Here is a 267,871-nt window from a genome sequence, read left to right on the forward strand (position 1 = left end):
TAATATACTAGGCTAATAAAACTATGTTTTTAAACTTATTATAATATTATAAGAAAAAGTTATTTAAGTAAAATATTATATATTTATAATATATAAAACTATAAGATATTTCTTATTAGTAGTAATTACTAATATCTATTTTCTACTATTCTTATAAAAGCTCTTCTCTAGCTTTATTTTTATAGCTATTAACTATAAGTTTTTATTTTTAAGTATTTAATAGAAACCTAAAAGTTAAATAAGCTAAATATATAACTAGTAAGCTTTACTAAAGTACTATATTTTTGTATACCTTTAGATATTAATATTTAAGTATCTATAAAACTTAAAGCCTTAATAGTAATAATAAAAGCAAAGTTTAGTAAAGAAGAGTTTTTATATTTAGTAAATATAATACTAGATTTTTAAGAAGTATATAAAGGTTAAGAAAGATATAAAATAAACAAAAGTAATTTTTATATATAAAGCCTTATATAATTTCTTTCTAGACTATTTTTTTCTATAAGATAGTTTATTTATATAAATATCTTTTTATATATTATAGTAGTATAGTACTATAATATAGTATTACCTTAGACCTAGCTACTATAGCTTTATTACTATAGGTTTAGGTATATAGAAGTAGTAGCATTTACTTTTTACACTTAGTACTTAGAACTTAGTATTTAGATTTAAAAATAATTATATTATTATAATATAGGTATAACTGCGTAAATACTAATAATAATAATAATAATATATTTCTTTTACTTTCTTTCTAATACGCTTTTTAAGTTCTTTTATCTATCTAAGTCTAATCTCTACGTCTAACTCTTAATATCTACTAAAAATATATTATTCTATTTTATATATTATTAAAGGCGCGCGCTTTAGTTAGTTAATTTAATTTATTTATAAGATAGTATATAAAGCTATATAATTCTAAAAGAAGTAAAAAAGTAGCTAAACTATCTAAGCTATATACTAGCGTAAGTATTATTAGTTATATACTTAAAGAAGTCTTTTTTTTAGTTTAGAAGATTCTAGAGCTTACTATAGATATTAAGCTTTATAAGTATAGTATATAAATTCTTTTTTTTAACTTAAAAGTCTACTAGATTTATATACTCTTAACTACTAGAAACTAAAATACTAGCTTACTTATTAATAATTAATAGTATATATAGTAGCTTATTACTAGTAATATAGCCTAAAGTTAGCTTTAAAAGCTTATTTATAGTACTAAAGTTATAAAAAGAAAGTATAAGCTTATTATAAAGTCTAAAGTTAAGAAAAAGATTAGTTAGCTAAGTACGTAGTATATATATATTATTCTAAATAAACCTCTTAAAGAGAGTAAAAAGAAGCGTCTTTAAGTATTAATTATAGCATTTATTTATATTAATTTTTTTAGTTAATAAAATACTTTATAAGTAGTTATAATAAGTATTATAAATTATATATAATTATAGTAGATCTAGAAAGTAGCGTAAGATATATAAATACTTCTCTTTATAGATACTTATTTACTTAGTAAGCTATTACGTACTATTACTTTATATCTTACTATCTAATAATATATTATTATAACTCTAAATTTCTAGTCTTCTATACTTTTTTATTTTTACTCTTTACTTCTATAAGAATAACACTAATTATAATATTACTTATAGTATTACTCTAATCTAATAATAATTACGTAATAGTTTATAATATAATTACTCTTACTTAACACTCTAGAGGTTTTAAAGCTCTAGATAATTACGTATTAACTACTCTAGAATCTAACAAGATTAGCTATAAGACTCTTCTAGATCTTTCTACCTATTATAAGCTTACTAAAGCCTATAGAATTATATATTAAGAATTCTTTTTAATTCTAGCTTAAAAGAGCTAGCTTAGAAGTTAAAATTACTACTATTTCTATATATAAAAGAATAAATCTTTTTACTATATATTTATTAATTAAAAGTATATAGTAAAGTGCTAATTATAGCTATAAATATATAGAATAAAAATAAAATAGTAGTATACTTATAAGAGTAAAAGCTTAGAACTCTAAATAAAAGAAAAAAACTACTTTAGACCTAGACTTTACCTACACTATATAGACTTCTATCTATCTACTTCTATAGCTAAGAGAAAAACTTCTACTCTTTCTAATAAGAGCTTTCTATAAGAAAGCTTCTACATTAATTCTTAAAAATATTTTAATATTTCTTTAGCTTTCTAGTTTATAGCTTACTTATTACTATCTCTAAGTTTATCTTTAAGTTTACTAAAGATACTTTTATTACTATTACTCTCTATAAGTATATAATTACTATTTATATTTATAGTAAATATTAGAAAGAAAGTTTTATTAACTATTATTACTATATATAGTAAGTATAAAGTATTAAGAAAATATACTTATATTAAGTTTACTATATAGAGTTACTAACTATATTTTATTACTCTACTTTATATTAATACTTTACTATAATAATTAACGTATAATAATTTTAGTTAATATTAAGAAAATAGTTTTTTAAACTATTATAGCTATATATAATAAATAAAAGAAATTTAGAAATTAAACCTATCTTAAGATTACTATATAGAGTTACTAAATACGTTTTATTACTTTACTCTATATTAATAGATTACTCTAATAATTATTAAATAGATATATTCTCTAAATATCTTTACTTATAGTAAATAGTAATTTCTAAATATTTTTAATAAAATCTTATAATCTAAAGTAGATTATAAACCTTATAGCGTCTATAAGCTTTATCTATAAGAAAAGAGTAAAAATAGCTAAGCTTCTTATATTCTATAAGCTTATACTAAAGATAAAGAAAATTAGACTTAAGTAGCTAAGCTCTTTAAAGTTTATAAGCTTTGTACTAAAGTATTAAAAAGGTTAAAAGCTATATAACTCTATCTAGTCTAAGAAGTACTAATAATATTAAACTTTAAAAGAGATACTTAATTTAAATAATTATATATATTTCTCTTAAGTGTTAATAAATATATATTATTACAAAAGAATTAATCTATATTAATAAAGTAAAAGAAAATAGAAGAAATAGCTTAATATCTAAACTAATCTAAGAATCTATATAGTATAATTTTTTTAAGTTTAAAACTAAGTTAAAAGCTTTTTATATATAGTAGAGAATATCTTAGCTTTAAAAATCTTACTATTTCTCTTACTAGTATAATACTTTATAGAGACTAGAGAAATCTTTTACTAAACTAGAGTTTATATAAACTTAGTATAAATATAATTCTTATTCTTAAAATACTAAATCTAATAGAAAAATTTAGTTAATATTATTAAAGTAATATATTATAAGACGTTAATAATATTTAAGAAAGTTATTGTATTAGAAGTTATAGAAGAAGTAATAGTATATTATCTAATACTAAAGATATCTAATATAGCTTTATTAGTAAATACTTATATAAAATTATATAAATAAAAGCTAGATAAAAAACTAAAAGTCTTTTAAGAAAGATATACGCTATATATTCTAATAATATAAAGAAGAAATAGGCTTTATAACTAGAATAAGTTTAGTATAAATAAACTTAGTAGTAATAGAGTTAGCTTAATAATATAATAAAGCTTAAGTCTATAAAAAAAAATCTTTTTAAGTTCTAGTATAAAAAGAGAAAGTAACTTATAGATAGAGTATACTATTAATCTCTAGATCTAAGAGATAGAGTCTATAGTATATTATTTTAAAATTTAGTAATTATTAAAATTATATAATTTTATTATTATATAATATAATATAACTATATTAGAATCTATATTTAAACTAAAAAGTCTTTAATATAAGTTTAGATTTATAACTTATTACTCTACTTATAGAGCTATATATACTTAACTTATACTAAATAAAAGCGTAGCTACTAATTAGTAAATTAGAAGTAGCTATCTTATTAGGTATAGAATATAATTATAGTAAGTATTACTATAAGCTAGAGATTAGCGTTTTAGATAGAGCCTAAAGAGCTATAGTAGTAAGTTAATATAATACTTACGTTAGCTTACTACTATAAGTATATCTAAGCCTTAGTAAGAAATATTAAAACTTAAGATAATTATATACACTATAGTAGTAAGCTAATATAAGTATTATATTAACTTACTACGCGCACTACGCGTAGCGTAAGATATAATATCTATAATACTAGATAGAAGTAAAAAAGTCTAGATAGAAGTAATATAATAAGTATATAGCGTAAAGTATAGTATTATAATATAATAAGTATAGGCTCTAAGGCCTATATAATAGTTATACTAAGAAATTCTAGTTAATACTTTACCTAGCAAAGTTAAGGTAAGAAGAGTAATTTAATTCTATCTAGAATTACTTTAGATTTTAATACTTATAACTATACTACTTATACTAAAATATTAATTACTATATATATACCTATAATGCACTTCTTATCTTATATTAATAATCTAATACTAATAACTATCTAGACTATTAACTAGTATTAGAGTATATTTTCTATACTTATTAATAGTAAAATAGAGTTAAGTTAGTGTTTAAGATTAGAAAGCTCTAATATTAGAAACGTAGAGTTCTAAGAGCATAAGTTTAAATTACACTATCTACTATATACTAAAAAAATAGATTTTTTTAATTACTTTGTTATAGTCTATAAGTATAGAGTAAAGTATATATTATTACTTAAAACACAAGATTATAATAGAATAGTAATATACTCTAATAAGTAAAGCTTAAAACTCTAAAAAAAAAAAAAAAAAAAAATTAATACTAAAAAGTAATCTACTAAGCTTACTACTAGTATAAAGCCTCTAAGCCTATCTAAAATACTAATATAATATATTAATAATTACTTATATAACTACTAGTTACTTATATTTTATATTAATTTCTTCTTTAGTCTAGCTATATTAGCTACTATATTCTTATTATTAAGTATTAATATATAGTAGAGTAATAATATATAGTTAGTAACTTTATATAGTAATCTTATTATAAGTATATTTTCTTAATACTTTATAAGTACTCTATATAACTAAAAACATTTAGAATACTCTTTCTATTATATTTACTTTAAATATAGTACTTTAATAATAATAATAATAGACTTATAAGAAGTAATAGTACTAAAAGCTTTTTTAGTATACTTTAGACTCTTAATCTATACTTTCTAGTGTAAGTTAGAATAACCTACTCATATATATTTACTTAATATAGCTTTTAAGTCTACTAAGGCTATATAGCGTCTTAGGTGTCTACTACTTTAAGTAGCTACTTAGCTAGTACTTTTATAATATATCTATATTTATACCTATATTTACTTACTATATATCTACTATATATATATTTAATATACTATATACTATATAATAAGTAATTACTTATATATACTATACGTATTATAGAATATTATATATATACTATTATACTAAATATAGCTTTATATTTAGCTACCTCTTTAGAAATACTATTACTAGTAATAGTATAATACTATTATTAGTAATATTATAATACTATTACTATTACTACTTACTACTATACTATATATATAAAAAAACTTATAATAATATATTACTTAAATTATATATTATATACGTCTTAGTACTTAAGTAAAAAGAAAATACTATTCTAGATTATTCTATACTTTTAGCGCTTTTATAGATTCTACTCTAGTAATACTTTTTTTCTACTAGCTAACTTAAATAATTAGTATCTTTTGTAGATTATTCTACTTTTTTATAAAATATTTTTAAAGCTTTTTAACTTACTTTTATCTTTTATTAGCTTATACTATATAGCTATATATATATATATATACTTACTATATATTTACTTTCTTCTTTATATTCTTAAAGAACTATCTAAATAAACTAAGCTTTCTTTTAGAATCTAGTTTTAACGCGCTAGTTACTTACTTCTTATTATATTTATTAACTTTAGCTACTTTTCTATATATAACTATTTCTTTACTTAGAAACTCTAATTCTACTTTACTTATAATCTATATTAGAAAGATTTTTAAATTTATAACTATATAAATAGCTACTATATATATATATTTATAAATCTTACTAAATATATAAATATATCTAGATTTTAAAAACTTTTAGTAATAAGTTAAATTTATAAAAAAATAAGCTCTTTACTAATCTATAGATATAAGTAGCTTAGATAATAATTTCAGACGCTAAGTCTAGAAATAAGCTATAAAGATATATATATATACACTATAGAATACTTACTAGTTATAACTAGTTTTAGAAAAGAAAAAGATATTATCTTATTTAAACTTATTAAATACTTCTAAATATTCTTAAAAAAGATTTATAAAGAAAACTTCTTTTAGATTAAAGTATTAATAAATATACTATATACTTTTATACTACTACTTTTTTAAACCTAATATCTTATATATAGCTACTTTCTTAGCTTTTTTTTAATTTTTTACTTTTTAGCTATAATAATTCTAAATAGAACTTAAATTAATTTAATATATCTACTATATTCTAGCTACTTAACTTATATATACTAGAATTATACTTTTTATTCTATTTAAAGCTACTATTATTAAAATTACTACTTCTTCTTAGTATACTTTAAGATAAACTTAAAAATAGTATTAAGTAAGCTATAAAGCTATAGAAATAGTAAATCTTTTTAAAAGTTTATATAAAAGCTTTCTAAAAAAAAGCTCTTAGTAAAAATCTTAGTAAAAGAAGTAAAAGTTAGAGTATAGTATAATATAGCTTTAATCTTAGCTATTATAGTAAAGTATTAATATAAAGTAGAGTAATAAAACATAGTTAGTAACTCTATATAGTAATCTTATTATAGGTATATTTTTTAAATACCTTATTATAGTAAAGTGTTAATATAGAGTAGAGTAATAAACTGTAGTTAGTAACTCTATATAGTAATCTTATTATAGATTTATTTTTAAATACCTTATACTTACTATATATAACTATAGAATTTAATAAAACTTTCTCTTTAACATTTACTATAGATATAGTACTTTAATAATAATAATAATATACTTATAAAAGTTTTAAATACCTTATACTTACTATATATAACTATAGAATTTAATAAAAGTTTTTCTTTAATATTTACTATAAATATAGTACTTTAATAATAATAATAATATACTTATAGAAAGTAATAGTAATAAAGACTTTTCTAGTATACTTAGAAGTAGACTTAGAGATAGTAATAAGTAAGCTATAGAGCTATAGAAATATTAAAATATTCTTAAAAGTTAATATAGAAGCTTTCTAAGAGAAAGCTCTTAGTAGAAAAAGTAGAAGTCTAGGTAGTATAGGTAAACTCTAGATCTAGAGTAATATTAAATTATAGTACTATACTATAAGTAGTAAATAATGTTTACGTAAGTAAACTATAGTATAGAGAATAGTAGCTTAGAGAGAGTTATATAAACTTTATATATAGAAAATACTTTTCTTCTTTTTTTTTTTCTATTTAATAACTTTCTATCTTAAAGAACATCTTATATCTTTAAGAAATTTTAATACTTAAGCTAAATATCGAGCTAAATACCTAGCTAAATACCTAGATATAACTTCTAAGCTTAATACTAACACTAATATTACCTTAAAGATATTAAACTCTACTTTTCTCTCTATATAATCTTAGCTATAGTTATAAATAAGTAAGAGTTTAAGTAGCTATATAAGTAAACTCTAGGTCTAAAGTAATATTAATTTCTAGTACTATACTACTACAAAATACTACTAAAGGTTAAAAGTAGTTATAATTATAGAATTTTAGAAATATAGTTACTAAGCTCTTAAGTATATAGCTAGAGATTCTATTCTAACTTTTTAAAGTAAAAGAAATAAAAAATATACTTAATTATCTTTAATAATTACTTATCTTTTTATCTCTAATAATACTAATATAAAATCTATATTTTTAGTAGTAACTTTATATTTTCTTACTATTTAGAGTTAAGCTAGACTTCTTTTAAACTAATATTAAGTATTTATTAGTTAATAAGTAAAGCTATATTTAATATATATAGTTAGATTTAAGCTATAATTAAAAAATTCTAACTTAGTTAGAAAAATAATATTTTAAAAAAAAATATAATTATTACTTAGATATAATCTTAATAATAAAAGATTTATTTATAAAACTAAGTTAGTTAAATCTTTTATAAGCTTAAATTCTCTTTTATAAGTAGTAAAATCTACTATAGTAGTATTTTTAGTAGTATTTTTAGTAGTATCTATAGTTATAGTATTAAAGAGAATAAGCGTATTTCTTAGAAGTTTAGAAAAATAGTTAATTTTAATTATTACTAGTATTTTAGAGAATTTAGTCTTAAAAGTATTTTAAGATATAAAATAAAGAGAAGTATCTTATAAGTATATAGACTTTTTATATAAGAAGTTATATAAAGTAGCTATCTACTAAACTATAGTATTATTTTTTTAAAAAGCTTTTATAAATATAGTTATTTACCTAGTTCTATAGCTAATAAAATAGCTTTTATTTAGTATTAAACTACTTTTAAACTTTTAGCTCTTCTACTAATAAAAGCTATTTATTATTACTATTAGTATCTATCTAGTCTTAAAAGCTTATCTAGATATATATTTTTAAACTTTTAATAAATTTATAGTACTATAGCTTATCTTTAGTACTTCTAAGTTAATTTTTAAGTATACTAGATAGTTTTCTATTACTATTAACTTTATAAGTATATTATTAACGCTTTAAATTTATAGTAAATATTATTAATAGAGTTTTATTAATTTCTACTACTATATTATACTAAATAAAAGGTATTTTAAAAAATATATTTATATTAAGATTACTATATAAAGTTACTTAACTATATTTTATTACTTTACTCTATATTAATATTCTATTATAATAAGCTAAAATCTAATAGCTATTTCTTTAAAGTTAGTATATTTAATAAAACTATCTATTAAAATAAAAAGCTAAATTTAATATAAGTATTAAGAGCGTAGTGTTAGTATATATACTTATCTAGGTATAAGTATAAAATCTATATAGTATAGCTTAAAAATAGAGTATAGATTTAAAGCTTACGTTTCTAATTAATATAGATTACTACTAAATCTATATATATATAGATACATATACTATAGTAAACTTAGCTTTTAATTCTTAGCCTATTATAGCTAACTTACTATTAGTAGTAAAACTCTAATCTTAGATAGAACCTTTAGTAGCCTTACTCTAGAACACTACTTATTATTATTTACTTTCTAGTTTTTTAATATATAAGTAAGAATATACTCTTAGTAATTTTTATATAGTCTAGATTCTCTTCTACCTTAGTTCTATCTTACTCTATATATCTAAGTATCTAGATAGTTAGTATTAGAGTTCTAGTTTCTAATCTAAATATAAAGAAGTATAGCGTAGTATATAAGTAATATACTAATAGATATTTAAGACTTTTATAAGATAACTTACTAGTTTTATTACTTAGTAATAAAGTATATATAAGTCTAAAACGTAGATTTAATATTAGATACTAATTATAGTATGCTAGTTTATCTCTAGTATTAAGTATAACTAAAGATATAAAGAAGTAAATATTTCTTTTTTAAAAGATTATAGATATAAATCTTACTTTATATAAGCTAGCTATATAAAGATAATATACTTATAAAGCTATATATAGTAGTATTCTTAGAGAACTAAACTCTAATATTTATTAAGTATTAGTAAGAGTAAGGTTAGAAGCTAAATATACTTCTATAGCTAATAAGCCTTAAGCTATTTATTATTATAAAGTAAATAAAAAGTAATATTTAGTAGAAGCTAGTAAACTATAAAACTCTTAATAGTTTAGGCTATATAAAATATAGCTTACTAGTATTACGTTCTAGAATCTTTTAAGTAATAGTTTATTAAATATAAATCTTTATAAGAATTATATACTAACTATAAAAGCTTTTTAAAATTATTAAGTAACTCTATAAAGTAATAGACTAGTCTAAGATTAAACTAATCTAGATCTACTTTTTAAATAAAGTCTATTTAAGATTTCTTTCTAAGAGAGTAACTATTTAATAGTAGATAAAATTAAGTAATATAAAAACTTAAAATACTACTTTCTAGATAACTATAAGTCTTTCTAATATCTATCTTCTAGAAAGTATTCTTATACTTATAGATATATAAGTAATATCTTTTAATAAGTTCTACTTTAGTAATAATTACTATATTATTTAATTATATTTTATATAAGTAGGTTAAAATTAAGCTACGTATTATAATCTAGATAATCTTAATAACTTAGTAGTATTATAAAATAAAATTAGAGTATTATTATAGTATTTTATATTTTAAAACTAGAACTCTATCTTTACTTTTATACTCTTAGTATAAGAGAAACTACTATATTATACTAGAGATCTAAAGTAAAGACTTAATACTTATTAGAATTATTAGCTATATAGAACGTTTCTAAACTTTAAATTAATCTAAGAAAATAAAAATAGGCTATAAGTCTAGTTATTTTTTGTCTACTATAAGCTAAAAGACTTATTAACTTACTTTATTAAGATTATAAACACTACTATAGAACTTAAATACTAGCTAGCTAGTAAATAAATATATCTAAAGTTTTAGCTATAGAAGCTTATTATAGTAGACTAGATTCTCTATAGCCTTTACTAGAAATATATTCTAGTTAAGCTCTAGTCTCTAGATAAGATTAAGTATTTAGAATATATTCTATATATTCTTATATCTACTAAGCTTCTTAATATATTTTTTAAAAGTAAGAGAATAGATATTTAAAAGCTTTAATCTAAGCTTATCTATAAGATATAGTTATAGAGTTCTATATTAGAGACTAAACTTAATAATATAGATAATATTAATAAAGTTAGATATCTACTATTACTATAACTATCTAAGTTAGTAGCGCTAGTATTATATCTAGAGAAGAATCTATTACGCTATTATTCTATTAAAGAGGTTTTTAACCTAAGATACTTTAAGCTAAATCTTCTTATTAGTGTTAGAGAATTAAAACTAGAGTAGACTAAATACTTTTATAAGTACTTAACTCTTAATATATTAATATTTACTATTTATATTTTCTAGTTTACGTTACACGTTTACTAGAACTTAATATTCTAGTAAGTTATTATTATCTCTAGAGTATTATCTTCTAATATTATTAGTATATACTATAATCTCTTTAATTATAAATCTAATTATGTAAAGACTAGTAGACCTTGTATATTACAAATAGTAATACTATATTAAAAGTAGATACTTAGATTGTATTTATAGATCTTTTGTAAGCTACCTAGGTAGCATCTAGCTCGTCACGCAGAGAGGCATACTACGATCTTCCGCTGCCTTAGTAGCTTGCTCCTCTGCAAAGCGTCTAGCAGCAGCAAGTACTAACAAATACTTTAGTTAAAGGCTTGTTTTCAGGGCTCGGCGAAACCTTAAACGCTATAGCTATGTTGTTCCATTTCAGAAAGCCGCGACCCCAGAGGCCGCACGGAACTATCCGCTCGCTTCTCAAAAGACAGCACTAGCAGAAAGTGCAAGCTACCTATCAACTGTCCCGAGGTCTTGTACAGTTTAGGTCTTTTAATAACAAACGTACAGAGATTGCGGAGGGAGGACAACCAAATGAGTTGTACGCTGACACTCGAACGACGAAGAAGAAAGCCTTGGCGTTACAGACCAAGTGTCGTACGAGTTATACCCGGAACTTACTCCTCGTATCGAGATCTTGATTGGGCATCTAGAGAAGCAGAAGCCGAAAGGGTTCATCGCCCTGTGGAAGGACCAGAGAGACTCCAATACCTGGTACACGTTCTGGGCGGCTGTCATCTTTGGGGTCACGGCGTTGGTCCTAGCCGCAGGAAGTTTAGCAGTGTCAGCTGCGCAGACTTGGGCAACATACAGGGCGCTGGACATGCAGGGTCAAAGATAAGGCGTAGTCAGATCTCTAGAGTGCTACCATCTTTCCAGAGTTCGTAGACAGAAAGCGAGCTTAACGCTGCAAAGTTCAGCGACAGCACAAGTTGCAAGTTGATAGACTCTAACAGAATACTAACCCACGATGTTCAACAAATGTAGACTTATGTAATATTCGTCACAAGGTAAGGCAGAAGAGATGTGAGAATTGATGGGCTGATCAACTATCTACAAACGAACTTTGCAAGTCTTCGTTCGAGTGACAGACTTGTCACTTTCACTCGTAGCGATGAGAGTCACCGTGGCTTCCTTCGAACAGTATCCCTGGCAACCAACAGCGACATTGACTGTCTTCTGCTTACCTGCCTTGGCGTAAGCCAACGCGTTAGGGACAGCGACCTTCCAACCAGCGCCATTGACCTCGGTCTTCAAACGGTAGATATCCGACCCAAGGTAGGCGGACAGATCCTGTGGATGAGGGTTTGTCGCAAGCGAGGCGGCTTTACCGGTGTTCTTCAGCTCGAAAGTGCAGTATAAGCCGTCCGCGGGGCTGGTAGCGTTTCCGTTGCTGACAACCTTGCCAGATCCGAGCTCAATGCCATGTTGAGCGGACGTGGTAACGTTGGTCGCGGTTGATGCTGCGCCTACGGTGTAGTGCAATACCCCATTGTCGTCGATGATCTTCTCGAGGATGTACAAATGCAGGCCGTTCTCGTGATCGATGTGCTCGTATTCCGAGCCAGAGTTTGTACCAGCGTGGAACAAGGCATCGACTAGTTGCCTGTAGTCGCCAATGGTCCAGTATCTTGCGGTGCCGTTGGGGAGGAAGAAATCGATCTGGCGCGCATCCTGTGGGTTTGCATCAATCGTCCATTGGAACGGCTGCACGCGATCGCTGTCCTTGGTCTTGCTAATCATGACACCAGAATCTGGGCAGAAAGAGTCAGCACCAAGTCGCTGAACGACCTCAACATTGTAGTTGTTGTAGCCACGTCCGTCGCATAGAGCATCAAGGGACGCATTACATGGGGGCGCAAGGTCGCCGGCAGCGCCAAAGGAAATATTGAATCCCATTAGACTGTCCACCGGATCGACAGAGCGAGCGGTAATCTGCGCGATGACTGGACCAGAAGTGGCGAGACCTGAGCGAGAGATTTGCAAGATCGGAGTTGTATCAATGAGCCCAATCTGGTGCTTGTCTCGCATAGTGTGCAGGGATCCCATTGATGCACCCTGTACAGGAGGAATCTGCCAGCGCGTGTGGGGTCCACCTGGTCCGTTGAAACTGCCTCGGGACAGCATGCTCCATGGGCCGGTGTATGTTCGTCGCGGAGGGTCACTGAAGGGGTTGTTGTAGTTATCTCCGATACCGAGCAAGTGCGATAGTTCGTGAGCAAACGTAGCCATTCCACTCGATTCTCCCTGGGTAGACGAACCGCCACCGGCGTTCGGCCATATCGTAGAGGCTGCAGCCCACGATGACCACTCAACATAACGTGTACTAGCCCAGTTTGGAAGCGAGGAGTTATCCGGTGGTCCAAACTCCTCGGGAACGTCTTCTTTGGAGAGGAACTTCATCTCACCAAATTCCTGCCACGTCGAGGATTCGTCTTGGCCGGCCGAGAGAATGAAGGCCAACTCATACGCGTCTGCCGTCTCATTTCCAACATCAGCACGCCATGCTCCGAGCGCATCGGTCCTAAGATCAACCGAGCATGGCGGTCCTTCGGGGCAAGCGCCCTCATTAAAACCACCCTCTTCATCGTCGATACCATATTGGTAGCTACGCGCCGGCATGCGATAAGGGCCGAACACGGTCAGGTCCACACCATACTTTCCGAACGAGTCGCCCATCCAATACTCGTGGAGTGTGTGACCTTCGTTGAGCTCGCTGGGTACGTTGAGAAGATCGTGGTAGAACTTGGGCACATCCTCACGGCTCAAGCCAGCGGCAAGTGGTTGCGGGTTACCGAAAATATCCGAGTTGGCCGGCAACGTGACAACGAACGGAGAGTCTGGGTAATCTATGGTCACCAAGGCGATGTTGAAGTTCCGATCTCTGCCCTTGCGTGCTGGATCAGCCCAATTGGTTGTGGGTGGTGCAGCATAATCTAGTTAAAGCTTTAGTGACCTTCTTCATGTGCATTGTTATGCTCAGACGTACCATCCCAAGTCATGTTGTCTGGATTGACCCAGTTCTGGGGGTCGATGGGCGCGAACGGGTTCACAGGCGCGCTCTGGCGACGCACCACAGCAGCTGCCGCAAGCTCAAGCATCGTGCTCAAGATGACAGCCATTGAGGCGCGATGAGGGCTTCGGGCCGCCATCATTTACCACAAAGCTTTGTGAGGCAGATGTGCGAGCGACAGGAAGGGCGTGAGAAGCGGAGGTGAGAGGGACCCTTGAGGCATATTAATGAGTACACGGACCGGCATCATCAAGATTGAGTTACCTACCCATGATGCCGACTACGTAGGGCAAGACCGATATCACGGTAAAGTGCATATGCGGCTGCCTCTTCCAGCTAGGTCAGCCCGTTCCACCGTCTTGGCACGCGCGCACCTGCTGTTCCCAGTATGCGAGGCTGGGGTGGACGATAACGGCGTCGCTTGGTCCTGCACTTTCGTCGATCTGATGGATAATTGCGTCCAATGCGACGGTTACGTGCTTGACGTAAGCTTTGGTGGTGCCGTGAACCTTGGTACGCTGGCTGCGAAAGCTTGTCCGCACCGACCACGGCTATCCCTTCCGCCCCGCTCGAGACTTGCCGGAAAGCATCAATGGGTTTATCGTATCGCGGATGGCGGGTGATAGCACGGGTATAGCTCGGCCACTTGATTTTGAGATAACGGGCGCGCCAGATGTTGTGGTTGTTTCCTCATGCTGCGACGTCATGATGCAGATGCCTCTTTCTTCTTCAACAGTCTTTCGTGTTTTGGCCGTAATGCGGCTACATAGCGCCGTGCAACTCCAAGTCCGTCTCAACTATAAAGCTTCCGGCGCTTTGGTAATATACAGCTGACGTGAGACGATTGCAGCGCCGACATTGCAGATGCGGCTTCCTGTATGAGATGCGACTATGCGCATTGCTGCATTTTCCTCTGAAAACGATGTGCAAGGTCAATATGGCTAGTGGCTGAGGAGATTGTGTCTTCGCCGCGTTCTGCACTGGATTTCGTGCAACATGCCATGTGATGACCGTCACTGCCTAGGCATGAGCACACACTCATCTCGTCACTCAAATCTCGGAAGCAAACAGGGGTAGACTGATTGTGTACCATTTATGACTCGAAATCTTGTTCATATTGTTTTGGCAATCACTTCCATGTCCTTAATGAGACGTCCATGCTCCACTGTGGTCTATCTCTCAGTCGTCCTCTCCTCAAGCCCCGACCTTTACAGTACCGTCACCCTTTCCTCCTCCACCGTCAACGTCATCTTTCTTCTCCTGCGCATCCTTGGCCTCCGCTTCGTGCCTTGGGCAGTTCGTTTCGAGAAAGACTGACTTCGTTCCCATTATCGTTTCTCGGCCGCCGGGGTTGTTCTCGCAGCCGTTCGAACCTTTTGGGGGGGAGCTGCTAACCCCCTCACAGTTCATATACACACGACCGTAACCCTCCGGATTTTCAGGAGTGGACATGTATTTGCATCCACATTTGTGGAAGTTTGTAACCCACCAACACATCCCGTAAAGGTGGCAGCTGAGTAGGATGTTGAGGTTTTGCAGTTTAACTGTGGAGGACTGTGGTAGCCAAGATGTGAGAGGTAGGTTTGGAATTTGGATTGGTTTGTTTGCTTGCTCTTTGATGATGTATATAAGAGTGTGAAAGTCTGTGAAGAGGAGTTTTTATAGTCCTCCATGACGCATATAATAGCTAGTTGTGACTCTGGCCAGCACGATTGAGTCTGCATTGATGCCTTACCTCGCTCCTCTGTGACTGGTTTGTCCTCATAAGTCCTTCGGTGTCATCAGGTCCTTCACTACACGTACCGCAATTTGGCCTACCTCTCATGATGTGCAACGATCAAGGTGGCACAACACCTGCATACAGTTAGCCTCACTCGAACATGACTGTTTTGACGTGTTTAAGTAAAACGTGTATGCAGGTGTGCCATTGCTATGTGTTACATCTTCACTAACGCAGCATGCCAGGCTTCCCTTGATTATCGATTGCGGCAAAAACAGGCGCTCGGTTCAACCCAGACGTCCCTTACCTCCGCCATATTTTCCCTCTGGGCCCTCAAGGTGAGCATCCAACACTGCTGATGTTCCACTGAGTACGCTCTTGATGGCTTCAGGCAACAGCCTGCTGAGCTCGTCTGAAGTGGATGCATGTGCAGCCCAGATCTGACCACCACTGGCCGCTTTGGCAATGCCTGAGTAGTCTGGAGTTGGCGCAAAACTGATATTGAGCTCCTCGTTGCTGACTTTAGAACCCTCTCCATCGGGGTGTACGAGTAGCATCGACCGTCGTGGAGCGTTCCAGCCCTTGTTGTTAAGGACGACGGTAAGGATGGGGATTTTGTAGCGCTGCGCGATCCAGTATACTGATCCGGGAACAGAGAACAGGTAGGTACCGTCGCCGACAATTTGACATACGAATTGCTTCTTTCCTTCTGTGTCAGTCGCAAGCTTGACGCCAAGCGCACCACCTCCAGACCACCCAAGTCCGCCACCACCGCAGTTTATCCACGAGCCAGGAAGCGTAGCCTGAATCTGGTCCGCAACAAAGCCAGTCTGAGTAACAGCCTCTATAGCCCAGATGGTGTCATTAGGGCAGAGTTTCTTGAGTTGAGAACAAAGATATGGGGTACTGAAATGGCCATTGTCGTCGACCTTGGCTTCCCCGGCAATACCTTCGAGTTTCTTCTTATGCGACTCTTGTAACGCTGTCCACCGTTGATCGAAGAGCTGGGAAGAGATCTTCTCTTTGAGTTGCGATTCAAAGTATTCGTTGAGCTGCGTCAGCGAGGTATAAGAGTCGGCTCTGTATCGCTGTGTAGCGTTTAGGTAGAATACAGGCATCTGTTGTTTTAGGGGGTCGACATCGACGTGGAAGATCTTGGCATTCTCCTTGGGATGGCACTGTGTGTTGATCCAGGGCACGTCACAGTCGAGGACTAGGATGACGTCAGCCGTCTTGATGGCAGGGTCGTTGCCGTACCGTAGGCCGAGCCAAGCGGGGTGGTTTGCGGGAAAGCACATGTCACTTCCTCCAGTGTCCAGTACGCGAATGCCCTTGACGTTGTCAGCCACGCGCACGAGTTCTTGCACGGCATCGTGGTTTCGCCCCGAGTATCCGGTGATGATGAGAGGCTCCTGAGCGTTCACCAAGGCCTCGGCAATCGTCTTGACACCCTTGGGAGGAAGAGCGGCGGGTTCGACCGGATGCCAGAAGTCCATCTCCAGCTTGTATGGAGTCAAGTCCTCTTCCATGGGCTCGCGCGCGCCATAGAGATAGACAGGCCCCTTGGGATCGCTCATGGCGAACGACAGAGCGCGATTGACCATCTGCTTGACATTCTTGCCCGACTTGATCTCGCCCGTGTACCTGCAGTACTGCGCGACAATCTGCTTCTGGTCCGGCACGTCTTGTATCCAGTGGATGTATTCCGTCCGGCTGCCGCGCATCTCGCCCTCGATGGTGAAGGGCGAGAGGCCGGCGAAGATGAGGACGGGTGCGCGGCCGCACGAGGCGTTGTGTACGGCGGCTCCGAGGCCTTGGGTTCCGACGTCGACGTGCACGATGACGCATTGGGGTTTGCCCGTCAGTCTGGCATATCCGTCCGCCATGGAAAGGGCGACCATCTAGACGCGTCAGTGTCTGGCCGAATTGAAGTGCATCTCTGGCACCTACCTCGTTCGGACATGTGACGATCTTGGGGAATTGGCCCTTCTTCTCATTCTGGCCTTTGACGATGGCTTCGATGATGGAGGGATGGTCGGACCCAAGGTTGACAAAGACGTGACTGACGCCGTACTCCCAGAGCGCCTCGAAGAAGGCAAAGGACGCCGTGTAGCTGGCGGTAGTCAGTACATGATACGCCTGTGTATGCGGGGGTCATACTTACACCATCTTGTCTGCCGTGTGCTATGTTATCTGTCGTGTCTGCAAGGTGACTTGAGGGCAGGTGCGCACAAGTCCGATGACGGCGTGCGTCGGAGAATTGGATGCCCCATCGCTCCTGCTGCTATCATGGGATGGGTACAGAATGGGCAGCGGCCCCACCAGAGCGCGGGGAAGCTTTGCTGTCGCGGTTGGGGTTTACGGCAGGCCGACTCGTCATCGGCATCCTGAGGTGCGGCAGCGGCTGTTGACGGGACCATCAGACCCGCATCGCATCTCAATTGACACTCGTGTTGACGCCATTTTCATCAATCGCCCAAGACTGGCGACATGTATGCGACGGCGCAACGCGTATAAACTGTGGCAGATGAAGGAGCTCGCCCTGTCGCGCCTGCACGCTATCCATCGCGTCGCGGCATGGTTCCGCCGTGCGGAAAAGCCACTTCGTGACCAAGACACTCCCCATCTGCTTGCACTTCAACACAACGCTCGCTTTCGCTATTTCTTGCTATCATACCACTCGCCAGGGCTATGACGGTCTTGCCCAAATTTGTAATGTCTGCACAATCACTGCAGGAGGCCGACGCCGCGAGGCATCCGTGTCAAACGCGTTTCATCCCAAGCACGCGTATAGAAAGTCAGGTAGGCCCAGCTTCACCCTGATCGTTCCCAAAGATCCTTGGTCACTCATCTAGACTCTGCAAAATGCGTTTCTATCTCGTTTGCCTTCTATCATTTGCTCGCTCAACAGTCCTTGCACATCATCCCGAAGAATGCCCATCCAATTCGACACGCCACATTCAGTACCCGACATGCCTTGGGCTGCCGGGGGTCTATCTCGTCAAAGCAAGCGAAGGAAAGGGTCTGGGTGTTTTTGCTGCTCATGATATGGACATAGGCGACATCGTCATGCGCGAGACGCCCGTCCTCAAGATTCGTTTGCCAAAGCTGGCGAAGGGGAGCCCATATCCAATGGCAGCTGTCGCTATGCTACTCCAAGAGCAATTTGACACCCTATCGCTAGAGTCACAAGAGGAGGTCCTCTCTTTAACACATCAGGCAAAAGCTGTTGACAGCAATTCTCAAGATACTCTGGGCACCATCTTCCGCAACAATGCCTACAACACCGGCGATCAGGTCGGCCTATTCCCCAAAATCGCTCGCATCAACCACTCATGCCGGCCAAACACTAGCTACTACTGGAGCGAAAAGCTAAACAAGCGCATCGTCTACGCGACACGCAAGATCAAGGCAGGGGAAGAATTCTTCGTGTCTTACATCTCCCTGTTGCTCAGTCGGGAAGATCGCCAAAAGCAGCTTGATCGATATGGCTTCCAGTGCCACTGTGAAGCATGTGCACATGAGCGAGCCGCTCAGATAGCTAGCGACAATCGCCGCATCACCATCAAAAACGCATTCTCCAAGTTCGAACCGCAAATGGTGCTGATGGCGCCACAGTCCAAGGCCGGGAAGCGTCAGGCGCAAAAGGACGCTGAGGTGAGCGTTCAACTTGCCGGACTAGTAGAGGAGGAAGGACTTGCCGACTACTATGCCAAAGCCTACAGAATTGCCGCTATAAGCCATGCCAGAGTGGAAGATTGGGCGACCGCTGCGAGATGGGCGAACCGAGCCTACGAAATACGTTACATGGAGGATCCGGACTCGAAGAGCACGTTAGAGTTGCATCACCTCACCAGCAGTTTTATATCAAACTGGGAGACCGGGCTACGAAGTCGTGCTTCAACATGAGATTCTGCAAGCGGCTTTAACACTCGCGTCGCATTGCCCTGCATTTTGTGCGGAGGATTGACCGTTCCAGACCTGCGGTTCGCACATGCGGCCCTGTTCACCCGGTCGCCCGCTTATTAGCCTAATGCATCACCACGCCTCTGCATCTTCGCATTACAACAAACGTATCTTCACCTGACAATCATCACGATCATTCATGACAATACAGCAACATGAGTCTATCGCAAATTACGCCCAGCATGTCCAAGCAGAGACTCATCGACCGCGACGAGCGAACTCGCAAAAAGCCAATGCGCATCCTCGTTCTGGGAATGTGTCGTACGGGAACAACCACTATCGCAGTCGCACTCCGTAAACTTGGCTATACCTCGCATCAGATGCGCGATGTGCTTGCCAAACCTTCTGAACTCGCGCTGTGGGAAGAAGCTGTCAACGTCACCCTGTTACCGCCCCAAGAACGGCCTTCAAATCAACAGAAGATGGAACCGTATGGCAAGGAAGAGTTTGACAAACTATTGGCCGACTACGATGTCGTTATGGATCTACCCAGTTGTGTGTTCGCAACGGAACTGGTGAAGGCCTACCCACAAGCCAAGGTCATCCTGACGAAGAGGCGGTACGAAGACTGGGAACAAAGCATGCAAGACAGTATATGGTGTCTTGATACATGGCGGCTATTCACTCTCTGCCGTCAACTCAACATCACACAGTTGGCCCCATTAATGCGACTGGTACATGCCATATTCCAGGTGCACAACGGTAACCAATACGGTGGCCAGGCAGCGAAATCGGCATTCAACCAGCATTACGACACTGTACGCTCGTTGGTACCTCAAAGTCAATTACTGGAGCTCGACACTGACGGAGAACTGAAATGGGAGCCCCTCTGCGAGTTCTTGGGCAAAGCGGTACCGAAGGAGGGTTTTCCGAAAACCAGCGAAGACAAGGCCATGCGCAAAGGTCTTGAGAATGCATGGTGGGGCATGGTTCAATACTTTGTCATGTTGATCCTTCTTCCGGGGCTTGTCGTGGTTGGATCCGCCATGTTGTACACATATGCGGATGAGGTGAGGGCGTATCGAGATGGTTGGTTAATGGTCGCAAAGAAGTACATGGAAACGGGAGAGTTGTAAAATACTGTGAGAGCTTGATGGCATTTAGCAGAACTAGTAGTCATCTCCGTCTGTGCTTGCATTCATCATACTTGCTGCATAGGCTTTCTATTGTCATATATCTAATTGTCTTAATTCATTCCACAAACTCACCAGTCAGTATTGCGCTGTATACTGCCAGCAGTTCAAGCCTTCCACCTCAGCAGAGTGAAGGAATGCTTGCCAAACTTGAACTTGCCCTGCCCATCCCAGCTGCTTTCCTTGATACCAACATTCTGCACGCCATCAGTGTTGACCACATCAACATTGTCACCCGTCACGGTGTGCACCTCTACCTTGTCGGCCTTCAGTCCCGGAATGTCAACTTCAAAGTCCTGCTTCTCGTTGACGTTGGTGACAGCAAGGTTGATGAAACCGTCGTCGCTGAGCGTGGCGCTGCAGTCTAGGTAGGGCGTCTCGATAGTGTTGCGGATCCAGCTCGGGTTCGTGCGGCCGGTATATTCTGGGGCGCGAACATTGAGCGCAATTGTGTGACCACGCATGTACTTGGAGAAGAGGAGCAATGGCCACCAAGAAGTCTGCTTGACGAGCCCTTCCTTCGTCGTCATCAAAGGTGAAATGACGTTGACGCTCTGTGCGACAGTCGCCATGCCCATATCTTTGGCTTGTCGGATGAAGCCGTTCAGGAAGATGGAAACGGCAAGAGCATCGGAAAGTGTGTATTTCTCCTCAGCTCCGAGCTCACCGGGCGCACGAACGGGGTCCCAGACGTTCCATTCGTCAAAGCAGATAGTCTGCCTGGGCACTGTCTCGGGAACCTTGTTCTCGATGCGTGCAAGATCGATCAAGCTCGCAGTCATCTGCACTGCTCGCTCAGCCGCCCGAGGTGCGGTAGCATTGGGCAGATGCTCCTTGTCGGCAGTGTAGATGTGGATGGAGTGCATGTCGATGAGCGACTTGGTGGTATCGCCGCTGAGACCATGGACATCCCACTTGACGCACTGGTTGAGGACATAGTAGTCCCAGGAGGAGTAACCGGTCTCGCCGCAAAGGATAGTAACGATAGTTGGGTCGAGAAGTTTGAGGGCTTTGGCCCATTGATAAGCCTTCTTGGCATAGTCTTCTTTGGTCATCTGCTCGACCTGCCATGGACCCCAACATTCGTTGCCGAGGGCCCAGTACTTGACCTAGATGGTCGTCAGTATGATCGATGATGTAGGAAGAGTAAATAGAGGATGATGAACATACATTGTAAGGCTTCTCGCGACCGTTCTTGCGACGAAGGTTGGCGTAGTAGGTGTCGCGATCCGAGTTGCAGTACTCAAGCCATCCGAGAGCTACATTTAGTCAGATCATGTGCAACAATAGCAATCGGGTGAAACAAACCTTCGTCCAGAGTGCCAGTTCCGAAGTTGAGGCAGAGATATGGCTCTGTGCCGACTTCTTCACACCATTGCATAAACTCATCCGTACCAAATGTGTTCGGCTCGATGCCAATCCATGCCAGCTCAGGCCTAGGCTCAGAATTAGCTTGCTGTAGCGGACATGCTGAACAAATGGTGGCTGGGTCGATGTCACATGAACACGCTTGTGGCGCGAGTACGGCCAACGGGAGCTGATCCTCGAGACGCGTCGGCAGCCCCCAACGCACATGTGCAGTTAAGGGACGCCACGCATGAGTTAACATCCGTGATAACTTACCTCTTCGGTCTGTTCTCTTTGGGTCCAACACCATCAAGCCAATGGTATGTGGCTACAAAGTTTCCGCCCGGGTACCGCACTACAGGCACATTGAGTTCCTTAAAAGCTTCGATGACGTCCTTGCGGAAGCCTCTCTCATCGGAAAGAGGGTTGCCGGGGTCGTAAATGCCGCCGTATATGCAGCGGCCCATGTGCCTGGTGCGTGGTCGGTTAGCCGAAAAAGAAACACGCATCCAACGCCAGCCGCAGGGCGTCTATGTGGGAGCTTACTCAGTGAATCCTCCATAGATGTTGTCGTTAATCTTCGCGATCTTGTGAGAGGGATGTATCGTGATGGAAGGCGTTTCGCTCTCTTCAATCTTGGTGAAGCTTGCCATGATGATGAGGACAGATGGTGATGATGCTTGAAGGTTGAGTTGTGTGGTGTATTGGAAAAGAACTTCACATGCAAGATCAGGACTCACGATGGTAGTGGCCTGACCTTCGCGATGTCGTTGAAGGCTTCATGGCGTTCATGCCCACCTCCGGCTCGGCGTCGGTGCCAACGCCAGATTGGTTGACGCACCCGACGCTGACACATGCTCCCATTCGTGGAATTTCCCCAGCGGACGCTAGCTGCTATCATCTCGGAGACATGCCGCACTATTGTTGTTTACAGAAAAACTGCCGCCACGACCACGGGGAGCCAAGAAGACTTCCACCAGTGGAAATGTAGCGCATTCTACATTTGCATCCTGAATATGCATGTGCTAACGTTATCGCGTTGGAAGCAAAAGTAGCAATTCGGGCTACGATCGACCGAACAGTTGCTGTCGCCTCGGTATTGACGCCGATGGCTGGTGATGCAGGGATAAAGAGGCGGGTCGCGGAGAGAATAAACGCGGAGTCGAGTCAGTGTCCCCGCTCTTTGCGGAGACCGTGGAGTAGCCTCGTTCGATGCGTTCCCCAGACCGCGGTCGGCCATGGGTGGTGACATGGTGCAAGGGAGCAGCGCAGCAGGATCAATAATGCTTTCAAGTATAAAGGGCCAGTAGGCTGCCGATGGTGGGTCGCTCTACGCATCGCATCCCCCTCCCCACTGCAGCGCTCAATCTCCTCTGCAGCAGCCATGGCGCTCCCTCCCAAAGTCTACCAGTTCCTCGTGGGTCTTTTTGCATCCCTTGGTTCGCTATTGTACGGTTACGATCTCGGTGTTATCGCCCAGGTCATCGCCTCCGGAGCGTTCAAACGCGAGTTCAACGATCCTGGCTCAAATGCAAAGGGAGCCGTTGTGTCAGTCTTTACCGGTGGTGCCTTCTTCGGTGCTATGTTCGGTGGTCCCGCCGGTGACTACCTCGGTCGACGACTTACTATCTTGATGGGCGCCTGCGTAAGTACTCACTAAAACTCTACTGGTGTGCACTGTTGCTAACGCAATGATGATTGTAGGTTTTCATGCTTGGTGGTGCTCTGCAGACTGCTGCCGTGAACCTCAACTACCTTTACGCCGGACGTGTCCTTGCTGGCGTCGGTGTCGGCTTCCTCGTCATGATCATCCCTCTGTATCAATCCGAGTTGGCTCATCCCAGCATCCGCGGACGTATTGGTGGATTGGTGCAGTTCATGCTGGGTATCGGTGCCCTAGCCGCCGCCTGGATCAGTTATGGCGTTGATATCGGGTTCCCGGATAGCGATAACGGTCAATTCCGAACATCACTGGGTATCCAGGTCGTACCTGCCTTTTTCTTGGCCGCACTTATCATGCTGTTCCCCGAGTCGCCCAGATGGCTTATCAGCAAAGGCAAGGTCGAGCAAGGTCTTACGAACTTGGCCAAGCTTCATGCCCATGGTGACACCAACGACGTTTGGGTTCAAGCCGAGTTCCAGCAAATTCAGGAAGCCCTCAGTTTTGAGCGAGAGCATGAGGCTCAATCTTATCTCGAGCTTTTCAAGGACAAGTCGTGCTTCCGCCGTTTGTTCCTCGCCTGTGCGCTCCAGGCTTCCGTTCAAATGACTGGTGTTTCGGCTATCCAATACTACTCAGTCACCATCTACGAGCAGATGGGTATTGATGGTACTGAGGCGCTCAAATACCAGGCCATCTCTTCCGTTCTTGCTCTTTGCGGACAAGCGCTCTGCATTGCCTTCATCGACCGACTGGGACGCCGCTGGACTCTGATTGGTGGCAACCTTGGTAACTGCCTCACTTTCATCGTATCCACCATTATGCTGGCCGTCTTCCCCCCGGGATCAACAGGAAACGCAAGTGCTTCGTGGGGCTTCATTGCTGTCACCTGGCTGTACAACTTCTGCTTCTCATCGACTTGTGGACCGCTATCTTGGATTATTCCCGCCGAGATCTTCGATACAAAGACCCGTTCCAAGGGTGTATCGATCGCCACCATGACCTCCTTTGCCTTCAACACCTTAATTGGGCAAGTCACCGAGCTCGGCATGGTATCCGTGGGATGGAGGTTCTATCTGCTGTTCGTTGTAAGTACTCTCGCAGCTCAACAATTTGACCTCAAGCTAATCAAATCCTCAGATCTGCAACTTCACCAACGCCGTCTTCTTCTACTGCTTCTTGCCTGAGACCGCCAAGCGTCCTCTCGAAGAGATGAACTACCTCTTCACCAACGCTCCTCTCTTCGTTCCCAACATGAAGTCGTCAGAATGGGGTCTCGACATCGAGCGCCGTGTTGAGGAAGTCGCTGCTAAGCAGGGTTCAGTCTCTCACGCCGAGCATGTAGATGCAAAGCACACCATGTAGGAGGCCAACAATAGTTTAGCTTCCTTTTCGAATTGACGTTCGATGCTGGAAACCTTTATCACTATTCCGACTATCTAGTTGGGATTGTAATGATATGGATAATTGAACAATATCCACCAAAGCTTTTCTTCGTCTTTTCGTGACATCAAAGTGACTCTAAACGTCAGCACCAGTGACAATGCAACTTCTGGACAGTTCTGATGTCAATCATTGAGGCCATTGCCATGTACAAAGTCGATCCTAAGCATAGCTGTGCTTTAGTTCATACAACATGGCGAGAGATATGAACTCGGAACGATCGTCTGTATTACATGTCTCTTGTGTCGCGAAAGTAGTGTTTTATATCCCCTAGGTTTCCCTTGTCTGTCTACATGACTCAGAAGAGACTGTGTGATATCTTGAAGGATGTATCAGTAGACAACACATGAGAAGTAGTAAACTAAGTCTCTAGCGTGTGATATTCACTATCACTAGTCAGCGTTGTGGGTACACGCAGTCTCTTCTAGTGACGAGCTAATTCAGTCAGCTGATCAGTGCATTGTAGACATACTGGGACCGCGCGTACTGCAAACAGCTTCTAACGCATGACGCAAGGCACCGCTTATAATCTCTCTCATCCCACCTTACACCAGACGACCAATAACGCAAAAGTCCCTCAGGCAAGACAGCTCACCACGCAACAAAACAAGACTACTTTCACACTGAAACAGATGAAAAGCATGGCACAAGCAAAGGTGGTCATGCTCACGGAGTACACTACTGTGTATCCCACAGACGTTGCTCAGGCTACGTTCGAGCCGTCCGCATCTACGACAGCCGCCGTTAGTCTTTCCGCAAGCCTGAGCAGCAAGATCCCTCAACCCACTATTTCGATATCATCGGCTGTTCCCTCTCAAACATCACCGCCTACTTCTTCGCCCACTATTATTCCACTGGGTCCAAACCGCCACTTTGACGATACCCCCGTCATCATCATCCTTTCACTATTCATCCTCTTTGCTATTCTTCTCATCGCAATGATAGGTTACTTAGTCTTCATGCGATTCAAAGGTAAATGCTCCTCGTGCCAAGATCTGCAAGAGCAGATCTCGAAGTTGGAGTGCGGGGAGCTGAAGCGCATCACACCGCAAATGGTTATGAAGCGTGATATGCTAAACAAGACCCCCTGGGCACATTACACTTCTTCGGAACTCGACCAGGAAACTGGATATCTTGGGCACAAAATGTCCCGCGCGCCGACTATCTACCAGGTTGAAAGAGAAAGGGGGCCGTCGCTCTTCCAAAAGATAAAAGCTCGCATTGTCCGCGGAGGTAAGTCATCAGCCCCTCCAGATTTACCGACTAACTACAATGACGGGCATCGTTACTCCACTCGATCCTCTGCATATTCGGCGTCTACATACTACGACCCCGAAAAGGATGACAAAGAGATGCGTATCTTCACCGAAGTCTCAGCACCAGATGTTTCCAGCGCTCGCGGACCCCTCCGCAAAGAGTCAGAAAAGCCAAAGCGCTACACTGCATACGCACCCACTGAGCATGATGAAGACTATTCTTTGGAAAAGGAGATAAACATCGCCCACGCGATGGCGTGTCTGGAATCCAAAGAGTACAAGGATGCCAATGCAGTCCTACAGCGTCAATCTGCAACAGACTCTGAGATGCGACGCGCTCTGGGATTCGTCAATGCCAAAGACCAACAGATGAAGGTCGCACTCCACCCCAGCCTGTACTCGGAGGTCGATAAGTCACTATATGAGTCGCCCGCTGCTAACACCTCTTCGCAAGCTGAGGAGTATCAGCCGTTCAGCTGGCGCAAGAAAGGCCGTAGACCGCCAGATCTGGGAGATTAGCACGAGGCCGTTCAATAGTATTGGAACAGGGAATCAATCAGTAAGCGCAAGACTCCGTAGTTATGGGCATATATTGGTCGGACCGGGAGACGAGCGAGATATTTCCTAGGATTCAGCAAGTTTTCGTATCCAGTTGCCGAGATAGAAGATGTAATGCAATTCAATACTATATGCTTCACTTTCAGCTACTTCTCAGCGTGTACTGAGTACAGCGACAGGGGTATATAGAATGACCCCTTCATGCGTCGTCTACAGTATTTCGAAATAGACTTTCATGAAGTGATTCGGCTTCGATATGGCTGTCATCACTCGTCGGTCCGCCCGTGATCCGCACTAGGTGAGGATCTGTGAGGTATTCGCGATCATGAGTCAGCTTGCAGAATCTCGCACAACATTTGATACGAGTGGTGTCTGTGGTCTCAGTAGGTGTTGCTGGCGGTACCTTGAGTTGATGCAGGCACCTGGCGTGGGCGCGCGACGCCGCATGCCTCCTTCCCGACCACCGGTACCCCTCATCTGGCAGCTGGACCGCCTGAGCTACTGCATCTACTCTTAAGCCGGTGCGCACAATCGCTGATCGTGAATTTCAGCACAAACAAACAGCGGACAGAATGCGCGTCCTTGCCAGCGTTTGACTGAACGCCTGAGCCGGCAGGCAGGCAGTGCGAGCGATTATGGACGGCGCGCTAACCCTCCCGCTTCTTTCCCGGTGCGAATCGCTTCCGCCATCGAGTACACGACCAACTCCATCATGAGCATCTATGAATCTATCGGCACGACTCTGTCTTTTCTCAGTCTGATATGGATTCCGGCCACGCTGCTATGCTGCTTACCATGGGTCCAGAAACGTTAGAAAATACCTGCCGAGTGAACGTTAACAGGCCAACGCTAACAAAGTCAGAAATGCTCTATCTCCATAACTTCACGTTCTTCCCCGGGAAATGGTTGACGCAGCCTGAAAGAGCGGGATTCCTGAGTATGTCAAGTCTCCTAGGTCTTGGTGACGAACCGATGCGCCGTATAGTTCTTTGGGCTTATGTGATCAGAAAACCAGGTCATTCCCTTTCGCATTACTTCGAAAGACGGAGAGCGACTTTTCGCATGGCTTATAGCACCATTGGGTATATATGCTAAAAATGCCGATGCGTTCATCGGGGAGAAGACAGGCATCGACGTAGAGAATACAGTTGCCTGGAATGCGCTACGCAACGACCCGGAAGCCAGACTACTCATCTACTTTCACGGGAATTCTGCGACTTTAGCACAGGAGCGCCGCACGATAGAGTATCGATCCTTCTCTGCTGGAGCGTCGGAGAAGATGTTTGTTCTAGCATTCGACTATCGCGGCTTTGGCATCTCAACAGGCGAACCCTCGGAATCTGGTCTACTGAACGATGCAGAGGCTGTCATTGACTGGGCTTTGCAGACTTGCCTGATACCTCCCGAGCGAATCGTACTTTTGGGACACTCACTAGGGACCGCTGTCGTATCAGGCATTGCACACCGTTACGCAACCAGTCTCGGCATAGAGTTCGCTGGCCTGGTTCTGTGCGCCGCCTTTACGAACGCTGGAAACGCATTTTCATCATATTCGATCGGGGGCGTTGTGCCTGTTCTTGCGCCTGTGAAGGTGTTCCCTGCCTTCCAGGCCTGGTTTGCCCGTAGGATGGTAGATACCTGGCGAAGCGACGATCGACTGGCAACAATGGCGCGTAAGTTGACGAAGCACCCAAACTGTTGTGGAGCCATGTCGTGGTTTATACGACGATCAAATTTACTCAACTCCGTCTGATCCGATACTGATGAATTGAGTAGGTACCTGCTCGAGGTTCAAGCTGGTCCTTGTCCATGCCGAGAGTGACCAGACCATGCCATGGCACGAAACGGAAGCGCTCTTCCAATCGACACTTCGGGCCGCCAAAGACGCGAGTCCGAATGAAGACGGCCTCAAGAGTCTTGAGGTGGTGGATTTGGGCGAAGCCGGACGACAAGAGGTTTGGCAGAGCAATTCGCGCAGCATCTCGAAGACGATTGCTAAGCACGGCGGTACGTACTCGTCCTGAGAGTTGATCCCTGAGTGTGGGCGCTTGCAGATTGCGCGTTTCGCCTACTGTCAGATGAGATCGGCTGCCCCACATCCGTCTAACGCAGACGCTGCACATCTGCACCCTTCATTTCCTGGCTTCAGCGACGGGATGAAGCAAAACGCAGAGAACCTGAGGCCCACGGCACTGAGTACTCAGGTTCATGTCGATTTCGCACGATGCAGACGTTTACCCCACACGCAGTGATCTGGGCCGGCTTAGTCTGACATCCATGCGGTCATCGCCGCGCCTTCCGGTCTCGCTAGTTGGAAACAGGGCTAACGCTTCATACTAGGACACAACACGTCAATGACATGGTCGCCTGTAGCGCTCACCATCCTCCAGGTTTTTGGGCTTGCGGCTGAGACGGCACGAGTGTAGCTTTCTGAGGACATCGTCAGGTGCGGCCCCTGGTAATCAGGCCCAGTCTCAGGATCCTGGTCGCTTCATCAGAGGCTGGGTAGATCTGAATAGCTCAAGAACGTCGATGAATCATTCAGTCGTGAACAAGGCACCAAGCGCAAGGACTGACAAGCAACAGCATCTGCGAAGAGACAGACTACTGGGAAGTCGGCTTCGCACCAAGAGTGTAGCGTATGTCTAATCGCTCTAGTGTATGAGAACGCGCAACCGCCAGGAGTTCCGACTTCTCGGCATGACGGCCATGTGCGTCAGTCGATTCTCCACAGCCCCCATGACGTCTCCACGGGTGGCTTAACCAGACCCGCATACAAAGCGCTTCACCGGCAACTGTCATCCTTCGTTTCAGCACCTGTTCATTGTTCCAGACAGTTTTCACGTACGACTTTCGCTTCACAACGCTCCGTAACCCGTCCATTCCTGTCGCTCTCACCTTACCTCTTGACACTTTTCGTTTGTGACCTGTTCTTTGCATTGAATAAACACAACTCTATCTACCTCGCCGCCAGATCGGACCTCGAACACTCTACCAACCAGAAATACTACCACAAATATGCCTGCCATCCACCCTCTCCAAGCACGGTTCCTAGAAGACTCAAACGGCAACGGCGGAATCTCACCGACAGCTATTGCCCTCATTGTATGCCTCGGAATTGTACCATGCATCATCTTGATCTGGGCAGTCTGCTACCTCTTCTGGGCCTATCCATATGACCGCAACTGCTGCTGCATCAAGCGAAAGCGCCGCCCGGAACCGCAAAGCGTACTGAACCAAGCGCCCATGAGCGAGGAGACACTATTCGAAAAGCAAGGTGTGGCACCTCCACAAAGACCTTTCTCTGTTCAGACCAGGACCGAGTCGGGGAGCTCAAACAACAATGGGCGCCTGCAAAAGCAGCAGAGGCCTGGCAGTGGGGTCGACACCCGCGGCGCGCGCATGAGCCAGCAGAGCGTTATGAGTGCGAACACCATGACGTACGCCCAAGAGCCTCAGCGATTCGTGTGAGGAACGAGCGATATCCCAAGATATGAAGGGACCTTTTAACCAGCGCATATTCGCACCAAGATCGCCGCGACCAGCACCGGCACCTCCATTGTGGCCACATTCACAACCCGCCTCAGAAGGCATTGCCGGTATCCCTCCGCCACGGAAAGATGGCGGGCCATCCAAAGACCGACCAGCACACCCAGCACCAAAGATTATTCCACAGCCACGAGGCACATCTCAAGCTTAGCACAGCGGCCACAGTAGCAGCGCTGCAACACGCTTTGCCTTTCGCGGTGAGCAGCTGGACAGGATGAAGAATACACTGGGTCGAGGAGCTCAGTAACAGATAGAAATCTGCTGGGCTATCCTAATCAGTATTGTACACTACTTTGTTTGTATGCATGCGGGACATTTGCATTTGGGTTGGAGTTGTTAGCATTGTACTCTCGACGACGTTATGACATATCGCACTTAATGGAAGTAATCGATTACACTATTTTGCCTTGCGTCACAGGATGCGAACCATGTGAGCATGATGGCGGTGTGGTGGGTCTCGTGCAGTTGATAGGCCGAAGGGCCTCACACGGAACTTGAGGCTCGATGAACCCTTTCAGTGGGGTAGTGGGCAGGCATATCAGTCGCGACTTCCCAAGCAGAAGGCGGAGGAGAATCACATCTACCTTTGACTTGCCTCAAATCTAATTCCCTAACTCGCCGTACCGACACGCGTAGCCATCTGAGAGTCGATAGACGGAGACGGCTAGATTACTTGTCCGAGGACTGCGACAAACGTCGGCGTTCTTATCTCCGCGTCGCCATCGCGTTTCCGCCACCGTAACTCGTCCAGAGGCTACGTCAAGATATTGTACCAAAACAAATCCGTCGCAGGCAGCGCCCCAAGGGTGCTCTGCGACACGCCGCAAATACCGCCACCATTCCACCCTCAGTCTACTTGTCGCGTTCTTTTTCCCTGTCATCACAAGCATTGTTACTTTCAGCGCGCCTGCGAATGCTACGAAGTTACCTAGCCAGACCCAGCGCCCGCAGCGTCATACATAAGAGCGCGGGATTCGGCGGCGCGAGCTACATCAGTCTGAGCCTGAGCACGCCCATTAGAATTGATAATAAAGGAAATTCGACCATGGCCGGGCAGGACAGCGAAGAGGGGAGGCAGGGAGGTCAGCAGGCTATGCTGGCGAGCCAACGCGCGAAAGAGCAGGGAGAGGCGCAGGGGAGGTTTTCCAAATGGTTTCCTCTGTCAGCCAAAGCGGGATTTGACCAGTGGTGGGCAGGTCTATCTCCCATGGCGTAAGTGATGACTGTATGAATTGCATGTCAGACGTGTACTAACTGCGCATGCGAACCTTAGAACAGAGCACCGCGTCCTCTCTTACATCCCACATCTCCAGAGTCCACCCACACATACCCAAACGGGCACCGCTCCTGCCTCGGCCGTTCCGTCCACAACAGACCTCGATGCGCCACCGAAGCACCCCGAAGACCACACCACGACGAATGCCACCAACGACCCATACGGACCACGAAGATGGAACTCACAAATGGTGGAATTGAGTGGCAAGGACCGCGCGCTGAACGAGTTCTCCGTGGAGCGACTGGGCGAGGACGTGGAGAACAACTTGGTCATGCTGCACGGTTACGGTGCTGGATTGGGCTTCTTCTACCGCAACTTCGAGTCGTTATCCCGCGCTGAAGGCTGGAAAGTCTTTGCGCTGGACCTGCTCGGCATGGGCCGGAGCAGTCGACCGGCCTTCAAGATCCATGCCAAGGACAAGGAGGGAAAGATCGCAGAGACCGAGTCCTGGTTTGTAGATGCGCTCGAGGAGTGGCGGATAAAGAGGGGGTTAGATCGCTTCACGTTGCTCGGACACAGCTTAGGAGGATACCTAGCTGTTGCCTATGCACTGAAGTATCCGGGTCATCTCAACAAGTTGATACTTGCGTCTCCAGTCGGTATACCTGAGGACCCGTACGCGGTCGATGAGGAGATGCCTGATCCGCAAGATTCGACTATGGCGAACGAGTTCACCCAGGATGCGGCCGACACGAACCGGAACGGCGTACAGCCATCGACAGCGGACAACAACAACTTCATGAATCAGCGAAGCAAGAATGGTACGTACCGTCTTGGACAGATCTGTGAAACCTGACTGACTCTTTGACAGAAGGCACTGCGAAAGAGCCCAAACAGCCACCGAAAAGACGATTGCCCTGGTGGCTTTATTCTCTCTGGGAGGCCAACATGGTCTCGCCCTTTACCTTTGTACGTTGGTCGGGACCCCTCGGCCCGCGTCTAGTATCGGGCTGGACGTCACGCCGCTTCTCACAACTGCCGGAAGAGGAGGCTCAAGCTCTGCACGACTACAGCTATGCTCTGTTCCGCCAACGAGGTAGTTCTGAGTATGCGCTGTCGTACCTGCTTGCTCCCGGGGCATTTGCCCGAAGTCCGATGATCCGAAGAATCCAAGGCGTTGGTCGACAATACCTACAAGCACATGACAAGCCCACAGTGGACGGCGAGACCGCCGCCAATCCTGCCGCACAGCGCGAAACGAGCTTCCCAGTCGTCTTCATGTATGGTGAAAATGACTGGATGGACGTCGCTGGTGGTTTTGCTGCCGCAGAGAAGATGAAGCAGGAGCGGGAGCGGATACTGGTGAAGGCATCTGCAGACGAGAAGAATGATCATGGTGTAGGCAAAGTCGTCATCATCAACAAGGCCGGTCATCATGTGTATTTGGATGGATGGGAGCAGTTCAACCGCGTCATGTTGGAAGAAATGAACGAAGTCCGACAAAGGGAACAGGCAAAGAGGCGCGCATAGATGTCGACGCATTAGACGGGTAGCATTTTTGGGCGTTTTGTTACGTATAGCGTTCGATTGCGAACATGTTGGATCTACCACCCTATTTAGTATAGGGCCTCTTCAACCGCAGGCTTTCTTCAACTCATACAAATTCTCAACCCACCACAACCAGCGTCTCACCTCGTATCGGTGAATGGTACCCCTCAGTTCCGCAAGACGATCTCACATGAGCCCCTGCATACTTCACCCCCGCCCGGTTCCGTACACATCGCTCACTACTGCAGGGCGCAAGACGTGTCACCCATTTCCGTGAAGGATAGCCAGCACGGCCTTCCTAGAGCATGCTAGCATTGTGGGGTATAAACAGGTATGCCAGCAATCCATGTCTTCACCGCCCCAGCTAAGCGAGCGGGTGCATCATCGGAGTGCCAGACCGACTTCGCGCCGGATGCACAGCATCTGATATAGGCACGCGGGCCCCTCGTACGCGGTGCGCATTCTCTTTCACGTGCACGCAACCGTTTGGTCGTGGTAGAGAGAAGGACACCAGCCTGGGACAAGACCCCATAGCAACACTCGCACCTTCGCGTCGCCAGCGTCGCATTCACATGTCATTTCTACCGACACGCGCACGGCATCCCCAGACAGAGGCGTGATGGCGCCGCAAACACTCGACCAGCTCGTCAAGGGCGCGCCGGCGCCGAGCACGAGCTTGCACAGGGTGGCCGAGAGCGTCGAGCGAGACCCGCCGCCCTATTCAGCGTCCATCCTCGCCGACCCGCCCCACGATGCCAACGGCCGCCTGCCCACCATCAAGACGCCGCGCCCGCCCGTCCTCAGCGACCCGACGTCGCTCCTGCCCTCGTCGCCGCCACAGATCTACCTGAACCTGCTCATCCTCGAGGCCAGCCTCCGCAGCCAGTACCTCACCCTCCGCGCCCGGCGGCGGCAGAACACCTTCGTCCTCACACTGCTCGCCGTATGGATCGGCTTCTGCTTCTACCTGCTGTGGCTGCGGCCGCGAGAAGATGGCAAGGGCATTGGTGGGTCACAATACTGGCTCGTTGATATGCTGCAGAAGGTGGGCTTCATCACAGGCGTCGTCACCGCTCTGCTCTTCTGGGCGACGGGCCAATGGGAAAGAGGAGTACGATGGCCGCGTCGCTGGATCGGAGTCGCAAACCGAGGCCTGAGGGGTATGAACGCTAAGATTGTGGTCATTAGAGGGCCATGGTGGAGGGAGCTCGTGGAATGGGGACACTTTATCGTGCCTTTCTCTGGCGGGCTGTGGGGAGGCGAGCAGGGCGGCAGTTCATACCACTTCATCAATATTGCGCAGGAGAACAAGCACGCCTTGGACGGCGGCCGACCCCGCCATCGCATAACAGAAGACGGCAAGGAATATGCCGAGGAAGACATTGCGCCTGGAGGCGACTACATCAAGCTGCTCCTGCTCCCGAAGCCTTTCACGCCCGACTTCCGACAAGAGTGGGAGGTTTACAGGAACGAATACTGGGCCACCGAAAACGAGCGACGAGCTGAGCTGCGGAAGCGCGTCCGAGCCAGACAACGCGAGATAGCAAGGGAAGAAGGCGGCTGGCTATGGTGGACCGGCTGGCGGGGATGGAAGCGCGCTCGCGGTATCAGTGGACGGAGCGCAGACGTCGAAAAGAGCGGACACCACCACGGTCACAGCCACAGTCTCTCGCACACCGGGTCACGGAAACGACGACTAAGTACATTGCAAGCCGCTAGAGGAAGAGACGGATCACATTCGAGAAGCTCGTCCCGCAGCACAACGCCCACACCAGACGTAGACATGGACGGTCGCCTCCGCCCAATGGAAAGCCATGAGCGCCGGTGGAGCAACGCGTCGAATAGCACAACTACAAGTCGCAAGTCTTCTCTCCGCTCCAGCACAACCATCACACAGGGCAACGCGCAGTCGGCACGCCAGCCACCGCAAAGACCTGCCGTCAGCTCTCGACCCAGTACGCCTAATGAGGGCAATCTGCCTTGGCAGAGTAAAAGGGCCAGTATGCTAAGCAACGCCTCAAGCATGAGTGAAATGGAAGAAGACGGCGGGTATGAGGCTGCCACGGAGGGAAGGGCAGACGTACGACCAACGCCGAAGAGAAGGACTAGCCGGGAAGGCGGCGGCAGTGGGAGGGCTGAAAGTGCCTAGAACGACTTTGACGTGTCGTGCACAGGAGTGGTTGATTGATATTTGTTGATGGGTTACGCATCTACGTTCTGGCCATGTTTTATGATACTCTGGTTTTTAGCGCGTGGGTTCTTGTAAGATCAGCGAGCATTTTGTCATGGAGCGGGTGTATAGTAAGACAGGGGAGGCTTACACACAGTGGAGATGTCCACAGTATTCAATAGCATGAATTCGAATGTACCAGCCCAGCTGCCTCTTTGTTGTATTGGAATCAACCAACGACAGACTGCGTTCGCAATCGTGCAGTGCAACCCTAGCCTCGTGAGGTTTTGTCCATCGCAGATCAAAGCCGAAAGCGAAGGACCAATATACCTGAAGAAGAATGAAAGGGTGTAGAGAGCCGAACTTGACCGGCAAGGCCTTTGTTCTGCGAAAGGGCTGAGAGCACTCCGCGTTTTTGATGCACCAATATATTTTTTACTCAACCAAATTTTGTCATCAAGCAACATCTGGCCGGTTGGCGCAATGGTAGCGCGCAGCCCTCCTAAGGCTGAGGCTGTGGGTTCGAGTCCCACATCGGTCGTTTTTTGCTCTCGCGGACGTCTAGACATTGCATTTATATTCTGGAGAAAAAAATGTGGTATCGGCCGCATTGGCGCTGATTTTTTGCGTGGTGGCGGGGACTGAAAGTGGGGTAGGCTCCGAGAATGCAGGCACATCACTCAATCTACGTAAACATGAGATCTTGTCTCCTTAGATAAGGTCTATCGTTTCGATCATTGTGTGTTCTTATACCAAGCTTGTCTTTAAGCTTCGTTCATCAATTGTGCAATCGTGCGTGAGACTAAGAGGGTGAACGTTTCTGTCATTCTGCACTCAACGTAAAGCGACACACAAACATGCTCTATCACATTTATCAACGCTCACTTACGATTATGCTCGACCTTGTAGATTTTGACTAGATTTTCGGCGTTTTTAAAGCCGCTATTAAATGAATTAAAGATAACCCGCTTTAAACATGTGTGGCTACTAACTTGGCTTTTTTGACGCTCGAATAGAGGGTCAAAGGATGACGACCTCAGGGCTGCCAGCAACTACGCAAGCCCTTAAGCAATCAGACTTCTATGGTACCGTGCTTATCCGGTTTGCATGGCCTACTCCCCGCATCACTGTCACCGTGTTTAATTTTCATAAACACTTCAGTTCTTAATAGCTGTACAAGGTTTTCAGTGAAGCAAACCCTATTGCATCAAAGTAATCCAGTAAGAAATACATCGAGAATAGAAAAGTTGAACAGGAAAGGCAGTAGGGGTTCCCTACTAACACTCGCACAAGGCGCTCAATAGACGGCACACTTTCTACACATATGCCGTACACACTTCGGACGCTCGGTGACATTCATCATGAAGGCTATTGACACAAGTTCAATGCTATAATAAGCTGTAAGGCCTTTATGAGTCGCGTAATAGTAGCCTCATTCTGTGTAGCGTAGTAACACAGTTACAAGTATCAATACAACGGCATAGGTACGTTTCTCTAATCATGTAGCTTGCAGAACACCGCCTACATATCCCTTCCTCTTTGTCGAAAGATCAGCAGGGAATTCCTTGACATTAGAAGCTGCGCCGTAAAGGTTGCCGAAAGCCTATCCCGTGATAGTGACACCAAAGGTGACTTGTTTCATGCCGGTTACTGCTCACTGTAGGTAAGCTCTCTGTGCCAAATACGCATTAAACGATCATGAGCCTAGAGCACACTGGTTCGCGTCTTCGTCATGCGTGCCCAGCCATGTACTCAGGTACGAGACTTTGAAGACGTGGTTTGAGGCGATTGGTCCAGGAATACGAGTTAAGACGCGTTGGTCCTGGCCGAAGGCTTTGTAACAAATGCCGCATTCAGTGACATCTTGCAGTCAGGTAGCGATGAACCTTCCAGCCAGTGTCCGCGAGAATGCTCAAGTTTGTCGCTGAGACATGTTCCACGCCGGGTGAGTTTGAAGGAGGGAAGTGTCAAAGCTGCTCAGATTCAGCCTGCGAAGATACGTTCTACGACTGGTATCTAGTATCGCTGGCGAGCCTGTCTGAGTTAGACAGAAAATGAGATTCAAGATAATTACCTCTTTTCGCGAAAGAGGCGCTAGAAAGCGTCGCTCCTGTCATTCCTGTCACTCACCGTGCCTGCGGTAGTCACCGAACAGGTTGCTGCTCATGCAATCGGCAAGACCAGACTGCACATCCGCATGTGCAAGGCTCGCATAATGTATACGGGTGCACAACGACGGCCTGCGTTCAGAGCGGGAAGTAGTTTGTGATTGCTATCTAAGCGACGAGTGCTCAGGAGCTCGCGTTACCGCGCCGGCGAAACGGCAGCTGCAGCACTACTGGTAGCCCGAGCCAAAGCGAGCCGACAACGACAAACGTCATCAACCCAACCCCCCGTCCTCGCGATACCCTCAAACCCGTAAAATCCAGCTCTTTCGCAATCACAATTAAGTTCGGCCAATGAAAAAAGTGACAGACCGTCAACGCCTTAAACTTTGAAACTCCGGAACAGTCGGAAATTGCCTCCTTGGGTATAATCTCATGCACGTGTTGGCTGACGTGCCTTTTCCAGTGCCGCAATCCTGCCGCCTCTGCGTATCTCGCTCTTCGCCAAACCCCCACACGGTGACCAACTTGATCGTTTTCTGCGCCCGCGCGACGATAAAGACTGTGTGCAAAACGCTAATGGGACAAAGGGAAATGAAATGAATGGGTAAGACGAGGATGATCTGCGATATGTCAGTCGATGCTCGGTCGTGTCTCGGAAGCAATCGGCTAGCGCTCAGACATGGGAGTGAATGATGCGCTGTGTAAGGGAGGGGGCCTGTGGCTGTGCGCACCTCGGAGTTCCAGCTCGTTTACAGGACCAGCTCAATGCTCCGCATGTATCGCGCCGGTGCCTTCACACACGCTGCACTTGTTGCTGCCGGACCGCTTGCACGATGGGCAGCCCTTGCCGTTGCAGGCGTCGCACTTTGTGGTTCCATTGCCTTTGCACGTCGGGCAGTCCTTCATGGTGCGTAGTTGGCCGGATCGAGCGGGCGGAAGTGGTAGCCGGGGTAGATGAGGCGCAGCCGAGAGAAGCAGAGAGAGGGAGAGATGAAGTCGAGTTGCGTTCTGAGAAGGGCAAGATATCTTGGACGGGAACCCGTATTTAGACGATGGTAACGGAGAGAAGGGGCGCAGTCGCGGTGAAATAGTCCGTTGATCTTGATTTAGGAAGGCAGTACCACGGTCATCAAGATGAGCAAGACAGCAGAGATGTTTCGAAACACACAGTAGTCCACGGGCCCGATAAGTGTCAGGGTCGCTTTATATAATTTCCCCCATTTGGGCCCCGCGCGCGCACCCGTACCTCATCATCGCAATCTCACCGCGGCCGCGAATAGTGAAGCAAGCTCGCAAGCTCAGCCCCCGTCGCTTTGCATCCAACAGCTGTCCAAGCTCCTCACGATAGCTTTTCAGGGTCCTCCAGTGGGAGTAGCATCACGAGAACAGGGCGGCAGGCCATTCGGGTCCACTTGCACTATTTACCATGCCTCTGGAGAGGATGATGTCAAGGTGCATCACCGGAGGGCGATGGAATACCTCAAAGCCCCTGCCTGCTCTGATGCACGGAATGCTCTTCCCCTTCCAAACAGCTCCCGCGGGCCAATCTCTCTTGGCCTCGTCGTGCTCCTATCGCATGCAAACAGCTATAGCATGAGACCTACTGCCGCCACAGCCGGCCTATGTCTTCATAATGAATGCGGCGTTAGGATCGTGCCGCAACCGAGCCAGCTGTAAGAATCCCCGAAACCATAGATGCATATCCTGATTGGACTTGCAACGTCGACGAGGACGTCAGACTGCATTATCCTAGGCGTCTGCATCAATCAGCAATCAGCCACCCTTCTAGCGCGTTCCTCTCAAAATTGCGCGCATAGTCAGGTGTCACCATGGATTGGAAGCAACGTCATTAAACGCCCCAATAGCCTTTCTGCGATGCTAGCAGTACAGGGCGCGGTACAAGTCAAAGGAGACGCTGTATCCGGCACGGAGCGGGCGAAGCTACGAGCACGTTGTTGAAGCATTGGTGACGAACAACCCTTGGTGGGGGATAGAGGGTACATGCCTGATGCAGAAGGCACACACGTGGCAGGCTGCAGGAGCGTTAGTACGAACCAACATGGTGGGTAAGGCTGAATTTTGGTTGGTGGCGCCGTTTGATACATCGGCAAGGAACAGGGGTGGCTTGGTTTTCCTATGTAACCACGCAAATCCACCTTTCAGGCACAACGCTGGATGCCTTCAGACGTGTGTACGCTCGCACTAGGAAAACCCTCGCTCTAAAGCATGCACAGGTAGGTTCTGAGTAAGAATGACGGCCTCATGCTATCACTACTCGATCACATTCACCAGTGAAACGTGTGATGGGGAAGTCGTAGACTGGCACTAAGCCATTCAACGGGTCGACTGGATGTCCACCAAAGAAAAGTGATACTATGTCTCAGGTCCGTTTTACTATGGTAAAAGAACACAGACTTGAAGAATTTCATTACTATCCCCTCTCGGAAGACCCGACTATCACTCCGACATTGCTCTAGACCATTTCACCAAAAGCTACACTGATATCCGACTGGTCTAGAAACCAGCACTAATATCCTTGGTATCCCCAAGACATCACCAGCAAAGTAGGTTCAGATGCCGTGTACTCCTCTTCGTAGCGTAACCCTAGCGTTTCCGAGACGAACGCCCAGCCAAGGTAGCACGTTGAGACAGCGGGCCGAAGCCAACCTCGAGGTTCCCAGGGTAAAGAGAGAGATGGGCTGATGCGCAAAGCTTAACTATGGGAGCATCTCGTTCTAGACGCCTCAACGGTGTAACGATGTGATGTCTCGACGCAAGTGATTCCCAGTCGGCTTCGATGTGCTGTGCCGCGAAGTCTGGCTGAATCTACTGGAGGGCAACACAAGTATGTTCGTGGGAACAAGGACGGTGAGGATGCGATGAAACGATCTAGCAAAGCTTCTACAGAACACCCTGTTCCTGAGATTGTAGTACGATCGGGCTCTGGTGAACACGCGAGTATCAGGCCACAATCGACACGCGGCCTAAGGATGGTAATTTGCCATGGTCTCGAAAGCGAGACGTGAAACGAAGGTTCAACGAAGAATTTGCCCATGTAGGCTCTGAGAACGAGCAGGATCAGGCATCTGTAAGTCTGACATAGCGACGCTCACAAGAGTTCCTCATTTCCTAAACTTTCTCCAAGTTTGTCCGGATACTCAACGGCTTCCAACGAGACTAGATTCTTCTCTACAACTTAGCCTTCACAGCCGTCCTCTCCATACCCGGTCCATCCCAGATATCACGCTCAACAGCTCGCGTGTTGATATACTGCATGCCCAACTGTTCCACCTTTTCCACACCCAGTAAGCGCATGCACGTCTCCGTTTCCGCTTTCAGGACTGTTGTGAAGTGTTAGTACTAAATCATAGAAAAAGGACGATGTCAACAAAGACTTACTCTCAAGAACCCTCGCAACACCCTCCTTACCACCCGCACCCAATCCAAACAACGCCGCCCGTCCCACGCCCACACCTTTGGCACCGAGGCAGAGGGCCTTGACTACGTCTGTCCCGCGCTTGATACCACCATCTACCCATACCTCGATGCGATCGAAGACTTCAGGGCAGTATTTTCGTATCTCGAGAAGCGTGTGTACAGCAGGTGGCGCGGTGTCGAGAGCCCTGCCACCGTGATTTGACAGGATGATAGCTTTGACATGGGGTGCGTGTAGAGACGCCAAGTAAGCGTCTTCATGTGTCTGAATGCCCTTGAGTACAATGGGTTTGTCCGTGTGTTTTGCTAGCCAGGGCAAAGTAGAGCGCCACGTCAAATCTGCGGCTGTGCCCCAGAATAACGACTGGCCCATGCCCATTGACTTCGGCTTCGGCTTCTCATCTTCGCTGGCTTGTGTGGGTGTAACTGCGCTCGTGCTAGTCTTAGACAGCGATTGTGATTCCTGGACCGAGGCGCGCACGGGGAGGTTGGAGCCGACGTTCTTGCTGCGCTCGTCGTGTTCGCGCTTACCGGGGACGGGCGCGTCGAGCGTCAGGCAGATGAATTTTATGCAGTCGAGTTTGTTCATGCGGGCGAGGATGGCTTCGCTCTTCTGGCGCTCGTTCTGGACGTAGAGTTGCCAGCCGAAGACCTGGCCGGGGGTGGCGTCTGCGACGATTTGTTCGGGCGTCATGGACGCGTTCTGAGAGATTATTTGCATGGCGCCGTATTGCGAACACGCTTGCGCAATGCCCCATTCGCCGTCGGCGTTGGCGAGGCGCGCCATGGCGGCGGGCGAGACGTAGATGGGGAGTTTGACATTGTTGCCGATGAAGGATGTCGATGTGTCGCAGCGGGTGCAGTCGACGAAGACGCGTGGCCGCAGCAGTATGCTCCGATATACGCTGTTGTTGAAGGACTTGCTCTGCAGATCGTCACTCGCGGAGAAATAGTATGCCCAGGCCTTGTATGGTATTTGCTTCGTTGCAACCTCTTCAATCTCGTCGAGGTTCAGCAAATTGTCCAGATCCACCGGCCCTTCAGCTTGCGCCTCGCCCGTCTCTTCCGGTGTCTTCTCCTCTTTCGGGAGGGTGTCTGTGTTGATAGTGCCGAGCTTATCGGAAGCTTCGAGGTTCTCTTCGAGGATGCCCGGCGGGTGGATGGGATCGTATTCTTCGGTTGCGTCGGTGCCGGCGAGTTGGAGGATGACTTTGGAGCCGCCAGGGTGCTCGGGGATGAAGCGCGTTACATCGTAAACGTTGCCGTACAGAATTACCCAGCAGCTTTCCGCTGTGTTGTGCTGCGCGACTGATTGGGAGTGTCAGCGATGAAGGTTCAACCGGAATGCGGAAGCGGTAACTGACCCTCGGCATAGTCGAAAACCTTTGACATGGTGCCGTGCGTTCAAGTAATGGTACAATACGGAATATTTACAAGCACACACGCAGAAGACGCAAAAAAGAACTCTACGAGAAAAGTGGTGAAGATTGGAGAACGAATGAGTTCAATTGTTCCGACGACAGAGCAGACGCCGACGTCTTTTAGCCAACCCCAACCTGTGGGGAGCTCGGGGTAGTGCCATCCCGAGTCAGGCAAGACGGGCCGCATTTCTTCTTTTGCAAAGCTACCCCAGGTAAGCCGGATGTACTGATGGCTAATTGGCGGTCGTTTGCTGTCTAGACTATCTGACCCGATGCTGTGCTAGCTCCGACGCGGTGTACATACTGTTGCACCTCTCTTCAGTACAGCTACACGATGACAGCATTAGCCTCAATTGCCGCGGCATTTGAATGTCAATCATCATCACTGCATCAAGTCCAAGCGCTCAGCGTTTATAAGAACCATGCGGTGTTTAATGCGATTGTTTCTTGAATGCTTTTGTATTCTGTGGGTATCCCTGACCAGATTTGCGGCTTGCGAACAAAGATGCAGCATCGCGTTTCGCCTACCTACGTATTAAACAGCCTCTGGACTAGATGCGGTGCCTTCGCTTTTTGCTCTCGTCTCACGTCGCAGCACCCTAGTTCCCTTTCTCTGCCAGCCGTCGTTCAAACGAAACTTGATTCCATACTTCTTCGTCGCATCAGATTCGTATCTCTTCCCAATTTCGTCATCGTCGTCCTCACTATCGTTATTTGTCGATGCTATGACGAGCTCTTCCAATTCGCTATGAATATCCCACCGAGAGGCACGCTTTGACCTTCTGAACACTGATGGGCCAGGCCATGTTTTGGGAGCCGATTCTGAAATGGAACGCGAAAGTGTTGGTCTTGCCAGTCTTCCACTTCGCACTGCTTCTCTACGCCGATGTACCTGATACTTGGGTCGCTGGAGAAACCGTCCGCGTTGGGAATCATCTGCGCCAACTATTAATATGACATCCAGACTGGATATCAAATATATCAAATGGACCAAGGTGCTAGGCGGTGGATTGTTCAGGAGCGAGGGGGGAAGATATTCACCAACCCTCAACCGGAAGATCCGGCCAGCCATGCTCTAGCTCGCCTTCATTCGCAGCCTCTTCACCCCAGTCCATCTTCTCGAGCTCGTTACGGAAGAAATCTTGTTCCTCCTCGAGAACGCCAGGTTTAGCACCTAAGCTTTCGGGGTATCGCTTGAGGTTGTGCCAGTGTGTAAGTGATCGTAAGGCCTGCTCGAGCGGAACACTTTCGTCGACCTCAGCATCCACGTCACTTCCTGCCAACCAGTCGTCTCGGAGCTCAGGTCGACAGTGCAGATACACTGCAGTAATGACGCGCATGTTCGACTGTCGCCACTTGCGACCGCAGTACGGAACTTGGTTCTTGAACAGCTTGAGTGTGTACAGGCGTAGTTCCGGCTGTGGTACCTTCAGGCTCTTGCGAAGGAACTGCGAAGACTTGTACGAGACAAGCATGAGGTTACGATGTGCCTTATTCTTGCAGATCTTCTGCATGATCCGTAAGTAGTTGATTGACGTGAAGAACGCGCGCCATGAGAAATTGGTGATTGGCTCTTTGGGCAGCTCGTTCGTTGGAAAGCCGAGCTCGTCTACCTCTGGAGGTTGTAGCTGGGCAGGTGGTAGGGCTGGCTCAACACCTGATTCGTTCGAGTCTTCCCTGGACAGACGGATTGGGGGTGGGACGGCGTCGTCTTCGTCAGATTCGCCGTCATGCGCTTCTCCTTCGTTTCCTCCAACGCGGTCCTCTTCAGAGGCGTTTCTGGAATGTGTCCGGCAAAAGTTGAAGAAGTTCAACTCTTCCTGCTCACTCTTGAAGTTCACAATCTTCTCCACCTCTTGCAATTGCAGTAGCTTCAAGATCAACGGAACGTAGCTTGAGTCGACGAGTAGTTGTGTGATATACTCGAATTTGAGGATGTGGGACACTTTGAACCATTTGAGGATCAATATAAGAGTGCCGGTGACTGCTTTATCCAAGACTTCTTGTGTGCGCATCGCGTCAAGCTCCTCATTCGTCGCCACGGTGCTACCATGTCCGTTCATGCCGCTCATGTCAGGCCGTCCGGCTGTCGTGCCGTTCTGGTTATCCTGAAATTGGAAACCGCTCTGGAGCCCGTTCGCGCCACTGGACTGTGTCACAAGTGCCGTGACGTGCGCAAGGATTGCTTTAATCAGAACAATTATTAGTGACTGTAGATTAGGCAGTGCGATGCGCTAGTGTACGGTCAGCTGGTATATCCTCATTGAGTTTTGGCCCACTCACGTAGAATTCCTCGACCAAGTGCAAGCGCTCCTCATTGCTGCCGGGTGTGAGTTCTTTTGACTGAGCTTTCTCACTCGGTTCGAGTGACAGCTCCTCGATATCAGGGTTCTCGTCAGGGCCTGTCCAACCGCGCTCGTACTTCATAAATGCGACACGTTCCTCCCACAGCTGTTTCATGGCACGCGTGGCCTTCATGCGTTTAGCGAACAGTTCCGCGGCTTCCAAGATAGAAGCAGGAATATCTGAGCCCTCCCACTTGCGTCCCACCAGAAGGTCCTGTAGGTCGGTCGAGCCCTTTCCGCCCAACTTGTTACTAGACTCATCGAGTGGCGGATACAAGAATGGGAACAGTTGATTTGTCTGGTAGTTCTGCTTCTTTCCACCTTTGCCACCGGGGCCTGCAGGCGAAGGCGGAGGTGAGGGTGCCGGAGTTGCGATATGAACCGGTTGATGCAGGATGGATGTGCTGTTACCATTTGTGTCGCCTAGCCCAGAGCCGAATACATGGTTGCCAGCGACCTTGTTAGGGTGGTTCTTCAGTGGCGGCAGGATGGAGTTGTTTTCTGGCTCAAGAGGGAATACGGGAAGCGGTGGATTGTACGCAGGATACTTGGAGCTTATCTCTTGTCTGAAGAGGTGATAATCAAGAGGGGACGCGGTGATGAGTGGCTGACCCTTGGAATCCTCTGACTCAAGGCTGGTGTCCCGGAAGGTCTCTTTGACCTTGGCAACTTCTGCAAGACCGCCGAAAGTCACCAACATAGCCTTCCAGAGTAGCAGTGAGATCTTGCTAAGCGGTAGATTGATTGACTCATCCCATCGCAATTTCGCGATGAGATCCACGAAAAGCATCAGGAGACCTGGTTTCTCTAGGGCGAGGATGGCGCTTCTGAGGGTCCGGCTGTCCTGCGTCTTCTCCTCGTCGCGTGCGACCTCCAATAAGACATAGACTGCAGTCATGGTGCACCAAATTTCGCGTCGTTCTGCCTCTTTGGAATCGCGCTGGGCTTCAGGTGTAACATCTGCGCCGCATGCTCGCAGGAGCGACGAGCTGAGTGCGTCCACGATGGTCTGTACGCCATTACTCTCGGCGAGTAGGTGCACATTGCGCTTAATGAGCGAGGCCTGCCGACCTGACTTGATGTATGCAGAGTTGCGCGCTGAAGTCGTGCTAGACTCTGTTGCCTCGCCCGCAGCTGGGTCAGGCAGCCCTGCAGTCTCATGCCAGCACCCAAGGAGGACATAGACCAATGCCTCCAGTTTCTTCAACCTCAAGACAGGGTCGACTTCCTTGAGTGCCCCCAATAGATGTCGCACGAAGTCGTCGTGTTGTGTCGTCGTCGCCGAGGCCCAGTCCAAGCCGTCCTCGCCATTGGACACGTCGTTTAGGCCATGAAATGCGCTCCACTCCAATGCGTAGGACGCCTGGGTCTTGAGCAGCATTGCCTGCTCCTCGACGGCATACGAGAACCACTCCTCCAGCTCCTCCTCGAAACATGATGCGTCATCGTATGTGAAAGCGTATGGGGCGGGCTCGACCTTGGGTATGCCCCTCACGAGGTTCTGCAGTTGTGCGAGCGAAAGCGAATCGTTCTGTGGCGTGTCGGGCGGCGGTACAGGCGGTGCGGGCGGGGGCAGGTTCGGCGCGGGCGTAGGAACTGAATTGCCTCGTTGCAGGCCGGGGCGGGCTGGCAGCGTGAGGGGAGGCCCGGCTTGGGGCTGGTCCTGGTCCTGTTGCAGCAGTATGCGCTGCTGCTCGGCGGTATCGAGGGGCAGATTGAGCTCTTCCTCGGGCTCCGCCTCAATGACAGGAAAATCAGCGCTCGAATTCCCGATCAGCTCAGCTGCATCCAGTATGGGAGGCACGAGTGGCTCTCCGGGCACGTCGCTGTCGGCCATGGTCGGTCGCGTGAATTATGTGGGTGTGGGGTTGTCAGGTCGGTGGAAACGTGCTACGCCCACCATGTCTGGGACTCCTTTCACGTGCGGATCATGGTTTTCAGACGGATCAGTTTGGGAGAGCGGCGAGGCAAGTGTCTTCACGGTTCAAGAAGGTGAGTTGCGCTGTGTATGCACGGCAGGTGGGATGCGCCGACCGCTAACGGATGGGTAAGCAGGGCTCCGATTAGCGCGAATCCTGCTAAACATTCACTTGTTTCTAATGCCCGCATGTTGCAAGTCATCCCAACAAAACAGTCTCATATTACTCATAACACAACTAGCGATGGGTATTGCGTACCGAAATTGATGTACCATTGCAGAACGCCCCCTTGCTGTAAAATGTGTCGCTAGCCCTCAGAAGGCGTAAGAGAAGCCCCGGTTGTCTGTATGGGAGAGGCCAACCCAGGCGCACCGCGATCGCTGCCGCCAGATGCAAACGAATAAGAAAACCCCGTCCCTAAAGAGCGAGCGATATCTCCACAGCTGTACGCCGAACATGACTAATCTGCCGCACTACCAGTGCGGGGAATGAACAGTAGACCGACAGGTCGAGAAAAGAAGAACAGATATGTGTCTTCCGAACATGGCTATCAAGGCAAGGTTGCTATCGCGTCGAAGAGATAGTCGAAAAGCGAGGCTTCTTCCCAGTTCTACATGGGATTAGCTCCCGTCTGTTCGCCGTTCTCCTGGCGCTCTTTGATCTCGTCGGGTATGATGCCGTTGGCTTCGCATGTGCGCTTGTAGATATTGCACTCGTCCCACGCCCGTTGGCATTCAGCCTTGAACTTGTCGCAACTAGCGCTGAGCTCGGTGATGGCTTGCTCGGTGAGTAGCTTTTCAAGCGTCCACTTCTCAATGTTCTGTTGCTCGTTCTCCTTCAGCTGGGTAATGAACTGAACGGCCCGTTGCAAGATGGAGCCCTTGTTCTTCTCGCAGCCGGGGACGATCTTGGCTAATTCGTTGATTCCCTCGTTGATAGTCTCGCGACGGCGGCGTTCGACTATGCAGCTGTTAGCAACTGTATCTAGGAGCGCTCGCACGGATGCCTACCTTCTTTGTGGTTGTCTCTCCGGACCTTGTGCCACTCATCTGTGCCAACTTGAGGTTTGTGCGCAGAGCTTTGCGGTGGCGAGTCGCTGGGTGCTGTTTGACCGGGACGACCCGTCTGTGTAGCTGCCTTCAGAGCCTCGAGACTAAAGTCTTGCATGCCCGTTTGTTGTTGGCCGTGGTCTCCCATGCTGAAGGAGCCGTCGCCTGAGTTCTGTGGCTGGAACTGGAGTTCTGTCGCCTGGGGGACCGTCATCTGGTGATAGGCAAGCGCGGCGGCGGCAGTGTCGCCGACACTCGCGGTGTTGGTCCCACCGTTGTGGTGTACGTCGAACTGTTGCTGCATGTCGTCGTCGGCGGCGTTGTGCGCGGCGAGAAATGAGGCTGTGGCTTGGTCGGTGAGGTCGTTGTTGGCGGAATGGGGAGCAGGTCGGTTCAGGCCTTGGTCGCGCGTGTCGCGCTTCCGTTTGTTGGTGTGGACGTTGTGGGCATCCAGCTTGCCGTCGGTAGGGTATCCGGCGGTATCAGCCATGGTTTCTGGTGGGGTATCTGGAAGGGATGAGTAGAAGCAGCTGGAATCCGCGTGGGACGCTAGGATCGACGTCGAGGTTCTGCGCGTGGTTGCTGAGACGGCGAGGTCTGGGATGTACAGGACCAATGGTGAGTGAGGGCGCTGAAGTCTGGCTAGGACACAGTGCTCCTTTGGGCGACCAGGAGGTAGCCGTGAGTGAGTGAATTAGGCGGGTGACGTATGGGAAGGCTGGTGAAAGTGGCAGAAAGACGCGCTCGAAGCGTGAGTCGCAGGCGCAACGCACCGGGGCGGGGGAGCAGCGGCGCTGTGCCCACCGGTTCACGCACAAGCCGAAGACGACTTGATGTAGCAATCGTGCGCTTGGGAAGCGCAATAGAGGCCTGCGTTCGACAAACATTAGCACGGGCGCGAGCAGGTGAGTAGGTCAAGGTGGTGCGACACAGCGCCAGCAAGCAGAAGGATTGGGCGCTTCCATTTGGCCGTTGTTGTGAGACGCAACTGTCACGACTCAAAAGAACGCCGTCGTATCGTGCGAGCGGTAGGAAGCGCACAATGGCGTCGTGCGTCGTGGTGGATGCGCGTCCATCGAGTGCGGGATGCCGACCGACAACACCGCGGAAAGCGAGCGGGCAGGCGCGAGGCCACCATGACGCCAGGTGCGCTTCTCAAACGACAGCCCGTGCAGGAGCGCAGGGTGGCATGTCTATGCAGGGCTTTCCGGCGGTCGCGCGAAAATAGCCATGGTCACTTACCGCGATGTTCCAAATGGATGTGGATGCGCGCGAAATCAGGTGACGGACGAAGGTGTAGCAACTTGTTCGGCCGGCGACGCTTGACAGGCTGGATGCACACTGAAAAAGAGAGAAAAGAGAACAAAAAGCTCTTACCTTTCTTGAAATTGCAGACTTTGGGCTTTTCTTCAGGCAGGATCGAACGACCAACTTCTGAGTTGAATCACGAGGAAGGAGCAGAGAGGGTCACATGGCAGGAGCGCTATTTAGGAAAGGAAGGCACGACTGGGCCAGCCCACCCGCTCAGCCAATCAGCGTATCGCGACACGCCATGCAAGTTTCCCCACTCCCAGCCCGCCATCGCAACCACTACGTTATCACAGTCCTGCCGACGCGAGGCATCTACTCCGGAGTACTTAGAGCTTGCTATGCACTGTACGCTTTCGCATCACTCGCACCATCATGTCCTTAGCCACACAAGTACTTCGTTGCCCCCAGTCCCTCTTCGCCACCACGACGACAGCACCCCCGCCAGCCTCACTACGATACCAGCGTACGGATGACACCCCTCTAGACCACCTAGGCTCAGCCGACACCTCCAATACGCTTCACATGGCCTCAAACAGAGACACAGGTGTGGCATGTGACACGCTGCCCCCCACATTCTGGGCTATCGTCGACTACGCTATACCCTTTTTGTCATTGGTCCCATCATGCAATACACAACCATTGGGAAGATCGACTCTCACCTATCTCCTTCACTCTGCGCTCGAGTATTGATGTCTCAACTTACGCGCTGCTCACTAGGTCTTATTGTAGCTGTATCTATCTTTCGAACGGCTCTCGGCTCTCCTCGTCCTCTTGCTATCTGTGCAAGTATGAGGCCCAGTCTATTGCTTGCTATTCGCTCAAGTGTGATCCGCGGAGGCAGACCAAACCTTGATTTCGCATCGGTATGATAAGATAGAATCGAGACGGCCCATTTGCATTCTTACTTTCCATCTCCACCTTCATCATAGACAGTCCAGTGTGCGTGCTCGATGGACGTTTTCATATTATCATCACAATACGTTGTATGAGGGGAGCCGAATTGGGAGCAGACAGGGAAAAACGGAACACTCTGAGGCCTACGTTGCCCTCAGGTCGCCTGCTTTGGATGCTCCTATCTTAATATAGGCTGCTCGCCTGTTCGGGTTTTTCCTTAGGCGAGATGTGATGCAACAAATCCGATTCTGATCGGTAGATCTGAAATAACGAAATCGGAAGTGCTCTTATTTTTGTCTCCCCTATTTGAAATGGTGCAATTACTGGAACTCAACTACTCTGAGTTTTTTAGGTGTATACGAACGACGAACACAAACTGCGTGAAATTAGCATAGGTACTAGTCAAAACCCTCTTCCAAGTCACACAAGTGCTTCTATACAGTTCCACCCTCTCTTCTTGGCAGCCTCACGGACTGAAAAAGATCGGTTCCAAGCTTCGACTACAATTCATTGACTCCTCAAGAACTTACTGGGGTTAATTGGGTGCACAGACATCATGCCCCATTTCCTACCATTCTAGTGATGGGCCCGCCTTTAGTATTAAGGTGGCGATGAAAGCACTACCCCCTTATATATACCAGCTCATTTCCATGACCACAGGCCCATTATCTCCTGTGCGGCTGGTCAACTGAATACTGACTTACTAGAATCTCAATTTGAGCACGCCCGTCTACCTACTAAGCAAGATCAAGGACCGACCAGAGATCCCATCAGATCGACCTCAATCATGGCCGATCAATCCTTGCCAGGAGGAATCTTGTACACAACTCCAGCTCCGTCCTCCGGCATGAATCACAAGGCCTTGCGCAAAGCTCGAAAGTCCGCGGGAAGGGTAGCTAAGGGCAGAGTGTGTGTAGTCAACGAGCAGGAAGCTTGCGCCGGAGAATCCCCATCTATCGATACGCGGCCGATCGAAGATACGGTCCAGTACGAGTGTTGCATTTGTGGAGATGACTTCATGTTTTCCGAAGGAGTCGCTCACTGTACAGAACACTTCATGTGCAACGACTGCGTCGTCGACGCCTACAACGCTGCCCTCGCAGACACTGAAGCCTTTCCAGCCCGGTGCTGTACTCCACTTCCACGTCGTCTTGTAGAACATTTGCTGAGCCCAGAGGTCCTCAAGACCTACTCACTCAAGGCGCAAGAATACTACACACCACGCGCCATTCGCGTGTATTGTGTCAATGAGCGGTGTCGCTCATTCATCCCGAGATCTCATGTTGACAACAGCCACGCTTTCTCCACAGTGGCACACTGCGGATGCGGGACTAACACCTGCGTCGGATGCCAGCATGAGTGGGCAGGCCAAGAGCACCGTTGCGTAGTATCAGACGAGCCAGGGATGCGGCCGAAGTGGATGCCTGAGTACTCGAGCAGCTGTCGCGCAAAGTCATGTCCAAACTGCCGGGTCTGGATGGAGCACAAAGAAGCTTGTAACCATATGACCTGTCATTACTGCCGTCATGAGTTCTGCTTCGTTTGCCTACTACCTTGGACCAACGAAGGCTTCCATCAGGATGAAGGTTGCCCGTCTTACGGAGATCCAGTCGAAGGGTATGATGAACAGGGGTATGAGCTTGGTGCTCGCGGCCTGCATCGAGACAGTGGTTATAGCCGCGCAGGACTCAATCGACTTGGCCAGCGACAGCTAAGCCACGCCATTAGGCAGCATGATGCAGCTTATGATGGTGATGACTATAACGATCCTGACTTTGATGATCATCGCTACGATGATGAGTTGGATGATGATATGGATTATGGCGACGAATGGGGTTACGAAGATGATGAACCGGAGTACGACGAGGATGATGCAACAGAAGAAGATACGTCTGATGATGAGATTGAGATCGACCGAACAGATCCGGCGCAAGTGGTCCACGACCCCGAGGATGAAGTCGAGCAAGATGGTCAAACTCATAACATTGACGACGATCAATCTGAGCTGAGCTGGATCGACGGGCCTCAGAATGATTTCAGCGAAGACGGCGAAGTAGACGCAGCGCAGAGCGAGGCTGACGTAGCTGCTCCTGCAGACGATGTCGTTCCAGTCGCGACAACAATTGTAACTCTACCAGATCCAGCACCACCACGCCCACGGCCGTCACCGCCATCAGATATGGCTCGACAAGAGATTCGTCTGCGCCGACGCGTCCCAATTCTGGCCCCAAGACCACACGACGCTAGCGTCATCTTCGACGGCGGTACTCCGAGCTTTCTGCAGCTCAATTGTATCCACTCGTGGCGACGCAAGATGCTCTATGCGACAGAGTATAGCTATTCGCGCTGCAAAGGATGTACATATCGTGCGAATAGTTGGACAAACTTCTGCTCTATCTGCGGGCTGGTCGCTTGCGATTGGTGCACACAAAGCTTCCGCTACCGGTTCTTGGCCGAGTGGGAGTGCGCGGCGAGTATGGTGGATGTCTTCATTTGGGCAGAGAAGGGTGTCGTACCGTTCAAGACTGAGCGTCGTCGAAAGGTGAAGAAGGTGGAGGACGAGATTTGGGCGGATCGCGACGAAGACATGCTGGGTCTCGCGAGACTAATCAAGGTTTTTGAAGCCCAGCTGTCAGAGCTACAGCCTTTTCTATACTATGATTTTGGAATTAGTTCGTTGTTCGAAGAGCTGGAGTTGGAGATGCTGAAGGAGTACTGGGCTGTTACGGAGGAGGATGTGGGTATACCTGGGCTCACCATGACATTCGACCTGGCGAGGAACTTCTTTGCACCATTGCGCTGGGATGAATCGACGTAGCCACGTAGGGCGAAGGAGTCCGGCAGTGCAATTATAATTGAATCTCTGCCGAGATCTGCAGTAGCACATACCAATGATTTTAAGAAACTTGTAGACGCCTGATGGAACGTCGATGTTCGCGATGTGACGCGCAGTGATGACGTCATAGCGTGGCACTTTCGCGCGTCAACATCTCGGGGCCGTCTTCCGACCTCCTCCCATCCAAGATCAACACGACAGCAGCTACCAAAAGACAGCTCGAATTCAACGGCCATCACACAATCTTTCTTTTCGCTCCTTGCTTTCATTTGCATTACCTTCTGTCTCATTTCGTAGCGTTCATATGCATCGTCCAATTATCCAGCTTTATGCCTGCCATGTTCCCTCCTTCTGACAGATCGGTGACGGGGACTATTTCTTCACCGGGTGAGAGTTGTGAGCGTATTGTCACATTTAGTTGAGGGCACCAGTTTCGTACTCTTGACACACTCTCGCGTAGCTCTCTTCTTCAACACACTGCATGAAGCAGTAGAATCAACGAAAAAGGGGTGGGTAATTATCCTCCGCTTCGTCAGTACGAGCCCCCAACGCAGCTCGCACTTGGGCTCTCGTGAGACCTCTGCTCTTACATCTCCGCCGTTGTATTGGCCCGGGGGTCGGGCAATCTATTTGGGGGTTATGTGCTCGCGAAATCAAGAGTTGGGGGCTTACTATATGTTACCATGCGCATCGGAGCGCGTTGGGATGCGCCGTTCGATCGTCAGCAAGAGCTCCAACACTCTCTCGCCTAGGTCTCGAGACCTTCGTGTGGTACCGTCACTCACGTCCGTCTCGCGGTTATTGAACGTCCTCGCCCAGTTGGGTGCTCAAGGTCCAGCCCAAGGAACGTAGTTCCAAGAACTCTTGCGCGAGATGAGGGCCAAGCGCACGTTTCTTCCGTTCGGTCCGTGGCTACCCATAACACCCGCACGAGGAGCCCGCTCTCACAGATGACGACAAGAACCCGTCATACAGCGTAGCAGGCCCTTTGTACACATGGTATGACCATCAGGTCTGGGGGCAGCATGATGGGCCTCGTAGGACGGTCGACTTACACCGTAAACGGCGCGATCCATCCATGTGAGCGAAGGTTTCGGAACAAAAGAGGTACTCAACGGTACCGAAGAGAAGTGGGAAGGTGGGCGGAGGGGAGGAAAGCAAGGACAGTCAGGAAGGACAGTCTTGTTCTTATTGCAGCCTGTCGGACCCCGGCGGCCGTATTGGCTCGTGCCCCACCACGTGGTGGTCCGTCAGGTATTTTGATCACGTTATTCACTTGCACCGCGAAGGGTGCCTAGACGCACAGACGTACTAAAATTGCTTCCTCTACTTGGCGTGCTCTACGTTCTTTGAACCACTGACACCGAGATCGTACCTTATCCCCCTTACTGCATACCCGCCATGGCTCCCGGCCACCATCAATCGATCAAGTCCAACAAGCGACGCAGATCTCACTCGCCAAGTACCGACGACAAGAAGAAACAGAAGCAGACGCAGAAGCGCACGGCGGAAACCACATCGACAAGGCGACCTGACACTCGCAAGGTTGCAGAAAACGCCCCGAACAAAAACGCCGCCTCCAGGACCAAGGCAAGGAAGGCAAGGCGCGCGGCCGCGAGAGATAGGCACACTCGTAGTACGGCTCGCTCCGGCAAAGCGTTGGCCGCCCCTCCAGTAACTACACTGTATGCGACCGCCATAGATCTTCCCGATGAACTGATTATGATGATGTTTGACTATGTAAGTACTCCCTGGTATTCGCTCAAACTCGGTCGTAACGTGACTGGCGCTCCAGCAGAGTGTTGAAGCTAACTTGGGTAGTGCGAAAAGGAGAGTCAAGTGCAACTGTCCATGACCTGCAAGGCAATGCACCGAGTTGGAACGGAGGCACGATTCCGGGATATCGACATCGTGGTCGGCCGGATAACGTCCAAGACGACCCCCGCTCAATTCTCGATCGTTCTCAAAAACTTGCGTTTCACTCGGCATCTTCGTATCAATGTACTGGATAATGATCGTGGAACAAGGCTTTTTAAGCGTCTTCTCAACCGTCTCAAGGAGCTCAGCCCAGTGTCGCTACGCTTCGTGGGTTCTCTCAATTACAAGTCGTACGTCGGACTATACAGCCTTCTCACCAGCAAGGAGCGTGGTGAGAAACTCAGATCTAAACTTCGCAACCTCGATCTTCCAATGCGACCGCTTCGCGAGACTTGCCGACCTGGACATATCAACTCGGGGCCTTTCAAAGATGGTGGCATCTTCAACCACTCGGCTATTATCCGGTTCCAATCAGACAAGCAACTAGAAAAACCCCTGGCTAGGGAGATCAGCGTCGTAGGAGATCACGATCCCAGCCAGCAATTGGACTCCGGCACCCCGCATAGTGTGGCGCAAAACGTCATCCAGATGATGGGTATCGAGACTCGAAGTATTGATGAGCTTGTGGTCTTTGGCCGACATACGACTAGGGACTCTCCGACCTTCTATCTTCAGAACCCTTTCGATAACTTTGGTCTTCACTTGCCTTCGAAGCCGTTCGGGCTCAGAGAGCTGAGTCTTGTTGGCCTCGATTTCCGGCAACTACGGCCTGCAATGTTTACTTCATTCAGCATCACGACTCTTCGCACTCTTCGGGTGAAGCAATGCTGCTGGTTGAAGAAACTTTTCGAGCACCTGATGAGCTCAAAGGACCCTCTTCATCTTCATACGGTCAAGATCAATATATACAGCTATGGAGAGTATCTTCAGCCGGATGAAGCTTTCGGATTCGCCAAGTTCTGCAAGTCATTTTCGACTTTGAAGAAGGTCGAGATAGAAGCTGGTGCAAATTGGCAAACTGACTTTGACGCACATATTCTCAGTTCACACAGCGAACTCGAAGAGTGCTTCCTGAGTCTCGGCAAACCATCACTAGACATGGCGACGATCGAGATTCTCCAGGAGAACCACAAGAACCTCAAGGTGTTATGTTTCAGGTGTCAAGAAATAGCAGGATCTTTGGAGCGGGGTCGTTTATCACAAGAAGGTGAGAAGAAGATTGCTCTTCTGGCTGCTGAATTGCCGCTGTTCAAGAAGTTGGAGGAGTGGCAGCTGATCTGCGATCCTCCTCGCTCCAAGGACGTATTGAGTAGTTTCCAGACCATTGCGACGGAGATACACCAGCGCGTCGCGGCTGCCTTTGGCACACGTCCACTCAACATCAACACCATTTCCATCCTCACTCGGGACATCTTTTACACCCTAGATGAGGTTGACGCTGGGAAGATACCCCACATGCATAGGTTTCATTTCTCAAAGGTGGTAGCAGAGGCTGGGGGTATTCAGTGTTGAAGGAAGGGACGAAGACTGGTTACAGCATGCGGCGAAAGCTCCTGAGTACCGTATTAAGTTGGCGTTTGTGAAGCGGAGATATATCGAGGGCCTCCTGGAAGTGCTGCAGGTAGATGGAACAGCAGGACATACATGGACTTTGAGGATGACAGGTAGTACGTCAGAAATAGGAATCACATATTGCACATACACATCTTAGCGCCTAATTCATGGTTCCACATCAGATCACATGGAGTGGTCCGAAGATGTAGGGTTTCAAGTCGCACGCGAGTACGAACCCTAATTGACGCCCTAGATGGGTGGACTTTGGGCTTGAATGGGAAGTTCGTGTGGTGGGCGCTTTATCTTTGTGTAGTACGTGTGATCTGAGGCACCTCCTAATTCGCCACGTAGTATAGGGTGTTGCGAACTCGTTGCTACTTCCTCTACTTGTCGAGCATGTTGTTAGAATGTATGTAGGGTCTGGTTCTCCGACGTGTTCGTAGTCGGCGAGCAGACTAGTCAGACAAGGGCCTGTATCTGCGCACACTGCTCCTTGTGACTCTCTTGACCGGCTCTGTTGTGGAAGACATGGCAGAGGCCTGTGGGACGCGTGTGGAGACGAGAGGACGGGAAAGGACCCATATTGTGACGACTGGGTCTCTTCCGGAAACGATCCGTAGTCCGAAGACAAAATGGCTTTGGCGAATTTTGGGTCTGGAAACGGCGGAGGCATTAGGTCATTTCGACATAATGGCGTGGACGGTGGAACGACGGAGGAGGCGCCTTGAGAAGATGTCTGGATCTGGATCGGGTCGCTCTTGTGTCCAGTCTCCCTCCTCTTCGCGTTGACGTCTCTTCCGGGGTAGGGCGTAGAAGCGCCTTGGGACGAGGTCTGGATGTGGATCGGGTCGCTCCTGTGTCCAGTCTCTCTCCTCTTCGCGTTGACGTCTCTTCTGGGGTAGGGCGTAGACGAGTCTACTCTGGCACGTTTGCAGCTGGTGTCTTCCACCTGCGCGACTTCAGCATCTTCTAACATTCTCTTTTGGCTCATACTGCTGCGCCGATGATGATGTTGTTCTCGATAAAGGACTAGAGTGGATGCCGAAGCAGAGTCTGTAATGCCGTAGTGCTGGTGGTGCTATACTGAGAGTCGTCCGAGGGGTGGGGTGGGGGTGGGGGTGGGGAAGACGCCGAGTCCCATCCCCTTGTCTATGATATCTAGTGACGATCCGTCCGCTCTACGAGGTTATCCTACGGTATGACTTTCCTCCTCGTCTGATTGCCCTGCGTTCTTACATGGCCAAACATCCTTCTTTGCATGGAAAATGTGCGTGGCGATATCTTGGTTGATCCGCCTCATTCCCTGACACTGCAGTGGTGCGAAGCAGCGCCGCGGGCGTTGCTCCACTTCTGAACTCCCTATGTCCCCATCCAACCAAGTCCCGCATCAGCCCGTTGCCCGGTTTCAAGCTGGGATCACCATGGGTGTCCATCCCCTGGCCTGTACAAACTAATACGCCATATCGTCCCAACGTCTAGCCCTAGTTTATACCCATTTTGGTTATACCATAACTACAGCGCCCGCAATGTGCCCTTTCTTCGCTCCTAACCCATCGTCGTCGAGTTTCGCACTGGCGGTAGCCGGCTAACCGCGTCATCCGCCACGCATGAGTTTCTCCTGGTGCAGGACGGTACCGCCATACCTCCTCTCTTGGAGTACCTTTTCTGTTCCTATAACATCAGCCCCATGCGCTAGAGCCTAACTATGTACTATCGTTGTTAAATTTCTTAATTATTATTATATTGTAGATAACTTGTCTATTAAAACCCAAACTTCTCGCATTCTTAGCGCATTTAAAGGTTAAACTGTAGAGGTGAGCTGCAGTCTACATTAGTATTAGAACAGAAACTGGCAAAATTCCAACGTAATGTAGACTCTTGGCTGCTTACATCCATCACCCTCTAGACATGGATGTTCCTGAATGCGTTACTTCATATTCATACTTCCTTACTCGCCGGACCGATCAAGAGTCCATGTCCGCTCCCAATTTAATACCCACCGACACTGGATATACTACCTTTCCTTGCACCTTTTCCTCAATGTCCATCAATATCAGGTCAATCGGTGCCATGTAACCGATGTTTGTTGTTTTGTTACCCCCTATAGCGAGGCCAACAATGCACGCCTGGTTGTCTTGACGTTCTTCATTAAGGAGGATGAGAGAACCTGAATCCCCTGGGGATATAAAAGGGGCTCCGTCTCGCATCGTAGATACTATGGAGTGGCAGAGTACCGGTTTGAAGGTGTCGGTCTTCCCACCTGTGTTGTTGACTTCCTTAAATGCATGTACGCTGGTGTTGAGTATGGACATTGCACGGTTGACGACTCCCCTTGTCCACCCTGAAGTCCTACCGATCTTGACGACCTCATAGCTTCTATCTTCTTGTATCGAACCCCATTCGGATATCTCCGAATCTGATGCAGAGTGCCGGTGATCAGTTGAACGCGGAGTCTTTGATACCGCCAAGCGAGGTGCGTCTATCGAGAATAGCGACCAGTCAATGTCCCACTCCAGGGCTGGGCCCTCGGTTGTATCGTTGGTACTGCGGCTTTGTTCCGTCCAATTCTCATGCTGCTTCGCTGTGTACCTGGGATGAGGACGAGAGGTTTTTGCTGAGCTTGCCCATGTTGTTCCTGCAACGTTGGATGCCTCTTCCACCCGCTTACGCTCTTTGCGCTCTTCTTCTCTTTCTTCTCGCCATTGCTGCCTTTTGGACCGATGGCTCTCGGATTCTACAGCTTGATGCTTCGAACTTGCGTCGCGGAGATATCTGTTGTGTTTGTTGATTATGAGTTTGCGTCTTCGGACGTACCGGGTCTTGTCGCGATCTGATGGTACTACTACGGTGACCGAGCCGCAAGAAGCTTCCCTCAGATGAGGCGGTTGCACTGGCTTCTCGTCACCTCCCCATAGTACGTGGAAGTTAGTTAGACCGACTTGGGTGGCGGGAGTAGGCAGTCCAGGGAATTCGATCTTCAGGAATCCACCGACGCTTTCTGATAGGCCTCCCTTCACTCCTACAGATGTACCAGGGTAGATGTCGGTAGAGAAATGCGAGGGACGGCAGAATTCTTCGTCTTCCGACTCATTCGCGATACCCTTGGGTTTCTTCAGTTCCTTGCTTGCGAAGTCCGCCTCTTCCTCTACTTCGGTTGAAATATCCGACATCTCCGCCTCTTCGGTATCTCCCACAGCGTCCGCCAGATCGATCCTACTGCGCGGTCCGTACAGGAGCTCTACCTCCAGCTTGTAGTCAAAGAGAACGCTGATTCTCGCTATAATCTGGTCCCACACATCTGCGTCTGCGTCTGATGCCGTGATGACGATAGTAGGTTTTAGACCGTCGGTGGATTTTCCAAGGTTAACACAGTCAAGGCTCAGCCACTTCCTATTCGCGATCGTACGGAGAAGGGTTCGTCTCTTGCTCGCCCAATAACGCGCTATCTCTGCCGCCGTCGGTCCTTGTAATGCTGTGACTGTGAAGCTCTCGCCGACCACTCGGTCGATAGCTTCGATCGAAGCGTCTATGTTGTTGGATAGGATATACTGAGCGATTTCTTGGACTGCAGAGGCGCAGTGCTCGTACTGGCGCGGCTCTCCGAGATCCGTATAGAATACGATCGTTGGGTGGGAGGTGGCCAGTTCTGTAGGCCTTGTCCGCGCGACGTATCGAACAGGACCGAGAGTGCTTACGCTATGAGTATCTAAGATTTTGTTGATCGCGGGTTGGTGGGCGACCAAGTGTTTGGTGGTCGTTGGCAGACTTTGCAGTGGCAGGCTTCGCAGCCTGGGCCAACCGAGTCGCCAGGCGCATCTTGTATCAATCTTTGGCTCCATGATCGGTATATCTCCTGCAGAAGCAAAAGGTAAATGTAGAGAGAGACGTGCAGTCTCTATTAAGAAAGAGGGCGCACTGTGTGCAGTGTTCTCAGATCGTGAACGTTTGTGGGAGGAGAAAGCACGGTCGGTGAACGGGCGTTTGGAAGACATTATTGAATGAATGTTCTTCGTTGGTGTGGCTACTGATTCGCTGGATGTAAGCGGTAATCCGTCGTACCCTGGTTGACGTTCACAATTTGTCTAAACCCAGCGCAGGATCTATGACGTCACCCACGCTCAGAACAGCGCTAAACCGCAAGGGTCTCTCTCCACTAACTTGAAGACTCCAACCTACCTACAACTCTCCGTATTCAAGTACCACATATCCCAATGCTTAGGATGTTTGTGCTCGCACCAGACCTTCAGCTCCCCGGCTACTACAGTCTTTAGTCGTCTAACTGCTGCAGCGCGCAGGCATTGCAGGCATCGCAGGCATCGCAAGCATCGCGCTCGTTGCTGTGGCCAATTTGGCTTAACTTGCGCGCTGCAGCACGATGTATTGCATTACAACTTTCAGGTAAACAAGAAAGAGGCTCTCTTTGCTAGCTGTCGTCCTTGTGGCAGTTTTCATGGCGTTTAATAGACAACTAACACTGTAAAGGCATCCACTCGGGTCGCCAATGCACCCCCAGCATACCTACCTCACTGTGAAGCGGACTCTGTCTTGCTAAGCTCTACGGAACATGATGCCTCTGGTCTGCAGCTAGACAGACGCTCTCTACCTGGCACCATGTGGGTGAGATGGGATCCTATGCCTAGTACGGCTTGTCGTCCCCGAACGCGACTTCCTCTAACGCACTGCCCCGCAAATTTGCGCCTGCGCAGCTTCCTCGAACAGAAAGACATGGCGCACAATTAATTCCAAAATGCGGGGCCACAGCATATTGAGAGTGTTTTCGCTGCGCTTTTGTTGCCCTTCTGCTCTTCTCTTCCGCGTTGTCTTTGTCCAGTCCTGGCTTTGCCCACTCCATTCAGCCCAGCATGTCTCACTACCAGAGCCGACGAGAGCGCCTTGAGATTGATGTCATGAATCGGATCTTACGAGAGCCGGACTACTAACCCTTCCTGAGGGAAGAGGTAAACGCCGCCAACAAGTTCAGACCCACGCGGGCCTACCAGACACACAGAGAAGCATACGACAAGAAGAACAGCACACCCGCTGCCTCTACGTCCAAGCCTGATGAGACTACGCCAGCTCAGCATGAAGCAGGTGACGGAAAGAGTCCCCTAGCATCCAAGACACCGCCCGCCGCCTCCACGTCCAAGCCTGATGAGACTACGCCAGCTCAGCATGAAGCTGGTGACGGAAAGAACCCCCTAGCACCCAAGACACCGCCCCCTTCTACGCCGAAGCCTGGTGAGACTCCGACAACTGGGCATAAAGCCGGCGACGGACAGGAACCCCCAGCAGAATTCGATGCAAGGAAGTCGCCGATCACCACCACCGCGACCATCACCACCGCAGCGCCCATGTCAACTGCGGCCAAAATCTCACCCGCAGCGCCCATACCAACGGCAGCTAATACCTCGACCGCAGTGCCTACTCTTACAGCAGCATCAAATGCCACAGCCATCCCCGTCACAGCCGCCATCCCCATCACAGCCGCCATCCCCATCACAACCGCGACGCCTATCACCACCGCGACGCCCAATCCTACAGCGCCTATACCAACCGCAGCTAATACCTCAACCACAGCGCCTACTCTTACAGCAGCATTAGATGCCACAGCCATCCCCATCACAGCTGCCACCCCTATCACAACCGCCACCCCCATTACATCTGCGACGCCCATCACATCCGCAACGCCTACTCCTACCGCAGCATGTGCTGCTACTGCCACCCCTATCACAGCCGCCACCCCCATTACAACCGCGACGTCCATCGCAACCGCGACGCCCGCTCCCACGGCAGCATCTACTGCCACTGCCACCCCCATTGGAACACTCGGCATACAGGACGACTGGTCTCCTCCTCCGGACAGCGACGACCACGAAGATTATGGCGTCGCCATCCCGTTCAGTCAGAGTAGCGCGCAGCCCCCAGAGCCTGAGTCCCGGAAAAGGGTGAAGCTGACCGTCGACCTCTCGCAGCCACCAAGCAAGTCGGACATTGAGGCAATGCAGATCACCAGGGCAAAAGAGTTGGACCGCGCATCCGATTACATCCTGAAGCTGACCCTCCGAATGGACACATGCCCACGGGCGGGGATGCTACGTGACGTCGTTCAAATGGCGGTGCAGCAGTATCAAGAGTCCGACGGTGCCATACCGCTGATTTATCTTCCGCTCGGACCGTGGCCTATCAGCCTCGCCTCTATGCTCGAGGTGTGCTACGCCAAGACGTGGCTGTCCGGCACGACTATTGATTTCCTTGTCGAGAAATGCGGCAGTTTACGGGGGTACTTACCGGAGGTCGTGTATGTCGCTACAAACCGTCCAGTATACATGGAAACCATCGGCAAGTCATCATCTAACCCCGAGATACGCCCCGAAATCGCATCACTTGTTCCGCAATCAGTCTTCATCATCCCTGAGCTCGACGCCGCAGCGTCCATCGTCTTCACTTGGAATCCAACCAACAGCCATTGGGTAGTGGTGCAGGCGCTATGCATGGAATTTGGGGCGGGGCTCATGCGCGTCTACGACACCGGACGTAGATACCGATCTACCTCTATGTTCGAGCAGGAGCTCCGGCAATTCCTTGCGCTGGTGGCGCTCTCTCACCCCCGGTCGAGATTGGCGGACGTCGATTGGAACACAGTGGCCATTAGATACGAGGACACAATACAACAAGAGGCAGATGACTGCGGAGTCTTCGCAGCGTGGAATGTGAGGACATTACTTCACAATGACCAGCCCGCGAAGTCGGCCTCTAACGCTTTGAGCGTTGGCACGGCACTCCGCCGGGAGCTGTTCACCGAAGCACACAGCACTATCAGCGGCCGTGATCCTCCCTACTGCTCGAGCCAGGCTGCGCTCGATGCGCACATCGAGCATCTATCTGGCAACCACCACAACGATGACAAGAGCAAGGACTCCGACGACAACGACCACAACGGTGACAAGAGCAAGGACCCCGACGACAACGACTACAATGATGACAAGAGCAATGACCCCGAGGGCAACGACTATGACAGTGACAGCAGCGACGGCTACGCTGAGCGCATATCCCAGTTTCAGACTTATGTCCACCCATCATGGCAAGATGAGCACGATCTTTTGCTGAAATCGTTCTCGGAATTGCTGACTAAACCTGAGGCCTTGAAAGCGCTGTTAGGGGGGAGAAAGAACGGCGTACCTGGTCCTCGTCTGGCGCGAAGATTCAAACGGCGAACATTCGCGAGAGGGGTAACTCGCTGGGCCAGGTTGACCAACATCGCAAGCAAATACGTCAATCACGTCAAAAGCGACGGTTCAGTTGTCAGTGGCATATATCAAAAGGGTTGCGCGCGACTCCTGCCTGCATTTCCAGGGCTTCATGAACTCGAGGACAACACCACCATCCGCGCCACCGCGACTCGTGCTATCTTTGGCACAGATCTCCATGTTTGCGCTTCGCCGCCTGATCCGACACGCACATACGATTTGGTGCTTCCATGCTTCCGTCGCTCGGGCAGGCCACGGGACAGCATCCGCTCCGACACCGAAGTCCTCGACAACGAATCGGAAGAAGTCGATGTACGCCTACAAGCGATGTATGATCAATGGGAACAAGTCTTCAACAACCACCCAAGACCCCACGACAAGATGGACACGCAGGGAGCGCTAGCAATGCAAGGATTTAGGCCGGTCTGGATCCGACTGGTATTAGGGTTCATCACATCGACACTCCCAGTTCTCAGTGCAGCTGGACATTCAGCGCGAGTGGCAAGCGTTTACGACACGATGCGAAGGGTCATTGACCATGTTCAAGCTCTGGCGGGTCGGCGCATCCGTGTCTTATTCCTCTTTCCGGGCGTGGACGGACTGACAACTAACAACGGGTCATGGCAATACCTAGTCGACCGCTTTCCAGAAGTTTTGTTCTCTTTAACCGCTGTCGTGTCCCCGCAACTCGGAGCGCTCTACCCATCGGTATTCACTAAGATCGGGCGTTCTGCTTGGACGCACATTGACGTCGAGGAACTTTACTTTTGTTACAGCGAGATGCTTCGCGGGTTCGACAACGCTATACAGTTCCTTCAGTCTCCAAAGCCTACTCGCTTTATCTCTTGGCTTACTGCTCTGCACGAATCTTCGTCCAACGACAGTGATTCTCCTCTAGTTCAACGTCTTCGCTTAGCGAATAGCCTCTCCAAGTGACGTAGATTGTGGTATGTATATCTCTTCTTAGTTTCACTAAATACTATTTCTTCACTTCTTAAGACTACCTGGTAGAATATGCCGCAAGCCTTGGATGAGAAAAAAGCTGAATAGGTCTGGGGGCTACATCAACATAAAAACACACAAAGTAGGTAATGTACCGTTGATGTAGGCTCTAGGGTGTTTAGACTTTCCTTAGGTTGACATGCATATGTGATGAATACACAGGCGCCTTCTTAGCTTATACTAAACAGGTCTGCAGACTACATCAAGACAAAATCATGCAAGGTGAGTGACTTGACATCGTTGTAGGCTCCAGGGTGCTCAGGACTTTCCTAGGTTGACGTAATTTCGTGGTTTACCACGAGATGGACTAAACGTACTACCAGCACGATCGAGATTATTTTCCATTAGCAGCTTCTCCTCTTCAGTCAAGCCTCACAGCCGAATCAGTTACCGTCAGTTCCGTTTTTGCCGTTCGGTCTGTTGAGGATATCCTCTCCCGGCACTGGCACCGCGATCCCAAGGCCCTCCTCCTCTGCCATCTTCTTCTGCCATGGTAACATCTCCTTCGCCGGTACCGCCGGCCCAACCTCACCGTCCTCCTTGCGCTTCTCGGCCCACTCATCAATGTCTTTCTGCTCGATGAAATTACCGTGCAGACCCAGACGTAACTTTACAGGTAGATGGATGACAGCCAGCGGCCCCTGGGAGAGGTTTTGCGCATCAAAGATGAGGATGTCGTTGCGCAAGACGTCGAGGTGGTTGAGCAAAGCCATAATGTATCCATCGCCTTCCACAAAGTCCGATGAAGAAGACGAGGCCTTTGGAACGAAAACCGGTTCTTGGAACGTACATGTCGGTCCTGCCCAGAAGGTATCTTTCTTCCCACTGTCCCACTCGTAATGTCCCAATACGTTGAAGAGCCCACCAGCGGGCGGTCCACACTTCGAGAAGTCGTACGGTTTGCTCGGGTCGATGTTACATTGCCAGAAGTGATTGTACTTCTTCGTCAGAACTCTATCGTCGATGCGAGAGAACTCGCCGTTGATGCCAAAGAGCTTATGGGGTTGCACCCGCGTGTTAGTGGGAGTTTTGGGATCGAAGACCCAACGGTAGGTGTCCGAGACGAGCTTGTTGCGTTGGAGTAAGGTGGTAGGTGTATCTGCTTGGCTGTCTGGTGGGAAGAAGAAGAAGACGTTGTCTGAAGCTATGGTTAGGTCGACAACGATGTTTCCCGAGGAGTCTTCATAGGAGCCAGCGACGTGACCGTGAAAGCCTCTTATCGTCAGCACATGTCAAGATATCGCCAGTAGCATACACACCGTTGTCAGCGCGTAGCCAGATAACGTCGTCTGGCTTTCCATTCCGACGAGGCACGATGCCGTACCACTGGTCTTCGTCTGGGTCCCACGCAAAGTGATTGCCGCCCTTCTTGAGCCTTTCAGCATTGACCTTGATTGGTGTGAGTGGTAGAATCAAGTAGTTCTTGGTGATAGCGCAGTCGTGTATCATCCCACAGAACGGTGCCTTGTACCAGCATTCCTCAGTTTTCTTCCCATCTTTGTCGATCGTGTATACTACGATGTCACAACTGGCATCGTACCCATTGCCTCCAGCTTCATAGCCATAGCATATCATTTCTCCAGTGTCTGGATCGAATTTGGGGTGCGCAGTAAACGTTGGAGTTTGTACTTGACCGTCGAAGTCATATCGGCCAATTGTCTCTAGTGTGACCGGGTCCATAGCGAAAGGTGGGCCGTCTTCCTTGATGGCTAACAGCACCCCTCGCCAGAATATGATGTTAGTATTGGATGCTGTTCTGATAATGCCCTTCACCATCTCGTTATCGGTATATGGGTTTCTGTATCGGCCAAGTAGAGATTTGCGCGCCTTCGTTTCCGCCTTGAACCGGTCGGTATGTACATATCGCTGTCTGAAGTCGACGTGACCGTTCTCGAAACGAAATGCTGAAACCGAACCATCGCCGTTGAAGTGTATGTCCTCCTCGTATAAGGGTGGGAAGCGATGGTCTGGCTGTATACGGAAAAAGGTTCCGTTTATATCTTTGGGGATCTGAAAGCACTGAGCTTCGTGCTCTATCTCTATAGGACGACATACTCACTGTACCAGTCGTCTCGAGCTCAAAGATGTCGGCTTCGAGGCGCGATGGTTTGTTGAAGCCTTGGAAGAAGCCACTATCTGGGAACTTGACTTGGTCACCCGACCGGTTCCCTTCATGATACGCTGATGAGGCAGGGTTCGCGAGAGAAAATATGTGTGCCATCGCGTACGTGCTGTGCCCTCCCACCTGGCATTAACGTGCTCTAATACAAAGTGTCCCTCATATTACAATGCTTCGTTCTGGCAAGGAGACGCATTGGTCTGCTACCAGACGTACTGCCGTCCTCAAAGGTTACGAGTATGGATGTGGGGAGGTGGATTTGCGGGGTAGTTGGGGATGATTACAGGGGTTGTTGTGCCCGGATTGATGCGACCGCGCGGGATCGCAAGCGGGACTATTGGTCCGACACAGCATTGAACCCTGGAAATGGGACGAATCTACACTTTTGGACACGGACATAGCCGTAGCGCTGGACTGAGAGTTTCTCGTCCGATTATAGCTATGACAGATCATAGCACGCAGCTGACTCGGGGATGATAGGTCGCCTTGCTCCGTCTCCGACCCGCTAAGAGGGATGCTTTTCCGGGAAAACTGGCTATAACGCTGATCAACTGGTGGTGACTGTGAAGGCTTGCGTGGCTACTTTGGTCGCGTACACGTGCTCTATGTCTGGGGCTTGCTGCGCATCATTAGCGATGTAACTTTGAGCTTCCAATACACCTGTTAGACTGCATAGAGTAGGATGCAAAGAGATCTGAAGCCGTGGCCGCGTTGTACTTGTACGACTCCACAAACGCCACTAACGAGTTGGTGCGAGCACGAAAGATGTAACATTATTCGTTCGAAAATTCAAGTCATTCCAATCGCATTATAGCAAAGAAGGGCTACATCTTCATGCGCCATATCGACACATGCAGCGCGAGTTATGGTCATAAAGTTATTCGACATTCCAAGCTAAGCAGTCCTTCACGAATCAGAGTCTGGTTTGCTCAGCACGAGTGGAGGAGCGCTTGTTGAAGCATCCTGACCAAAGTGTGGAGCTCTAAGATCATCGTCGGCGACTTGCTCACCAGTGACAGGGTGATTGTAGTGGAATGGCACGACGCGCGTGTCAGGCCAGAGCATCGGACGATCACAAAGAACGTCTGGCCCATTTGGATCCTCCGGGTACGTTTTCGAGAGGAAGGGTACATAGTTCGGCTTGGTGTGCGCCCACCCCTTTTCGAAGGTCGCGTGCCAGAAAGGGAAGTACTTCAACCTGAAGATCTTCCATGCCCCATCTTCTTTGATGTATTCGTTCTCGTATATGCCACCTTCCCACCATTGTACTAGGCCGCGAGGGTGTGTATCTTTGATGCTATCGTGGGTACCGGCTGACATCATGCTGCGGAAGCGACCTTTGGCTCGCGTGCCATCGGCGTTGACGTCGACTATGCCCTGCATCTGTGGGTGATCGAGAAGAAAGCCATGCACAGGGCCATTGCGTCCGGCTACGAAGGCATTTGCGAAGCGACCGATATAGAGTCTCTTGACGCCCTCCTTGCCATTGTATCGGCCTCCGAGGAACTCAACGCATGTGTCCGGGTGATCGGAGTAGAGGTTGGCGACCTGTTAAGATGAGCTTCTAGTCAGATAGATTCTTCGCTCTACTAACCTCTTTGTACAGACACTTATCGAGATAGTACCCGTAAGTGTACTGAAGCTTGCGAATGTCCTCCTGATCTGGTGTTCCGTTAGCAGGCCGCAGGAAGCTAATCGATAGCTGACTAAGCACCTACCGCTCAAACGCGTTACCTCCGCCTGAAGCTTCCCCACTATCGCCTTCAATTGCTCAATCTCGCTACCCATGATGTCGGCGTCTCGGAAAGGTTATGAAAGTGCAAGTCATCCGATCGCTGAGGCCCTACGCCGCTTCTTATCATTATCAGTCTAACACGAAGTTGTCAGCGATACATGGAACTATTCCCCAACCACGTGAGATTCGCAGCAAGGGTGGAACTTATGCCAGAGCTCCGCGAATGGGCTCGCCCATATTGGCGGTGGTATGGACGCGACATGTCTGAAGCCGCGGGCTGATCTTTCCGGTGGGACGTTTTGAGAACGTGTGGAGCAAGACGGCACCGAGGTGGGGTCATCGAAGCAACGCCGTGCCACAGCCTCGCTGCTTCTCCAAATTTACCGCACCTATCTCCACAGAAGAGATAGCATACGCTGCCACAAACTTTGAACCCTTATCAAGGGACGCTTGCATATACTTGCTCTAGAACTTCCGCCATCAAAATGGGTCTACCGGAAAAAATCGAGACGCGTCTCTTCATCAACGGAGAGGTTGGCTCCCTTGAATCAATTAATTATGCCTCCGCTAACTACTTTATAGTTCGTTGAATCATCAAATGGGAAGACGTTTGACATTACTAACCCCGCCACATTGAAGCTCGTAGCAAAAGGTGAGTCTGGAACGTCAACGCAAGAGCTTGCGACCAACTTCGGAGAAAACAGACTTACGATCGTTACAGTCCACGAGGCATCTGAGCAAGACACCGACAATGCTGTCGCTGCAGCAAAAGCTGCTTTTCCTGCTTGGTCAAAATTGACTCCAGACCAAAGAGGCCAATACTTCAAGAAGTTGGCTAGTCTGATCCGAGAGAACAACGATGAGTTGGCCGCTTTAGAAGCAAGCTCTATGGGTCGCCCAGTAGGCGAGTTCTTCGATGCCTATGCTTCTGCAGCGAAGTGGGATCGTTATGCAGAAGCTGGATACAGTGTGCAGGGTAAGATGGTTGAGTGTGAGTTTTGCAGCAGGCTACTAACATTGACCAGGTACCACGAGCGTCCAGACTCCGGGATATGTCAACATGACGCTGCGCCAACCTTACGGTATTGTAGCTGGCATTATTCCCTGGAACGTTCCATTGTTGTTTTTGGCCAACAAGTTAGCACCGGCTCTCATTGTTGGGAATACTGTGGTCTTGAAGAGTTCTGAAAAGGCTCCATTGACTGTACGTCATTCCTTCCACACTCCTGCAATAGACTGACGATGATAGTCCGCCAAAATCGCCACTCTGGTACAACAGGCTGGCTTCCCTCCAGGTGTAATCAACATCATCACCGGCTTCGGCAATGTTAGCGGATCCATCTTGAGCCATCACATGGATGTACGAGCATTATCGTTCACAGGCTCAAGTCGCACGGGACGATTGATCCAGGCAGCCGCCGCAAAGTCCAACATGAAGCAAGTTTTCCTCGAACTTGGAGGCAAGTCTCCAGCAGTCATCTTCGAAGATGCCGATCTGGAGAAGGCCGTGAAGGAAACGGCTCACAGCATCCAGTGGAACAGTGGTCAAGTCTGCATGGCCAACTCGCGCATTTACGTCCAAGATACGGTTGCCGACAAGTATATCGAGCTCTTCAAGCAAAACTTCGAAAAAGAGGTCAAGATGGGTGACCCCCTCGATGCGCGTGAGAATGGCGTCAACCACGGCCCACAAGCTGATGAGGCGCAACACAAGACTGTGTTACAATATTTGGAATCGGGAAAGCAATCCGGCGGCGAACTCCTCACTGGTGGCGGCGCTCCATCGGGACGCGAAGGCTATTACATTGAGCCTACCATATTCAAGAACACGCCAGAGGACGCAAAGATCATGAAAGAAGAGATCTTTGGCCCAGTTGTCAACATCAATGTCTTCAAGACTGAGGACGAGGTGCTCGCAAAGGCTAATGCAACAGAGTTCGTCTCACGGTCCCTAGCGTGGCCAAGCTGAAACGAATATTGACTAATTGTGTCTAGGTACGGACTATATGCGTCAGTGTACACCAAAAACATCGATCGCGCGATGCGCTTCGCAACAGGGCTTGAAGCTGGTACGGTCGGCGTCAACTGCACCTCACCAGGTAAGCAATATGCATTCGATTGGATTGTACGTGATGCATTCGCTGACTCGACGACACCTAGTTACCGGCGTAGACATGCCCTTCGGTGGATACAAGTCATCAGGCTCAGGACGCGAAGGCGAGCCTCTGTATTCCTTGAACAACTTTCTGGAAACAAAGAGCGTCTTGATTAAGATATCTTAAATATTGCGACATGACACGATCGGCTGCGACATGATTTGCCGTCTCTCCAGCGCTATTCTGTGTTCGCTATAGATTTTGATTAGCCGACCGGCAGGTTCTGCAGGGTGGCCTTGCGCGGGCGCAATGCCCCAGCAGATCCCCCGCTAGAAATGGGATCCCTTTTCCTTTATCCTCAACTGCAGCGGGCTCGATGCTCCATGACTTCTCCACGAACTGCTGCAAGCCTGCCGAATGAAATTTTCGTATCGCCGCTAGTGTCATCTCACTCGGCCGGGCTGTCGAGGGTGTCGGATAAATATGGCCGAGTACGCGGCCGTCGCCCCGCCACGAGTGTCGGCACCCCCATCCAGCAGAGCTCCGAACGCCCATCGTGTCCACAGCAGCTGTGATCGGTGTCGCAGTAGGAAGACAAAGGTAGCTTAAGGCATCTCCACGTCAATCAGTGCCAAGAAACTAATGACTACCTCTAGTGTATTGATCCTGGTATGGGGTTTCTCCCACCGGTAGTACGATCGTGCCGACAATGACACAAGCTGACAATCTTAAGTCCCGGGACCATGTCGTTACTGCGCACGCACAGGCGCGGTGTGCACAATCGCTACCCCAAGAAGGAAAAGGCCTTATTACCATGTTACCGAGGAAGAGTACCAATGTTCTATGCGCATCCTCGAACATTTCTTCCCTGGGCATGAACTTAACCTCCAATCGCTCCGAACCATTGCCAAAGCCATCAAGGAAGGCACATTCAATGCGGAGCCTGTCCAGCATACCGAAGGCCTCTTCAGTAATGACCAAGAGTCGCCTGAGGATGCAGAGAGTGTTGATGATGGCGAGGAACAAGACGTACAGGAACTGCATGAGCCGTTGGGCTGCATGATGAAAGATTCAAGAGGGAAATTTCGATACGTTGGCGCTCACAGTGAAATACCCTTTAATGCTGCTGTGGCCACTTTGGGTATGCAAAGGAAGGACCCGTCGATTATCCCAGGCCCCAAAGTAGGCTCATATCCGCCTACACTACCAGGCTCCTCGCCTTCGAATTCTCCCGGTTTTGAAGAGAGCTACTACCTTCCCGGTCGAGAGTTGTGCGACGTCTACATTTCCCGGTTTCTAGAGGATGTCCATTGCACGTACTGGCTATACCCAGTGGAAACCCTGCTCCGGCGAATAGAAAATACTTACTCCGAGTCGGCACCGCGCTCGTCGAGCTCTTGGATGTGCTGTTTGTACACCATGTTCGCCATTGGCGCAGCAAACTATGTAGGCGCCAACGGTAACTCTCCGCCACCGGATTGGCCAGCTGCGTTGGACCCGAAGACATCAGAGGATTACATTACACTTGCAAAACAACTTATTCCGGCAGTATATGATGAGGCCGATGTCGACAGTATACGTGCAATGGCTACGATGGTATGTACACCCGGCATTGTTTCGACTGTGTTCGACATGGCTGACCACTTCTCAGAGCATCGCTATGGAGAACCTTTGCTCTAGGGTCAGCGCTTATCTGTATATGGGCGCTAGCGTTCAGATGGCGTTTTCTTTAGGTTTACATCGTGATCAATTAGCTGATTCTGGAACTACAATGGAGCGAGAACAAAATCGCAGAATCTGGTGGACACTGTTTCAGCTCGACCAGGAACTATCTTCGCGAGGCGGGAGTCCGACGGTCATAGATGAGCGGTTTACGAAGGTTACTACGCCCATGCCTTCAGAGCAGGTAAGTCTAGAATCGCCCATTCATAACGCGTCCATACTAACGGTTATGAGATACTATATCCCGGACTCCATACCCCGCTATCATGGATGGCGACATCGGTGTCTCTCTGTCGCTTGAAGCGTGAGATCATACAGTCGGTCTACATGGAACGCTCGGCCAACTCGATATCCTTCTCAACCGTATCTAACTCTCTTCTGCTGCTGCAAAAGTGGTATCGCCAGATGCCGCCACACCTCAAATACGACGTACCCGCGCCTCCCACGCACCGACGTGCGGTCGCAATCTTGCATCTCCAATATTGGAGCACCACGATACTCCTCACACGGCCGTTCCTTCTATACCTTGTCATCAAGCACGGGACGCTGGCCTCGAGCAAAAGGATATGGTTCGAGCGGATGGGCAAGATGTGCATTGACGCCGCACAAAAGAGTATCTCAATACTGACACAAATGGCAAACGATGGCACACTATCGAGCTTAACGGCCTTTGACAGCACATGTATCCTACGGCTGATCATGATCTTCATCCTTGCCTACGCACACACCAGAACATCACGGTATAGCGCGCATATCGAGAAGCTGGTGGAGCTCACACGTGGTATGGAGCAGATAGGCTTTACCAAAATGGTAACTGAGGAAACACCATTACGTCTCGCCGACCTGGGTATCACGGGCCAGGCTCAACAGAACAACGGAGACGCGAATGGGTCGAATGGGCAGGTTCATCTCGATGACGAGATGATCGCTCAGTTATGGGGCAACTGGGATCCGTAAGTGATGAGCGAACGAACCTACGTGAGCCATAATACTAACGCCTGCAGCAACTTCATGACCCCGCTACAGACACAGCAAAGTCTTGATCTTACATTCGATGATTCTGGCGCCTACGACATCAATTCGGAGTTGTTGGCTTTCACGAATTTGGACGATTCCATCATTATTGACCCATCGCAAGCGTTTTCGAACTATGGCATGCATTGCTGAGGCTTCTCGGATCATTGGGAGGGTAATAAAGAGGAGGGAGTTATGGAAAGCATGCGTGGTGTATATATAGGAAGAATTTGGGAGGATTTCAGGAGTTTGCATATCATGCATCTGGCGTTTTTCTGGGAAGCGCGCAACAATACATCAACGATGGGAAGAGGTTACGATAATACAAAGTATACGGGCGACTCGCCAATGTAACAAGAGTTGAAGAGAGAGGTTTCCAGTGCATGGTGATTTAGGTACTGCAGGTCTCATGTTGTTTGCTCTCAAGACCAAGAAGCTGGAAGAACGATGTCCGGCTTTCCTAACAACAGCTGTCTCGAGATGTTGATGTAGATTAGAATACACGGCCCTTTGTCTGCTTCATGCCAATAACGTCGATGTTTCGCCACATGAGCACGCCAGCTATGCCGATGATCCATGCAGCAGTACCTGCGATGAACAGATATCTTTGTGCATCTCCGTAAGCCCTCTGTACCGCCAATCGAGTGGGTGATCCAACTGGGTACGACAGCTGCGTCGTGATATCCGCGTAGATCATCAAGAAATTTGGAAGTTCTTCCGCCGGAAGGTACTCCATGAGCTTCTTGGGGACCACGTCTTGCCAAATTGCAGAGGACACCGTTAGTCCAATGGCTCCACCAACACCTCCACACATGGAAACCAGAGCGATGGCGACAGCGAAGTATTGCTGCTCCTTGACTGCGGCCAGGATGGCAATCTCGGCCGTGATTGTCATGACGCCACCACCAAACGCGGCGAAGATCTGGCACATGACGATATAACCGATCTTTTCCGTGGGCTGATTGAAGTGGATGAGCAGTGCGGTTCCGAGTACTACCATAGGGAGTGAGAAGAAGAGAGTGACTGGTTTGAACCGTCCAGTATAGGATATGAAGCCACCGACAAGGATAGCCAAGATGTAGCCACCAACGCTATAGGTCGACATGATGTAGCTGGCATGCGTAACGCTGAGGTTGTTGACGACTTGCAGGATGGAGGTGAAGTACAAACTCCAGCACATATAGCTGAAGAAGAGAGCAAAGGACAGGAGACACGCTCCAGCGACAGTGCGATCCAGAAGAAGGTTCCAGGGGATGAAGCAAATCTCAGCAAAGAATCGCTCCCAGATTCCGAAAAGGATCAGTAAGATGATACCGAAGACGAGAAAGCAAATGATCATGGGCGAGTCCCATCCCTTGGCTTGCAGAGTGTAGAGGTTGAACGGCAGAAGGAAGAATGCGAATCCAGTAGATAGCGTGAAGAGACCAACAGCGTCGAACTCGCGCATGTAGTACTTGAACGACTCCCAAAATGTGCGTCCACTCGACCGTTGGGGTACCAGACCTTGCTTCTTCGCCTTGAAGTAGTGGTAAGTGAAAAGGCCGAAAAGAGGAAGGGTGACCGCCGGGACGAGGATGCTTTCCATGCCAAAGGCCCAACGCCAGCCTGCTCCGTTGAGAAATGCCGTAGAGATCGGTCCGCCAAGCCAGGCGGTGATCAAAGAGGACGAAGCAGCCAGAGCTTGGATAAGACCTCGGTGGCGCAATGATGACGTGTCTGCGACGAACACGCTCAGACTGTATCCAACACCATTGATGCCGACGGTATAGAAGATCTGCGACGCAGCGTATGCCTCAACGTTGTTGCAAGCAGCCGACATAACAAGCCCGACAGTGGCGAGTATGGAGCAGAGAAGGAATCCTTGTGGGCGGCCGAAAACGTCCAGAACCTTGGCTATGCTGAGATTCGTCACACCTCCGATGACAGAGCTGAGGACGCTGGTGGTAGGGGTGAGGGAGTGAAGGGCGAAAGAAGAGGTAACGTAGGGTATCAAGGCGCTGCTGATTTGGCCTACCAAGCCCTGGATGAAGTAGACCAGCCATATGAGGATATAGGCAGTCACCAGCGCTCCGGTGGTCCAGGAGAGCGTCACGGCTTCGATGTCTTGAACACCAGCCTGGAAGTTGGTGTCAACCGTGTTGTCGCCATCTGGGGTGTTGCTAAGATATTCTGCGTCTTTCTCCGATCCATGTGAACTTTCGTGAGGGGCATTGCGAACCTGGCTAACAGCCGCCTTATGCTCGACCTCGGGGTCGTTTGACATTGCTCGTCGTAGGGTGATGTTGGCCAGCTAACAGATGTTGGGTACTCGCTGATCCAAGAACGAAAGTAACAGTGCTGGAGGCAGACGGCTATAAAGAGGTCGAAACGGCGTGCAGCGGAGAGAGCATGCAGAGCCTCAGCACCGAGACTGTGGGAGAAGATAAAGGAACTAAAGATACTACAAAGAGATCGAGACTACCATAAGCCGATAAGATGTCTCGTGTGTCTGTCTGGCTATTCACTCATTTTGTGGCGAGCAACACTCGAAGAGGTAAAGACACCGACTGGCAGGATCAGACGTGCATCGCAGGCGTGGCGGTTTCTTGCTCATACCTTCTCCACGGCACGGGTCGCGACATGTAATCCACATGAAAACTGGGTCGTCAGCTTGGCGACGGAATTGAGAAGGCGTGGTTCTGTGACACCCGCAGTCGCTTCCGGGTGCAGCGGTGGTGAGCCGTCTCCCGGAGGCTTGAAATGTCCTACCAATAACACCGGCTCAGCACCCAAATCGCGGGTAGGCGACTGTAGAAATTACTGGTCAAGATCCAACATCGAACATTATTGCATGGTTGGAGTATACTGCCGCCATGTGGCTTACATGCTTCTGATCTGCAACTCGCCGGAATGCGTCTAGCTCGAACGCCCCGTTCCAGGAATTAGCTCTAATGTGCTCAAACATGACTTCCTGTCCAGCCTGAAGATGCGCACAAAGCCAACAATCGCCACAGCGGCCAATAAGAATTACCTACAATGCAGACCGCGCCAATGGTGGATCTGTGTCCTTCAATAGAGCCTATGCATGCATGCGACCCGCGCAGCGCACGCTCCTTCTCTTGCTGACATGTGGTAAGCTGAGCATCCAGATGCGAAAAGTCAACCGCTCATTGAACGAAATTCAGAGGAAGATGTTGTCCAAAGATCCACGCCGTACAAAGAACAACGAGTCTTATGAGCCAAAGTCCATCTTGAGCGCGATCTTTGGCATGCCATCATCCTCCCTACTAACCTCCTGCCTTCTCTGCCCTTGCCCGCTCTTGAGCACTCCCTCCATGAAACTCCTCTGGTCGGCGTTTAGCCCAGTCACCACGCCCCTAAACGCCTGCTGATCCGCACTAGCGATCTCGAGTAAGCGCGCCGCAATTTCTTGGCTGGCCTTGGGTTCCTTCTGCGCCCGTGCCAACAGCGCAGGTATAATGATCTTGGTCGCGGTCTGGCGCTGTGACGTTTGTGGTAGTGTGGAGATGAATGTGACAAGAGTCTGTGCGAGCGTTGTGCGAGAATCGTCTAGACCCTCTACATCAGAGGGCGTTGCCAAGAAGGCGAGTGTTGGGGGAAGGATGAGTTTAGCAAGGCTCGTCTCAAGAGCGCCTTTCTTGGGTAGAAGCAACAGTGAGCGACAACAGCCTGCTGCTACCTTGCTCGTTGTAACCGTGCCGAGACAATCGAATAGGTCGTCAATAAAGCGCTTGACGAGCGGATCATCAGGAGAGAACGCAGAAGCGGCGGAGCTCAGCAAGATGGTAGTCGCAAGAACAGTGTTCTTCTCACATGCAAGAGCAGCATCAAACTCACGCTGCTGTGCGTATCTGAGAATTGCGAGGAAGCGCGAAAGAGTTGCGCGGAGTTGCTTGCTTGTGTCATCCGTCCCTTCGGCATGCGGTGCAAGACTGGTGATGAAGCGCTTGAAGATCGGAAGTGCTTGAGGAATGACTGTGGTTTGGCATGCCCCAGTGCTTAGTATGGTCGCGAAAATGTGGAGGATGCAAGCGTGAAGATCAGCCTTGATGATCGATGGGAAGACTTGCGCTGCATCTACGAGCGCAGAGAGTGCCGTCGTCAGTAGGGCAACCGCCTCTTCGTTCATCTCGTGGCGCGCTGGGAGTAGAATTAGCGACTGATTATGGCGCGATACCGAAGCCAACATACCCTTAGCTGTGCTGTCTTCCAACCCAGGCACAAGTCCGGACAGGACTAGCACCATGATCTTGGTCAATTCGAATAGCTGATCAATGTCTTCGGAAAGATGCTCATCCGCGGCGGTAGTTCTATCAATGTCAGCAAGCTAATCGTAGAGCTTCAGGGTGTCCTTACCCTTGGTCTCTGCGTGCAGATGGATGGCCAAGACATAGGTTCCGTGTGATCTCGACTATGACAGTCTGTACCGTCAAGCCCTCAGTGAGCACGAGTCGATCCAGCATGTCCATCGTTTCGGAGAACACGACTTCTCGGTAGATTGCATGACCAGATACTGAGGGTCGCAGGATCTTCTTCAGGGCCTGCAATATCTCCAGTATTTGCTCTTTAGACGCTTGTAGATCGCCTGGACGACCTGCTAATGCCTCGAACGCGAGACCGAATAAGACAAAGAAGAAAGCGACAGGTTCATCGCGGTAGTTGATGTGATCGGACTTCCCATTAGGGGTGGATTCTGACAATTCAGTCTTGCCATCTAAAGCGTCAAACACGAACTCGCTGTCTTCGTCGATGAGACTGGCAATGGCATCTACGAGGTTGAGCCAGGTATCTTGGTAGAACTGCACTTTGTTAGTATTGATCAAGGATTTTGACGACCAACCATACCTTCAGAAGCGTCTCGCGGTTGAGCGCAGCATAGATTGTGTCTAGACTTCCAGATAGAGAGGCAGAACCCATGGACGAGGATATGTCGGGCTCGAACCTCAGGCGGGCATACTCTCGCAGCGACGCTAGCCAAAGTGGAGTCAATTTTGCGATGTGTGGCTTCAGTACATCCACCAAGTAGCTTTGCTCGGCACTCGCAATCTGCAGTTCTGCCCACGCTGAGAAGACTGCCATTTTGACCATGACTTGAGCGTTCGAGCTGAGTCCTTTGAGATCGCCGATTGCTGCGGTTTCGGATTCGCTGGAGAAGTTCTCAAGCGCTGAGACGAGCAGCTTGAGGATACGACCCATTCTATCTACATCTGTAACGATTCCGGTAGCAATGAACGTGGCGCATACGTTGACAGCTTCAGCGGCGAGCTCAGGCGATGAATCTGCTGCAAACGCTGGGGTAAGAGCTGAACCGATTTGAGCTTGGTACTGCTCAAGCAAAGTGACTTCAGCGAAGTCGGGATCGGGTGTTTTGCCGAATAGCTTGAGCACTTGGTCGATAATCTTCAAGCCGCGAATCCTCAGTTGTACTACACCGGCGGTCGATGCAGAGAAAGCGATGCGCACAACATCAGCAACCCTCTGCTGTAAGGCCATGACACAGGGTGACTCCTCTCTGAATGTGGCCTCTTTGCTCACCATCGCGACAAGCTCGCTCAAGCAATCCATACCGAATGTTCGCACTTGCCACGTGAGTAGTTCCTGACTGACTTGAGCGCCATCTCCAGCCTCAGCCCCAGGCGCATTAGACGCTGATGCAAAGCCCGCGACTTCCTCGTCCTGCAAATCAGTCGCTCCTGCTTTTGGCTTCGATTCGATCTTGTCTTGCGTCTCGACTTTCTTCGTTTTTGTGAGTACTGAGTGGCATCGCTGAACCCATGTCGCGGTGTCCGATAAGCCAGTTTGATGCAGCCAGTTGCGGATGATATTCCGCACTACTTCATGCTCAGAGTCACGATCGAGAACATGCCACAGCTGATCTTCCAGACCGGGATCGGCAGCACGTATGACTTCCTCCGTGTTGCGCCTCATGAGATTGTGTAACCCGTCGATAGCCATGTCACGGATTTGTGTCGAGCTGCTTTCAACCGCCCGTTGTAATTGTTTCACGTAGGCTGAGAACTCCATGTGGCCAGGCGCGTATAGCGAAATATGTTCCTGGCAGCGCAGACTCTCGATGATGATCAGCTCATCCGCATCGCCCTGGAAGAGGCCGACAAGAGTCATGATCAGATCTCTTGCCTTTGCAACATCTTGCAGGTCCGGCCCAAGCACGTTGATTGTGCTGTCGACGCATCGCGCGATTACGGCAGGGGTAGGTATGTCGATCTCAATGTTCGAATATGCCGGAGACATCGATTCATCGTTGTGTGTGTCGGCTGCATATAGTTGCGCTAGCATGCCGAGCGTACTGGTAACATAACTGGAGAAGGATAGACCGGCGGAGTCAGCAACCCTCGATAGACTGTCGATGGCCCAGAAGTGCACAACCGGATGGGGATCATTGCCGAGCGACATCAGTATTCCAAGTATATTCTTGAGATGAAAGCCAGCAGCCATACCACCGAGCTGAGAGTGTATACAGCCAAGCGCGACAGCATACCCAGAACGAGCATTGGGTTCCCGATTAGCGACGATCTGGTCGACCAGGTAGTTTACCTCAGTGGTGGTGAGAGCGTTTCCAGAGCTGTTGCACAGACGACCCAAAGCTTCACTAGCAAGGTTGCGGATGAACGGGTCGGGAAGGACAACAAAAAGATGCAACAGATCCTGCATCACCTTTTCGACCGCCGGTCCTTTCAGACTTCCTGGAGCCGAGCGGGTCTCCTTGACTGCAACCTTCAGAGCAGATAGCACCGCATATGCAATGTTGACCATCATGGCCGTCTTTCTGTTAATGTCGCGCTGCAGGCTACTTGCGGAAAGGAATGATGTCATCTGCTCCAAAATGCTTTCTTGGATCCTAGCAGTTTGGAGTGGTAGACATATCGCAAACAACTGAAGTGCCGAGTTGACGACTTCAGTCGCTGGCGGGTCAGGAAGCTCATGACTCTCGTCTGATGTCCTGATGTACAAGGATATCGAATCGTGTTCACGAGCACCACAGATGGGTGATAGAAGCTGATTTATGTCAATAATAGTCTTTCAGAATTCAGCGCATACGTACCGTGCGGTCAATAATCGACTCAGGTCCATGCCTCGTGAGCCAGTGATGGTGGGTACCAGTCTCTTGCTCTCCAGGAAGGGGTGTGATGTCGAACCCACGCACCAGTCCAGTGACACCGAAACCATGGTTATCAGCCACCTCCCATATGCTTTCGAACGTTCCTGCAGCACTTGCGATTGCCGTACTAAATGAGCTTGTGGTGTAGTTGTCCGGCTCTGCGAAGGATGCGATGGCGAAAGGTAACAAGTTTGTCTGGAGTAACACCTCATGACTACTTGCTGGACTCAGCTCGACAAGTTTAGTGTAACATTGAAGCACTCTCCTCCGGACCATGAGATCAAAGTCGTGAAGTTGAAGTGCGGGTGACAGCCGCTGAGACATGTCATCCGTCGTCTTCTTAGCCGGCAAGGTATTCAGGAACATTGTTGTATTTTGCAGCATCGCTGCCAGTCTTTTCGTAACGTCAAGCGTTAAGATGCGGCTGTTGAACTCCAGAAAGGTCAAGATGGAGCCTAAAGCGCACTCCCGAACATGTGCTAGGAAGCAGAGTTCTAGGTAGTTCCTTTGTACCATGTTGTCTCTGTTTAGAGGTTTCGGAAGCGCATTCTTCCATAACAGGAGTAATTGGGAAAGGTGTATCTTGACAAAGTTGGGACCAAGAGTCATCAAGCCCCCGATCAGGATCCATGCGACTTGAATCTGGGTTGAACCAATCCTCAGATCTGAGTTGCTCGCCGACTTGAGGAGTGAAGTGGCTTGTTGGAGTACTCTCGAGTTCACATCAACGGACCCATGGAGTGGTTGAGACGTAGACGTGCTGAGTACAGCAGAAAGGCCATTTGCGAGACCAACGCACTTTCTGGGTGATTGTCTCGGTCCAGCAAGAAGTCCAAGCTCTCGGTTGACGCTGTTCATGCAAATCGTAACTGCTGGCAGTAACTGGAGTGGACACGCAAGCACAAAAGAGCGCAGACAGGCGGAAGCGGTCACCTGAACTGTGTAACTCGGATGCTGCAAGACCTGGAGGAGTGCATCGCGGCAAGAGTCCGCAATGACATTTGTAGCAGATCCCAAACTATTAAAGAGTGAGGACAGCGTACTCAGTGCCCCGATCAAAGTCTGCTTTGTTGGCTCTGGTCGTTCCTTGAGCGCCTGTGGATAGTCTTTCAATATCTCATTGACCAAAAACCTTGCGGCATTGAGCTGGCCAGATTCTCCAAGCATCTCGCGGCCAATGACTGTTTCCAGTATGACGGCAACAAACTTCCTGGTGCTAAGTGTGCGGTAGCGATTCTGTACAATGACATTATTGCTGAGAATGTCGGTGAATAAGCTGCGCGCGATCTCTGGATATTTGGTCTCGACAATCTGCTCGCCCAGCCCCTTGATGGTCTTGATGTAGCACACGGCAATTCCAGCTCGTGCGCGATTGCCAGCCTGGGGTCGACAGTATTGTGTCGCAAGCAGTTTGAGAAGACTCGCGATGGTGAAGGAGAGTTGGTAAGCCGACTTCTTGGGTGCCGGAGACTCTGAGCGCTCCATAACCACATCATCGCCGTCGTCGTCGCCCGGTTTTCTGTTCTTCTTTTTCTTCTGCGCGGTCGACGAACGGGTAATGCCAAGGATGGGAAGGTCAACTGGCGCGTTCTCGGAGTAGTTCTTCACCAACGCAGCGCTGATGCACGACGCAACAGCGCGTCTCACGGACGACGAGGGACTGTCGATCGCCTTCCAAGCTACATTCTGCAGTTTATCGAAGTCGTTCGAGTTGTCGAAAAAGGTCGTGTGCCGGAGTAGCTGTTCTAAACAGTAGAACACCGCTGTCTGAACGAGGTATGATTTGTCGCTGCCAGCATTGCGCGCCTGCTTCCACGCGTCTCTCGCAATGAGTTCATCGGCGTGCGAGCTAACGCCTTTGAAGACCTTGCCAACAGCCTTGAATACTGCCGCTCGTAGTCCAGTGTAGTTCTGCGAGAACTTGACAAGACCCAGCAGCGACTTGACAGCCAGTGGGGATAGCCCTATAGCGCTATCGCCCGCGGCCTCGAAGATGGCACCCAGGCAATGCACAGCCGCATGCTTTGTCCTAACATCTTTCTCGCTCTTTCCTGCCGCGTTGATTGTGCCAACCGACTCGTTGATAGACTCAAACAGCAGCTTCCTGTCTCCCTTTTCGAATATGCCCGCAATTGCTCGTCCCAAGTTGTTTCGGATCACTCGTGTGGGGGCGGGGGACGCGAGGTTGACGATCTGGAATATCTCCTTCTTGATGTATATCTGGTGGGCCGAGGCGCCGTCGCCATCTAAGGAAGCCACATGGCGGGCGAGGTCCGAGCTGAAGGTCAGCAAGTAGAGGTCTTGCTGTTCCGAAGGTAGCGCGTGGAGCTTCTTGATGTCGAGTTCAGGGTTGGAGGGGCCCTTGTCCGCGGCTGGCTCGTCTGCTGCCATGGCTGGTGAAGGGATCGCGTGTCGGTCTCGTTATCGCAGTTATCGCATTCGGCTGCTCATGTCGTAGCGAGTCTTGACGTGACAGATGTCCAGTGTGGAGATGCCGGTGGATGCATGTGGGAGTTGCGGACCCCCGTCTTGGCAGGCACGCATCTCCAACTTTTGTACTATTGCGAGTCAACAACCAATATCTGCCTCCATGTCTGTCCCGTTACGTCGCGCAGTGTTATCTGCGTTTTCCAGGGAGAACGCGACATGTTGCTCCTGTAAACATGTTTCTCGTCCGAGACAGTGGCGCATGCAAGAGCAGGTGCGATGCTTGAGCACCACCCCAAATCTACAATCAGGCCACTCGTACGTCGTCTTCGCAATTCAATCGCACACAGCTAACACACTACAGCAAGTGGTCTTCCATTAAACATGACAAAGCGAAGAATGACGCCGGCAAGTCCAAACAACGGTCCATTATGACCCGCGACATCACCAACGCCGTCAAGCTCGGTGGCCCGAACCCCGACATGAACCCCCGCCTCTCCCTCGCAATCTCGACCGCGAAGAAGTCCGCCGTGCCCAAAGCCTCTATCGAAGCCGCCATAGCCCGCGGACAAGGACTCTCCGCATCGGGTGCCGCCCTTGAATCCCTTTTGCTCGAAGCCATCCTGCCGCCCTCCGTCGCCACGATAATAGAATGTCAAACGGACAACAAGTTGCGCACCCTAGCCGACCTACGACTACTCATAAAAGAGGCAGGCGGCAGCGTCTCCACTGTAGCTTTCATGTTTGAAAAGAAGGGACGGATAATAATACGGAAGAAAGATGGCGTAGGCGTAGACGAGGTGCTGGAGCCAGCCCTTGAAGCCGGCGTGCTGGATGTAGACGAGGACGCCGAGGGAAGAGTCGTGCTATACACCGAGCCTGCGTTGACGAACAAGACGGCGGAGAGACTGGCGAAGGAGCTAGATGTAGAAATTGAGGAGAGCGAGATCATCTACGATCCTAACGAAGATACCAAGGTGCCTCTGGAGGACGAGGGTGCGGCTAAAGAGCTGGGCAGCTTCTTGGATGAGCTGCAGGAAGTGCAGGGTGTACAAGGGGTGTATATAAACTGGACCAAGGGAAGCATAGGAGATGATGTCTGGGACGAGATAAGAGGCAAGGTCACTGCGTGATCTGTCTCTGACTCCCCAGCCTGGTGTACATTTGTAGTATACAGTATTGTACAATAACGCCAATAGCGGCGCAGAACGAGCTGCGTCTCCACGTTTGGTATCTCTCAGCAAATATCCACCACCTCAGATCGTGCCTTCTCGCTCGCTCGTGTTCGTGGCTCGGTGCCTGTCATAGGGTGTTGTTCGTGTGCATCCAGCATGCTGTCCTGACCTCTCTACTCCTCCCTGCCGGTACCCAATTCTCTCAATCTCTCTTGCTCCTCCCTCCTCCTCTTGTTCTCGAGATTTCTCTGCTTCAACCTCTCCAATTCCTTTGCAATCTCGTCTCTATCGTACGGGATCTTGTGCGTTTGGCCTGGCTTGGGCCAGAAATCGGGAACGGTGAATTTGCCGTCGAGGTTCGTGCCGAAGTAGTACATGATGCTGATTGGGAAGAGGATGTACATCCCGAACTGGAAAGTCTGGTCAGTGTATGTTCACGAGTATTAGGCTCGACTTGGTTGGAGTGCAGGTGAAGTGCAAGTGGAATTATTGGTGTAGTCGCTTTGGGTTTTAAAGCGCGAGGCGCTGTAGGGATCCTCTCTACGTACCTTGAACACTTCGAGGTTGGGGCCACCCATCGTTGCGGTATCTAGTCGACGTCGTGTGGTATTTGCGGCGCACTCCGGAGACTTTCGCGCTTGAGTGGAGTGATGATGGAGTCGAAGTTTCGCAGATCTGATCGGTGATGGTTCGGCGATAAGAGGTCAGATCTAATCTTCAGCCTTACCTCCACGCGTTTCCCCACTTCCAAGCTGGGGAAGCCGCAACCTTCACATGTGTCTGCAACCTGGGATCTTGTGAACCAGACCTAACCTCAAGCTATTCCCATATCAAAGCCGTATTCTCATCTTCATAAGTAGTGAAGACCAACTGCCACATCCCATCCATCCATTCTGTCGCGCTCGGTTGTCTCAACAATGTCTATCCCATCTCCGCATTCTAGCCTCGGCTCACTGACATCTCAACTAAGAATCTCTCAAGCACTCCAACTAACATAACCACGCCTCACCCAAGTACACGCCCACGCTCTAACACAATACCCAACATCTCAGCTCTCCACCATCCAACCCACCACCACCATGTCCTCCCCAAACTCCCCCATCCTCCTCACCTACACCAACAAAACCGCCATAATAACCCTCAACGTACCCAAAAAGCTAAACGCCCTCGACGCAGACACCTACTACCTACTCGCGCGCGCCATGAACGAAGTCGCCGCCCGCTCCGACATCTACATCACCATCCTCACAGGCCGCGGCCGTTTCTTCAGCGCAGGCGCAGACGTAACCTTTGGCTCCACCACCGACAGCAGCGCCATCGACGAGCGGCACCAGTACCTAAAGAGCTTCGTATCCAACAACCTGCACATCACACATGCGTTTTACACGCATCCTAAGATACTCATTACGGCGCTGAATGGACCGGCGGTGGGACTGTCAGCGGCGTTGATCGCGTTTAGCGATTTCGTGTATGCGGCGCCGCATGCGTTTTTGCTTACGCCGTTTAGCTCGCTGGGGCTTGTTGCGGAGGGGAATGCGAGTATCGGGTTTGTGAGGAGGTTGGGTATTGCGAAGGCGAATGAGGCGCTTATTATGTCGAAACGCATTACATGTGATGAGTTGGTAGCGACGGGCTTTGTTAATAAGGTCATCAACGCTGGCGTCGATGTCAAGGATGAGAGCTACAGTGACAAGTTCCTTGGGGAGGTTAGGAAAGAGGTTGAGGAGAGACTGGGTGATCACCTCAACAGCGAGAGTCTGGTGCTCATCAAGGAATTGATTCAGAAGCCGTATCGGGAGGCGTTGGATCGGCAGGGCGTGGAAGAGGTGATGGGAGGTTTGCAGAGGTTTTTGAAGGGCGTGCCGCAGAAGGAGTTTGCGCGGTTGGCGAGTGGAGAGAAGAAGCATAAGTTGTAGGGTTGGTGAGGTAGTGTTAGTAAGAAAAGGGAGATCTACAGAGCGCACTTGTCACGGAAGAATGTTTGGTAGTGGTAGAAAAGTGTAACGATGAAGGCGTCTGCCTCATTCCCCTTGGGTTTCGCATCCACTTGTGGAAGACATCGCATACGTGGACGCCAAGACCCAATGGGAATGTGCCATACGCTTTGATCGTCATGCTATAGTCTCTAGCCTAACGACACACCCTCCGTAGCCAACAGCTCTCCACCCAGTGCATCCCCTTGAGTAGGACTCGCAACATCCACAACCGGTCTACTTGCCGTCGTCGTGCTATCCGCCAAATTCTCCAGTGGACTCGGTCGATGCGGCGGCGGTCTATTCCTCTTCTCCTCCTGCAGCTGGTGCTGCACATAGCTCGTGTACCGTAGCGCAACGAAGAGCATAAACGCACTGACACCGACTGTGATGGCTGCGCGGCGGGTAAGCACCCATCGGACGCCCTCGACCTCGGATCGCGCATCTGAGTTGAGCGCGACGGTGATTTTGTAGTTGAGTTCTTGGATCTATAGAACATTACTGTTAGTAGGTTGCGCCGGAGACGAAATGAGATGAACAACATACCTTGGTCTCCATGACCCTCTGTTCCTGCCTGACAGCCATCTTCCTGTCGTCGAAAAGCCCCTTAAGCTCGTCTCTGAGATGAGTCGTCTCCTGTCCTAATCTCTGCCCTAGGATATCGACCTCGTGTTGCAATTGTCCTCTTTCCGTGCGCATCCTCTCCATCTCGCCTTTCTTCGCGTTGCCTATCTCCGTCTTCAGTTCGCTGCACGCGGCCCGGAAGAGGTATGTTTCGTTCTCCACATTGCTCTTGCTGACGAGCTCCTTACGCGCCAACTCCATATTGTCCAAAAGGGTTTGTCGCACGGCTTTCATTATGGTAATGGACTGCTCGGGGGTATATGAGGATTGCGAGAGTTTGCGCACGAGACCGTAGGTATCGAAATGGTGGACATATGGTGGTGTCTTCAGGTGCGGTGCCTTGTGCGACTCTTCTTCAGCGGCGGTGGGAATGTGCAGCACGCTGTCCACTGGTTTCGTATCGCTTTTCTTGGGAGGATCAGGCGCCGGCGTTGTTGGCGGGGCGGTTTCCTCTGTTGCGCTTGCTTGAGTGGGTGTGGTTGGACTGGTTGTTGCTGTTGGCGCATCTTCCTCTACTTCTTCGTGTTCGTGAACGGGGTCTTGCGGGGGCTTCTCGTTGGACACAGGCTCCTTTTCTTGAGGTTCTTTAGGGGGCTCTTGGTCCAATGCTGGAGCTGCGTGCTCATATGCCTTTCCATATCGCTGTGTGCTCGGTGGCTCCGATCGGCGGGGCGAAGTTGTGAAATGACGACGTGCTTGTCGCGTGCGGGAAACCGATGGCGATGCACGCTCTTTTGTTATCGACGCGCCTGCTCGTGACGATTTGGTCGGCTGAAATAGCATAGGCCATAGGAAAGGCAGTCTTGGAGCAGCCATGTTGTCGTGTCGTGGAAGTTGCGAAGTTCGAGCTCGAGTGGAATCCTCAGATGCGACTTCGGGTAGTATAGGCCTTGGCGGGGGATCTGCCATCCTGAAGTGGATATCCATGCCGAAGCACCACATTTCGACATCGGAGGAAAGGCATCATCTCAAACTTGTTCTGTCATAAAAAACTGCACGATCCTGCTGACACTGCAAAGATGTATAGAGCGGTCTTTTGAAGTATTCTACAGACACGTAACTCATGATCTTAATTTCTCTAACTCGTAACCGAAATCTCGGTCGTCTTTCGTCATATACAATATCGTAAAAGCAAACAGAACTTTTTGGCCTTGGCCTATGCTTCACCAGCAACTCCACGCAATGCTAGTACTCAATCTCCTTCTCATGATACCGGAAAATCAACAAACTTTTGTGAGGTCATCAAACCTCTGGGTATATGTATATGTGTAAGACTTGTCGCAACACCGGAAACAAACAACTTTTGGTCTACAGTATCAAACGTCATGCGAAGAGCTGCTAATGGAACTGCGACTAGTCCCATCAGTGATATGCGTCGCGATACTCATGCGCTGGAATGGCGAGATTTGGTTTTGTTCGCGAGACGGCGGACTTGACAGTCCCTGACTGCCTGCAGGCGACGAAGGTGGTGGGTGGCTTGGTAGAGCATCATTTGCGCCATAGCGTTCTCGGAGACGCTTGATTTCGCGAAGTCGGTTACGCCAGGACGATATGGAATCGCCACCCTCGCGGATGTACCAAACGCTGGCAAAGACAACGGCGTTAATAGCCATGAGGCGGCAATAGTCTGCCAGGTACTTTCCGCAAAGAATTTTAGTCTCGACGGCAGGAGATATGTCGGGGAACCCTGGCTTTGAGATGGTCTGGATCTTGTAGTAGCGATTCCTGCCGTCGGGATCTGCATCCAGTCGACGGTCGACAAAGCTGGCCCTTGACTCTGGAGAAATGACAATATGTACATAATTGAAGGCCGACGGGAACGTGTCGAAGTTGTAAGGTAAGCCAGAGTCGTTGAAAATAATGTTGACAAAGTCGTTGCCGATGTGCCGCTTTTTGTTCGGATACGTCATGTCATCGTCGGGGTTGGTCGGCATCATTGTAGGAATGTGGAAGACAAGCTCCATGCAGCGGTCCCGCCAAGCATAGGTGAACTCGCCGTCTCTGTCTTCGCGTGTGTCGAGACCACCAGTATTGAACTTTGCCCCTTTCAGACGGCATAATGTACCTAGGTCACTAAGGAAAGCAGTATATGCTGGGGATCCCATATCGTTCATGAAAATGTCTCTCTCGTTCGTCTGGCCCTCGCCGATGTAGATGACACCTATTTTGTAGTTGTCTACCGTTGCGATCCGGTCGAATACAGTAATAGCACGGCGTGTCGGCTCGTCATCGGGTAACGGAATAGGTGGATTGCTCAGGTCGAGTGGGGCGTAAAATGACTGGAAGATATCGTCTGGCAGAATGCCGACATATGTGTTGGAGTAGAATGCTTGGGAAGCAAGGCCGATGGTGATCGGAACTTGATGTCGTGGTGGCGACGTGATCAAGGGCCGTACTTTGATAAAGCGGGTGCCGCACTGCCAAAAGTTAGTAGATGTACTGACAACACACAAGCAGAAAGACTTACCGGTCGGCGTGTCGTGACAACAGAGGCACCGGTTCTTGCAGCGGTCTCTATTGTCACAAGAGCATTACCAACGATCCATGTCTTCTTCCAGACTTCTCCATCGCCAGGCTTGAAAGAACTTTCCTCGCGTGTTGTTTCATCGCGATCTGTATATGCTACCATGTTCATAATATCCAGAATGACCTGTCCTTGCTCCTCCATAATTTGCCGTCCGGAGCTGTCGGTATAGTGTAGATTCTTTGTGATCCATGGTATCTGCTTTGGGCGGTCCTCCATCTTCAACGCCATGAACCAAAATGTGATGACGTAATACGCGAGGGAATATAGATACTGAGGTAGATCGTCCTCGACGCTTCTTGGCTTGTTGGCCCCAAGATCGGGCGATGCCGCAAAGTCTCTTGATGCGCCGCTGTGTCGCAATGTCCGATGCCCGCTTTGTAGCGAATGCCCGTTCGCTGTCCGGTCACGCTGGTCGCGTATGTGTTGTAAGTACCGGAAGCATACACCGAAAACTAGCTTGAACTCGTCTTCGCGGAAGTTCTTGAAAAGTTCTGGAAGACGAGCCAAGGAGGTGAGGAATTCCAATATGTGTATCGCTGTAGCTGGCTTCGTGATGATTTGCGACATTTTCTGGACGATGCTATCGAGTGACTTGCTGATCGATAGTGGTATTTCGAAACAGCAGACTGAAAGTGCGTGGATGCACCATTTTGACGTTCTGTCCCACTGCACGATCCCTTGTAGGAAGGCCTTCACAAGATCATCTTCCTCGCTCTTTTCGAAGTACTCGTGGTAGCTGATGATGATTGTTAATATATGAAACAGGCAGACGGCAACATCAGCCTTTTTCAGGAGCGTGTGCGGTGGTGGTTCGTGGAAGCTTGCATTCCGTACTTGTTCGCAGAGAACATTTCGTAACATTTTGAGCTGGGCGACACAACTGCGGACCAACGCTTGGTTGGAGAGCTGAGGCCCAAGATGAACGAGTACGTAGCTATAAATCTCCCAGTCGGGTGGTCTCTGTAGGAGTGAAATGATCAACTCCAGCCACAATGTGACTTCCATGTCCAGGATATCATCGCTGAGAGGGTATTTCTCCGCATCAATATGGGAGAAGACGACGCGACTAGATTCAGATGGCGGTTCCTCGGGAAGTCCTTTGGGGCCAGGGTACATCCACAAAGGAGGTATCGGCTTTGATACGCGGCCCGCGGGGGCATTCGAGCGGCCGGTGTGGCGATTGAGAGAAGAACGAGGACTTGAACCAGAGGTTTTGCGTTGGTCCCGCCACGAAGAATTGTCTTCTGATCTGTTGTGATCGGATGTTGGACCATCTTCAAATTTTTCTGGCGCAATAGCTGTTTCCTCTGTACGGCAGAGCTCTGCGGCAATCCGCTGACCTTCCGATGAAGAGCTAACTATCAAAGCATGGCGAGCGTCGGCGCGCAAACGAAAGAGTAACTTGAGAGCTGTAAGGCGTGCATCATGCGCGTATGCATCTCTTCCAGCAATCTGTCTTAGGAGCTCGTAAAGGATGCGTGTCTTTTGGGCCGAATGTGTCACGCTCCGAGTGAAAAGCCGTACATAGGCAGTGGCGATGACGTTACAAGGGGAGCATCCATCTTCTTTGAACAGAAATTGGTGAGACTGCCATGACGGTAGCGAAGGTGTAGATGCAGTCCGTGGGCGGTCCAGACGCCGCTGCAAGACTTGAACAATCTCGGAGAACCGGGCGGTCGATTCTCGATCAGCTACGTACACCGCGAAATCTACTAGTTCCTGCAGAACTTCGATGTCATCTTCCATTTCAATCCGGTCCACAAGGAGTTCTTCTGACTGCGATACTGTTTCGCTGGAACACAGCATCTCGACGGCCTGGTTAGTTTCCCGTAATGATCGGAGCACAAGCAGTCGGAGCGAGCGTGGCCGTGTGGTGTCATTGAAGATGCCAGCGACCAGTCGATGGCAGAGGTCAAACCAGCCGGCATGGGAAGGATTGAGGTAGCGTCCGGTTACAAAGTACTCTATCACTCGATCCGCGGTCGCGTCGCTTACGCGGTGTGAAAGGTGCAAGAAAAGCTCCATGACACTCTCGCGTTGGATGAAGTCAAGTGCGTCGCTGATGTGGTCTAGTTTGACGAGAACTTGAAAGATGCCGTCCTCTGGATCACGTCGGAAGAGCTCCTGGTGGGATGTTGCATCTCTTTCATAGAACCCGGAGACATCGTTGGCATGCTCTGGTCCGCCTAGAATTCGTCAGTAAGGGGTATCCTGTGATTGAGTGTACACGTACCAGCATTGGACAGACTGTCTGCATGAGGTGATATTTGTCTTTCAAGGACGTCCTTCTTCGCACTGCTTGCATGATCTGTTGATCTGGATGCTCTGGCGCTGACACGCTCGTCGTCACGCTCGGCGCACACACGTATGACCTGCAGCATGTCCCCCAAGTCACTTTCAGCAAGCAAGAGATCCCTCATGCCTTCTTGGGCCAGAACCGCATCTATCAGACTTATGATTATCTGCTCTTGGTCGGTGCCTGGTGTCCTGATTGAAGCTTTCAGGGCTGGGAAGAGCAAGGACATGGGGACCTTGGGCAGCTCGTTGCGACCATCTTCCAGAAGCAGAAGGCGCAACACCAGAGTAGTGCCCCTGTACATGCTGTCTAGTTTCTTCTTGAGACTCTCGTTTTCCAGAGTCTCCCGGGATGGGCCATCTAGAAGCAGATGCAGCAATTCAGAAATGGCAGCTTGTCCGACATGGGACTTGAACAGGTTGCTCAGCGTGTTCCAGGCTTGATCCTGGAGATCGGTGATCCTCTTATGGATTTCACACAGAACTTCGAGACAGGGTCGCAGGGATTGCTTAGGTATGTGCACATAGGTGATTATTGTATCGAACAGCTTGACGCCACATTCGACATCGGGGCGATGCGTCGTGGCCCTGCAGATGGAGACGGTGCGTCGTACGAGGAGGTCCAAATCGTCGTCGGTGAAGACTTTGGCATTGAACTTGCAGATATCCGTGGCAAATTGGAAGGCGCGAAACATGTTTGCGACTTCTGGAGGAGGATTGGCAGCACTCCTCTTGCCGTTGGACTTGCCCCTCAGGCCGCGGAAGGCATCGCAACTGGCCTGGAAGCAGCTATCGAGGGAGGTCAGGATGAAGGAGACCATGCCCGACTCGCAAGAGTCAATGTTGCGCCCATCGTTGGTGAGGGTTGCGATGACGTCGAGCCTTCTGTCGAAGTAGCGATCGTTCTTGCGCAGACAGGCGGCGTCGAAAAAGAGAGTGCGCTCGATGCTGGCCAGGTCGGAAAGCGATGCGCAGCTCTTGAGAAGCCTGTACCCCGCCTCTGCGACATCGTCTGGCTGCTCGGGCAGGAGCAGGTCACTTGCGACCGACCACAACGCCAGTATGTTCTGCACCGGATACGCCTCGAGGATGTCGCATATCTTGTCCACAGCCACGACGCGCTCGGCGAACGGGCGATTGCGCTGCAGCTGGTCTATCAGGTCGTGCAGCTCGGGAGGCCCGCCCGTCACAGGCTTGCCCGTCCGCTGGCCTGTGACCTGGCTGATGCGCTGAAGGGTACCGTCGGCTGAGTGCGGGCTAGGGATGGAGCCGGGTCGGATGGTGCCCAGCGAAGGTGTGCGCGCAGGCGTGCTGGTGGCGGACGAGACTGAGGGCGGCGGCGTCGGGCTCTTCAGACGGCCGCCGGTCAGAGAGCGGAAGGCCGTGAAGAGCGCCTGGGTGGAGGAGCGGCGGTCGGGCGTGTGGGGGACATGGTCGGCCGGCGGAGACATGCGTCGGTCGCGGCGGCGCAGATGGGGTTTGCCTGGTGGAGAGTGCGAAGGCTCGACGACTACGGCGGAGAGGGCCCAAGAGGATGTCTATGAGAGTAACGCAGGCGCATTGAGTCTATCATGGGTGCTGGGCGGCGGAGAGGCGGGGCGGCTGGGGGAGCCCATCTGGGGGTGGAGAGGGAAAGGAAGGGGTCAAGTCTGGCGGGAAGGCAGCGTCGTAGCGGACTCGACCTTGCTAGACAGCAGCACGGCATCCAGAAATCGAGAGCAGTCGTCGCCGGGCAGGGCTGGGGTCATGGCCCTGATCCCTGCACACAGAGACAGGCCCTAGCGCCGCAGGTGGGACACCCCAAACAGCAACCATCGGCCAAACGGTCGAGCTCTCTGTCCACCAGCCACCCGTCCTCTACATCTGCAACCCTACGCCCCCCTCACGATGGCTGCCGATATCGCTACCCTCTCGCAGCTGCTCCAGGCGTCGCTCGACCCGCGGCAGAACAAGCAAGGTGCGTAGCAGTGTTTCCCGCAGTGCTCATGTGGTGTAGCCTGCATTTCTGGAAAGAATGCGCGTATGCTTGGATAGAGAAAGACTAGCCTCTGTATAGCTCAGTATATGCGCATTCGTCTGGTATCCAGACCACCATCTTGCCCCTCCAACCCCCACATCACCCAGCATGTAATGCTAACTTTTCACAGCGGAGGCCGCAATCAGCGAAGAGCAGAAGAAGCCCGGCTTCTCCCTCTCCCTCCTCCAGATCGTCGCCTCGGACGCGAACCCCCAGACGACCCGACTGTCGGCCGCCCTCTACTTCAAAAACTTCGTAAAGCGGAATTGGGTCGACGAGGATGGCAACTACAAGCTGCCCGAGGCCGAAGTCGTGGCCATCAAGAGGGAACTCATCGGCCTCATGGTCTCGGTACCCGCAAGTCTGCAGGCACAGCTCGGTGAAGCCATTAGCGCCATTGCCGACAGCGACTTCTGGCAGCGATGGGACACCCTAGTCGACGACCTCGTCTCGCGCCTCACACCCGACAACACCGTTGTCAACAACGGCGTACTGCAAGTCGCACACTCTATCTTCAAGCGCTGGCGGCCGCTGTTCCGCTCCGACGACCTCTTCACCGAGATCAACCACGTCCTGTCCAAATTCGGCACTCCCTTCCTCCAGCTGCTCGAGAACACCGACGCTCTCATCACAAACTCCCAAGGCAACCCTCAGGTCCTCAAGAGCGCCTTCACAACGCTAGATCTCCTGGTCAAGCTGTTCTACGATCTTTCCTGCCAGGACCTGCCCCCCGTATTCGAAGACCACATCGGAATCATCTCAGGCCTTCTCCACAAGTACCTCGTCTTCGACAACCCCGCCCTACACACCGACGATGACACCGAGTCGGGACCGCAAGAGTACGTACGGGCTGGCATCTTCGAGGTGCTCATGCTCTACATTCAAAAGTATGAGGACGCATTTGGGTCGCACCTGGGTCCTTTCATCGAGAGCACCTGGAGTTTCCTCATGTCGGTGGGCCTCGAGACCAAGTACGACATCGTGGTCAGCAAGGCGCTACAGTTCCTCACTGCCGTCGCATCCACACAACACGCCGAGGCCTTCAACAACGAGTCTGTCCTAGTCCAGATTATCGAGAAGGTCATCTTGCCAAACCTTACTCTGCGCGAGTCTGATGTGGAACTATTCGAAGATGAGCCGATTGAGTTCATTAGGAGAGATCTGGAGGGGTCCGACAACGATACGCGTCGACGTGCTGCCACTAACTTCCTGCGTAAACTCATGGACCGTTTCGAAGGACTTGTCACGACTACTTCCCAGAAGTACATCGACGCCTATCTCCAGAACTATGCGGCCGACCCCCAAAACAACTGGAAGTCAAAAGATACCGCAGTCTACCTCTTCACCGCCATTGCTGCCAAGGGAACCGCTACTGCTGGCCAAGGTATCATGAGCGTCAACGAGAACGTCAACATTTTCGAGTTCTTCCAGACACACGTCGCCGCTGACCTTCAGGCTCAAAACGTATCGCCCATTCTCAAGGTTGATGCTATCAAGTTCCTGTACGTCTTCCGCAGCCTACTATCACCAGACCTTTGGCGCGCTGCTTTCCCCCTGCTCGTGAACCAATTGGGCAATGACAATTACGTCATTCACACATACGCTGCCATCGCTGTCGAGCGTGCTCTGTACATGACAGACGACAAACGGCAACCCATAATACCCAAGTCAGACGTTGTTGGCTCATCGAAAGACTTGTTGACGCATTTGTTCAAACTCATCACAATGAGCTCTGCCCCGGAGAAGATCCAGGAAAACGAGTTCTTGATGAAGTGCGTTATGCGCGTACTTATCTTCATACGCGATGATGTGCTGCCCATATGCGAGTCGATTCTTCAAAGCTTCATCAACATCGTCAAGGTCATCAGGCACAACCCTAGCAACCCTCGCTTCCAGTACTACATGTTCGAAGGTATAGGTGCACTTGTCCGCTTCTGTGCCCCAAAGCATCCTCAGTTCTTCGAGGAAAAGCTTTACGAGCCCTTTGCAACCTGCTTGCAGAACAACGTTGAGGAATTCTCTCCGTACATATTCCAGATCTTCTCTGCGCTACTAGAAGCAAACCCTTCAGGCCAACTTAGCGAATACTACAGGGGTGTATTCGGCATCATCCTCAAGGGTGCGGTCTGGGAGCAGCGTGGTAACGTCCCTGCGTTAGCCCGACTGTTGAGTGCAATGGTTGCTCGCGACGCACAAAACATCGTGGCAAGCAGCCAATTGGAGCCTATTCTGGGTATTTTCCAGAAGCTGGTCACTAGCAAGGCTCACGAGACATATTCGTTCGAGCTGATTGAAGCTGTCGTTGCGCATATCCCAGCGGATGCGCTACAACCCTACTTTGTCACCATCCTCCAGCTTATGCTCACAAGACTATCGAACATGAAGACAGAGAACTTCCAGCAGCGCTTCATTGCGTTCTACCACTTCGTTTCAGCTCGACTGGACAAGGGGCTTGGCGCCGACTTCTTCATCAAAGAGTCTGATAAGGTTCAGAATGAGTAAGTGAAAGATTCTCCAAATTGTAGGCATCAATTACTAACTTCGCAACAGCATCTTCAAGCCTATCTACTTGACTGTCATTCTTCCCGACACCCAGAAGCTTGCCCGCCCAACCGACCGCAAGACCGCAGTTGTGTCGTTCACCAAGTCTCTGGGCGATGCGGAAGCTTTCGTTAGCCGTTACCCCAAGGGTTGGGCCCTTACCACACAGCGCTTGATCGAGCTACTGGTTAACCCGCCTATGCCCACTTCCGCAGATGACATCATCCCCGATGCCGATGTCGACGAGCTCGGTTTCGGTGTCGGCTTCACCCAGCTGAACACCTGCAAGAAGGCTCCACGTGATCCCTTCCCAGAAATCACCGAAGTGAAGCCATGGGTGGCTCAATATTTGAAAGATGCGGATGCCCGTCACGGTGGACGTATCGTCAAGATTGTGCAAGAACGGTTGGACGATGTTTCGAAGCAAGCTTTGGCTGCTTACTTGAGCTAGAGCAGCGGGCATATTTAAGAGGCGCTTTAGAACATATGAGAGGGCAGGTGCGCATGATAGCACGCGGGGTTAGGCGCAGGTAAAATAGTGGAGCCGGCTTTCTAGGATTTAGGACATGATACCAGGTAGAGAAAAAGTGGTGGATATTTTCCCATGAAGGAACGAAGCTGAATACATATCGCAATGGCACATCATGTGCACAACCAAACCTTTAAGTCTTATCAAGCGTCTTGCACCTCATAGCTAACCTTAGTAACCCCCTTCTGCCTCTTAACATTCCTCAAAACAACCCTCCCACACTCCTTCAGCCTCTGCACATGCGTCCCGCCACACGGATAACTCCCCTCACTCCCTATCTCCACAACCCTAACGCCATCCTCTTCATCCCCCTTCAGCGTCTCCATAACCCCCGTACACTCCTTCTTCGCCTTTTCCTCATCCCAGAAATGAATCTTGACGTCCATGTCCGCGGCAACCATCTCATCGACTCTGGCTTGGATTGCAGCTTTCTTGTCTCCCGGAATGAGACCCGAGAATTCTACGAATGCGGCGCCGGGGTAGTGCGACGCTTTTCCGTCGACGACGTCGGGAGCGATTATGCCAGTGGTTTTTAGATGGGCGACGGCGAGACCGATGACGTGGCCTGCGGTGTGGATCCGGGAGTGTAGGTGGCGTTTGGCTGTGTCGATTTTCTGCTCTGCTTCTGCTTCCCCGCTTTCTTGGAATTTCTGGTCAGAAGGAACAAAGACGCCCATGTGCAGGATCGCGGGATCGACCTTGCGGACTTGGTGCACGTGGAATGTTGTGCCGCTGGCGGAGATGGTTCCAACGTCCGAGGGTTGACCGCCGCCCTGGGCGTGGAAAATGGTTGAGGGGGTGGTTAGGACATAGGGTTTGGTTTCTGGTGGTGGTTTGAAGAGGGATTGAGTATCTGCGGGTAGGGATGACAGGGCGTGGATTGAAGTTATGGCAGAGGTGTGCGTGTGTTTTTGGCCATCTTTTTGGTAGAGGGGATCTGTTCTTTGGGATAGAGGGTCTGCCATCTTGGTGATGGATCGAGAGGTATCAGAGATGAAATCTGTGGTGGTTTTATCGTAGGTGTGGCGGGTTGGTGATGCCCGTTTTGTTGTTTGTGTAGTAGTGCCGCGGAAGAGGATTGCGCACGCTGTATACCTAGAAAACCTACAGCACATGCGACCTTCTTTATGCTCGCCTGCTGCGACGGATGTTGAATTGAGTCACTTGAAATTATGGAGGGCCTAACAGCCAAAGGAATGTTCGAGATACTTTGGAAGCGTAAAGTACGGGTCAGAACTGCGCCCTTGAGGTCTACATGCGCTTTACCGCTTTAGGCAGGTACCAATTCCTGTCCTGACGTCTTCTCTTTTTGTACGTCAAACAAGAACGTAGCATATGGATGTAACCATTCAAATTGCAGAAACTCATGAATTATTGTATTACATCCTCAATCGCCGCAGTGAGAGGGGGTAGCGACAAAAGGTGCTGCGTTGATGATACCGTTACCAAGACCTGTTCATCTTCCGACTTCGGAATATTTTCGTCCACAGAACTCTGCGTCCTCAAGCGTCTTGATAGTCACAAATCACGTTCCACCATTGGTTTTCAGCAATCAGACCATCCAAAGCAAATATGGCCCCCCATGGGAAGACGCGCCGTATGCCCGCTTCTTCACAATGCTGCTGCAGGATATCTTGCAAGTCGAGCTTCGCACCCCACTTCCGCGCCATCACCCCGATCGCCAATGGCTTCATGACTATGGTGGCCTCAAAAGTCCGGTTGTCGTTTGCGCTGCCGGACAGACTCGTGTAAGGGCTCAAGAAGTCGATCGAGGTGTATGGGAAGAAGGAGCACTCTTCCCAGGCTTTCGTCAATAGCCCTCTTGAAGTTTTCACTAGTCGGTCTATCGTAACTGTCTCTTTGTTCCAGTGGGCGTTTGTACGAAACTGATAGGTCGAGCGGCTACGGCCAGTGGTTGTTGGGGTGACTAGTTTGCTCCGCATCGAGTCGCCTGGTCCGCCGTACTCATCGCATTCTGAGTGCACCGACACAAGAATTCTTTCGTCAGCGAAGAGCCTCTCGATGAAAGCATCAACACAGTCGATGGAGATTTTTCGATGCAATGTCGGTAGCATGAAGTGCACATAGGGGCGTTGCCGCTTCTGGTACCAGCCCTTGCCAACAAGGAAGGTGCTTGACTTCTCGAATGGTTGAGAGCCGCATGTGAGAATGCCGTACTCATGTAATTCGATTAGTCCATGTACGATTGGTGCAGTCTCTTCGTCGAGAGGACCAAGATGGCCTGGATTGACGTCAATTTTCCCATGAAGAAAGCTCAGGTTCCTGAAGTTGGTATTTGGCGTCAGTGTACATCTAACATGCAGCTTCTGCAGCATTACTCACAGACATAAGAGAGACTCCCAATCTGGAGCAGACTCCCACTGGTCCTTCCGTCCCTTCCAACGGCACCTTCTGCACAGGCCTAGTTCGCTTGATAGGCCAGCATAAGGTATAAGTATGAGACCCCCATGGCAATCGAGGTTAGTTGGCGCATCGCAGCTCGTGCATGCAGCCATCGCGTGTTGTTGTTGCAAGACTGTGACTCGATCAAGGTGAAGGGAAAGAGAGAAGGAGAGGTGTTGCGGAGTCGAGTGGATGCACATTCGCTTGTTTATCTACTCTCACGTGTTGATTGTGTGTCACCGATGACGCAGGCAGACACTTCCCCATCCGTCGGCCCTCGCTTCCTCCATCGCTATCGCTATCGCACCTTCTCTCACCTGCTCATGCCACCTTCCCTAGCCCCAGAGCGCAGAAACTAAGTTCTGAACAGGAAAGCCGCGACGATGCACATCAGATAAATAACAGAACGGGACGAGCTTACGAAAGATACTTGGTAGCCACCTCGCGCCTCAAGGTCGCTCGATCATAACGCTGGCCGCCCTCATTTGACCAGTGAGCAACCACCGGGCTCTGCGTCTTCCGCCCCTCAAAGATGCCATGCGCATCAGAACGGCTGGTTTCCTGGAGAGTCTTGTTGGCTATCGGAGTATCTTTGTCGAGGCTCGAGAAGTTATCGCGCTGTAGGGGCCTAGTCGAGAAAGCTTTGGAAAGCCGGGGGTTGAGTGGAGAGGGAGTCTGATGGACAGACGGTACGAATTGGCGAACGCGAGGTCCCAGAGGTTGCTTCACTCGGAAGGGTGAGCCTTCGATGTGCGCGTTGACAGGACGGTGATCATGAGGTGCTAACTTGCGCATGATGGGTGTCTCTTCTCCTGAATACGTTGAAGCACGCGGAGTGGATGGTTGATGTTCGTCGCCTTGATATCCCTCGCCATCAATGTCCATCGCGTCCGCCACTTCGCTCTCGGGCCAGACCTGCTCGGACTTTGTAGCTGCGGTACCCTCTGAGTTCTGGATTAGGATGAAGAGCCAGATCAAAGCGCCTAGCAGTGTCGCCAGGAAGAGCGTATAAGCCTGACCATTGGGGTCAAGCACCCAGTATTCCAGACAGCTCCCACGGAAGAGGTAGGCGAAGAAACCTTTGGATGAGTCGATAGCGTCTTGGACGAAGCGCTCGAGACGAGTAGGCGGCTCATGATTGATCAAAAAGCCTGACATGATGTTATGAGGCAGCAGTCAATTCTTGGTGATCGGATCAAGTGGTGGGAGAATGGACTCAAAAGATCAAATGAACGGAAGTTATAGGCGACCGCGAGCGTTTGTTGTGATGTATCGGCGCGTGATTACTGCACGGTCCTCTTGATTGAGTGAATCAGTTGTTTCTTAATTCTTGTCCATGTCTCATGTGATGAAAACCTTTGATTTGCCACGTAGTTGCTGTGACAACAACTGCATTCTTTCAACGCTCTTCAGTGATAACCTCCCAAAGTTCCAAACATTGCAGTAGTATAGCGACATCTTGATCTGCAAAAATGCCGCCGTGTACTACATGGACCCTGGGCATGCCCCAAAACTGCCGCATATCGCTGTCACCATCTTAGCTCCAACCAGCCTTCCCAAACGCCGCATTCACTGGCGGTCTCTTTGACTGCGGCCTCGGTAAATTGCTTGTAGGAACACTGAACAGCGGTCTCCGCACTGGAGGCACCTCCTCCGGTCTTCTTGCTCCAAACGCCCGCTCCTCCACGAATGGCTTTTCCATACCTTCTTTCTTCCACCTTTCCTGGACCCGGTTGAACTCCATACCTGGTGGAAACATGGGGGTCTCTTCGCGTTTGTGTCTGTATGGCGCCGATCTGAATGGATCAGCGGGCTTTGGCGTACTTTGCAGCCGGAGGATGAAGCGGATGAGTTTATACACGACTCCGATACTGATTGTCAGGAAGAGAATGTGGAAGAAGCGAGGATGTTCATCGTATAGTGCGAAGGAGGCAAGGACGACTCCAGTCTTGAGCTCAAGCCACACTAAGAACGCGAGGATGAGTGCTCCGATGTTTGGCAGTAGCTGCTTTGCCGGTTCGAGCATTACTTTCAATAGGCCATGAGATGACGCGCGCATCCAGAGAAAGGACATTGTAAAATTGGGTTGAGGGGTGTATGTGTCTGGCCGCTGGTGGACATTTAAGGAATGCCTGTGGAACTAACGAGAAGATGAATCTTTCACTAGACGCGTGAGCTTGCTTTCACTAGAGAGACTGGCCCTTCTGGGAAGTAAAGAAACCCTCATCCTCTGGTTCCGCTGTTTTCCTTTACAATGTCCTCGTAGCCTCCATGAATCTTCTACATCCACACTATACACCCACGTTTGCACCGCAGTTTGTCATAACAACGCCACCACAATGTCTCTAGAACAGGTCGATATCGTGCTCAACATGTTCATCCTTTCACTCTTCCCTTTTCACATCGCTCGATCTCGGTTCAAGTGCGTGCAGCATGGCCCCCACTCCGCGCGATCTTGAACCAAATGCCATCGACCATTTTTTCACTGTGATGATGGCGCTAGCCGTCGCTTTGATAGTACTGCTCTTCATCATCATAGTTAGATATGAGAGGCGCAATGCCTCGTGGATACGACGCGGGCTGAGGGCTGGGAATGAGAACTGGTTTATTCTTAGCTATGGAACAGGTATGCGAGTGGCGCATGTGGATCCTGATGGGGTAAGTGTTGGTTATGAAGAGATAACATGAGCCGCGGAAAGAGGTTTTGCTGTGTGGAAGAGTAGTCTTTGGCGCGATGTATGTAGCGAGGTATGTATAATGCTTTCGCATCTCAATCATGTATATGAAGGATTTGTCTAGCTTGGAAGCATGAGAGTATCAATGTGATGAATTTAACATACACACAGCCTCGAAATCCAGCGCATCAACATCATCACAGACTCACACTAACGGTATATCCGAAGGTAGCGCAGACCAAGAAGAAAGTCAGTCCAGCAGCCAGTTTCGAGCATGATCCCGTGTGCTCTGTTGCGGAGTTGTCTCCATCCTTCTTGACTTTCATCGTCCCTGTCTACGCGGATCGGGAGCGTAGAAGCCTGTAGTCGAGGTAGTGGTTGTCGGTCTGCCTCGCTCCACCTCGGTGCCTCCTCTGTCCGCACTTCCATTTCCTACCGCAAGAGTAGACATCACGCTAGCTAGCGACTGGCCGCGCGGTTTGGTGGGCGCGCTCGGAGCGCTCATGCTTCCAGCACTCGTTGTTGTACCATTCTGAGCTGCTGTATCTCCCTGTGTAACATCCGGTAGCTGCTGACCGCGCTGTACCGGCGACCGCGAGTTCTTAGGCGGAGGAAGAGCACGATACCGCTTCCTAAGCTCCTTAAGCCCAAGTTCAGTTGTAGCAATCAACTCTTCTTCTGTTTCGACGGCAAGCTCGAGTTCGTTCCATAACTTCTGGACCTCTTCATCCGGTTGTGAGCTCTCGTTGCCCCGACTCTCTGGTATTCGTATAGGGAAGAACTCGGGTTGTGGCTGTGGGTTCTCGTCGGGGTACATTGGCGACTGGGGTGGTGCGCCCTCGACGTGGGTATACAATCCGACACCTGTTATGTAGGGGGTTGTGCCGGGTGGGCAGGTGCTCTTGAAGGCACCGATCAAGTCGGCGTTCATGCGAGCTTTGCGAGCGGCTGCCACATCGGGCGGGAGAGGCGTGGTACTCGTGGGTGGCTTTTCGAATACCGGCGGGTTGGCATCGTTCTGCTCACGCGCGGCAGAGGAGGTTTGGTCTGCTGATGAGATCATGGCGGCCCGGTCTGGGTGAAGATAATGTGAAATCGCACTCTGCCGCATGTTAGTGCTCTTTCCCGGTCTTGCTTTGAACATTGTTCGGTCGGTGAAGGTTTGCAGCTGACAGCAATGAAACGGTAATATTGAGGTTTTGGTAGTCCGCAGTAATGTTTGGGTTTGTGTCGCTTTCCAATCACTCGCATTCACTACACAGCTTGCGGTGTTGAGAAGGAGCCATTGCGTTTGCTGTCTTTCCGCGGACGCACTTACTCCAAATGAAGATATACATACCTGAGATCCCTGTATCCGTTGAGCGTTCCTACCATAGTGTCGTGGATGGGGGTAGCGACGATGCTCTCGTCAACTTGATTAGGAGACCTTCAACATCGCGTGAAGCTGACCTCGGAAGTCGCGCCGTTATCGATAACCACAGCCCCACTATACCCAACACGTCATAGTTCCAGACCACCAGCCTCGCCAACACGCAGGCCATGCAGGCGTCCATCAACGCGTCATGACGAGATCATCAACGATCCGCTCCCGATGCAAGCTCCACAACATCCAGGAACGCGCCAAAAGGAAAAAGTGCTGACATCAAGACAAAATGGCATTGGCTGCTTTCGCTCCGCGGAAGGCGGCTCGTCACGGTATACCATGACCTCAGATCTTGTGCTAATACGATTGTTGCTGCTGCCCTGTGACACACGCTGCAACCATGCAGTCTACTAAGTTATTTAGAGGTGCCGTCTCCCTGCGTTGCTGCAAGTCATCTTTTATAACTACATCATCCTTACCACGAGTATCCGCTGCTAGGATCACTTCGACTACTTCCAGGGCTTATTCGTCAACTCCTCCAAACAATAACGACCGCCTCAAAGGCCCAGTTGAAGCTTCATCAACCATGCAGTCAGTAAAGAACGCCATTGCCGAGAACCTCGGCAAGGTCGTCTCTGGAGCCCATGATCTCGCACCTGCAGACCAGCAGTTCTCGCTCGAGGAAGTGCCAGATCTCAGCGGCAAGGTCGCCGTTGTAACCGGTGGCTCAGAAGGAATCGGCTACGGATGCACACATACCCTCCTCTCACACAACATCAAGAAGCTCTTCATCATCTCCATGAGCGAAGACATCATCGACGATGCACTCAAAGCCATCAAGGAAGAGATGGGCGAGGACAAGGCCAGCAGAGTCGAATGGATGAAGTGCGATCTCTCAGACTGGGAAGCAACTGGCAAAGTCGCTTTCGAGATTGCCAAGAAGACAGACCGGATTGATATCCTGATCAACAACGCCGCGAGAGGTATCATGACATACCAGCTTGCCAAGAACGGTGTCGATTTACATATGGCTATCAACCACATGGGCCATGTAGTCCTGACCTCTCACCTCCTGCCTTTGATCAAGTCCACAGCCGACAAGGGCAACAAGGTCCGTCTTGTACAACTCGGCTCCAACGCACACGAGAGTGCACCCAAGGATGTCAAGTTTGAGTCTCTTGAGGAGCTCAACCAAGATCTCGGCGCTATGGGACAGTACGGCCGCACAAAGCTCGCTTCCATCCTGTACGCACGCTACCTGGCTCGTCACCTCTCTACCTCGCACCCCAACATCCTATCCAACGCTACACACCCCGGTTTCGTCGAGACACGGCAGTCTGTCGACATGATCCACGAGCCCTACCCGTTGGGCGGCTACGCTATGAGCGTTGGTATGGCGCCGTTCAAGAAGACGCAGTTTGAGGGTTGCGTAAGCACCATGTACGCGGCGACCAAGACAGAGGGTACTGGCGAGTACATTTGCCCGCCTGCGATACGGGAGCCGGGTAGTGACTTGGCGAACAATGAGAAGCTGGGCGAGCAGTTGATGGACTTCACTACGAAGTTGGTCAAGGAGAAGACTAAGAGCTCGAGCGCTGATAAGGGGTGTCCATTCAAGACGTACTAGAAGCGTCCACGTAGAGTAGGCAGTGCCAATTACTTCGAATATGAGCAAATGTGCCTCGTTCATACACCAAATATGCCATGTGATGCCGCACTTTTCGAGACTGAAGAACCTTATGGCCGTAATTCGTTGCGTCTCATTCCAAACAACTATGGTATCGCTCGCTTGGCGCCTTGCAGACTGAACCCATAACCCATACCAATGACCCAGAATAATGCAATGCATGAAACAACGCCTAATCTCCACAAGGCCGAAGCCTACTAAGCAATACCCTCCATACCCATGGGTACCTGGAAGCCACTCAAACCTTCTCCAGCACTCGTCAACCGTGCGCAAAGACTCAAGAAGACTACTGTTTCGGTAGCAGCGAGGTAGTTCAGTGTATCCAGCAGGATCTTAAGATGCCGGGTGAAGTTCTCCTCGTACTTGGCTAGCATGTCGAACATTTTGTCGACGCGCTGGGGGTCGTATACGAACTGCGTTGTGGGTCTGTGTGTAGAAGCGACTAGTGTAGCAGCAGGATTCTTCGAATTTTTAGCGGGAGGAGGAGGAGCAAAGGATGCGTTGACCTGGGCTACTAGGTCGGGGTCGCCGGTGACGAGGTAACGAGAGAGGGAGTAGGTGAAGGACGCGAACATGCTGCATGTTGACATGATTTTGTTGTTGATCTGAAGTTGATTAGCAGCCGTAGAGGCTGTAAAAGTGTTGTTTGACTTACTCGAAGCAGCTTACTGTTAGTAAGCATGCATTCCTTCAAGCAAGTCGCGAGGAAGTCAACATGGTCCTGCATCAGCTCGTCGACAGTACGCTTCACTTGAGGCCCACCGCTCTCATCCTCCGTTGCCTTGCCCTTGGCCCTTGCGTCCTGCTTCTTCTCTTCGCTTATCCGCGACATCAACGATGCCCAGTTTGGCTCAATGACCTCAGATGTGCAGTAGTAGGTAAGTTGTTGGACGAAGACCAGCATACGCGCTCGTAGTGTCCACGCTCGGCGTTTCCACTGTTCAATCCGCGGGTTTTTGGATCGGTGCTTCCAGGCTGCGTTCTTGCCCTGCTCACCCCAGCACTTGGCTAGATCCGTTTCGAGGTGCTTCAAGCTCAGTAGGTATCGGAAGAGTAGTTGGTAACGAGTGAGTGTGACTCTGCTAACCACCAATGACAGTGGGAAAGGCATGGCGTAGTCAAAGACTAGCGCTTGGTATCCAGTGATGTTTGTGTCGTCGGTGATCGGCGCTGAGTTCGCGGGTGTGTAATTGGACAACGTAGCGGTGGCAGCATCCTGGTCGAGACCCTGGACATTGACAATCTTCATGAGCCAGTTCGTGAGTCCAGTATCGTTAATCTGAACCTTGATGTCCTCCTTGTATGGGTCTTCCACAGCGACTGATCCAGCATGTCGAGTGGCGAGATCCAATAGCGACTGCAGCTTGCCGACGTTAACATGCTTTGCTGGTTTCTTGAGCTCAAGCTCGCTCATCTCGAGGAAGTAGGTGAAGAAGTCGGAGCGATCGAGGAAGAAGTAGTGCTTTAGTGAACGTAACCGTGCCGGCAGTTGGTGTGTAGTGAGAAGCAGATTGAGGAGAGATGAGTTTGCGTATGCGTATGAGGAGTTGACGTTATCTAAGAAGCGTGGATCGTCGAAGCTGGTGGGCGCGTCTTGCACGACTTTACTAACGTCGACGCCTCCGCACTCCCTTACCACGTTGAGGTACTTTCCTGCCAGGAGCACTTTGTCTTTGACAGCTTCAAGCTGTGGTGGTACGAGGGCATCGCGTATCGTGTATCTCTTCTCCCAGTATTCGTCCGTGTAGTCCTGGTCTAGGCGCTCTCGCTTGATGCTTCTCTGCTCTTTGATCAGGAACTCGGAATGCGGGTCCTTGATGCCGCCGTGATGTAGCCACTCGTTCAACATAGCCATATACGGTCTGCTAGCCTCTCGTAGTAGTGTGGTCAGTAGTGCGCGAGCTGCAGGGTCACCAGACATCGACGATAGCCGCTTGGTAATGAGTCCGAGCACACTTCCGCCTTTGCAGAGCTTCTTGGCGGCGTTTCCTCCTTCACGCAACGACTCCAATATATTCTCGAAATCATTGCTATCGTCATCAGCCGAGTCTTCATCCTTGTCGTCTTCCAGAATGCCGTTGGCCTTCAGCAGCTCGATCCCGGTGGTGTAGAGCTGGAAGAGCATGTGGCTAGTCTGTTTGGTATGCAGACTCAAGACGTGCAGAGTGAAGGACTCGTTCGTCAGCAGCTGGTGCTCAAGTTGCGCAACGAGTATGAGGTAGTCCTTGAGCAACCGTCGCACAGCCGCGCACAACGCATGATTCACGGCACCGTACTCTTCCCGACTGAGCACCTCTACGCAGGTCTCGACAGCGATGTAGTGTGTAGCAGTCTTCAGCATCGACTTGGTCAGATCTCGCAAGCTGGGGTCGAGGCCGGGCATTAGGCGGAACTGTGGCCCTACCAGACGTTCCTTCTCTTCGTGGGGATTGTAGCCATCGCCGAATCGAATGTACTGCCCCTCAAAACCCATGAAAACAAACAACAGATCTTCCAGTATAGCCTTCTCTTGTGCTTCTAGCGATAGTTTTGCGAGTGGTGTGGGCTGCAGCGATATAGGCGCGGTGGATGCGAGCGGTGGTATCGAGATGCGCGTCGCCAACGGGGCGGTCGTGTGTGGTATCAAAGAAGCCTGCGGTTCCCACGGCATCTGGGGCTCTTCGGGGATAGACTTTTGCGAGGCGGCGCTGCGTGAGGGTCGGTCGACGTCGCGTGGGAGTTTCTCTGAGCGGCTTCGCGCATTCACCCTGCTCTCGCTGGCATGCTTCAACGGGCTCTTTGTTCGCCTGATCTCCGTCTCCCGCTCGCGCACCTCCTTCTTCTCTGTGCGACGCTCGCCCGAAGTGGCGCCTGTTGCGCGCATGGGTGCTGACTGTTTCCTGGCATGTGACGCTGCGGTGGTCGAGCTACGACGGTCGAGTTCCTCTCCAGAAGCGACGCGGGGTCGCGCAGTCGACGTGTAGTTGGCATTGACGGAGCGGCGATCAGCGCCGGACAGCGACTTCATCGTGGGCACGTTGCGGGAGGACATGTTGGCGGGCAGGGCACTCCATGGAGCCCGGGGTACTTTGGTGTTGCTTGTTCGCTGCGCCGAGTCGTGTTTGGGCTGCAGTAGCCGTGTTGATCGGGTCCCGCTTCACTACGCGTCGACTCGCGCTAGCCACTAACCGACCCATGACGCACCTGGGCAGGCACGCCGACCTTCTGCTTGCACATTCGCATTCTTTACGGGCTGTGTAGTACCTCTTCTCCTCGCCGTGCACAGGAACGAAATAAGCCTATTTCAATGCTGTCGACATGCGCCCCAGTTCCTATGCTCCCATTCAACGGACAGAAGAGCTTTCACAGTCAGCCAGCACGGCTGATCGCTGTTGACTGGTCCTTTGCAGCCTTGGAGTCATTGTACACCGTTGCCAGTCGACCTTCACTTTGAGTATGTTTTCGCTGAGGTGCACCAAATTACACATTGGATTTGTAATCTACGACAGATACTACGTACACCTAGGTATCCATGCCACTGTAGACTACTCCGTCTTCTCCACCCATCGACCAGATCCGTCCTTCACATGTTTTTAGCGTCGTTCCGAAACCAGATATAACTGTGTTAACACATGACACTTCTGGTGTTCATCGCCTTTAACAGGGCACTCGAGACGAACGACACCAGCCCAATTTTCATTTTTGTCCCCAACTGGTCCCTGACCATAGTCCCAGCCCTTGCCGCGGTCGTGGTTCAGTTGAAGTCCCGCGTACTCAATAGCTCTAGTACGGTCCGTAAAGGATTTCTGTACAGCCACAGAAACGAGACTCGGATGATTTCGGTATATCACCGCTTCTTGGACCTTCTCTTCACATATATGTGAAGGATGCTTAAGCAAAACTCGGTCCGGCGTATCAAATTTCTCTGGATACTCAACGCCATTGTTTCTGAGTTCCTGGTAGCTTTGACGAGGCATGGCAGACTTCTCGTAACAATATAAACTTCGCACAGGCCGTTCGCTGAGGGCCTTTGCGACGGGCTCGTTAGGCCTCTTCTCAGCCTCGATTTGACCAAACCTCATATCTTCCGTGTCCATGATATCGTATAGGTATTTTCCGGTCTTTTGCCACTCTAACAACGAGGCGTCGAGACGTTCTTCCGTCATGTAACTAATGTTGTAGTCTCTTGCTAACATCTGACACCACCCCCATAAATCTTCTCGCAACAGCTTTTGCTCCTCGGTCGAATTACCGTAGATGCCAAGAAACTTTTCAGGAAGGCCGTGGTATGGAGGATCGATGGTGACCCAGAATACGGTATCCTCGTGGAACTTGGACATGGCGTTCGCTGTCGTTATCTCCGACTGAATCCATCTACCAGAAGTCTTGTCGCGTTTCCACTCTGTGACAACAATAATATGTGTCAGGTAGTCTTCATATGTCGTGTGGTTTCTTTGCGTCACGACACTGACCCAAGGCTCGACGCAGCAGTCCAAAACCCTTTCTTTGCCATCCAATTTCTTCCTCTGCTTAGAGGTTTTCTGCTTAGCATAGGTTATAGCCTCTTCTTGGGATGTATATGTGGCCCACTTTCCCCCAATCCCAAACTGATTGCTGCTTGGCGTGACATAAGAAGCTATCATATCGCGTAGCTCAGTCTGTGAAGCAGGGATAAAAAGATTCTCGTCCGCAATCTCTTCGGCGTATATAATTCTGCACTGATATATATTTGGCGGATCTGGCTGTCTGAGTGCCTCCGCCACGCCTTGACCGCGGTTTCTTGCCCTGTGGACAGAAAACAAGAAGTGGCCATCTTTGTCCATCGCTCCACCGTATAGTTTTTTTTTGTCATCATCCTCCGGGTATTCTTTAAAAACGTCACCAATATTTTTATCGAGTTCCTCTACCGATACACCATGGTGGCTTCTGTCCTCTGATGCGCAGAGGTCATGTATGGCTTTTTTCAGGGAATTCCGCTCCTCCGCTGAATCGCCAAAGATGCCCGCATATTCTTTCGGGGAGTACTTCGTGAAGGCCCAGTAATACACGTCTTTCGCTTCGTCGGTCATGATGATGGGTATATTTTAAGATGCTCCGCTGAACTGTGGCGATACTTTCGGGATTTGGAGGAGAAGGCGATTTTGAATGTTCAATGTTGGCATGGAATTGGAATGAGCAGTAAGTTCTCAATTTATATGCTACAGACCTGAGTCACTAGCAATGAGTTGCAGCCATTCTAGTCATCGATTGGGTCATGCCTACAGTCACTTTCGTATGACACAGCTTTGCTGACTCAGAGTTATTGTCATTTGGGAGGCTTCCCCCACGAACATTCCCAACTATCCCTCGGCATCGTTCGCGACAACACTCAAAACTATCATGACCTGTCGCATACTCGAATAATCTTTGAGCCATTTCTTCGTGTCTGGCACGGCTTGGCTTAGCTCCCTCATCTCGTCGCATGCTGTCAACAATGATCCGGTCTGGGCACCAATGCTACTCAACCGAGTTTCAACACCATTCGATCCCTGCTTGCAAGGCCAAATGAGCATGTCTTCAGCCTTTTTGCATGGTACGAAGCATTCTTGCCAATCTACCAACTCTTTTTTGTGCATGCTGCACGAGTAAACAGTGTACAAATCTGCTTTCTCTCCTTTTTCTTCACATTCGCGGATCTTTTCCACGACTTCAGAGCTGGACGACAACAAGCTGCTGACCCCAAAACCCTCGCGGTTTTGATCGCCCGCTATATTCCGGCGCTTTTTGAGAGCTTGGAAGTTGAAGCCCGACTGGTTTATCTCGTCTCCGATCCTTGCAAGTAGGATATCGTTCATTCCTTCGATGTTTAGTTTGCAAAGGTTGAGAAGACGCTTCCGTGCTGCGTCAAGACCGCGGTCGGTGATCAAGTAGGGCCCGATTAAATCTCTCTTCTTGCGGTAGGTTACTTGTAAGTAAACGAGGTCCCTGTCGGGGTTGAAGTCTTTGTCGGAGGGCATCTGAGAAGAAGATTGTGCCAGCTCTGTGGTGGTGTGAATTTTGCTGATTTTGGGCTTATATATGTGATAGATACAAGTTTAGCATTTGGGAAACGAATTCCGTAGGGTATTTATACATGAAGTGGTTGAAGCAATGACTCAACCTCGACAGTCACGAACCAACACACACACGGACCTCCATGATACCTTTCGCAGCGCACAGATCTTTCCTGACCGCTGTATCAGTTTCCCATCTATGACTAAGAAAGAGTTCGGGGTAGTCGTAGCAAGCTTCGCAAGCGCCATACGTTGCTGAATTACCTAGGTACTTAGCATATATGCTGACCATCCAATACGATGTCAATCCAGGCGACCGCTACCCACCACGATGTCTCAACATACTAAAGGTTCGGATCCTGTACTCCAGCCCCAGATGACGAACCGCATTTCAGGATCACGCCGATCTGCCCCACTACTTTACAAGACTCAGATGGCTCTCCAGGCGTGATCTCACTATCCAAAAGAACGACACCCGCCCAAACATACCATGCCGTCGGGCGCAGCTCTTTAAACTCTCTTCCATCTTCTTGCCCTTTGCGAAGCTCGTTCTTCGCATGTTCAATGGCATCAGACTCGTTGATAAAGCTTCTGAAATCATCTCCCTGTTCCAAGCTTTTATGCCCATTCTGCCATGCTAAAATGATCTTGGAATAGTCATGCGCAAGATCTTTGATCACGACCTTCTCTGCCGCAGCTGTCGACATGTAAGCTTGACGAAGCTTCTGCGTATGGTAGATACATAGTTTGGGCGGAGAGGGTGATTGAAGCGCGTCTGCGACCGGCTTGTTGGGTTGCTTCTCGTGTCTTATGCTAAAAAACTCTATGTCTTGGTCGTCTTTGGCAAGGTGTTCTCGTGTGCCATCGCCGAGCCCCTTAGCTAATTCATCGGCGAGTCTCTTTTCATTGAATCGATCGCCTCTGTGATCTTTACAGTAATTCGACAGATCCGCCCACATCAAATTCAGCGATTCTTCTGATTTGCTGTAGACAATGCTGCTGTTGTTATGCCAATAATAGTGGACGTGGAATACCTCGTTCTCCTGGGAACCGGACATGGCAAGTTGTATGGACGAGGCTTTGTAACGTGGTAGTACCTGGGTATGATAGGCGTAAGTAAGGTACGTAGTATGTAGGGGATCTCGGTATGCGTACGAACCTAGAAAGACGGAGTCTTGACTTTATACCACAGCACCTTTGAGTCATGTACAATGACTAACAGCAACCTGTTAGTCATACATGGACTGTAAGGATGAGCTGTAAGTCGAAGTAATACACTTCTAGTCCAAAGCTGTCACAAGCTTTACGAGTTTACGACACACTAATGGTGATAATGAAGCTCACGGTACCTCGGCACACATCACAGCGCGAAAATGGTTCGATAACATCTCAAATAGGATAGAATCGACAAAAGGATATCTTACCCCCAGCGCAATTATGTAGAACCCCGACAACGTGATGGAAGTTTCGATCCTTGATCCAACATGAGGGTCATCACGAGCACCAGTTTGTCCTTCAAACCCCGTGGTGATACCGGTTCTTCCTAGCCATCACCTACGCTACATTGGAGTAGTCACAAATGCTAGTTCCCACTTACGGTGCATACAGAGAAACCTACGCGACCTTTGCGAACTAAAGCATATGCAGATTGGTCATCTGTAGGTACGTTGCACGAAGCGAAGAGCACCATGTAGCTTTTGCATCGGTCATCTCCCTGTAAATTTCTCGCGAACGCTATCTTTCAGGACTGAGGAGGCTGCGTAGTCCATGTAGATCCACTTGATCGGCTGAAGATGAGTCCACGATGTAAGCCCGGTTCACGGGAACTCCAACGTATATTGCACAATCTCCACCTAGGGTTCGCTCATTACTCATCGTGTCCATTCGACTCAGCAGATGTGTCACATCGCTGTCAGGCACAGACATGTTTTCTTTGTCCTCCTGACGGGACCGTGTTGTGTACCTCCGAGGCATCCGCTTTCCAGTAGTACGCACGCATTGGTCAGGGCCATGAACCACACCTCGGAGTGACCGAATAAACAGATCTGAATGTTGACTTCAGCCTTGTCAGTAGAGCTTTCTCATGGCTGGATGGCAGCGGCACACAGAACGTCCTGATGAAACGCACTGTTCACTACCGAATATGTGCAGTGCGGTGTGGACTCGGTGTCACTCAGTCCTGTTCATGCTGTCGGTATAGCTGTCGGCATAGCCGGCGCCGACGGAAGTGACGTCCTGAGTGTGCATCGTGATGTTCGTAAACTTGGTTCGCTCATGGTGTAGTTGGGACGTCGAAAACGTCAAGGTAGAGACGAACTAGTTGACGCACTCTCGCGCAGCCAAAATAAGCCAAGCTCTCGCGAACGAGTGAAAACAGGGAGTATATAGACAGGTGCTGAGAGCTTCGTGGTCTTGGTGTTGCTGTGGTCCTTCGCTCAGGGTCAAATCGGAAGCTGCGAGCATTCGCGCTAGCCGAATTAAGCCACACTACGTCATTTGCAAGTAGGATGGCGAGCCTCGTGTTATTTGTCGCTTACACAAACGGCTACTCCTGAGATATTGTGTTCTACGCGGAAAGATCGAGCTCTTGGATGTTCTTCATTCATTGATACATGACACTACGTAGGCGGCAATGCGACAGCGGTTGTGCCACGCGTCCTATTATACCTAGGTACCTCCTGAGGTCAACATGGACTTCCTTCCGCTCTACCCCATCCACGACCATCTTCTAGGCTTATCACACCCTCCCAAGTACCGATAGCAGCATCGTTTGCTCTCCTGTTAGTCACGATAAGTACGCGCTGATTGCGCAGCGTTCCCTGGCAAGTATAGCTTTACGGATCTGTTTCAATCTGATCTCCAGGGCTTTATCTAGGTAAGCTCGATGCGCTTGCTGTATCCATACCGGGGCACATCTCGACTATGCCCCTAACACGAAGATACCGTCCACCTAGTTCAACATCCTCATTAAGACCTTTGCTCCAAGAAGAGCTCATTTGCTACTAATGAAATCCTTCAGTAGATAAATGCTAGTATACGAAGTGCGATGACCTAAGCACATGTCTTCGACCAAGTAGCGGAGCAGTTTAACCATTGATACGCACTGTATCAAGCGCTTTCTCAGTGACAGGATTGATATTAGGATAACTATGTCTGGTTCTCGATGTAACTGTAATACAAAACTCCGTGAAGGAAAGACAATTCCGAAACAGTAGTGTGTAGGACCATATGTGGAAGGCTACCGAAAGCAGTGTAATTACTGTAATGGATTGGTACGCGCAAGTGCGCCTAGAGCGCACACCATTCCGGAACTCTTCCAGTTTTGTTAATACGAGCAGTGGTGACTGCGTAAAGCATGAAATGCTTGGGCAGGCCTCGTAAGGGCCCCACAGTCTCGTCTTCAGATGGTACCTCATATACGACTCGTTCCTCGGCCAGGCTTCTCGGAGATTCCACATTCAGAATTGCATTCTTTCCCGCCTCCGCCTCTGCATACTCTATAGCCTTGTCTTTGTCTACGAAGACTTGGACGCCGCCCTCTATTTCGTAGGGAAATGAGCCTTGTTCGAAATACTTGTCAAAGCGCCAATTCGAGTCCGTCAAAAAATATCTTTTTGTGGGGGCCGCCTTCGCGCCCATTATAAATGGAAAAGATGAGAATTTGGTTGGATTTTTCGCAATGTCTTCGTCAAGCTCGATATCAAGCCATCGCATTTCGGCTTTTCTGACGCTGACGTAAAATACCCTCAATCCATCTCCGTATGTAGCCTTTGGTTCTTTTGGAGGCCGGTATTCGTCCATATCCTCGCCTGCCGCGAGCTTCTTAATGGCTACCGCGGCATCCTTCTGGAATCCTTGGTTGAGAGTGATTTTCTGCTCTGTGAATACGATGTCATCCGGAGTAGAATCAGGTAGCAATTTCGGAAATGGCCGTTCGAAGTCGGGGTCTCCCGCCATTTGAAACAGATCATTCACAGCGTCGACCATCTGACTTTCCAACCGGGGTTTCGCAACCTCGGGTATAGGGTCGAAATACTCTCCTAGTATTGTATTGGCAAAAATCTTCGCCTCACTGTTTCGATGCTCCTTTGCGTTGCTGAAAGGGCCATAGAGTCTTTGTCGGCGGTCCTGCTTCATGACGATCCAGTTCGTGGCATGCTCCTGGTTGCGCTCCTGACTCGACATGGTGGGAGGTCGTTTTCTGGTCTGACTGTTGATCTCGAGATTCGGAATAGGTAACAAGATGATGTGCAAAAGACTTTGGTTATTTGCTTGAGTAGCTGTGTGAAAGAATTGTAGAGTCCAAAGCCGCCCGCCCTGGAGACCTTTTATACCTTCCCAGAACATGACTCTTCATATCAGCTACATGTCAATACAGTCATCGCATGACGGAGCGAAGCGAATATGCTTGTCGATGACACTGGTCTTCATAGTCATATGGGGAGTGCACTACCTCTAGCATCCGCAGCATGAGCTGTGCGAGGTCCGCGATGACTTACTGCTGCGTCAAGCGAGTCTTTCCGGGTTCTACATCGGTCACCATCTTGTGATTAGGACGCCGAGAGATCTAACCAGCGGGAAAGTGGGCTCGAGAGACTCATCGAACACATTTCTACTAGCGGAGTAACACTCATCGATGTGAGCGAGGTGGGCTAGCATTCCGATACGCCGCTGCACGTCTCCACATAAGGCTCCTTCGACGAAAGTCGTCCGTCAGCTCGGGTTCATGGAGGGTTACGCAGTGCCCGGCACAGACGTGAGTTCTTTGTCAACAAGGTGGGACCGAGGGACTGCTCCACATAACATGCGCAGAGGCCTCAAGCTCGACATACGTATAGGTAGCGGCCGTCGCGTGACTTTGATTATGATGTGGTCATTAGGTGTCAAATGTAGACCGACCCGTACGAAGAAGCTCTAATGTTCGCCGCTCTAGTTATCTGGCATTGCAATGGTCTGCCGCGCCTCCGACGACCACTCATTTCTGTCTATACACGCGTTATTGACGAATGAATACCATGAGACTCACTGTGTACTATGATAACGTTGATGTAGATGCTCAGATGTTGCTACAACATCCCTTTGACATCTCGCCATAGGTGCAGTAGTCCGAGCGTCAAGACTTTTGATACTTCATCATCGTATCAGACAAAGTGAACTAGTCCAATAGAAAACCGCACCACGTATGGTCTGGTGGAGAGCGTAAGAAAAAAGAAAGAGATGATGGTTGGAGGGAAGTCGCAGTGCTTTCAGCTTGAGCCGGGACTGGGCGTCACCGGCTAGCGTGCCGCATCCAGCCGTGACGTGCTTGGCGTACACCAATATCTACGCATACTTACTACTGCGAACGCATAGATAAGTCTTCACCCCATCGTGGCCAGGTGACTTGCATAAAAATCTCAGTTGGATAAAACTATACGAGTGCTATGCCGATAGCAAAAGCGATTTGAAAAGGATGAACGATAGGTATACCCAAGCGCCATAACCGTATCTGTTATCCAGGTTCTTCTGGTGCTGAAACGCCAATGATGCAAACAAAAAACATGCTCTAGACTTCGTATCTTCCTCGGCCTTGCCCAGTGACCTCGTTGCCGAACAACCGTCCGGCGTCAACACAGTACCGAGCCTCTCCTTGCCCGTCGCTTCCTACTTCACTGCCCCAGCACACAAGCACTGCGTCCAGGATACCCCCGAGAACTCCTTCCATGGCGCCTAGAGCGCCCCAGCCGATTGCTGCGCTGATGAGACCCACGACGTAAGCGTATAGACTGCCCTTGTATGGTACAGACCCGCCAACTTGGAGCATGCGTGCAGTCGACACCCATCCACCGAAACCGAGAGACAATGTTATGACCCAGCGGATGGCGTGGAGAAGCAACTTTGCCAGACGGTATGACTGAATCGATGGTCGACCATGGTCCTTGAACGAGGATGGGCCGAGGGTTGTGGTTGGCGAAGCAGCGGAGATGAAGTTCATCTGTGACAAACCGCGCGCTGCTTGATTGAGAGGCACACCGTGGATGGAAGCGTAGGTCAGGGTAAGCGGGTTCGTCAATGCAGCGATAGGCGTCGGCACGACTGAATATGCGCACATGCCAATCATACCCGCCAGTCGCCTTGGAAGGACGATGAGGGGAAGGCGGACCAGGAGTGAAATCAGTGTTGACAAACAGATCGTGCCGGCCATGGTGTAGGTCGCGTGACTGAGAGAGGCTTGGACCACCGTTCTAGCCGCGGGTGCAGGCACGCTGTTGCGGTGGAAGTACCATTGAGATACCGTGGCTGCCGTCGTGGCGCGTTGCACACCCGCAATGACCGCCAAACCCCAGAAAAAGTCCAAGAAGAATACAACACCAAGCCACCACGTACTAGCATCGATGATCCATCGGGACTTGTTGCTAGCAAAATGGCCGCCAAGGAATAGACGTGTGAACATGAGGATCCATACCCACGCCCAGAGTATCACAGCAGCTAGTGTTGCAATACCCACGAGTAGCAGTGGGAATTGCGCTCTCAGGATCTCACTTGAGAACTCCAACATGCCTGTAGCTTTGTCTAAAGAATGTCGCGCCTTGAAGATGGTGTACACCCAGAACCCAGCGAAGCACAAGGGCCCAAACGAAAGCCAGCGCATCAGCCGGTCTTGTACGCTATCGCCATGCCATGACCCTTTGAAGCTTGATGCGAAAGGGTATACAAAGAAGGAAAACGATATCACTGGTACCGCCAGTAACATTAACTGCACCAAGGGCCGAGCGAAGGACCGAAGGAGCGATAGCCATAGGACTCCGACGATGACCGAAACCAGTGTGTACACACCGATGAGGTGGAACGACGAATGTAGAACAGTATATATCGTGTCGCCCAGTGGGTTCTTCTTGTTCGGTGGCGACTCTTGGAGGAAAGAGATGATCCATGTGCCAAAGATGGCACACTGCACGATTATGAAGAGCTCAGCCCAAAAGAAGTTGTGTCGTGGCGCCGATGTCGGGTTCTCTGGTACGTCGTCGGGGACAGTCTGGCGATCCGGACTTATTGGGCGTGGGTGTTCGAGCAGAGTGTCTTCGTCTGTTTCCTGTGGTATCGGTAGGGTGTTTCGTAGTGGGCTGCGACCGCGCTTCGGCCTCGGCATGTTGCGAAACTGTTGGAAGGGTGGCGGTGGTTCGTCCTGGTGACCCAGGAGCTCGTCTCGGTCCAACTCTTCTATACTCCCCCGATCTGTGGAATCAAGCTCCACATCTACGAGGTGACCTCTCCCCCTGCTGCTGCGGTCTGTAGTCTCAGAGAGCGGCACACTTGACTCTCTTTCCTCGTCTTCTGGGTTGTTGATAACGGTCGATCTTCCGCGAGCTGGCTTGTCGCCCTTCCAGGAGCTCTTAATCCCTCTCCCCAGACCATACCCTGGAGCTTCATTCTCGTCCCTGTCCGCACCTATCGTATGATCGGATCGTTGGCCATGTTCGTCATCAACTTCAGATGACTCGGATAGATTGCTTGCGCCAAATTGCCGCCGCGAGCGTTGCAGCGCGTATTGGTCTGCTAGGTCCCTGTCGTGCTCGGCATGGTCGTCCTCCTCGCGAAAGTCATCGGTGGCGGAGTAGAAGAGTGGCGCGGGCGCGTTGGATGTTCGTGAAGCGAAGGCAAAGCGGCTCATGGCCTGCGAGTTGTATGGGTTGGGCATGTTGCGACGCTGGAGGTAAGCTTGGGAGGCGCGCGAGGACGGGCGCTGCCTGTCGGGGGCGTTGCGGGTTGAAGTCGGCTCGGGCTGGCCCAGTGACAGCCGCGACTGAGACTGGGAGAGGAACTTGGATGCATCTGGGGAGCACGCACGTCAGTCACGCGAGTCCATAAGCTGCTCAAGACACAGGCGGCGGATCTGTCACATGTACCCCGATAAGGCACCAGGTCCACTTACATTCAGAGAACATGATAGATAAAGTGCGCGATAGATGTGTATATGCCTAATGAGCTCGGCGATGGCGGCCAGGTATATCTATCGCGAGCAAAGTCCCGAAGCGAAGGTGGCTCAGGTGCGAGGTCAGCGGTCGTGAGGCGGTCGAGCGCAAGGGTACCGGAGTACAAGAGGCAGCCGCGGATGACGCAGCCTAAGAGACATGCAGCTGGGGGCCGGCAGAGTGCGCAGTGGCCAGCTGGAGATGGTAGAGATGGCGGTGGTAGGGCGGTAGCAATAGGACAGCAGGGAGCTCTAGCCCGCCTAGGTGGTGAGTGAGTTGAGTGGCTGGCCGGGTGCGCTGGAGTGATGGTTGCTCATCTCATCATCGTGCCAAGCCAGCGCGTCGGGTTATCGATTGTCGGGCTCACGTACCTCGTGAACATGCAAGGCACGCGCTATTCCCTAGCCCCCAGAACTGCTCCACCTCACATGCAAAGCATTCGGTAAACTTGTCTCTACGGGTCTGCAGACGATTTTATCTTCTTCTAGTCGTGCTCGTTTGCCTGCAAATTTGTCCTTATAGTGGTTGTCCGAGTCAAGGCAACCCGACCTCCTGCTTGTCAGACCCATGTTTCGTAGTAGCAATCAATCAAAGCTACAGAGAAAAGCAAGATGACATGGAGCCGAAGCTTGCGCAAAGTAAATTGCGACATGCTTTTCACGTTTGCCATGGGTCGCATCCTTCGACTGTGGCTCAAGCAGCTGCCGAGCTATGACCGCATGGCCGGGACCCTGACCTATCTCACTCACTGTCGTCCAACTGGCTTCCTGTCAAACACACCCAAAGCTTCGACTTGCGAACTACTTTATTCTACATACATTCTGAACAATAAATACCGTCTTCGTATACATATCCATCTACGTCTACTGGATTTGCTGTGACCACCGCCCTAAGCCTGCACCTCGGGTCGACTGCTACACCAGCCACACGGCGTCACAAAGCACCATGGCGCAGCCGTGGGACTACATAGCGAAGATCGTATCGTTAGGCGATTCAGGATGTGGTAAATCAAGTGTATGCGACACCATCCCCGTTACCCAGGGCCTCCATGCTAACGCCTCCCAGCTAACAGTTCGCCTCTGCGAAGGCCGCTTCTCACCACACCACGACGTAACTATCGGCGTAGAGTTCGGATCGCGCATCGTTCCTGTCGGCCCACCAGCATCGCATTCCCTGAGCATCAACAACCCCTCCAAATCCTCACAAGCACAAGCGCCCGTATCGCCGTCGAAACAAAAGCAGGAGCAAAAGCACATGAAGCTTTCGCTATGGGATACAGCAGGTCAGGAGACGTACAAGAGCATCACGAGAAGTTATTTCCGGGGCGCATCGGGCGCGCTGCTAGTATTCGATATATCGCGGAAGAACACGTTCCTCTCCGCCACGTCATGGTTGCACGACTTGCGGCAAATCGCCGAGGAAGGCATCGTCGTGGTGCTCGTGGGCAACAAGTCTGATCTCGCGGGGTCGTCTACCGTAACTGATTCGGACGCCGCGAACAAGCGACAGGTCACAAAAGAAGAGGCTGAGGAGTGGTGTAAAGCGAATGGCGTCATGCAGTACGTCGAGACGAGCGCCAAAAGCGGAGAGGGTGTGGAACAAGCCTTTTTGGAAGTCGCAGAGCGGATATACCAAAACATAGAAGCTGGCAAGTACGACTTGAACGACCGAAGGAGTGGAGTCAAGGGGCCGGGAGGCGGAGCGAATAGGGCGGGCGTCAACCTGAATGACGCGAGTAAAAAGGGAAAGCAACAGGGCTGGGGCGGGTGCTGCTAAACTTCGGTATATACTGATTTGGGCTCAGACCATCGTGCCTATGGGCACATTATGTTGGCATACATTATTTGGCGTCAGCAGAGCAGTGGTCAGCTCGTACATAGCGTTATTGTAATGAATCTATTATCGCTTCAGCGGGTACGTTGCCCCGGCCAGAGATCGCGGTCGTGCTCATCTTTTTATTATCTAATAACTTTTTCGTTCAAACTTTTGAGGTGTCTCGTTGTGGGCTCTGACTATAACCGCGACCATAACCATATCTGAACAGGTGCTCTGGAGCCTACATTACTACAACAACGTAAGGTTTGAGACATATTAACGCAATGTAGCCCTATCAACTTTTCTTGGATACACACCGTTAAATATGGCTGTCCAGCTTTTCGCATGGGGGTACCGTGGTATTGCGATGACCAATCGCCAACAGGGCATTCACAATTTGCCATCGTAGTACTGTGGTCGTCGATCTTGTAAACCAAGGTACAGTATTTACAATCAGCATGAAAAAGAATCATCTGGAGTAGTATAAGATGAAAGACTTTTCCTTCTCATTCCTTCTTCACATTCACTCAAACTCATACAAAGTCACACAGACTTAGACAGATTTACAGAACATTACACAACTTAACACAGACCCAGTACATCTTGGAAACGATGCGCTTCCTAGTAGTACTCCTCCTTTGGCTCAGCACCATAGCTGCCGCTTTCCCAGTCGGCTCTCACGTCATCCACGAGAAGCGAGAGGCGGACCCGATAGGTTGGGATAGAGACTCACGTGCATCAAGGGATGCAGTAATGCCGGTGCGAATCGCGCTGAAGCAGCAGAACTTGAAGCATGGCGAACTCTCACTCCGAGATATGCATAATCGAACCTCACCCAATTTCCGTAACGTAAACCTGAACTCTTCGTTCATGTGGTATACTTACACATCATATAGGAAAGCGCTGGACGGCCGAGCGAGTCCACAGTACATTTGCGCCTCATCCAACAACCACAAAAGCGACTCTTGACTGGCTCCATGCAGCTGGAGTCGAGGACAGTCGCATCACGTTCTCAGCTAGTATGTCATAACCTATCGTGCCCGAGTAGAATGAGAACTGACAGTACGTAGGACGGGATTGGATCATGTTCCTAGCCACTGTTGGTGAGGTTGAGGACCTATTCCATACGGAGTATTACAACTTCCATGAAAAGGAATCCGGCGGTCTTCGCATGGCATGCGATAACTACAAACTTCCACAGCACGTTCGCGAACATGTCGACTACATCACGCCCACAATACAGCTCGACGGCTTACGTCCAATGGCTCATGTACAAACAGCGACGAAGCCCATGGCTATTGCTGATCATATCACTGCCCATGGTGGTGCGGATGATCTGTCGACCTGTCACATCTTTTTTACCGTCCATTGCTTCCGCGCTCTGTACAACGTTCCCATTGCCAGTCACAACAATACCGGAAATGAGCTTGGTATTTTCGGACTTGGTAACTATCTCTATCTTCCAGACTTCAAAGAATACTTGAGAAACTGGACGTCCCCTCGGATTCCCCTGGATGTTGAGCCAGAATCCGTCTACGTTTATGGTGGCAAACCCGGAGATCTGTCTCTGGCAGAAGCTGACAAGACAGGTGAGACTGCTTTGGACGTTCAGGCCTCGACCTCCATCATCTACCCTCAAAAGGTACGATTCTATCAAATTGGCCAGTCGAAGTTTATTAACGGTTTCGATTTATTTCTGGACGCGTTGGTGAGTATCTTGCTATCTTCCACGTGACGCAGCAACAGCTAACGTAGCTAGGATCCTACATACTGTACCCACCCGGGCGGCAACGAGCAGTACCTTGGCCCGGGATTCCCCGAAAACGATGAAGGAGAAGGCACAAAGAACGGACCATGCGGAGGTGCGCCAATGAGCAACGTCATCTCCATCTCATACAGCTTTTTGGAGAGCCAGCTCTCTCGTGCTTACCTTGAACGCCAATGTCACGAGTACATGAAGCTGGGGTTGCAAGGCGTCACCATCGTTGCCGCATCAGGAGATATTGGCGCTGGGTCTTCCGACCAGCAGTTCCCACCATCATTCCCTTGCACATGCCCTTATGTAAGCATCCACTCATTCGTCCTTTCAATCTCCTTTTGCAGCTATACTCATCTCCAATAGGTCCTTTGCGTCGGCGCCACAACATTGCAAGATGGTACCATTGCTGGCGGCGAAATGGCAGCCACGTTTTCCGGCGGTGGATTTTCCAACGTCTTTCCCCGCCCAAGCTACCAGGACGACGCTGTCTCGGGCTGGCTTTCCAACTCAGCACCGGCATACGGAGAAGGGCGCTATAATCGCTCAGGTCGCGCATACCCAGATGTCGCAGTCATTGGCGTCAACTACCCAGTAGTGATTCTCAATACCACGAGACCTGTGAGTGGTGCGTCGGCTTCTGCACCCGGCTTTGCCAGCATGATCAATATGATCAATGAGGAGCGATTGGCGGATGGCAAAGAACCACTTGGCACTTTGAACTGGGACATATACGACAATCCGGAGATATTCAATGATATTCTTGTGAGATATAATCCGGGAGGCGGTATGGATGGCTTCCCAGCGGGTCCGGGATGGGATATGGCTTCGGGACTCGGGAGTCCGCAGTATGATAAGATGCGGGAATTGTTATTGTCAGATCTGTGAGAGAGCATGTCGGCGGATGCGGTGAAAGATGCCGAGCCAGAATTGCATGATCTTGTTTAGCAGTACGATGCCTTCTTCGGCATCGTGTCCTTACCCGCGGGGAAAACAACACTTGGAATCAAACATTTCGCATCCCCCTTTCCGTCCCTCCCATCTCTTTGAGTCCGACTCCGTAGAGGCTTGCGCGTTCTCCAATAGCGTCGCCAAGATCGTTCGATCACGATACGCGTACTCGTGGGGTTGATTAACTTTCGCCCAACGAACCTGAAAAACTTAACAAAGCAAAAACCGTAACACGCAGCGTGCACACATCGAGATGTTGTCATGAGAGGATGCGGCATCCTCCACGGACTAACGCCCACGTTTCAATATCCCCGTCATATGATTCGCGAACAGGCCCTTTTGCGCTGATACCATGCCCAGGTGACCGTCTCGAGCGGCCATGACCTGGCGAAAAGCAAATGAGTACATTGCTGAGCTGGGGTCTAGCCGGCCCGCTAAGCTCGCATCGAACTCTTCTGCCGAGAGAGGTATTCTCCGGACTACCCCCATGGCATGGACCAGCTGGTCTCCATGGTGGCTGCCCGGGAAGAAGGTGCAAGGTCGCTACTGCCTTCCTTCTAGGACATGCGGCTTGTGGAACCTGGAAATAACCATGACAGCCCGGACCGTGGACGTGGGTCGCTGCGAGGCTTATCTTCGGGCTTGTTAGTGATGTTGCGATTTCCGGTGGAGATTAGGACCGCGTCGCAAGGTCGCATCCCCACGCCCACAGCTGGTCGTCTCTCGGATTGTGCGAAAGCAGTACTACCGGTGGCAGTTGAGACGCTACTGACGCGGTACAGGTAGCGCGGAAAAGCTAAGAAAGTTCCGTTGGGCGGTCGGTATGCTTAGGGCTTAGGCTAAGGACGATCTGATAGCTGCAACGCAGAGCTATGGCGGGGATGATGTGCCGTGCAACAGCATGCATGAGGCTCAGCTGCAGGCCGCAGATCCTTTTGGTGGCCGTTGGACAGGATCCTCGCAGAAGGACAAGTCGGTGAACGAGTCATGGGGGGATCCAGAATCGAAGAATCTGGAAACGAGGAGGCGAGGCGGAGGGCATCGTCTCAACACGGATACGATGGCGGTCTCGACATGTCTAATTCGCATGGGCGTCGGGATAACCCCCAGCCCCGAACTTCGACCCGCTACCCCAGGTGCATAGATAGCCAGGCTGACAGCGGAGGCCATGCGCGCGGGTTGTAGTCGCCACGACGATGGACGTTGGGGGTTGTTGCATTATTGCCAAGGTGGATGAAGACGCGGTCTGGTCGATGCAAGATGCAAGCCTTGCGTCGGCGACGCAGCCGACATGCTTCCAAGCGTCGGTGTTCCTGGCGGACCGCACCCCCCACGCAAGCCGGCGGCGGTGAGGTTCTGGTGGACGCAAGCCACAGCCTTTTCAGTAGTCCCTTGAACATCCTTCACCTAGCACGCAATAGTTGTGCAACTCGCACAAAATCGCCTGCCAACAGGCACTACGGCGCAATTGTGGCTCCCCCATCTGCGAGCGGAAGCGGGAGCGCAAAGTCTGAAACCCCTGTCCAGTCTAAAAACTGGGTCTTGTGTAGAGACGCGCCAGGGCAAAAAGTTTGAATCTATTCGGGGTGTGTCGTCAAGTTGCCCAGGTGTTGCGGCTCAGTTGGGGCGTTTTGGCGTTTTGGCACGCACCACCAGGCCGCGACGTACACAACACAATGCAAGCCGCAGCCTCCTTTTGCCAACCCACGTTTTCCAAAGCACAGGCTATCAGCCTGCGAGTCCCGACTCATACTGTGTAATCCACCATGTCTAGACCCTCCGAAAAAATAGGGGCCCTAATCCGACTTTTTTTGGCACCATGCTCAAGGTTCTACGCATGTGCCCACAAAAAGGATTGGGCTGACGCTTTATAAATACTAGAGCACCGTATCTCCCTCTGCTCTCATCCACGTATTCCAGTATTCTCATTCTATTCTCACATTATTCTACCATGCCTCCTCAAGTCCCCAGGAACCTGCTGCGCGCCGCCCGCGCCCGCGCTGTTTTCCAGTCCACTAGGCCTTCCCGCCCTGCTGCCCTCAGGTTCCAGAGCTCCGAGGCCGTTCGCCGGACGCCTGAGAACAACAACGTTTACAACGCCCCTCCCAGGACATCCTCCCAACGAAAGGAGGAGAAGTTTACCGCTGGCACCACCACATCTCAGCGCCAAACACCCGCAGCTCCCCTCAAGCTCAGCAGCAAGAACCTCTCCCAACTCCAGAATGTCGCTGTCCCCACCTACCAGCGTGAGGGCGTCAAGCAAGGCATTGTCCACGTCGGTGTTGGTGGTTTCCACCGAGCCCATCTTGCAGCCTACGTCGACACTCTTCTCGAGCAATTCGCCGTAAAGGACTGGTCCATCTGCGGTGTTGACCTTCAGCCATTCGCTGCTCCCATGCGCGATGCCCTGAAGCCCCAAGACAACCTCTACACCATCATCGAGCGTGCCGCTGAGGGTACTACCGCCCGCGTTTGCGGTTCCATCACCGACTACCTCTTCGCTCCCGACAGCGCTGAGGCTGTCATCGCCAAGATGGCCCACCCCGACACCCACATCGTTTCCATGACTGTCACCGAGAGCGGTTACTACATGAACGAGAACACCCACCAGCTCCAAACCGACCACCCAGATGTTGCCGCCGACTTGGCTGGTGAGCAACCACCCCGCACTGTTTTCGGTTACCTCTACGCTGCCATGGAGAGGCGCCACGCCGCTGGTCTCCGCCCCTTCACCGTTCTCTCCTGCGACAACATGCAGAAGAACGGTGACATCAGCCGCAACATGCTGGTCTCGTTCGCCCGCCACCAGAACCCTGAGGTCGCCGACTGGATCGCCAACAACGGTGCCTTCCCCAACTCCATGGTCGACCGTATCACTCCCCGTACCAACGACGAGGACAAGGTCAGCCTAGCCGAGAACTTCGGTGTTGAGGATGCCTGGCCCGTTGTCACCGAGCCCTTCCACCAGTGGGTTCTCGAGGACAAGTTCGTCGACGGCCGCCCACCTTTCGAGAAGGCCGGTGTCCAGATCGTTCCCGACGTGCACAAGGTCGAGGAGTACGAGATGATCAAGCTCCGCCTCCTTAACGGCAGCCACTCTGCCATGGGATACGCTGGTCAGCTCGCTGGCTTCACCTACATCCACGAGGTCATCGGCCACCCCGTCTACCGCCAGTTCGTCATCAACATGATGAACCAGGAAGTCAAGCCGCTCCTTCCCCAGATCCCCGGTGTCAGCGTCGACGACTACATCAACACCCTCCTGGGACGTTTCTCCAACCCCACCCTAAAGGACGAGCTTCCCCGTATCTGCCTTGGTGGCTCCGGCAAGATCCCCCAGTTCATCATGCCCAGCATTGCTGAGCAGATCGTTGCCAACGGACCTCTCCGCCGCCTCACTCTCGTAGCCGCCGCATGGTTCCGCTACAACAGCGGCATCGACGACGCCGGCAAGGCCTTCAAGGTCGACGACCCCATGGTCGAGGAGCTCCAGTCCTACGCCGCTCAGGGCCCCATGGCTCAGCTTGAGATCAAGACCCTCTTCGGCAACGATCTCCGTGACGACAAGCGCTTCGTCTCTGAGCTCAAGGCCGCATTGGAGGGCCTCGAGCGCGAGGGCGCTCTTGCTATGATTGAGAAGTACGCTTAAATGTGCGTTGAAAGAAAGAGATACCCCCAGGGCGGCAAACGTTTTGTGTCGCTTTCAACCAGGCTTTAGGTCTTTACTTTTTGGCATTGCATGTGAAGCATATAGATGATAGATGGGTTTTCTACTGGCGTTTCCCAAAAAGAAAGTGTTATACTGAGCGTTTTTATATAGCATTTTAATTACAGCCTTTGATCGTTATACTATCATCTTTTGCCATGTCATGAGCTGTATTGTTGAGCCTCCCATACTATCTAGGTAATCATGGAAAAAAAAAAAACGTTCCTCACAATTCACGTCCCCAGCCTTCAGGCGAACATCACAACGACCCACAACAAACACCCACAAAAGAGCGGTGTCTGCCATCATTGCTGTCAAAATCGCATTCCCCATCTTTCCACCCCTCAACCAAAGATCTTCCTCACGCGAAGGAAGCCGCGGAGAACCCATGACGTCAGCATGACCAGCGTATGCTAATCAGCGCTCGACACCGCAAATGTGCTTGCTGCAGGCCGCTGCATCCTTATCTCCACGCTACCCATCGCCCTTTCCTCAACAACATTTTCGTCCGGTCTATCAATCGACTCTTGCAGCTCTTCGTACCTTCCCTAGAAGATCAAGTCCGCCGCGACAAAAGCTGGTCGCCTGTATCCACTATGATTACACAGATGACGATGTATTCGCCTCTTGCGGGGCAACTGCAGCGAGCTTGGGGTGGAGTGGTGGAGTGGTGGAGTTCCTCGCGTAGGGAAGGGACTTGCTGCTGCATGCCGCCCACTGCAGAATGGGCTGAGATTGCGAGCCGGGATTTTCTGGACCCTGTGTTGACGGCGCTAGGTTAGCCGCATGGACGCTAAGGCAGAGGTCCCACTGCGCCACTCGTGTTTTCTACGCGCCGGTTCTTGTCGCGTGCAGTTTCCTTCGGTTTGCCGAGTTGCGCCACTGGAGATGTCTAGCTTTTGCTATCGTTCGTTTCTATTCTTGCGCGCTCTAGCTCTGATGACATCTTATCGCTTCGACCGGGAGCTGCGCCATCCCTATATCGACTCTGCCTGCGGATGGTACGCCTTGTATACCTGTATGGCACCCTCAATGCTTTGCACCAGCCCGAAGAAGAGTGTGAGTCCTATCGCCACAATCGCCATCCAGAAGTTGAGCCGCTGTTCGCCTTCCTTGCTGTCTCTCAGGGCCTTCAACAATGCCTTGGACGTTGGCGTGGCTTTGTCGACTGCTTCCCCTAGTAACACCAACCGGTCACGCCAGAACTGGAATCGTTCAAGACGCCTAGATGGATGCCCAGGTCGAAAGTGGCCACATCTGGCCAACGTACTATCTACCAGCGTTTGTGTTGAGTTTGCTCGGCTTTTGATTGACACCCATCGTTTGGTTCTGCGATCAGACTCTGGAAACAACAGGGCGAGTGTGTCTAATGTTTCCTCGACAAGGCCATCTGGGAAAACCGACCTGTAGAACACCACCGTCAGCTTCGCTAAACACTGACCGGATAGAGACGGCATACCTATCTATGGCGAACATGTTGTGCAGAAATGATGCATGATGGAATACGCAAAGTGTGTTGTCGCGTTCCACGAAGAGCAAATGATCGAGCAGGTTATTGGTCCACACCACTGCGATACCTGCCCATTGCTCAATGTTATAGCATACGAGATCTGTGCTGACAACATCGTCTTTGGATACCAGTGCAATATCTGATGGATGATTAAAACAATCATGGACGGCGTTCGTGAACGTGCCTCGGGTCCAGGGCAGGGTATGCTTCGCGGGTATTTCTGGTGAAAGCGATTCGATGCTGATCATCGCAAAGATACGAGTTGCAAGCTTCAAAGAACCATCCAACATCTTCTTCTCTTCTACTATCGACCTTTGCGTTGGGAATGTTTGGCGTAGCCTTTCTCGTATTTCGTCCTCGTCAGCCGCGTCTTCTAGCAGGTGCGCAACCTGCAAAAGGCTCCGATGCGTTCTTGCGCAGAGATGCGCGCCCTCGTCAGTCAAAGCTGCATTGCACTCCTGGGTGTAGTATTCAAAGTATGCATCCCATGTAAAATGGACTATTTTCGGCGATTGTCCTCTTCTTCCTCGCCATAAGCGCTGCACAATCTCCACTCTAGCCTGGGAGCTGACGGTATTCTGGAGAACTTCATCAAGCGGGCCACCCAGGGTCGCCATCCTGAAGTCGAGTTGGTTCGATCTTTGCTGCATGATTATGATCATGTATGTCGCAAACTCGTTTATAAGTTGGCAGCTCGCAAGACTCTGCACCGCCCTCGTCGGCTTGCATCTCTGACCGGTCAAGCTCGCAAAACCTCCAATAGCAGCGCCCCTCGCGGCTGAGCACCCGTCGCTCGTGTAAACCCCGACCCCTCGATCCACCTCTTCGGATGCCTCGCGCCTCTTCTGTGTATGTTTTCAGCATCTTTGCGTTCGTCCGATCTCGTTTCGCGTCGTATCACAAGCCCAATGTTGTTGCCTCGTTGGCACATTTGCGGGGCGTGAGGCCATCATAGGCGAATTATATCTCAGCCGAACCAGATTCCAGAAACCTGCGCCAGAACGTTACCTAAACGTTTACGCATGTATCGGAACAGGAGTCGGTATCTTCCATGCTAGGTACTGGTGGCATGCAACAGGGCCTGCTAGGCTACAGTTCAGTCTCGTCGAATCCGAGATCGTGGACCAGCTCAACTCCAAGTTCATGCAGCGATATTCCAGCATCATACTATTCCATCTATACATGATAGGCAGAATTCTCTCATTACGCGGCGCCTGGTTTTAGGTTAGCGGGTCGACATCCCAGGAATGTCACCTCACCTGCCAGCCCACCTGCCAGCCCACCTGCCAGCCCACTGTACGCTCCATCACCCAATGAAAGAGATCCAAGTCTGAAGCTCCGTCCTTCTTGCGACTCCTGTGTTGCATCTAAAGTAAAGTGCAGCAAAGAGCATCTAGATTGTGAATGCTGCAGCCGCTCCAACGCAAAATGCGTATATAGCGTTTCAAGACTACACGAAAAACTAGGCAGAACACGCCTCGCCAAAGACTCAGGCTCTACGTTAAATTCATTCTCCTCGCTCTCAAACTGTAAAGGTACGTTTTAACGGCCCTCAAATGTCTCGCTTCATAGGTAGTTAATAGATTATCTATAAACACAGAGAACTAACATTTCGCAATCTAGACCTAGAGCCACCAAGTTCAGATAAACCTCTAACGAGCGTATCGGGTTTTTAATAGATATGCCGCCCACCCAGATAACTTTAAATCTAGATCCGTAAGGCAGGCCATTCGTTAAACAGCTATAGGATTATATCTAGGAGCGCAGACAGCGCAGACAATGTCTAACAGTAGTTCATTAAGGTCGAAACCCCACAACAGTGCCTATAAACTAAGAGATAAACCAAGAGAAGAACAGACTAACCTAGAAGCAGAGCAAGGTTATAGGAAGAGTAGGAAGCTGTAAGTAGATTACTTACACAGTCACCCGCTTTAACCTATAGGGGCTTTCGTATTAGTTTGCAGTTAAGACTCGGAGAACCAGCTTGAAGATACAAATATAGCATTAGAGAAGGCATTGAACAATCTAGTTCCACAAGAAAGAGTTCAATACATGTGCCACCAAAAAACCACTGAACCGAAAGCCCAGACTACTGAATACCCGGCCATCGACCGATCCAACCACCCGTAACCGGTACCTGACTGTACTTCACCTGTTCCTCCTTGCCACTGGAAACTTGCTTCCTCCACAAAACACCGTTCAACGTGTCGAAATCCCAGTCGCCAACGGCATCTCCTTTGTATTCAATGGCGAAGGGATTAACATCGTTCTTCCATCCCTCCGTCTCTGCCTTCAACCCGTCCCCCTCTTTCCACCCAGGCGGCTTAGCGTCTATAAGCAGTCTCCATCCACATGGGCACGTCAAATCCTCTGGGTTTTTGACCTTCCCGCACAGCCTCGGTCCGCACCTAATCCATCGCCACACAACGGTGTATCTCTTCCAGCTGTCTCTCTCCCGGGCGTCGACAAACGTCTGATAGCTGGTCTCTTCCACGGGGTCTTGGCTGTTCTGCCAGAGATATGTCTTTCCGGTGGTAGAGTCCTTAAGGACCTTCGAGCCATTGATGCCACTTTCTCGAACTCCTTTTCCTACTAAGGGATCTGTGATTTCGAGACCTTGCGCGGGATTCGTAAAGTAGAAGGGCTTTCCGTATTCGACATCTACGATGGGCGGAGGGGCTCTGTAAAGGGGATCGTCTATGGGAATGCCTGTAGTCATTTTGACTTGCTGGATGGAAGTGGGTTGGATCTGTGGATGAAGACTTCGGGAAACTGTGGTCGTCGTTGGTTGATATGGATGCTTGAGTAGAGATGTGCTGTGAGAAGTAGGATATTGTGCTAAACATCCGGTTTTTATACTCGACAAACGTCACACAGTGACTGTTCTCTCGCGCTTCGACTTAGACTCACCATAGCATATGAGTCTGGCGAACCTCTGAATGTGCAACTTGCCAATACCTGAATGACTGTATGCACCACTAGAGACACCCAAGTGTAATCTGAGCGGTAGGCTCCGGCATGGTCGCTAGATGCCAGATCCACCCAAGATTGGAGTCTTTAATGACCCACAGCCGATTGACTCCTAACTGGGTCTTTAACATTATCGTGAACTAAAGAAGAGCGGGTCTCGTGCGACCTGAGGAGGCAAAGGTACAAAGAAATCGAGATATCTCAAACATGACTACGTAGTACATTGCATTCCTGTCCGTGTTAGTGACTGTGCACTTTCTCTCGCCATATATAGACGAAGCAATGCCTCCAGTCTTTTCCGAAGGCTTCATCGGTGTGTTCACAGAAGCGGTGGTTCTACCATATATATACCAAGAAATCAAAAAAGGGTATCTTTGCGCCGAGTATCATCCAAATCCATCCCATCGTACATGTAAATCCATAACGCCAGTTTCCAAACAGTCCCAAAAACCCACCGCGGGCTGCCTACGAAGGCGTCATCTTGATCACACCGAATCCATCGTCTTTCGGCGTCGCCCTTCCTCCACCGACCATAAATGTCCCACTGCCCTTCTCATCGAACCAGCGACTACTTCTATGCCAGCTAGGAAGGTTTTCGGGATCTTCGTCTTCGTTCAAGCAACCTCTCCTACATCCGCCGTTTTGCCGCCACTGCGTACCAGCCCACCTCATACAACGCGCGAACTCTGCACACCGGCCATTCCTTCGTTTCTTCTGCTGTGAGAAGTCTGTGAGAGTTTGCCGAGGTGTGAGACGGCGTAGGGTTATAACGGCGTGTGCGCAGAGATCGGGTATAGGGAGTGGGAGGTGTGTAAGCGCGAGCGCTGTCGTTTCGAGCGATTCGAGACTGTAAAGGAGTTCTTCTGGCGCTGCAAGCAGGAATGATACGGGCTGTTGCACTACAACAGAGTTCGAGATGAGGCTCGAAGCTTTGCGCCTCAGTATACGCCTGGGCCCAGTCTCAGCCTCTTTTCGTTGCTCCGGTTCGATGGCTGGGACTGTTGGTGTGACTGCTCTGACCATCGCGTCGTCCAGTTCTTCAAGCGCTCCAATCGCAGCGCCATCCACTTCCCACTCCAAGACCTCCTTCTCACAGCCTGCCATACCCATGTAGATAAGGTCTTTCAGCTCCATGAGCAGTTCAAAGATCATACGCTGGGGTACAGGCCGCTGTTGGAAGAGTGTTTGTATCGGCGGGAGAAACCTTTGCGCTATCTCGCCGCCGGTGTATAGGTTCTTTCCATTTGCAAAAGGAGCATTGTCGGCCATTTGTATCTCTATCTTCGACATCTGACGGGACAGACCAGCGGCAAGGTGGCGGATCTGGATGAGAGGGTTTTGCGTGAGCGAAGACTGCAGGGTGGAAGAGAGATCTATCGTGAACAGTTAGTATATGCGCATACCTTATTAGACTTCAAACACCGTCCCAGATACATACCCGTAAACGCAACCTCTCCAGCCAGTGCCACTAGTGCTTCAGCGAGCTCTTTTTCCTTTTCCTTCAGTTCGCGTCTCTGAGCCTGCATGGCCCGCCATGGCACAACAAAGCCAATGCTCTTGCCACCAACGTCTATCGCTTTTCCATCTGCGACCTCTTGCGAGTGTTCCACGACGCCACCCTTGGCATACTTCTTGCCCTTCTGGCCGCGGTTGTCATCTTGGTGGTACTGAAATGCGAGGAGAAGGTCGTTGTTATCCTTGGTATTGCGAAGATTGCGCCAGACGCTTAGGACGGCGTTGGTGGAGAAGATTTGTTGATACGGCGACATGGTGATTGCGCAAGTGGATTGGTCTTCACATTGCTGATGTAGAAACAATGAGGGATGCGACAGGGTGCCGGTGTCAGAGATCTACGGCGAGATCAGGCGTAAAGGGCGCTTTGTTAGCAGGTTGGCGGACGCGATGAGATGGAAGGCGAGGACGACCCATGTTTGTCAACAGACTTAGCCGCATTGGGATGCAACACGTGGGGCCGCGTGTGAGGGGCAACGCATCTACCACGCGCTACCCGAGATAGCGTGTCAGACGCGCAGGATGTAATGTTCTGCTCTTATATTTCTGCTCGATGCTTTTCGTGTACATCGATATCGGAATTGTGCCTTCATCCAGGCTCTATAGTACATTCGTATAGCAGCGCTCCTTCCCAATCAATCCTGAAAGATCAAACACAGCCCCAACCAATTCCGAGTATGCTGATGCGCCGAAGAACACCCAAGTATGCATCGCTGCGAACAATGACTGAACCAACTTACTTCATATTCATTAGATCATGCCGGCCATGCCACTTGACGCGTAGGCCATTGGCTTGATGTTCGGATGCGCAACAGCGTCGAACTGGGTGAACTTGAGCTTGTACTCTGGGCCGATCTTGATGAAAGCGCCCTTGTTGTGGGTGCTGTCACAGTAGTTGGGTGCCGAGAAGACGGTGATGCAGCGTCCATCGTGCTCGACTTCGTAACCCTCCATGCGTACTTCGTGCGACCGAATGATAGCCTCGAGGCCGTTGTTCTCGCAGAAGCGCTTGGTGATGTCGGGTCCGAATTGCAGACCGACACCGCGCTTGCTAGGTCCACGGCCTGGGTTTGTCTGCGGGTCGGTCCAAAGCATCTCCATCATGAGCCCAGACTGTCCTGGTTGACGCTGCTTGAATCGGTCGAGCTTTCGCACGTCGTCTAACGTGACCTTGTCGTCTGAGAAGAGGCCGCCGTGGAGCACAAAGTACTTCTTGCCGATGAGGGTGGCGAGAGGAAGCGCGGAGAAGGACTCCGAGAACAGCTTAAAGACCCGCTCGGTGTATTTCGCCCTGCATTCACCCTCGAAACCGTACATCCTGTTCATGTCGTCCGTCTCGTGGTTTCCGCGGTTCAGGAAAAAGCTATCGGGGTATAGCCATTTGTAGGCGTAAAGCAGCAGGGCGATCTCGGTGGACCAAGAGCCTCGGTCGACGAAATCGCCGTTGAAGAGGAACGCGTTCTTTTCGGAGGGCTTGCCGGCGAGGCTGAAGATGTTCATGAGATCGAAGAATTGGCCTAGCTTTGTCAGTACGCAGTATATCCACTCCTTCTGCCTGGGACCTACCGTGAGTATCACCACAGACAGTGATCTCTTTCCCATCTGCAACATCGTGCTCGACCATGGTGGGCTCCTTCTTGACAATATCCATGACTGCGATGATGATCTGGTAGACGTACTTCTTGGCCAGCTTCTTTCCGTTCTTGAATCGCTCAATCATGTCTTCGACAAACTCCAGTGTCATCTTGTCTCCCAGCTTTGCGCCATCGTATGAGGGGTCTACGGCCATGTGTTCCAAGTCTAGGCCCTCTGCTGCCGACGGCGCATCTTCGACCTCGATGGCCTTGAGGAAGGCGTCTCGCTTGACGACCTTGTCGCACTCGGCCATGCGTAGCTTTGCGTTGGCATCGTTAGGGGCTTTCTTGACGACGAGCTTCCAGTCGCGGAGCGCTTCACGGTGCCTGAGGATGGCGGTGTTCGCTGAGGCGCGGCGGTAGTATGCCTGGTGCTGCGATGAGCGTCATAATGACGATATGAGTTTGCGACAATAGTACCTTGACGTTGTTTGGGTCCAATTCAATCGCCGTGTCGGCGTCTTGTATAGCGTATCCATACTGTTCGAGTTTGATGTATGTCTGGAGGATAGATTAGTACATGCTCGCGAGGCGCAGGTGGGCTGTGTACTTGTGCGCGGTTGGTGTAGAACGAGGGCTCTGCGTTGTATGCCTCTATCGCTTTGGTGTAGAACTCAAGGGCATTGTCCCATTCCTGGTTCCTGAAGGCATTGTTGCCCTGGTCCTTGAGCTTGGTGGCTTCGTCGGTCGGGGCACCCATGATGTATCGACGCAGTGCGGGACAAGCTGGGTTATGCGAGGCACGCGGGCAGCGGGTGTAGTTGCAGAAGGCGCGACGGGCTGGTGCACCTGTTGGTTGACGGGAGGGAAGCTGCGTCCCTGCGCGTTAAGAGATTTGAATAGCAAACCAGTGACGTACGGCAACAAAATGAAGGTGACCTGTCGCCCGCACTGCCCGCCGAAAGTTATCAAACGAGTCTGTCCCGCCATCGCCTGGCCTTGCCGCTAAACGCCTCCACCAACGCCCAACCAACCAGAGACCTCGGCTCCGACTAGACATCATGGCGCGCAAGGGTAGGGCAACGGTCAAGACACCTAAAGATCGCTACATCACCGTCGACTCTGACGGCGACGAAGTCGAGCCTGATGTCACCCCACCTCGCACTACTACACGTCCCCGAGGAAATAGCAGGGCAAACGAGGAGCCATACTTTGCGCACGAGTTGGAGAATGTCGATCCCGTAGCCTCGCGTGAGCGACTAAACCTCTCTAAAGCGGTGCCCGAGTCAGGTCCAGAGCCAGAGCGCCGACAGCCTCGCCAAGCTTCCGGAACCGTGGAACAAAGTAGGACACTTGCGGACGCTCTGTTTCCTGTCAGCTTCGACAACGACCTCCGTCCTCCCATCGAGTATTTCGGGTCGCCTACATCCATCTTCGACAACCAGACTCCGCTTCACCATCAACAGCTTCTACAGCAGCCCCATACTCCTCCTCAGAATCCTCCTACACGTCCGCGCGCTGCAGGTCGAGGTCGCGACAACTCTGCTCTAGACGCCAATCTCCCCGGTCTTACTGAGCGCCCCGCTGTCACATCTAAAACCCGCCATCAGCTAGGTCAGCAGCCGCCCGCGAACCCTCGTCCCAACGTCGAGAAATCCGAGATGGCACAGAACATGATCCAGGGCGGTGCGCACATACCGCCAGGCCAGCAGCGCAACATGCGGGCCTGCATGGTCTGCTCCATTGTCCGAACCCAGAACCAGTTCCTCACCCAGGGCTGCCCCAACTGCGAAGAGATCATCGAGCTCGCTGGCAACCCCGAGCAGATCAACGACTGCACATCGCAGGTTTTCGAAGGCCTCATCACTGTCGCGGATACATCAAGGAGCTGGGTTGCCAGATATCAGCGTCTGGAGGGCTACGTCCCGGGCGTCTACGCGACCCAGGTTGAGGGTATCCTCCCGGAAGACGTGATTGGCGCGGTAGAGAGCGCGGGTATCAACTACGTGCCCAGGGACGGCAGTGAGCAGGATATGCTTCCTAAGGACTAAATGGGGGATCGTCCAAGGACAGGAGCGGAAACATTTGTCGGACGCGGCGTATGAGAAGGAGAGGAATACCTGCATTGCATCTTCAGCGACGGAGTTACGGTTAAAGCGCATCTACGGGTGGCTTGATAAGATGACACAACAGCTTGAAGAATTGATCTCATTACAGCATGGAGCACAACGTGACTGGGATCCGCGTGTATATTTTTGGTGACATACTGGTCTTCTCGCATCTGAAGCTGCCGCTAACGCTCCAGTAGATCGCCATTGGGTTCAACTCGCAATATATTGATCCAAATCACCTGCTCTTTCACATACGACCATAGGATCATGAAAATTAGGCTTCCCGTCCGCTCAGCCATATACAAGCATGATACCGGCGGATTAGTAGTTAGGTGGGTGACCACTAGCGAATCCCCGCTGTTGTATGTTTTTGCCAGCACATGTTCTTTTTTGCCCATTTTTTGTACCCGCCACCTTATCAATCTAGGTCAGCAGCTAAATAGACGCCAGCAGTAATAAAGAGTATACGAGCCTAACATTGCTTAACACGCAAGCCCACGATGCATCAGGCAGAGGATGTGAAGACTCTTTTTGATACCGCGATGCACAAGCACGAACTAGAGCTATTCGAGCAGGTCAGGACCAACGCCCAAGGCAATGCGAAGGGACGCGACGATGAACGAGCCGTAGTCATTGCGATAAAGAAGAACTCGATACCAGCTCTTCACTATCTGATCAAACACGGCGTTAGCATCAAGCACATCGACAGTTCTGGCAAAGAGGTTGAAATTTCCACCCTGAAGTTCCTGCTCGCTCATGGCTGGGACATAAACTGGGCAGGAGAACCTCGATCTTGGCAGAGTCCGTTTATGTGGTCTTGTATCCATGACCGCGAGAAGCTTGTGTGGTGCTTAAATCATGGCGCAAAACTTGCTACGCCCGGAGAACCACCGTACAAGAGGCCCATACTCCAGGAGGTCGCAGAGAGTGGCGACATCGCAACATTTGAGTTTCTGCGCTCTAAAAGGGCGCCCTTGGGGCCCTGTACATTGCATAGGGCGGTACTCATGGCGGCGTTGGGTCACGATGGGACGGAAGACCCCGAAAAAGACGAGGAATGGCAACGGCGGAGCAGGGCGCGTTACGTCCAACGTATGGCGATGGTGCGCCATCTAGTTGATACCGTGGGCTTGGATGTGAACAAGCTAGACTTTCCGCGCGATACGAAATGGTTGCAAGGAGAAATGGGGACGCCACTAGAATACATCGTTGGCGTCGGCAGACCAGATACGGATGCACGCGAGCTGACATGGTTTCTACTCGACCGAGGCGCGGATCCGGATGCTGCACTCGCTGAGGCGAGAAAGTATGACCATCCAAGCTTCATAGAGTGGGTGGAGGGTTGGGAAGCACAACGAGGTCGTGAGGAGTTGGAGCAACACAAGAAAAAAAATAGAGACGAGCGCCTGTGCTGTGTCCAATAACTGTCGTGTATTCTCAGCAATGAATCTCGATCGACACATCGCTGAACGCCCATCCTACTCTCATCTAGATGTCGTGCTGCTTTGTTACGTGGGTTGCATCAATGCCCTTTGCGACAGTCCCGACCCGACGAAGTGCAGGCGCTGCCGACGGTCTGTTGGCCCTAATTCTCTGTAACCTATTGCGCCATTGTACGGCAAGTACACTGGCAGCCTTCAGTTCCCTCGCCTTCTCTATCTTGATGAGATCGATCTCTGCCTGTTGCACATTGTACCCCTTACGAATCTTGTCTACCCAGTCTTTACGAGATACTAGCTGCTTGTCCACAGTCATCATGTCTGCTGGAATACTACGCCATGCCTCCCAGTCGAATGGCGGCAAATAGAGCATCTTGTGATCCTTGTTACAGATCAAAGGGTTTAGATCGTCCTCTTGAAGTTTCTTGTAACAGTTACGACAAAGCTGGAAGTAAAGGCAGTGCTTGCATACCCAACAGTCAGTTAGCATGTTCTCCCATTGCGTCCCGCAGTCTGCACCGCAGCCATATCCTGAGAGGTACGCCTTAGTGGTAGTTGTAGATGATGGAGATGTGGCTGGTATGGTTTCCGGACTGTTCTCGGACGTCGCTGGCACATCATCCTTGTGGGATGGCTCACAGCTTGGCTGTGCGGGCTCTTCAGTACCCGGTGCGTTTGATTTCGCCTCCGTAGCGTTGGTAGGTTCATATGGCCCGATTGCTTGCCATGCTGCAACAGCATCCGCATCTTTGTCGAGGACAGTCAACGTCTGAGCGAGGTTCGAGAAACGAAGAGAGAGTGAATCATCATCAGGAGCTTCAGGCCACTTGTCGAAGACACTGCAAAGCCGAGCCTGCGCTTGCGCAGCAGCTGACTTATTGTCTTGTTTGAGGCAGTATAGCCTTGCTAAACAAAGGCGAGGGTCGGAAGCTCCTTGACGAAGATTACGGATAATCGTTGTATTTAGGTTGACAAGCTTCTTCAATCGGCTGGTGTAGTCTTCGCAAGCGCTCGAGGGAGCTGCTGCAAGCTCAGCAACTCCCTTGTCAAGAAGAATCGGGGCCAACTTCCGGGCCGCGTTCCATGCTGGCATAAACAACGTTGGATTCTCGTCTGATTGCAGGACAATCCCTTCCCAGTGTTGTATACTCCGGTACTGATCATCTTGGGACGTACTTCCGTGGAATCTGAGGACAGCCTGGAAGTGCTGCAGCTGTCCTGTTGCTTCGGCAGAACTATCTACCCCCGGTTCCTCTCCAGTAGAAGGGTCTGGCGACTTGTAGTCTATAGCCTCCTGGTACAGAGAGATGACTTCTTCCACAGCTCCGACATGTTTTGCAGCCGCAATGATGCATGCATGGACGTCATCTTCGTATGCTGCTCTCCGTAACCAGTATGTTGGGCCACGGTTGTTGGCTGTTGCATCCTTCCAATTGCGAATGTATTCGATGATAGATTGAAAGCGCTTTGTGTCGGTCCAGGTCTTGAAGATACCTGAAAGAGCGTATAAGCAGAGCCAATTCATATCAGACGTTTCTTCGATATCCTGGCTCAAAAGCTCCTGGAAGGATCTGATAGCCAGGTCGTAGTCGCAACACTTCCTAAAGCAGTTTCCTTCCGTCCTGAGCAGGTCCCAGTAGGCCTCCTTGTACGCATCATCCGTCTCCAGTGACCCTTCGCCGAGCGACCTGAAATCCTGCATGTAACCGAGGGCTGCACGATAGTTCTTTTCATTCTCATGGGCCTTTGCTAGACCGAAGAAGAGTCCCCAGTTTGACCGAGGGTGTTGCTTCGCTTTCTCCAACGCAATAACAGCTTCCTTGTAATGCTCAAAGACGAGATACGTAGCGCCTACGCGGTAATCCCAGGTGGAGTTGTCGATTTCGATTTGCTTGTGCTTCTTCACCCAACCAATGTACTCGTCGATCTCTGCGTTCGAAGGCGGGTTCCATTCTTCAAAAGGTCTGTCTGGCTTGGATAGCTGTTTATCGGTGTCAGATAACCTTTCAGAATTGTCAGGAAGAACTCACCTTGGCTACAATACCCCATGAGATCCAAAGGTAATCCTTGTCTGTTGTTCCAGTCGAACAGCTAAACCAGTGGGTCGCCAGCCGCGCTGCGATGCGCTCGAGAACGGAGTATTTGCTCGCGGCATCTGAAATGATGGACTTTACCCACTCACTCTTCTCTGCATCCTTTGCATAGCCTTTGGCCACTTGCGAATTCTTCAGCAACGCCAAGATAGCGTCGAGGTTCTCTTCAGAATACAGGTAATCGTATTTCAACCACGACAAATTCTTCTTGGAGAACCACATATCGATCATCTTGGGGTCGCAGAACAAGTCAACCAGCTTGCCTCCGATCCCAGTCATAAACTTTCGTTGTGGCTCAAAATCATCGAGCGTCTTGACCAAGGCCTTAAGATACTCATAAAACCACAATGAAGCATGGTCGCGCATTGCTTCGAGGCTTCCGTCCTTCCGACTGTCGAACAGAACATCGATGCACAAGCTGATCATGGTAACGTTCACAGTGTTGTCGTCATCGAGGTGAATATGTACCTTTTGTGCCATGGCCTGGAAGAAATCATCGAACCTAAACCTGGCGTAATCTGTTGCATCACAAGCTTTTCGTATGAACCGGCGACAAAGCTCGACTTCGGCAGTAGTGATCGCTTCAGCATGTAACTGAGCGATCGCAGATTCGGCTCCCGAGGAAGTATCCACGGACAAAATATCCCTAAGGCCGTCCTTGAATTCCACCCTGCCCTCCTTGTCAATCGTGAGCACAGGCGAGTAGGTAGTAGCAATTTGATCTGTGAGGAGGAAGTCCTCCTTGAAGGTGAAGAAAAGAACGCTCTCGAGAAGCTTGATCTTTGGTGGGTAGGTACAGCCTGCAATCCACACAAGAAGAGAATTGAGCACCTGAGCCTGACGTGAAGTCAGAAGAGCGTCCAGCGTCTTGATTCTGTTTCTCTGTACGGCGTTCATGTCGGCACTTGTGTTGTTGATGACCTCCTGAACTTTTCCTTTAGTGTCGCAAGCGTTGATCTCCGTCAACTTGGCCTCCAAGTTTCTGTAGTTTCCGCGTATGCCTTCAAGCAAAAGCTCGATATTCGCGTCGCTAAGAAGAGCCTTCAGACCAGGTTTAGTTTTGCAAACCTCCTCGATCCTGGCGCTTGTGACAGCTCTCAGATCGCTTGCGTTCGGCAGCGAGTCTGAGGCTATATTTGCATTGTTGCCCGCTCGTTCCATGGATTGGGCAGAGACTCTGCGTTTCCCGAGAAGAATGGTGTCGACATCTTTAACTCGTTGCGAGATCTCAGAAAGCGCATCGTCGTTTCCGGACACGAAGAGACGTAGGGAAACCCCGTTAGACTTGGCTGAAGACGCAGCTTGGCCGGCGATAGTTAACATCATCACCTCTACACTGTCCAGCTGGCCAGGACTATCGAAACCGTCCATGCATATGAAATAAGTCCCTTTCATGGCGCGCTGTAATCCCGAAACAAGATTATGCCATCGATCCTCAGCTCGCGCAATGCTTGCGAGTCGCGTGCACTCGTCTGCTACAGTTTGAGCATATCCGACATCTGCAGCTGCAAACTGGTATATGATGGACCCAATACACCGTTCGAGGGAGTCGTCTTTTTCATCTCCGTAGTAATAGTAAGCGATAAAAGCCTGATTAGGTCCGCGTGCAGCCCGACATTTCTTTTCGAGATGAGAAACAACGTGGTTGAAAAGATGTGTTTTGCCGAAACCTGAGTCGGCCTTCAGGAAGAGGACCTTCTTTTCGTGCTGTTCCAGATCAGCCCAGTGGCTGAATGCAGGCTCGTCTTGACTGAGCCATTCTCCTGTCCCTTCCACATGCGTTTTGCAGAGCTCACTGTGCCGCTTGGTCCAAGTCTCCCAGTCCCCAGGCTTCTTCAGTCCCAAACTGTTCGCTATCTTGACCAAATTCTCTTTCTGTTGGTCTTTATTAGCTCGACCGTCCAGAGTAGTCTTCATCTGCTGAGTGACGCTCAGAACCTGATCACCGACTTTGTATGTGGCTTGGAGGTATTCAAGTATTTCACTCTGGTGGCGGGCTCTTTCCTCGTCAGATTTGACGAGATGCTTCGCAAGCCCTCGAACTCCTACTAGTATGACATCAGCCTCGGCTCTGGTGAACTCCTGAATATGATTTTCCATGAGCTGGAGTGACTCTGCGACCGCATCGTTCGAGTTGAAGAGAATGATTCCGGCCATCGACTTCATTCGCTCTCTTGTGCTGGTAGCTAGCTTGTAGGAAGAACGAAGCACACCCAGAAACTGTGATAGAATCTCGTATGCTGGCCTACGAAGAGGGCGCGGCAAATAGGCTCCATCTTTGCCGGCCTCTTGTTCCAGAAAGTACACAAGACGTCGCAAGAAGGCGGATGAGCGTTCCATTAGAGTGACGAACCCGTCCATCATATCGTTGATGCCGCGTGCTGCTTGAATCACGAAGCTTATCGCATTCCAGCATTGAGCAGTTGGTCCGAAGATTACACTTGCCCCTTGTGCGACAATGCTCCCAAACTTCTCGAGACAGGTACCGACATTGTTGAGAACAGTTCGAGCATGTTGGTGGCTTTTCGTCGTTGACTCTTTGATGTCTGCATCAATTTGCAGCTGGAAGCTCTTGAAGGTAGTAGTACTATCTAGCTTTTTCTTGGTGGTGTCCTCATACTGCCGCACGACCTGTGGCCAGACTTCGCTGAGATCTTGGTCCTCGTCGAAGACCGGATCTGTAGGTTCAGGACTATCCCGCCCACGCCCAAACCTCATGTTTCAGTGCCCACAAGAATACTTCGAGGGTTTCTAGAAGCAGCGAAGCTATAGCCTCACGGGGGCCAGCAGGTCTGTCGCTAAGTCTGGGAGTGTTTGTCTCTTCTGCAAAAGATCGAGGTCAACTTCGGAGTAAGTATACCGTAGACTTTGGGCTGGGCACGCGCCCACTTTGTTGTCGCAGAGGCGCTATTAAAGCTATTACCTCCGAAATCCTAAGAACAGGATTTCCGTTTTGGCCCCCAGATCTCAGCCGTGCCTCACCACACGTCGCGTGCTTGATTGGCTGCTGAGTACCGTCTCATCATCCCGGTCCAAATACCATCACCGGTCTAGGTAAGATCGCGTCATTTGTGGTACTGCTGGACATGGTATAGCTGCAGGATATATGGTGTAGCATGACTGCAGTATTGTGGCTGCTCGTATTGTCTCCGCGGTGGGTACAGCCTATTGCCACGGCGTCGCTTGTTGACGGTTGTTGAGACTGGGGGTGTATGTACGCCCTATGACATAGCACAAATCAAACGCGTGATGGAGTTAAGGTTGATGCGCAAAGAGATGCGATGATGGAGTGCTATGAACATCAGCGGGCGCGGCCCTGGGGGCGCGCGGTACGGTAGCTTCCTCGTGTGAGCCGAGGCCGGCGCTTGCTCCCGGGCTGACTCAGCGCCCGTCCCACCCACATCATGCCCACCACTTCTGGGCGCGACCGATCATCAGTGCCAGACACTTCAGCTCTCTTGATATGCTTACCTTGATACTACATATGGGGTCATGCCCCGAAAGACTGTCTGCAGTGTTACAGTCAATCCAGCTAAGCCCATCCTACCCATGAGTTAAGTCTCCATCCGATGGGCGGGGTTTCTCTTGGATATGCGCTGCATCGTCATTTAGCGTCTCACGGTCGTACCACGCACTTCCATGCTGGGGTTCTGTTCTTGTTGCATTCTTCTGTATTGCCTTGCTCTCTGCCATTAAGCTTAATTTCGTGACTGGTATCATACTGAGAAGCATGAGCGCGCAAAGTTGCGCTGCGTCCAATGGGTGGCAGGTGGCATGGCGGGGCTCCTCACCGGATCTTCAGCTCGATAACATGTGAGGTATTGTTTACTATCGTGTCTTGTGTCTCATCTTCCTTCATTATTTGAACCCGCACCTCGATCAAGCGTGACGATGGCAGACGCTCGTCCGTGTTGGCGATGGCAGTGTTGTGAGTGCCACGGCGACAACAGCGTTGACAATGACCTTGGGTGTGCACATTGCGGATGTCATTGGAGATGCCATAATTGCAAGATTTTCGATGCAAGCTATAGGGCAGAGACTACTGCTGGATCTCTTACCGCGACGGCCACACATCAGCGGTTGAAAGCTGTCGTCCGCATGGCTGATCAGGTTGTGCCTTCCTCGTCGTAGGCCTACCCCACCAACAAGCTTCCTCTCAGCGCCCGGCACACGATGGCAATCGTCTCTCCTCTTTCACTTCTTTGCGCAAGGATACCGCCTGCTTGACCAATCTGCCTCCGGTCCCGGACCGTTCGCTAGACCTCTCCTTCACCTCCAATATACCCGACTCACTCTTGCCATTTCGAATCACTTTTTGCCATGGATACCTGTTTTCCTATATTGTTGCCTTATGGTCTTAGCAGCCAGTATCAGGATATCTTGAGAGGGAGGAAAGATACGCCAGTGCGATGTGGACTGCCGCAATACCGCACTGCAACGCTGCTGGAGATTTCGAGGCTCAATCCGTTTGATCCGCACCAGTCTCTGCCCTCTCTCGGCCGTACGCCCAACCCCCGTCAAACCATTCGACAAAGTAAGCCTAATTACCCTCGTCAGAAGGAGGATAATATGGGATTCCAGCGCAACATCAAGAAAATCAATATGGGTCCAGCAACAGGCAAAGAGAGACGCGGTCGAGCGAGGCGAAAACCTCAAATTTCGGTGCGCAAGCTCCCCAAAGCTGGCTCCAAGTTTAGTCCCGGATTCCGAGTGGGCGCATCCCAGGACTTGCCAATCACGCTCGATAGCGATGATGACGCGCCGACAAGCACTCCCCAGCGGTAAGTCAAGACAAATCGCGCTCACAATACGCCTGTTCTACGCTAACATCGGTAGTTTTGACCCTCGTCGAACGCATGTCTCACTCGCCGAGCCCAACCTACGAGGTTTCCGCTACGATGGCACGAGTGAGAGCCCGCGCGCATTACCGAATACGTTGCATGCACCCATAGGCTTCGTCCTACGACGCTCCTCGCCAACATCTAGCGGGCCCGCAAAGGATGGATCGCATGCTGTACCCCAAGAAACACTACAACGAGATTCTGATGGCGGTGGAGAAGCAGCACCGATCCGTAAGCCTGCCACGCGACGCACACGCCAACCTCACGCACTCAATGAAAGCCGGAAAGAGAGCAAGCCTGGGACTATCAACATGAGTCTTATGGATATCGACGACTTCGGTCTGAGAAGTAAGGTCACTCAGCTAATGGCTGTAGCACCCGCGCTACCCATTGTGGATCTCTATCACCTCATCATGGACAGCGAAGGCGATCTACCGTTGGCGAAGAAACAAGCCATCAGGATGAGTGAAGCACCGCCGGCACGGCATCAACCAGGCTTGGATGCAGACGGCGAAGAGGTCATGGTCAAGATAGACCCCAACGATCCCGCTTTTGAGTGGGACGACGATGAACCTCAGCCTGAGTCAGCCGCTACAATCGCATCGAGACCACATTCCAAGCCGAAAAGCAAAGCTACAAAGTCAAAGAGTCTACACCATCATGCAAAGCCTTCCAAGAGCGCAAATTCAAGTGCAAAACACTGCTCAAATACGAGCGCCAAACGAACGAAGTCGTCTTCAATGAACCCTACGCACGCCAGAGAGACCAGCAGCGACCGCGAGTTCGTCGTCCCCGATAATACTGTTCATTACGATCTCAATTCTGATATCTCTAATGGCTCTGATGAGTTTCTCGGTGTTGAGGTACGCAGTAGACGTGCAGACAGAGACGTTGAGATGTTTGACAGCGAGGACCCATTAGATCTGGATATAGACATGCAGCCGCGCTTTGCATACACCGCCAGACTGATGAGGAAAAGGGCTAGAGTTTGAAAGATGTAAAGAGTGGTTGGATTGTATTTAGCGACATGTGGATCGAGCGATATCAATACCCGGCGTTTGGTGTATGTGGGAGAAATGACAGATCGATTTCGGGTTGCTACATCATTCAGTCAATGCATGCAAGCTCCCGCGCATCGTCGTACAAATTTTAGAGCATTGCAGCCATCTAGTAGATACGTGATATTCGATCATGCTTTGTTGCATGAGCGCCTTGTCCTGCGGTTACTCCTTTCAATGCCTGCTCGCTCTTGCTGCCACCATTCAAACGGGCGCTGAGACATTGAAGTCTCACAGGTAAGACAACAAACAGCAAAATTAGCTTCAGCGCAAACAACATAGATAAGTGCCATGTTCTCTCACCTTTTGCAGCGCGCTCTCGGTCACCTCGGCTTTCCAAGTGAGATTGACAGTGTATCATCCTTCCCATTCATCACATCTCCGTCTTTCATTTCATCATCCTTCTCGCCTCAATCTCTCCTCATGGCTGTCGACTGCCCTCAATTCTCGTTCACGAAGCCAAAACGTCTTCCAAAGCAACGGTGCCGCCCATGCAATACCGCTTTCCGGGTTGCAGCGGCACAACTCGACCTGATTAATCGAAAAGCTGGAGGGATTCGTATACCAGCGATCGTAGATCTGAGTGATGGAGAGCCCAGCCCGGAGGTAGAATACGAGATGGTGGAACATGCTGTGCAGTAAGCCAAACGCGTGAGAATGACTAGACACAGTATCTGACCAATGCACATAGGAACGCACTGGCAAAAGAACGTGGTCTTCCGAGTGGCAGCACGTTCGAGCGCAAGACCCCAATATCTACGAGTAGTTCCAAGTCACCAATCTCGCAACGAAAGCGACGGTTCATCGTCGACTCGGATGACGAGGATAGCAGTGAGTTTCTATGCTTCACATTAACGCTCACTTACTCACCTTACTCAGCATCTTCAACGTCGTCTCCACCATCTAGCCAGAAACATCACCAGAAAGAGCGATCTATGCGTTCCGTTAGTCGCAACATAAAGCGACGAAGAGATAGCTTTCTATCTGACTCCGACACTCCCGGCGATGAACCAGTCAGAAAGGCGAAGAAGCCGCGACAAGACTTGGCGGCCGAGCTGGACGACCTGGATATCGAAATGGAAGGTTGGAGCGCAGCTGAAGAAACGCCTGGGAGACAGCGACGTAGAAGGTAGCCGCTGAGGTACACGGGCAGCGGGCGTGAGGTACGTTCATTCTGCGTGCCGCTAGGGGAGACACCACAAATCCTATTCTTTACAAACAAGATACATTTGACGCAAACATAGCACAAGAGCAGGAAATAATAAAGGCATGAAATCGTCTTCTCATCTATCCAACATCTAACTAAATAGACCCATCCCATCATCAAACAACCAAGAAACACCCATCACATCTACCTTCTCATCCCCGTTCTTCCATATGTGCCACAACTAACCCACCATCATCCACACTTAATGATGGCACATTTTCACAACAACAAACCCCAAAATAAGCATGCCCACAAGAATACCACCGATAATGCCGACTACAGCTATAGTCGACAGACCGCCTTCAGCTCCAGAGCTGCTGGACTTGACTTTGAGGTCAAAAGTGGAAGTAGGCTCGGCAGCGACATCTGCTTTGGAGATCTGGTGGAGGATATCCGAAATGGAGGATGGAGAGGTCATGGGCGTGTAGGGAGTCGTCGGGGTGACGATGGTCGCTAGCGCGGAGAGTTGCGTGACAAGCGGCATAGCGGGGATGGAGTAGGTGGAGGTGGCTAGTGGCGCGAGGGCGCTGGGGACGTTTAGTGGGGCCATGGTGTTGTGTTGGTTTGTTGAATTTGGGATGTGAGTTGGAAGTCCGGCTTCGAGACTATCGTGAAATGCGATGATGGAGATGGAGCTTGGTGATGGAAGGTAGTAAGCAGATGTGGAAGATCTTTTGTAGAACGAGTGGCGATGAGGTGCGAATGATCGTGAGCCATGATACTTTCACAATAGCTGTTTAGAGTGTTCTGGTAGAATGTCGTAAGTTGACAATGTTGCGAATTGTGATAATACCGTGGACTACTTACTGCTGGTCTCTCCGAGCCGAAGCAAATGGACGGCACGTGATCATGCCTGACATTCTGCGACCATCTCCATGATACTCGTGTTGAATCCTTCCATATCACACTCATCTGTAAGCAGGATGCCTCATCGCTCTTGGTGGCGCGCGAATATTCGCGTTGTTCACGCTCGACCCAATGAACTGTTGCATCTGCGTCTCCACCTCTTTAGTCGCTAAGCGCTGTTGTTCCTGTTGCGCTGCCAATAGCTTCTTGTTCTTGTACCGCGTCACGGTCTGTTGATAAAATACCCAGCATATGAACGAGAGGAAGAAAGGCGCAAAGACACACATGGGAATGAACCATGGTAAAGGAATGGGACCGATCATGCGTTGTTCGGCGTTGATGGGCTCGGCGCGGTGTGAGAACTTTAGTGCAGGCATGTCGTGCGATGAACAGAGAAAAGACTGTATTTATGTAATTTGGATTGGAGAGTTACGATCGAACGAGGGAGTGTGTGGTTGTTGAATGAGTGTGTAGGTAAAGAACGAATGCGCAGGTAACAATAGCAGGTGGGGACGGGACCTTCACGATAGTTAAACCACACCAAGCACAGCCCCCAGCAAATGAAAGAAGTGAAACCCACCCAAAATAACCGCCGAAAACCAACGATGTTGCCGGCGCAGAACCAATCTCACTGTATCAAGTAACGAGTCTCGGAATTAAAAAAAGCAAAATTGCAGGATACCTATGCGAAACTCTAAACTCCACTAGCTGGAAACGCGTCTGACAGCTGTACCTGTTTGATCTTCAACAACCACACCACATTGTCGACATTCGACCGGACTGACTACCTGCGATTCTCGCGATGCATTGTGGGCGAATGTAGCGGTGATACGTCGCTGTAATCTCGCGTGCGGTTATAATCGTGGGGTGGGCCGTCTGCACTCAACGGCGAAACTGGCTGACCGGCTGGGTACTCCGGATTACGGGCGAGCGCCGGCAGATCGCTTACGGGACGGGACTTTGGATTCGAGCTGCGTGTTCTTATAAAGCTGGGTAATTGCAGTCGATATCCAGCATTATCACCAGTTCCATGCGTTGCGACTGACTGGAAGTTATCAGTGGATGGCCTTCGGTCTTCGTGATCTCGTGTAGCATACACACCTTTTTCGTCGAAGCCGTCTTGCCAGTTCTGTGCGCGAGCAAGGTCAACCGGATCCATGCCATATCCCTCCGAAATTGGTATGTCAGCAAAATGGGTCGTGGAAGGTGAGCCGTCACGGCGGCGTCGTCGTCCACGGACGACCTCTTTTTCATAATGTGGATAGCGACGGCGGCTATCACCTTGTTCCGGATCGTGAGTCGTGGGAATCAGACCCCTACAGTACTTGATCGCTAGGAAACCTACGAGGACGACGCCGAGGACCAGTATGATGAGGCCGATGATGTGGCCTGGGTTTCTCGCGAAGCGGGGACTGTCTCGCTTGGCGAAGGTCGAATGAAGATCAGACGATCCGTCTGTTATTGGCATTATGGGATCGGCCATCTCGAAAGGTGTTCCGCGATCGAAAGCGACTCCGGTAGCTTTGGGCATCAGGGTGGACACCGTGTCGTAATCCATGTACGATGGTAACGCATCAATCGGCGGTGCTACATTTGGATTCCAAGGATTGTCCGAGACTGCCTTTAGGAAAGGAGACGCACTTGCGTGAGCACTGGCGGTCGAGGTCGTCTTCGTACAAGCTGTGCAATGATGGCAGCCAATGCTAGAGACGGGAACGTCCGAAGAGAAGAAAGTGCCTCCATCGGATGCAGTGGAAGTAGACGTAGGTACAGCCGACGAGTAGAAGGTACCAGGATCTACCGCTGTTGAAGTGCTTGTAGCGGAGGCAACAGCAGTCGTTGAGACGTCTGAAGAAAAGAACGCTCCTCCGTCTGAAGCAGTAGACGTCGATGCAGCGACATCCGATGAGTAGAATACACCAGAATCGACTGCAGTCGAAGTGGTGACAGAAGACGAAGTCGTCGTACCCGAGGAAGCAGTTCCTTGCGCGGCATTAGGCCAAGTAAAAGCTGCCATAGTATTGTTTTGTGACATATTGGATGTTGAACAAGTAATGGGGGTGATTTCGTCTTGTTACGTCTGGTCGTAGTTGGGATGAAGGAGGACCTAGGAAGATTGCGGAAGATCAATTGTATACAGTAGCTCAATCGCGGTGTCCGTACAGATTCCGCACCATATGGTGACTATCACTGGACATTAGGTCTGTGAGCTCACAATGCCGGGTTCAATTACACTGAGCGCTAGTCACATCAACGGCGACATTCTAAAAGGTATACCCCAACACATTGTAGGCTCTCGGATTTATGCAATTGTAAACGCTCAACATACCTGGCGCACAATGCCCGGCAAAGTAGGGTCTAGAGTCTGTTCCTCTTTCTACTCCAAGTATCAGCACACTGCTAAGAAAGCACACGAACATAGTAGCAACCATCTCATACCTAAGCGCAGACCAACTTCAGACATGTCGTCTTCGTACAACATTCCTTACTCCAGCAGCCTCGCCATTGCGGCTACTAACGCCACCGATGCCTCGCCACTACAGAACAACACCATCTCCGCCTATCCCAGCCCTCTACACCCACCAAACACTTCAAGCGCCGAATACCGTATCTGGCTCGGCTTCTTCATCTTCGGTGCCATTTCCGCTGCGATTATGGTCATAATGATGCTCTGGCTGTGCGCGTTATCATCTGGGGTCGCTCGTTTGGCTCGTAGAAAGCGCGTGGAGAAAGATGAGCAGAAAAGCTTAGCAAGTGAATATGAAATGCATGAGAGGGTTCGGCAACCGGAGCGCGCCGCGCTGCCGCTAAGAAGGGCTAGATAAGACGAACATGTAGAGATGAGAAGTAGATTCAGGAAAGTCAATCGTATGAAAGTCAACTTGATAGTCTTCTGGTACCAGCGAGTGTGATTCTGGTGCGTAAGCACCGTCTGTTGAATGCAAGGTAGCTCTGTGTGGCAGATGGTGCTTCTTCTTTTGGAGACATCCACGGATGAAATATCAATAGAAAATTCAACTCTGCTACAGGTGATCAAGACTGAGCATCGCGTGGACGCAAAACCACAGTCCAACTATCCGTCGCGATCGCCGTTAAAACACTTCCTAGAGGAAGCTGACTGCTCACCAGTGCGAACTTGATATCCTTGCAACCCACAAATTTGGATTCAAAGTTGACTTTCTTCTGCTCCTCAACAGGGATGAGGAGCGGCGTGTCCGGTTCATACTCGACCTCCTTTTCGGCTTTGAGCTTGCCATCTGAGCCGAAACACTCGAAGTTGATCTTACATTTGACCAGCGCTGAGAAGAGACCGGTGCCTAGTGCGGCTACGCAATGAAGGTAGAGGGAGACTAGTTCGATCGACTTGTAAGGTGAATCTGGGTAGTCAACCGTCACAGATGCGGGTTTAAGATCGGGCAGCGTGCTGCGGAACGCTGTTGAGGCGACTTGCGGTGGGGTTTTGGGCTTGATACCCAGGAAAGTGATGTTTGCGACGCCCAGCGCTCCTGCGGAGATGGAGGTGAACTGAATGCCTTTGTAGATCGTAATGGGAGTGACGACACCTGTAGGGGGGATTTCAAGGTCCTCAAACTGGGTTGAAGGAAGTCGTTGTCAGTTCTTGACCACCAATCATTGGGTAATGACAAAATACTCACGTCGAGGAGCTGCGTCGTTCTTCGGTCTAAGTGAGCCGATCCGACAACAACAGGCCACAAAAACACGGCGATGAAAACAAAATCTTGGACCCGCATGATTGCAAAAGAGATGGAGTGAATATATACGGATGTCTGGATAGTGCGGTGAGTGTGATCACTGGGGCAGAATGTTTTGAGCTTTATACCTCAGGAGTACGCCCGGTCGTAGCCTTTCTGTACAGCAATCCGTAGTTCTGTGTTGAGGCTACTACGGATATGACTGGGGATGGCGTTGACACAACATAAAACACCGATATAGCGAACTGAGCTGAATGTGAGTTCATGCGCGCATTCTCTGAGAGGATGCTAACGCTAGCCGCGATGGGTAGAGGCTGCATCATGGAGCGATGGACTGGACTGGCGTTCAAAGTGGCTTGTAGTCCAAGAGGGTCTCAGGTGCCGAATGCTGCGAATGCGTTACACGCAGTCTCAGTCTGAGCTACGATATGTAGGAGCATCCTACCAGAGATGAAGAAGTGCCATAGGTAACGGCTCTTAATGGCCGTGTCTTTCTTTCGGTGGGTGTTGTACACGAAACATACGATGAAAGACACCAGCTGATGGGTGAGAATGCGATCCAAAACGCGCCTTGGTGAACTTGAGTCCTACCAGAGACGTGAGGTCGTGGAGAGTATACGAGAATGACGAGTGTGAAGTAGGATGTCGCGATGTGTCATGTATTGGGTCGCTTTGTCGTGACATGTGACAAGCACTCGGTTCGAGACATTCCGTTGCGCCGAGTGACGTTGGTGTGAAGGTGCAGTATGATGTCGCCTTTTTCCAAGTGAAGATCAGGAGTGAGGCTATTTGAGATATCGCCAGTGCATTCTGACGTTAGTCGAGGGTGCATGGTGAAATGCAGGGCGGTTGCGGGTGGGATGCCATGACGGAGGCGGAATGGACCGGTTTGGCGCACGAAGACATCCCGCGGCCGGTGGAGCTTTCTTTTTCTGTATCCGAGCTTTGCGCAACCCTCCCGCCGCGACCACCCACCTCGACGACCTGCTACCACCACCGTGTAGCTCCAATTGGGTCGTGACAACATTCCCATACCCTCAACATGTTGGCTGCTCGCTCTTTCGCCGCCCCTGCGCGGCAATGCATGCGCCAGGCTACCCGCGCACGATGGACGCCCGCGCTGTCCCAGGTGAGCTTCCCGCGGGACACTCGATTCTTGCGCCTAGAGAAGATGGGCGCAGAGGAAGAGAAAAATTAGACTGGCATTATACTAACACACTGAAGGTCTCCGCCCGGACATACGCCTCCGAAGTCGCCAAGTTCCACGGACAGAAGGGCAGCGACGGCAAGTACTCCGTCACTCTAATCGAGGGTGATGGTATCGGCCCCGAGATTGCGCAGTCGGTCAAGGACATCTACTCGGCCGCCAACGTCCCAATCAAGTGGGAATCCGTCGACGTCACCCCGCGCCTGAACGAGGACGGCAAGACGGTCATCCCCGACGAGTCCATCGCCAGCGTCAAGAAGAACTTGGTCGCCCTCAAGGGCCCCCTCGCGACCCCCATCGGCAAGGGCCACGTCTCGCTCAACCTTACTCTCCGCCGTACCTTCAACCTCTTCGCCAACGTCCGTCCCTGCAGATCCATCGCCGGCTACAAGACGCCCTACGACGACGTCGACACTGTCCTGATCCGCGAGAACACCGAGGGAGAATACTCTGGCATCGAGCACATTGTAGTCGATGGCGTTGTCCAGAGCATCAAGCTCATCACCCGCGAGGCCTCTGAGCGCGTTCTGCGATACGCCTTCCAGCACGCCCGCGACATTGGCAGGAAGAAGGTCCGCGCTGTGCACAAGGCCACCATCATGAAGATGTCCGACGGTCTCTTCCTCAGCACCGCCCGCGAAATCTCCAAGGAGTTCCCCGACATTGAGTTCGACGCCGAGTTGCTGGACAACACCTGCCTGAAGATGGTTACCGACCCTGTCCCCTACAACGACAAGGTCCTCGTCATGCCCAACTTGTACGGAGACATTCTCTCCGACATGTGCGCTGGTCTCATCGGTGGTCTCGGTCTTACTCCCTCCGGCAACATCGGTGACAACTGCTCCATTTTCGAGGCTGTCCATGGTTCCGCGCCCGACATTGCTGGCAAGCAGCTCGCTAACCCCACCGCGCTTCTTCTCAGCTCCATCATGATGCTGCGACACATGGGTCTCACCCAGGAGGCCGCCAACATTGAGCAGGCTATCTTCAAGGTTCTTGCTGAGGGCAAGGTAAGCGCCAGACATCATCTTTGTGTATGAAAACATGCTAACGATGTTACAGACCATCACTGGTGACCTTGGTGGCAAGGCCAAGACCTTCGAGTACGCCGACGCCGTCATCAAGGCCCTGAAGTAGACTAGGTTATGGATTTGACGAGCATTGAACGACCGAATGGTAGCGATTGCATACTGTGGATATGTATTAGGCCTTGTACTATAGCTGCCATCTAGCTAGATATACCTCTTGAACTTTGCACGTTATGATCGATTCACTATTTCCGGAACTTACGTGAAATACTAGAAACGGTCATTTTGATATGTCTTTGATATCAGCGCCGCCTGAGCTCGTAGTGATATTAGATGTGTGCCATAGATGCGGTCCTGCAGAAGAATAGCAGCACCTCCAACGTCCAACGGCAACGCGGGCAAGTATTGCCGAGCAACATCGCGTTACCTTGACCAAGACCCCATCACAACCCCAATCTCCCAATGCCACCCAAACCTCCCATCCGGCTTCCTGCGAAACCTCCTACTGCACCGAAAGCGTTCGCGAAGCCCTCACTACCGGTTCGACCCGCAAATCCAGCCCCGCGCACTCCGCATCCATCAAAGCCCACCCCAGCAACACCATCTCGCACCGCTCCCCCACCACCACCACCACCACCCCGATGGCATGAAACCGCACGCGCTCGCACAGGCGGCCGCTACCTAAAATGGGGCACAAACGGCATCGTAGCCATCTGCGCGCTCCTCTGGATCCGCGACCACTTCATTGAGATCCAGCATGTGCGTGGCTCCTCCATGGCACCGACCCTCAGTCCGGACGCACACGAGACGGGTCGGGAAGACTATGTTATCGTGCGACCGTATCAGGAGCGGAGAGATGGCAAGAAACGGGCTGTAAAAGGGGAGAAGGGGGAAGACGGGAAGGACGGCGCTATATTCTGGGGCGTAAAAAGAGGAGACGTAGTGACGTTCTGGAAACCGCATAAACCGGGTGAGATGGGGATAAAACGCGTTGTCGCGGTGGAAGGGGATACCGTATATCCTACACGGGGTTACGCGCTTGACCCGCAGTCCTTCCAAAACAGACTGAAGGGGGTTCCAGACGGACTACCCGATCACGACGAGGACAGCGCTGCGGGTAGAGATGGAGATGAGGTGGGTAAGGTTGTTGTGCCGTATGGACATGTGTGGATTGAAGGGGATAATTGGCGGAAGAGTTTGGATAGCAATGATTTTGGGCCGATTAGCAAGGCGTTGATACAGGGGAAGGCGGTTAGGGTTTGGAGGGATTGGTTGGGGTTGAGGGAGGTGGGGGACGAGAGGGTGAGGGGGGAGAGGGGGAATAGGAGTAGGGTTGTGGAGGGGAGGAGTGAGGTTCCTGCGGTGTTTTTGGATGGGTGATGGGCTTGATTGATATCCAGGTAGTATGTACATATCTACTTTCATCCTACTTACTCTTTCTTGAAAAGCGTCTCAATCTCCTTACAAACCGCATCGGTTACACCCTTCGTGTTCTCGCTCCCACCAAGATCCTTCGTCTTAACCCCCCTCTCCGTAACATTCTCAATCGCCTTCATCAACCCATCCGCCGCCTTCTCCTCCCCAACCCACCGTACCATCTCCGCCGCACTCCAGAACGCACCCACGGGATTCGCGATGCCCTTGCCCGCGATATCCGGCGCAGACCCATGAATAGGCTCAAACATACTCGGGTTCTTCCTTGTAGGATCGAGGTTCGACGACGGCGCAATACCAATCGAGCCACTCAGCGCAGCAGCAAGATCAGACAAGATATCCGCGTGTAGATTTGTCGCGACGATGGTGTCGAGCGAGGAGGGATGCAGCGTCATGCGCACCGTCATGGCATCCACGAGCATCTTATCTATCTCAACGTCCTCGTACTCTTTTGCGACTTCGTAGAAGACTTTATCCCAGAGGACCATGCCGTGACGCTGTGCGTTGCTCTTGGTCACCATGGTGAGCTTCTTGCGTGGTCGTGAGCGCGCGGTTTCGAATGCATACCGCATTACGCGCTCGATGCCCACGCGGGTGAAGATACTGACTTCAGTGGCGATGGTGTGCGGGCTGTCTTCGTGAGATGTGCCGCCTTGGCCGGAGTACTCGCCCTCGCTGTTCTCGCGGATGATCATCCAGTCGAGATCGCCGGGTTTACAGTTTGACAATGGTGATGTGGTGCCAGGGAGGATGCGTGTAGGACGGACATTGACGTATTGGTTCAGCGACTTCCGGATTGGTAAGATGAGGGACCAGAGGGATATATGGTCTGGCACATTGGGCCAGCCAACGGCACCGAAGTAGATTGCATCATAGGCTTTTAGTTGCTCGAGACCGTCCGGTGGCATGTACCATCCTCGCTCGAGATAGTTCTTGCTGCTCCAGTCAAAGGTCTTGAAGTCAAATTCGAAGCCGCCGATGGTTTTGCTTAGGACGTTGAGGACTTGGACGGCGGCTTCTGTTATGTCGACACCGATGCCGTCGCCGGGGATGCAGGCTATACGGTGTATGTTGGTTACCGAGTGGATATGCGATGGCATCTTAGTGGTTGTGGTTGCTGTAGGTTCGGAGATATGTTCAAGCAAGGATCAGAAGGTCCGATTGATAGAGATCGGGATGGCGATATATTACCCTGCAGGTGATGGTGTTCTTTCTCCATCTGACGACGACAGCAGGCTCATGATGTCTTATACCGCAGGCAGGTCACGACTGCCGGAGATTCTTTCTCCGCGCAGGACAAACTACCTCCGGACATAATTCTGCGTCCCGACGACGCTGCCCAAGACAGATGCAGCGCCCATGTGCAAGGTGAGCTAGGCGCTCGCAGTTCCCCTCTCGAGACCCTGTGCGTCGCGCCTTCCCCGCGCTAGCTCACTGCAGCCGCATGCCCCACCAAAGCCACGCGTGTCGAACGCACCAGAGCTCACCGCTTGGGCCGAGACCACCTTTGCCATAACAAACGTCTTTCTGCCTTTCTCGCATCTGAACCTCAATTGCTTTTTCCAACACTACAGCAAAACACTACATACTACCCCACAATGGCAGCTGCGTATCCTCCCGGCGGAACCTTCTTCGAGACGGTCAAGAAGAGCTTCGTGGACGTGCCTGTCGATGAGTCCAAGGACAATGCTATCTCGACGAACGAGTTCCTAGAGGCGGCTGAGAGCACGACTACCCTGTTCGACGTCTTGGGCTCGGTGGCGTTCAAGCCTGTCAAGAATGACATGAGCGGTAACATCAAGGTGAGGGCTAGAACTGATGCTGCAGGAACAGCTGTACTAACGCCGGGCAGAAAATCCGCGACAGACAGCTCGCAGCGCCCGCCCAGTCAGAATCACTTCAAGAGCTTGCCCTGAACGAGCTTAAGGAGAAGAAGCACACCGCCACTGAGGGTCTCGTATGGCTGAACCGGTAAGCTCTCCTTTCACACCCCAACATCACGTTGCTAATCTGTCCCAGTGGCCTCGACTTCACTGCCCAAGCCCTCCGCCACAACATCTCCAACCCCTCCAAGGAGCTCGCCGACTCCTTCCGCGATGCCTACGGCAACACACTCAAGCCCCACCACTCCTTCATGGTCAAGCCCATCTTCAGTGCTGCCATGAGCGCTACACCCTACCGCAAGGACTTCTACGGAAAGTTGGGCGACGACGAGAGCAAAGTACAGGCTGAGCTCGAGAAGTGGCTCGCGGCGCTGGAGAAGCTTGTTGCTATCCTGAACACATTCTTGGCGAAGAAGGAGGCCAAGTGGTAGACAAGGAAAATGAAGCGACGATAGGTACTGGCATGTCCTACGCTATGAATGATGAATACGGGCAGCTATACAGTGCTGCATGACACAAGCTTTATACCTTGCGTCCGTGACCTCTATACATTCCCTTACCCATCCCACCGTCCTACTTCCTCCTCTCAAACACAAACAGCGCCTCGTCCTTGCCCGCAAAACTCGGCAACGGCATCCTAAGCACCAACTCAAATTGCTTAAGATTCTTCTCCACCCACTCATCAACCACCACATCCTGAAACCCCGTAAACCCATTCCCGTTCTGCGTCCCCGCAACTACAATCCTATCCCCAGCGAACGCCTTAAGCAGCGGACCCGTGAAACCCCCTGTCGCCTGCGGATAAACAAGCAACAACACGCACCCCTTCCCGCCATCATGGCGTTTAAGATACTCCTTCCCATCCATGATAATAGTATCTTTGATCCACGTCACCCTATACTCACTAACCTGATTATCAATAGCCCGTACATCAAGTCCCTTCTCCGTACCAATATGCGAAACAGGGAAGTTGCGGAGCATATACGTCCAATACCCATTTCCACTCCCTACATCCAGGATAGGCAATACATCTTCCTTTGCCGGGCGCGCCGGCTGAGCCAGTTTAGCCAAGACCTGCAAAGCGGCGTAAGACGGGACGACGCAGCCGAAATGGTGGTAGAAGATAGGGAGGATGTGATGCGAGATCCGCGTGTTTGTTGTTGAGGGTAAAGGACCCGCCCATTCTAGTTCTTCGCAGGAGTAGGCCCACAGATCGTGGTAGGGGTTTTTGTGCTGGCGAGCGGGCTTTTTGGGGTCTCTTTTCGCTGGGAGCAGGGTTTGGGTTGAGTTGTTGAAGAAGCGGGTTGTTAGGTGGTTTCCTATGCGTTTGCGGAGGGTGTCGGCTTTTGCGGATTTGGTGAAGTTGTTTAGGGCGGTGGGGATGTTGTTTTGGGGGGAGAAGAGGGTGGTGTAGGCTTGGATCTCTTCTGGTGTTGGGTATTGGGGCGGGTCGAAGGCCTTTCCTTCGTCGTCATGATACCATCCATGGAGACCGTGGGCTCTCTTCGCTTCGATGGCTCGTTGGGTCGCGTGGAGCGTTGTTTCGGCTTGGGCACGGTAGATGTATTTGTCGGTTGGGGGGATGCCGAAGGATTCTCCTATACATTGTGCTAACGGCTTGTTGCTGTGGGTTGGAGAGTATTCTTTCTCTGTCCAGGCCTCGAAGAATGCATCGGGGTTGAAGTTGGTCAGTGCCATGTTGGTGGTTCACGGGTAGATACCGATCCGCGATTATGCTTGCAAACCTGCACAACCACCAGTACAGTTGGTAATCCACGTTTCTAACTCTTCCTCGTGCCGGTACGTCAACTCAGAACGGTAGCAGGTAAACAACGCGCGAATCGCAATAGTTTGGTCGTAGTGCTGTGATCGGACTTGTTCCGCAACGCCTTCGGCAAGCGTCCAATGAGGGCTAGCTGAGAAAGAAGCAGGGGTGATTCCGTCATCCATCGGTAATCCGCCTGGTCAGCAAGCGTCTTCTCTCTTCCCCACAAGACCCTGTTACTAACCTGGCCGTGCCTTAGTCACTCATTGCAAATGCGAAGCGCGAAGTCAATGAAGCTTCGACATGATGCGCGAACTAACTCTCCCCCTACTAACAGCTATAAAGGCGCCTCGACGCTTTCGATGCCAGGATTCTTCCTTTCGTGATGACAGACACATCTGGTGAACATCGCTCTACTACAACAGACACATCGTACTCGACAACCACAAAGACACTTACAGTAGTCGTTGGTCTTGTCGCGATCATCCTGGCTTTCTCAAGCACGTTCCGCAGTATCTGGTTCCCTGCTGTTCTTACCAAACCCGCCACACGCGCAATGTCGACCGCAGGCCCAACTTCAATGAAGCTCACCAAGCGCGGTTGGTCGCAACGCGGACATGCCGACCACGACTGGCTGTACACATACCACACTTTCTCCTTCGCCTCGTACTATGACCCCAGACACGAGAGCTTCGGCCCACTGAGGGTCATCAACGAAGACAGAGTAAAGGCCGGCACCGGTTTCGGTACGTACACCCCGTCCCATATACACGCCTACTCTTTTCTAACACTACCAAACAGGAACACACAGCCACGCCGAATTCCTCATCTTCAGCTACATCGTCAACGGCGTCCTCGAACACAAAGACAGCATGGGCAACCTCGAAAACCTCAAGCGCGGCGAAGTCCAATTCACCTCCGCCGGCACGGGCATCCGCCACTCGGAATACAACCGCAACTCCGACTCCGAAGTCCACTTCCTCCAGATCTGGGCCAAGCCCAATAAGCGCGGTCTGAAGCCGCATTACGAGACGAAGAAGTTCACCGACGAGGAGAAGACGGATAAGCTGGTTAGGATAATGGAGTCCACAGACAGGTTGGAGAAGAGTAAAGGTGCTATTGGGCTGCAGGCTGATCTTAGCATGGATGCGTCGATTTTGAGCCCGGGCAAGAAGGTTGTTCATGAGCTTGTTGCTGAGGGGCCGAGGAAGCTTTTTGCTCACGTTGTCATGGGTGGACGGTCGCAGCCTAAGCAGGGTGGGGCGCAGATCAAGATTGGGGATCAGGTCTTTGGGGAGGGCGATGGCGCGTATATTGAGGGTGTGAGTGGGCCTGGCAAGATTGAGATTGAGAGTGTGGGCGAGAAACCCGCGGAGTTCTTGTTGTTTGACATGGGACCTCAGGATGCATAGACGGATTTCTAGGAACGCTTCACATGCTGATTTTCAAGATAGTAATGCACATTTAGAGTATCTTGCGTGTGCCATTTCAGCACGCTGCCGTCCATCCAAAATATTCCGCATCCGACATGGTAGGATTTTCGTCGACCTGAGGGAATCCATAGATTTCGTTCTTGAGCCTTCGCTTCAGCTCTTCCAGCACTCGATGATTCCGCTTACTGAAGGTTCCTGGTCTGATTGATGTCGCTAGTGGGACTGTGGGTATCTTGAGTACACAGCTGGTGACCATCACCACGTATACTCCAATGGCTACGCTAGGCTCGGCTTTTATCTTCATGGCTTTTGGAGTGAGATGGGGTCGTCTGCGTGAAGAAGAGGTTGGAGGGTGATTATACGCGAGTTGGTGACTTGGTGTGGTCGGAGACGTAAATCTTCAGCGGTTGGCTTTCACTAATCGTTTGATAGCTACGCTGTCTGCCTTTGGAGACCATGCAATCGGTTTGCTCCCCGTTCGACATCTGATCGAGCGTCAGATCCGCGGTTCCATAGATGCAATGCCAACGCAACGGTTTGATCCTCTGACCACCAACTTATTGCCAGCGCGCAAATCCACACCCTGACACGCAAACACTAAGTATCTCATCATCGCTCGACTCAGTGCCCGGCATCCGACCACCTCACCGGTGTCGTCGCTGTATAATCCGGCTCGATCAACACATGCTGTGTCAATGAAGCGTCACTACCAATCGACTCGCTTTCGTCATCAGCGTAATAGCCTGATGAGCTTTCCGAAGGCATTCTCCTGAGACCAGGTCTTCCATCTCGTGCAAGAACGACACCACAGCCATACATCGCACAGCATAGTGCTGCGATGAGGATGCCTACTAGGACGCCTAGCGCGAAATAGGGAAAGCATGGCGGTATGCTTGGAGGGTGTGGGTTTGGGTTTTGGATTATACCTGTCATGATCCGTGGTCGGCCGAGTGAATGGATAGTGGGTGATTTATGACTGAATGAAGCTATTGGAGAAGCTAATGTAGCGTAGTAGCAGGGCGCTATATATACATATTCCGGCTTGCCCTCCACATCATGTGGGTGCGTCACCTTGCCAGACGCGCCTATCATGCGCACCTAACTCCTCCCCCCAGCGTTTGTTTCCCTTATCAGCTTTGCTTCAACGATCTCAAGGCTTTTTATCCCATAGTTCTTCTAGTATATCTTTTCTTTTTGTCTTATTCACCGCGTCGTTCGTAAAAGGGTTTCCACATTCGTATCTTGAGTCACTGAGCGATGCTTGCGTTTTCTCTCCCTCACTGGGAACATCTACTCCATGGCAGAGGCTCGGAGACACTTCGTAATGGGACGACGAATCGCTGATGCCTGATCGGACACTGTATCTGGAGCTCGATGGATATGCCGGCCCTGGTATAGTAAGGCGTTGTGCGACGCTATGCTGTGGTGGCTGCACTTCTTCCTGTATAGATATGGCTTGAGGTATAATAGGTATATTGCGCAGACCATGCTCCTCATCTCTTTTATGAGATCGATGGTGGAGAGACAAGAGTAACCGGAAGGTGAATATGATCTGGATGAGGAGGACAAGGAGGATGACTAGGCAGATTACTGCTATGCTTTCGATCTCCATGTCGCATTTGTTGAAAGATGAGCAATGGGCATGGTGTTCAGACGAAAGAATTAGATGAGAGATGTATCTATCGTGAGCACACGTACGCGCGACGCGTTGTTATGATGATATTGACAGCAGGATAGCCAACGCAGGACGAGACGTCTGGAAAAGAAGTCTATTCCAAATTGAAACGTGAATCACACAATGGCGTCTCCAGTGCATAGCGTTGATCACTCCGTCATGTCCCCTAACTCCGCCATTTTCTTACTTTCTTTCTCTCATAGCCAGCACTTCTCACTGCACACGTCCGTTACACACAGGTACCAACCACCTTGCTCTCCCTCTCAGAAACCAGCGTAACCACCAACCCCGTTACTAAGCATAATACACCACCCCCGGATGCGCATTCTCCGCCGTCTGCGTCGGTCTCGGCCGCGTCGTTCTATAGTCGTAGTATAAATTTGACTGAGGATCTGTCTTCTTGGGTCCGGCATGGTAGTTGCGCGTTCTGATCTTCATGCGTCGGAGCCACTCTTTGAAGAGAATCCAGCGCCAGATGAGGGGGGTTGGGGAGTTGGGCATATCGGGTAGGTGAGACTTTACTGCTGGATTGTAGTACCGCAAGTTCGAGAGGTTTTTGGTTGGTGCACGAGATGTGGAGAAGACGGTGTCGCGAAAGATGTGCACAGAGGTAGAAAGTATAATAGAATTAGTGAATTCATCAGTAGATGACACTTATTGTCACGACTGGTCGGGTGCGTATGTCACTCATCACACACTTCACATCGCGAAGACGCCCACGTCCACGTTCATGATCATTAAGTAGAATAGAAGAAGAGAGTGACGAATAGACATTCAGTTCCAGGTACACAACCAACTAGCTTTTTCGGTGACATCATTGATAGCTGCAACACCCGTGCTACTTCGTGCACTTGATCGTCTTGTTCCTTCCAGCGAGCTGTTCGTATGGCATCTTGTGCAAAATTGCGGATGTGAAATGGGCGCGTATCCCTCGCATGATGGTTGTCCTCAGCTGCGCACTGGCATGGGCTCCTTGACGGCGATAAAGATCAGATAAGATACGAACGGAACGGCGAGGCAAAGGCCGAACAGCATGAGGATTTCGTATAACTGATTCATTGCAGGTGCGGATAATGGTCTGGGTGTGCTCGATCGAGATACGCTTACGCGTTAAGTATCTAGTACGATGTACCTAGGTATGGGGCTTTGTGGAAAGAACAGTAGACGAGGCTGGCTTCCCACGATATAAGCACCAAGGTCGTCCATTCCACCATCACCACTGCCAGCGTATCGCCTCTTCCTAGTGTCGCAAAGCGCTGGCCACATTATCCCTTCAAAAATGGTTATCATCCTCTTTATCCCTATCTCTTCCCAGGCCAACGCTCACCCAGCACATAGCTGTACCGCCCCCTCTTCTCAATCCGCGCATCCTCATCACACAATTCCCCTTCATCAAACCGCTCATACCGCGGTAAAGCCGAGACTTCACTGCTTCTCCTCGTCACCGCTCGCGATGGCCTCTGCAACCTTGTCGCACCGTCTTCCAGCCCAATGCGTGTCGACCCTTGTACCAAATCGGCGAATTCATGTTCACCAGCTCGCTGGACCCGTCGTTGATGCATTCTCATGCAGACTTTGTAAAGGATGCGCAGGACGATCAGGCCCGCGGCGATTATGACCATAACCCATAGTGCTTTAGCGTTGGGCCAGGTGAAGTCGGAGGCCGAGGCATCGTAGTTGCTGTCTGGGGTTGTCATGGCTGTGGCGATGAAGGAGGTAGTATACACGAGTTCCTAGAAGACATCGTGAATAACAAAAGGGCACATTGCACTTGAAGAAAGGTGCAGATAGTTTGAAGATTATCTGAACAGCAAGCTGCTTCGCTGGCGAGAGACCGGAAGCCGTGCTGGCAAACGCGCAAACGCAGCTTAAGTGTGAGGAACGACAGCTAGCGACACATCGTCGAGACAACATCTTCACGTCTCTCGTTTCGAATAGCAAACATTATTTCCTAACTTTGCCATACAATGCATGTAACCTTATCGTTGTTACGTCTCAGTATACTGGATCAACCCTCCTTCTCATCAGCATCCGGCTGATCCTCGTCGTGATAATCATTGACTCTCGGTCCCTCAGGTCCTTCAAGCGATTCGTCTACTTCGCGAAATGCATCTACGAAATCTATTCGCGCCAGGACGATGTCTAGATAGAGGGAGAGAGCAAGAAAGCCTGCGATCAGCCAGGTAGAAGTGTCCGCCATGGTTAGATGCAAGACACTGTGTTGAGATGTGTTTTGAGAAATCCTTTCGAAAGCGTAAGAAGTTAGATGGTAGGAATATAAATGCAGAAGTAAGAAGAAAGACACGCAACCAGTAGAGGGCGACGGGAAGTACTGGCCAAACGACCGTACCAGCAGCCGAACTCTGATGAGCAAACACCTAAATCGGGTAAGAAACTGAGACGTCTACGTGTATTCCAAACATCCGCGATTGCGAACGGGATGTTACTTCCATCTATCCTAGTAATATACAACCGCAAGTGTAGGTACTCAAAAACAATGCTCTGCACCAGCGTCATCCTTAATGACTGAATAGGACACGTCCACGAGAGTGCAGAGTTTATTGACACTCGTGGACATGTTCTATTAAGTCATTGATAACAGCGTTGATGTAGCAAGTTGCGTAATAATACATGGGTATTCTGGTCCTTCTGCAGCATGTCATCTCCAATTCTCGTTTCCATCATCTCTTGCTATCCTTCAGATACGCATTCCAATCAGTCTTCTCACCCTGGACATCGACTCCCGTCACGCCGTCCCCCTCTGTCCAACCCTGCCACTTCTCCAAGCCAAACAGATGACGCATAGTAGGCCGGCCATGGGGGCAAGCCCACGGCTTATCCATACTGCCCATGTGCCGAACAATCTCCCGCATGCGTGGCGTTTGAAGGGTCTTACCGATCATGACCGAACTTCTGCACGCGCGACTTGCAAGCAACTTCCTGACCTTGGAGGGGCGCGGTATATGCGATGATGTGGACATGGAAGAAGACTGCGGGCTTTCTACAATGAGTGCGAGGAGTTCCTCTAGATCCGTAGGTGTAAAGGTGACTTCTTTTGACATTGGCAATGAGACCAACTGCGCATGGTTGTCTGCGCCATTTTCATCCTCGGTGTCTAGATCGACAACAAAGCCGTTTGCGGTGAGCGAGGGGTTGTTCGCGCGGATAACTTCCTTCTCCACGGCAGTCAGCTCAAGAGGGTGTGGGTGGACTAGTCGCTGTGGCACTAGCGTTGTCGTGGCAGCGAGACGCTCAAAGTTGTACTTCTCGTCACTCGCATGCTGGTCGATGATGAAGAGGTCTGACGTGGGTGATGTGGATGTAGGCGGCCGTACAGCGATGATGAAGCCAAGATTGAACTGACCAATGATGCGCATTTCATTGAAGTCGGCTTTCGTTACTGTAAGGCTGAGACGCTCTTCTGGGTCTTCCTGGTTCAGCTGGGTGCTTGTCGGTAGTGCAGTCGCCTCATCGGTCTCCACAATCGACGCGTCGGTGGATGCCTGTACAGTTTGTAGGTGCCGAGCAATGATATCCACATCTGTCTCGATGACACGCTCAAGATTGATGGTCCAATACTTCTTCTGAGTAACCTTGAATAGTTTGTTGGCGCGCTTGAGGTTCATTTCGGTGGGCCGGGCTGCAGCTTCTTCAGCGTCAGCAATGAGCTGCGCAATCTTCGCTTCTTCTCTCTCTTTCTTTTCGGAATCTTCTATATACTCATCATCATCTGTGATCTCGGCTTCAGCTTCAGCTTGAGGCTGTGATTCACCATCAGATGAGGATTCCTCTTCGGGAGCTTCTTCGGAAGTGACTGTTGCGCGCGGCGGTGGGGCGCTGGAAGAGACAGCGATATCATCCGTCCGCGGTTCCTCAAAGCCGCGGGACGGCAGGCGCTTATGCGGAGATGGAGAGCGTACAGGTGCATCAGACATAAGACTGTCTTGCGCGACTTCAGTCTCGTCCTCCCCCTCCTCCTCATCATCCTCCTCCTCCTCACTACTTTCAGCCTGCGTACCCGGTGCTGCAAAGCCGCTCAGACCCTTCTTGAATAAACTCCTCTTTGGCGTCTGATTCAGCGGCTTACCGGAGAGAGAAAACTTGGGTGTGTGTATCCTAGAGCGTTTGGCAGCCATCGATTGACTCCCCGTACCGATTGTGGAAACAGTCGTCGTGTCACCAACAGTTATAGTAGCCTTCTGGATTGGCGTGCGCATTGGACGCATACGATCAAAGGCGTTTTGAATGGTACTTTGTGACCAGGACTTCTGCGGTGTCTGTACTATGGCCGGGATTGGCTGTTGTTCATCGTCACCGTCATCAGTGGATTCTATATGCTTTGACGAGATGACTGGCTCCTGCTTGTGAGGACTCTGAGATGCTATGCGGGCATTGAAATCTTGTACGATTTTCGAAGGTTGTGAAAGCCTGACCGGAACCCCTGCTGCTTCGTCTTCTGGTTCAAACAATGGTGACTGTGACCTTGAGCGCGCTGGCTCGACCCGATTCTTCCTCTCTGGTGAAGGGCTGCGTGGCAGGACATGTGAATCGGACATGGGCTCTTCGGGAGACTCTCTGTTCTTGGAGGAGCTGGCTCTTCTAGGTCTTACCATTGGACGGACTGTTCGTTCTTCGGAGTCCCTGCCAGCAAACCGCTCAATGAGACTTGCCTTTACGAAGCCTGGACGGACATTCATATCAGGCGTGTCTTGAGGAGATGGCAATTCACCCCTGTTTGGAGTCCTTTGGGGAGGCTCGACAGCATCTTCCGATTCACTTCGGTCGCCTGCAAATGCCGGGGTAGTGCTTTCCCGGGGTTGTATTGTTGGCGGCTTGAAGGCGGATGTGGGTGTCTTCTTGCCCAAGAGTTGAGCTTGGGGTACGCTCTGATCATGGCCCTCAAATAGCTCTAAAAGAGCGTCCTTGAGGTTCTCCAATAGCGTAGTCTGGTCGTGGAGCATGATGGTTCGCTTGTCTGGACTCACATTGACATCGTAGGCATTTGTGTCCAGCTGGATGTCTGCAAATACAAAAGCCGACTGCGTGATGTTATAGGATCTGTAGACCTCATTGATCGCCTTGGCAACTTGTGGCAGAGCGCAAGGCCGCGAGTTCACAAAGAACATCTGTCGGTCTTGTGTCTGGCGACCTTCACCCACAACAGGGCGGGAAATGTGGCCCACTATCTTGACTGTTTTTGAACCTGTTTCCTCTTGTGTGCTCCAGTTCTTTGCGCTTTGTGTGGCACCCAGCCGGCTCGAAGGGTCCATGACGAATTCGAGGCTTAGAGGAATCAGGGCAGCAATCGTCTTTGCGCCGTAGACATTGGAGATGTTGTCTCGCGTACTCGCATTCGCGTTGGTCGAGAAAGCCACCGTCTTCTTTCTTGACTGAGTCAGCACGATGGACGGGTGGATGGATATTGGATCTGCACTCACCCTTTCGGTATCTGATTGCTCACCGAGAACTTGACGCCTACGCTGATGCAAGCATATGCGTTCAGCAGCTGCAGCACTTTGTTGTACTCCCGCTTGATGTTCTTCTCGAGCTCCTTCCGCCGTACAGGTAAGTTATAGAACAGTGTCTCGACCACCACAGTCGTGCCCTGCTTGGCTGCTACCACCGACGTCCCCTTCAGCTTGCCGGACTGCTCGAACTCCAGCTTTGTACCCTTTGGGCCGTCGGAGGGCCGAGCCGTAATGATGTGAAAGTTGGATAGCGCGCATAGCGACGACAAGGCCTCGCCACGGAAGCCGAATGTCTGTAGGGACGAAAGGTCGTCGTAGGTAGCGAGTTTGGACGTGTAGTGCTTGAGCGCGATCGTTTCGTAGTCGTCAGGGGAAATGCCAGAGCCGTTGTCTTGTACTTCTATGGCGTCCAGGCCATAGTTCTTGAAGCGCACCTCTGTTCACCATCAGTCAGCTTATGTCAACCAGAAATCGTGGGGCGAAGACATACCAACTGATGTGGCGCCTGCATCGATGCTGTTCTCGACAAGCTCTTTGCAGACTGACTCCAGACCAACAATGACCTGGCCGGACTGGATCTGATGCACAGAGCGGCCCTCGATGGCCTTGATGGTGGCCATGTCAACCCATGCCGAGGTGACGTCCTGGAGACGGTTGAATGCGGACGGCGTGACTACGCGACGCGTTTCGGGCTAGCCAATGGACGTGACGCGCTAAATGTGGGGGTCAACCGGTCGTACTCCGCACCGATGAGCTTCCCGCTTCACGTTTCAGACTTCAGAATAAATAAGTTGCGCCTTCGACACGTTTAAGTTTTCAACCCCCAGACTTCAATTTTCCTTGCTCTTCGCGTGCAAGATGAATGATCCAAATGAGCTTGAACAGCTCCAAGCGGTCGTCCGTCGGATGGCCGTGCAATCGCAATTCGAACGAGATCTGTGAGTGCCAGAAACAACTGCGTCCGTGACGTAGGCGTCGCATGTCCTAGCTACGGCAAACTTGCACAATGACTCGCACTATTTATTCGAGTAGCTGACGTTCCCGCAGAATCACTAAAAAGAAGCTCGAGCTTGAACAGACCAACAAGGCAGCACGTGCCAATGATGTCGTGTATCAGAAGTATCTACGCTACTACGCAATGAAGGATTGTCTGCGGCTCGTGAATCTGATGCATCAAAAGCTCCCCGTGGAGCTACGCGACTTGGTGTACGAGTTCCTCTGCGTTGAACCTGATCGTCCGATTCCCGTTGGGCCATACTATCACTTCCGCAAATACGATAAGCCTTTTCACGATCCATTACAGAGGCAACATTACGACGGCTTCGTGGGACCAACCGTTTCGTTCAGGGGGGCACCACCACCAGCTCCTTACCGCGCTATCACCGGTAACAATCCGGACGTCGATGTGAAGACGGGGAAAGCCGATGATAGCAACGATGTGCAATTGAGCCTAGAACTTACAGAACGCATCGCGAACTTGGAGTTAATCCATCGGGATTATGATCGGAGTTTGGTCGACGACGATAATACCACTGTCCTCCCTGACGGCCGAGTCAGAGAAGAACATACACACAAGCCACCGAAGGATATGCCACTTCCATCCAGCCATTTTCTGGACCCCAGATACGTTGGTGCGGAAGCTGCGTATGAGATACAGAAGACATACTACGCGCTCAATACGTTTTCCATATGCAGCGTTGAACGAGCTATATTCGGCTTTTCCGAGAACCACTCCGGCCACAACATTGTTGGATACAACGACGAAGATGGTACCCCCTGGGAAGTACCGGAGGCCGTTCAGACAAAACCACTGCTGTACCCCAGGAACCACATCAGAAATCTCCAGGTCCGCGTCAAATTTGAGCAGTTTATCGAAGACATGCAAAGAGACCACTTCACGGAGCTTGATAAATACTCCTACGAACGACGCTTCCTCCGCTTCACTGAGCAAAACTTGCAAGGTCTCAGCCAATTTCTGAGGGAGCGATCCAAGCACGATATCAACATCGAATTTGTTATCATGACTGAACTCCCAGATTTCACAGATGACGAGTTTGGAGTGAGCGCTCAATGCAACTACGTGAATTTCCTGCAATCTATCAGGAACTGGGTATACATCATGAAGTATGACTGTGACAACATCTCTGTCAAGGTCACGCATCATGACCCACCCATGACGGCTTTTCCGCGTGATATCACAGGGATATTCGGATTAACTCAAAAGCAATGGGAGCAAGTAAGTATAGCATTAGCCAACCTCAGGCAAAGTGTCCCACATTGAGCTAACGGTAATATAGGAGAAAGCCATTCATCAGGATGAAAACACCTGGGTGGCACAATTTTACCTTGCAACCCCATGGATGGATCCGAACGACGTTTCGTTTGGCTATCCCGCTATTGAGGTAGACCATATGCTTCGCGAGCGATGGGGCATGGACTCGATTACAGCTACCGAGGCCACACTCCCCATCACAGAAGGTAGATATTGGCCCAGTTCCATCAACGCGGTGCCTCTTGATCGCAGGTTTGACTAGAGGCAATGGAGAAAAGTGAATACCTTATAGCCTACATTAACGTGGGATTTTCTAATCTATATTTTTTGTCCCGGTGTATTCTACAGACGCGTTCGGGTTTTCCCTTGTATGATGTGCCATCAATGCTATCGGCGCTTTCATGTTCATAGATGACGACTACTACTGTCAGACCAGGTATGGCCTTGTCGCTGTTTGACATTGCAGCGACAATCCCTACCGCGACCTTGGGAACATTGATGTTGGTAGCATGTAATTGGTTGACCCGAATATTATTACGATAGAATGGGCATACTTCACCGGTGGCGTGTTGGACATGCGATGCGCAAGCTTGAACTGGATGCCGTGCTTGCGGCGCGGGCGAAGATGCCGATTGGCCGCGTGCCTGAAAACCAGGGCAGGAACTGTATGGGGCGGTCCCCGTCCCTCGATCTCGAGATCTGAGACCTACAGTGGATTTCTAAGACAACGCACGACTTAGGCTTAGTCTCCGAACAACGTCACTGCATGTGCCGGCGACACGCATGCGTCGTATGGTCGTATCCGCCGACCACAGATGCCGCGCTCTATACGGCAGCATCATCCATGGGCGTCCACTCGTCGCGCGTCCGGATGTGCTAAATCCGACTCGCCGGGCAGCGCCAGGCCTATAATGCACTAGAGTCCGAAAGTCGATGTGATTGACATGGCTCCTTTTGCAGTGGCCACCGCTCGCGCCAAGCCCTGCAATTAAACAATCAGAGATCCTCTTTTCGGCTTCGTCCTCGCGCGGGAATATAATACGGCGTCGATTGACTCCCTTTGGCTTCCCTACGTCCTCCCCTCCGCGACCCTCGCGCCTCCCCCCGTACACAACACAGCGCGGCGCGATCCTAATTTCTTCGACATGGCGGTCAACGCGAGTTTCGTCTCGCCGACGGCGGACGCAAAAGTTGCGCATGTCCTCCAGCAATTCGATACCAGCGGTCTCCTATCCTCCGTCTTCTCCGGCTTCAATGCCTGGAAGCTCGCTCTGACGCTTATTATAACGGCGGTGGCGTACGACCAATGTAGGCATTACGTGTGTTACGTTTGCGCCGGACATTGCTGACACTCGCACAGTCAAATACATCTGGAACAAGGGCTCAATCGTCGGTCCCTCGTGGAAGATACCCTTCATCGGTCCATTCCTCGAGTCTGTCAACCCCGATTTCAAGAAGTACCATGAAAAATGGATGTCCGGTCCTCTCAGCTGCGTATCCGTCTTCCACAAGTATGCCACCCTATCACCTGCCCTCAGTCTGTGCCTATGCTGACCGCTCCTAGGTTTGTCGTCATTGCCTCTACCCGCGACATGGCCCGCAAGATCTTCAACTCCCCCGCCTTCGTTAAGCCCTGCGTCGTCGATGTCGCGCAGAAACTCCTCCGCCCCGAGAACTGGGTCTTCCTGGACGGCCGTGCCCACGTCGACTACCGCAAAGGTCTCAACAGCTTGTTTACTCGTCAAGCGCTCGAACAGTACCTACCGGGCCAAGAGGAAGTCTACAACACATACTTCAAGCGCTTTGTGGAGCTTTCGCAAGTAGAGAACAAGGGCAAGCACATCCCCTGGATGCAAGAGTTCCGCCTCATGATCACTGCGTTGAGCTGCCGTACCTTCGTTGGTCACTACACCTCTGACGAGGCCGTCAAGAAGATCGCCGACGACTACTACCTGATCACCGCTGCGCTCGAGCTTGTCAACTTCCCTATCATTATCCCCTTCACCAAGACCTGGTACGGAAAGAAGTGCGCTGACATGGTCCTGGATGAGTTCTCCAAGTGTGCCGCAAAGAGCAAGGTCCGCATGGCTGCTGGTGGCAAGAAGGAGTGCATTCTCGACTTCTGGGTAGACAACATGATCGAGTCTGAGAAGTACCGCAAGAGGGTTGAAGCTGGCGAGAAGGTCGATGACGCCGAGAAGCCCGCGACTGTCATCCGCTGGTTCAGCGATCTTGAGATCTCCATGACCATCTTCACCTTCCTCTTCGCTTCCCAGGACGCTACCTCTTCTGCCGCCACATGGCTCTTCCAGATCATGGCTGACCGCCCTGAGTACCTCGAGAAGATCCGCGAGGAGAACATCAAGGCCAGAAATGGCGATGTCCACGGTACTCTTTCCCTTGACGCCATCGAGAAGTTGCAATGGACCCGCGCTGTCGTCAAGGAGACTCTCCGCTACCGTCCCCCAGTCATCATGGTTCCTTACCTGGCTAAGAAGGACTTCCCTGTAACACCTGAATACACCGTTCCCAAGGGCTCCATGGTCATTCCTACCACCTATCCGGCACTCCACGATCCTGAAGCATACCCCAACCCAGACTCGTTCGAGCCTGAGCGATGGATCACCGGAAACGCTGATCAGCAAACCAAGAACTGGCTCGTATTCGGCACAGGTCCCCACTACTGCCTGGGCCAAACATACGCGCAAGCCAACCTCATGTTGATGATTGGTAAGGCGAGTATGTTGCTTGACTGGGACCACAAGGTCACCGATCAGAGCGAGGTGATCAAGGTGTTTGCCACTATTTTCCCTATGGTAAGTCGCATTGCGTAACATCCACCTTCTTCGGAGTATTCGCTAACCTTTCACAGGATGACTGCCTTCTTACATTCAAGGACCGAACAGCGGCATAAACAGTCAATGTTCTATTCAGCTACGTGATGCTCACATTGAGCGATCTTTTCTTGCATCTGCGTCCGTAGATTTCTGTGTTGAAAATTTGGTTCGTCCAAGGCAGAGGTACACTTGTACTCTGGTCTTGCATCTTTAGACATTAATGATTACGGCCCTTGGCGCTTCTTGAGAAGTAGCCCGTTGGCTTCATGAGTACAGTGTAAGCTGGGATGAATTAATACTGGGACGAGGAGGGGATAAGCTGGGGAGGGGACGGCCTTATATAGGACAGCGATAATGGCATGGAGAATGTATGAAGTCAAGAACAATCTTCGCGTGCTTTTGCAAAACGTGCTGGGTGGATTGCAAGCTCAGTGGTCCACATGTCTACCGCGGGCAGGGCAGGGACTAGAGCTATGACCATGACCCTTGAAGTCCACTCCACATGCCGATTGTCTTCGTGTTTCCACCGCCTGCTTGCCCGCAGCAGCATCCTCCCAGCCCCAGAGCCTTCCCACGGATTGCCATTTTTCGCTTGCGACGCCATCGTAAAAGCGCGGCAGAGGAGTGAATGCCCGACCGATTGCGCACAGTCACGCTGCTTCCAACCGACACCCTTAGACCAACAGTTGCAACGACACAAGACGTCCAGCACAGGTTCTGAGCAAAAGCGCACGTCATGGCGCCCACCGCCTCTCCCTCGGAACGCGATCATGAGCGCGTCGGACCACACCCGTCCTACATCGAGATCGCGAAGCCCTACATCCTGCAGTCGCGCATGCAGAAATGTCTCGCGGAGATTCATATGAGCGATGCCAAGGAAGATGCCGTGCGCCTGCAAGGCGTTGCCTGGATAGATCAAGTCCGGCGCGCGCTGCAGCTGCCTATCCGTACCTTCAACACAGCTGTGATCTACTACCACAAGTTCAGGCTATTACACGCGGACAATGAGTACAACTGGGCCGACGCGGCAGCTGCTGCACTCTTCACAGCCTGCAAGATTGAGGATACGTTAAAGAAGAGTAGGGAGATTCTTTGCGCCCATTGGAACCTCAAGGTTGGGCCTGGTGAGAGCCTAAGCAGCGATGATCCGGTATGCACCTCTTGTAAGCGAGAATAACTACGAGTTCAAAGTTAACACATTAACAGCGCTTTGATAACCACTCCAAGCTTATCATCGGCCTCGAACGCCTCATGCTCGAAAGCGCCGGCTTCGATTTCCGCAACCGATACCCCCAAAAGGTCATGGTCAAGCTTGCCAGAGCTCTGCGATTCGACGCGAAAGACGAGGCCAAGACAACCTGGAACCTGAGCATCGATTCATACAGGACGTTTGCACCGCTGAAGCAGTCTACACCAACATTGGCTATTGCGTGCTTAGAGCTTGCCGCACGATTGCACGGGAAGGATGCCGCCAAGTTCGTGGATGCAGGACCTGTGAGATACCACAAGTGGGCTACCAGCCGGGCAGAGGTTATGGAGACGCTCCTCGATATGCTCGATCTGTATACCCATCACCGCAGCGCCACTTCGGTTGGACCCTCCTACACACTCGAACACTTTATCAACATCCGCATTGGACTCAACCAGGAGGCTTCAGCAGCGCACATCCCACGTTACTCTCAGTACAAGTCTGAGCAAGCCGCCGACGCAGAAGGCACAGCCAACGGTGCCAAGCCTCGCAATGGCATCGACCCTACCAGTCCACTTACCCCAGCCACCCCCGTCGCACTCTCGCCTGGCGCAGACCAAGCACCCAAGTCTGCAATCGGCATTCGTGGACAAAACGGCACGGTCAGGTTCATGCTAGATGCTGCCCGTGCGCACGGTGAGCGCGCCGAAGTCGAGAAGTTCCACAAGGTCGAAGAAGAGGAGTATGAGGTAGAGGTGCCGAACGACCCTAGGGTAGATGAGAGGGAGAGAGACAGGGCAAGAGTTGGAAGAGTGCGTTGAGTATAAACATGGATTTTGCGTTTTTGGATTTCGCTGTTCTATTACTTGCTCATCATATTGCGCACGATGGAGGCGAAGCTAAATGTTACTGATAGGACTCTATCGGCAGTAGCGATGACTGGTACAGTGTTCCAGTCGCAGTTGGTGATGCGAGGGATGGTGCGGGCAGTGAACGCGAAGGAGGGTATTGGGACAGATTCCGCCAGCGCTCGGAAGAGGCATCACTTGCTCGGCCAGCTGCTCACGTGGAAGAGAACATCCACCCATCGAGAAGGGCCGCCAACTTCGACGACATTGACAAGGGCATCATACAACAAAAGGCCAATGACGATGCCGTGGCTTCATTCCACGACAGGAACTCAGAAGATGGAGCACATAGCAAACGATCACGGAAACGCCCTTATGCACAGAAGCGGAAAAAGCTGGCCAAGCGGGGTGATATCAGTGGTGATGAAGATACCCATCGGATGGAGTCAAGCTACGAGCGTCATCCGCGAAAGCCGTCAGATTTATCCCACGACGAAGCAGATCACGAGCGGGGCTTTGACCAGACCGATCGGTTCACACCTCCGCATGACCCCCGAGATGGCCACCTAAATTTCAGCCTCCGAAGCCGTGTTGGCACACGTGGAGGCAAGCGCCGCGAAAAGGGAGAACACTACCATGAGGCAGGTTACGGCAGCCGCAACCGGAAAGATTCGACACCTCCCTTACAAGACCGATACCAGAAGCGCTCCTACTGGGGTGAAGCGCAAGTCGCTGAAGCACAAGGCAGGGACGATACGTCACCGCAGGAAACTGTGATGCGCAACACTTCCGAAGAGCGTAAGGAACCCGGAAAACTAGCAGCATTCATTCATCCCGATCGCTTGGCGCAAGTCTCTCCAGAACCAGAGCCCAGTCGAACTACCAGGCCTCAGGCACGCAGTGAGACACTTCCTGCGGTATATGTCAAGAACAAGCAGCCAACTAGCACGAACAAGGCACTCTCCGCGAATGATGGGCATCAGTGGGCAGGTTCTGGCACCGAGAATAGCAATGCCAGAGGAAGAGGAAGAGGTAGGGGCAGAGGCAGAGGCAGGGGTGGTAGGGGTGGAAGGGGTGGCTATCGTGGAGGCAGAGGCAGAGGCGGCAGCTCGGACGAATGAGTGCACAGCTTTCTTGCTCCTTGTCTTTGTGATGAAGAGAGATGTCAGGGACGACGCTCATGTTCTGGTTACCGGAGATTCTGGTGATGTAACATAGGCTTTTTGAATAGGACAGGCCTTCTGGACGGGACAGCGAATGTACTTCGGCTTCCCAACTTGAGACAATGGCTTCGCGGTCAACGCACATTGTATTTTACTGGTATTCCAAAAGATTTATCGTCGTGCCCTGAGAAAATAAGACGTGGCTATGCAGTGGGCCCAAAGGGCTGCGGAATTACCGGGGATAAGCCCAACGTGGTAGCAGCCTCATGAACATACGCCGCTCGACTGGATTTCAAAGCGTCATGTTGTGAATCGCCTGCTTTTGACCCAATAGATATTTGGCAAAAATGAGAGAGTCATGATATTGCAATTCCTTGAGGGCGGGAGGGCACTGAAATTGCTCGATTAGATTGCTGAGGTCATCTATTTCCGGACGGATTCCAACCATGGTGCCTCTGAAACCTGTGCCATGGCGCTGTTGGCAAGGAAATCACGAAAGATGGTAACCATTGTACCGGTGCATGATAATTTTGGGCTTTCCAAGGCGTAGACTTGCCACAAAGACCCAACTGGGGCACATGCAGCCATCCATTTTTCCGCTGCAAGGCCAAATCTAGTAGGTGAAATTACAAGTGACGATATTTCCCCCCGATCATGACCCACACCAGTCGCGGCGCTACCCAATGGTATGTATTGGGCCGCCGCATTGTAATCCACAGACGAGTGACTGGCAGTACCACAAGAGATCAGTGGAGTCATAGCCTCGATTCTGGGGAAATCATAGAATTCAGCACATCGAGTTGTGCGGTACCAAAGCGAAAGGGCGCCGCAGCATGGCCAGTTTGGGCATTACAGGCTACTTCGCGCCACTGGTGGGCCGTGCTTTAGCGAGGAAAGCGCGACTGACCCCACCACTAGCTCTACTAAAAACCTTCGCTCCCCCTCGCAGAACTCTTCTCACCAGACGCACGCCCGCCTCTACGGCTTATAATCAACTCCCGTCTGTCTGACTCTGGTCGACTGCATCGCCAGAGACATCAGCTCAACCCGCGACCTATACTCCGAATCCGCGCGCTCAAAGCGGGGTATTCGTCAACTCCCCTCCACTGAATTTTCGTAAAAGAAGAACAGTACCAACACCGCAAAGATGGTCAAGTAAGTCGCTGACGCCATCCTCATCTCCCTTCCAGGCTCGGACTTGTCGTCTCATGTCTGCGGGAACAATTGGACAATCGCTAACATGACGCCAGCTTCACCGTCGAGGAGGTACGTTCCGCGCACACATCACCCCGCACCACACGTCGATATTGGCAACACCCGAAGGATAAATACTGACTGCGCGGCTAGATCCGTGGTCTCATGGACGACCCTAAGAACATTAGGAACATGTCCGTCATTGCCCACGGTAAGCGCTCTCGTGGCAACCCCGCAGCATCGGGCTGGACAGAAAGCTAACATACCCCACCACAGTCGATCACGGAAAGTCCACCCTCACCGACTCGCTCGTTCAGCGTGCCGGTATTATCTCGGCTGCCAAGGCTGGTGAGGCTCGTTTCACCGACACCCGAGCTGACGAGCAGGAGCGTGGTGTCACTATCAAGTCGACTGCCATCTCCCTGTACGCCACCCTCAAGGACGAGGACGACCTCAAGGACATCCCCGTTCCCACCACCAAGAACGACTTCTTGATCAACTTGATCGACTCGCCCGGTCACGTTGACTTCTCATCTGAAGTCACTGCTGCTCTCCGTGTCACCGATGGTGCGCTCGTTGTCGTCGACACCATCGAGGGTGTCTGCGTCCAGACCGAGACTGTCCTGCGTCAGGCTCTTGGTGAGCGTATCAAGCCCGTCGTCATCATCAACAAGGTCGACCGTGCTCTTCTCGAGCTCCAGCTCAGCAAGGAGGACCTGTACCAGAACTTCTCCCGTGTCATCGAGTCCGTCAACGTCGTCATCGCCACCTACTACGACAAGGCCCTCGGTGATGTCCAGGTCTACCCCGAGAAGGGTACCATCGCCTTCGGTTCCGGTCTTCACGGCTGGGCTTTCACCATCCGCCAGTTCGCTTCCAGGTACGCCAAGAAGTTCGGTGTCGACAAGAACAAGATGATGGAGCGTCTCTGGGGTGACTCCTTCTTCAACCCCAAGACCAAGAAGTGGACCAAGGTTGGCACACACGAGGGTCAGCCCCTCGAGCGTGCTTTCAACCAGTTCATCTTGGACCCCATCTTCCGCATCTTCCAGGCGGTCATGAACTTCAAGACCGACGAGATCCCCACTCTCCTCGAGAAGCTCGAGATCAAGCTCACTTCCGATGAGAAGGATCTCGAGGGCAAGCAGCTCCTCAAGGTTGTCATGAGGAAGTTCCTTCCCGCCGCTGACGCTCTCCTCGAGATGATGATTCTCCATCTTCCTTCTCCCGTCACCGCTCAGAAGTACCGTATGGAGACTCTTTACGAGGGTCCCCACGACGATGTCAACGCCATCGGTATCCGGGACTGTGACCACAACGGTCCTCTCATGCTGTACGTCTCCAAGATGGTGCCCACTTCCGACAAGGGTCGTTTCTACGCTTTCGGTCGTGTCTTCTCCGGTACCGTCCGCTCTGGTCTCAAGGTCCGCATTCAGGGACCCAACTACACCCCCGGAAAGAAGGAGGACCTGTTTATTAAGGCCATTCAGCGTACCATCCTCATGATGGGTCGTTTCATCGAGCCCATTGACAACGTCCCCGCCGGTAACATTCTCGGTCTTGTCGGTGTTGACCAGTTCTTGCTCAAGTCTGGTACCCTCACCACCAACGAGACTGCCCACAACCTCAAGGTTATGAAGTTCTCCGTCTCTCCCGTTGTGCAGCGTTCCGTTGAGGTCAAGAACGCCCAGGATCTGCCTAAGCTCGTCGAGGGTCTTAAGCGTCTCTCCAAGTCCGACCCCTGCGTTCTGACCTACATCTCGCCATCCGGTGAGCACGTTGTCGCTGGTGCCGGTGAGTTGCACTTGGAGATTTGCTTGAAGGATCTCGAGGAGGACCACGCCGGTGTTCCTCTCCGTATCTCCGACCCCGTCGTGCAGTACCGTGAGACCGTCAACGCCACTTCCAGCATCACCGCGCTGTCCAAGTCGCCCAACAAGCACAACCGTCTCTACCTCACTGCTCAGCCTTTGGACGAGGAGGTGTCCCGCGCTATCGAGACTGGTGTCATCGCTCCTCGTGATGATATCAAGTCGCGTGCCCGTATCCTTGCTGACGAGCACGGCTGGGACGTCACCGATGCCCGTAAGATTTGGTGCTTCGGTCCCGACACCACCGGTGCCAACTTGCTCGTTGACCAGACCAAGGCCGTCCAGTACCTGAGTGAAATCAAGGACTCCGTCGTCTCTGGTTTCCAGTGGGCTACCAAGGAAGGTCCCATTGCTGAGGAGCCCATGCGCTCCATCCGCTTCAACATCATGGATGTTACCCTCCACGCTGATGCCATTCACCGTGGTGGTGGTCAGATCATCCCCACTGCGCGCCGTGTCCTCTACGCCGCCACTCTCCTTGCCGAGCCCACTCTTCTCGAGCCCGTCTACCTCTGCGAGATCCAGGTTCCCGAGCAGGCTATGGGTGGTATCTACGGTGTCCTCACCCGCAGGAGAGGTCACGTCTTCGAGGAGGCCCAGCGTGTTGGTACTCCTCTCTTCAACGTCAAGGCGTACCTTCCCGTCAACGAGTCCTTCGGTTTCACTGCCGATCTCCGTGCCGCCACTGGTGGACAGGCCTTCCCACAACAAGTCTTCGACCATTGGCAACATCTCACTGGTGGCTCGGCACTTGACCCCTCCACCCTCACCGGAAAGATCGTCTTCGACATGCGCAAGCGCAAGGGTATCAAGACTGAAGTGCCCGACGTTTCCAACGTAAGTTTCCTCCCGCATGGTCTAGAAACAGCATATGCTAACGAATCCCGCAGTACTACGACAAGCTATAAGGGAATGCTCGCAAAAGCGTTAGATTTCCTTTATTCGCGATTCTGGGTCATCCGACAGTCATGGGCAAGCTCGTGGCCGCTGGTCGATGTATGACGCAAACAGCTCCCCCATGGGACAACCAGAGCTAGTAAATGTCGGTCCGGGCGGTTTCGCCCTTGATATTAGTCAGGTTTTTTGGGGCTTTGCACGAAAGATACGGATGATGACCCTTTTCCTTACATGTTCTCAGTGTAGTATAGTTAGAGAAAATCAAGCTATATCGCACAAACACCTAAGCATCTTTCATGTGTGACGTGTTTTAGTAAAGGTAATGTTGTTGTGAGTGAATGCATGCAGTGTCCAGGCCTGGTAGGTGCACCTCCTTCTGGTTAGATCGTCCAGGAGTTCGAGATGGTGAATGTAGCGGGGCATCGGCGTCACGTGCTCACGGGTAAGAGAGCTATGACATTACCGTCGCGCTAGTAGCAACGCGAAAGATGTACGCTCGGCGCAATCCAAGTCACACCAGAAACACCACAGCGCAGTACCAGACTGCAACTCGACATTAACGCGATCGCGCAACCTGGTTATGAATGTAATTTGCTCCTAGGATTCGCCATGTTACTCGAGGAGAAAGATCATGCCGTGTTCAAGAGTTGGTTGCTGCCGAACGTAGAGAACATGTAAGTCGGAGCTACACATTGCTCTCACCAAAGCTATCGCACAGGCGCATGCTGACCTGCATTGCAGCTCCGGTGTGGAAGGCGGAGTGCTGGCTGACTATGTAGCCGCTCTCGTTACGGTCGACGATACGGATGCAAACGTGCAGCGTACCTTGATCGAGTCACTGCAAGACTTTCTTGGCCCGGAAAGTAAGCGCATGCGAAGGCTACGTAACACTTCGTCGCTAATGGCCCAAAGACACCGAGCCTTTTGCAAAAGACGTTATTGCAGCACTCAAGGCTAAGAGCTATCTCCCGAAGCCGAAAGCGAACGACGCGAAACCACAAGCATCGTCTCAAGCCTCACAATCCGCGCCCATACAGTCCATAGTTGGCAGCACGAACTTCGAATACGAACCGCATCCGTCGAACGTGCCATTTGGGGCCCCGAAAGGTCCTGCCGCCAACAGGAACTCAGCAGCATCACATCTCCTACCCGACCGACCGACCGCTCAGGGCTTATATCAGGATGGTTCGAATCAGTCGAGGAAGCGCAAGGTGTTGGAGAGGGACAACAGTCAGTCGCAAGAGGGCCAGGATCCACATTATACCCGCAGCGGCGCAGGAGTCAACAGGCCGTCGAAGCAGACAGCTCGCAGAGGCGGTAGGAATGCGGGGACTGGAGATGCGCGGACACAGAACGCGTTCGCGAGTTTTGGCGGTATGCCGAATTTCACAAATCTTCCGCCGCCGCCGCCGCCGCCGGGCCCTCTACCGTTCGATACCTCAGATCCCATGGCTTTCTTTGCTATGGCAGCAGCCTTCGGGGCGAATCTGCCGGGCATGCCTCAGCTTCCTTTCTCCGATGCGCAAGACGGTGGCCCGAACCAAGGACAGCCAAAGACAAAGTGTGCTGATTACTATGAAAGGGGTTTCTGCGCGCTTGGTACCCTTTGTCCACACGAACATAGCGACGCTGCCGTAGCCGTTTCGCCCGACGAAATCCCCGAGTACGATCCGGAGCAGTCATTTCTTGCTGTACAGCCATCTAGAGGATTCAACAAGCAAGGAGCGTCCGGTAGCCAGCCTCGTGCAACCAAGGGTAGAAGGGCACGCGCATCGTTCTCTTTGCCGGGCTACTCGCGTGACAAGTTGAATAGGACTCTTGTCGTCGAGCAGATCCCAGCGGAGCATTTCAACGAGGGCAGCATACGGAGCTACTTCTCAGAGTTTGGTGACATCGATGAGCTCGAACTACACTCTAGGAGGCAGTTAGCAGTGATCAAGTTTGCTGATCGCCAGACCGCTAGGCGTGCTTATCATAGTCCCAAAGCCGTCTTTGAGAATCGGTTCGTCAAGGTCTACTGGTACGCACCAGAAACAAAGGAAAAGTTGGCTCAGGAGAAGCAAGAAGACGAAGAGGAGAAGCTCGACCTAGAGGCGATCGCCATTAGGCAGGCAGAAGCTCAGAAAGCGTTTGAGGAGCGCCGTCGCAAGGCTGCGGAAGCAGACGCGAGAGCTGCTGACATAGAGAGACAGCTGGAAGAAAAGAACAAGGAGATAGAAGAGATTAAGCGACAACTTGCTGAACTGTCAGGGGACCCGAACGACGACTTCGCCCAAACTCTTGCCACGCTACAGGCCGAAGCAGCAGAACTTTTCGATCAACATGGTCCTGGTGAGCAGGAGACACATGGCCGTGGCGCCTTCAATCCAGCTTACCGAGGTCGAGGATACGCTCCCTTTGCACCTCGGGGTAGGGGCTTTGGACCTTACCGGGGCGCGTACAGGGGCCGTGCAGGTGGTTATGCTGGTCGAAGTGTAGTGAATAAGAAGCTCGACAACCGGCCTAGGCGTCTGGCAGTCACCCAGATCCAGCCAGATACACCGAGGGATGAGTCTCTGCGGCAGCACCTTCTCGTGAGTAGAAGTTATACGTGTATTCGTTCATCTCTGCTAACGATATGTACAGAACATACCCGAATGCACAAATATTGAGCGTCACCCCGAGCAAGCCGACACCCTCATCCTAACCTTCAAAGAGCGCTACCAAGCAGAAACTTTCCTTGACCAATCCCTCAATATCCCCGACGTTGGCAAACTCGATCTCGCATGGGTTCCAAACGACGCCTTTGGTGGTCTCAAATCCGTGACGACGACGGATGATGCACCCACAGCTCCTCACGACGATGATGGTGATGACTCTTCCGCTACTATCGGAGAGCAGGAGATCAAGGTTGAAGAAGATGAGGATCGGCAGATGGGAGGTGTGGATGCGGATATGGATGTTGCGGATGATGTGGATGAGTGGCTGTAAGTGATACCCTTGGCATGTGATGTGCAGTGACAGACTCTGCAACGTCCTTCTTTTCTTTATCATTACTATCAAACATCAGCATGGCGTCATGCCTTTAGGTCATGGAGCATGGTGTGTTCTCGAGATAGTCTCTTCGTATGAATGCAATGCATCAATAAACCACATCTTGATTCTCACAACGTCACACTGGCGCAGATATTCACGAGGCCTCCATGCCCCATCTCATATATAATATTACACTCCAGCCCTCCTATCTAATCATTACCAGTTGAGCCTGCCCCTGCCCCCCCAACTCCGTACGCCAGCTCCAACAACATGTTCACTTGCCACGTCGTTCCGTACAACATCCTCCCCTGTTACCAAACTCCTTCCTCCAGGCCCTTGGAAGCCCACACCATGTTCACAACATAGCCTGAAAACTTTTGACCTCATCCCCCTTCACACCTTCAAACCAACTCACTCGATCCTTGACAAACAGCTCGCGCGTCGGCTTCAACTTCGTCTCGACGAGATTGAAATCATCCACTGTCCCAAGCCGCAAGATGGAACAATCAGGGAAAGCAGCGCCAACGCGATACATGAGCGTGCCGCACGTCTTGCAAAAGTAGTTCGTCATAGTATGGCCCGAAGCTATCGTCGAGGCCTGACCGTACGACGACAAGTTAGCACGACCACGGAGGTGGCGCAGGTGTCTGTTACATTTCTGTCAGTCACTGCACTGCGCATCTCCCCCATCCACACCCCCAGAACCATTCAATAGGAAAGAAAAAAAGACTTACGAATCCCTAACCGTAAAATTACTAGCAAACATACTCGCAGTAATCTTCCTGCAATCCGCACAATTACACACAAACGTCGATACCAAACCGGGGCCCTCGACCGGAAAAGCGAGTTGAACTGCGCCGCAGAAACACGTCGCAGTCGCTTCTTCGTTGTTGGAAAACCCGTCTTTGGCCTGCCCCGCGAGTGGGAAGTAAGGCAGGGATTTATCGGATGTGCTGACGGACATGGCCATGGATGATGCTATTGGCGCGGGATCTCTTAGGAAGGGCGTCGCTGGTACTACAGGCGTGGGCGTTTGAGTAGTTCGAGTTGATGTTCTGGTAGACGTGCGAGTCGAGGGTTGCCTTGAGGTTTGCGTGGAAGGCTGTGTTGTCCTTGAGGAGTTCTGCGTCGATGGTCGCGGTGTTGAAAGCGGGGATGGGGATAGCGCGTAGGCGTTTCCTGGCGCTCGTACGGGTGTTGATGGTAAAGGCGGGGGAAGACTAGTTGCTGATGCTGCTGCCTCGGTAGACGTGCCACTACTTTGGATTGGTGTATCTCCCCAGTTTGCGAAATCTTGGATGTTAGACCCGCGGCCTAGGAACATGGAACTTGCTTTCTTGCGCAGCGAGGATTGCGATGGCGGCGTGGAGAGTTCTTTTCGTTTCTCTGTTACTAGTAGTGTGGTTGAGCTCTTTGACTTGCGCAGCACGGCTGGTGGTGGATTGTCGGTGCCGGGGATGTGTAAGTCGGGGTTCAGGCGCTGGGCGATTTGCTTGATGAACTTCATGGTTGCGACTGGCTTTCCTTCTCTTTTTTATGTTCCTCTCTCCCCTTCCTTGCCTCGCGATATGTTGTGTACCCCAGGATTTGTAATGGTGAGCACTAAAACGTTCGCCTTACTGCTAAGTTGGCTGACAGATCAGATAATGCAGGTCGTGTTTTCCCTTCCGTTCGTTCAGTGGCTATACCGGCTATTGTTGTGGTTGTTGTTATCGACGGTTTGCTCAGTAAGCCAATATATCATTTCGTCATCGATGTATTACACACATGGAAAATCGTCGTTTTAACCCCGACTCCGCATTTCGTACACTTCCAGCCCCACAATGTAAGGATTCAAGAACAAACGACCCCCGGTTCTGGGATCGAATGGATCGAAACAAACGACGAAAGGGGAGGGTTCGTTGCTACAGACTTGTTTTGGTCTTCCCAAGCCAGAAAAACAATTATGGCACGCGTCGCGTACTTTCCGTTGGGACGGCTTCACGCTTGAGGCCTGATCTGCGGTGTTAGTGGCCGATTGGTGGTTCCTGAGGATATGCAGGGATCGGTTGCATGCGATTTGGAGGATATCGGTGATTTGGTAAGCATGTCCGTTGGGTCGTGTTCATGGGAACTGCATAAGCTTTGCTGTTCACCCTTAGAAAGAATAGAGTGCGCCTTTAACTTAGACTGCGGTCTAGTCCTTAGTTAGGCTAGGTCTTTAAAATAGTACTTTAGTATATAGTATAATTACAATAGCTTTAATGTTATTTGCTAGAGTGCTATCTAGTGCGTTACTATAGTACTGTAGTTGTTAACAGGGCTAATAATTTAGAAGGATGCTGTTAGTTAAAGGAACGCTAGTGACTCCTAAGAGGACGTTCCTTGGTTGCGATGAGTCGAAGCTGTTCACCCTCAATTTTGTTGAGCAGGTGCGACATCAAGCTAGGACACCAATGAACCTTGTATCTGAGACAGTACTGTAAAGTGAACTTTCCCCATGTTGCAGCCATGGTAATTGTTCATTTTCCCAGTTCTGGTTTTCAATAGCTACTCCATGATCTCACTCTGCCTCGCTCCTTCCACTCCATGGACCCAACTCACCCTGTCCTTGACGTAAACCTCCCGCTTGGGTCTCAGTAAGCCCTCCATCAGATTCAGATCGTCGACGGTGCCTGCTGCATTTAGTACACACTTCGCCTCACCGGAGAATGTTACATACCGAGCCTCATTAGGGTAAATTCGGGATGCCGCTCAGTCAGCCGGTACATGAGCGTTCCACATGTATCGCAGAAACAGTTCGTCATCGCCTGGCCAGAAGCAGTCGTCTGAGACTGTGAGAACTTCTTCAGGTTGTCCTGGCCGCGAAGGTGCTTGACAGCTGAAGCTGTGACAATGAAGGCTGAGGTAAAAGCTGACGCTGTGATCTTTCGGCAATCCGTGCAGTGGCAGACGAAGGTGTCTACGAGGCCTGGGGCGGTGGTTGGCTGCATTGAGCATCAGAACCTTGTGGTATAGGAAGATCATGGTGCCACTGGAGCTCGAACTTACAAATGCTAGTTGTACAGCTCCGCAATAGCATGTAGCTGTCGCCTCGCCTTCTTTGGAGTAGCCATCCTGCTTTAGACTGTTATGGGGTATGTACGCTTTGTCCTTATCCGAGTCTCGTATAGACATGGTCGCGGTATCCTTGCTTGACTATGACGTAACCGTTGCAGAAGAGGAGTGAATGTGGATGATGCAAGAAGAAGCTTTTTGGGGGCTCAAAAGCGATGCTATGTAGTCATGCTTATCTGTGTAACCCAACCTCAAACTCCGATGTATTGCCGGAGGGAGTGCATGTCCGACCCTCCTCTCACTCACTCCGCTCACTCCGTTAGTCCCATACAGGCCCCGGACAAAGAAACACGGGCGGTCCATGTGCGCTCGTCGGACGCCAGAATAATCCACATGGTAACTTTACTGAGCTGCAAAGTGTGGCATTCTCGGACAAAGACTTAGGTATCTGAAGAGAGACGCATCGAAGTAACCGATAGGCCCTTACAACTTACTCGCCTTACCCTGCCCCAGCGTAACAACCAACTTACCAAACTGACTCGCACTCTTCATATCCTCAAACAGGGTATCAATCTTCTCCACATCCAAACCATGCACACTGCGACTGACCACCGGCTTCATCTTCTTCTCTTTGACAAAGCGCACCATATCAGCAAACTCCTTCCTCGAACCCATGGTGGAGCCACGGACTTCGATGTTGCGCAACACGGCTGACATGAGGAAGTCCATTTTAGGGGATACGGTCATGCCGTATATGGAAATGACGCCGCCGGCCTATATCAACAAATTAGATGATTGTATCAAGAAACGGAAAGAGCGAGGGAAGAACGAACCTTGAGTATCTTACTCCCCACTTTAACAACATCACCGCCCGCGCCATCAACGATAGCATCAAGGTACTTCCTCTCCGTGGGCAGCATGCCCTGAAGTTTCTTATCCCAATCCTTCTCCTTGTAGATAACACCTCCCTTCGCACCCAACTTGACCGCCTTGTCAATCTTGTCCTGGTTCCCGCTCGTCACGTAGACATTGCAACCTTGTGCCACAGCGAACAGCAACACCATAAGCGCAACACCGCCTCCAATGCCCGTGACGAGGATATTCCGTCCTGGCATCGCATTCCCGCTCTTAACCCAGAACGCGCGCCACGCCGTCAGCCCGGTAAGGGGCAGCGCAGCAGCCTCCTCGTCGTTGAGATGGTCGGGACATTCCTCCAGCTCACTGGCGTCAAGCGCGCAGACATCTTGTAGTGTACCCACGGGATTGCTCTTCGTGCCGCCCATTATCGCATACCCCTTGGGATGTTCGGGACCGTCCATGCTGTCCTTCCAGCCCGTACCCGGGTTCAGCAAGACGCGCTTGTTGAGCCATGATTGTGCGGAGGGGGATGCGCCGGCGGAGGTGACGATGCCGACGCCATCTGCGAGGAGGGGCACGCCGAAGGTTGTGCCGGGGTAGAGGTGTTGGCGGATGAAGAGGTCGCGGTGGTTGAGCGCGGCGGCGGTGAGCGTTATGAGGGCCTGGGTGATGGGGATTAGATTGTGAGCGGGTGGCAGGTCTTGGTAGAGGGAGCTTACTTCATTTTCTTTGGGCTTGGGCTCGGGAACGGTTATCTTCTCGAGTGGGTAGTAGACTTTGCCTGGCTTGCCTTCGACTTGTCTGATCACGATGGCGGAAGGCATTGTTGTTGATGGCGATTGAGACGTGATGTGATGACGCGTAGCAGTTCAATGTCGGGTGAATAGGCTAGGGAGGATGTGTGATTAGATATGTGCAGCTTCGATGCGCGGAGCGATGACCCGAATAGCTCATCATGGTTGTCGTGCTCGGATGCATGACGAAAGAGTCGCTGGACCGAGGTCGCGTTCGGGGCGGAGGGTATGCTTATCGATCGATGCGGGGAATCCGGATGACGGGGATTACTCGGTCTTTGCAATGCAACACACATTGGGATTCATCAGAAGCATCTTGTATTGCACTTGGTATTTCTTCATACAAGAATCATGGTTGGCATTCGTTTCGTATGATACGTTAGTGATGCAGGTTCCTTTAGGGCCTCCATCTGAACGACGGATGCCGCCAATCCAGATCCTCAATCTCACCCTGCGACTTGCCAGCCAGCTCCTGGTCAACATCAATAGCCTCACGCTGCTTGTTGCTCCTGTTGATCCAGAGCAACAACAGAATACTCGATATCAAAATCGTGCTGCTGGTCGCCAGGTTGAGCCCATTACCGATGGGATAATTAGGCGCATCTGTGGGAAGGAAGCTCCATGTCGAGATCAGGCCGCCTACGTTGCCAAACATGACAACAGTACCTAACATCCAGTCAGACTTTGCTTTGTTATGACGTACAAATTCTGGTACTTACCAATAGCGGATGCACGCGCCGTGTCGGACACAACATTAGCAGAGCCCTGCGCGTTGCACAGCGCGCCAAACGAGAATGCTCCCGACGCGATGAGGAAGGTAGCACCATATCGAACTTGCCCATCTGTACTGGCTAAGAACATAATGTATCCAATCATCATAAGCGGTGCTCCCAGGATGAAGAAAATCATGCGCCTATCGAATCTCCAGCTCAGGAATGGTAGCAGAAGTGTAAAGAAGGCGCCCACGATGTATGGTGGCACGGTGTGAAGTTGCTGCGAAACAACTGTATCGTTTGGGTATATCGTCTTGACAATCGTGGGCGCGAAGAAAGCCAGACCCTGCACCGTGATGTTGTCGAGAAGGAAGATGAATGAAGTCCCCAGTACCACAGGATTGAAGATACCGCGGAGCGTCTTCTTCCTGTCCAGCTTATCCAGGACCTCGTTCTGGCCGACACGTTCGGACTGGATCAAAAGTCAGCAGTTGTACTATACATACCGGGTTGTCTAGCCGAATCCACGATTTCTTGTGCTATGTATCTTCCAGAGTAGATGGTGACATACCTTGACACGAGCAATCGCCAAATCCTTCTCTTCTTGGGTCAACCAGCGCGCGGTCTCCGGACGATCTGTGAGCGTCATGAAGGAGATAAGGGCCAAGCAGCATGTGACAATGCCCTCTATAGCGAAGATCATCCTCCAGCGTGTGAGCGAGCCGAAGGAATCGAGCGTGAGAATCGCTGAAGCCAACAAACCTCCGAAAGCGCCAGCTAGGGGAGACATCACAATGTACAGCGACAGTCTGAACGCGAGCTCAGAGCGTCTATACCACCGAGACATGTAGTATGCAATGCCTGGTAGCATACCAGCTTCAAAGATACCCAGCAGAAAGCGTACGCCACAAATGGCATGAATGTTGTGAACAAAAGCCGTGCCAATGGATACGATACCGAAGCATAGTGAGATGATAGGGATGAACCATCCCGGACCGAGCCATTTGCAGCAGATATTGGACGGGATCTCGAAGACAATGTAGCTGACGTAGAACACGGAGAGAACGGTATTGTAGTCGTAACCACCGAGTCCAAGGTCCTTTTCGAGGCCCGCTAGACGAGCGTTTCCGATGTTGGCACGGTCGATGAAGCAGAACAAATAGAGAAGGGCCACGGTCGGGATAATGTACAAATCGATCTTCAGACGGAGACGTGACTCTGCCTTTTTATCAAATTGCATTAAAGCATGGCCGTAGCTGTCGACATTGTCAGCAAAGAAGATTGAAGAGAGTGGCTAGACTCGCATGTCGGTAGCAGTATGGCCGTGTCCCGCAATCTGGTGCGCGTCCTCTGGCTTGAAGTCTTCATGTTGGCTGCTCGGCGTGTCTTTTTCAGCCGCGTAATCCGTCTGGGCTTGGGCCATGGTGGAGCGGCGTCCTGAGCGCGTTCAGGTACAGAGAGAAAGAAGGAGGGAACGGCCTATTTCTTAACAACGGCAAGTCGTAACGTCGCAGCCGCACCTCTGCTTTATTTGTACTCCACACCCCCCGGAAGGTCCTCCTTCACGCGGGATCGCAGCTGGGTCTGGCCGGTGTCCTTGTCAGCGCCGTTTTTGATGGAGCGCGCGCGCGCCAAGGTAGATGGCTGTCATTACTAGCTCTCGAAGTGGTGAAGCGCCTGGGGCACGGTCGCCAGCGGAGCCTTTCGGCGTGGAGACGGCTCTTCCCCGGACTCCACGATGATCGCCGACCCATCTATCTGAAGGCAAACAGCCGTCGCAATCCTTTCATGTGCCGTCGGGTGTCAGCGTCGGTATATGGCCGTTTTTCGGTTGTAGATAGGGCGTAGGGCTCACTTGCTTGCATCGTCATGGCGAGATCTCTTCCCGGGTACCCCGCTACGCCACGACTCTTGCCACGACTCTTGGGACTGGGACCGATCAAACATTACCATGTGTCAAGCAGCTGATAGGCTGACGGGCCATTGCATATCCGAAATCGACGGGAGAGTGAGTAAGGGGACGTGTGGGTTTTGCGCAAACGTAAAACGAGTCAACGAATTGCACTGCACGGCCCTTACTAAGCTTTGGAACGCTTGTGGAAGAGCGTCCATCCATCTCATTGGTACATTCAACTTTTAACAGAAGCAGCCTCATAGGAACAGATGCTATGCACTCTGAAGAAAGCGATGCCAAAGTTTTCGACCTTCTCACCGGTCTACAAGTGCTTGTAGAGTCTTGACGTGATGTGAAGCTTATCGCCTAATCTCGATTTTCGGAGAGATAGCGTACCAGGGTACCATGTGGTGGAAATGATTGCTCGTAATTGGACGCAAATACGTTAAAGGCTGCCGATCCTGATAGATATCATACATATAGCGGCCCTTAGAGTAAGCGGTGTATACTCGAGGTTTTAACTTTCACTCGACACGCTTCTGTATCAAAGTCACCGCCGCTGCCAGCGCACCGATAATGTTACATCGTTACCCTGACTGAACATGCAACGCACTACGGGCATTGCTCAAACTCTCTGTTCATCTTCAATCCGACCGTTCTGCCCCTATTGAACTTCTGATTCATCTTTGATCCAGGGAAGAGCATATCGCACCTTCCAGCGACGCAACAGTAGCTCACGAAAACCTTCCATGTCAGCAAGGGCTGCTGCGGGAACACAATGGTACATCGCAGCTTGCGGATGCCCGAAGTAGCCGGTCTCCCGGTCTCGCGCTTCGATTTGATCCTTTTCCTTCTCCAAGTCAGCCTTGATCGTTATTACTGTGGAGGATGTACGTACACTGCGCCACTCCTCTGCGTCTAGGACAAAGCGAGATGTAATGTCCCACGTGTCAGGGTCCACAGACATTTCGTCATAGTCGAGGTTGCTCAATATGACCGTGACACGGACGCCGGAGTCTATCAGATCGCACACAGTTTGCCGAATGCTCTCCATAATATTGACGAAGTGACGCTCGGATTGTTCAACATCAGGGCCGTCCTTGGCGAACGTGGTATGTATCTCGATCTCGATGTGAAGCTCCTCTCGGCCTTTCAGTCGAGTGAGAGGATAAACCTGGGCCTCTTGTTTAGACACAGCAGCCTGCGCGAATGTGGAATCGTCACCGAGGCCGTATGCTGGTTTGTAGTAGTCACTCATCTTGGCTTGCCCGAAGCGCGGATCTGACTCCCAATGTTCGCATGCCAGTTCTATCTTCAGATGACGAATTTTCTCCCACGGGCGCACAAACACCCTCCAAAACGGTTTGTCACTAGGCACTGTCCCATGCAGCAGAAAAGTGCCCAAAGAGTCAGCTCGCATGCCAGTACACAAACCGACTCTGATTACGAAACGGTTCTTCGACCAATATGTCTCGGACAGTTCGGTAGGTACGACCTCCAAATTTGACAGGTATGACACATCCATTAGTTGGCCACCCGATCCAACAACCGATGGGTCTGTCCGAGAACCAGGCTGTCCAGGAAGAGCAACCTGTATGGTGTCTGGATGAACGCAGACATACTCATAGACAAGGTCACGTATCTCTCGAGGCAGTCGAGTGAGGAAAGGCTCCATGAGGGCTGGCGCTTCTTTAAAGACGATGTGTACCGACGTAGCGTCCATTTCCCTAGTGGTGTTACTACTAGTTCCGGGTGGTAGTTTCGCGCAAGGATCCTGGGATTAGGAACAACCTCATCGTACCTTTCCAAGTCCTGCACTTCTCTCTTGATGGCGTCTTGCTTTTTCTTCAGCTCTTTCATCTCTTGATTGATCTTCTGCAAATCATTTGAACGAGTTTTCTACACAAGAAGCATACGGGTTTAGCGACTACACAATCCAACGTCTGCATGTTTGTGTGCTTACCAGCTCTGCATGGGCCATGCGAAGGTTAGACCACATTGCATCGGTGTCAGACGTGTCGATAGAGCGGCCATTCTGACCGCTGGGTGACATTACGGCTTCTAGGGGTCTTTGCGATAGTTTGTTGGGTGTTTGAGCGTGTTGGGGAGTAGATGCGGTTGCCTAAGGGTTGCGTAAGGCATTTGGAGCTAAGCCACGCTAGCGCGCCTGTTTCACCTCGACATGGGAGGAACGTCCCAGACAAAGGCATCGTGCGGGTCGCAAATCCCGTCTCGTTTTCAGTCTCTTCTTGAACCTTAATTATTCATCCTAGAAAGAGTCGGGTACTTTGAGATTGCCTTTCTGATGACGGTGGATTGCCAGGCTATTAAATTTGATCACACCTGGAGAAGAACGCTGTATCGAATATTAGCCCAAGCGCATGAAAGCAAAGAGCAAGGAAACGACGATCTTCATTCTGAGACTTCAGAAATTCATGGCTATTCTTGGGTCACAAGCGCCCCAATGCCTACTCAGTAACGACCGAAATACCATGATTCTCCACCGCCATCTCCTCGAGAACCTCATCAACCCTCTTCTCAGCAGCCAGGACTTCCTTCTTTTCTCCGCCCTCCGCAAGCTCCATCATGGGCTTCGTGAGAGCATGGAACCCCGCTTCTCCATATTCCATTTCCACAAATTTGCCCAGCGCGCTGTACACTAGCTCTCCGTGACGCTCCTTATCTGCCATCAACACACCCACAGAACGAGCAACAACATCGGCCGACTGCACGTTGCTATCGCCTAGCGCAGCGATCATGGCACGGGGCACAATTGCTGTGTCGGTCCAGGATGGGGCGACGGCGTTGATGCGGATGGGGAGTCTGGGGTGAAGTTGGGGCTGTAGAGCGCGTAGAAGACCGAGAACGCCGTGTTTGGCTGTGGCTTTGGGATATGTCAGCACTCAGTCTTGAAATGGGTTGACGAGACGTACTGTAGTCTTCAGCCGGGAGCCGCGCGAAGCTTGAACCCGATGCTGTCATGACGATGCTGCCACCGTTGGGGTTCTTCTTGAGGTAGTGTATGGCCAGCTTCACGGTGTACATTACACCGACTAAGTTGACGTTGATCGTGTTCATCTTCGGCGGTAACAAGTCGCCATTCTCGTCCACATCTTCTTCTAGAAAGCTTGTTGATTTTCCTATTCCTGCGTTTGCAAAGGCATGGTCGATCTTCCCGTACTTCTGTTCTGCTGCTTTGAAGACGTCGAGTTGCTCTTTCCAGGACGTGACGTCGGCTTTCAAGAAGGGGACGGATGATGCTTCGGGCTCAGGAAGGGGAGCGAGGTCGCTAGCAAAGACCTTGCCGCCGTGCTTGATGATCCTTCGGAGTGTCGCAAGTCCTATACCCGATGATGCTCCTGGTGCGCGTAAGTAGTCGGTAAAGGATAGCCGGGCATGTTATCCTACCAGTGATGACAGCTACCTGATCCTTCAATCCATCAAGTTGGCCATCCGAGATAGTGAAGCTCGTCATTGTGTGGAGTGGGACAGTGTATCCGTGATGAAATGTTAAAGTACTGAGCTTGGAAAGGGCGACTTGAATACAGGTAAACAAACAATGTCTTGGCAGATGCAGAAATGGGTGAATAGCAAGGACAGAACAACTTCTTGAGAGAGTTGTGAGGAGGCATATAGGAAGGGGCAGATGTACTATAATTAGCGCAGATGGAGAGTCGCCAAAGCAGACGCCTACGCCGCATTGTAGCTCGGGACCACGGCAGACCCCGCATCAACGTACGACTACGCTAATCACCGGTGTTCGGTACCTAGGTAACTTGTGTCACTGGGAGGCACAGAGATAATACCAACAGTTATGTGCCCATTGTGACAAGGGTCCCTTTTGGCTAATTTGCTGGCGCCTATTCGTGTCAGGCAGCTAACTTTGGAACTGTGCCCCAAACAGCGGACGTTCTGTTGTGCTCACCTCGCAGAGGAGCCTCAGATGCTCAGTATGAACGTACGACCGGACCGGGAGGGTTGCGCTGCTCTTGCGAAGGTCGACACTTGGGTAGGTTATGCTCCAATGCAGCCTTCAAGGAAGCCTGTCCAACTTGACAGTCCGCGGTAGTGCTCTTTCGCTCCTCTGTATTCTTGCTTCATAGTCAACGACCGCACATGAACCCGCCATGATTTTTACAAGCGATGCGCGCGCTGACTGCCGTTGCATTTGGGTATATGTCCGCCTCTCAAGCACCACCACCGCCTCCTCCTCTTCCGCGACCGCGTCCTCGGCCCCTCATGCCTCTGCCTCCACCACGATCGCCCCGGTGGTCTCCTCGTCCATGCATGCCTCCTCCTCGGCCGCCCCGGTTCGCTTGGTCCTTGGCTTGCTGTTCCTTTACAACGTCGACGATCTCGTCCGGCACTCGAAGGTACTTTATCTGGATACGGGTCAGTAGAGTGTATTGAGGGGAACAAGCTGATCGCTTACTGTGCTTCCGCGAACGTAAATCTCTGGTAACCTCATGAACTTGTCACCGTCGGCGCTCGTTTGCACAACCTCTTTCAGGGTAAGGTTCATCCATGTGTCGCAGTTGACGAGCAGTCCGTTTAGGGTTTCACCACTCTTCAGTTCGACGAGCATGGGGTGGCCGGTCGCGGCCGTTAGAAGGCCCAATGGCAGCTGTGTCGAGAGTCAGTAAAAAGGCGTGAGCTGCTGGTGAGTGAGGTGACGTACCATATTGGCGACCGGGGTGGCTCGCGGATAGACCGGGCGTTATGTATTGAATGTTAAAGGTCCAGCGAGAATGTCGCGACGCAGTAAGAAAGGTTCCTAGGACTGAGTGGAATCGAGGGCGGGATACGTAGTCGGGTTAGTGATGATCTCCCTCATTGCATCGCAGGCCGCGAGAGCTCGGACCACAGTGCCTTGGCGAGCCAGCCCTACGAGATGCGGCCGAACACCATCCCTCTACTCCGTCTATCCACTCCTCTAAACACGACCAATGTAGTCGACTTACTTCCGAGGCCACCAATAACAGACGGCCGGTCCGAATGGGGTTTGCACCATCTACTCACCGAGTCCTCTAACCTGCACGTGCACATGTGGCAGCTGTGCGCAGACTATGCATGTTCTTCAACTGCTTTGATTATCATGATACCAGATACATGTAATACACTCATAGAGCGAATTCTTAATGCAAGAAATTGGCATGGGCGCAAGTCAGCGGGTGCGCAGTCGCATGGACGAGAACCCCACCAATGATGCTGCCACATGGCCTCTCAGATCATACCTAGGTAGATTTCATCGCAACCACATTTGCATTTACAAAAGTACACACTTTCGCATCCTCCCGTATCCCAGTGTTTCATCACACTGCATTATGCATAGTGCTGCCAGCTGAATCGTGAGCCGACGTCTAAGCCACGCTCACGCTGACGGCAGCCACTAGCAGCTCTGCGCCTTTATACCCTTCGACTGGTGCCTGATCGAACCTCTGGGAACATCTGTCCCATAACCCGCCAAACCTCGCTCTCTTTGCGGGTCGGTGTTCGTGTGCGCTGTTTGCACACTCGCTCTGCTGTTCAACTCGTGTTCTTTTTTGCTTCCAATATGCGTTCCTTCAAGTCCAAAGTGCTGTCAGCCTGCGCCTGGGCGGCACCTGTACTCGCCGGCGTCATACCTCAACACGAGCGTTACGCTGCTCGCGCCGACGGAAATCTTTTGCAGCTAGGTACGCGCCCCTCTTATACTATTCCACATTCGCCATCCGTAGGCAGCTGCTGAACTTTTGCTAGACCTTCAACAGAACTACGCGCAAGCTACCTTCAGTGTCCCCTGCACTGGGTGTCTTGGCCGCGATCACACGGACCAGGATGACGAGTCTTTGGTAAGGCCCGCCCTCAGGCACCTAAATACCATGCCACCTGCTCACCATCCTTAGACCTTGAGCTTCACCAGTCATGCCCAGGATCAAGCTTGTGGTTCTTCCAACATTACCCTAAACGGCCTTCATCTTCCCCAAGAGTGGAACGGCGACTTCGCATCTGGTTCCGGTTCCTACCAAGGCGTTACCGACCTCACACAGAATGAATGGTTTCTGCAGCACGACTTGGATCTCGAATGGCAGACAGCCTGTCTTCGTGATAACTTGGAAACGGAAGAAGCAGCCCAAGTAGTAACGGTCAACATCAAGGCCATCGACGGCAAGCAAGTCACCAAACCTGCCGGATTTACGATCTCGTTCAAACCGCAGACATCACCGCCTTCCCTACTCAGACTTGAGTCTGTCCCCAACCCTTCGGCGAGCAACAAAGACGTAGCTGAATCCTGGCGCAAACCTCCTCGGTTGTTGCGTCTGGCCTTCCACAACGTCACCGAAACTTCAAAAGCGAAGGGCAGAATCCCGTCTCTTAAGGACGACATCCGCGAATTGAAAGTTCTCCAGAGGGAACTCAAAGAGCTCGAATCCCTTATCGCCGAGAAGAAGAAGCAGATTCATTCAGTTCTAAGGCAAGAAGCGAAGGAACTATCGCATCAATTGGGTGAATGTGACGGCGTCTCCTGCATCGTACAGACTATCGCCCATGAAGCAAAGTGTGTTTGGGAAATCGTATCCTTCCATTTCAAACCCGATCAACGATTGAAAGAGATGAACAGCCCCGAGCAAGTGTTCGCGCAGGCACACGGTCATGCTGCACAGGTGGCACAGATCTCTGGAAGTCACCTGAAAGCCGTGACTTCAACACCCCAGGTATACGAGGCTCAAGCAGTATGTGCCTCCATTCAACACCCCACCAGTTGAAGCAGAGACTCTGATGCTGACCCCAAATAGAACGAACTGCCACCTCGTCCACCTAAGCCATCACCCTACCTTCTCGCCCTCGAGATCACCCTGGGTGTTCTCTGCTGCGGCTGCCTAGTCGCCGTCATCCGCCACAAGTGCAGCAGCCTGCGAACAAGGACCGAGCGTGCCGCAGCCCGAGAAGAACGTCTCAACGCCCGCGCCTACCGCCGAGCAGCCCGCCAACACGCATGGCGCAGCTGGTGGCGTGGTAACTGGGCACGGCGCGACAACCAACGTATCGCCGACTACGAAGAGAAACGGGCGCTGATCTCAGAGCAAGAGGGTGTGCTCGAAGACGCGATGCAAGAAGAGATCAGGCAGCTAAGGGATGCTCATGATGTCGTCAGCGACCTTGTCCGAGACGCCGAAGAAGGCAGGGCAATCAACCACACCCCCTGCGATTGTCAACGTCAACGGCCTCGCGCTCCGTACTCGCCCCTCTCCACAGCATCGACATACCCACCAACCTCACTCCCGGAGATTCCCTCAAGGCCGCTTTCCCGAACAGACAGTCTACCAAGTTACCGTTCAGAGCCCACCGAGCCTCCAAGCTACGAGTCTGATCTTGAGGCCTCGGAGGTCGTAGCGAATGGCTTCAGGCAATACACTACTGCATCTACTACGTCTGAACGGAGTTCGCATTGGACGCCCGATAGTAGTGTTGTTGATGTGAGCCCCAGGCCGAGCGCAGAGACGCTCAGGTATCCTGTCAGCATACTGACGCTTGATGAAGAGTCGGACGCAGACTGAGCGCCTGCATCTTTGTGTCTGACAAGGCATATCATTCCGTCTTTGGCTACTCATACCCGGTACTTACCACGTAGAGGTTTCAGACCTTTACATCCACATACCTCCTCGGTCCGCGCACTTTGGAGATCACATCTGCTACCCCTGCAGTACATCCGGCGCGAGCACACGCAGCACAGCCACCCCAGGCTTCCACACCATTTCTGTTTTCATCGTCGGATCATCTGCGACTTGTAAACGTATTCCTTGCCTGCTATTCCTCCACGCATGCAAGTTTTCTGTTAGTTTGGTGTAAGGCGCCTAACTGGGTTGTTGCATTCCCCTTCTTTTGGCTACAACAGCTTCATTTCTAGCAATGTTGATACATGGCAATGTCCGATCAACGGGTGGTCAGAGGACACCACCCACTAATACCTCGACGTCCTCATGTATAATAATAAGCAGTGAGAAAGCATACACAAGCGCGAGACGCGATTCTTGTAGTTCGGAGTTGTGGTCTGAGACTTGCATTACTAGCAAGCCCATAATGCCAATCTATCAAACAGACTCTTCATGCTTGAAAAAACGCAAATCATGTTATACAATTGCAATTCTCCGCGTTAAGCGATCCATCTACATAATGTACAAACACGTCACCCTTCCCATCACCTACTCTACCGATTCCGCAGGTACCAGTTGAACGCCAACTGTCCTGTCTCGATGTGGAACGGTGTAGGCACCTCTGCCAACCCTTGTCTCGCAACGGGATGCCTCAGATAAACAGCCGCGCAGATATTCTGATTAACCTCGAGATACCGCGGTATAAACGCAAAAGCACTCATATAGTCCCTCGGCCGCCAGGGCGTCGCATACGGCGCCCTCGCATCGCGCCTGTTCCACGCAGACGTATGCTCGGTTTCTAACCGTAGTTTCTCAAATGCGGACCGCAGACGCGCCTGGTCTTCTTCGGAGATGAGGGGTTCGGCGGCGGAAGCGTCTTTGGGGGAGGAGGGGGTCGTGGCAGCAGCGCGCTCGGCGATTTGCGTCTTGAGGAAGTCGAATTGCGTGTCGAGGGTCGAGATGGTTTCTGGGTTTGCGGTGCGCCAGAGGCTTATAGCTTTCTTGACGGATTGGCGGAAGGAGCGGAACTTTTGCTTGTCTTTTGCTTTGACGTCTTCGGCGAGCACGCCGTCGACTTGCTCCATTAGGTCTTGGAGTTGCTTCTTCAGCTCTGTGGGTGTGGGCTCTTCGCGTGTGGATGGGGTGATTACGAAGTCCTCTTGCTTGGGTTGCTTGGGTGTTTGTCCGCCGTTCTGCTCGCGCTCTGCGGCGCGGGCAGCTGCCTTTTCTTTGGCGATACGACGGGCGGTTGATGAGCGTTCTTTCGGCGCGCCGGTTGCGAACATGACGGAGGAGGGGTCGACTTGGAACATGTCGCCTGGGTTGAGTGCGTAGCCGGGGTAGACCATCTAGTTCAGTCAGTGGTGATGATGTGCAGTATGCGAAAATTGACGCACCTTCTTGCCATTGACCTTCACCAGGCCGTGGACAACGAATTGCCTCGCCTGTCGGACACTACTCGCGAATAACGACCGGAAGATGGCTGTGTCCAGTCTCCTCTCCAGCGGGTAGTATGCCATCTGCATGTACGGTGTCATTGGCCCTGTCCGGGCTTTGTCCAGTGAGTCCGCACCCATTCCTCGACCAGCGGCCTGCTCTGACCCATCGTGCTGGGCGAGATATCTATGGTCCATGGCCACTACGGCTGGCAGGTTCCGCCGGAACATGTGCTTCCACTTCTTCTCCCGTATGTGTTCGCCATGGTATGCTCGCGTCGACGCCTTGGCAGTCCATTTCTGCTGGAAGTATGTTCGAGTGGTGACGTTGGGCGCCTTTAGCTGTGATAGGGCGTATAATGACCACCGCGACCAATTCTGGCGGACATTCTGCAGCGTGTCAGCCTACGGCCATTGTCCGCCTATTCGAACAATAGCAAGCATACCAGCTTCTTCAGCGAATGGAACCTCGGCTTCTTCCTCGGCATGGTGAAGGCGGATCAGAATTGGTGATATTGTTACAATAGCGGCCCACGCGGCGAACGTAAATCTGGATAGCGGTCCGTGCCCGCCTGCATCGAAAATTCCCCACTAAGAACCATAGCTATCTCTCACCTTTGAGCCTTTTCTCTTCAACACCCGCCAACCTCTTTGTCGCAGCCTCAAATCCGCCTTTTGCAGCTTCTACACACTTACGCGACTCAAGCTGCACACATATTGACCATGGCAGACTCACAGACCACTGCTGCGCCTGCCGCAAACCCCGCTGAAGTCTCCAAGACTCAGAACACCGTCGACGCCAACACGACTGAGTCAAAGACTGAGTCCACCCCCTCCAAGTCCGAGGACAAGGCCGCCAAGGCCGACGGCGAGGAGAAGTGGGAAATCAACGGCAAGTCCGACAGCAAGAACGACCGTCGCAACGATCGCGAAGACCGCGGTGACCGTCGCAATGACCGTCGCGATGGCGGTCGCGGAGGTCGAGGCGGCCGTGGTGGCCGCGGAGGAGGTCGAGGCGGATTCAGCAACCACAACAAGAAGTACGCTCACATCTTGAAGTTAGCCTCTCTCAGTACTAACTTTGCGCAGGACCAACAACCTTGACACATTCGACAATCTCCCAGACTCCGACGACCCCAACGAGATCCGCCAACAGGTATGACTCGCACTCTCAGAACCATGGCCCACATTACTAACAGCCCCAAGGTCGAGTTTTACTTCTCTACCCAAAATTTGGCCACCGATGAGCACATGTTCGTGTCTCTTGAGGGCCCCAAGAACACCCCCGTTTCTATTCACCACGTCTGCACTTTCAAGCGCATGCGTCGCTTCAAGCCATATAGCGCCGTTGTAGCAGCACTTCGCGAGAGCAAGGACCTCGAGGTCGTCGATGATGGCGAGTACAGCAAGGCCGGCAGCGAAGCTGTCAAGCGCAAGGAGCCTATTTCCGTTCCCACCAAGGAGGGTGACGACAAGGACCCGCCTACCACAGTAGACCTCTTCTACCGCCTGAAGAACAACTCCTCCAACAACATGGACAGGAGCGCCTACGTCAAGGGCTTCGGTAACGAGGAGGATGCCGGCCAGATCGCCTTGGAGAAGTTCTTCCGCCCCTACGGCGCAGTCATGATCCGCAAGCGTCGCGAAGATGACGGCGCCTGGAAGGGCAGCGTCTTTGTCGAGTTCGATTCCGAGGACTCCCGCAAGCAGTTCCTCGAACTTGACCCCGCTCCCAAGTACAACGGCAACGAGCTCACCGTTATGGGCAAGAAGGAGTACATTGAGATGAAGTGCAAGGAGAAGGGTATCAAGCCCGACTGGGAGTTGACCGAACAGGAGAAGCACGAGCAGCGCAAGAGGCTCCGCGGCACCAACGGTGATGGCGGTCGTGGCCGAGGCCGTGGAGGAGGTCGCGGCCAGGGTCGCGGTGGACGTGGCAACGACCGTCGCGACAACCGCCGTGACGGCAACCGTAACCGTTCTCGCTCTCCCCGTGGACGTCGCGACCGCAGCGGCTCCGTCGACAGCAACGACTGGAACAAGCGTCGCGATCGCTTCAGGGACGGCAAGGACGACCGCTCCAGCCGCAAGGAGGAGAAGAAGGAGATTGAGCGCGACGCCCACGGCGTTCCCGTCATCAAGGACTCTAGCAACGACAACGCCTCCAACAAGCGCAAGGCCGACGACGGTGAGCGCACCGAGAGCCCCAAGAAGAACAAGCTTGAGATCAAGCAGGACGAGTAGGGACCTGTCCTCTCGTTTCTCATGCTTTCAGGACATTTTCGTCGCTCACCCGAGTTGACTTAACTACACACCTTACGGGATGTTATTGCATACTATGGCGTTGAAGGATTACCACATTTCTACGGTCATCGCTATGATACCTATTCATGTTCCGGGCTTTTATTGGGGTTTCGGGCAAAAGTTTCTCTTCTCTCTATCTCATGGATGGATGGATGCATCCGCCTGTATATGGTATTCCTGCATACAGCGTCCTCACTGCGCATACATGTAGCTTCACGACGCATGAGTTCGGTAGCATGAACGATGAATGGAGATACTATCATTGAAACGAGTCTCATGCTTGATATCTGTCAGATCGAGAACTATGTCCACCAACTAACAAGATGACCAGCCTCAGTACCATACTCGAACCCTCAAACAAAAACCAAACTTTTATGCCAAACTCATAATCTTCCTCCCTCCCCCGGGCAACTTTACCCTCAAAACCGCCCCCGGAAAAACCCTCCCATCAACCCCCTCATTCCAATTCGGCTGCCTTGGCAACTGATTAATATTCATATACAAATACCCATCCTCGCCCACACTCGCTCCATCGGGCCAAATTATCCTTGGGTCCCTCACAAAAGGCTCCGTGATCTTCGTCTGTGGATCATATACGTAAATCGCATTATGCTCAGGCATACACTGGTACACCAAACCATTGCTATCGCCCTCGAACCCATTTGCGTTTCCGCCGCGCTGACCAAGGTTGGTAACGTTGTTTGCGGCTGTGAGTTCAGCGAGGGGGTCGGATGGTGGAGTTAGGAGGTTAGCCGTGGGGATCGAATACAAGTAGTCCGACGTGAGCGGACTGTAATATATCGTCTCCCCATCCGGAGATATCTGTATCCCATCCAACCCCTCCCTCAGCGTCTGAATCGGCTGGCCGATCGTGCGTTGGTAGAACGGGACGCCTTGGTAGGACGGGACGTCGCGGTCCACACGTAGAGTGGAGGGATGCTGGGTTAGTCGCCGCCAACTCTCGCCCGTACCTAGGTCCAAGACGATGAAGCCGGGCCGGCCTTCGTCGCTGCTGTCGACGATGTATGCGACGCCGGCGCCGGAAGAGGTGGTGGTGGGGCGCAGGTCGAACCGGATGTCGTTCATGTAGGAGGAGGGGAAGTGGACGGAGGCGGGGAAGGTGTAGGTTGCGTAGACGGTGTCGTTGGATAGACTAATACCGAGGATCTTGGGTCCGCCGGGTTGCGCGTAGGGCATACTGGGTGCGCCGCTGTCGTCTGTGATGGTAGGGCGACCGGTGTCTACAACCCAAAGCGTTTCCGGTCTGCGTGCATTTTCAGGCGTGATGTAGAGGGCTTGAACGCTGATTAGACCCGTGCTGTTGTTGCTGCCGAACGGGATTCCGTTCCAGCTCGTGTTCAATTGGGAGACGGGTAGGTTGAGAGACGCGGATGGATAGGGGACTTCGGCTGTTTTGTTGACGACTTCGCCGAGCGTGTAGGCGTAGGAGCCGCGGGTGTAGGTTGCGAAGAAACGGCCTGTCGAGGAGATGGCTAGCCCGATGGGCCATTGCGTGTAGTAGTAGTGGTATTCTTCTATCTCGGGACCATAGGTTCCGGGGTCTGTTTGCAGGATTGTGGTGCTGCTGTTTTGGAAGGTGATTTGTGCTGCGGTGCTTGCAGTCAGGGCAATGGCTGATAGCAGTGAGGACCGCATCTTGATTGTAAGGTCACGCGGGTGGCCTCTATTGTGGTTTCGTTGGATGGGCCTGAGCTGTCCTTAAGAATCATTGCAGCTTCCACCCGCTTCTGCATCGTGATGTCAGTCGTCAACAAACGTCATACACTTACACGTTCCTTACGTGCATGTTGTGTGGTACATGCTACCAGCAACGGCAGTTAGCTTCCATGACGTTGGGCATTTCCGGGTTTAAGCTTCCCTGGTCGTACCTGCATGAAGCGGCTCTGTCGATCACGTTGATCGCGCGGACTACCATCACCAGAACCAAGAGATCGCAGACGACTCGTAATCTATGTATTCTTCTCTAACCGTCTTGCTCAAAAGGGAAGTCATAGAAAGTGTCGATAAGATGATGCAGATTTTGACATCGTACTACTGTACAAAACAACCAAGCACAAACGCCTTCTGGGGACTTCCAGACCTCAGTGGTAATGCTTTAGATCCAAAAGAAGAACAGAGAGGTGCTGAGCTGACAAGTTGACACAGCTTGCCGAATCAGACCTGAAGAACAAAATACACATCAGCAAGTGCTGAGCCTGGAAACCTTGAATGAAGACGTGGGACGGAGAATCACTCTACCGTCCACCTTTGCTGACTCTCCTTTGGGATGGACTACCCACGAAGCTACCCCGCGGGCTCCGACTGATGGCAGGCATGAGTGGCACCTTCTCCATGCCCAGCTTCGTCTCGAAGATGCGCCCAACGAGCGCCTGTACGCTTCTCTGCACATCGGGTGCCATCTCCGTGCCGAGAAGCCCGACAACAAGCGGCGCAAAGAGGTCCACGTTCTTTTCGAAATCTGTGGTGGGCAGGCCAGTGTATCCGTCCAACACGGTCACGACGACAGGACGCCACGTAACAATGTTGCGTTGTTGGGTCTCTTCGTCGAGATCGACGTATGAGGCAATGATGTCTTCGCACAGAGGGATCAGGGCAGCTTCGGTATCGGCGCGTGATGCGGCGCGGTCGTTGGATGTGTCGTGGTACATTCGGAATAGTATGCTGACGTACACCGACGCAGATCCGCTTTCCTGCTTCAACAAGTTTGGTGGTTGCTTCATGAAACCTTCCCTGAATAGGCGTGATCTTAAATCACGGTTGGCATTGAAGCGCTTGGCGAAGTGGTATGACTTCTTGAGTACAGCCATGAGGCGGAGCAGTTCGCCAGACGGGATCTTCTCGTAGACGGCTTCGTTTGTGAAGAGCTCTTGAACCGTCTCGATCATGAGGAGTTGTAAAACACACTTGGTGATGATCTGGTTGAAGAAACGACGGCGAGCAGCAGTTACGACAACAGGTGGTTGCTGAAGATCTTGGTTCTCGGGACGGTAGTCTTCTAGCTCTTGTGTCTGACGCTTCGGTAGCGGGGATGGCATACGTTGCTCAACCCCGCCACTAATGCTAGCGGAGTCCGATGTAACCAGAGACGGTCGCCTTGCGCCTGAGAGACCGTTAATACCGAGCGCATTGTCAATCTTTGGTTCTTCAGCAGGTGTTTGAAGCGACAATTCGCCGGGAGGCCCTTCTCCTGTAGGTGTCGTCAAGTCCGATGAGTTGCCGGTACCGTTCGTCGAAGTACTTTGTGCTGAAGAGCCGCTTGTCGCAGCAGAGAATAGTGCTGTTGCTTCGGTCCTTTGAAAGAGATCGACGAATGCCTTGACGATCTGACTCCAGTGATCCGCCTGGAATTTCTGGACGTTCTGCAGAATCAACTGCTGTAGACAATTACTGCCGATGCGTGCTAGGGTGTCGTTCTCTTGGCATATACAGAGGGCAAGGAGATCTAAGAACCGGTCGAGCATATACTCTAGCGAATCGAAGAAGTGGGTGAAGAGTTTGATCATGTTGCGCAGAGCCTGGATCATCGTTGTCGATAGCCAAACGGAAAGCTCTTCGTGGTTCAAAACCTTTGTCATCTCAGACTTTGACTTCAAAACCATGAAGATGGGATAAAGAAGCTGTCGCCAAAGCATGTCCCAGAAATCCCTTGGGAAGTCGCCTCCATAGCTGATCAGGGTATCAAAGAGATAGCTCAAGGCTCTTGATCGAACCTCCAGATCCTCCCCAGTCATGAGGACGTCGTGGAAGGCGAATAGGACTGGGAACCAGAATTGCTCTTCTTGGGTTTGTCGACTGGGCTGCTTCGGTATCGAAGAGCCCTTTTCGGAATCCTTTAGGTACCCAGCACGGGCGGATAGAGAGCACTCGGGCGTCCGTAACATCTTCGGTACAGATGACTTGAGCAGTTCTATTGCTTGTAGCGACTTCTTTTGGAACTTGAAGTTCTTCGAGAATTCAGTCAGACAGACAATGAGATCTGCAAATGCGCCTTGGGAAATGACTACACCGAAACGGGTATTGTACACTTGGGTGACGTTCTCAAACGCAAGGTTGACGATGCCCTCTGCAGTTTATTAGTAATTGTACCAGTGAGCTTCAAAAAAGACATACCGTAGGGCTCTCTGGCGGCCACAGTGAAAACACCAAACATGGTTTTCCAGCCAGACCGAATGTTCTCGCCGCGCGCTTGGATCATCTGAATCAAGCAGCGTAGCACCATGTCCTTGACAGAGACAACATTGGCGTTGTTGATTATGTGCTCGAAGGGTTTGAGGAAGTCCTTCTGGAACTTGAAACCGGGCAGTTCCTCAATCTCCATGAACTTCATAGAGAGTTGCCGTAATGAATTGAGAGCGAAAAATACGACGTTGGTGTTGGTGTGGCATCCGACCTCGTTGAAGTGAGCGCCAAGCACCTGCCAGATGTTGGTCCACTCGAAGCGCACACGCGTCATGTTGTAGCCACTGATCTCCACAAGCTTCTGCAGACTGTAGGTACGCGGTGATTCGCTCTGCCCAGACGACTGAATCTCTTGCCAGCTGACCTGAACAAGAGCTTTGACAAAGTCTACGATGGCTTCACCAGATAGGTTCGCACTGTTGGTAAAGATGCGGTCTACTCCTCGGACGATGTCAGTAGATCGGCTCTCCTCGGCTACTTCGGATTGGAAGCTCATGGTGCTGGACTGTGATGTTGGCCTTCGACGGTTGGCTGGAATATTGAGATTCTTGCGCGACTGCGTAGTACCTGAACTTGACTTGAGCACATCCGGTACGGCGCGTTCATCGATACCGGCTGAGATGAGTTGGAAACGATCCAACTGAGAAACACATGTGAGGACCTCGCGCCAAGATTCACGTAGAAGGTTTCCCTCCGTCTGTGCAATCTCGATCAAGGCTTTCAATGCCTCCATGTTCCGAGCCTTCATTTCGCTTACGTTGTAAAGGTTTGTGAAGCGCGAGAGGAAAGCTACGAAAGCCTGTCGCGAGCTGTCTAGATCAAACAAACACGATATCCGAATTGCTAGTTTGATGCCCTCGATACAAAGGCGAACAATCTCGATGTTGTGATCTTGAGCTTGGCCGGAAAGAGCAGTCAAAATTGGCATCCAGCTGACTTCGAACATGGGTCCGACGTGCTTGGATGAGGATGCAGGGATGAACTTGGAGACTGGAAGAGCTGTTGCTGTTCTTCGTTGAGCTCGGAGGAGCTGCTTGTACAATTGCTCGGTCTTGTTAGCCATTGCTTCCGACGCTTGTACGATTGCTTCTCGCTGTAGGTCGCGAGCACCACCCGTGAGTACCTGTCCTATACTAGACAGCCCTCCTGTGGGTTGTTGATTGAGCAGACCCTTGTCTGCAGCAGCTTCTTGCTCTGTGTTCAACACGATCTCATTCTGTGAGATCTCATCGTATATACCTTGTAGGTACTCATCCGGCAGATCGGCGTTGTCGTTGATGCCGCGGTTGTTCTTGATGAAGTCTTGTGGTGTCATACGTGGACCCTTCATCTTTTTGCTATGTTGATCGACGTTCAACATGATGACGGAATATGACAGAACGTATGCAGTGTCGGCGTTGGCGTATGCGTTGGGATTGCCGGTGATGTATCGTTCAGCAAACTTGAGCATGAACCGATCGATCTTCTGCGCCTCACCAGGCAGTCGAAAGCTTTGGAGGAAGCGCCGCAGGGCATCCGTAAAGCGAGTCTTGGTAAAGTCCATCAAATCCACGAATGCATGCATGATAGCAATGTTCTCGGGATCCCCCTCACCGAGGAACTCTCCCAGTGCCGTCTTGTCGATCTGATCATTGTCGAGAAAGAAGCGAGCGATGTCCTCAGGTTTATTTGAGGGGATGAAGCCTTCTGCGATCAAGGTCTTGAGTCCACGCTTCGGCTTGTAGTTGAACTGCCGCAACGCGCTTGTGAGGGCCGTTTTCCTCTGCTTTGCTTTCTCGAGCTGACTGTAATCGTCCTCGGCAAGCGGTGTGACGGTTCCAGAATCTGCTCCGACCATTGGTGACTCTGAAGCAAGCCTAGTATCGGTTGACACGCGAAGATTGTCGAGCGACGGTCGTAGGTCTGGGTGGTTCGGTTTGGTGTTGTCAGGCAGGGCTTGCTGAGCCCAGTTGACGAGAGATCGGAGGATTTCGACCAGAGCCTCGAGAGACTCCTGCTTCATTGCATATTCTTGAGGATAGCCATGTTCTGTGTCGTGTGATGAGTTCATGGAGACAGTCGTCAGTGACGGTGGTAATGTGCCTCGGCTCTGCCAATCCATTTGTCTTGATTGTTTCTCTCGTTGGTCCTGGTACGCTTGCTGCTGCACAGGTGTGATGGTGACGGGGTTGCTGGAGATCTTGGACAAGTGTTCGACGACGCGTTGGAACATGTTGTCAAGTGCGGTGCGATCGCAATCATAGTTGAGATAGATCTCTACTAGTGCTCGGGGGTCTGCAGCCAGCCTTCCGAATATTGTCAAAATGTATTGCTTCTGGAATGCAGGAGCACTCCGCTTGTCTAGAGTTGCGAGGTAGATTTCCTTTAAGAACACCTCGACTTCCTTCTTGAGTGATATGCGCAGGTATTTAAGCATCTGCCAGAAAATCTCGCAGGCAACTTCGAAGACGTGCTTCACGGAACTTGCACCGTTCCGGCTCAGGCTCAAACAAAGATACTGTTTGACTGCCTGTATGAAGCTCGTTGGCTCGTCGCTGCCACTGCGGATAGTGGCATATGGCGACACGAATACGGCAATATTATTGAAAAGTATAGTGTGAATCATGTGCAGGGAGAGAAGCTTTGAGCGCATGCCTTGGGACTTCACATCGTGGGCATGGTCCACTGACAGACCTTTTGTGCTCAGACGGCACATGGCTCTGAAGACGAGGTACGCGTCTTTGACAAATATCTCATCTTCCTCCTCTTCTTCGGTGTTGACATGAGGCGAACCCTCTTGACCGGACACGTGTCGTGACCCAGCTTTGCCTTTGATGCGAGTCACCAGCGTTGGCGCATTATCATGTATACGGTCGTCGTTGAAGCTCATGTTGTTTTCGAAGCTTTGCAGCGTGATCTTCGGTCCAGTGTGTCGGTCGACTGCCTTGTCGCTTGGTTCGGCGTTTTCAGCATCGTGCTCGTCCTCTGCATCGTCGCCGTTGGCCTCGGAACCGGTGATGTCTTCTGCACTGCCCTCCTCGGGCTGTACACTCTCACTTGATTGCCCCTTGTCATTCAAAGATGAGCGCGACAGGTTCATCCGAGCTTCCTTGATAGAAAGTCTCGTCTTGACCCTTTCGAAGACTGTGCCAACCATTTGTGTCAGTGCACCCTGTGCTACTTGTTGGTTCGCGCTTGACTTGGAAAGGAGGAAGATGTTGTACGTGAGTCGCACAGCCTTCAACAATCCTGCTCCGTGTACAACGATCTTGTCGTTCAAGATGGCTGCCAGCAGCGACTTGACGATTTGGAGTTGGACTTCGGGCGCAGTGGCCTCGCCTTGGAAGCAATCGCATATCGTGTCTATGGCTCGTTCGATCAGAGGAGGGGCCTCGCTGTTGTCGGCGCGCGGCTCGGCCGGCACGGAGAAGTAGGAGTAGCTGATGAGCTTGCCGATGCAGTCGAGCGCGGTGATGGACACGGGGACGTTGGGAGCCTCGGAGGCAAGTTGGAGGGGTTCGAAGAGGACCTCGGGGTTGATGCGCGCCGGGTCGCCCTCGTTCTTGATGGCCGACAAGGCAGCATTGGTGCTGTCGCCTAGTTTCTTGTTCTTCCTGGCATCTTTGGAAGCTGCGATTGTCTCGAGCGCGGTGACGACGAAGACTAGGGAGCTTTTTGTGGATGGTCGCGTGGCCGTAGTGGCTGCCGTGGACTGCGAGTCGGTTCGCGGGCGGTTCTCGATAGGCAGGCGGTGGTCGAAGATCTGCTCGGATGATCGCGGCGCGTCTCCTCCGTTGGGCACGTGGAGGACTGGTGTTCCGGGCGCAGGTGTCGATGTTTCCGCCTCTTCCCGTGGAGCTTCGGGCGCTGGGGACGACGTATCCTCGGCGTGCTCTGATGCCTGCTCTGACGCTTGCTCCGACTCGGCGTCTGAGGAGTCGCTCTCGTCCTCTTCTTCTTCTCTTGTGTCTGCGGCAGGTGCATCTTGCTCCTCCATGTCGGGCTTCTCCATGTCCTCTCGGGGCGCTGGCGGGGGTTCGGTGTCGGCCATAGTTGTTCACGTCCGGGATGTTTGTAGGAATGTCACTTCCTCAGCAACCATGGCGGAGAAGGAGCGATTGGAAAAAGTGAGGGCGCGGCAGTGGTGACTCGGACTGGCGCAGTGCAGTGCAGAGCAGCGGACAGCGGGCGAGTCTGTGCAGGCGTTGAGCGAGTCGTGCTCTGAGATGACACTTTGTGTCTTTCCTCCTGGCTAGTTACGTACCTGGGACCAGCCGCGCGGTAGGCTAGGGAAGGCGCCACACTTGCACCTGCCTCAGCCACAGCCTGGCGCCACACTTTGCGTCCTGCCGGGAAATGTCGCATCCAGCATAGACCCTCATCGGGAGAGAACGCTAGTCGCCGGGTCTCCAACCAGCTGCACTAAACTTTTCGTTGAACAGTCTTCCATCTCCTCCAGCCCTGACCGCTAAGCGCCTGAGCCTCCAGCTCGCTCACCTCTGTCTGCCTGTCGCCCTCGCCCGACAAGCCCGTCTTCCCCCATTTCACGTCGCTTGGAGTAAAATCTCAGCGCCCGGCATCCCAACACAATGCCCGCAACCACAACGCTGCTGTCCCGGGCTGGGAGCCAATTGAGCTCGCGGGGGTCAATTGCCCTGCGCGGCGCCCTGCCCACCTCGAGATGCTCCGCGTACGTTAGCTTCACTCCCGCCTGGCATTGCCCACAATCCTCCGACGAGCATAGCTGACACGCCGTATACAGACGCACACCAGCCCTGTCCGCGCTCGCACGCTACTATGCCTCCAAGTGTGAGCACTCCCACCGCGTCTCTCGCGACGAGATACTCCGCTGGCCATCGCATTGCTAACGCAGCCTGCAGCCTACCCCTCGCACAGCGTTATCAGCATGCCCGCCCTCTCCCCAACCATGACCGCCGGAAACATTGGCGCATGGCAGAAGAAGGTTGGCGACTCAATAGCGCCCGGTGACGTCCTCGTCGAGATCGAGACGGACAAGGCACAGATGGACTTTGAGTTCCAGGAAGAGGGCACCATCGCCAAGATCCTCCGCGACGCTGGCGAGAAGGACGTCGCTGTTGGAAGCGTAAGTCGAGGTACACAAGCGTTCGAGGATACCATGCTGACTCTCGCAGCCCATTGCCGTTATGGTCGAGGAGGGCGAGGACGTCTCCGCGTTCGAGAGCTTCTCCATTGAGGACGCCGGTGGTGACAAGAAGGCCGACACTCCCTCCAAGGAGGGCAACGCCGCCGAAGCCAGCGAGCCCCCGAACACTGGCTCCAAGACCGCTCCCCCCGCCAAGGAGGAGTCTGCGCCCGCCGCCATCGAGTCTGAGTCCACCGGCGACCGCCTAGAGACCGCTCTCCAGCGCCAGCCTGCCGTCTCCCCCGCCGCGAAGAAGCTCGCGCTCGAGAAGGGCGTCCCTATCGGTTCCATCAAGGGCACTGGAAAGGGCGGCCAGGTCACCAAGGAGGACATTGAGAAGTACAAGCCTGCTGCCCCCGCTGCCCCCGCTGCTGGCGCCTCCGCTGCCGCCTACGAGGACGTCGAGGCTACCAGCATGCGCAAGGTCATTGCTACCCGTCTCCGCGAGAGCATGCAGCAGAACCCCCACTACTTCGTCGCCTCCAACATCTCCGTCTCCAAGCTCCTCAAGCTCCGTGAAGCCCTCAACGCCTCAGCTAACGGCGAGTACAAGCTCTCGGTCAACGACTTGCTTGTCAAGGCTCTCGCTGTTGCCGCCCGCAAGGTCCCCGCTGCCAACTCATCCTGGCGCGAGGATGGCGGTAAGGTCATTATCCGCCAGCACAACACTGTCGACGTCTCCGTCGCTGTCTCTACCCCCGTCGGTCTCATGACCCCCATTGTCAAGAACGTCAACGGACTCGGCCTCCAATCCATCTCCTCCCAGATCAAGGACCTTGGCAAGCGCGCACGCGACGGCAAGCTCAAGCCCGAGGAATACCAGGGCGGAACCATCACCATCTCCAACATGGGAATGAACCCCGCTGTTGAGCGTTTCACCGCCGTCATCAACCCCCCACAAGCTTGCATCGTTGCAATCGGCACAACAAGGAAGGTCGCAGTACCAGGCCAGGCTGAGGATGGCACAGCGAGCGTTGAGTGGGACGACCAAATTGTCATCACCGGCAGCTTCGACCACAAGGTTGTCGACGGTGCCGTCGGTGGCGAGTTCATGCGCGAGCTCAAGAAGGCCATTGAGAGCCCTCTCGAGCTTATGCTATAATCTGATTCTATTTTCGGTGCATTTGGGACGACTGTGTAACTTTACTATTGGGCTAGATGAGATTGGATCTCAGGGACAGACGATCTTATGTACAGCGGATGGCGCGTTTTCTATCCCCCATGATCATTTGTCCAACTGTCGTATTGCATGATAACCCCTTGTATGAAAAGATATCTCCCTTCTTCGAATCGTTTTGCGTCTGTTGTTGCGTAGTTGATCACCCTGCACGCCCGGACTAATGGTAAATCTAGACCGGGATTCTCGCCTGGAAACATTTCTGCGAACCGGGACGGTGGTAAGCTATATAGCCGGCATGTATATGCAAGACAATAGGTGAACACCACAGCTCAGTCATCCCACACCTGCGAAGACCACATGCTCGTATGGCCCCACAGACGAGGCATTGGAAGGGTGTGTGGGGAGCAAACAGGCTGGCTTCACAGCGAGTGAGAGCGATAACGTTATCTGTATATCGTCGTGATGGCGGTGGTTTCCTATTTTGAGTTCGTTCGCGCCTGCCTGCAACGGTTCTACGTCCTTCCCTCAATACATTGTCACTCACAACTTCACCAAGATGCTCTATACTACTCTCATCTTTTACCTCTTCTCAGCGGCAGCAATTGCCCTCAATTTTGATTGGGAGCGCGAACAGCTCACTGACGAGGATGCAGCTCGCAATGACGCAGTGCGCTTTGGTAGTGCATCACAAGCTGCGGCGCCTGCTGATTGCAAGATCATCCCGGGCGACGCTGAGTGGCCGGGCGAGGATGTCTGGACCTCTTTTAACGATACGCTCGGTGGTGTGTTACTGAAGCCGAAGCCGCTTGCCAGCGTCTGCTATACTGGTGAGGGCTACAATGCAGCGAGATGCGAACAGTACAAGAGTAACTGGGCGGGCATGAACCTACAGTGAGCTCACTCGTAACGCAACGCCACCCTTATTGTGTCATGCTAACTACGACAGTACCGATGATCCCACCAGTATCATGTCCCAGTGGGCATCCGGCAACACCTGCACACCAACCTCACAGCCAAATTCAAACTGTACTCAAGGTGGTTGGCCGGAGTACGTCGTCAGAGCCACTACGTTAAGACACATCCAACTCGCAGTCAACTTTGCTAGAAACCAGAACATCCGCCTTGTGATCAAAAACTCGGGTCATGACTTCAACGGGAAATCCATCGGTGGTTACTCCCTCAGTGTATGGACACACAACCTCAAAGGCATGACGTATGATCCCAACTACACCTCACCCACTGGATCTTATACCGGAAAGGCTGTTACTTATGCCGCGGGCACCCAGGCTTCTGAGGGATCTACACTAATGCGGCAGAAGAATATAGTCATAATTGTTGCAGGCGGTTCAACCGTAGGTATTGCAGGCGGATTTCTTCAAGGTGGTGGACACAGTGCCTATACCAGCTACTATGGTCTGGCGGCAGACCAAGTGCTCGCCATCACTGCTGTTACAGCTGATGGAAGGGTAGTTGAAGCACATGAAGGCGAAAACGCAGACCTGTTCTGGGCTTTCAGAGGAGGAGGTGGAGGTAATCATTCCCATCGAAAAAGGAATCCGACTGTCACTGACCAAAGACCAGGCACGTTCGGCATCATCACGTCCGTTGTCGTCAAAGCATTCCCGACCACATCGATTACGTCAGGTAGTGTTCGTTTCTCAACCACACCAGACCGCGGATCAAGTGCGCCTCCAATATCTGCAGAAACCTTCTGGGCCGGTATGCGCGCGTACTGGGAGTTTTCGATCGCCATCTGTGACGCAGGCGGCTTGGGTTACAGCTTCATCTACCCAAGCAGTAGTAGCACAGGTCTTACCTTTACTGTCAGTATTTCGGTTCCCAACAAGACTACCACTCAATATCGGCAATTTGTCCGCCCATTGCTTCAGAAGCTCAATGATCTCGGTATCCAACAACCTATGCCGACACTCAAACGCTCTCTCACACCATCTTTCTCGTATGAAGACGACTCCACAAACGAAGCATCGCCTTTTTCCAAGAGAGTAATAGGCGAAACAACAGGCCACACGCTCATAGCATCCCGCTTCTTCCCTCGCATCACCTTCTCCACCCCCTCCACACTAGAAACCTCCCACCTCGCCATCCGCCACGTCGTCGAAAACGGTTCCCTAAGCTTCCACGGCATGAACTACGCGCCCACGCTCTCCGTCTCAGCAAACCCAAACAACAGCGTAAACCCCGCGTTCCGCACCACAGTCCTCCACGCACAAGCCTACGAATCAAACGCGCACTGGGACGGCAAAGCACCCATCTTGTCGCACGAGGAGCTGACAGAAAAACACCAGAGACTGCAGGGGTATATGCAGGGTTGGCGAGATGTAACGCCCGGGAGTGGGAGTTATATCAATGAGGGGGATGCGCAGGATTGGGAGTGGAAGGACGCGTTCTTTGGGAGTAATTATGAGAGGTTGGCTAGGGTGAAGAGGGAACATGATCCTGAAGGTGTGTTTTGGGTGATTGGAGGCGTGGGGAGTGATGAGTGGGAGGTTAGGGATTTAGATGGGAGGAAGAGGGAGGGGACTGTTACACAGGATGGGAGGTTGTGTAGGGTGGGCTGATGGTGAAGAGGGGAAAGGTACGTGCTGTGGGAGGACATGATCTTCAGCTATGCTATCTCGATAGATGGTGGACAGAACTGGTAAAAGCCATGATTTTCAAGAATAACTACAACCAAGCCATCATTAAGCATCATGGGAAGCTCCGTTGTCGATCTCCGGAGGCTGTCGTACCACTACATCGGAGTCTCGGTGCGTTTGTCCCTCCGCAGTCTCACATACTGGACGCCTGAACCACGGAAAACGTGAGCGAATCATATGCATTATGGAAATGCACAAGAACTCTTTTGGAACAACGAGGGAGAAGTCGGAAACTCAAAAGTAGGAGCAATAGATAAATGGAGGGTAATACACCATATGGCTCATGCGCCTTCCAACTCTTTGGCCCCAATACTCCGACTCCTACTTTCTTACACTTCTCCGCCTTGATCCACGCAACCATGTCGCCTACTCCATCCCTCTCCTCAAAAGTCATCCTGATAACCGGCGCAAACAGCGGCATAGGAAAAGCCACCGCCCTCTCCCTCGCCACCCTAAACCCAGCACAACTCTGGATCGCGGCTCGCAACGTCGCAAGCGGCCATGCAGCCGTCGCTGAGATAAAAGCTGCAGCACCGGCCATCGATGTTCGATTCGTAGAATGCGATCTAGCGAGTTTCGACTCGGTAGCAAGAGCGGCGAGGGAAGTGGTGGAGGGTTGTGGAGGGAGGTTGGATGTTTTGATGCTGAATGCTGGGATTGTATGTCTTCTCTCAACCTTTCTAGCTTTTGCTGTTCTGTTCTTTTGTGCATTGGGATGCGTGTGTTGACTAACCATCTTCTGCGACGGTAGATGGGCGGTCACCCCGGCACAACACCTCAAGGCCACGAACTGCAATTCGGCACGAACCACGTCGGCCATGCCCTCCTCCTAAAGCTCCTCACACCAACCTTGCTTTCCACTGCAGAAACCTCGGGCTCAACACCACGCGTCATCTCCGTCAGCTCGCGGGGCCACGCTCACACCGCCGCTCTACCAGACGGCGGTATCGCATTCGACACGTTGAAGTCTTCCCAAATTGACTTGTCAGGCGTGAACAAGTACACGCAATCCAAACTCGCCAACGTAGTCTACGCGCGCCAATATGCATTGCACTACCCGCAGATCCTCTGTGTGGCCATCCATCCCGGTGACGTCTTGACGGAAATCTTCAACAAAGGCGCTGAAGGGGGTGACGAGCAGATCAAGTATCTGGCGAGGGAAGTAGCGCCTAAGAGATGTGGGTCGCTGGAGGAAGGGATAAAAAATGGGGTTTGGGCGGCGACGACAGAGGGGGTATTGAGTGGACGGTACTATGAACCTGTGGGTGTGTTGGGTATGGGGAGTAAATTGTCCAAGGATAGAGTATTGGGAGAGAGGCTGTGGGCGTGGACGCAGAGAGAGATCGAAGGGATGGGAGCTCTAGGGAGAAGGAAATAGATGCTCTTGATTGGATGGTTTTGGTTTTGTAACAGATGTTCTTGAGCTGTATTGGTCCCTTCAGGTATAAGAATGTGTCTTCTTGTCGGTCTTGTGCCTGGGTTTGGGATTGGCGTGAAATTTGATGACTTCCGGGCTGCCGTCCAGCCGCCATCTTCTGCATGTGACGACGACTTCGTTCGTGAGATCTCCTCTTGTCGTTGCTTCCACATCGTGGAACATGTTATGCTCCGGCATCAAAGACCAGCTATACGAATCTTCCAAATTGGGTATCTCTGAGAGAGAGAAGCCGTCTCCAGCGTTATCCCCATAGCGAGTATCTTGCTCTTCAAGCTCCATAACCGTTTCCGCGATATTTGCTGCCGTGAAAGAATCCCACGTTCCTTCCTTCAGCGGGATCACCCGCAGGAGCCGAATAGCATGGAGGCGGATGCGATGGTATCGACACTTGATAGCCGTGTAATACAAAGGTGCAATAAAGCCGTACTCGCCAATCGAATCGTGGAGGTTGACGTTATCGGGTATGGATTTTGCCAAGGTGTACTCTTCGAAGATGTGTATGGCATGCACAAGTATCGTGAGAAACGTTTGAGTATACATTTCGTAGTGCTGCTCAGAGTGCACTTGCAGACAGCCGCACATTATGCCCGCCATGGCATGATACATGAGTAGCAATTTGAGGACTGATGGTTCGCGGCCCGTTGGAAGCTTTGCTGGCGGCGTCTTCCCGCCGAACGCCCACAGTTCATCTGGTCTCCTCCCAGCAGCTAGGGCTAGTTTGTCGACCGAGGGAAGTGTGCTCAGATACGCATCGTACCACATCGCAAGAGAGGTCGTGATCTTTTCTTGTCCTGCTGTAACCGCAGCAATTTCATCTTTAGTGCCTGGCCCCATCTTTCGATATTGTTGTGCTATGAGAACAATGCCGTGCAATAGCACATCAAGAGCGTCCTTCGCCTCCTCGATAGTCGTAAAAGTAGGGTATGGTATCGTGTTTTCTATCGGCTGAAGAAATATATCGAGATCTTCCAGACCGGAACCGAACAGATTATTTTGCATATGTAGGGTCGCGAAGCTGCGCACGATGCCTTGGTCGATGCTCTTTTCATATGATGCCGGCTTGATTACAAGGACGCCATCGTGCGAGCGATCTTTCTTCGTGGTCATGTTCATCAGGACCTTTAGACCGTTCCGTAAGTGTGATTCGGCCAATTGGTATTGCCCGCGGAGGTATTCAAGCAAGGTAAATAACTGACAGGTGACCAATATGATTGTGACTGAGGCTTTATCTCCACATCGCAACAGCGGCTGTAGCGACTGGATTGCTTTGCCATATTGTTGAAGCATGAACTTTTCCCTCTCATCCGGAGCTTGTGCCGAATCGAAACTGCATCTGTGCGCAGCGCTCAGCGCAACAGCAGCATGAAGAACCGCCGGTTCTGACGACGCTGCTGGTAGCACGATCGAGTTCCAAAACTTCGATGCAAACCAACCGGAAGTTGTGTGAACGATGCGGATCCTGTATAACTGTAGATACCTGAGTTCCTCGACACCCAGGACTTTGGTTGGAGGTTTCTGGATCGATGTTGACACCAGGCCGTATCTTTCAACGTAGGTGTTCCCTCCGCCACCCCACAGTCCGTAGCCCTCGCATGTCCGACCAGTGGAGCGACAGCGAGAGCATACAGGCTTGGTTTCGTCGCACTTGACTCTTCGCGCTCTAGTCGATGTCGGTAAGCGTCCATAGGAACAGATCTCTACCCAGATCGCTGCAAAACAAACAGCCAATCGGTTGAGTACCGTATCATTGGACAAGGGAGTCCACTCACTTGCAGGTTCCGCACCCTGATTTGGACTTCCTCCGTACAACACCTCTTACAGGTTGGTACGCAGCTTTTGCAGTCACGTGTTGATTCGGTGTGTTGGCTTCTGGCTGCATAGCGAGTGCGATATCCAACTAGAGTGATGGACATGAAGACGTCGCCCCAACTCGTTTTGCGGAGATATTTAGCGGTTCAAATAGCATGTTTCAAAGAAGACGCAGGGAATGTTGCGAGACAGTTTGGAGGACGAACGAACAGCCTGTCAGCCCTAAGCTCGCTAAACTTCGGGGAAGGTAGGCCGGACCCCTGCACACGCCTTGCCACTCTCATTGGGCCGCTCGGTACAGCTAGATTATGATTGCTCGGCCCCGCCGGTGGGGGAGAAGAACCTCAACACCTGGCAACGCTTGATAGCTGTTGCATATTGTGTTGAAACCTTGCCAAACTTCGTCTCTATACCGATTCGTTATAAAAGGTGCTACATAATCACACATGAGCCCTTTGCCTGCTGTTTCTCCCGCTCCTTCTCATCCATAAGCGCCACTAGGGCCTCAGCTCGCGGAGACCCAAAGACCCAATTAAAGATGCCATGATCCGTTGTTATCAACTCATTCTCGTCAACATGGGAAAATCTTCGAGCACCGTGTTGAATGAGCAGTTCACAGCTCTGGTACCAAGCGCTCATGAGACCCGCTGGAGGCCTCGTTCCATTCGCTCCAGAAGGTAGCGGCCGTGAGACGGTCTTGTCCATTGTAAGTAAGAAGAGGTGCCAAACTGACTTGCTGTCGTTCAGACGGGCAGGCTGGTTTGGATTTGCCCCACGTTCGAGGAGTAGCCGTACCACTGCAAAGGTGATAATACGAAGTTAGTGTCTGTCTCATACGCATTTTGCGCAGTCAAGACTTACTATCCACATTCACACTTGGATCGTCGCGCTTGGAGTGGTATTGATAGGTGATGTTTGTGCTTCGGCGTGGACGGAGCGCGTAGTCCAGTAGTGGTCGCCCACACTTTCGCGCATTGTTTGGGTTGGCGTCCAACTTCGCACGAACGTACTTGACGAGGCGGGCTTGTACAGCCAGTGCAAGAAAGTTGCAGTTGTATTCCTCACGATGCATATCATAACCACTTTCGCCGACTGCAATGCGGGCCCGCGTCCAGTGGTTCCCTGTACCACGTGCGTGGTGAGTATTGACGCGATCCACCTCATCGAGGACCTCTACTAGGGCTGAGGTAGGGCTTGGGTCGGTTCTCTCGGTTTCGTAGGCGTAATAGAGTAGCTCTTCCGTTAAGCCCATAACTTTGCCGGTCGACAGTCGATTACTGTAGTCCATATCCGGTAGTGATTTTAGCATGACAAGGCATATGTTGCACAAAGTAAAGTTAGAGCTAAACTCGGTCTTCAAGTTGGCCTGTAGTTGGTGGTAGTAGTTGTCCTGCAAGAACTCGGCAACGGTCCGGTGGAGGAAGTCGACCGTAGGACCCGAGAAGCAGGGATGTCTGGAGTGACACAGTTAGAAAGTTACAAATAGGCGTTCGTTTGATTGAAAAGAGCCCGAAGCACTGCATGTATCTTCGTGCGACGGCTGGAGATGCCAATGTCAAAAGAATCGCTTTCGGTCGTGTAGCACCTGAGTAGATGGCCATAAGCTTTACTTACTCTTGGTCATCAACAACGAGAAGATCGCTACATCTGTTCCGAATGAGCGACTTCCACTTGGGATACTCACTTTTCAAATTGTCTTCGCGAATGGGCCGTATGGGGAGGTTGGTGGCATAGGCGGGGTTCTTGCGTTGGTGTTCTAGCAGAGAGAACGCGTATAATGGTAGCGGTTGCAGCTCATCGACCGTGATCAAGAAGATTTGTGACATCTCTTCAAGATACTGAGGCTTAACAGCCTTGACCATGCGCTCAAAGTACGCCTCTAGATCTGCTGGGAAGAGATTGACGATATTCCACAGCATGTCCACACCTTCATCTCGATCGACAGCGTGTACAAGGTCACGAGTAATGAGGAAGACCCATAACCATACGCCCTGCGCAAGGTCTGCAATCACGTTCATTATTGATACGCACGTGGTATCGGTATTCGCCAGGCGTTGGAAGTTCTCATTCTCCCCGAGGAGACGCTGAACATGGCGTCCCATGTCTTCTTTGGTAAAGCTCTTAATGTCGAACGTGCGAGATGTGTTGTTGAAATACCTCTCGAACACTGAGCGAGGCCGTGTTGAGGCACATATCTTGATGTCTTTCGATATAGAGAGGAATTTCAGAGCACTGACAACGTCTTCCTCAGCCCCGTTGTACTCGTCTAAACCGTCGATGAAGAAGCAGAACTTGACTTCCAAATCTTTCTGGATAGCGATGCGCGCGAAAGTAGCTTTCAGTTCTTCCACGTCCCACTCTTCGTGCTCTAGACGGTTTGGGCACACTATCTCGATGAGTCTGGGTACCGATTTGAGTATCTGGTACAGCAACGATTGGAAAAGTCCTACTTGGCTCTTTTGCATTTCGTAGCCTTGATTCCAGAAGTAGTAGCTCGCCGTGCAGAGTTTGGTCGTGCCTGCCCAATCTTCAAGGCATTCGAAAGTGCGAGGATTTTCAGTCACAAACTTCATCAGAGTTGATTTGCCACTGCCTGCCTAGATCGGCCACGTTAGTGGAAGTTGAAACACTAGAGAGATCATCTTTACCCGGCCTGTAATGCAGAAAAGTCCATCATGTTCGTCGGTGCTCTCTAACCAGACTGTGAAGGGAGTCAATGCTTTGTCAAAGATCCATGTGTTTGACGCTTTATCAGCTTCCGGTATTTGACTCCACCGCCTGCGCAGGACGGAGAAGTAGAGACTTCGTATAGTAGCGATTTGCTTGGTGCATGCCGTGTGCTCTTTGCCAAGTGCATCAAACTTCGTCTTCAGGCTAGTCAATTGCGCGACATGCGTAGCGCCTTCGCTCGTGCGAGTTTGTGCTACGAGTGTGAGTATTTCGTCTCGAATCTGATCCAGCTTAGCGTCGTAGCTGATTGCTAAGGCATCTTGAGCCGTCTTCAAGGCGTCTAGTTTGGCTGATAGCCAAGAGTAATGATCACTAAAACACAAGTAAGTCAGCATGCGTTCTGGCTAATAATTCGTTCTCCTTATACAAGGAATCCTCTGAACAAGTCTGCAGACTGCATGGGATGAAACAAGGAGACTGAAAGATGTGGCGTGAATTCAGGCTCTAGGGTGTCCCAATTCCCCCTTGTTCGAGATGGGCGTATGCAGCTCAGAACGCTACCATAATCTCCATTGACATACCTCCGGATAATTTGTTCAACATTCACCCGAATACGCTTATCTAGCGCATCAAGCCTTGCTCGTAGAGTCTCGATGTCGCGTTGTTTCCAGAGGCCTTGAAAAAGCACGCGACTGCTTTCAAGGGTCTTCGAGCGACCTTTGCGCACATGTAGTCGTTCGATGATCTTGTGCAAATCTTCGGCTATGTTACGGCAGTTTTTTACCATGCCCATGATGCTTTTTTCGTGCGCAGAAAGCTCTTGACCATTGGATCGCAGCTTGTCTACTTGCGCATGATATTTTTCGACGTCTTCCACGATAATCTCCAGCTCTCGCACTTCTGCAGTTGTACCGTGAAGGGAGTCGCGCACATTTCGAGTCTCAGAAGCGAGTTTGATGCCGAAGTCGATAAACGATAAGATGTTGGATACCAGCCCGATGATAGCGAGTGCCTCGGCCATCCTTGACGCCAAAGCGAGCGTACACTTCCTGCGGGTGCGGGCTGATGAAGAGTGATGCTGCTAGGGAGCTGAGCGACAACACAGCCCCACAGGGCTTACGGTCGCTCTGATCCTATTGGAGGAACCGCAGAGGACCCCATGGCTGAGCGCTTACCCATGCGGAGTGTTTTGGGGCGGTGACAATGCCTTGCAGACAGCCTTGTATCGTCAGCTATCCGAACTGAGCCGAAAGCTCTCTTCGTCTTTTGGCAATACGGTCGTGACGGGAATTCCAAAATCGTCCGTCAACAAGGCACCCAAAGTGCGAATTGCATGCACTTCCACCATCACCAGAAGTTTTGTTTGGAAATTCGTTCGGCGAGGCTGCGAAACTGTAGCGTTATTAGTCTCCCGGAACTGTTCAGTGAAGTTGAAACACTTCGAAGCTCCACGACGCATCGATGGATACTGAGCGTTCACAGGATGAGAACAGCCAGTCGGTTGACCATTGCGCAGCTCATGTTTATAGCTGGCTGATAATTGGTAGATCGAAACCTGCACATACATCTCCGCAAGACTCTGTATCTCAGCGCTCGTCATCCGATCTATCCTCCCACGACGTCTCTGTGGCCCGCCCCGAAAATGTAGAGCGCAACGACTTGAAACCGCTCGTCGGTTGGAACCTGAACAGCCAGACTCCAATGTGGCAGCACGATAATGGCTGTATTCGAATGCCTGTTCGATTTATCCGCTGGCTTCCAGAGGCCCTACTCAAAATGGTCGAGGGCCTGGTGTCTGCTATCGCCAACATGATGAACACCGTCTTCGAGTGCATGCCCTACCCTGTCAGGGTAGTGATTTGGTTCAGCTTGCATGCGACAATGATTGTCAACGGAATCTTCCTTGGTATCGCGCTGAGTCGCAGGGAGTCTGCATTTGTGTCATTTGTTGTTGAGGCTGCATCGATATCCGTGTGGGCGGTTCTCAATCGCAGTGTTATGGGAAGGAGTTTCTCTCAGGATAGAGGCGAGGCGGTGTAATCGAGTGCACTCTCCATCCTGTTCCGTTGATTGAATAGTCGGACAGTTTCGAGGGGGAGGAGGTATCCAGAACATTGCGCAAAGAGGCAGCTGGCGAAGGGTTCCACCGCCCCACTTTAATGACGGAGTTCAGTTGGAGAAGGAAAGCACAACCACGCAGACCAGAAGGATGGAAGCAGCGGAACGTATCATTGTAGTTCCAAAACTGGATATCGTGTTCGTTCATCTATGGACTAGTCTATCATAAGCATCGCATTACCATGATCGTCATCACAGAGAAAACAAGAAGAAAAGTCGAACAGAGAAAACTTTCCCCTCGGCGCCAAACGTAGCCCTTTAGTATACCACGCCGACCAAATGCTTTTCACTTTGCCGTTACGCCTTCGCAGATGCCTCTCCGCTTAAGAAGCCTCCTCAACGCCGTCTGGCTTTTGTGCCTCGGCGTCTGTCATCTCCGCGTCTTTTGGCTCTTCCGCCGGCGGCGCCTGATCCTGCTTCTTAGCCTCGGCTTCCCGCTTTGCGCGCTCAAGCTCGGCTTGCTTAGCGGCATGCTCCTTTTGGTGCTTCTCCATGGCCGCTTGTCGCTCGCCCTCAATCTTGTCGTTGTAGCGCTGGATGATGGGACCGGCGATGGAGCGGATGTCCTCCTTCTTGGAGACGTACTGTGCCTTTGACGCGTCGTCACCCTCGTCGTATAACCATTCCTGTGTAGATGTCAGCGCAGTCCATGTATTGCATCGTTATTGGACTTACCTCGATGGTCTCGAGCTTTGTGTTGAGCTTAGCCTTCTCTTCGTCACTGGCGAACTCGGCGTAGACGTCGAGAATCTTGTCCTTGAGCTCGTAGATGAAGCTCTCGAGGTTGTTCTTCTCGTTCTCGGTGTCTTGAACGAGCTTGTCCTCCATGATCATGGAGTTCTCCTTCTCGGCCAGGGTCTGCTTGCTCTCTTCGTCAAGCGAAGCAGTTCCGGCTGATAGTGGCAGGTCACCCTTGCGCTGCTGCTTCTTGACCTTGCGCATCTTCGGTGGCTCCTTGGCGGCGTCCTTATCAACGTCCATTGCCTGCGCATAATTTGTTAGCTCATTTGTTACGTGCGCAGAAGCAGGACGCGCAAGTACAGGATCAGCGTCAGGCTTGTGTCGTTTCGCGGCAGGCTCGGGCGGGCTTTGCCGCCCGTTGCTAGGATCAGAAGGAAATTCGGAACGTACATCACCCTCTTTCTTCTCTGCTGACGGAGACTCGGGAATTGGCTCCTCGACTTCGGTTTCCTCGACGTAGTATCCAGACTCGACGTTGAGCACACCGTGCACGTTGAGGCGTGCCTTGAGTTTGCAAATCATGAAGTCACCCTTGGGGTCCTCCTTGACACCCTTGACGGAGAAGCGGCCGATCCAGGGGTTCATCTTTCCTGGCAGTTGCTCGGGCTTGGCGTACCTGGCCTCGAGGTCGAATGGGTGTTTCCGGTAGAATGTGAGGATCTTGGTTGATGGCATGACGTTGCCCTTGTTGAAGACGGTCAGGTTGGTGTCCTCATCCGGAATGTCCTCTGACTTCTCCCATGTGAATTCAACGGGGTAGTTGACCATGTCGTGGACGGAGAAGTCACGGACACGGAATACTGGAGAGAGGATGGCGCAGCAGAAAGCGCAGCCACGAGCGACAGCCTCGTCCTGGTTGAGGGTGAAGGAGAGCGGCTTGCCGAAGTAGTCCTGGATCTTGGCCTTGAGGACGGGTACACGTGTGCAGCCACCAACCATCTCGATGGCGTCGATATCGGCAGTGGTGAGCTTGGCCTCGGCGAGAGCCTGCTCGATAGGGGCGGTAGCACGGTCGATGAGGGGCTTGATCAGTTCCTCAAGCTCCTCGCGCTTGAGCATACCGCGGACATCGACGTCGTTCATGATGGACTCGACGTTGATGGGGGCCTGGTTGTTTGCGGAAAGGACCTTCTTCAGCTTCTCGACACCGGCCGACAGACGGAGGCGGGCCTTGCCGTTCTCCATTACGTCGATCTTGTACTTCTCCTTGAACTCCTTAGCGAAGTGCTCGACAAGGGCCTTATCGATGTAGCGGCCTCCGTAGTGGCGGTCCCAGGCGCTCGACTTGACGGCGAGCTCGCCCTTCTTGAACTCAACGACGGTAGCGGTGTAGTTGCTGTGGCCGATGTTGACGAAGACGACTCTCCGTGGCTTCTCCTCGGGCGCTGGGAGGTCCAGCTTTGTGATTCCCCAGCCGAGAGCGACTGCGGTGTTGTCGTTGATGAGCCTCAGGCACTTGAGGCCGGCGATGTCGGCGGCGTCAAGGATGGCGCGACGCTGGGCATCGGTGTACCAGACGGGGCAGCTGAGGACGACATCGTTGACGGGGAGTTTGAGTTCGGCAGATGCTGTGGCGCGCATCTTGGTGAGGAACATGGCGGTGATCTGGGTGGCAGTGAACTGCTCCTTCTTGCCCAGATATGTCACCTCAGCGCCGACCTGGCCGCCCATGTCGATGAGCGGCGCGGATATGAAGTCTTGCTCGACCTGGACATCGGGGTCTGTGAGGTTGCGGCCGGCGAGGCGGACGAAGGAGGAGACGGTGTTCTTGAGGTTGGAGATTTCCTGGTTCTTGGCCGTCTCGCCGACGTATCTGCTCTTGGGGCCGAAGCCTACTAGCGATCTGGGAAATTGTGAGTGGATGCTCGTTGTGTGCGCTGCGTGCGCTGGGGGTCTACTTACGGTGTCGCGCGGTTGGAAACCTCATTTGCAATCTACTGGCGTCAGTATTTTGGTATGCAGTATGCGACCGGGGCTACTCACCACATCGACACCGCGATTCCGCGCAACAGCAATGACGCTGTTGAGCGTTCCCAAATCAACACCTACTACAGACATGTTTATCTCTGATGGCGGGGTATGTGTGGGCAAACGTGGAGGGAGTGTGTGCGGTGAAAGTCGTGTTTGGGGGGTCGTGTAAAAGATGGACAGACACGGGTTCGCAAATTTCAAGTGACCGCTGCGTGATGACTTGCTGGCAATACGTCGAAGAAAAGAGAACCTTCTCGACAGGCCCTGTTTTAGCGGGGTCACTAAAGAAAGTGTTGCGGAAGGCACGGACCACGCAAATCGTCCAACAACACGCTGCGTCATATCCGCTCGCACTCGCTCCTGCCGTCTCCGCCGACGCGTCTCGAGGCCGCCAGCGTCTTCCAACACAACCCCCATGGACGCCTGCACGCCCGCCTCTGAGCACCCGCACGCGTCGACCCTCTGCGCGATAAGATAGCTGACATCAGCATGGCCCAAATCCCCCCGTACCCACTCTACAACCGCACGTACAACCTGTACCGCCTGTCCCCGCTCCACTGCCACGACACCCCCCTCCTAGTCGACGCCTCACTTCGCACCCATGCCAAGCGCCTCAAGGAACAGCTCAAAGGCGACAGCGTGCGCGGCGTGCAGGTCGACTTTGCCGCTGCCGACGACACCGCGAAACTGGGCCCCCTGGACGAGTGCACCTGGGAGCTGATTGGCGATGAGGATGCCTGGATTGACCGACATCGCCAGTCGATGGACCCTGATGCCTCACAGCTGTCCTCTGTCTCCCAGCTCACCCCAGAGCGGGCGCGTGGACTGCAAGTGAGCCTCGAGTACGGGAAGCAGTCGTACAATGCGCTCCTGCTGCGCGACCCGGGCGTCACTTCCTCACAAAACGGCTTCACGTCACTGCCCCTGCTACTCGTAAAGATGCCAGGCCCAATACGCGACATCTTCCTCAACTACCTCCGAACCACCTTCGATGCCCACGTTGCGCCCTTGAAGCTGCCCTCGCCCTTCATCACTTCGAGTCTCGAGACCTACTTCAGGCACCTCGCCGCGAGGTACTCGACCCAGTCCATACAAGACATTATAAGACAGCTGCACATTCAATTAGCATTCCCCAATACTACAACTATCCTCAAACACGTAGAGATCACAGTCGCAGGCGGCGACATCTCTGGTTTCGTCGACAGGGGCAGACTGCTCAAGGACACCCACGATAAACCCTTTACAGCTGCCCTGGCCGCGTATCTTCGGCAGCATCTCGCCCTCGACATATCGCACCCCAAAGTCCAGATATCCCGAATAACCTGTAACAGCTTCCACCTCGGCACCGAGCGTCTCAAACTCGTCGCGCCTGATCCGCTAGCAGACACATCCTTCTCCGATGAAGGCGGCGCATCACAAGACGCAAGTGCGAGCGAACTCGCCGTACAAGAGCTCTATACATCGTTAGTGCGAGAGGCTGCTGGCAGCGGGAAGTTTCTGCCGGAGGAATTGACCAGCGTATCTAGAGAAGAGACGCCATCCTCCATCGCAAGCGCTAAAGCGGGGCGCAGGAAGAGAGCCATCAGCAGCGCTGCTGTCACCGATGGCAATAACAAGAAGACCAAAGGCAGAGGGAAGGAGAACAACCGGAAGCTCAATGGCAATGCCGGCATGGCTGATGTCTAGGCACACCTAATCGTGGGTAGCAGTACGTTTGTTTAAAGCGCGTTGAATGTTCTTAAGATACCCATTATCAAGTTTCCAGCAATGAAACTATTGCATCTCACCCCATCTTCTTCGCGCCTCAAGTCGACACGTGCCACGCTTCCATGCCACGTCTCTCTCACTGCGATGTCGCCACCAGACCACGATCGGCTACATCAAGCCTCACATTGACAAAATTCTGTCCGTCCACTCCCAACACTCACATTCCCGCCACGGCAAGATGAAGTCTTTCCCGATGATACTCGTCCGCGAGTTCAACGGACGAGACATCAGCTATCGTGTTGCGGCCCGACGAGCTCGCAACTACTGGGTATGTCGTCCAGCTACTGCTCTAGCATGCGCCGTATCTTACCTCCACACATGCCTTCGACATGGGCACTTGATAAGAGCCATCACATGCTAAAGCTCACAGGAACTCCTCGCGAATGTGCACAACATCTTCGTCAAGCCGTGGCAACGCTACAACGCGCATCTTCATTTCGACGATCATGCTTGCGACGACCGGATGAGTCCGAGCGAATGGGATGCTGGAGGCTACTTCGATCCTGAATTTGTAGTGGACGGCAGACTGGTACTATATGTACACTTCGAACAAGTGGAACCACCGCCAGAATCTAGCATGGATGCACACAATTCTTTTGAGACGGAGGAAGAGGATAAGCTATGGTACCGGGGAACATATGGCGATCAGGGTCTCCGAACAAAGGTAATGTCGTTTGAAGCTTGTTGGAAGATTCGATTGACACGGCATAGAGAAAATTCTTGGAAGACATCGAAGATTATCTCGTGGAATCGAAGCAAGATCCGTCTACGCCCTTTCCAAAGGGACTGCCACACAACCCCTTCAATACAGAGCCGGTCCTCAAGTCAACCTATACACTCAAGAGCACACTCGCGTTACCGGTTGCTGCCAACGAGGTGGTGACCGTAGATGACCCGAGTAGCAAAAGTCATCTTGACACTGGCGTCGTGATTGGGCGCGCCCTACCACAAAGCTGCCTTGACCCCAATGTCCGCCCTGTCGTTCGCGCTATAATCAACAAAGTCGGGGCTGTAGTGGCTTACATTCCCAGGAAGTACTCAAAACAGAGCGCAACCAAAGGAGCTATACAGATCGCGATGACGCACGTGGAATATACACCTCAACTAGAAGAGTATCCGTCTGGTGAAGAGAGAACACAAGCCATAAAAGCTATGATCGAAGAGCGAAATGCACCCCGCAACACGAACACCCTTCCGGGTTCCCGTCTCTCTACCGTCAGTCCATCACCACCAGTTGTCTCTGAAGCTACCACATCTGAGGTGTCATTCGTCGTCGTCGATGATACCGAGCATCCAGGCCTGTGCAAACAAGGAGTCGTCATCGGCCATGCGAAGGAACATTGGTGTCTTACACCACACAAACGTCCTGCTGTTCGTGCAATGCTGAATAAGAAGAACGCCGTCATTGCATTTGTTCCCGCACGACACACTGGACATACGGAAAGGAATGGTGAGATACAGATCCCGCTGAAGGACGTGGATTTCTCGAGACCGCTTGCAGCGTTGTCGTTCTCGAAGATACCTGATGCTATCAGAGACATGATCAGGACGAAGAAGGAGTCAAACGAGAAGTCTGCGGTGCATGGGTCAGCTGGTCATACGGGAGGCAAAGTGAGAAAGAGGAGAGCAAAGCAGACCGTAAAATCCCTTGCGTATGTGGAAGACGAGGACGAGGAGGGCTCCATTTCGGACACTACAGACGTTCCCGAAGGCGGTGTTCAACACTGAGCGAAAGCCGCTTTACCGTATATGGGTGCTTGGTATATACAAAAGTCAGTCATTACTAGGTACACAATCAGGTCACGGACTTCTGATGTCATTCTACCCCCTCTCTTTCCCGTTTGTCGTTGCCTTTGCGTCCGTGTGACTTCCACTAGCAGTCGCTACACGCACGCGCACAATAAATATCTCTCAAAGAAACTCTAACTGCTCGCGATATCTCTCCTTCGTCACTCAGCTTCGTATATATACTCTGCCATTTTCAAGTTCCCACCCCAATACTCACTACCGCGATTCGAGATGTCGACCATCAGCCCTACCTTGATCGAAGTCAGAGACTTTGCAATTGGTCCTGACTTATACCGCCGACGCGCGTCTGACTTGAGCGACTGGGATGATCTCATCGAATACACGTTCAACGCTTTCAACCGCGATGAACGCTACTTTAGACTGCACTTCCATTTCTCTCGAGAAACACACTGTGTAGAGGACGAACTGTTGACGAAAGAGGACTGGAATGACGGTATCTATTTCGTTGGCGCCAACAGACTGTTCTTTGCCCATTTCGTCACGAGGGCTCGACATGAACCTCGAGGTTACTACAAGAGGAAGCAACCTTCACCTTCACCAGCCAGCCCTACGCCTGAGCCTGGTTCGCCGGTGGTACCTTGGACTATGCCGCCGCTGCCGCCAATGAACGAGCAAGGAGTTTACGAGTACCCTCCGGCGAACGATACACCTGCTCCACCTGCTCCCGCACCTACACGTCGTCCAGCAATACGTCCTGGCGGTGGACCTCGACGTGGACTTGCTCATGGACGCGGACGTGGACGCGCACCACCACCATCTCAACGTCCTGCACCTCGGCCAGTACCACCACCAGCTCAACCCGTTCCAGCCGTCCGTCGACCAGCCTCCCAGCGACCAAACACCAACTCGACCAATGTATACACCATTGGTCCACCAATACCGGCTGATCGGTACCCAAACTCAAGGTACTTCTCCTCACCTTTCACCTTCATTCCCTTACAGCCTGCTCCACCTCGACCACGAACACATGCTCAACAGTACAGGGCCCCTCTTCCAAGCTCAGACGCACCGGTAGCTAGACCCGCGGCTGCGACATCAGCTTCAGCAGCACCCGTTCGCGTTCCTGTCGCCCCAATGTTGCCTCCTCAACCAGCTGTTCGCCAACCGGCTGGCGGATCTACGTCCCGTCTGCCGACTACAGGCAGTACAAGCGGTCAACCAATTGAGATCTCATCTGCGGAGGAGTCATCAAGCGATGATTCCAGTATGGATGTAGACTCTGATCAGCATCCGGGCTCCCATCAGCCCACCGCACCTCTACCGCCGCCGCCGCAGGACGAGGACAAGATGGAACTCTCCGACGACCCCATATCCGACTCCGACGCGCAAAACACTCCCCTGCCTCCACCAACGTTCGATGAGTACGCGGACCTCCAGTACCCCGCCGTCCGGCCTTCACCACAACCACGATATGAAGGCCAAACCGACGATGAGGAACAAGATCTCACCCTCCAATCCCCACTCTACCCAATTCCGGAATTCGAAGAGAGGCCAGATGATGAGCACGAAGACCTCACCCTTCAGTCGCCGCTATACCCAGGTTCTGAGTTCGAACAACCACCGGATGAGGAAGAGGATCTCACCCTCCAATCCCCACTCTACTCCAACTCAGAGTTCGACCACCCACCAGATCATCAAGTCGAAGACGAGCAAATGTCCGTCGCCCCCACGTCACCAGGATCAGGCGGCCTCTTCGTGCGCGACGAGACAGAAGCACAAAATTTCGAGGCGGCGTTGGCATGGGAGGACGATGGTACACAGCGGTCCGTCGCCGAGTCTGGGCTGGGACAAGAAGAGGAAAGGCCGGACAGTGAAGAGGAGGATGCGATGACATTGATTGCGTCTCCTTCTGCTGCACCTTCGTCGGCTGTGCCTACTTCGGCGGGTACGGGTCTGTTTGTGTCTAATGGGAGTGAGACGAGGGGTTTTGCGGGCGCTTTGGAGTGGGAAGAGGATGATGCTGATGACGGCGATGAGGAGATGGAGGATGAAGGGGAGGGTGGTGTGGAGGTTAGGAGGCGATAGAGGGTTGAAGAGATTACGTTTGGTGTTTGGAGAAGTCGGTTGAGGACTACAAAAGATGTTTGCTTGTACACTTAGCATAATACACCGGGGATTGAAGACTTCACTGGCTCCTTGTGTGTACTTGTGTCCGTGTGTATGGAATTGACGGCCTCCGCGGTAATGTGAGTCGGCTACTACAAGCTTGTCAGTCTCCACATGTTCTTCATCCGGGTTTTACCTTGTCGCCGTGTCATCGCATGTGCTGCATAGTAAAAGGAACACACTACTTTCTCATAAGAAGAAGATGCATTCATTCAGGTCATAAAGACGTCGAGGATACGTAATAGGGAATCATAAAGAAAAGACAACCGACGAGAACGATACACCGATGCGACTCGTCTAATCGCCCAGCGCCAACAGCCAGTCACCTCCCATAGCCACCTCTTCCTACCATCATGTATCCACCTCAAGTATACACACTCTCAGTAAAAGAATTGACCTGCAGCCCCCTCTCAGCCATATCCGCATTTTCCAAAAACTTCAACTGCATCCACACCAAATGCCCCTTGACACGATCCAACTCCGCCCTAATCTCCTTAACAGGCCTAACCATGTCATACAAATGACCCTGTTTATGTTCCTTATCACCCGACGGATTCGGCGTAAACTTGTCATAGTCCTCAAACGTGAGGATGTTGTCATCAGGATCAGCGTGGAACAGCGACCTGAACACCTCGGTGTTGGTAGTCGCGCGCTCGGTCCATTCGTCCCAGAGTTTGGATGACAGAGGGTCAGAGACAAAGTCTGCTTCGGGGCCGGGCATGGGGTCGTTTGGTGAGTTTTCGCCGGGGGGTTGCGCGTTGGGGTCGTCGGCGGCGTTGAGGGATTGGGGTGGGAGGAGGCCGAGATGTTCGCGCCATAAGCTGCTGCGGAGTTCGTGGGCGAGTTTTGCGGCTTTGTAGGGCTTGCCGTCCATTTCGATGTCGATCTCTGCGGTGTCTTGTAGGACGATGGAGAGCTCGGAGTCGTGGAAGCCCAACTGGGAGCGATCGTTGATGTTGGAAGATCCGCAGATTACGGTCTTGTCGTCGACGATGCAGATTTTGGCGTGGATGTAGAGCTCCTCTTGGAAGAAGTGCTCTTTCTCCTCCTCTTCTTCGCCTTCCCAGGCTTCCTCGCTGGGCTTCTTTTCCGTAAGCATTGCGTCGTCGGCAATCGAGTCTGGGTCAATAACACCACCCTGATCGCCTTTGCCCACGTCTTCTTCTTCGTCCATGTACGCTTTCCTCATCTCAGCAGCTTTGCGTCGTGCCTCGTCTCCTCCCTCTTCCGGCGGTGCTTCCAGCTCGTCAATTTCAGCTGCTTCCAGATCCATGTAAGACTTCCCGGACTTCTTCTCGCGCTCCTTAAGCGTGGGTGTGACATTGATACGGTCGTATGAACGAAGGTTGAAGAAGAAAATGTACTTTTCTGGATCGACACCAGCCTTTTTGATCTGTCCGTAGATGCTTTCTTCTCCTCGACAGATACTCTTGAATTGATAGTCCATGATAGCTCGTGTTCCAGCAGCGGCCTGATCTCGCAGATCTCCCGCGAATCCTGGGATTGCTGGAATGACAATGACGATTTTGAAGTTGCGCTGCTCTTTAGCTGCTGAAACGATGGCGTCGACCATTGCAGCTCCGATCTGGTTGTGGACAGGGCTTTGGTCGTGTTTACCCGTTGCCGTGATGAAAAATTGATTCTCAATGTAGACATAGTGTTGCGCCTTACGGATAACCTCACAGTATGCGTTCTGGATACTCTGCTCATGAGGATCAATGCCCATACTCCAGTCGCCGCTACTTCTGACTAGTTGCGCATGTACAGTTCCACGGTTGTCGAGGTTCTTGCTGTTCAGCTGCGTGAGGGGATGATGTACATATTGGCCAACAGGGAACTTGGGCCGTTGCACTCCGATCAGATCTTCGTCGGCGCCTTCACGTCCTTCCATGGTGAGCCAGTCGTATCTCTCGTCCCGCTTGTACTTTTCTCGCTTCACGAAGTTCCATCGCAAGACGAAATGCTCAGCGATGTCGTAAACCGCTGGGCCAATGACACCCATTGCGACATCGTGCCATGGCATGCGACCGAACTCGAGCTTGTTCAGCTTGTTCGATTTCCAGTCATCAACGCTCTCAAAGTCCATGATACGGTTATTGTTGTAGTCCTGACCCGGGAAGATTTGGTTTTGAACACCAGACGGGTGGGCATCGGCAAGCGGGTGCTGCTTGTCGTCCCATCGGCCGTAGCACAAGTCCAGTCCACCGATGAAGGCCATAGCATAGTCGATGACGATGAACTTCTCGTGATGCGCCCAGTAGAACGTCATGTCCGAAGCATTCTCGAAAACGTTGTGGTCGGGATGTCTCATCACCTTGATGTTTCCGTACCCAGGTTCGCCTTCTTCAAACAGGCCCATGAGTGCCTTCTTGGTGTGCTGGCTGTTGCATGTGAGAGCCGCAGAAACCTGAGTAAGTATAAGCTGCTATTTATTCGACGCAGATTGATGACCTCACCTCCTTGTACACAGAAACATAGATTTTCACACCAGCCGCTGCACGGCGCTTGAGTACTTGGTCCAGTCGAAATTGCTGGTTATAGTAGGGCGGTCGCTTCAGGAAGAGCTCAGGGCTGAGCCACCAGTCCGCAATGTAGATGGTCTCTTTGGCCTGCTCCAGTGCCTCGGCAACGGCCCAGAAGTAATCCCTACCATCGACATACCACTTCACCAAGTTGTTGTCGCGCTCTGGCGCAAAGCTATGGAAGCGGTGATTCTCCGCGATCTTGCTCCTCTTGGCGTCCGTCTCCTTCTCATGCTCCTCGTCGTGGCGATGGTTGGCATTGAAGAGGTTGGTGAACTTGCCGATCTTATGCTTGATGTGCACAGCCTTAATATGCGCACCTCGTAACTTGGTGTGCTCGAGCTTTTGCTCAATCTCCTCAATCTTCTCAGAAGCGCGATGGTTGAAGGGATGGAAGAGCTTCTTGAGGCCCTTCTCTTGGGAAGGCATGTTGGCGACCGTGCGCAGCGATCAGCAATCGCGCGGGGTAGCGATGGTAGAGATGGTGAGGCTGGAGAGGGAGGCTGGGGAGTGAGGCGTAGGCGACGGAGAGGCGATCGGTCGCGTGCACTGGTCTTGTACTGACCCACAAGGATGGAATAACCTGTATTCACTGCGCTGCACTTGGCAGGTAAATAGGCATGGCGCGATCTCAGCCGCCGGAGGGACCGATTGGTGACGTCATTGGCGGCTAGCCTTTCCGAGCAATAGCCATCATGCACCTCCCTCAAGCGTCCATCGCGGTTGAGGCTACAATCAGCCCGGGGGCTGGGAATAACAACCCGAAAGCGATCCAGCACTGGGTTCCTGATGCCACTACCATAGCACTACAAGAAGCTTGTCTCCTCGGTAAAACCAATTGATCAGATTCAGCATGCGCGACATCATGACCATGGGAGTTATTTTTACCCCGCGTAGTCGGCCCTCCGGCTGCTTCATCCCACTTCCGAAACTAAGCGCGTCCGCGCGGCAGAAAAGGCTAGTATGCAGCGCATGAGCTGAGAGAAAAGTCTGATGATCTGGGAGCTTTGACAAAGAGGAGCGAGTGGGTTGAAGTGCATCTTCAAGACATCGTGAGATGGATCCCATGAGCTGCCCATGGCACTGCAAGACACGTTATCTGAAAGCTGGAGACTCAACAATACTACAAACTAATATTTACGATAAAGAGTCAGAACTATATCCATAGCCATGGTCCAACAGTAATCTCATCAGTTCGCCGAAAGCCTCCGGCAAACCACATCCTACATCAACACACATCAAGCATTGCGTCTAGTACAGTCTTAGTCGTAAGGTCGTTAGTCGTAAATCGTGAATCCTGAAATGGCCATCCCAGAGACCGTTACCGACGCGGCGCTCCAAGAATTCAGGAAAATGGGAAGAGAACAGGCGTTAGTTGTGGCAGAATGGCAGTCAATCAAGCAACAACAACGACCGGCCAGCCGTCTTCCCAATCAAGATAGTTGTATCCAAAGAAGAACTGATCAGCTGCATAGCCGACGCTGGGACGAACTGCATCAACGTTAGCTTGGTTTCAACGCATCGTATCCAGTCTTTTGCTTACCATAGTGATAGTACAACACAGTCCTCCCATCCTCAGGGTTGACCATAACGCCCTGTCCACCAGGTGCATAGACATCGCCATGGCTAGCCAGAATCGTCGTACCACCATTCTCTTCAAGACAACTCTTGCCATCCTGATCGTAGAAAGGCCCAGTAGGAACGTCCGAGCGGCATACAACAACGTGGTATACCTGACCCTCAGGAGCAAGACCTCCTGGAGTTTCTGGCGTATTGCAACACATACCCACGCTGTAGAACATGTAGTAAAAGTCCTCTTCTTTCCACATTATAGCGCCCTCAGCGACGGTAGCCCCGTAAGTACTATTCCGCACCATGTTATTGATGCGGTTATTCTGCTCGGCCCACCCGCCAAAAGCCATGAGGTCGTCGTGCGGGAAAAGCTCGACCTGGAAGATGTCGTCCCAGAAGGAGCCGAAGGTGAAGTAAATGGGGTCTTTGGGCGTCTCTTGGAAGACAAAGGGGTCGATGAGGTTGTACTTGTCGGATAGGGGGAGGCCGATGTCGCCGTGGTCTTGCCAGCTACCCGGTTCGAGGGACTGCGACGTTGCGACGCCGATGGAGGAGTTTTGGAGACCGATTCGGGAGACGGAGTAGTGGCAGTAGAAGGTATCGCCTCGCTTCATTACTGAAGGTGCCTGTTGTGTTGGTTAGGATGATGCGTGGCAGATTAAGATCTAGTAGAGGGAGAATGAACTTACCCAGATGTCTTGATCCGGATGGACCTGGATGCTGGTACCGTTTTGCAACAACGCGCCTTCATATTCCCATGGTCCTCCCAGGGATGGCGCACTAGCAATGGCAATGTTACCGCTAGTCGAGAAACGCCAGTACTTATTGTTCTCATATATGACGCTAGGGTCATGAATCCAAGAGCAGTTGCCGCGACATGGCTCTGGGTCGGGATAGTAGCCATCAGTTGTAGGACTGCCAGCTTGAGGGTCCTGAGGATTAGGATTAGGATTAGGATTTGGCTGAGGATGCGGTACAGGGACTGGGTTTGCGATTGCGCCCTGTGTGAGGAATGGAATGAAGGTAGCGCTGGTGATCAGTAGCGCAGTAAGGAGTGCAGTCGTAAACCTTGCCGGTCCCGAGTCCCGGATGGTGTTTCCAAAGCGCCTCATGATCGAAGATGAGTAGTAGTAACAAGTGTTGAATTCAATGGGTGTTGAAGGAATAGATGCTCAATCGCAGATTTTATACAAGAAGGGTGAAGTACGTCAGGGGTCACGAAGCGACACTTGGAGTTGAAGGCAGCTTCGTTCGCAACCACAATAGAGGGCTGACGGACCTGCCTGTTTCTGACGCTCACGATGTAAACGGCGGTGGGATTGGCTTCGAAAAGTGTGGTTCTCGTGACCAGGGTACATGTAAAGGTTGTATAATGTGAGTGGGGATTGGTCGGCGGAACTCTCGTGCGAGCCCCCACGACCAGCTTTCATTGTGTGAAGAGCGCATAATTCCATCATGGGACGTATTTTCCTGAACTAGAAGCGTCAGATGTTCTCTTCAAGCCCCCGAGCTTCGGCCTCGTATATACAGCGGTGAGGGAGTGGTGGCAAGCAAAGCCTAGGCCGGTAGCAGTACCCCGTCCGCGATGGAGTGCATGAAGAGAGTCGTGTGACATCGTCGAGCGTGCTTTCTTTCGAGCATCGTGGACCTATGGTCTGTAAGCACGCAATACTTGGAGGTCGTGTACGTATTCGGATGCGTGAAGTGCCGATACTATCACGATCTCTGCGACACCGTTGGCCGATGTACCGCATGAGTAGTACCAGTGATGTCAGGGGCTGTTCCCTCAGGCTTTGTGCGCTGGAGATGCGATCTTCTTGGACTAGTTTCGATTCGTTGCCTTATTTGGTACCGGGACTTGAGTGGAACGTTGCTCCACCAGATCCAGTGGCCGCCATTACAGCTGAATGAACGCCAAACGTTTCATTTGTTCCGTGATGCTGGTATTGCCACATGGGAGTCCTTAGTTCTCGATAATGACACCACTGATCGTCATTAGTATGCTATGTGGTCGTATTGACACGTACCGGAATTGAGTCAAACCCTCTGGTCGGGCGCAACGTGGCAACAGCCACAACATCGTCGCCGTGCGACGATACAGACTCTTGCAGCCAATCCTTTACATTTTTTATTCCGAAGTAAGCGTATTGAGGTATACTCCTGCCGTTACATATTGTAGTGCCCGGAGTATCAGTACTAGTGGAAGGTAGCCATCCTTACCGCAGTGTCAATGAGCAAGACTTGTATCGACGTGAAGATCTAAATGCAGTGTATTATTGGAAGTAATCTTGTTATTCGGCATTGGTCGTGCAAAGGCTCTGCACGAGAACCACACACTTGGCTACCTGCCTCTTTCGGTTTTGCGTTCTTGATTTACCTGCTCATTGCCGGTACCTAGTTGGGCGCCTTGTAGCCTTCGACGTCGGTGCTGTTACTCCATTTCTCAAACTTCTTGACACTTTCGTTGTAAGTTTCAAGCTTCTTGTTGAGAAGGCTGTACGCGTCGGTTCCAACTACGCATCGGATAGGCGGGTCGTCCATGACGGCCAAGTCGTAGAACACCTTGGCAGCCTTAGCCGGGTCTATGAGGAGTTTGTTAGCGGTCGTCCGGTATTTAACAGTTTGACCATGACGTACCTCCTGCTTGAGAGCCATGGCGCCCTTCAGCCTGCTTCTTGGGATCGACGTGTGCGTAGGCTGGGTTCGATATCTCGCCGAAGTCCATACTGCGGCCTGACCAGTCGGTTCTGAAACCACCGGGCTCAATGCAAGTGAATTTGATTCCCCACTCAGGCTTCACTTCTTTTGAAATGGCCTCCGTGAATCCTTCAACAGCCCATTTGCTGGCACAGTAGATGGAGAAGTTAGGAACACCTAGTGACCATCAGCAGTGAACACAAGAATATATTAGATTCAAACTCACCAATCTGACCGCCGATTGACGTCACCTGTTGGATGACACCTCCAGACTTCAAATCTCGCATTGTCTCCATAGCCTTTCTTGTTACATCAATCAGGCCAAAGAGGTTGATCTCCATCTGTTGCCTGATTTGCTTTTCCGACAAGGTCTCAAAGGGCCCGTTCAGACCGTATCCGGCATTGTTGCAAACCACGTCGATTTTCTTGAACTTCTTGATAGCCGCATCGAATGCGTTGTCGATGGATTCTTTCTTGGTCACGTCGAGATCCACGAGCAGACTGTTCGAATCGTTGGCACCCTCGAAAGATAGCTTGGAAGAGTTGCGTGCAGTAGCGACAACGTAGTCACCCTTTTGCAAAACAACTTTGACGAATTCCTCGCCAAAGCCAGTGGAGCAGCCGGTGATGAGGAAAACGCGGGGTGCCATAGTGATATGATAAGGTGAGACTTTAAGAAGTGGGGACTTTGAATGATATGAAAACGTTGCAACAAGCCTCCCGACTGTTGCAGTGGCCCTTCATATACCTTGAGGATAGACGACGTCAAGTGCGGCCAGCATCATTACGTCAGAATCCATCAAAGGTAAGCGTACGGTGTTAGCGGAGTTGAACCGACAGCGACTAAGGATGGGCGAGTCGCTTTAGATCTGCCATACACCATGTTGGCAACATCTGCAGACCCGCGACGGTAGCTTGTTCGGGAACATAGTGGGTGACGTCGGCCTACATGGCAACGGTATCTCCGGCTAGGACCGTCGTACATCTGATCCACATGTCGTATTCATGATGCTTCGAGATAGCGTTGTCGGGAGAAGATATTCAGAGCCTTGAAAAGCGCTGAAGAGAATTCACGGAGATGAAGCGGCGAAGTCGATGTGAAGCTGTTGTTGGCACGACCGCACCTTCTCACTGCGGGGCGTCTTGCATGAGGCGGCAAAACGCGCTCAACTCAAACAGACAAATAAGTGAGATGAGTCGCCAACATACAGTACAATTGAAATATCGAGCGCTCGCGCGTGGAGGTTGGAGATGACTGACTGGTGCCAGGCTGAAAGAGGATGTTTAATGGGAAGGAACGCGTGACGGAAGGAGACTAGCGCGACGCGAATTGGTGTCGCGAAACTGGTGCCCCTCGAAGCCCTCACCGCAGCAACAGCCCAAACAATACACCCTCCATATACCCACTTCGAATACCCCCTCTTACGCTGCATTGAAGTTCTTTTTGCCGCGATTGGTCACTCTCTACCCCGAAAGTCACATAATACACCATGGCCGAGGTCATCAGAGACGAGGAGGTGCGTAGGCGCGTGCGTCTTGCGCAAGAGTTCCTCGACCCAGGTATGTCAAGCCGACTCTCGAAATGATGCGAATACTAATTACGGTGCAGATGACGTCTCCAGACGAAGGTATGCCGCAGCCATCCACCCCATAGAGCGCGCACTGACCGCTCCAGCTACCGCGCAGACATTCTGGTGATGCTCAACCGAGGACTACGAAGACTCACAGTAGGTGTTGTATGCTACAAGCGTCTACGCATACTTACTATATTCAGGTCAGCATAGACGAGATCCGCTCACATAACCGCGAACTCGCCGACGGCCTCCTCAACTCGCCCTTCGAATTCACAGAAGCCTTCGACCGCGCCCTCAAAGACGTCGTCCGCACATTCACCGACCGACCCAAGTCCGAGACAGGCGACGATGTGGTATACTATTGCGCGTACATCGGCAGCTTCGGCGAGTACTCGTGCAACCCGCGCACCCTGGGCTCAAACCAGCTGAACCACATGGTGTCGCTCGAGGGAATCGTCACCAAGACGTCTCTTGTGCGGCCCAAGGTGGTCAAGAGCGTGCATTACAACGAGAACAAGCAAAAGTTCCATTCGCGAGAGTACAGAGATCAGACCATGACTACCGGCGCTGCGAGTACGAGCGTCTACCCGACGGACGATGGCGAGGGCAACCCACTCGTCACTGAGTACGGCTACTGCATCTACCGCGACCACCAGACCATTTCCATCCAAGAAATGCCTGAGCGTGCCCCTGCTGGTCAGCTACCGCGCTCCGTCGATGTCATCTTGGACGATGACTTGGTAGATCGTGTGAAGCCGGGAGACCGCATACAGATGGTCGGCATATACCGCTCACTCGGTAATCGCAACGCTGGTGCCGGGAGCTCGACTTTCCGCACCCTGATCCTAGCGAACAACGTTATCCTCCTCTCTTCCAAGTCCGGCGGTGGCATTGCCCAGGTTTCTATCACCGATACCGATATCCGCAACATCAACAAAATATCCAAGAACAGGCGCGTCTTCGAACTGCTGTCACAATCACTGGCTCCATCTATCTACGGACATGACTATATCAAGAAGGCGATTCTGCTGCTCCTCCTGGGAGGACAAGAGAAGAACCTTGAAAACGGCACTCACTTGAGGGGAGACATCAATATTCTCATGGTCGGTGATCCCTCAACTGCCAAGTCGCAACTGTTGCGTTTCGTTCTGAATACCGCCCCGCTTGCCATCGCTACAACGGGTCGCGGTTCGTCTGGTGTCGGTCTCACGGCAGCTGTCACCTCGGACAAGGAGACGGGCGAGCGACGTCTCGAGGCTGGTGCCATGGTTCTCGCTGACCGTGGTGTCGTCTGTATTGATGAATTCGACAAAATGTCCGATGTCGACCGCGTAGCTATCCACGAAGTCATGGAGCAACAGACCGTTACCATCGCCAAAGCCGGCATCCATACATCGCTCAATGCTCGTTGCAGTGTCATCGCAGCTGCCAACCCCATCTTCGGTCAGTACGATATCCACAAGGATCCGCATCGCAACATTGCTCTTCCGGATTCTCTACTATCGCGTTTCGATTTGCTGTTCGTTGTAACAGATGACATCGAAGATGCACGCGACCGTCAAATCTCTGAGCATGTCCTACGCATGCACCGTTACCGCCAGCCTGGTACTGAGGAGGGTGCACCGGTCCGCGAGGAGGGCTCTCAGCTGCTTGGTGTTGGTCTTGAGACCGACGCTGATGCAAATCGTCCGACGGAAGTCTACGAGAAATTCAACCCCATGTTACATTCCGGCGTTACAATCACCGTCGGACGTGGCTCGAACCGAAGGACTGAAGTCCTCAGCATACCCTTCATCAAGAAATACATTCAATATGCTAAGCGCGAGAAGCCAATCCTTACGAAAGGCGCTGCGGATCATATTGTGGCAACGTACTCTGCACTACGAAACGACGAGCTAGACGCCGGTACCCGCCGTACTTCCCCCATCACCGCACGTACTCTCGAAACACTCATCCGTCTTTCCACCGCCCATGCAAAGGCACGTTTGTCGAAGCGGGTTGAGCAGAAAGATGCAGACGTCGCAGAACAGATCCTCCGTTTTGCCTTGTTCAAAGAGGTCGTCGAGGACGACCGCCGCAAGCGAAGACGGACAGTCCGCGATCCAGACGCTATGTCTACAGACGGAGAATCGTCCGGTGGCGACGACGAGGACGGGGATGAGCAAGAAGCCACACAATCTCGCCGCACCGGTGGGCCATCGACCCGCAGCCAGCGTACAGAGACCACGCGCACTCCTGCAGCCGAGGAGGAAGGCGGCGAGGAAGAAGACAACGAGGACCTTTACAATGTCACGCCGAGGACCCAACGCACGACTGACCGCACACAGTCCTCTCGCGCCGGTCAATCGTCGCAGGTCAGCGCTGCTTCTTCACAACCCGAGTCGCAACTACCCGCTACACAAACCGAATCGCAGGAATCGCAAGGCATTACACCGGCACGTCTGCAGGTATTCCAAACAGCACTTGGTCAGCTCATCGACGGTCCGCTGTTTGCAAACGACGCTGCAGATGTCGAGCCGCTGGTTGCCGCTGTAAACGCAAGACTCGGTGGTGGTAATGGACGCGAAGCGTTTGATGAAGATGAGGCCGAAAAGGCACTTGAGGCTCTGAGCGAGAGGAACAAGATTATGTACTCTGGAGGTATTGTGTATAAGATTTAGAGAGCTTGGCTTGCGATTGGATACATGATCAAATGTGGATATGATGCGATGATCATTGATTTCGTTGTCAGTCCGGAGTCCCATGGCGTTTTTGATCGGAATTCGGATTCATTGGCGCGATTCAACGATTCGTTACTTCAAACTCGAAGAGTTCCTCGATATAAGCATGATCAAGTGTTGAGATTCGAAAATTGACCAACATTCCTACTCCCGTTTTCTCACGATGTTTACCGCTGGTCAGGCAAGACATATTTGGGGACTAGAACGCTCGGTTGCTGACACCCCCAATAAGGGTTTTAGCAAATAGGACCGGAATGATGGGGGGCCAAGATGGAATTAGACACCCTAGCCTTGTACACCCCGAACATAAAGGGATACTGTTTGACGGTCTCTTAAAATCTAGCTTAACCTCCGTCCTTGTGGGCTAACATGTTTTCGTAAACAACTTCGCGAATCGGCGGATGTACGAACCATGCGCCTCACCGTTCCCCTCTTCATCTCGTTCACATCCGCTACTATACGCGCCGAACCCGACACACGCGCATGCTACGACGCCTCCAACTCAATCGCACCAAACCACCACCCCTGCATCTCACCAGCAACCCAGTCCATCTCCCACTGCTGCTCAGCCACCGACACCTGCCTCGGCGACACCCTCTGCCTGAGCCAATTCGGCACCCTCTACGTCGGCAGCTGCACGATCAAAGACTGGAAGGACGGCGCGAACGGAAAAGGGTCGTGTCCCAAATACTGCGCCAATGAAGGAAACGACATCGCACTGTGCAGTTGGAACAATGGCTGGGAGTTTTGCTGCGGGTTGCTAGGGAAAGGGATTGAGGAGTGTTGTAAGGGGGAGAGATTCAAGTTGGATGGGAATACGACGAGTGAGTTTGTGGTTCAGAGGCCTTGGGGTGTGGATGCTGTGTCTGAGGGAAGCGCTTCTTCTTCTTCTTCGAATCCGAATCCGACAGCATCATCGGTCTCGTCGCAATGTCCTACTCTCCCCGCCAACGCAACCGATGACGGTAGTAGCGAAGATAACGAGATCCCCGTCTCCCAGATTGGTCTGGGTGTTGGCCTCGGCATACCTCTGCTCATCGCGCTTGGTCTGCTTTTTTGGGAGAACAGGAAACGCCGGCATGTGGAAGCGAGGTTGGAGATGTCTCGAGGCGAGTTGCTGGTCGAACATGCGGGTTATGCAGCTTCGAATGAAGGCAAGCCTGGCGCGTATGTGGGCGTCGAGAGCCACGAGGTTGATGGGTTGGGACAGAGAAATGAGCTGTCGTCTGACAGACCACTGTATGAGTTAGCGCATGGTGGCAGATTAGCTCTCATGATACATGATGTATGATGTCTGCAAGCAAGGGTGAATATGCAACGGAAAGAAGGTTGTCAATGTTTATTTCATTCATTGGTCATATCATCGTCTCTTTGTACATCCTAACATGCCCTAGTGCTTTATACAGGGGAGTCCTGCTTAGCGAACTGCCTCGCGAGCGCCTCAATGCTGTCCACAATCCTCTTGAACTCATCCTTCTGCTCTCCAGCAAGCTCTCCACCATCCATGGCAGCATCGTCATCCTGGTTGCCCCACTGGATCTCCATTGTGTTGAAGTCGACCTTGGTGTCTAGGCCGTAGACGTCCTTGCTGGGGTGCGAAGGGAAGCCGCGGAGTGTGGAGATGAGAGACATGAGCTCCTTGACGTCGTCTCTGCCATGGGATTAGTAAAGGGACTTTAGGATCAAGGGGACTGTGAGGGGCGTACTGTGGTACATCGCCCTTCTTCTCTGATGACTTGGAGTTGCCGTTGTAGTTGGACATGCGGATGCTGGCTGGGCGGTTGGGCTCGCCGATGACCTCGATCATGTGTGTGGGTGCGCCTGCGTATTATGTCAGTAAGAAAGCCTTGTCCATTCCCAATTAACGAACTTACCGGAGAAGGGCTTGCTAAGCACGACCTGGAACTCTCCAGAAGGCGGGGGTGCGACCATGCGAGGCATCTTGATATGTAGTTTGTGCGGTTTGGTCTAACAAGTATCGAGAAGTTTGAAGCTTTCGAGTTACAAAGTGCGTAACTGAATAATTGTTTCAATTGGAGGTGGTAGATGAAGTTTCAAGCGGGGTACGAAAGCGTGGTGAGGGGAGGTTTTGTAGCAAGTGCCATATGCCATCATCGCATGCAGGTACCCACACTAGTTTTGTTCTTGATGTCATGATGAATCGCGGCTGCCGATGTGGACCGCGAAAGTTTCCGTTTCTTTTCTCCACCTTTTGCGATGAGCCGTCTGAGTGTCGATGCGATGGGACTGTTGGTGCTCAGATTCTGCAAGTGGTTTTGATCGAGATCGTGTGTTGTCGCGTCGTCGCTTGACGCGTTACGCGTGAACACGGGGTATGACATCACCAGCCCTTCACATGTCTCTACCTAGGTACCCAACTTCGACACGCATTTGCACATGTTAATGCCTCTTTCTCGGAGGCACCGTCTCGAAACTATGCAGGAGCATCTTTCCAAGCCTGTTCTAGCTGCATCAAAGAAGCTCGGTCCGACGAAGCTCTACAGCCTCCCCGCAATGAATGACTGCTTTGCCATCTCGATCAAATATCCCGGGCTCGTTTGGCTGACCTTGACTGGACAGCACAAGCTTCAAGATCATATCAGCCAGCTCTTTCGGAAGCTTCTTACCCACAGCTCGATACACGTTGAGCTTCGTCTCAGTGTACGCATGTCTCTGTAGAAGATCAAGTGCCACCGCAGTGTTAACACGTACACATCCTCGTTCTGCTCGAGCGCTTGGTCTAGACGTAGGAATGTGATTGCAATGGTGATAATGATTGTAGAAGCGGCGAATAGACTGACAAAGATAGGCTGCATCGGGTTGTCGTGCTTGCACCTCACCATTGTCTCTGCGATGAGCTTTGCGATGTCGTTTTGTCGACTGTAGAGTGTTTCTCAAGATTCTGTCGATTTGACGATTCGCGTTCTGATGAGCCTCGTTGCAGACGAATGTAAAAGTTCCATGCAGGCAGTCCAGTTTTGCATAGACACAAAGGTCCAGTGCTGGTAGCTCACCGTCTTCAGCGACGGTGATGTGTTCAATCATGGCCAGCATCCGCGGAAAGAAGACGGTTCGAAACAAATGCTTATATTCCTCCAAGTATTGATGCTGGGGCCAGAGTTTCGAACGATGCAACGCCGTGCGCATCGTGTCTTTGAGATAACCAGCGCATGCTTTGGCGTTCCGTGGCGGATGTGCCTGAAGTAGCGCTAAGAAATTTTCATGTGTAATGTCTGTGATTGCGCGCACAGAGTAAGTACAGCAGCATTCGCGCAAAGAAGCATCACACTCACCAACGGAAAATGGGTTTTTATTAGGTCGGTCATCGCAAGAAGAATGCAACAGTTGCTCGAGTGTTGGAGTGTCGAGAGAGGCCGTCCGAAGTAGCTGCTTTAAAGGCTGCCATATTTTGAGGTTGAAAGCACGATAGGCAACAGACTTTCGGGACTTGTGGGAAGTTTGCTGCTCGCTGGCGTCTGGCTCTTTTTGCGCCGAGCGAAAGGTTCGCGTCATTGTTACAACTAGCTTTTCTGGCTTATGAGTACGTGTTAATCTGTTCTTTCTGGGCGCGTGTTATATTTCGTCCCCACATCAAAGTGAACGTAGCCAAGTATGAGTAGGGGTGAGATTTTAGCACGATCCTTGATTGTCGGCCCCGGTCGTGCCGCAATGCTGCATAAGGGGACTAAGCTGACTTTAGACGCCTTGGAACTCCCTCCCGCGAAGGCTTGCGTTTGTTGCAATGTCTTTTTGCTGGGCTGTTGGCGCTATGTTGAGAGTTGTGCTGCGTGGTTGATGCAAACAGTGGGGTATGGGGCTGCCCAGATGTCGTGAAGCGCGCTAGCTCAAGTGGCAGCTACGGCAGTAAAGTTACATTACCAGACCATGAATACATGCGCAACTCGGGGTCCCTAGTCCATGCGATAAACTTTTTGATCGCCCTAAGCAAACCAATGTCATCGAGCAGATTACGGAACTGGCAATGGATGACTATTGGGTATATTAAATTTGAACTGGACATATCTCACACTCGCGACTTCCACCATCTACCTATGGCCAATCATGGTATAGCTCATCTCAAGTTGTTTTCGCCTTGCCAGTTGACGCTCCATCTTCCTGTACTACCGCGCGTTCATCCCCATCGCCCTCAACCTTCCCTGGCTTCGCAAAGGCAGCACCAAGCAGATGAATCGGGTTGTTCATCCTTGTCATCATAAGATAGAGCAGAGTAAGACCTGTGACAACAACTTCGTCTCTCAGAGCCTCTGTAACCTCATCTTCTGTCTCCTCAAAGTAGAAGTTGCCGACTTGCTTCATCGCCCATAAATTGACGCCGAACTTGGCGATAGATTCCTGGGTCGCGGAGTTTATGCATACGAAATCCCAGACTTTCATGGTAGAATTGGCGGTCCAGGTAATAGGGATGCCGCCAAGCGCATGCGAGAGGTAGTTGTACTTGGTCTTCCAGCGTTTCAGTGGCTTCAAAATGACTTCTTGGCCATGAATGATGCAATCGCCGCTGATGGAGAAACTGTCTAAACGTCGAAGTACTGAGTCAGAGTGTTTCTTAGATGTACCATAGGCAGACTTACGAATGGTGCCTTTCGCGATGATGGTCTGATCTGACGCGCGCTCGAAGCGCAACTGCGGCTTTGCAGGGCGGAAATGCTGAACGTAGAGCGGTGTGAGCTGTTGGCCAGCGCCTTTTGAAGCTACTATGTTGCGGAACTTTGACCAGGCAAAATCTACTTGGAGAGTGAGACCGCTTGGGGAAAGAGGGCTCATGGAATCAACAGGCTCGACAGGCTTAGCAGGCTCAGCGAGCTCTTGCGATGCCCTTTTTGGCGGTCGGGAAGTGTTCGGAGGGAGTTCAGTATGGGTGAACATGACGTGCTAGTGGATGCCTGCTCTTTCGATGTTGGGATTTAAAAGATAAGCCGTAACCGCAACGGCCGTTACAAAAATTCGAAAATTGTCAAAGCGTGGTCACTCGGAGGTGGTCAAACGGTGAGGTGAAGGTGAAGACGGGCACTTTTGAGAAGGGAAATGCAAACGCGCACTAGAGGTGATTTCGATGTGCGTGATATGTGTATTTGAGTTTGCGTAGTGTAAACATCGTGCGTTTGTGTGCCTTGCTTAGCCACTCTTCTGGCTTTGGACGCCTTACCATGCCTCAATATTTCCTAGAACGGAATAGTGCTTAGCAGCACACGGCGATGTAGTACAGCGCAGCACATCTTCAATACCGATGAAAGTTATGGGCTGTCTTATGAAGACACAGCTAAGGTGGCACGGAATTTCGAAGGCTGATCTGAGTGTCGCCAAAAACTATCTGTACGGACAGGTCGTGGGAAGAGGAAAGAGGCTGGGAGTGCAGCTGCACAGGGGCAGGTGGGCCCACTTAAGTGAGATGTCGTCATAGCTCACGGCCACCACTCCGTCGACACCCACACCCCACTCAGCATGTCAGCATCTCCACGCTCGCAACGAGAAAAACGATTCTCAGTGTGCTGTACGGCAGGTTGTGAAAGAGTTATGAAGATCGTGGGGCGCCTATCAGCCGTAACGTACACCGCTGGTCAAAGCAGCCCAAGCGCGGGGGATGCACTGCGGACAGGAATTACACTCCCCAGCATTCTCATCCGGCTACCAACCAGTATGGCACACTGACCTGCTCGCAGGTATCGCATCGGTTTCAATACACCTTGGGATCCTTCATACCAAGAAAGGAGCTTGTCGACTATGCTGCATGACACCGCCTCTTCCAGACTTCGACCGGCGTCATTACTCCACGCGAGGAAGATCTTCAGCAGGTATCGTGAGTAACTTGGTGGGATATCTTCCGCGGACGGCTCAGACAGCAGTTTCGAGGCGGCTTCGAAGCGGCTCGCTTCTAACGCTGCGCTGTTTGAGTGATTCGGCAATACGGCAACAGATGCCCTCTCGCAGTGCGAACCACAATTCTCGATCACTAAAACACACCAAACGATCGTGGTCTCACAGATTAATCAATGATGTTAGAGTACTTGGCTGTATCGCCGGGCGCACTGAGCCTCCATCCCGCGGATAGTTACCCGCATGATGTGCAGCGCGGCAACAGAGAGGTCCAAGTATCGCCCAGTTCTGCCAACAAAGTTGAGTGCTTCTTTTAGCTGGGCCTATCGCGCGTCCAGAGAAAATCAAAATGCTGGGCGATACTCATAATCTCCCACGCCTGCAATGGGTGACGATTACTGATGATGCTCGTGCGGACGCGTCCCCCAAGCCAAGTGTCGATCGGGATGCCACAGCTGCAGGACAAAGATCTGCAAAGGAGGCTCTGCTGTTGCGTTGTTGCAATGCACAACATCACTACTGGGTGTCGCGCTCCATTGCCTAGCAGGGTTTGTTCTGTATTTGGCACAGCGGACTTGGCGGACTTGGCAGGGAAACTCTGTGCAGAGCCACTAATCTCCGCCAAATCGAGACGCCCATCGGCATTGTCATGTTGAGACGCTTGCCGAGCCGCAATGCTCACAGCCGGACAAAAGAACCTGCGCCGTTGTGTGTTCCTCATTTGCGCCAATCACCGCGTACAAGGTCAACCTGTCTCAACAGCTCCTGTGTCTCAACCTTGAATGTTTCCCCGACGTCCACAGGTGTAACATGACAGGGTCAAAGGGAGCCTTAAGGCGGAAAGTCCCACACGTCGCGTTCGAAGCTAGCGCTACAGGTGAGCTTGGCACCATCCGCCATAGCCCATTCACCGCTTGGCTCCGGTCGTAAGCCTCCTAATGGCGGGAGTGGCTGCTAAGCCAAGAATGTCCTGGCGGCTGCTGTTTCAAGTCAACGAAGTGCATTGTGTCCGTGACGCGTGTAAAGATATGAAGTAACAAGGCTCAGCACCCAAGAAATTGGAAATCGAGGCTGGCATTCCCTATCACTGCGCTCGCAATTCTCTCCGAACCAGTCCGGGAAATCCCTCGTTCTCCATCTTTTTGCACTTGCTTATATTGGTTTTAATCGACTTGTAAATACGGCTGGTCTGCTATTTACAGTTACTCGCTCCCGCTGGTCGTCTTCATTCCACACCCTTTTTTCTCAACCCTTACTGTTGTTCCTTCCGCGCATGAATCCTTGAACACACTCCTTCCGTCTTTTCCGCTTTTCGCCTACAGGGCTCTTCACCATGCCTTCCCTCGATGTTAGCGAGCTTAACATCGTCATCGCCGTTCTAGGTACGTCTGACAGACGAAAGTCGACAGGCAAACACTGACGTTCGACTGCAGGCGCTTTCATCATTCTATACGGCTTCATTTCAGTCAAGATCAAGCAAGTATGGTATCTTGGTGAAGCTTGTAAGTACACAATCGCCCGACGCAGCGCCGTCATTCTTCAAAGCAGTGAACTCATTCTTTACAGTACCTGCCGTTCTCATCGGTGTCATCCTAGGACCGATAGCTGCCAGATTCCTAGATGCGGAGAAATGGGGCTCAGCTGCCACGGGGCAGCAAGAAGCTATCACGCTGGTGAGCGCGAATTCACAAAACCCCAATATTGAACCCTGCTGAGCATCATATAGGGCATGTGCCGAATCGTCATCGGTGTGCAGCTGGTCATCGCTGGATTCCAACTCCCTGCCAAGTACCAACAAGCCCGGTGGAAGGAGATGGCGATCTGCCTCCTCCCTGTGATGACAATCATGTGGATCTGCACTAGCTTGTGCATTCTCGTCACAGTTCCCAAGCTTACCTTCTTGGCTGCGCTTGTTATCGGATCTTGCGTTACTTGCACAGATCCTATCTTGTCGCAAGCCGTAGCCAAGGGTCCCTTTGCTGACAAGTTCGTTCCTCGCGCGCTGCGAGAAATCATCTCGTCGGAAGCCGGTGCTAACGATGGTTTCGGTTTCCCTTTCCTGCTGTAAGTCTCACAACCCTCCAGCATAAGAAGCTTCTCTGACGAGTCGGACAGTTTGGCTACATACCTCATTCGCCATGCCGAACTCGATGGTGTCGAGTTTAAGACCGGCATAGAAGGTGCCAAGGAAATCGCTCATCGGGCAGTCAACATGCTCTCCAAGCGTAGCGAAGAGGGAGTTGGTCGTCTCGGTGGCGGTGTCCCAATGGCCATGGAACAGTGGATTGTCGAGGGATGGCTGTACATCATCGTCATGTCCGTTGCAATCGGTGTCATCCTCGGCGTCGCCAGTATGTTCGCCGTCAAGTTCGCCCTGCGCAAGAAGTGGATCGACTCCGAGAGTCTTCTGCTCTGGCCTATGGCTCTCGGCTTGTTCACCATTGGCGTTTGCGGTGCGCTCGGTACGGACGACCTCCTCGCTTGCTTCGTCGCCGGAAACGTCATGAACTGGAATGGAGTCTACCTCGAGGAAACCGAGAAGCGTCATGACGAGGTCAACAGCTGTTTCGATGTCATCCTCAACTTCGGTGGTTTCATGTACATCGGAACCATCATTCCATGGGCTGAGTTCCAGATGCCAGATGTCACCGGTATCACCATTGGAAGGCTCATGATTCTTGGCTTCCTCATCCTCGCTTTCCGTCGTATTCCAGCCATCTTCCTGATGTACAAGGTCATGCCCAACGTCGTCAAGGACTGGAAGGAGGCGCTGTTTATGGGTTATTTCGGACCCATTGGTAAGTTGCCTCGACCCTTTCAGATAGTAACGTGAACTAACACTTGTCAGGCATCGGAGCCGTCTTCTACGTCGAGCACACTCGTCACCTTTTCCCCAAGCCAGGCGAGGCCGAGACTGAGGAAGAAGAGAACCTTGTCGCAGCCATGATCCCAGTCGTCTACTTCCTCGTCGTCTTCTCCATCGTCGTCCACGGACTTTCCATCCCCGCCCTCGATGCTTTCTACCGTTACAAGAAGATCCCAGCGATCGAAGAGTCTGAGCCCGCGGAGATTCGCGTACGATCTATCCACGAGGCCCTTCCTAAGAACACCAGGATGGACTCCAAGCGCGGCTCGGTCTACCAGCACAACCGCTTCTCTCGCCCGGTTTCCATGGGTCCTGGCCCGGAGCTGTACAGGTGGAACAACCAAGTCAGGGATAGCGAAGCCACGTTCAGGTCAAACTCCCAGGTGCAAGCCGTGGATTACGCAGAGAAACTGCAAACTATCCGGTTCCAGGAAGACTATGCTCATGAGAAAGCAAACTTGGGCCGGTAGATCGGTGTGAGCTGGGGCATTTGACATGTCGCACTCCCGAGTGGCTATCCCTATCTTTGGTGGAAGGCCTGTGAACGGGCAATTAGAGAATCCGGTACGCGCCAAGGGTCAAGCAGAGGAAGCGCGCAGAAGGAAGGAGAGCCGTTAGAACAGTGTATTGGTTGGATCGCTCATTTTAGGATTGGAACACAATCAGGGTTGCTCCCTATCGTTTACCATGCTTTTTGTCACTCGTTTAGACCTGTACAACATAGACTGACGTTGAATTACGCGTATTTGTCCGCACGCCAGTCCCAAAATTACGCCCAATGCCCACCCTCACCACCAGTTCTCAACTGCAAACTTCATAGTCGTCACCACAATCCGCACGATAACATCAACGCAGGAATCCGACGAGACCCCCAGCTTCAAGACCCAGTTCCCCAGACCCAGATGTCAGCCCCATTCCCCTGTCGTTCACTGCCCAATCCGAAACAAGCCAAGAACGCCGCGGTGGAATCGCCAAGCCGTCATTGCCGTGTTACCCGTGCCGGTTTTCCGCTGTCCCTGTCACTTTCCTCCCCTTAACGCCCTCGCTCCCCGGAAAGGTTATTCATACAGTTTGAGTGTCAGGACTTCATTCTCAAACGCCTTGGGAGATTCAGTCTTTGTTCCCGATGAAAGAGGAGGTAATAATATGGAGATTATGTGTAGTTGCTAAATTGGGTATGGCGTGCGCTGCGCTGTTTCGGTCCGACTCCACCTTTCCGCTCCGCGACGAGTGTGCGGAGGTGGTGGTTGTGAAGGGGGGGTTGGGGAAGGCTGTCGGAGTGACTTGGGGTTGAGCAAAAAGTTGATCGAGTTGTGGGAAACCATTTCTCGTCATATTCGTCTCTTTCCCATGATCGAATTCACGAGCTGCAGGCCTCCCCATTGCTGTGTCTCTCCAGCCAATGGCGACAGATGGCGATCCTTACCGTAATGGTCGGTGTCGCTTTATCATCACTTTGTTTGTCAGCTCTATCACCATCTCCTCTGCGCTAGATTGTGCAAGTATCGAGAGAAGCGACGAGCTTTTGACAACAGTTTTGTCAGCTGTCGTCATGTCAGAGGGCTCATATCTATTGCGATTGGCCTGCTGCATTGGTAAGTGATGCAACCCATTAATGGTGCATCGGCTATACGAGGTAACACCATAGACATCGTACTTGGGGTCTATGGGCCACACGCGGTGTATCATGAAGCGACTTCGGCTATATCTGAAAGACATATAGCCCGTTGACGGTAGTTTACGAGAAATCCAGCAAAATCAACCAATTTCACACAATATGCCACCAATCCGCGTTGCTCTCGCTGGTCTATCGTCATCTGCAAAGGTTACCTGGGCCGCAGACGCTCATCTCCCATATCTCCTCTCTCACCGTGGCAAGCAGCACTACCAGCTTGTCGCTCTCCTCAACTCCTCTACTCAAGCCGCAGAAGCAGCAAAGAAGACATTCGCACTTCCCGAAGACGTAAAAGCATATGGCGACCCAAGCACCCTCGCAGAAGACCCAGATATCGACCTCGTCGTCGTCTGCACCCGCGTCGATGTACATTTCTCTGTCGCCGAATCGAGCCTCAAAGCAGGGAAAGCAGTGTACATTGAATGGCCAGTGACGCAAGACCTTGCCAGCACAGTAAACCTTGCAGAACTTGTGCATGAACCGCGAAATAGTATCATCGGCCTCCAAGGACGGGTCGCCCCAATCACCCTTCGACTCAAAGACATTCTAGCCGCAAATACCATAGGGAAGGTACTCAGCAGCCAAGTCCGCGCCTTTGGTAACTTGCTGCAGCGGGACGCTCTCCCTGAGTCTCTGGAGTATTTTGCGGATAGAAAGGTGGGAGGACATCCCATCAACATCCATTATGGCCACATGATCGACTACGTGCATGAGGTACTCGGCGGATGGGAAGAATCTCATACGAAAATGCAAATCCAGCGACCGAATCTGAAGCTCCTGGGAGCTGACGGGAGTGTCAACAGGGCCGTAAAGACTGATGTACCCGATCTGATATCTGTACACGGTACCCTCAATACTGAGAAAGGAGTCACAGTACCCGGAGCCACACTTGCAGCTTCTTTCCGCCTTGGCCAGTCGTTTAAAGGCGAACCTGGGTTCGTGTGGTACATCGCTGGCGAGACGGGAGAGTTGCGTGTTACTGCACCAGGTCCTTATCTTATGTCTGGTGACTCTTATGATGGCCCTATTTCGATTCAGCACCATGATTACGCGACTGATGAAGTGCGCGATTTGGGCTGGGACTGGCCGGAGTGGCAGAAAGAGTTGGGTCTTCGCGCGAGGAGCGTGGCGGAGGTGTATGAAAGGTACGCGCAATGGGTTGAAGGTGGGATGGGGAGTGTGGTCGAAGGGAGAGAGTGGCCGAGCGTGGCGGATGGAGTGGCTTTAATGAAGGAGTTTGATGAGATTTATAAAGAGTTTGATAGGGTGTGAGGTAGGGTAGATCTTCCGTCTACATTATTGAGATAGTTGTAAGGTTACGCTAGTTGCTGTTAGGTACATTGCGCTATTTTCACAACTGATTTTCATTGATAGTGTCGGGCCTGTGAGGTTTGGTGCCGTGGTATCTGCTAATGCACTGAGCGATTTTGCCTGCACGAGCAACAAAAACGAGACTGGTTGAATGACAGTTGTATATCATACAGATCTGCGTAGGATCACAGGTTCAAGACAAAATCGTAATATAATATACGCTCCTCCTCTTTTACGCCCACTAATTCATTTCAAATATGGTCGCTATCTGTTGTATGTCGTGCCAGCTGGTAGCTCTACTGGTGCCCTATCGGCAGGCACTTCCGATACAGGACTGACCGCATATCCGTATTTCTCAGTTGCCGGTCCCTGCGTATACGTCTGGTTTGAGTCCATTTCACCAGGAGAACCGGCTGGGTACATAGGCGCGGTATGCGAATTGGCTGGCTCATACGGATTTCGCTTGCCATTCTTCTTTCTGCGCCAGAACAGAAATCCAGCCAGACCGAGTAGAGCGAGGCCACCGACTATTCCACCGACCAGGCCGCCTATCGCGCCACCTGAGAGACCCGACGCTTTGTCCTTTGTCGCGATTGGTGAAGGGGGCGAGGCAGCCGTTTCTTGTGATCCTCCAGACGGCGAGGTTGTAGCGATGGGTTGTCCTCCGGATACGCTCGGGGTTACTGACGACGCAGCCGCGCTGGTCGGCGAAAGCGCTTGTAGAGCAGACAGGCTGATCGCGTAGGTAGGGGCCGAAGGGCGAGCCGATATGAGAGACTGCGCTGTTTCGTTTACGGCGGTCGCGTTGAGGGAAATGAGGGGGTTGTCTAGTTTACTCCAGCAGATGTTCGTCTGGTCTGCTGTTTCCGTGCATGTCTCGCTAGGTCTTGTCAGCTACATGCGCAACGTTAAGTATTGCGGCGTTGAGAGGTTTGCTCACCTCGACTTTAAGCAGCAAAAGGCGTTAATGCCAGTCGAGCAACCTTGTTGACTGCCCGAGGGCGTTCTCTTGTCTCCTCCATCGCAATCTGAACTAGGTCCCCAGCACACAGCATCTGGACTTCCTGGTATGCAGCAATAATACTTCTCCGTCCGATCATCGAAGGCGCAGACCGATGGCGCGTCACACCCGAATGAAGACTTTGGACATGCCTTCAAATCGCCAATTCCTACGCTGCCTGCGAAGAAAAACTCGGTGAAGGCGCCACGCACTGGCAGTGTGGTTGCGAGGAGCAGACAGACTGTCGACAACATCTCCCCGCCTGTTGGATTGAGCGAGTGTTGGGTATGGGAGTGATTTGTGGAGTGCGACCGCAGGCGTGGAAGTGATCGTCTACAGCATTATGAGAGAACGGTGAGCCGTTCGGCGAATTTCCTTCGCTGTGGAGAGGTTAGGCCTCCCATCATCACAGTCGTGCCATAGCCACGATATGCCGTGCCCAAGAAGCCGGGGGCTGGCATCCAGACACGAATCACGTTGTGTTGGTGCCTTGGGTCGGCGACGTGAGAGGCAGTGTCGGCGTTATAGCCATAGCGCGACTTCACTGCTTATCGTTGCTGCATGTGGTCCATAGCTAGCTTTGAAGGCCCGGATCGCAAAATTCTACACGTAGGAAGAGGAACAAGGCGCATGCTTGGAGGTCGATGATCGAAAAAATGTACCAGTAACTGATTGGCAGAGAAGCTCACATCGAGGATGTGTAGCTTGTGGAAGCCGGCGGTTGCGACGAAAAGGCGTCCAAGCTACGGCGCGTGCGAACCGCGTGGTAGGTAATCTCGGCATCTTCCGAGTCATCCCACATGCGTCGCGAGCGCGCATTCCCCATCTCTTTCCCCACGTACCAACACAAACTTTGCCCACAAGCCACGTTCTTAAGACCCAAAGGTTAGAAAAGGATGGGTTAAGCCTTGTACATCAAAATACATCTGTACAGTAGATTTGCAGCCAGAAATCACATATTTTGGGCTGCCTTGGGAAGTCGCACATGTGGACACCACCTCTGATGCCATCTTTGGACACTCGCATGGTTCATACTAAGTTTCAAGGACCAAAAGTCAAGAGAGTAGAGGTGGAACGCAGTACCTTGATCATCGAGCACAACCCGCATGCTTGTCGGTTGGAACTGGTACCCAGGTACTTCAGGATGGTGCCACATCGCCGATACGTCACTCATGGCATTTCGCAAAATCAATATTCGCATGATGTCAACTTTGGGATTGTAACGCAAATAGAGTGCGCAGGAAAGATAATGCCGTGCTACCTAGGTATCGAGCCACCAGTTGTGGAATGCCTCACGACGCAGACTCCCGAAGTCTTGTGCATGAACAGGTGCCGCCTTCCCGTACGATTATCTCACCGTTTGTGCCAGCGCTGTACTCCTACCTAGGTATCATGAAGTATCATAAGGCGACCATGCAAATACGACAAGGGGTGTTCTTCTAGCAGCATAGCCTGCGTAGGGTAGTCGCTACCAGAATGTACTACAGTCCTACGTAAGTTCAGGAAATGAAGGGCAATATCCGACTAGGCGGACCTCCGCGGAGCTGTTGGCTGAGGTCACGGGAACGAGAACCGCCTGGGTATCTCGATCGTCACACTGTACCAAGAAGCCAGTATACTGACTGCTTCTATGGATAGCCTTATAATATTAATTCCACGTCAAGCCCTTCTCATGAGGGCGTAATGACTATTTCAACTCTGAACAATATGTCGCCCATGCGTGTGACTCCGAGATGGTGTGGTCATTGGAGTAGAGAATCGAAAGCCTTGATGGCGAACCGCGCAAGGCACCAAAAGCGAAGATTGACAGAACATTGGTAGCTAGTGGCGTTAATTTCGAACAATGAGGCCAGTGTTAACGTGGTCGAATGCTGAGCAGGTTGCTTCTAGAATTATCCTCCACACTGCAGTACTTCCAGACTGATACAAAATCGAGATAAGCGCCAGTATGCCAATGTCCTGCTTCGCGCCACTGTCGCTTCAAAGAGGATAGTAGAGTCGTCTGAGAACATCGCTAGACTCCTCCAAGGTATGACTGATGCAAAACCCGCACCTGTTTGGGAGAATTCTCAAATATGTTGGTCGGGTCAGACTCTGCGTTGCATATGACGGTCAAATTTTCTCTTGTTTGTGGATGTTTGGCCACGCCGCAGGAGAGGGTGGAGGGGCTGAGAGTGCAGTGTTGATGAGTACACAACACATCCAATTCGGAGGTCTATGCCGCGGGACGACGCGATAGTGATCCTGCCTGGCTTCTCGCGCCCGTTTTAGAACAGGCCGGTGTGGTATTCGATACATACCAGAAAGCCGATCTATAGGATAGAACCGATTGTGTTACCATACAGCATAGGCCCCACTGGGTATCGGATCACAATCTCGGCATTAGAGTGAGGGTTCTTCTAAACGAGCGCAGTCGCCGCGAAGGCGAGATATACGCTATTGCCATGGCCTAGGCACAGGCTGACACTGACAACTATGGCTGAGGATTGAAATACCCAGTCAGTGTCGTAGACCGAGGGGCCGGATGCATAGCCGATTCTGCTGGTTGCTTGGCAGGTTTCAAAGAGCGCTGAGTGCATGGATGTGGCTCGAAGACGGAGTGGCTCACCGACATCACGTTATTGATGTAGGATGGCGGAAAGTTCGATCTCTTGAACGATTTCGATGCCAAAACGCGCTAGCACGGCGACACGTGCTCGCGCTGCAGAGGATCGAAGATCCTGACGCGGCAAGTGATTGGCGGGACGGCAATAGCGCCGAAGTGGCGCCACGAAACCTCGATACGAAATTCCCCTTCGAGCCTTCCTCCACCCGCCAGATACCAGCTACTCGCGCTTCTTTCTGTGGCACTTTTCTGATACGCGTTTTTCACAGAGTCATGCAGAGGTCTATATAGACCGGAGCCTTGCAGTTGATCTTGCAGTAACAACGCGGCTGACGTCACGGTCTCAAAGGAATGGACCAAGGAGCTTCACGAAGTCCACCACCACTGCGTTCACTCCTACCTGCACCTGCCGGTGGAGTTCGCAGAGAATCTGTGGAGAGACAAAAGGCTACACGTGTCAACGCTTGCGAGGCTTGCCGAGTTCGTAAGTCAAGAGCAAGTACATACATGCTGCGCCTTTGGTGCTTTTGCTGACCTACAAACAGTGCGACGGATTAAAGCCTAAATGCACTGCATGCGTGACGCGAGAGACTGAGTGTCGTCATGGCGAGACGGAATCACGGCAGTTCAAGCGTAGATACGAGCAGCTCAAAGAGAAGCGTACTGCCCAGGAAGAAGTATTCGATATGTTACAAAACCTACCGGAGAGGGACGCAGCCGGCATCTTTCGCCGCATTCGAGCCGGCGCAAATGCGGAGGCCGTGGTAAAGCATATTCAAGAAGGGAATATGGTCGCTGAGGCTTCTGATGTTCCGCAAGCGTCGTCGCGCTTTCACTTTCCGTTCCTGGATGAGATACCACCAAGCCTTCGGGACAGCGCTTACTTTCGATCACGGGTTTATGAAGTAATCGATGCATCTGACAGGGACATGGGTACTTCAGAGGCGCATCTTGCTCCGCAAGAGAGCAATTACTGGAGACCTTTGTCCTCGGCCAAGTTGGTTGACCCTCTACTTGAGGATGCACAACCGTCGCAATGGACTAGTGTTAGCTCCAACGATCGATTGCTGCGCAACATTCTCGAAAGTTACTTTGTCAATCAGTATCCAAGACAGTTCTTCTTCGTCAAGAATTATCTACTAGAAGACATGGTATCGAGAAGAGCTGAGTTCTGCTCTCCTCTACTCGTCAATGCACTTTTGGCCAAATCTTGTGTGAGTAAGTGTACACCTGTATCATGGATGGGGGTTCACTAACGTGCCATAGGTTAGTTCTCGACTGTTTGCCAACCAGACCAAGTTTTGGAATCCAGATAGCCTGCCATATCGATTCTTGGCTGAAGCAAAACGACTATGGGAACTAGAGGAGGAGCAGCCAAAGCTTACAACGATTCAAGCTGGCTGCCTCATTAACGCCACGATGAACGACTTTGGTCATGACAGGGTCGGGTTCTCTTACATGTTCAAAGCGCTCAGCATGGCACATCGAATGAGTCTCTTCACGCCTCGGTCATATGACAATAAACTTGAACACGCGAAATCGTTCACTGCTTGGGCCCTTTCCGCGTGGCTGTCGTAAGTACACTTGTTCAATATCATTCCTCAGCTAACTTCTGTCAGATTACAGAGCTACTACTACTTCAAGCCACCGTGCCTCTTGGATATCCCGGCAGATCCGCTTCCTGACGTCGATGGTAGATCGGAGTGGTATGGTCAGATGTCATTGCGTTATCCACCGGACGAGCAGACCTACTCACCCGAATTCGCCCATAGTATGAAAGCACTGTGCGAGTTGCGGGTCATCCAGAATGAGATCGGTGTCATGTGCTTTAGTCGCTCCAAAGAGTCTAGGAAGATGCCTTGGGGTGCAGCTCTGCATATCCAGGCAAAGTTGGAAGCCTGGTATGGAGGTTTGCCTGCCCAACTGCAACCCCGCTGTATCGTGTACCCCGCTCATCTGATGCTACAGTAAGTGGCCACGCCAGATGATCATGATATGAAAGCTAAGATATTTGCAGTTGCGAGTACTATGCGGCTCTGGTAACTTTGTTCCGGTCGCAAATTTCGTCTGGGAATGATGGCGTCCAGCTGTTGACGCAGCATCAACGCAACGCAGCTGAGCAAATCGTTACCCATGCAAGCGTTCAACTCGAGAGTATCTTGCGCTTATACTACCTCCGCCATAGTTTCGAGGCTTACGACTCCACGCTTACCATCTTCCTGGCCCAGCTCGCCAACCTAACATTGGAGCCTCTTGAACAACTCGAACGAGATCCGGGCAACGCTCCCCCGGAAGTCAGCGAATCTCTCCTTTCGACACTCGTCTTATGCTTCGGTGGCTTATATGAGCAATCCAAAAGCGCCTACATCGCCGGTATCATGCTCATGATCATGAGAAAAAGACTGAGTGCCGACGTTCGCAACGCTGTCGGGCGTTATGTCTCGATCGAAGAGACGGATAGCGATACTGATCCAATGGACGAAACGGACCTAGGGTTTTCACATCCAATTCTTTCGGAACTCATACTGCCGGGTACAAGCCTCAGCGACGATCCAAAGTCGTGGAGATTGAAGAATTTGGTGGATGATCCTAGGAGGTATTCGGGGTAGCAACAGAATGGGATGCGATTAACGCGATGATATTGATATGCAGATATAATAGACGAGTGAGGAACGAAGCAGGCACTCTCGATACGTTTTTCGGTCATATGACCACATTGTTCCCAGCAAAGCTCGACCTAAAAGCTGACCTCGGGAGTGTCCAGCCCTTTGACCACGTGATGTCTGTCTGGGGGTTCTTCGGTCCTGCACTTCAGGTAGAGTGCGCGATCAATGTTGTTAGGAAGATTCGACGCGTCGAGGCCGCAGAGCAGCAAAAGTAAATGCTCGCCACACGGCCAGATCGAAAGGATCGATGACCCTTTCATTTCTCATGCCAGGAGACTACCGTATCTTCATAGTATATCGATATTGTGGCGCCGCGCTGTCATCGGGTTCAAACTCTCTGGTGTTCCATCGTTACCCGTAAGCAACACTACGGTATGATCTCCGGATGTTAAAGCGCCGTCGCGTTGCAGATGATGGACGCGACGCCGAAAGAAGATAAGGGAAGGTGCTGACACGGCAACTCCTCGCCTCAACCTCAGGTTTGGCGGTTTGAAGAACGCGAGTCAAGTTGTGCAATGCCTGCAAATGTCTCTCTTCGCAAGATTTGTTGGAATCCTTCGCTGTGTAGGACGCGATGCAGCCCTGGAGGCGTTCCAGAAGCGGGACAGAGAAGGATGCCAAGCCACTAACTAGTCAAGCGGGCCGCTGACGTGGTGAGACGCTCACGAGAAAACGACAGCTCGTTGACACGGCGATAGCCATACCTGGTGGACGAATTGTGAGTTGCCACCACGGTAAAAAACGGAGATCAGACGAAAGCGATGGAGCTGCATCCTCGCTCGTGCAGATGTCACAACGAACGGCCCACCACCTCGTTGGTTCGGCAGAGCCCCGCATCCGCGGATCCATCTGCATCACGCGCACAGACATTCGATAGAACCCAGAATCAGGAGGCGGTGGAGAGTTTCAACGCGCGTCAAAAGCGCGAAGTTCCCGCCCCTCTTCCCGTTGCATTCCCGTTGGACCCACGACTTCCATTCAGGTACCAACGCACACGAACCGTGAAGAAGACAGCACTTGCAGCTTTGTACCTATCCATACAACATCATGCCAGTGGACGAGTGGACTCCTAGTAAAATCACGTATGACCCACCCGAGAAAGGTCGCTTGGGGTATTCCGATCCTGTAGAGTGAGCATCTTGCGAGTAGTTACAAGAGCTCTCCAGCTGATCTCTTCCTATAGATACCATGACGTGACCGAACAGCAACAACCACACGTTCCCGCAAAGCGCGCCCGCCCTACAGAGCAAGAATTCTCCGTAAGGAAGAAGCGATTCTTCGACGATATACGACCTCTCCCAACCTCCCCGAACCAACACAAGTCCAAGAACAACTCCCGAAAAGCATCCTCCAGCAATTCGAAGTCGCGGTCGGCGTCTACCACCAAGCAGCGAGTGCACGTGGACCTTACCAATGATGTAGACATGGAAAGCGTTGATGGACGTGTTCCAGAAAGCGTTGATGGTGGTGTTCCAGAAAGCGTTGATGGTGGTGTTCCAGAAAGCGTTGATGGTGGTGTTCCAGAAAGCGTTGATGGTGGTGTTGCATTGAGCAATGTAAGCGTTAATGGAGGCGTTTCAATCCCTCCCTCTGAAGCCGCTATGGACATCTCGTCTCCTGTATCTTCGCGTGCGGCAATGCAATTCAGAGCCGAGCATACTGAATTCCCGGAAACACCACTACAATCGAGACAAGACAAGGGCAAAGGCAAGGCTACTGAGATGGCGCCACCTCCACGGTTGCCCACGCCGGACTCCGAGGAAACACATTCCCCACCTCATCAACCTACGGAAAGTGAAGTCGGAAGGATTGTCTACGCTTACCTTCGCGAACTTGGGCTGGATCTAATAAACCCGCAAAAGAGTTTGGCGAAAGCCTTCGATGCTCTAAGGAAAGAAATGGATGAGCCTCTAGACCTCAAGAAGTGGTGCTTGCCGGCAAGATTCGACAAAGAAGGGACAGAAGTTCCGTTCAGTGGCAAGCCATTCTTCCAAGTCCCCTTGAATATTGTCAATGAGCTTTCGGATGCGATTGCACAGGGAAATTTCCTGGATGGAGAGTGGGCGCCTTTATGGGACGCCTTCGAGGAATTCTATCCCGACAAGCTGCCCGGCGCCAGGATGAGGGCAGAAAGGGAGGCTGCAAGTCAGAGTGCTTCTCAGCAGGTGCCACCACCGACGCAACCGAGGGCAATGAGGGATACTGCGAATCATGGAGCGGGGCCTTCTCAGCAACCAACACCGTCAACGCGACCAAAGGCAAAGAAGCGTGCAAGAACTGCTCGACAGTCTCCTGAGCCGGAAGAACTTCCATACGGCCCTTGGCTCACCCGTTGGGCTATGAGTTTGGGCCCAGAAGACTTCACGTTCCCTGGAGATTGCCCATGGGCATATAAGAAAGTCGTTAATCTGACCCACGAGGAACGGGTGGACATTGCGATGAAGTACCACAGCAAAGAGCTGACCGACATTATCGGGAGAAGGCAGTTCAACTGGTGCAAAGCAGCGCTTAGATATCATGGCTTGATTCGCTAGGGGACATATCTGCGCCAGAGCACCTGGATGTATGTCAACATGCGAACTGCATGTACGCAAAACTTGCTGGAAGCCTGGTCACCATCCTGGCAGTCCCCGAAGGCCGACTCCTTCGCTGAACAGCTTCACCGATGAGTCTGTGCTGGGTCGAGGTCGAACTAGTAGTTGTTGCAACGAGGCGGAGCTAGCGGTCAGGACCGTGCAGCGCTTGATTGTGGACTGAGGCCTAGTAGAGGCAGGCATGGTTGGAACAGTTCTCGATGTGAAGCCGACGGAGGCATTCTTGGCAGAGTTGCTGCGCGGATGAGCGGCAGCACGAAAGAGGCGGCGAGAGCTGGATGTTGCTGTCGGAGAGGCATGATTGCCCAGCAGGCGATAACGAATTTCATTGATTGATAATTTCTTGCTTTGGGATAGTGTTGTTCGTGTCTCGCTATCATTCACTAACTTGATAGATAGGCCATCATCTTCTACTACGTGTTTGAAGTTGTCGGCGAATGTCTCCAGATTTCTTGTGTTGACTGAGTCCTCTGGAGAAGCGCCCGCCTCCTATATCGTCGACCAAGCATTGTCTATCGGCATCATAATACCGCTGATCGTCTTTGCAGCATCAGACGCAAGGAATGCAATGCCGTGTGCGATGTCGTTCGGGCCCACTGATCCGTATGGAAGATCGTCTCTTTCGAGACCTTGGCATAACATCTGCACGGGGCTGCGAGCTTGTCAGCAATGGCAGGGTGCCAAGGGCTGTAAACCCTTACTTGTACGTTTCCATTGCAGCCTGATCGACGTCCTCTTTCACCACCGACGAGCGGATGTTGGTCGGCACGGCTGAAACTCTTGTTAGAACAACATCCTCTGAATTCAAGGACTCGACGCGGTACTCACCGCCTGGGAGCACGGCATTACACCTGATACTGTCTTTGCGAAAGCGCCACGCGACGTTCTTGGTCGCACCGACAAGCCCATGCTTACTGGCTGTGTATGCGATGCCTGCCACTGCACCGGAAAGACTTGCATAACTACCAACATTGATGATGGCACCGCTTTTCTGGTTTTTCATACTGGGCAACACAGCCGCCATCATTCTGACCGGTACTGTGAGGTTGATGGTCAAGACGCGCTCCCACTCAGAGTCCTTAACTGTATCCGCGCTGCCAAAACCGTCCATGATGCCTGCAACATTAGCCAGCACGTCGATCTTCGGTCCGTACTTTGCGATGCAAGCAGCTATGGCATCTTCTGCTGAGCCGGGTTTGCAAAGGTCGGTTTTGTGGAAGGTGAATAACGCTTTCTGGGTGACATCAAGGTCTTGGTCGAACGGCGACATATCGACGCCGAAGACTTGGGCTTTCTGTGATAGGAAGAGGAGGGTCGTCGCGAGGCCAATGCCGCTGCTGCATCCCGTGATGATGACAGTTTTGTTGTCTAAAGATGTCATTGCGATGAGTATCTTCTATGTAATATTTTGACTGCACATGCCGCTCGCAGCAACTGGCGTTTTATGCATGCCTTGGATCTGTTCTTATGGCTTTCGCGAACACGTAAACACCGTATCAGAAGTTCGTCCTGATTCATATGTCCCGCAATCTAAATGCACACGAGATCAAATCGGGCTATTTGCGCGACCCAGCTGAACAGCTGGCCAACCAGAAGCTTAGCCGTTCGGGAACGATGAAAGCAGGTAGCATCGCCGAGCTTGGAGCGCGATCTATTGGGGCATTCAACCGACGTTGCTATTGCGTTCGCGCAACGACAGCAGAGATACTCAGTGAGTCCATCTTTGCATGAGGCAGAAGGCGATAGCCCAGTACTTTGCGATTGGCATACATCGCGAGCGTATCCAAGACCTCATCTGCATTTACATGCAACGAGCAGGTAGAAGCGACTCATTAGAGTGGCGGCTGTATGCGGGAACAGCGAAACGAGTTATGCTTTTTCGACCTTTGCTGTGTTCCATGCCGACGGAGTTGTACCCGGGAGGATGCCCTCCGACAGCGACTGCTACGTACGCCAAGCTTCCCCAGGTCGCAACGCGTCTGCGCGCTCGAAGTCGCGTCACTTCCATAACTCCCACATCCTGCATTGTCCATAGTAACGATGGGAAATCTTGACAACTATCCTTTTAACTTCGAGTTCCCTGTAGGTCCGTACGTTGACAAAGGACGGCGTTTTCGGTCTTGGACGTTGTATGACGTCTTCTCAGCCGGTTCGTACATACCTTCCAATGTCTGCATCGCACTGACAAGCGAACTTAGACATGCCCGAAGAGGAATTCAAGGCTCTTGTAGACCTGCACTGTGCCGACAGTCCGGATGTCTTTTACCTCATAGTCGACAATAGGTTCAGAAATACACTGCATTTCCTCAAGATGTGTTTGGCTCGCGATTTGGATTTCTACTGGGATATACGGCACCATACAACAAGCCAGAAGCCACTGAAGAAATACTTCGACAAGATTTTCCTGCCACGTCTGCTTCACATGATGCGGAACTTGGCCACTGAAGCTGTCCGTTGCTGGGATATGGCAGTAGCGTGGTATATGACCATGAAATTGGAGTTGTTACACAGCGAAGACATATATCTCGACAGCAACGCTGATGAGGATCTCGATTGTTTCTTGCTTGAATCATTTTACGGCTGGGACGGAAGAACACCCCGATATCGCCAGGAATCCTACTGCAGGCCGATACCGTTTGTCGGTGCCGCCCGGATGTGTGGATATATCCGAGAATGGGTAAGAGACATGCATGGTTGTCCCATCCACGACAAGTCCGAATGGAGCCCTGAGAAGTACGGACCTTCTGGGTATACCAAAGAGTCCTGTATGCAGTCTCAGTTCGTAGCAGCCTACAGCATCTTTGAACGCCAGGCTTATGCCGAAACCAAAAGAAAAGTGTATCACGTCATAGGGCTCAGGTTGCCGAGAGAGCTTACAGATATGGTGTTTGATTATGCTCTTGTGGCCGAAAGCATACCCAAGGATCTCCCGACATATGATGAGTTGGAACCCGACTTTGAAAAATGCGGAGAAGGTGCGTGAGCGACAACCAAGGAGTGGAATTGAGGAAAGCGAATCCAGTTGAGATGGTCGGCGACGTCACTTGGGAGATTGTTCGGCGATAAGCCGCAGAGCGAAGGGGTTGCGTTTTGATACTGTCTGGTGCTTGTATTGGAGGAATATCTGCGCTCCACCGTATCGAATGACAGTCTGCAACACAATCTTGCCGTCAATTGAGATGTTACCTGTCTTCAAGTTGCCGGGAGACGCCGAAGGTTGGCCAGCGCATGCTCCCAAATGAGATGTCCTGAACAAAAAGAGAAAGGCTGGATCTGACAACACGTCATCGTCGTCCAGATTCTACTTAAAACGTAAGCTGCACCGAGATTTGGGTGGGGAGTGGAGCAGCACGTCGCACAACAGCTGCCAGAGCTGGCCGATCACACGCTGGAGTATTTGTAAGTATCTTGTACTCGGCGAACAGGAAAGGTGAATTTTCAAGATGACGTCCCTGACGCTAACAGAAGGTTCCCTGCATAATCGGGCCTTTTCCATCGTAGCTACCCCGCATGTCGTCACATTGAGCAAGGTGCTCTCCAGTGGAAAGCTATCGAACTTTTCATAAAAGGTTTAAAGACAACGACTTTACACACCAACTCACCAAATCAAACACATCATACCTTCAAAATGTCTAAGCCTAACATTCTCTTCGTCCTCACCTCGCACAACAAGCTCGGCGACACCGGCAAGCCCACCGGCTGGTACCTCCCCGAGCTCGCCCACCCCTACCACGTCCTCCACAGCAAAGCCAACATCACCGTAGCATCGCCCAATGGCGGTGAATCACCTCTCGACCCCGCATCCGTCGAAGCCGCGAAAGACGATGTATCCGTCAACTTCCTCAAGAACAACGAGCAGGTCTGGAAGACAACCCAGAAGCTGAGCGACTTCAAGGGCAAGGCGAAGGACTTCGACGCCATCTTCTACGTTGGCGGTCACGGACCCATGTTCGACCTCGTCGACGACGCGACCTCGCAACAACTCATCAGGGAATTCTGGGAGGCGGACAAGATTGTTTCGGCTGTGTGCCATGCGCCCGCTGTCTTCTACGATGCCAAGCTGAGCGACGGAAGCCTGCTTGTCGCTGGCAAGGAGGTTACCGCATTCACAAACGCTGAGGAGGAACAAGTTGGCCTCTCCAAGGTCGTACCCTTCCTGCCCGAGGATGCGCTGAACAAGGCCAGTGGAGGCAAGTTCGTCAAGGCATCTGAGCCTTGGGGCGAGAAGGTCGCCATCTCTGGTCGCTTGATCACTGGACAGAACCCTACCAGTGCCACAGCAGTCGGAGAGGCTATCGCAAAGGCATTGGGCATCTAAGGAGGAATCATCAAATGTAAATAAGGGCCATGTAGAACAATCTCTATCATGATTATACGAATGTTTTTCATTTACGAAGGGTATTATATACATCCAATCTAACATGTTTCTCGTGATTCTCCCTTCAAACTACTTCTCCCAATCTAGGCCAGTTTATACGTACATGTACGTAACTTCTGTGACGGTCTCGTAGACGGTGGCTGGTGGGCAAGCAGCAGCAGGAGCGGAGTGCTCTGGTGCCATGGTGGTGACGGGAGCGGGAGCGGGAGCGGGAGCATGCGACTCTTCAACAGGCGCGTAAGAGGGCTCGACAGGCAGGTAGGTAGTCTCGTAGGGCTTCTCAGAGGTCATGAGAGTGCTGGAGGCATGCATGGTAGAGTTGCCGTACGGGACGGTGGTGTTGAGGTGCTTGTGAGGGATGGTGATGGGGTATGCGGTAGCCGCCTCGGAAGTTGCGGTGGAAGTAGCGTTCGCAGTGGTGACAGGGATGTATGAAGAGATCATGGTAGATGGCTTCATCATGGTGGTGGTAACAGCTTCCTTGCTGACGGTCAAGGCCTCGGAGGAGGCTGGTACCACGACGGTGCTTGAGGTCTCGACCGGTGCGACAGTTGAGGAGACCTCAGGGGTAGGCGTAGGAGTAGCTGAGCTGACAGGCGCGGCCGATGAGGGCTTGACCAGGAGAGGTGTCAGCTTGCTCACGATCCAGTTTGATGCCTCCTCGGTGTAGAGCTCGAAGTAGTTCAGATGCTGAGCTACGTCATCCCCACCAGCGCA

At 51.4% G+C, this 267,871-nt stretch overlaps 94 protein-coding genes and 1 non-coding gene across 95 annotated transcripts in view; 44 read left to right on the forward strand and 51 right to left on the reverse strand.

Annotated features, from left to right (window-relative positions):
• Positions 1-12,170: 12,170 nt before the first annotated feature.
• On the reverse strand, positions 12,171-14,239 carry J4E87_009185 (uncharacterized protein; the record flags this gene model as incomplete). Its single annotated transcript, XM_049380764.1, has 2 exons — positions 12,171-14,053; positions 14,107-14,239. 2 exons carry the CDS (start codon positions 14,237-14,239, stop codon positions 12,171-12,173), a joined length of 2,016 nt encoding a protein of 671 aa, XP_049229395.1.
• A 1,898-nt stretch (positions 14,240-16,137) lies between these two features.
• J4E87_009186 (uncharacterized protein) lies at positions 16,138-18,019 on the reverse strand (the record flags this gene model as incomplete). Its single annotated transcript, XM_049380765.1, has 3 exons — positions 16,138-17,751; positions 17,801-17,963; positions 18,015-18,019. 3 exons carry the CDS (start codon positions 18,017-18,019, stop codon positions 16,138-16,140), a joined length of 1,782 nt encoding a protein of 593 aa, XP_049229396.1.
• A 696-nt stretch (positions 18,020-18,715) lies between these two features.
• Positions 18,716-19,759, forward strand: J4E87_009187 (uncharacterized protein; the record flags this gene model as incomplete). The annotated part of the gene is made up of 1 exon (XM_049380766.1): positions 18,716-19,759. The coding sequence occupies one exon, from the start codon at positions 18,716-18,718 to the stop codon at positions 19,757-19,759; it is 1,044 nt and encodes a 347-aa protein (XP_049229397.1).
• Positions 19,760-19,998: 239 nt separating this feature from the next.
• Positions 19,999-20,892, forward strand: J4E87_009188 (uncharacterized protein; the record flags this gene model as incomplete). The annotated part of the gene is made up of 1 exon (XM_049380767.1): positions 19,999-20,892. The coding sequence occupies one exon, from the start codon at positions 19,999-20,001 to the stop codon at positions 20,890-20,892; it is 894 nt and encodes a 297-aa protein (XP_049229398.1).
• Positions 20,893-21,056: 164 nt separating this feature from the next.
• Positions 21,057-22,949, reverse strand: J4E87_009189 (uncharacterized protein; the record flags this gene model as incomplete). Its single annotated transcript, XM_049380768.1, has 5 exons — positions 21,057-22,058; positions 22,120-22,208; positions 22,258-22,385; positions 22,573-22,767; positions 22,843-22,949. 5 exons carry the CDS (start codon positions 22,947-22,949, stop codon positions 21,057-21,059), a joined length of 1,521 nt encoding a protein of 506 aa, XP_049229399.1.
• A 731-nt stretch (positions 22,950-23,680) lies between these two features.
• Positions 23,681-25,321, forward strand: J4E87_009190 (uncharacterized protein; the record flags this gene model as incomplete). Its single annotated transcript, XM_049380769.1, has 3 exons — positions 23,681-23,941; positions 24,001-25,044; positions 25,097-25,321. 3 exons carry the CDS (start codon positions 23,681-23,683, stop codon positions 25,319-25,321), a joined length of 1,530 nt encoding a protein of 509 aa, XP_049229400.1.
• Positions 25,322-26,031: 710 nt separating this feature from the next.
• On the forward strand, positions 26,032-27,174 carry J4E87_009191 (uncharacterized protein; the record flags this gene model as incomplete). The annotated part of the gene is made up of 1 exon (XM_049380770.1): positions 26,032-27,174. The coding sequence occupies one exon, from the start codon at positions 26,032-26,034 to the stop codon at positions 27,172-27,174; it is 1,143 nt and encodes a 380-aa protein (XP_049229401.1).
• A 751-nt stretch (positions 27,175-27,925) lies between these two features.
• On the forward strand, positions 27,926-29,237 carry J4E87_009192 (uncharacterized protein; the record flags this gene model as incomplete). The annotated part of the gene is made up of 4 exons (XM_049380771.1): positions 27,926-28,022; positions 28,076-28,150; positions 28,221-28,886; positions 28,990-29,237. The coding sequence occupies 4 exons, from the start codon at positions 27,926-27,928 to the stop codon at positions 29,235-29,237; spliced, it is 1,086 nt and encodes a 361-aa protein (XP_049229402.1).
• Positions 29,238-30,231: 994 nt separating this feature from the next.
• On the forward strand, positions 30,232-30,684 carry J4E87_009193 (uncharacterized protein; the record flags this gene model as incomplete). Its single annotated transcript, XM_049380772.1, has 1 exon — positions 30,232-30,684. The coding sequence occupies one exon, from the start codon at positions 30,232-30,234 to the stop codon at positions 30,682-30,684; it is 453 nt and encodes a 150-aa protein (XP_049229403.1).
• A 1,123-nt stretch (positions 30,685-31,807) lies between these two features.
• Positions 31,808-33,508, forward strand: J4E87_009194 (uncharacterized protein; the record flags this gene model as incomplete). The annotated part of the gene is made up of 3 exons (XM_049380773.1): positions 31,808-31,974; positions 32,036-32,799; positions 32,850-33,508. The coding sequence occupies 3 exons, from the start codon at positions 31,808-31,810 to the stop codon at positions 33,506-33,508; spliced, it is 1,590 nt and encodes a 529-aa protein (XP_049229404.1).
• Positions 33,509-34,145: 637 nt separating this feature from the next.
• Positions 34,146-35,675, forward strand: J4E87_009195 (uncharacterized protein; the record flags this gene model as incomplete). The annotated part of the gene is made up of 1 exon (XM_049380774.1): positions 34,146-35,675. The coding sequence occupies one exon, from the start codon at positions 34,146-34,148 to the stop codon at positions 35,673-35,675; it is 1,530 nt and encodes a 509-aa protein (XP_049229405.1).
• Positions 35,676-36,165: 490 nt separating this feature from the next.
• J4E87_009196 lies at positions 36,166-36,237 on the forward strand. The gene has a single exon. It is a non-coding gene; the product is annotated as a tRNA-Arg (tRNA).
• A 4,756-nt stretch (positions 36,238-40,993) lies between these two features.
• On the reverse strand, positions 40,994-42,631 carry J4E87_009197 (uncharacterized protein; the record flags this gene model as incomplete). Its single annotated transcript, XM_049380775.1, has 3 exons — positions 40,994-41,145; positions 41,204-42,547; positions 42,604-42,631. 3 exons carry the CDS (start codon positions 42,629-42,631, stop codon positions 40,994-40,996), a joined length of 1,524 nt encoding a protein of 507 aa, XP_049229406.1.
• Positions 42,632-43,697: 1,066 nt separating this feature from the next.
• Positions 43,698-46,842, reverse strand: J4E87_009198 (uncharacterized protein; the record flags this gene model as incomplete). Its single annotated transcript, XM_049380776.1, has 2 exons — positions 43,698-44,894; positions 44,944-46,842. 2 exons carry the CDS (start codon positions 46,840-46,842, stop codon positions 43,698-43,700), a joined length of 3,096 nt encoding a protein of 1,031 aa, XP_049229407.1.
• A 692-nt stretch (positions 46,843-47,534) lies between these two features.
• Positions 47,535-48,463, reverse strand: J4E87_009199 (uncharacterized protein; the record flags this gene model as incomplete). Its single annotated transcript, XM_049380777.1, has 2 exons — positions 47,535-47,884; positions 47,935-48,463. 2 exons carry the CDS (start codon positions 48,461-48,463, stop codon positions 47,535-47,537), a joined length of 879 nt encoding a protein of 292 aa, XP_049229408.1.
• A 3,241-nt stretch (positions 48,464-51,704) lies between these two features.
• J4E87_009200 (uncharacterized protein) lies at positions 51,705-52,996 on the forward strand (the record flags this gene model as incomplete). The annotated part of the gene is made up of 2 exons (XM_049380778.1): positions 51,705-51,810; positions 51,921-52,996. 2 exons carry the CDS (start codon positions 51,705-51,707, stop codon positions 52,994-52,996), a joined length of 1,182 nt encoding a protein of 393 aa, XP_049229409.1.
• A 1,419-nt stretch (positions 52,997-54,415) lies between these two features.
• Positions 54,416-56,344, forward strand: J4E87_009201 (uncharacterized protein; the record flags this gene model as incomplete). The annotated part of the gene is made up of 2 exons (XM_049380779.1): positions 54,416-54,754; positions 54,836-56,344. The coding sequence occupies 2 exons, from the start codon at positions 54,416-54,418 to the stop codon at positions 56,342-56,344; spliced, it is 1,848 nt and encodes a 615-aa protein (XP_049229410.1).
• A 2,006-nt stretch (positions 56,345-58,350) lies between these two features.
• J4E87_009202 (uncharacterized protein) lies at positions 58,351-60,225 on the reverse strand (the record flags this gene model as incomplete). Its single annotated transcript, XM_049380780.1, has 1 exon — positions 58,351-60,225. The coding sequence occupies one exon, from the start codon at positions 60,223-60,225 to the stop codon at positions 58,351-58,353; it is 1,875 nt and encodes a 624-aa protein (XP_049229411.1).
• Positions 60,226-60,597: 372 nt separating this feature from the next.
• J4E87_009203 (uncharacterized protein) lies at positions 60,598-64,569 on the forward strand (the record flags this gene model as incomplete). The annotated part of the gene is made up of 2 exons (XM_049380781.1): positions 60,598-60,608; positions 61,338-64,569. 2 exons carry the CDS (start codon positions 60,598-60,600, stop codon positions 64,567-64,569), a joined length of 3,243 nt encoding a protein of 1,080 aa, XP_049229412.1.
• Positions 64,570-65,018: 449 nt separating this feature from the next.
• Positions 65,019-66,856, reverse strand: J4E87_009204 (uncharacterized protein; the record flags this gene model as incomplete). Its single annotated transcript, XM_049380782.1, has 3 exons — positions 65,019-65,848; positions 65,895-66,645; positions 66,695-66,856. 3 exons carry the CDS (start codon positions 66,854-66,856, stop codon positions 65,019-65,021), a joined length of 1,743 nt encoding a protein of 580 aa, XP_049229413.1.
• Positions 66,857-67,660: 804 nt separating this feature from the next.
• J4E87_009205 (uncharacterized protein) lies at positions 67,661-68,542 on the reverse strand (the record flags this gene model as incomplete). Its single annotated transcript, XM_049380783.1, has 3 exons — positions 67,661-68,302; positions 68,349-68,416; positions 68,473-68,542. 3 exons carry the CDS (start codon positions 68,540-68,542, stop codon positions 67,661-67,663), a joined length of 780 nt encoding a protein of 259 aa, XP_049229414.1.
• Positions 68,543-68,974: 432 nt separating this feature from the next.
• Positions 68,975-70,771, forward strand: J4E87_009206 (uncharacterized protein; the record flags this gene model as incomplete). Its single annotated transcript, XM_049380784.1, has 7 exons — positions 68,975-69,022; positions 69,072-69,141; positions 69,211-69,465; positions 69,515-69,693; positions 69,739-70,424; positions 70,485-70,588; positions 70,650-70,771. 7 exons carry the CDS (start codon positions 68,975-68,977, stop codon positions 70,769-70,771), a joined length of 1,464 nt encoding a protein of 487 aa, XP_049229415.1.
• A 657-nt stretch (positions 70,772-71,428) lies between these two features.
• Positions 71,429-73,474, forward strand: J4E87_009207 (uncharacterized protein; the record flags this gene model as incomplete). The annotated part of the gene is made up of 4 exons (XM_049380785.1): positions 71,429-72,181; positions 72,237-72,491; positions 72,542-73,260; positions 73,312-73,474. The coding sequence occupies 4 exons, from the start codon at positions 71,429-71,431 to the stop codon at positions 73,472-73,474; spliced, it is 1,890 nt and encodes a 629-aa protein (XP_049229416.1).
• Positions 73,475-73,814: 340 nt separating this feature from the next.
• J4E87_009208 (uncharacterized protein) lies at positions 73,815-75,584 on the reverse strand (the record flags this gene model as incomplete). The annotated part of the gene is made up of 1 exon (XM_049380786.1): positions 73,815-75,584. The coding sequence occupies one exon, from the start codon at positions 75,582-75,584 to the stop codon at positions 73,815-73,817; it is 1,770 nt and encodes a 589-aa protein (XP_049229417.1).
• Positions 75,585-76,532: 948 nt separating this feature from the next.
• On the reverse strand, positions 76,533-82,832 carry J4E87_009209 (uncharacterized protein; the record flags this gene model as incomplete). The annotated part of the gene is made up of 5 exons (XM_049380787.1): positions 76,533-77,461; positions 77,513-77,631; positions 77,678-78,120; positions 78,167-80,338; positions 80,385-82,832. The coding sequence occupies 5 exons, from the start codon at positions 82,830-82,832 to the stop codon at positions 76,533-76,535; spliced, it is 6,111 nt and encodes a 2,036-aa protein (XP_049229418.1).
• A 272-nt stretch (positions 82,833-83,104) lies between these two features.
• Positions 83,105-84,001, forward strand: J4E87_009210 (uncharacterized protein; the record flags this gene model as incomplete). The annotated part of the gene is given in 3 exon segments (XM_049380788.1): positions 83,105-83,113; positions 83,125-83,186; positions 83,233-84,001. The coding sequence occupies 3 exon segments, from the start codon at positions 83,105-83,107 to the stop codon at positions 83,999-84,001; spliced, it is 840 nt and encodes a 279-aa protein (XP_049229419.1).
• A 215-nt stretch (positions 84,002-84,216) lies between these two features.
• On the reverse strand, positions 84,217-84,621 carry J4E87_009211 (uncharacterized protein; the record flags this gene model as incomplete). Its single annotated transcript, XM_049380789.1, has 2 exons — positions 84,217-84,453; positions 84,592-84,621. The coding sequence occupies 2 exons, from the start codon at positions 84,619-84,621 to the stop codon at positions 84,217-84,219; spliced, it is 267 nt and encodes an 88-aa protein (XP_049229420.1).
• A 501-nt stretch (positions 84,622-85,122) lies between these two features.
• J4E87_009212 (uncharacterized protein) lies at positions 85,123-85,959 on the forward strand (the record flags this gene model as incomplete). Its single annotated transcript, XM_049380790.1, has 1 exon — positions 85,123-85,959. One exon carries the CDS (start codon positions 85,123-85,125, stop codon positions 85,957-85,959), a length of 837 nt encoding a protein of 278 aa, XP_049229421.1.
• Positions 85,960-86,168: 209 nt separating this feature from the next.
• On the reverse strand, positions 86,169-87,456 carry J4E87_009213 (uncharacterized protein; the record flags this gene model as incomplete). Its single annotated transcript, XM_049380791.1, has 2 exons — positions 86,169-86,504; positions 86,563-87,456. The coding sequence occupies 2 exons, from the start codon at positions 87,454-87,456 to the stop codon at positions 86,169-86,171; spliced, it is 1,230 nt and encodes a 409-aa protein (XP_049229422.1).
• Positions 87,457-87,956: 500 nt separating this feature from the next.
• J4E87_009214 (uncharacterized protein) lies at positions 87,957-92,913 on the reverse strand (the record flags this gene model as incomplete). The annotated part of the gene is made up of 3 exons (XM_049380792.1): positions 87,957-89,057; positions 89,108-91,353; positions 91,401-92,913. 3 exons carry the CDS (start codon positions 92,911-92,913, stop codon positions 87,957-87,959), a joined length of 4,860 nt encoding a protein of 1,619 aa, XP_049229423.1.
• Positions 92,914-93,349: 436 nt separating this feature from the next.
• On the forward strand, positions 93,350-96,471 carry J4E87_009215 (uncharacterized protein; the record flags this gene model as incomplete). The annotated part of the gene is made up of 3 exons (XM_049380793.1): positions 93,350-93,419; positions 93,610-95,977; positions 96,030-96,471. 3 exons carry the CDS (start codon positions 93,350-93,352, stop codon positions 96,469-96,471), a joined length of 2,880 nt encoding a protein of 959 aa, XP_049229424.1.
• A 221-nt stretch (positions 96,472-96,692) lies between these two features.
• J4E87_009216 (uncharacterized protein) lies at positions 96,693-97,514 on the reverse strand (the record flags this gene model as incomplete). Its single annotated transcript, XM_049380794.1, has 1 exon — positions 96,693-97,514. One exon carries the CDS (start codon positions 97,512-97,514, stop codon positions 96,693-96,695), a length of 822 nt encoding a protein of 273 aa, XP_049229425.1.
• A 1,855-nt stretch (positions 97,515-99,369) lies between these two features.
• Positions 99,370-100,110, reverse strand: J4E87_009217 (uncharacterized protein; the record flags this gene model as incomplete). Its single annotated transcript, XM_049380795.1, has 1 exon — positions 99,370-100,110. The coding sequence occupies one exon, from the start codon at positions 100,108-100,110 to the stop codon at positions 99,370-99,372; it is 741 nt and encodes a 246-aa protein (XP_049229426.1).
• A 1,839-nt stretch (positions 100,111-101,949) lies between these two features.
• On the reverse strand, positions 101,950-102,690 carry J4E87_009218 (uncharacterized protein; the record flags this gene model as incomplete). Its single annotated transcript, XM_049380796.1, has 1 exon — positions 101,950-102,690. One exon carries the CDS (start codon positions 102,688-102,690, stop codon positions 101,950-101,952), a length of 741 nt encoding a protein of 246 aa, XP_049229427.1.
• An 886-nt stretch (positions 102,691-103,576) lies between these two features.
• J4E87_009219 (uncharacterized protein) lies at positions 103,577-104,617 on the forward strand (the record flags this gene model as incomplete). Its single annotated transcript, XM_049380797.1, has 1 exon — positions 103,577-104,617. One exon carries the CDS (start codon positions 103,577-103,579, stop codon positions 104,615-104,617), a length of 1,041 nt encoding a protein of 346 aa, XP_049229428.1.
• A 257-nt stretch (positions 104,618-104,874) lies between these two features.
• J4E87_009220 (uncharacterized protein) lies at positions 104,875-107,708 on the reverse strand (the record flags this gene model as incomplete). The annotated part of the gene is made up of 2 exons (XM_049380798.1): positions 104,875-105,282; positions 105,333-107,708. 2 exons carry the CDS (start codon positions 107,706-107,708, stop codon positions 104,875-104,877), a joined length of 2,784 nt encoding a protein of 927 aa, XP_049229429.1.
• Positions 107,709-108,249: 541 nt separating this feature from the next.
• Positions 108,250-109,725, reverse strand: J4E87_009221 (uncharacterized protein; the record flags this gene model as incomplete). The annotated part of the gene is made up of 1 exon (XM_049380799.1): positions 108,250-109,725. The coding sequence occupies one exon, from the start codon at positions 109,723-109,725 to the stop codon at positions 108,250-108,252; it is 1,476 nt and encodes a 491-aa protein (XP_049229430.1).
• A 270-nt stretch (positions 109,726-109,995) lies between these two features.
• J4E87_009222 (uncharacterized protein) lies at positions 109,996-111,746 on the reverse strand (the record flags this gene model as incomplete). The annotated part of the gene is made up of 3 exons (XM_049380800.1): positions 109,996-110,652; positions 110,828-110,861; positions 111,178-111,746. 3 exons carry the CDS (start codon positions 111,744-111,746, stop codon positions 109,996-109,998), a joined length of 1,260 nt encoding a protein of 419 aa, XP_049229431.1.
• Positions 111,747-113,976: 2,230 nt separating this feature from the next.
• Positions 113,977-114,873, reverse strand: J4E87_009223 (uncharacterized protein; the record flags this gene model as incomplete). Its single annotated transcript, XM_049380801.1, has 1 exon — positions 113,977-114,873. The coding sequence occupies one exon, from the start codon at positions 114,871-114,873 to the stop codon at positions 113,977-113,979; it is 897 nt and encodes a 298-aa protein (XP_049229432.1).
• A 1,360-nt stretch (positions 114,874-116,233) lies between these two features.
• On the reverse strand, positions 116,234-118,613 carry J4E87_009224 (uncharacterized protein; the record flags this gene model as incomplete). The annotated part of the gene is made up of 2 exons (XM_049380802.1): positions 116,234-118,500; positions 118,601-118,613. 2 exons carry the CDS (start codon positions 118,611-118,613, stop codon positions 116,234-116,236), a joined length of 2,280 nt encoding a protein of 759 aa, XP_049229433.1.
• A 972-nt stretch (positions 118,614-119,585) lies between these two features.
• On the forward strand, positions 119,586-120,416 carry J4E87_009225 (uncharacterized protein; the record flags this gene model as incomplete). Its single annotated transcript, XM_049380803.1, has 1 exon — positions 119,586-120,416. One exon carries the CDS (start codon positions 119,586-119,588, stop codon positions 120,414-120,416), a length of 831 nt encoding a protein of 276 aa, XP_049229434.1.
• A 792-nt stretch (positions 120,417-121,208) lies between these two features.
• J4E87_009226 (uncharacterized protein) lies at positions 121,209-123,099 on the forward strand (the record flags this gene model as incomplete). The annotated part of the gene is made up of 5 exons (XM_049380804.1): positions 121,209-121,214; positions 121,352-121,474; positions 121,519-122,097; positions 122,215-122,517; positions 122,578-123,099. The coding sequence occupies 5 exons, from the start codon at positions 121,209-121,211 to the stop codon at positions 123,097-123,099; spliced, it is 1,533 nt and encodes a 510-aa protein (XP_049229435.1).
• A 2,014-nt stretch (positions 123,100-125,113) lies between these two features.
• J4E87_009227 (uncharacterized protein) lies at positions 125,114-126,811 on the forward strand (the record flags this gene model as incomplete). The annotated part of the gene is made up of 1 exon (XM_049380805.1): positions 125,114-126,811. One exon carries the CDS (start codon positions 125,114-125,116, stop codon positions 126,809-126,811), a length of 1,698 nt encoding a protein of 565 aa, XP_049229436.1.
• A 3,656-nt stretch (positions 126,812-130,467) lies between these two features.
• On the reverse strand, positions 130,468-131,097 carry J4E87_009228 (uncharacterized protein; the record flags this gene model as incomplete). The annotated part of the gene is made up of 1 exon (XM_049380806.1): positions 130,468-131,097. One exon carries the CDS (start codon positions 131,095-131,097, stop codon positions 130,468-130,470), a length of 630 nt encoding a protein of 209 aa, XP_049229437.1.
• A 716-nt stretch (positions 131,098-131,813) lies between these two features.
• On the reverse strand, positions 131,814-133,117 carry J4E87_009229 (uncharacterized protein; the record flags this gene model as incomplete). The annotated part of the gene is made up of 2 exons (XM_049380807.1): positions 131,814-132,721; positions 132,787-133,117. The coding sequence occupies 2 exons, from the start codon at positions 133,115-133,117 to the stop codon at positions 131,814-131,816; spliced, it is 1,239 nt and encodes a 412-aa protein (XP_049229438.1).
• Positions 133,118-133,610: 493 nt separating this feature from the next.
• On the reverse strand, positions 133,611-135,194 carry J4E87_009230 (uncharacterized protein; the record flags this gene model as incomplete). Its single annotated transcript, XM_049380808.1, has 4 exons — positions 133,611-134,377; positions 134,427-134,862; positions 134,915-134,995; positions 135,045-135,194. 4 exons carry the CDS (start codon positions 135,192-135,194, stop codon positions 133,611-133,613), a joined length of 1,434 nt encoding a protein of 477 aa, XP_049229439.1.
• A 301-nt stretch (positions 135,195-135,495) lies between these two features.
• J4E87_009231 (uncharacterized protein) lies at positions 135,496-136,485 on the forward strand (the record flags this gene model as incomplete). The annotated part of the gene is made up of 1 exon (XM_049380809.1): positions 135,496-136,485. The coding sequence occupies one exon, from the start codon at positions 135,496-135,498 to the stop codon at positions 136,483-136,485; it is 990 nt and encodes a 329-aa protein (XP_049229440.1).
• A 1,548-nt stretch (positions 136,486-138,033) lies between these two features.
• On the reverse strand, positions 138,034-142,795 carry J4E87_009232 (uncharacterized protein; the record flags this gene model as incomplete). The annotated part of the gene is made up of 2 exons (XM_049380810.1): positions 138,034-139,965; positions 140,015-142,795. The coding sequence occupies 2 exons, from the start codon at positions 142,793-142,795 to the stop codon at positions 138,034-138,036; spliced, it is 4,713 nt and encodes a 1,570-aa protein (XP_049229441.1).
• Positions 142,796-144,679: 1,884 nt separating this feature from the next.
• On the forward strand, positions 144,680-145,903 carry J4E87_009233 (uncharacterized protein; the record flags this gene model as incomplete). Its single annotated transcript, XM_049380811.1, has 3 exons — positions 144,680-144,858; positions 144,914-145,781; positions 145,883-145,903. The coding sequence occupies 3 exons, from the start codon at positions 144,680-144,682 to the stop codon at positions 145,901-145,903; spliced, it is 1,068 nt and encodes a 355-aa protein (XP_049229442.1).
• Positions 145,904-147,385: 1,482 nt separating this feature from the next.
• Positions 147,386-147,733, reverse strand: J4E87_009234 (uncharacterized protein; the record flags this gene model as incomplete). Its single annotated transcript, XM_049380812.1, has 1 exon — positions 147,386-147,733. One exon carries the CDS (start codon positions 147,731-147,733, stop codon positions 147,386-147,388), a length of 348 nt encoding a protein of 115 aa, XP_049229443.1.
• A 1,080-nt stretch (positions 147,734-148,813) lies between these two features.
• Positions 148,814-150,046, reverse strand: J4E87_009235 (uncharacterized protein; the record flags this gene model as incomplete). The annotated part of the gene is made up of 1 exon (XM_049380813.1): positions 148,814-150,046. One exon carries the CDS (start codon positions 150,044-150,046, stop codon positions 148,814-148,816), a length of 1,233 nt encoding a protein of 410 aa, XP_049229444.1.
• A 1,016-nt stretch (positions 150,047-151,062) lies between these two features.
• J4E87_009236 (uncharacterized protein) lies at positions 151,063-151,781 on the reverse strand (the record flags this gene model as incomplete). The annotated part of the gene is made up of 2 exons (XM_049380814.1): positions 151,063-151,620; positions 151,686-151,781. The coding sequence occupies 2 exons, from the start codon at positions 151,779-151,781 to the stop codon at positions 151,063-151,065; spliced, it is 654 nt and encodes a 217-aa protein (XP_049229445.1).
• A 1,003-nt stretch (positions 151,782-152,784) lies between these two features.
• On the forward strand, positions 152,785-154,086 carry IDH2 (NAD-dependent isocitrate dehydrogenase; the record flags this gene model as incomplete). The annotated part of the gene is made up of 3 exons (XM_049380815.1): positions 152,785-152,871; positions 152,967-153,959; positions 154,012-154,086. 3 exons carry the CDS (start codon positions 152,785-152,787, stop codon positions 154,084-154,086), a joined length of 1,155 nt encoding a protein of 384 aa, XP_049229446.1.
• A 1,321-nt stretch (positions 154,087-155,407) lies between these two features.
• On the reverse strand, positions 155,408-156,511 carry J4E87_009238 (uncharacterized protein; the record flags this gene model as incomplete). The annotated part of the gene is made up of 1 exon (XM_049380816.1): positions 155,408-156,511. The coding sequence occupies one exon, from the start codon at positions 156,509-156,511 to the stop codon at positions 155,408-155,410; it is 1,104 nt and encodes a 367-aa protein (XP_049229447.1).
• A 498-nt stretch (positions 156,512-157,009) lies between these two features.
• J4E87_009239 (uncharacterized protein) lies at positions 157,010-157,725 on the forward strand (the record flags this gene model as incomplete). The annotated part of the gene is made up of 3 exons (XM_049380817.1): positions 157,010-157,213; positions 157,264-157,382; positions 157,431-157,725. 3 exons carry the CDS (start codon positions 157,010-157,012, stop codon positions 157,723-157,725), a joined length of 618 nt encoding a protein of 205 aa, XP_049229448.1.
• A 142-nt stretch (positions 157,726-157,867) lies between these two features.
• On the reverse strand, positions 157,868-158,992 carry J4E87_009240 (uncharacterized protein; the record flags this gene model as incomplete). Its single annotated transcript, XM_049380818.1, has 1 exon — positions 157,868-158,992. One exon carries the CDS (start codon positions 158,990-158,992, stop codon positions 157,868-157,870), a length of 1,125 nt encoding a protein of 374 aa, XP_049229449.1.
• Positions 158,993-159,615: 623 nt separating this feature from the next.
• Positions 159,616-160,471, forward strand: J4E87_009241 (uncharacterized protein; the record flags this gene model as incomplete). The annotated part of the gene is made up of 2 exons (XM_049380819.1): positions 159,616-159,805; positions 159,861-160,471. 2 exons carry the CDS (start codon positions 159,616-159,618, stop codon positions 160,469-160,471), a joined length of 801 nt encoding a protein of 266 aa, XP_049229450.1.
• A 4,377-nt stretch (positions 160,472-164,848) lies between these two features.
• On the reverse strand, positions 164,849-168,255 carry J4E87_009242 (uncharacterized protein; the record flags this gene model as incomplete). The annotated part of the gene is made up of 3 exons (XM_049380820.1): positions 164,849-167,552; positions 167,606-168,071; positions 168,126-168,255. The coding sequence occupies 3 exons, from the start codon at positions 168,253-168,255 to the stop codon at positions 164,849-164,851; spliced, it is 3,300 nt and encodes a 1,099-aa protein (XP_049229451.1).
• A 2,860-nt stretch (positions 168,256-171,115) lies between these two features.
• Positions 171,116-172,821, forward strand: J4E87_009243 (uncharacterized protein; the record flags this gene model as incomplete). The annotated part of the gene is made up of 4 exons (XM_049380821.1): positions 171,116-171,215; positions 171,268-171,418; positions 171,472-172,723; positions 172,780-172,821. Coding segments are annotated over 4 exons (1,545 nt in total), but the record flags the coding sequence as incomplete, so codon positions are not given.
• A 659-nt stretch (positions 172,822-173,480) lies between these two features.
• J4E87_009244 (uncharacterized protein) lies at positions 173,481-175,902 on the forward strand (the record flags this gene model as incomplete). The annotated part of the gene is made up of 3 exons (XM_049380822.1): positions 173,481-173,894; positions 173,951-174,745; positions 174,850-175,902. 3 exons carry the CDS (start codon positions 173,481-173,483, stop codon positions 175,900-175,902), a joined length of 2,262 nt encoding a protein of 753 aa, XP_049229453.1.
• Positions 175,903-177,091: 1,189 nt separating this feature from the next.
• Positions 177,092-179,917, forward strand: COT3 (Elongation factor 2; the record flags this gene model as incomplete). The annotated part of the gene is made up of 5 exons (XM_049380823.1): positions 177,092-177,099; positions 177,195-177,210; positions 177,292-177,349; positions 177,415-179,846; positions 179,900-179,917. The coding sequence occupies 5 exons, from the start codon at positions 177,092-177,094 to the stop codon at positions 179,915-179,917; spliced, it is 2,532 nt and encodes an 843-aa protein (XP_049229454.1).
• Positions 179,918-180,537: 620 nt separating this feature from the next.
• On the forward strand, positions 180,538-182,876 carry J4E87_009246 (uncharacterized protein; the record flags this gene model as incomplete). The annotated part of the gene is made up of 4 exons (XM_049380824.1): positions 180,538-180,542; positions 180,648-180,769; positions 180,819-182,479; positions 182,532-182,876. 4 exons carry the CDS (start codon positions 180,538-180,540, stop codon positions 182,874-182,876), a joined length of 2,133 nt encoding a protein of 710 aa, XP_049229455.1.
• Positions 182,877-183,276: 400 nt separating this feature from the next.
• On the reverse strand, positions 183,277-184,428 carry J4E87_009247 (uncharacterized protein; the record flags this gene model as incomplete). The annotated part of the gene is made up of 4 exons (XM_049380825.1): positions 183,277-183,568; positions 183,656-183,899; positions 183,943-184,100; positions 184,229-184,428. 4 exons carry the CDS (start codon positions 184,426-184,428, stop codon positions 183,277-183,279), a joined length of 894 nt encoding a protein of 297 aa, XP_049229456.1.
• Positions 184,429-186,440: 2,012 nt separating this feature from the next.
• Positions 186,441-187,639, reverse strand: J4E87_009248 (uncharacterized protein; the record flags this gene model as incomplete). The annotated part of the gene is made up of 3 exons (XM_049380826.1): positions 186,441-186,731; positions 186,791-187,477; positions 187,535-187,639. The coding sequence occupies 3 exons, from the start codon at positions 187,637-187,639 to the stop codon at positions 186,441-186,443; spliced, it is 1,083 nt and encodes a 360-aa protein (XP_049229457.1).
• A 367-nt stretch (positions 187,640-188,006) lies between these two features.
• Positions 188,007-189,745, reverse strand: J4E87_009249 (uncharacterized protein; the record flags this gene model as incomplete). Its single annotated transcript, XM_049380827.1, has 4 exons — positions 188,007-188,275; positions 188,329-188,794; positions 188,894-189,578; positions 189,627-189,745. 4 exons carry the CDS (start codon positions 189,743-189,745, stop codon positions 188,007-188,009), a joined length of 1,539 nt encoding a protein of 512 aa, XP_049229458.1.
• Positions 189,746-190,880: 1,135 nt separating this feature from the next.
• Positions 190,881-192,269, reverse strand: J4E87_009250 (uncharacterized protein; the record flags this gene model as incomplete). Its single annotated transcript, XM_049380828.1, has 3 exons — positions 190,881-191,943; positions 192,018-192,115; positions 192,180-192,269. The coding sequence occupies 3 exons, from the start codon at positions 192,267-192,269 to the stop codon at positions 190,881-190,883; spliced, it is 1,251 nt and encodes a 416-aa protein (XP_049229459.1).
• Positions 192,270-192,684: 415 nt separating this feature from the next.
• Positions 192,685-193,691, reverse strand: J4E87_009251 (uncharacterized protein; the record flags this gene model as incomplete). The annotated part of the gene is made up of 3 exons (XM_049380829.1): positions 192,685-193,094; positions 193,150-193,575; positions 193,625-193,691. The coding sequence occupies 3 exons, from the start codon at positions 193,689-193,691 to the stop codon at positions 192,685-192,687; spliced, it is 903 nt and encodes a 300-aa protein (XP_049229460.1).
• Positions 193,692-194,403: 712 nt separating this feature from the next.
• On the reverse strand, positions 194,404-194,897 carry J4E87_009252 (uncharacterized protein; the record flags this gene model as incomplete). The annotated part of the gene is made up of 3 exons (XM_049380830.1): positions 194,404-194,598; positions 194,649-194,840; positions 194,895-194,897. 3 exons carry the CDS (start codon positions 194,895-194,897, stop codon positions 194,404-194,406), a joined length of 390 nt encoding a protein of 129 aa, XP_049229461.1.
• An 873-nt stretch (positions 194,898-195,770) lies between these two features.
• J4E87_009253 (uncharacterized protein) lies at positions 195,771-197,754 on the forward strand (the record flags this gene model as incomplete). The annotated part of the gene is made up of 4 exons (XM_049380831.1): positions 195,771-195,891; positions 195,956-196,047; positions 196,102-196,929; positions 196,993-197,754. The coding sequence occupies 4 exons, from the start codon at positions 195,771-195,773 to the stop codon at positions 197,752-197,754; spliced, it is 1,803 nt and encodes a 600-aa protein (XP_049229462.1).
• Positions 197,755-198,404: 650 nt separating this feature from the next.
• On the reverse strand, positions 198,405-199,774 carry J4E87_009254 (uncharacterized protein; the record flags this gene model as incomplete). Its single annotated transcript, XM_049380832.1, has 3 exons — positions 198,405-199,199; positions 199,248-199,676; positions 199,733-199,774. The coding sequence occupies 3 exons, from the start codon at positions 199,772-199,774 to the stop codon at positions 198,405-198,407; spliced, it is 1,266 nt and encodes a 421-aa protein (XP_049229463.1).
• A 235-nt stretch (positions 199,775-200,009) lies between these two features.
• Positions 200,010-201,530, forward strand: J4E87_009255 (uncharacterized protein; the record flags this gene model as incomplete). The annotated part of the gene is made up of 3 exons (XM_049380833.1): positions 200,010-200,326; positions 200,376-200,442; positions 200,493-201,530. The coding sequence occupies 3 exons, from the start codon at positions 200,010-200,012 to the stop codon at positions 201,528-201,530; spliced, it is 1,422 nt and encodes a 473-aa protein (XP_049229464.1).
• Positions 201,531-201,962: 432 nt separating this feature from the next.
• J4E87_009256 (uncharacterized protein) lies at positions 201,963-203,246 on the reverse strand (the record flags this gene model as incomplete). The annotated part of the gene is made up of 1 exon (XM_049380834.1): positions 201,963-203,246. The coding sequence occupies one exon, from the start codon at positions 203,244-203,246 to the stop codon at positions 201,963-201,965; it is 1,284 nt and encodes a 427-aa protein (XP_049229465.1).
• A 599-nt stretch (positions 203,247-203,845) lies between these two features.
• Positions 203,846-209,820, reverse strand: J4E87_009257 (uncharacterized protein; the record flags this gene model as incomplete). The annotated part of the gene is made up of 2 exons (XM_049380835.1): positions 203,846-205,674; positions 205,722-209,820. The coding sequence occupies 2 exons, from the start codon at positions 209,818-209,820 to the stop codon at positions 203,846-203,848; spliced, it is 5,928 nt and encodes a 1,975-aa protein (XP_049229466.1).
• Positions 209,821-210,358: 538 nt separating this feature from the next.
• MRP3 (Component of pyruvate dehydrogenase complex, mitochondrial) lies at positions 210,359-212,035 on the forward strand (the record flags this gene model as incomplete). The annotated part of the gene is made up of 4 exons (XM_049380836.1): positions 210,359-210,459; positions 210,532-210,578; positions 210,650-210,873; positions 210,923-212,035. The coding sequence occupies 4 exons, from the start codon at positions 210,359-210,361 to the stop codon at positions 212,033-212,035; spliced, it is 1,485 nt and encodes a 494-aa protein (XP_049229467.1).
• A 574-nt stretch (positions 212,036-212,609) lies between these two features.
• Positions 212,610-214,632, forward strand: J4E87_009259 (uncharacterized protein; the record flags this gene model as incomplete). Its single annotated transcript, XM_049380837.1, has 2 exons — positions 212,610-212,944; positions 213,000-214,632. The coding sequence occupies 2 exons, from the start codon at positions 212,610-212,612 to the stop codon at positions 214,630-214,632; spliced, it is 1,968 nt and encodes a 655-aa protein (XP_049229468.1).
• A 437-nt stretch (positions 214,633-215,069) lies between these two features.
• J4E87_009260 (uncharacterized protein) lies at positions 215,070-216,088 on the forward strand (the record flags this gene model as incomplete). Its single annotated transcript, XM_049380838.1, has 3 exons — positions 215,070-215,255; positions 215,462-215,888; positions 216,075-216,088. The coding sequence occupies 3 exons, from the start codon at positions 215,070-215,072 to the stop codon at positions 216,086-216,088; spliced, it is 627 nt and encodes a 208-aa protein (XP_049229469.1).
• Positions 216,089-216,148: 60 nt separating this feature from the next.
• Positions 216,149-221,806, reverse strand: J4E87_009261 (uncharacterized protein; the record flags this gene model as incomplete). Its single annotated transcript, XM_049380839.1, has 7 exons — positions 216,149-217,797; positions 218,404-218,754; positions 218,819-219,411; positions 219,572-220,554; positions 220,606-220,999; positions 221,209-221,689; positions 221,803-221,806. 7 exons carry the CDS (start codon positions 221,804-221,806, stop codon positions 216,149-216,151), a joined length of 4,455 nt encoding a protein of 1,484 aa, XP_049229470.1.
• Positions 221,807-223,068: 1,262 nt separating this feature from the next.
• HSP88 (Heat shock protein hsp88) lies at positions 223,069-225,544 on the reverse strand (the record flags this gene model as incomplete). The annotated part of the gene is made up of 5 exons (XM_049380840.1): positions 223,069-223,371; positions 223,421-223,729; positions 223,787-225,329; positions 225,389-225,420; positions 225,470-225,544. The coding sequence occupies 5 exons, from the start codon at positions 225,542-225,544 to the stop codon at positions 223,069-223,071; spliced, it is 2,262 nt and encodes a 753-aa protein (XP_049229471.1).
• Positions 225,545-225,946: 402 nt separating this feature from the next.
• On the forward strand, positions 225,947-227,143 carry J4E87_009263 (uncharacterized protein; the record flags this gene model as incomplete). Its single annotated transcript, XM_049380841.1, has 1 exon — positions 225,947-227,143. One exon carries the CDS (start codon positions 225,947-225,949, stop codon positions 227,141-227,143), a length of 1,197 nt encoding a protein of 398 aa, XP_049229472.1.
• Positions 227,144-227,402: 259 nt separating this feature from the next.
• Positions 227,403-228,952, forward strand: J4E87_009264 (uncharacterized protein; the record flags this gene model as incomplete). Its single annotated transcript, XM_049380842.1, has 3 exons — positions 227,403-227,492; positions 227,595-227,888; positions 227,936-228,952. 3 exons carry the CDS (start codon positions 227,403-227,405, stop codon positions 228,950-228,952), a joined length of 1,401 nt encoding a protein of 466 aa, XP_049229473.1.
• Positions 228,953-230,107: 1,155 nt separating this feature from the next.
• Positions 230,108-231,058, forward strand: J4E87_009265 (uncharacterized protein; the record flags this gene model as incomplete). The annotated part of the gene is made up of 1 exon (XM_049380843.1): positions 230,108-231,058. The coding sequence occupies one exon, from the start codon at positions 230,108-230,110 to the stop codon at positions 231,056-231,058; it is 951 nt and encodes a 316-aa protein (XP_049229474.1).
• Positions 231,059-231,503: 445 nt separating this feature from the next.
• On the reverse strand, positions 231,504-234,090 carry J4E87_009266 (uncharacterized protein; the record flags this gene model as incomplete). The annotated part of the gene is made up of 2 exons (XM_049380844.1): positions 231,504-233,546; positions 233,596-234,090. 2 exons carry the CDS (start codon positions 234,088-234,090, stop codon positions 231,504-231,506), a joined length of 2,538 nt encoding a protein of 845 aa, XP_049229475.1.
• Positions 234,091-235,057: 967 nt separating this feature from the next.
• On the reverse strand, positions 235,058-236,345 carry J4E87_009267 (uncharacterized protein; the record flags this gene model as incomplete). The annotated part of the gene is made up of 3 exons (XM_049380845.1): positions 235,058-235,152; positions 235,205-235,859; positions 235,923-236,345. 3 exons carry the CDS (start codon positions 236,343-236,345, stop codon positions 235,058-235,060), a joined length of 1,173 nt encoding a protein of 390 aa, XP_049229476.1.
• A 1,282-nt stretch (positions 236,346-237,627) lies between these two features.
• Positions 237,628-238,580, reverse strand: J4E87_009268 (uncharacterized protein; the record flags this gene model as incomplete). The annotated part of the gene is made up of 3 exons (XM_049380846.1): positions 237,628-237,815; positions 237,871-238,107; positions 238,157-238,580. 3 exons carry the CDS (start codon positions 238,578-238,580, stop codon positions 237,628-237,630), a joined length of 849 nt encoding a protein of 282 aa, XP_049229477.1.
• An 840-nt stretch (positions 238,581-239,420) lies between these two features.
• J4E87_009269 (uncharacterized protein) lies at positions 239,421-242,164 on the forward strand (the record flags this gene model as incomplete). Its single annotated transcript, XM_049380847.1, has 4 exons — positions 239,421-239,490; positions 239,540-239,558; positions 239,606-239,657; positions 239,705-242,164. The coding sequence occupies 4 exons, from the start codon at positions 239,421-239,423 to the stop codon at positions 242,162-242,164; spliced, it is 2,601 nt and encodes an 866-aa protein (XP_049229478.1).
• Positions 242,165-243,622: 1,458 nt separating this feature from the next.
• J4E87_009270 (uncharacterized protein) lies at positions 243,623-244,165 on the reverse strand (the record flags this gene model as incomplete). Its single annotated transcript, XM_049380848.1, has 3 exons — positions 243,623-243,875; positions 243,931-244,045; positions 244,099-244,165. 3 exons carry the CDS (start codon positions 244,163-244,165, stop codon positions 243,623-243,625), a joined length of 435 nt encoding a protein of 144 aa, XP_049229479.1.
• Positions 244,166-246,301: 2,136 nt separating this feature from the next.
• Positions 246,302-247,111, reverse strand: J4E87_009271 (uncharacterized protein; the record flags this gene model as incomplete). Its single annotated transcript, XM_049380849.1, has 1 exon — positions 246,302-247,111. One exon carries the CDS (start codon positions 247,109-247,111, stop codon positions 246,302-246,304), a length of 810 nt encoding a protein of 269 aa, XP_049229480.1.
• A 2,281-nt stretch (positions 247,112-249,392) lies between these two features.
• On the forward strand, positions 249,393-251,395 carry J4E87_009272 (uncharacterized protein; the record flags this gene model as incomplete). The annotated part of the gene is made up of 6 exons (XM_049380850.1): positions 249,393-249,441; positions 249,493-249,561; positions 249,626-249,732; positions 249,786-250,123; positions 250,175-250,857; positions 250,908-251,395. The coding sequence occupies 6 exons, from the start codon at positions 249,393-249,395 to the stop codon at positions 251,393-251,395; spliced, it is 1,734 nt and encodes a 577-aa protein (XP_049229481.1).
• Positions 251,396-252,702: 1,307 nt separating this feature from the next.
• Positions 252,703-253,872, forward strand: J4E87_009273 (uncharacterized protein; the record flags this gene model as incomplete). Its single annotated transcript, XM_049380851.1, has 1 exon — positions 252,703-253,872. The coding sequence occupies one exon, from the start codon at positions 252,703-252,705 to the stop codon at positions 253,870-253,872; it is 1,170 nt and encodes a 389-aa protein (XP_049229482.1).
• Positions 253,873-254,175: 303 nt separating this feature from the next.
• On the reverse strand, positions 254,176-254,966 carry J4E87_009274 (uncharacterized protein; the record flags this gene model as incomplete). Its single annotated transcript, XM_049380852.1, has 2 exons — positions 254,176-254,791; positions 254,962-254,966. The coding sequence occupies 2 exons, from the start codon at positions 254,964-254,966 to the stop codon at positions 254,176-254,178; spliced, it is 621 nt and encodes a 206-aa protein (XP_049229483.1).
• Positions 254,967-258,445: 3,479 nt separating this feature from the next.
• On the forward strand, positions 258,446-260,125 carry J4E87_009275 (uncharacterized protein; the record flags this gene model as incomplete). Its single annotated transcript, XM_049380853.1, has 4 exons — positions 258,446-258,730; positions 258,783-259,090; positions 259,136-259,483; positions 259,534-260,125. The coding sequence occupies 4 exons, from the start codon at positions 258,446-258,448 to the stop codon at positions 260,123-260,125; spliced, it is 1,533 nt and encodes a 510-aa protein (XP_049229484.1).
• A 1,104-nt stretch (positions 260,126-261,229) lies between these two features.
• On the forward strand, positions 261,230-262,716 carry J4E87_009276 (uncharacterized protein; the record flags this gene model as incomplete). Its single annotated transcript, XM_049380854.1, has 2 exons — positions 261,230-261,312; positions 261,366-262,716. The coding sequence occupies 2 exons, from the start codon at positions 261,230-261,232 to the stop codon at positions 262,714-262,716; spliced, it is 1,434 nt and encodes a 477-aa protein (XP_049229485.1).
• Positions 262,717-263,473: 757 nt separating this feature from the next.
• On the reverse strand, positions 263,474-264,157 carry J4E87_009277 (uncharacterized protein; the record flags this gene model as incomplete). Its single annotated transcript, XM_049380855.1, has 1 exon — positions 263,474-264,157. One exon carries the CDS (start codon positions 264,155-264,157, stop codon positions 263,474-263,476), a length of 684 nt encoding a protein of 227 aa, XP_049229486.1.
• A 2,247-nt stretch (positions 264,158-266,404) lies between these two features.
• Positions 266,405-267,094, forward strand: J4E87_009278 (uncharacterized protein; the record flags this gene model as incomplete). The annotated part of the gene is made up of 1 exon (XM_049380856.1): positions 266,405-267,094. One exon carries the CDS (start codon positions 266,405-266,407, stop codon positions 267,092-267,094), a length of 690 nt encoding a protein of 229 aa, XP_049229487.1.
• Positions 267,095-267,247: 153 nt separating this feature from the next.
• Positions 267,248-267,871, reverse strand: part of J4E87_009279 (uncharacterized protein) — a gene marked incomplete at both ends in the record, with an annotated part of 1,251 nt that continues 627 nt past the window's right edge. Inside the window, one exon of the mRNA XM_049380857.1 lies at positions 267,248-267,871. This exon is cut by the window's right edge and continues 627 nt beyond it. Coding sequence (XP_049229488.1) covers positions 267,248-267,871 — 624 coding nt within the window.

The sequence above is a fragment of the Alternaria ethzedia genome (genome assembly GCF_023757985.1).
Source record: "Alternaria ethzedia strain BMP 0044 chromosome Unknown scaffold_33, whole genome shotgun sequence".
NCBI lineage: Eukaryota > Fungi > Ascomycota > Dothideomycetes > Pleosporales > Pleosporaceae > Alternaria > Alternaria ethzedia.